Source organism: Lethenteron reissneri, chromosome 48 (assembly GCF_015708825.2).
Source record: "Lethenteron reissneri isolate LAM-NWPU_2019-01 chromosome 48, ASM1570882v1, whole genome shotgun sequence".
NCBI lineage: Eukaryota > Metazoa > Chordata > Hyperoartia > Petromyzontiformes > Petromyzontidae > Lethenteron > Lethenteron reissneri.
The window spans coordinates 6,099,171-6,301,304 of NC_083826.1; the positions used below are offsets into that span (position 1 = coordinate 6,099,171).

Consider the following 202,134-nt stretch of genomic DNA (forward strand, 5'->3'; position numbering starts at 1 on the left):
CAGACAACACAATCCGTAAAGCTATCACCCCAACCGTTGGGAAAGAACCATCTGAGGACCCAATCAAAACCATCACCTTGCCATACATAGCAGGGGTTACCAAACATTTCCAAAATCATGAGCAAACACAAGATCCAGGTTCTATTCAACACGGTATATAAAATTCGTGATCTGATCCCATCTGTGAAGGATGTGATCCCTGACATGCAATACCCCGGTGTCTACAAACTAAGCTGTGTCTGCGGCAGTAGTTACATTGAGGAAACTAAGCGACATGTCTCGGACCTTGTTCGTGAACACAAGGCAGATCTGAAACACGGTAGGACCAATACCTCGGCCGTGGCTGATCATTGTTTCAACGCTGTGGGCACACACGAAATTGATTTTTCCTAGACGAAGGTACTCTGCAAACCCACTGGCTATCAGCAAAGATTCGTTCATGAAGCCATCCAGATATATAGACACAGACACAATTTCAACCGAGAAGATGGGTACAAACTGAGAAATCATTGGAAGGACGTTATTAACCAGTTTAAGTCATAACTGGCTGTGATGTTTCCATCCTCCCTGCCGATGTTAGCAGTTATTTTCGACTCGCTGAGTTACATTACCAGGTTAAATGTCTTTACATTAACAGGCTAAATGTCTCACTAACACAGCCACCGTTGCACGTTTTCCTCGATGTGGCGGTAGTTTTCGTTTTTCCTACATTGTCATGCTAATCTTTCACAATACAATGGCCACCTCCACAGCTTAGTCGTCGTGGAGGTAGGTCAGCTCTCCGATCTTACATTTACATGCAAATTTAATTTCTAGCCCCACCCACGTTGCTTATGACCATTGGGCTACACTCATCTCTAACCTTTATAACATCCTGCCTCAGCAGCTCTTCCACTATATTTTTTCACCCGATGACGATTGCTTGTGTTGCGATCGAAACGTCGTGATATTTTTAAAATCATTTTTCTATCTACGTTACTTTACCGAAAGACCCAAAGAATATGAATTCCTGCAGTCACGAAAACTTCAAGATTTACACTAGCCTGGTTCTTAACTTCGGTGAGCGTACTGGCAGTCTATAATGTAGACTGTAGCCTGGTTCTTAACATCGGTGAGCGTACTGTCAGTCTATAATGTAGACTGCAGCCTGGTTCTTAACCTCGGTGAGCGTACTAGAGTGGCGTCTGTTTTCACAGGAGGCCGGGGAGGGGCGGGTTAACCAACACCACGCCAGACCGCCTTCGTTTCCCCAAAGTGCTGAGACAATATTGTTCACAAGCCGCGCACTTGGTAAAATAAATCGGAAAGAGAAGTTATTGGCCACGAGCGGGGCACTCGATCTAGGGCCACCGGGTGCGTAGCGCAGCGCGCGAACCACCACAGCCATCATCGGGCACACAAAGACAAAGGTCCCCCGTATAGCCCAAGCAGACTGTTGGGACAAGTGCTGTTAGCAAGCACCTATGAAGGCCGGAACGGCACACGAGGGAGTGGGTGGCCAGCACCGTGCCCGGCCGCGCCTTTGTCTCCTTCGTGGCGATGTTTACACACCGAACCAGGTACAGTACTCAATTTGAGGCCGAGTCAACCTAGGGGAGCTCCAGAACCGCTTCAGATAATCACCACTGGTGCTGGTCATGAGCTGCAATCGAACTCGGGTTTGCCGGGTTCGTAACGCAGTCCGTTAACCACTACACCACCGCACCCCAACACAATTGCGCACGCTCACACACACACAGAGATCACAAAGCACGCAGGAACTGCACCGGGGCGACGTGACCTCACCTTACCTGTGCACACACCTGTATGCAAATCAACGCGTTGCGCAACGACCTCGCCCACGGGAGGTGTGGGAGGTGGTTCCGGACACATTCCAGCCAGCGAAACTAAAATCTCGTTTCGCTGGTCCAGAAAATAATTTGGCCACTCCTCAAGCTCCTCATAAGATTATCCCGGAAGGTCTACAGTGGTTGTCCTATATGCAGTGATTGGGCCCTGCCATGACAAGGTGGAATTTCCACCACAGGCTCAGGCTCGCCACTGAAGACGTTTAAGCAAGGGGACAATTCGACTTTTAAATTTAACGCGTAGGAGGTGGGTTTACGACATCACATTAACGCGATCCAACCCAAAACACTTCATCAATTAGACTTTCGATGTGAATGTAACTTGTCTTTTTTTAACCACGTGAGTGTAGTAATATGTTTTACCCTTTTAACTGGCAACGAAACTGACACCTTTAAACAAGGGATCATGTTTGCATTAACCACAACACTTGCGGTCAAACACGTGAGTGTATTTTTACACATTGCAGTCATTGGGTGCAATAAGAGTGATTATCGCTAGCAATATCTTGCACTCCCCACTCTCCCGTCCCTCCCCTGCCCTTTCCTGACTCCCATGTTGCCCTGTGAAGTCACTCATTCTCGAACCCTCGCATGCCTTTGCCATTAATTCCTCAACGACTTGCCGTCTTCGTCCTGAACAGGACCCTGCGGGGTGGGCTGGTAGGAATAATACTTAGTACCGGTACAGAGATATCGACCGGGTATAGAGGAGTTAAAGAAAAAATTACTGTATTCTAGTGTAACGTTAATTAAAAGTGTTTGTTTTGACAAGAAACGCTGTGAGATTTAAAGACTCGTAGTCTTTCATTTCCAACACCACCCTCAACACCACCCCTCCCACGGACGGACGGACGGACGGACGGACACATTAATCTATTGGTGGTCTGGTCCACTTCGTTCCTACCAGTATAACTTTCATCCTCTCCCTTCCCAACCTCGCCCTCCCTTTCCCCATCATCACCCTCCCCCCTTGTCATCCCTTCCCGTTCCTAACCTGACCTCACGTCCCTCCCTATCATCACCCTCCCTTACCATCCCTTTCCCCCCCATCAGCCAAATAATAATTTACAATTTATAATTCTTGTAAAGCAATTTCACTAAATTGTTATACAAAATCCTAGACAAGTTGAATCGATATTTTTGTTGCCATCGCTTTTTAAACGGTGTAAATAAAGCGCCTTGATCCAAGGCGATCTAGAAAAACGCGCTGGGGAGATTCTTCAGGCAACTGCATCTTGCATGGCAAACTTTTTTCCCACCGTACGTAGCCAACCGTGCTAATCTCCTGCTTTCGTACGGCCGATGCCGATGCGGAGCAACTACAATTTCACATTCATGTGGCCGAGCCAGATAATCGCGTCAGGAGGAGCGGAGCGTATCGCTTCGATGTCTCCTTCGTATTTGTGGATCGGGCATCGCGTCACTGTGTTAAATCGGAGGTGCATCACATGGTCGGGTAGATTCTTCTGGAAACGGAACGCGCAGCGAAACGTCGGACAATGGTGCAGAGCAAGACGCGGTGCACAACCCTGATGACGCACGGGATAGAGTTTGTTCATCATCTGCCGACTCCCGGCCTTGGGATTTCAACTTGGCAATTCTCTTGCGATTGCGAGTCTCTTCTCTTGGATCACCACGTGGCCGATATAAACTGATGACTTCCCCAAAAAAGAGGATTTAAACAAAAATATTTTAAGATGAAAGGGTGCGAGCGAGGTCCTGGGATTTTGGAAACGCGACACGCAAAATGTAAACCACACGATAATAACCCACGCGCGACGCATTCTCACAAGCGCGCACACACACATATATATATAAACAATAAAACATTTATTTGTAAAAAAAATGACACCAATCTGCCCACTTAAATACAACATCGCAGAGCAGAGTACGTTACAGACCAGGGGCCGGGAGAACGTCCCTTCCCGACAGCGAAGTAAAAACGAGTCGAGGTGACGATCTCCCAATCCCAACCGGGGTTTCACGGCAGTGGCCCACACAGCCATCCCAAATGCCAAATTCTCTCCAGAGGACAACCACCGTTGCCCTCTTCTCCACAATGTGGTATGTATTTTACCGACCACCCCACCCCCCCTCTCGAGAGGATGATGGGGTTCAAACACTCCCCCACTCACAACCAGGATTTGAATTTTCAACCTTCCGATAAGAGGAGCCCGGTTGCTCTCCCCCCACCGAGCCGCAAGGCCGAATAGGACTTTCAGTTACCCGTCACACACAACTCGGCATTATCCAATACGGTCATCATAATAATGATGATGGCGAGGATGCAAAGAACAACCGCCGCGTTTACCAAAACGGACATGTGCACTAACTGCCCCTCTCGCCAACACGGTCACGTGGAGGGCAGGTGGGAGTGCAGGTGATGCACAAGTCGTCGAACTGAAGGAGTGCTCCGACCCACGACTTAAAGACATTCAACACAAATCTTTCAATGTAAAAAAAAAATCCAATTTCGCCCCCCCCCCTCTCCCAGTTGACATGCATCACACGTACACACACACACCGTCAATATTCACAACCACCAAGCAGAGACGAGCGAGACGAGTTCGTCGCTCGATTGCGTCTCACCAACTCGAAAAAAACTTTACGTTTCCCAAGCACGGAAGGTCACTTGGGGTGGGGGGGGGGGGTCATATGGAAACCACACGGGCGGAAAAGTGAGACTCAAAGTCCACCTTCGCCAAAACCCGCAAACGACCTTTCCCCGTTTGTTCGTTCGACTCATTGGCAGAGTATCCGCAAGCTTCCACGCCGCCTAGGATACCTCGCTACGTCCAAGACGGTTGGGCTTTGCAATGCAACACTGGCGCGTAACTGTTCTCCTTGCAGTTGAACGTGCTCGAGTTATCCGCCATTCACAACAAGTCTCCAGAGCCCGCTGCGACGCGCGCTCAAGTGCGCAAAAGTCCGCGCCGACGCCGCCGCCGCAGTTTACAAAGTTGGGACCTCGTCATTTTAATTTCCACGCAGTAAAAGGGGGGGGGGGGGGGGGAGAGAAGAAAAAAGCAAAGCAGTGAATCCGCATTCACACGGCTCTCTCGCGTTGCGCAAGTCTTCGGAGAAGACGAGCACTGAACGGCGGCGGTGACAACATCGGCGTCTACACGTCGACCCATCGATGTTTTTTCATCTTTCTCGCTTGACTGGCTACAACATCGAAGCAATTTCCTGCACGAACGACCATCAAGGCGGTGGTGCTTATCCACCCTCCCTACCCCCCGCCGTTTTGGAGCCTTGGTGCCAGTGTAGAAAATTCCTCATTCCTATGGCAGGGGGCAGGAGGGGGTGAGGCAAATCTATCCATATGAAACGAAGAGACTTCTCCGCAACGTGGTACTTACTTTATCGACCCCAGAGTGATGATGGGCCGTATATCGGTGTTTTTACGCAAAATACCGTATACACAGGAGTACCGCTCGTTTCACCAGACATTACTTGTTTTCTATCCCCCGACAGCTGCGAGTCCGTTCCTGGGTGGATTTTGTGTAGTTCCATTCTCCCCGTCTATCTCTCTGTTGCTCGTTCCCTTACACCAAGGGCACACGCGAGTTGCACGTGAAAAGAGTTGTGGCTGCCGCCGATGCCGTAGCTGCGCGGCAATCTCCGCAAAAAAATCTCGGCGACGTCGGGGGGGGGGGGGGCAACGCGCTCATTGGACCGATTCGAGGACGCCAGCACAACGTTCGTTCATTAAGCGGATACGGGTTTAGCACCACTGTAGGTTAATACATAACATATATATACCTTTTTTTAAATATATAATGTACACATACATTTACACGCACACGCGAACCGTAAAGGACTCGATCTCTTGCGCCTATTGCCGTAAATTACATCTTTTGTGGGGAAAGTCCCGTCGGCGAGCACCTATTTGTGGATTTGCAACGGCGTAGTGCGACCTGCCTTTGTCTTGCCAGCACCGATGTTCGTTTTGCGTTTTGCCCCGGTGGAGGGCGGCCATCGCGCGGTGGCTTTGCGCTCGGTGCTAACAAAAACAACAAATCCAGAAGGGGCTTTTTTTTTGGCTAGATCACGTAAATATAAATGCGTGCCGTCAAAACCCACCACCGCCTCAAACAGCCAATTAGTGAGGTTTGTCATGTAAACAAAATATGGCAATTCGTTATATTTTGTTGGTGATGGCGGGTTTAACGACATTCATATTTACGCGATCTAACACAAACACCTCTATTATGGATAGCATTGGTCACAAACGCCTGCTGCGTATTAAACAAAACAACAAAGTGAACATCGGTGGCAGGTTGCTTTTAGAACTTGTCCTGGGGCCTCCGCTTAGCCCCAGCTCAGCCTTCGATGAGTGCCTAGCACAGTGTGTCAATATGAGCAGTGTCAGCGCCGGGGAGATAAAGGCGACCATGCGTGGGGCGATGCTGATCGCAGCACTGTTCCCTTGTGCACCGTGCTGAACGTCATTAGGTGCTTGTAAACAGGACTTGGCCCAGGCGTTTATAAGGCTTTACAGAGGAATATATGTACACGCATACATACAGCCCGTAGAAGCCATTATATTACAGTCTCAGCAACACTGTACGCAGTTTTTTTACATTTTGTTGACTTTAAAAGGCAAAGCCTGGTTTGTACACACGGCTCCCTTGACAAACTATACCAGTCCCCTTGAGTGCACACATGAGTTCTGGTCGTGATTTATGGCGATCCTTACAAGTAGTACGGATATTCCTTTGTTAAATTATCTCGATTCCCGTTAAGAGTGTGCCTCCGGTCGCGACGGAATCAGAATCTTCATCTAGACTGGAGGAATCCGATGAGCTGCGTGGTTCTTTTTCACAGATGTCCAGCAAGTGAATCGACGCTCACTTCCGTACGACAAAGATGAAAATGCCGGCCTCAGACTCGCTCATCGCAACGACTTCCAGCAGCGACCGGCATGTCCACCTCGCGGACCTTCCTCTCGGGGTCGATGTTTGTTCGTCCCAGAAGCCTCTCTTTCTCGCACGGCGAGCCCTCGAACGTCATGTGGCAAGGCTCTTTCACAGCAATGTGTTTTTACATCGGCACTGCAGCCAGAAGCTTAACAAAAAAGGTATTAATTCTGTAAACTTAAAGTCAGTTTGATTCGTGGTAAACACATTCTTTTTTTACAAATGGAGAGGGTATGGCACTGGTACAACATCATCACCCCCGCCATCACCATCATCATGGACCATCGCTACATTTTCCTTTCCATATTTTTTCACGAGAGGGCAGGAGAAGCAGCAGCAGATGCGTGCGAGCATTTCCCACTCGGCAAACACCACATTGGGTGACAGGACGCACCGCCAGAGTCCCGAAAGGACACGGGCTCGTCCCGCGAGACAAAGGCAACGCTTCGCCCACTCCTCCCCCCGACCGTCCCCCTGTGCAGTCTGACAAATTAATTTTCGAGACTCGGATGTTACGAATGGATCCAGAATTGTCGCTTGGTGCGTCGGTTGTGTCTTCACACAAATCCTAGCACCTCCCCGCCACCGAGTGATTTGACAGGTTATCACGATTCACGAAATTCGAGCTTCCACTCGATCGTCAAGTTTTTCTTTTTTCGGCGGCGTCGTCATTCCTGCGTCCATCCGTGCGCCCCCATCGGTCCCGACCACCACCACCACGCGTGTAACGCGAACTCGGCGCACCGCTCGTACGCAACTGGCGGCGGCCGGCACGCCTCTCGAAGCGTGGGAGGGTCGGTGTGGCCCCGGGGCTCACGAGCGCGCCGGCTCGCGCACGCTGCTGCTGCGCCGCGGAGCGACTTTGCGGGGCTTGATCTTGACCGACAGCTCCCACAGGGCCTCCTCCGACAGGTGGTCACCAAAGTAGTTGAAGAACGCGATGATGGTCTCGCTGCGCTTCAGCTGGTACCGGCTGCAGGGCGCCAGCAGACGACACGGTTGGAGGGGACGGTGGGTGGAAGGGGGGTTGTGGGAGTGTGGGGAGCCAGCGGTGATCAGACACAGAGTCAGTGAAACACGGAAACTTCAAAACATATTTATCAGGGGCAACTGTTATAAGATTCATTCGTTTTATCTGAGAGTTGGTGAATCACAGATATGCCCACCCAGCCACCGACCTAGCCTCCACCCACCCACCTCGCTGCCCGCCCACTCACCCAGCCGCCCAGCCACCCAGCCGCCCACCCACCGGTGTATGTGCAAAACAATGCTTGGCTCACTCACCAGCGCTGGAATCGATGCACAGTGCTGAGAATGGAGAACTGGTGCCAGCACTTGGCCACGTTGATTTTCCCGTCGATGGTGTCGGGGTTTCCCAGGTGGGCAAACGTGAGGTCCTGGAGAACCAGCCCACTGTACAGAAAACAAAAAGGCAAAGGTCCCCCGTATAGCCTTCAGAAGACTGTTGGGGCAAGTGCCGTTAGCGAGTAGCACCTACGAATTTCCGGTTTCCGCACAAAAAGCTGTGGATGGCCAGCAGTACGCAAGGCCACTTTTGTATCGGGAGTGCCGATGTTTCATACACAACCACACCAGCTACTCATTTATGCTCGAGCGGACCTCTCGGAGGCCCACGACTGCTTCAGATATTGGACACTCATGACTAGCTGCGGACAGGAATCGAACTCGGGTTGTCGGATTTGTAGCACTCCTGGGAAGAACGGCCAATGTAAGAATAATTTAGTTTCATTTAGTATTACCGCCATTCTTCAAGCGCAATGCTATCACGAAGGTTTCGTGTTTGTGTGTACAAACACGGGCGACTACTTTTACCAGAACATCATGGGATCTCTACCGTCGTCCGCTGTGAAGCAAACGGCACCTCTGTTATGGTTAACACACCCACAGCATCAACCGGGGTAGGGTGAGGGGAAGGGCAGGGTGGCGCAGAGTGGGGTGGGGTTAGGTGGGGCAGGGCGGAGCCGGGTGGGGCGTGACAGAGCAGGGAGGAGCAGGGCGGGAGGCGGAGCAGAAGCAGGGCAGGGTGGGGTGGGGGGGAATCCCGTCCACTCACAGGTAGGGGATCCAGAGTGGGGTGGGGCTAGGTGGGGCTACGTAGGGTGGGGCTAGGAGGGGTGGGGCTAGGTAGGGTGGGGCTAGGTAGGGTGGGGCTAGGTGGGGCGGTGCAGGGCAACTCACAGGTAGGGGATGCATGGCGGCTGAGCGTCGGCGAGCTCCGCTCGGTAGGCGCGGAACGATGACGAGCTGTCCATGATGCTCGTGTGCTCCGCCAGCCGCTGCACGGAGATAACCCCACGGCCCCCGTCACTTTACACACAATATGTTTGTACGCTCATCCTTCCGCATTGCACATAGAAGGGCTGAAAAGTCAGCCGTTGTGTACATACAGTAGACTCTCAATTATCCGAGTAGACCACGGTTCGCATCGGTGGTCCTGGGCCTCCCCTAGGTCCACTCGGCTTTAAAATGAGCACCTGAAGCGGCGAGTATAAATATCAGCACTGGGGAGACGAGTGGTTGGCTGCGGTGCCGGTTACACCGATTGCACCACCTTCACGGGTGTTAGTCGGCGTTGACCGACAGCCTCGTGTCCCAAGAGTCTGCCTGGCGAAACAAGCGACCACCGTGTCAAACGCATTACCTCTCTCGTCTGCTTGTGCCAGTCCAGTCTGCGGATTGGCACCGAGTCAGCGGCCGACAGGATGGCGAGGTACGAGTTGAAGTTGTTCAGCTTCCGGAGGCACTGCGCCCCAGAAACATTGTCAACGTCAGCCATCGTCCACATCCTCCACATCGTCATCCTCCATCATCGTCATCCTCCACATCGTCATCCTCCAGCATCGTCATCGTGAATATATCAACCCCCCCATGAGCACCAACATAGGCCACCAAGCAATCATGATCTTGCCACCATCACCAATTCAACAACCAACCACCACCAATTCAACCACTACCAATAACGTCATAAATATCAGTGACGACCGTCATCATAGCTGCAATCTGTTATTCATGATGATAAAAACATTGTATTATCATCATCAGCCTCAATATCATAAATATATTATCAATTGCCACCATTATCATAATCACCAATTACTTTAAATCGCATTGACAACCATTCACCATCATTACCATATTTTTATGGAAAGGAGAAATAAAAAAAACCCCAAACCCAGCACAAACCTTGAGAATCTTGACGAATTTAATCAGCATTTTCTCCCGATCTTGTGCCCTTTCATGCTGAATTATGATCGAACGAACCCTGGAGACAAACAAAACAAGATCAGTTTCAATTTTCCCTTCATCTCCTCCTCTCTACATCAGCTCGAGCTTCCTGTAAATCACGTGGATTCTGTGTGACCAACCCCACACTGAACCCCTCCCATCTATGGATCACTATCTCGCTCTCTAAATCAGCCGAGCCTCCAGTAAACCACGTGGCGTTTGTGTATTTCCACCCTGACTCTGATCCCCCCCCCCCCTTCTCTCCACCACTGCCCGCTGTGAAAACAAGACGCTGCTCCTTCTCCATGCAGCTCCATTCTGCCTTGCTCCTTCCTTCTCTCTTCTCCCTCTCTTCCATACCCTCTCATGACCATCATCACCACCGCCCTCTCATCATCAGCACCGCCTTATCATCATCACCAACCTCTCATCATCACCATCATCAACGTCTCATTATCACTGTCATCTCATCATCATCATAATCATCACAGCCCACTCATCATCATCATCACCACATACCTCTCGTCATCATCAGCGTCCTCTCATCATCATCATCACCACCCTCTCGTCATCATCCCCAACATCTTGGCCTGGTCATTCTTCTCCCCCTCCTAACCTTCATTCCCATTGTTCCGCTCTTTTTCCACTTTCCCAATCTGCATCTTCACTCTCAACTTTGGCACTTTTCTTTTTCCATACGGTCTATCCTTGACGGCTCCACTTCCCGTGTTGTGCCAAGGTTGTATTTTCTTTACCACCATCGATCGCACCACGATCATCGTTAGGCTCATCAAGAGGTAACGCAGTTGACGACATCGATCTGATTGGTCAACATACAGTGCAAAAAGCCACGTCTTGATTTACACTTGTGTGTTCTGGAGCCGTAGGTATTAAGAGAAATCCGTGTTGGAGATTATTCTACTTGCATGCATCAGACGTGTACGCATTAACGCGGGATGCATCACAGGCGCGCGCATTAACATCGTGTGCATGAGGCGTGCGTGCGTGCGTGCGTGCCGTATCCCCCACCAGTAGGACACGGCGTTGAAGTGCTCTGTGAAGTGAGCCAGGTTCGGGCTCTGCTCCTCCGCCTGGTCACGCGCCCACATGAGCAGCTCCGGGATCTGTGAAGCCACGGAGATGCAGCAGCAACAACACGATCACTATCGTCATCGACCGGATTACAGGGGGCTAAATTGTACACGAGCATTGGGATAGAGGGGGCTAAATGGTACACGAGCGTTGAGAACTTGGACCAATCGGGCTGGCTTACCTCTACGATTCTTTCCAGGGGTTTAACCAGACTGGAGCTCGCAGAGCCGCAAAAGATATGGATACAGTCGCGTGCGCAAGCTCATATTGCAGACGGGGTTGTTGGTGGCTGGGCATGCGGGGGGGCTACAAGCTCTTATGGATGGTCAAGCAGCTTCTATTTAGCCCGATAGAGGGGGCTAAACGGGCACGGCAGGGGCTAGAAAAGAGATGGGCTGACACGATACAGGAGGATGCGGAGCCGATTGGACTTGCCGATGACCGGTAGCGGCAGTGTCAAGGTCGGCCTCTGTGGAGGCTCGAGAAGGACGCTACTAAGTTCGTTGGGAGGCAGCCGCCCTCCGGCAACAAGCGCCGCGGTAATGTCACCGTCCATCAGTGGTGAATGGCGGCACCTCGTGCCAGGCTAGGTGACGCGTGTCGACTGTCGCACCTGTATCTTGAGGAAGAGCTGCGAGTCGAGCAGCGTCAGCTGCTCCGCCAGCTCCTGGCTCGGGAAGTCGAGCAGCGTCCGTTTCCTGCACCGAGCGTCGCCACCATCACCACGAGCACCGCCACCACCACCGGTGCCGCACGCACATTGACAACACAGGACAGTGAGCGCGTGCGCGTGCGTGTGCGTGCTTGGACGAGACGCTGTGTGTGTGCGTGCGTGCCTGGGATGAGGCACTGTGTGTGTGTGTGTGCGTGCCTGGGATGAGGCACTGTGTGTGCGTGTGTGCGTGCCTGGGATGAGGCACTGTGTGTGTGTGTGTGCGTGCGTGCCTGGGATGAGGCACTGTGTGTGTGTGTGTGCGTGCGTGCCTGGGATGAGGCACTGTGTGTGTGTGTGCGTGCGTGCCCGGGATGAGGCACTGTGTGTGTGTGTGCGTGCCTGGGATGAGGCACTGTGTGTGTGTGTGCGTGCCTGGGATGAGGCACTGTGTGTGTGTGTGCGTGCGTGCCTGGGATGAGGCACTGTGTGTGTGTGTGTGTGCGTGCCTGGGATGAGGCACTGTGTGTGTGTGTGCCTGGGATGAGGCACTGTGTGTGTGTGCGTGCCTGGGATGAGGCACTGTGTGTGTGTGTGCGTGCTTGGGATGAGGCACTGTGTGTGTGTGTGCGTGCCTGGGATGAGGCACTGTGTATGTGTGTGCGTGCCTGGGATGAAGCACTGTGTGTGTGTGTGCGTGCCTGGGATGAGGCACTGTGTGTGTGTGTGCGTGCCTGGGATGAGGCACTGTGTGTGTGTGTGTGTGCGTGCCTGGGATGAGGCACTGTGTGTGTGTGTGTGCGTGCCTGGGATGAGGCACTGTGTGTGTGTGTGCGTGCCTGGGATGAGGCACTGTGTGTGTGTGTGTGCGTGCCTGGGATGAGGCAGTGTGTGTGTGTGCGTGCTTGGGATGAGGCACTGTGTGTGTGTGCGTGCCTGGGATGAGGCACTGTGTGTGTGTGTGTGCGTGCCTGGGATGAGGCACTGTGTGTGTGTGCGTGCGTGCCTGGGATGAGGCACTGTGTGTGTGTGTGCGTGCCTGGGATGAGGCACTGTGTGTGTGTGCGTGCGTGCGTGCCTGGGATGAGGCACTGTGTGTGTGTGCGTGCGTGCCTGGGATGAGGCAGTGTGTGTGTGTGTGTGCGTGCCTGGGATGAGGCACTGTGTGTGTGTGTGTGTGCGTGCCTGGGATGAGGCACTGTGTGTGTGCGTGTGCGTGCCTGGGATGAGGCACTGTGTGTGCGTGCGTGCCTGGGATGAGGCACTGTGTGTGTGTGCATGCGTGCCTGGGATGAGGCAGTGTGTGTGTGTGTGTGCGTGCCTGGGATGAGGCACTGTGTGTGTGTGTGTGCGTGCCTGGGATGAGGCACTGTGTGTGCGTGTGCGTGCCTGGGATGAAGCACTGTGTGTGTGTGCGTGCCTGGGATGAGGCACTGTGTGTGTGTGTGCATGCGTGCCTGGGATGAGGCAGTGTGTGTGTGTGTGTGCGTGCCTGGGATGAGGCACTGTGTGTGTGTGTGCGTGCCTGGGATGAGGCACTGTGTGTGTGTGTGTGCGTGCCTGGGATGAGGCACTGTGTGTGCGTGTGCGTGCCTGGGATGAAGCACTGTGTGTGTGTGTGTGTGCGTGCCTGGGATGAGGCACTGTGTGTGTGTGTGTGCGTGCCTGGGATGAGGCACTGTGTGTGCGTGCGTGCCTGGGATGAAGCACTGTGTGTGTGTGTGTGTGCGTGCCTGGGATGAGGCACTGTGTGTGTGTGTGCGTGCCTGGGATGAAGCACTGTGTGTGTGTGTGCGTGCCTGGGATGAGGCACTGTGTGTGTGTGCATGCCTGGGATGAAGCACTGTGTGTGTGTGTGCGTGCGTGCCTGGGATGAGGCACTGTGTGTGTGTGTGTGCGTGCCTGGGATGAAGCACTGTGTGTGTGTGTGTGTGCGTGCCTGGGATGAGGCACTGTGTGTGTGTGTGCGTGCCTGGGATGAGGCACTGTGTGTGTGTGTGCGTGCCTGGGATGAGGCACTGTGTGTGTGTGTGCGTGCCTGGGATGAGGCACTGTGTGTGTGTGCGTGCGTGCCTGGGATGAGGCACTGTGTGTGTGTGTGCGTGCCTGGGATGAGGCACTGTGTGTGTGTGCGTGCGTGCTTGGGATGAGGCACTGTGTGTGTGTGCGTGCGTGCTTGGACGAGACGCTGTGTGTGTGCGTGCGTGCCTGGGATGAGGCACTGTGTGTGTGTGTGCGTGCGTGCCTGGGATGAAGCACTGTGTGTGTGTGTGCGTGCCTGGGATGAGGCACTGTGTGTGTGTGCATGCGTGTTTGGGATGAAGCACTGTGTGTGTGTGCGTGCTTGGACGAGACGCTGTGTGTGTGCGTGCCTGGGATGAGGCACTGTGTGTGTGTGCGTGCGTGCCTGGACGAGACGCTGCGCGCCGACAGCGGTGATGCGGGCGGCACCGCTTGCTCGAGGCGCCGCTCCTCGGCCTTGGCGAGCACCGCATCACGCAGGCGCCGCGCGCCCCCCAGGTCCCCCCCGGAGAGCAGCGAGCAGCTCGCCTCCAGCAGCAGCGACAGCAGCTCACGCGACAGCTCCCGCGGGCTGTCGCAGCGGGTTGCAGGGGGTCACGTGGACGGGGGGGGGGTCACGGTTACGCTCGAGCAGTTGACCTTTGGGATTCAGCGTCGCTTTAAAAACGGAACTACGGCGGGCAACGGGGAACCGCGGAAGATCGAATGAGCAAGTTCGTGACGCTTCAAGTGTCAAACCGAGTCGGCCGTCGGCGCTCACCGTAGCTCCTGCACGACGCGCAGAGTCATGTGCAGCGTGTCTCGTCCAATCAGCTCCTCCGCTCCCGAAGCGCGGCAAAACTTGGCAAGCGTGGGCGGTGACGAGTCAAGGCCTTCATCATTCTCGCCATCATCATCATCCTCAATCCATCATCATCGTTATCCAACATCTTTTTAACTGGTAACGCGCACAGAATTATTTGAGGATACCACATTGGCAGTTGGTGCATGAGCACAAATAACGGGAAACTCGCTTTAGTTAATAACGCCGCGGCCTTAAAGGGGAATTAAATATTAAATGGGTGACGTTGCGGGCAATGGCTGTCATCTGTGCGCCACGGTGGCGAGATGTTAACTAACTCTCCTGGTTCAAGGGAGGTCATGAGTTCGATCCTGACCCAGATGCCTGTATATTTGGAGTTTTTCTCTCCACATTTAGAATCAACAACATTCGTTTATAGAGTATTCTGCTGCTATTCATGTCCACGCCACAATGAAGCCACTTTGTTGTGCTATTATTTGTGACGGTCGGTCACTTCTGAAAGGAGCTACGTAGCTCAGTGGGCCCTACCTCGTAAAATAAAAAGTTTAGTATAGATTTAGTGCAAGAAGGGTAATTGCCCAAAACAGCTCTTATTGCTATTTTAACAGCCAGTCTTATTGACGAACGTGTGAGGTGTGACACAGGGTTCTCAAACTTAGCAAGAGGACTCGGCAAACAAACACAAAAACAAACCCAATGACGTGAAATTAGTTTTTTCCACTTTATTTACTGAAATTCCAACTTTAAAAAGCCATATAAAAGTTTACTAAATACAATCTATCCACATATATGTTGTTTTTTTCTCTAGTCCATCCGCTTACACACCTTCTGAACTAATGATCAATAAGAGCATTCGCTTAGTGTATACACATTTTGGACTATGGCCCTCTTAAGGTGCAAAGGTTATTGATGAACGTGCCAAGTTTGCCATTCACTCATTCATCACCAACTGCCAATTGACCAACGGCTCGCCGCTGGAACCAGGCTCGATTGAGCGACGGAGCGAGCGGTGAGAGCTTGAGCGGTCGGTAAGGATATCGGAGCAGCAGCTTCTGCAACAGCTCCTTGGGCGAAAGGAAGGAGCGGTACGTCATGAGGAACACGTCCCGGAAGCCAGCTGCGTGAGATGGGACGTAGAGCGGCGTGTGGAAACATCCCATAGCCAGCAACAACAGAGTCACCACCACCACCGCCGTCACCACCGACACCACCACCAGTCACAATCACCGTCACCATCATCGTCACCACCAACACCACCATCGCCAACAGTCACCACCACCATGGCTAACCCCAACAACTACCACCACATCACCACCACCATCATCACCTACAGCCATTGCTACCACCAATACAAAGACAATCATCGTCACCATGGCTAAAGCCAACGCTACCACAGCAGCATCAACAACAACCGCCATTCGCCACTAAGTGGCGGTGACGTCACCACGGCGCTTGTGCCACCACCACAGCCGTCACTACCACCAACAATACAACGCTGCCTGCTGCACGTGTTTGATCTACCCCCCACCGCCACCCCCCCCAAAAAAAAAAAAATCACGGCCACGGTGAGCGCAGGAAGTGAGCGACGCGGGGGGCGGGGGGGGGGGAGTTGGGCCGTCGGGCCGCTTACCGCTGCCCTCCACGGTGGCGTAGACGAGGAGCGAGTTGACGTAGCCGCCCCTTAGGTTCGGCCCGTCCTCTCCCTGCAACGCGAGAGGATCGTTCGGCTCGGTCATTGTCATTTTTTTAGTTTTTGTTTGCGCCAGCGATTCGCTCGGTTCTGCCCGGTCGCTCGTTGCCGCGCGCACGCCAGCATTTGCTCGAGCAGGCGGTCGCGGGACTACGCACGCCTGTCACCCAAGCACTGCCCGAGGCGAGGGTTGGCGGATCGCACGGGTGTTGTTGAAGCTGCCTTCCCCGTGGACGTCGAGGACGAGCCCGTGCCCTGCTCGACTCCTGTACGGGGATGGAGCGTTGCTTCCCCCCCGCCCCTCACCTGCATGGGGTTTTCTCCGGGTGGTACGGGTTTCCTCCCAATTCATAACTCATCAGTAATTGGTCTCTGTGTCAGTGTGCAGGTCTCTATGCATGTCTGTGCATCATTGCGAGTATGTGGGTCTCTATGTGAGCCTATGGGTCTCTATGTGCGAGTATGCGGGTGTCTATGTGAGCCTATGGGTCTCTATGCAAGCCTATGGGTTTTCTACGCGAGGGTATCGGCGTCTATTGCGAGTCACAGTGGTGACATGACTGAAACCATAAACTCACTACACTTGAGAAACCGGATTAATCACGGACAGCCGAAACCTGGATTCGACCCCAGGATCTCAGCGCCCTGACCTCTGCGTGACCCGGTGACCTCCCTCACCTCCTTCTTGAAGACGAGCCCGGCGTGCAGCTCCGTGAAATCGGTGACTGAGAGCGCTCGAGACTCTCCCGTCACCTCCTCGCGCTCCAGCGTAAACACCTCGTCGTTGGCCGCCTGAGTCCTATTGCGGTACAATTCCACATCGTCATCATTGTCGTCATCTTCATTGTTATCAACGTCAAGACCGCCATCATCGTCGTCGTCGTTAACATGACCATAGTCATCATCACCATCATCGTCGTCGTCACGAGCAGAAACGTCATCCCCATTGTCACCGCTGTCGTAATCATCGTCACGAACAGAAACATCATCATCATCATCGTACTCTTCATCATCGTTGCACATGATTGACTGCGTGAGCGCAACAATTGAAATTAAACGATAAAGTGATGCATCGTTAAAGCCCTACATCGACCATCATCCTCGTCATCATGACAGTTGACTGCCGATCCATCTCTTCTTTCTCCCCATGAGTGGGGGGGGGGTGGGAGGACGGGGTGGGTGGGCGGGTAGAGCAGGTGAACTCACCCGGGGCTATCGGGGTCGCCAAAGGGTCGACCTCCGGACGCAACGAACCGCTCGCTTGGAACGACCGGTGGACAGACCTCCGTCACAATCACCATCTGCGTCACGCACAGACACACACACAATACAGATGGAGGATTCGTCCACACTTCGCTGCACCACTCCCTTCTCCTGCCCACCCCAGGGGTATACAGCCTCTTCCTCGACCCCCGCGTAGAAAGGGGAGTTTCGCAACATCTTGTGCGATTGATCCACCAACCCTCCCTCGCCGTGCCCTCCTCTCGTAGCGCCGGATTGGAGGCAGCCGCGTCGCGGCGGCGCGAACCGCCAACCCGCGGACGCTCTCGTGTCCGCCGCAACCGTGCGAACCGATCGTCCTCCGGTCGCCGGACCTCGTCGCCACTCACGGTTTGCCGGCGCTTTGGCGGCAGGGCTGGCGGCAAGGCCGAGCAGGCGAAGAGCGGCGACGCCGAGGGGGAGGAGAGTGGCGAGGGCAGCGGAGACGAGGGGCTGAACGGCGCGAACGGTGTCGGAGGTAGCTGAGCAGAGCTCGATACGGGCAGCGCGTAGTCGGACAGCAGCTGCATGTAGGTCTGGACTGCGAGCCCACGGCAGGATCACACAAAGACAACGAACCCCCGGTGTAGCCTTTAAGCGGACTGTTGGGGCAAGTGCCGTTAGAGTGAGTAGCGCCTACGATTAGCATGGTTGGCTAGGTAGGGTGCGAAAGACGTTCAACATACATACACCTATGAAGGCTGGCACAAGGCAATCGAGGTAGTGGGTGGCCAACACCTCGCCTGGCCGCCTTTGTCTCCCCGCCGCTGATGAGCACTTGCTCATAGGCGGCAGAGGCATGCTTTCTTTGACACTTTCCGACCAAGTCAACTATCCAGAAACCATCGTGGACAAAGACGAGACTGACGTTCCAGTTGTCACCCCCACGGACGGACACGAGGTAACCACCGCTCTACGGGATTCGATTCGACGTTAAGTTCACTTGTCGCATGTGGTAGGTTATTTCATTTGGTAGACTTTGTTTGTGTGGTGCACACTCCTCCCCCCACCCCCGACCCCGGCTCACTCTTGCTCTTCTTCTGCGGCAGCGGCGGCGGCTGCTGCGCCGGCTCCACCGAGAGCTCGTGCGGGAACAGCTCCTGCTGCTGCCGCTGCTGCAGCTCCCACGGCGGCTGCGGCGCCAGCTGCCCGAGCGGCGTGAAGATGCCCGGCGTGAGCGCGGCCTCCGACGTGGACGCCGGCGGCGAGGACGACGACGGATCCTCCGCCTCCTCCTCGCGACACGCGGCGAGGAGGACGGAGGAGGAGGAGAAGAAGGCCGGTGGCGGCGCCGCGGCCAGTCCCGACGGAGCGAGCAGCAGCGCCGACGGAAGCGACGCGCGCCCCGTGTCCGACGCTCGCCTCTTCTTCTGCGGCAGCTGCGGAGGCGGAGGGCCGCCGCCGCCGTCGTATTCGCCGCCGTCGTCGCCGCCGCCGCACTGCGTTCCTGCCGGCGGCGGACGGTCGCCCTCTTCGCTCCGCTTCGCGTGACGGGGCGGCGGTGGTGGCGACACGGACGGCCGACCCGAGCGGCTGCGGTTCATGGGAAGGGTGGCAGTGGCGCCGAGGTCGTCGCGGTGGTGGTGGTCGTCGTCGTTGTGGCGGTGGCGGCGGCGAGGGTAGGAGGGATACACCGGCTCGGAGAGAAGCAGCGGACCCTGCTGCAAGGGGACAACGTCACGGGCGGACGGGAAATTATCACCAGCAGCAGCATCATCATCATCAGCAGTCATTTGGTGAAATACCACATCTGCCCACCACTACCCAAACTGGCTCAACTCTTTGTTCAGAAGAAGAGACATGGCCTAAACAGAAAGAGGCCAAGCACAACGGGGAAGGAGTAGGGCCTAAAAGTGAACAGCCCTGTTGCTCTCACGTGACTAAAGAACACAAGAGGATAAACACACGTGCACAGCAGGCAGCATGGCTTTAGTGCCGCAAATGTGCACCCTCCTATTGGCACGGTTGGCTACGTACGGTGCAAAAGTTCAACATACAGTAGTCCTTCGGTGAACTGTAACATCAGTTGTAGATTTTTCGGTTAACGTTTCGCCTCCCCATAGGACCACCCCATGGTTTCGACGAACGTTAGCATTTTGAATCTAGATTTGAACTTTTCGTGACTGCAGGGATCCACTCTTTGGTAAAATCGGCAGTTGTCCTGCTGTATCGGTTCCGCCTGATGACGGTCGCTTGTGTTGCGATCGAAACGTCGTAATTTAATTTATTTTATACCCACGTGACTTTACTGAAAGAACCAATGAGTATGTTAACATTTTGATTGACGGTACGTTTACGTTATGCACGCGGTCGCCAATTTTAGCCAATCAGAGCGCTCGTAAGTGGGGCCGAGCCATGCCCTTAGCCAATCAGTGATGCCCATTTATAACCGTTTAGACCTCGACTGGCTTTGTTCGCATTACGTTTTCTGTTTTGGCAGTGGAAACAGCTCTCTTGTAGACTTATTTTTCAACTTATAAGCGAATTCGATTAACAGTTATTTCGGTAGTGCACGTGGAACGGATTTAAAAACGTGAAGCGAGGGACTACTGTACGTACATGTGACCACATGACCAGCGGTTGAGCTAAAGAGCTCTTTTGTCAAGGGTGAGCCCCACGGGCGAGACGGGAGGGGTAAGAGGAGGATGCAAAAAAAATGTTAAACGTCACAGCGATGCAATCTGAAAGGGAAAACCCATCACAACAGCAGCGGCACATAAAAAACAAACCTAGAAACACCCGTTCAAACGTAACTTAACAGGGAATTGAAATACATTCAAGGGGCAAATTAAAACCGCGAATTCGGAGTGAAACAAATGCACGACGAACCAACAGATGGCAATGAAAAATTTGCAGCGTCACTTTATAGGTCACATTCCCGGTGGAATTGTTTTGCTCATTGTTAACGTGGCCATCGAAATGAGCGACTACTGCTTGGTGTTATCTTGGTGTGCTCTGGGACTGTTAGTTGTTGTTGATACTGCCTTGCCCAATCTTGATAAATCACACCTATACAATTGCATTATATTTAGCGATTTGCTTACCTTTTCTCTATTTCGCACTCCTATCGTTGGGTTTTTTGTGCATTGTTGGCTGCTGTAACTTTTATGACCACTTGCGCCGACTGGACATCCGCGAAAAAGAGCTTCATTAGCTCATCGGATTCCTCTCCCAATCTAAACAAAGATTCTGATTCTGTGTAGCATTGGTGCGTTTGAAGGTGGTGGTCAGAGATAAATTGATGTGTGGGGAATATCTTTTGGCCATGGAGTTATTCCCTCTAGATTTGAAGTTTTCGTGACTGCAAGGATCCATACTCTTTGGTTCTTTCGGTAAAGTCACGTTAGGTAAAATAAAAAGAAAATAAATTAAATCACGACGTTTTGGGCGCAACACAAGTGCTCGTCATCAGGTGGGACCACCACAGCCAGAAGCAACTGCTGGAATGGGTAAGAGAGCTGCAGTGAAACAAGACGCTATATAAATAAGAGAGGGGGGGGGGCAGAAGCCACGGAGGAGATACATGACTTTACCAAAAGAACCAAAGAGCATGGATTTTTTGTTCATTTTTTTTACCCAGATCATAATTACGAGTCGCACACCGCTCATCGTCACTCGCGGTAAGCCTCCGGTTCATTCCGGTGAAGGTTGTTCACACGATCGTTGTCGTCGGTCTACCTGCGCTGTACGTACGTTGAACTTCTTTCGCACAGCACGTAGCCAACCGTGCCAAATCGGAGTGTGCGGGTTCGTCTCACATTTTTTCCAATTTCATTCTTCTCACCGTCAACTCCGAGGGCGACGATTTGAAACGGTTGTTAAAAACGGACGAGGGCGGACCGAGGAGGAAAAACAACATTCCTACAATTACCTCCTCCTCTTGCTGCTGATGATGTCTGTGCCAGGCAGGCAGGGTGCAGCACCCGTCGCACGGAGGCAGGAACTCCGGCATGGAGCACCCATCGCTCTCCAGGTCTGTCACACGAGCACACAAAAGATAAAGACCCACCGTGTAGCCTTAACAGACTGTTGGGGCAAGCGCTGTTGGCGAGTGGCAGCACCTTACGAAGGAAGGCATCACCACACCGTACAGCCATTGTTTCCCCTGTGCTGATGTTTAACACACACCGCACTAAGTACTCATTCGAGGCCGGGTCGACCTAGGGGGAGGCCCAGGACCGGTTTAGATATTCGCCACCAATGTTGAGGGCAGGAATCGAACCGGGGTCACCAGGTTCATAGCGCCGTACGCGCTAGCCGCGACGCTACGTGAGAACACACACTTGTCAGACAAACCCAGATATCCACTGCTGGATGAATATTTCCCCACCCCGTGTTGGATTGCTCGGGGATTTGGAGCAATGGTTTGCTCACCGTGCTACAAACACCCGCAACCTGAGTTTAATTCTCAGCCACGGCTCGGTGGCAAGGGATAATCTAACCTGGTTCTGGACCGCCAACTTCACCAATTCACCCTGATCAGTTCGATAGATGATATTCAATTGAATCCACGTAAGAGCCAATTGAGATAAGCAAATTTGTTTAGGTGAATTAAGTGCAGTTTACGTGGTGCTGGCTAAGTTAACCTCCTGAGAGAGACACCAAGAACCCAGGGCCTAAAGCCAATATCTTGCCAGTGTGCTGCTTTTGTGTGTTCGGCACGGCCATCATGAACCTCATGAGATAAAATCATCAAGCCTCAGGGTTTGAAACCCAGATTATTGTGAAGCTTGCTCAGGAAACTCAAACACAGCCATTACGAACTCGTTCAGAGACAGACATCCACACACACACACACCCGAGATCATAGGTTCTGGCTCAGAAGTCTCCGATATGGCCATCATGAGCCCCTTGAGAGAAAGACAGACACCCAGCCCCTCGAGCTTTAACCCAGGATGGCAGCAGTGCAGGCCCGATGCCTCTCAACACCTACTTGACTTTCCTACCACCAAACTCCTGAGCCCCCCCCCCGACCCGACCACACCACAGTGCGCGCGAGCGTGGGAACGCACCGAGCAGCTCGATGCTGGTGTGCAAGGCCAGCACGCCGGCGCCGCTCCTTGGCTCGTCGGCGCCCGACACCAGCAGCTCCTCCGAGCGACTCCACGTGCCGCGCATCTCCAGGGGTGCCGCCGCCAATGCCGGCGACATCGCCGCCGCCGCGGCTGCCACCGCCGGCGTCGCCGACGTCGGCGCCGGAGGAGGAGAGACGAGGGGCGACTTGCTGAGCAGCGCCGGCAGGGTGCAGCACCGCGTGGAACACGGCGCCTCCTGCTGCGCCGTCGTCGCGCGAGCGGCGCACGCACGCACAAACACACGGTGCTAAACGGGCACAAGGGGTAAGGAGCAACCGCGTGCGTACGCCACGCATCGTGCGTCGTGTACCCATTTTTGTTCATCCTGTTCGCGGCAATTGTCTGCCGTGGGCTTTCGTGTAAATCCATAACATTTACTCAAATTGTAAATGTTGTGGGTTTACTCTCCAACAAACCGGTGAGTGCTGAACTAGTAACTAATGGGCACGTTGTGTTTACGTGACAAACCTTGCTAATTGGCTGTGTCGGGTGGTGGCGGATTGAACAACACGTTTGTATTCACACAATATAACCCCAAAAAAAAACGTTATTACAAATGATCTGTTGTTGTGTTTTGCTCTCGTGCCTCTGCGCCTTCCCTCCACCCATGTCGCTGCCACCACTGCCGTGCGTGCCAGCGCCAACGCCCAGACACCGCACAAGGTACTCACTCGAGGCCGAGTCGGTTTGGATAACCTCCACTGGATGTTGGCCTCGAGCGGAAAATCCAAATCAAGTGGGTGGGGGGTGCGTAACGCGGAGCGATAACCACCACACGACTGCTCCCCCAAGTATGCAAAAACAGCAACAACGACATACACATATAACATCACACACACATACACACATATAGATCCCCCCTATAGCCTCAGGAGATCACAGGGGCAGGGGCCGCCCAGACGGGCAACTGGATCCGAGCCCAGATATCTCAGCGGTCGCTGGCTCAACCCTCTTTGACCATCCCCCGGCCACCTCGGTGCAGCGTTATTAATTCGGCGACGGATTTTTAGTTGTTGTTCCTGCCAGACTCACCGAACAGCTGACGACGCCACCGTCGCGGGGAAGGCTGCCCCCCACGGGGCGGCACATGGGCAGCACGGTGGCCACGGGCACCAGGGCGGTGTGGCCCGCGACGCGCCTCGCGAACAGGCTCACGCTGCACGCGCGCACACACACAGGGCAAACCTCCCATCAGCTCTCCCGCGCACCTTTGATTAGCTCCCCCGCACCTCCAATTAGCTCCCCGCGCACCTCCAATTATCTCCCCGCGCACCGCCAATTAGCATGGTTGGCTATGCACTTCCTCTCCGCTCCCTTCGCCCTTCCACTCCTTTCCGTACCCTCCCCTAAAGCAATTTTTGTGACCCCGGCGTGCCCTCTGTTGCAGACACTCATTCCTCGGCTGTTGCACCTCTCCCAACCCGCCCCCCCCCGGCCGTGTAAAAAAATAAATTGATGTTTCCGTTACCGCTTTTTAAAATCTTCGGTTAGGCACAAATGTGGGCAAAAAGAGACCAGCGCAACGATTAAATGAAGAAACGGATGGGGCACGGTTGGGGGTGGGGGGGGGCTCACCTGGGCACCGTGAGGGCGGTTGCGGAGAGGAAATCGGGGGGCCGCGGCCTGGGAGGTTTGGGTGGGGGGCCCGGTCCGACGTCCGTCTCCAGCAGCACCCCCAGGGAGAGGCTGTGCTGCGTGGGGAGCGTGGCGGAGCGGTCCAACGTCGGCTCGGCGGCGTCCGGCCTGCGCGCCGAGGGGTCGCCGCGGACATGAGCGATGGGGGGAGGGGGGGCGGGGGACGTGAGAACGGACGAGGGGCGTACTCATCGTGGCGCGAGGTGCGTGGTTACACGACGACAAGAGCTCGAGTCTTGAATTCAATCGCGGGCCGGAATCGTGACGATTCATCGAATCGCGCGGAGAGTTAGGGGAGAGAGCCCAAGGGAGGGAATGCGCCGCCCGAAAGGATGCTCCACCATGGAGATGGACAGAGGGGGTGGACAGGCGACAGGTCAGACAGGGAGACAGAAGCAGACAGCCATACGGGCATACAGGCTGGCAGACGGAGATACAGGCAGAGAGAGACAGGCAGAAAGAAAGACAAGCAGACACATAGGCTTGAGAGACAGACAGATAAATACACAAGCAGGTAGGGAGGTGGGATGGCCGAGCAGAGGACTAAGAGAAGGACAGACTGGAAGACTGAGAGACAAACAGAGATGCAGACAAACGCAGTCAGACACAAAGACAGACGGGCAGAGCGAAGGATGGTCGTGCCGAGAGACAGGCCGGTTGAAAGAAGAACAGTCGGACACACGAGAGACAGAGACTCGCGCAAACCGAGCGAGCGCCAATACCCGTGCGCTGTCAGCGAGCGTCCGTCCACATCGTCCGCAGGGGGGGCGTTCTCCTCCTGCTTCTGCATCACTCGGAGCAGCTCCTGCAGTCGGGCACGACAACGGAACAACGCGCGCTCAGCAGGCCGCATTAGGAAGTATTAAGAAATTGTTGGTGCCGGCTCATCGCATGGCTGCCTTCCCAGCTCGTCTGCGGTTCCCCTCCACGTGCCACTTTGAGTCGTCCTCTCTCTCTCTCTCTCCTTTTGAGAGTGAGCGAATAATCCATGCAGCGGCGCCGTGTTACAAACTTGAAATTATTCAACATTTAATCGAGGACTAAAGTTGCATGTACGAATGTTCAACTTCTTTCGCACCGTACATAGCCAACCGTGCTAATCGGCGGTGCGGGTGGGAAGGACAACAAGCTTAACACAAAAATCTGTTCTGAAGAAATCAGTTTTCAATGTAGACGACTTTAAAGTGAATAGCACCAGTGGCTTCCTAATATCCGATGGAAAAGCATTCCAGACGGCCGCAGAAGCGCGTGCGCGGATTTTCTCCGGGTGCTCCAGGGTCACTGGGGGCATGGGGTGGGGGGCAGGGGGGGTGGGGGCCGGCGTACCCGCAGGCTGTCGGACACGCGCTGCGTGACGGCGAGAGCGGCCGAGTGTTCGGGGGGGCGGCCCCCCACCAGCAAGCGGTCCGAGCAGCGCGCCAGGTCCGTGAGCGAGCGGTACACTCGCCGCTCGCGCCACGCTACCTCCGGGCTGCTCACACACACACACAAAGACAAAGATCCCCCCCCCCCCGTGTAGCCTGTAAAGGACTGTCGGGGCAAGTGCCGTCAGCGAGTAGCGCCTATGAAGGCTCGGCACGGCACACGAGGGGGTGGGTGGCAAGCACCACATGCCCGGCAATGTTTATACACCGCACTAGGTCGTGATTTTGAAGCCGAGTCGACCCAGGGGAGGACACGGACCGGTTCAGATAATCGTCACTGGTGTTGGCCGTGAGCGGGAATTGAACCCGTGTCACCGGGCTTGTAGCGGAGTGCAATAACCACGACACTACCGCTCGCCACTGCACAATAAACAAACATCTCCATGTAGTCTATGGGGACCTCATTTGCCAGTAAAAATATGATAATTGGTTCTTTACCCTTCTATCTGGCAACAAAACTGACACCTTTTTGCAAGGAGTCATGTTTGCATAGACCGCAATACCTGCAGTCATAATACAAACAAAAGAACATAACTCTGATAATGTGCACTGTCCTTGAAGTTGATTGGTCCACACCCGAGACAGCTTTCCTTCGAGCCTAGTCTCATATGGGTTGGACCAGAAGACGCCAAAAGGCGCACAACTCAAGGACAATGCACCATCAGAGTATGAGAGCTCGGGGTAAGCATCTACACTATGGGAACCTCATTTGCCAGCAAAAATATGATAATTGGTTCTTTACCCTTCTACCTGGCAACAAAACTGACACCTTTTTACAAGGAGTCATATTTTTGCTGGCAAATGAGGTCCCCATAGTGTAGATGCTTGCCCCGAGCTCTCATACTCTGATGGTGCATTGTCCTTGAGTTGTGCGCCTTTTGGCGTCTTCTGGTCCAACCCATATGAGACTAGGCTCGAAGGAAAGCTGTCTCGGGTGTGGACCAATCAACTTCAAGGACAGTGCACATTATCAGAGTTATGTTCTTTTGTTTGTATTATGACTGCAGGTATTGCGGTCTATGCAAACATGACTCCTTGCAAAAAGGTGTCAGTTTTGTTGCCAGATAGAAGGGTAAAGAACCAATTATCATCTCCATGTAGTCTTAACAGACTGCTGGGGCAAGTGTTGTTAGCGTGCACCCGTGCAGGCCGGCACGGTTGCCCACAAGCCAAAGCAGAGGAAACGCACGCGAAAACAGTGGGAGAACGCACACACACACACACACAGACTCCAGACAGAGAGAGACATGCCCGAGGTCGGGAATCGAAGGCAGGAAATTTCACTCCCCAGTGCCCAACGACCGACAGAAGCTATGAGCCTACGGCTGTCATCACCGCTTCAGGGGTTTGTATGCCAGGGACCAGTGAAGTGGAAAGGGGGTACGGGGGGGGGGGGAGCACTCCCCAACCTGAGGGGCTGGGGCGGCAGGCCGGAGAGAAGGCTCCAGACGGCCTCCAGCACCCGGCTTGCCGTGCCCGGCAGCAGCTCCAGGACGCCCTTGTCGAGGATGGCGCGGTAGTAGGTGAGGGCCCGCTCCACGGACGCCAGGCCCTCCGACGGGCCGGCCTCCCCCTGCTCGAGGAGAACGGACAAAACGGGGGACCAAAGATTACCCCCCCGCTCCTCCCCAACCCCGACTCCGTGTGGCCCTCGCGGGCCGCTGGGGGCAGGTTTCCGCGAAGGGTCGGCGTTGGTGCATGAGGTGGCAGCGTCGGGGCCCCTCGCACGGCTTAGCTGCATGTGTCTCCCCCTCTTCCACCCCCCGACTGCTGATGTACGCATGTTGAACTTATTTCGCACCGTACGCAGCCAACTGCGCTAGCCAGAGGTGCGGGATACGCCGGGTACGCATTTGAGGCTGAGTGGACCTAGAATAAGCCCCAAAACTGGCAAAGATATTTCGTCGCTCTTTGTTTCGAAGTCGTACGAGGGATAAGCACGCGCCGTATGGGCGGGATGGATGCATGCCACTGGATCTCACCGGGCGGGAGGGGGGGGGGGCGGCAGCTTCCTGCGAGTTATTAAAACAAGTTATGTGGTGACACTGCGTTGGCTGTGGGCGCACGAGCGCAGGTGACAAACGAAGCCGAACGCATTCGTCAAGAACAGCGCCGTGCGTGACACCAATGAGGAAAAATGTATAAGGGAGGGGGCAACGATGTAGACTTCGTTTACGTGCTATGAAGGAGGGCCATTGCCCGAAACGTCATCCATCATACATTTTTATTTTAAAGCCGTACGGTGTGTTGAGTTTTTTCACGAGTTATTTTTTCGTAATTTTTACATTTAAACGCACCGCATTCGCTCACTCTCAAAAGAGAGGGAGACGGAACGACTCCGGGGTGGTGCCAAAAAGTACCCAAGCTCTGCCGTCCTCTGCATATTCAGGTGTTATTAACCAATTTATCGAGTGTCTGCATGTGGGAGATTACCCATGCGCGAGAGGGGACAACGCTATATCCCATACAGACGGAACAGCTGGACTTCCACTTTGTTGCTGCACGGCCTTCTCGTAGCGAGCAAGGCCTTGGCAACCTCATCGACTCCCACGGGAAGGGAGATTCACGGCATTTGCGTGCGGCAATAAACTAAAAAACATCTAAACTATTTTTATTTTACCAGGTAAGGCCCACTGAGATACGTAGCTCTATTTCAGAAGCGACCTGGCCACAAATGATAGCTCAACGAAGTGGCACATAACGTGGAAATAATTGACATTTTCCAAACACTCTAAACGCGTGCTCATAAATGTGGAAGGAAAAACCGGTGGACCAGGAGAATAATCGACGCGACCACGGGGAGAGAGAGAGAGACACAACATGCAAACTCCAAATATACAGCAGCAGGCGTCAGGGTCGTGATCGAACCAACAACCTCCTGCATACCAGGCGAGGGAGTTAACATCTTGCCACTGTGTACACCCTTATCCACCAACATTCGCCGCTGCCCTCCACACAGCGCTGGGATACAGGCAAGCTACGTGTGTATTGCATTCCACCACCGCAGTTCGATTAGCTTTTCAGGATAGCGGTGGTCGGTGGGGGGGAAGACGTACCTTGTGCGTGGGAGAGACGGGCAGCGCATCGCCGGAGAAAGCTCGCGACCAGCGGAAGGACAGTGCCTCTCTTCACCCGCTGCGTCTGCAGCTTCTCCCGCCAGCGCATCTTGACGGCGGGCAGCCGCAGGGAGTCTGCGGGCGGCGTCAGCGGCACGGTCAGACGAACGATCGCGGCGCCCGTTTCGATCCGTGGCGCCGCCACAGTGGGTGCAATGGCGAGTCAGACAAACACACACACAAAGATCCCCCCCCCCCGCCCCCGTACAGCTGTAAGTAAGACCGTCGCGGAAAATGTGCGGTTTGGGGGAGCATCTATTGAATCTGGCACGGTCCTCCGAGGCTGCGGGTGTGGCTAACGCCGTGCCCACCCGCAGTCTTCGTTTCCCCTCGAGTGCCGATGTTTACGCTCGGCGGCAGGGCAGACAATTATGGCCGAGCTGACCCGGTGCGGGGGGGGGGGGGGCAACCAAAAAAAACAACAAGAGGAGACCTTTTTAATTTCGTTTTCGAACTCGGCCCAATTCGAGACAGTGGTCCCAAATAATTAAACGTCACGAAGTGGCAGTTCCCTTCAAGAGCCGTACGCGGCTCCAAAGCCGCGAGTTGCCGCGGGTTGCCGTCCTCCCCTGATCGTCCCCCCGGCCTCGGGGAAGGATTGTGACACGCTGGGGCACCGCCCGCCACGGACGTTGTACGAGCAGCAGGGATTTCACCTGGGACGTGTGGACTGTAGTCACGCACGAGAGTGTGAGAACGATTTCACCACCGTTACAAAAGACATTTTGCCTCGCGTAGCCTTCGGTAGACTGTTGGGGCAAGGCCGGCATGGCGCACGAAGGGGGTGGGTGGTCAGCACCACGTCCGGCTGCCTTTGTCTACCCAATGCTGATATTTACACACTGCACCAGGTATTCATTTAAGGCTGAGTCGACCTCGAGGAGGCCCAGGACTGCTTCAGATATTCGTCACCGATGCGAGCCGTGAGCGGGAATCGAACTGGGGATCGCCCGGTTCGTGGCGCAGCGCTAACCGCTGCACGACCGCTCCCAAGCGTAAGCAAGCACGCAAGCCACACACCCACACGACCATGCCTGCACACGCACGCACGTGTACCGATCAACAATCACTTTCACATGCTTCAAATTCCTCAGCCGCAGATCCCTCTCCCTCTGTACCAGTTCCCCGAGTCGTCCCCCCACCCCACCCACAGGAGCCTAACCAACAGTTCAGTAACGCCGAAAGTTGAAGGTCCCCCTCCCCCCCCCTGCATAGCCTCGACAGGTTGTTATGGGTCGTGCGCTGTTCGCGAGCACCTATTAAGGTCAGGCACGGCGCATGAGCGAGTCGGAGGCAAGTAAAAGACAACGCCTGTGCTGATGTTTATTACACACACACACACCGTGGCAGGTACTCAATTAAGGCCGAGTCAACCTAGAGGAGGGCCCAGGACCGGCCGGTTCAAACATTTGGCACTGTCGTTGGTTGCGAGCGGAGAATCGAACTCGGGTACCTCTGCCGGGTTCATAGCGCACCACGCCGCAATGGCAAGATGTTAACTCCCTCGCGCGGTACACAGGAGGTCTTGGTTAGATTCCGACCCTGACGCCTGTACATTTAGAAACACGCGTTCAAGAGTTTGGCTGCTGCACATTTCCACATCGTAAGCCACTTCGTCGAGCTATCGTTCGTGGCCAGCTCGCTTCTGAAAAAGAGCTATGTAGCTCAGTGGAGACCTAACCTGGCAGTATAAAAATAGAAGCTTTTTTATTTTATTTTAACCACTGCGCCACCGCTTCCTCGTCCAGGATGGAACTCAACCGTCGAATAAGGCGCAGGTCGCTCGCCTCCCCATGTGGAGGGAAGCCCCCCCCCCAAACACTCCCCAACACCCCCCCCCCCCGTCCCCTGTCCGTGCACATGGGCGATAAAAGAGGGGCCTTAGTTGGGGCCACAGGCAAAATACAAGAATCATCAGCAATGGTGAATCCACCGCTCGATTGAAGGCCTCAACCCCACGGCACGAGGCTCTTTTGGGGGCTGCTCGACCATACTTCACCACGTGGGTGGGGGAGGGGAAACGCATGTGTGTGAGAGCAGAGCAGCGCCGCGTAAGCCCCGCAAAGCAGAGGTCGCAAACGGGTTTTGATTCCTTACCCGTACCCGTACCCGGCCGCACCAGGGTCGCAAATGGGTACCCGTACCCGGCCGGGTACCCGTTCCCTACCCGTACCCGTACCCTACCCGAAATGAGTGACAAACGGTTACTCACCAATGACTGACGGCCTACCCGTACCCGTACCCGGCCGCACCAGGGTCGCAAATGGGTACCCTGTACCCGGCCGGGTACCCGTTCCCTACCCGTACCCTACCCGAAATGAGTGACAAACGGTTACTCACCAGTGACTGACAGCCTACCCGTACCTGGCCGGGTACGGGTAGCCGGGTATCGGGTAGGGTACGGGTATCGGGTACCCGGTTGCGACCTCTGCCGCAAAGGCTTTCAACAGACCCGCCTGCGCGCCGGGTGTTCGCCCATCCAGGGACTATTGAGGCTCAACCCTCGCCGCTTAGCTTCGTCCAGGGTCTGAATAAGATTGGGACGCATTTTTCGGGAGATCTTCTAACAAACAGATACGACACACCAGCCTGTTAGTGCAAAAACAAGGGGGGGCGGGGGGCGTTGTGGCGAAGGCGGCTAAAGACGAAGATATCCGCCGGGTAGCCTGCACAGGCTCTTGGGGCAAGCACCTTAAGCGGGCACAGGCCCGGCTGCCCTTTCATCTCACCAGCGCCGATGCCGATGTTTCACGTAGCGCACCAGTCACTCGATTTAAGGCCCGGCACGCACGAGGGGATCACGTTGGCCGGCACCACACCTGGGCCGTCTTTTTCTCCCTATAGTGGCGATGTTTACACACTGCACAAGGTAGTCCATTTGAGGCAGAGTCAACCCAGGGGAGGCACAGGACCGGTTCAGATAATCGTCACTGGTGTTGGTCGTGAGCGGGAATTGAACCTGGGTCACCGGGTTTGTGGCGGAGTGCAATAACGACGACACTACCGCTCCCCACTGCACAACAAACAAACAAAGATCCCCGTGTAGTCTTAGCAGACTGTTGGGGCAAGTGCTGTAGCGAGCACCTATGAAGGCCGGCAAGGTACACGAGGGGGTGGGTGTCCAGCACAATGCCCGACCGCCTATGTCTCCCCAGTGCCGATGTTTTTACACACCGCAATCAGGTACTCATTTGAGGCTGAGTCGACTTAGGGGAGGCCCACAGTACCAGTTCAAATAATCGTCACTGGTTTTGACCGTGAGCAGGAATTGAACCCGGTTCGTTGGGTTCGTAGCCCAGCGCGCTAACCGCTACACTACCGCTCCCCACTGAACAACACCCACACACACTCATGTCGTATATAAATAATAAAAACAACATTTCAAAAAATTAATTATCTTTCTTCAAAATATCTTGATGGACATGTTCCCCCTATGCATAAGCCCCTTCTAGATGCGGTCACAGTTTTAATGCTAAATCATTAAAAATATATATCTCGTTGAGTACTTGTATCCGGACTCGTATACGGAAATCGAAGGTCGCGTTTCACGACCGCGCACAGCTCGTTTGTCAAAATCCACTTACATCATGCAGGCGGTGAGGGTTATTTGACCATACTTCACCAGATTTGTCAGTGCCGCTTGGCGCTGGCGGAGAGGAAACGTACAGCGACGTTACCGGCGACGCACATCGGCACATTTGCCCATGACGTGACAACTTGATTCGTTTGGCCTTGGTCGGGTGGTGGTGGAGGGTGCTTAACTGGAATTATTTTTCTTTATCCCCCACCAGGGTAAAAGCACGCCGAGCTATGAGCCGTTGTTCAGCGGCGACCTGGCCAAACACACGTGTTCGATAGCCCATCGCAGTGGCTCATAACATCATCGTCATCATCATCATCACACGTGGCGATTTTTTACAGCAGCCAAATAATCTAAATGTCGACGTGGGGATAGGGGGTGGAGGGGTGGTGGCACCCGCAGAACAATCCACACGACCATCACAGAGAGAGAGCGATAACACGCGGAATCCAAATATACAACAACAGGCATCGCCAGGGTCCGGGAAAAACCTCTCACCAGAAGACACATATGACGAATTATAATGTAGGTCGTGAAAACCCATAGCGAGTATGATAGTTAACCTACTAGAATCTTACTCCTTGGTTCTTTCGGCAAAGTCACGTAGGTAGAAAAATAATAGATCGCGACGTTTCGATCGCAACACAAGCAATCGTCATCAGGTGGGACAACCACAACAAGAAAATAACTGCTCAAGTAGACGAGAGATCTGCCGTGGCACGAGGTTATATATGCCTCGGCATTAGGGGCGGAGAGAGAAGTGGTTACCCAGCCAATTCCTATCCAGGTTCAAGGCTGCTTAGTTTCTGAGGTTTGATGGGATCAGCTGCATTCTGGGTTATTTTCATACTGTGAGAAATGAAACCTCTGGCGCACACAAGGGTTTTGTTGTTTTCACCTGTGCACGCATGTTGAACTTCTTTCACAATGTACGCAGCCAGCCGTGCTAATCTGAGGTGCGGAAAGGGAAGTAACGATACGCGGCTGTCAAGTTAAAAGTAGATTCTTACACGCACGTTACTTGCAATTATTTGCGCTGCATGGTAATCAAATGCTAATGTATAGGTGGCTTTGCTGAGGCCTTCATCCAGCAGTGGGTTGATCATGGCTGATGATGAGGGGGTTAACAGCGAGTGGAAAGTGACGTTTTGGTTTTCCATAGCCACGACTGGTTTCGTCAAATCTCAGCTCTCCTTCTAAACAAGTGTTCTTCAGTTTAACACGTAGGCTTTTACGACCAATATCATTCACAATAACACGTAGGCTTTCACGACCAATATCACCCATAAGGTTTTTGGGTTAGATCATCCATAATAGAGTTTTTTTGGGTTAGATTGCGTAAATGTTCATAAATGTGTCGTTTAAACACGCCACCACCCGACACAGCCAACTAGTGAGGGTTGTCACGTAAACAGAACGTGGCCAATTCGTCACTAGTACAGCAACACCGGTTGTGTGTTGGAGAGCCAAGCCACAACATTTACAATCTGAGTACGACGTTTTGCCAGTAATTACAACCAGCTTCATGAATGGCGAAATGTCGTAAATGTTGTGGTTTGGCTCTCCAACACACACCGGTGCTGTACTCGTGACGAATTGGCCACGTTCTGTTTACGTGACAACCCTCACTAGTTGACCGTGTCGGGTGGTGGCGGGTTTAACGACACATTTATACATTTACGCGATCTCACCCAAAAAAACCTGAATCGCGAATGTTCTTCTGTGAAGGCCAGCGGTCCAGTAGCGGCCCCACGTGGCCTTTAAGTGTGGGCCCCCCCTTAAGTGTGGGCCCTCCTTTAAGTGTGCCCCCTCCCTGACAAACACAAACGTGAAGAAACACCCCCGACCCAACCAAGCGACGTTCGTCGCAGGTTCGCGAGCACACCGCACACGCGTGAGGCCATTGCAAAGTGTTTTGCCTGCGATTTGGTGGAAAAAGAAGCCAATGAACCCAGCGTGGAAGGTCACGGGGCCATTCCCCGTTGGCAGATGGGGGGCCATCCCCCCCCCCATCTCAATTGACGGCGTTTCCTAGAAACGCCTCACTCCGAACTCTGAGGTTTCGGCTGAGGGTCAAAAACATCTCAATTCGAAGCGAGGCTTATCCCATATATTGTGCACGTTATAAATAGCAATGTTATTATTATCGGGGTCTAATGACACTATGACACTTCTATGAACTACTGGACACCTGTGAAAAAGAGCTTCGTAGCTCATCGGATTCCTCCAGTATAAATAAATATTCAGATTCTGATGATGAGGGGGGGGGGGCAGCTAATGCCGGATTGTCACTCCAAGCCTCGGCAAACATTGGGCAGCTTGCGACAACGCGAGCCGGGCAACACAAGGGGGCCAGCCGCCTCCATCTCGGCCGTTTCACATCGAATCGCCAACGGCAACGGGGCAGGTGGTCGCTTATCGGCGACTCGCAGACTTCCCCCCCCACCACCACCACCACTCTCCCCACCACCACCACCACCACGACTCGATCCTGGAAAAATCATAGCGGGTGACGGTGGACGGCCACAAATGAAACCCCAAGCGGGGCTGCCACTGCCACCCCCCTCTGCCCACGCCCCCCGCCCCCCTGACCACGCCCCCCGCCCCCCTGACCACGCCCCCCCACCAATCCTCCAATCACCGCCTTCCTAACCGGTGCCACACCCCCCAGACCCGCATCCGACCACGCCCCCTCCACCAATCCTCCAATCACCGCCTTCCTAACCGGTGCCACACCCCCCCTGACCCCGCCTCCCATCCCACCCCCACCACCGCCCCCCCAACGGCTCCGTCACTTGGCAACCACGCGCGCTGATCTTCCGAGCCGCCACAGCCGCCGTTGCCAACGGCAACCGCGCGCGCTGACGAGGTCGCCGTGACGACCGCCCCCCCCCCCCACACTGCCCGGTGCGTGCGGTGGAGTGGATGACTCCCGTCTCGAATTCTATTCGCGTCGGGTCAACTCGAGTGTTTGTCCAATGGGGGTAAATAAATAATGAGACGGAATAATATCTAGAAAGATAACAAGGATTCGCGGCTCTATGTCGATCCCCTGGTGGAAGTCAGCCGTACGTTTATTTCGGCTGAGGTCAACTGAGTTTACACGAAATGCCCGTTTTGTTGTTGTTGTCGGACGCCCCAAAGACGAATGAGCGAGAGAGAGTAAAAAAACAACCGGCCACGTTGTTTTTAGCTTGGTGCCCTCAGGGTTGAGATAAAGCAATCGTCGCAAGCTTCCGGCGGCGGCTGTGGTGACCCTATCCACTGCTGGATGGAGATTAGCAATATAAGCGACCTTCGCAACGGCAGAATTTTCGAGGAACTCTCACCATTCACGTCCGCAGTTAGAGTCGTGAATCGATGGCTTTGCGTGTCCTTTGCATCATTTGGTATTATTACTCCGACAGCGAGCGGGCCCCTGCGCTGGTTTTTGTTCGTTGTTCCGTTAGCCCGGACGTCACACCGGTGAATCATTTCGGGCACTAATTTTGCCATAAATCGCGCTATTTTTTTCTCGCGATTAGTTCGATCGATTTCACGCTCGCGGCACGGGCAAATGCCTCCGACGCCGACGTACCTCGCTACAGGCCCTTCTCGGCTACTCCTCTTTTCAGTCTCATCGCCACTGCCGCGATCTAGATTTACACCTGCTAAAATTGTTTTATTTTCTTTCTTTTATTCCAAACCTACTCAACTGGGATCTACGAAGCACCTCCGATTGGCACGGTTGGCTACGTACGGTGCGAAAGAAGCTCAACGTACATTCATACAAAGCAGTCGTCCCACCGCCCCCCCTCCTTACTCCAAAAACCTTGCTCGAGTCTCCTGAAACAGAGCCACGAGAATCTGCGAGGATCTCCTGGATGAACAAGCATCGTAAAAAAAACCCATCAATAACGTCTGCCCACCTTGTCACGAAAGCTGGCGTCACCTCGCAAGGTCCACCACCATTTCCTGATAAGTCTTGCATGTTGAACCGTGTATGGATGTTGAACTATTTTTGCACCGTATGTCGCCAACCGTGCTAATCGGAGGTGCGGGGGGAGGAAACCAAACTAAACACAACAACAATCAGTTATAAAGAAATGAGTTTTCAATCTAGATAATTTAAAAGCGCATAGCTCCAGTGACTTCCCAATATCAGAAGAACGTTCCAGGCGGCTGCAGAAGCGCATCCGAAAGCGCGCGATGCGGTGACCCCGCCTTTGTTCGATGGTTGGCCAAAAAGCCGCTGCGAGGATGACCGGAGTTTGCTTGATGGCTTATGTTCCCGGAGGAGATCAGCAAGGTCATGAGCTGTGACGAAGGACCATTGCCCGAAACGTCACCTATTCACATACCGTCTCCCTTCTTAAGGCCACGGTGGTAACTGCTGAACGTGATGATTTTCATGCCGTTGTTATTTTTTCACGGTCTCGTTATCGTCTCGTCAGTGGAGGGGGGGGGCACTTCTCGTTAGGTCACGACCTCTGCGTGCCACTCCGACGACGTTACAGAAGCCTCGGCAGCCGATCCTCGCACCCGCTGGGGAAATTCTGCACGTCCGCGAGCGTCTCGTTTTATTTCAGCCGGGTACACACACAGCAGCTCTGGGGGAGGGGTGGTGGGTTGCTGCCGTCGTCGTAATGGGGAGCGCACTGGACTTATGAGCCAGAGGTCACCGGTTCGACCCCATCTCCCGCCACGGCAGTTGTAACAACCGTACGCAAATGGGTACGCCGCAATCAATCGGCAGGTTGCGTGTGGTGGGGTAAAGTGTGGGTACTCCCACTTCTTTCCACAATGTCTGGCCAGCGTGGAAGAGTAGGCCAAATACCCTGTAACAGAGGTCCTTCCGTCAACAGTGGCGTGAGCAAAGCAGTTGCATGAGCAACGCCGTTTCAATGCAGCACTCTTAGCTTGAGTGACCGAATTGGTGAGCGAGTGAGCGTCATGTACTCACCGCTCACCAGTGCAGCACTCAAGCGCCGCCAAACGCACAAACGCATAACCGAGAGCCGCGCCAACCCAACCTGCTGCGGACGCTGGAAGAAAGTTGTCGCGGAATTCCGGAAGAGAAAACTCCGACACATCGGATTTTTTTGCCGAAGAGACGGCGAGAGAGAGAGATGTGCTGGCGAGCCTTCGCCGTCGCCCCCGCTGTATCGCGCCGGGAGTTGGCGCTTGCTCTGTCACGAGCCGGAACCGACCGAGAACCCACAGGAGAACCGCCCCGTTGGTCCGATCGACCTGCCACCGTTTCCTCGAGTGAAGCGGAGAGCTTGTTTATTTTTTTATTTTTTGTTTTGCTTGTTTTTGTTTCCGGGCATAAAAATTACGTGGGAGGCTCACGAAGCCCCGGGGTTTTGCGACCCACAGTGGAGGTGCACCATGCCTGCCTGCCTGCCATACCTGCCTGCCATGCCTGCCATGACCACCTACCATGCCTGCCTGCCATGCCTGCCTGCGCTATGCCTGCAAGCCTGCCACGCCTGCCTGCCTGCAAGCCTGCCTGCCTACTTACCATGCCTGCCATGACCACCTACCATGCATGCCTGCCATGCCTGCCATGCCTGCCATGCCTGCCATGCCTGCCATGCCTGCCTGCCATGCCTGCCTGCCCACCATGTCTGCCTGCTTACCATGCCTGCCTGCCTGCCATGACCACCTACCATGCCTGCCATGACCACCTACCATGCCTGCCTGCCATGCCATGCCTGCCTGCCCACCATGTCTGCCTGCTTACCATGCCTGCCTGCCTGCCTGCCATGAACACCTACCATGCCTGACTGCCTGCCATGACTACCTACCATGCCCGCCTGCCACTCTTGGTGGTGGCAGTCACAAGTGTACAGATTATTTATTAACCGAGCAAGACGGAAAAAGAGTCGGAGGGCACCCAGGTGCAGTTCTCCGCTAACAGGTGAAGGTTAAGGCACAGCCCTGCAACTGCTGGCGGCGTAACGGCCACTGCTAGGAGAGCCCCTCGGGAGGGTAAGTGGCCTGCTCTTCCATTCTGACAGCTTGGCGACTCGTTCACTCACCACCCCCCGACTCATTCGCCCAGCTCACCCTTGCAACTGAGACTCAGGATCCCGTTGAGCACCCACCTGGTTAAACAAAATAACTTGAAGCTCTATGAGCCTGAGAACTGGGTGTGTCTCCCTCTTTCGGAAGGCCCACAAATGACTGCTGTCAGTGCACACCGAGAGAGTCCCCACCGATAATATATTCCAGCCCGAGGACTGGGTGTCTATCAGACTGTTCGTAATGGCTGCGTCTAAGACACCGAGCGAGGGAAAATTAAAATTCTCCGTTTCCGGCCCGAGGGCAGGGTGTCTCTCCCTTTCTCTCTCAGGAGGTTCATAATGGCAGCGTCTGAGACACTGAGCATCGAGGGTGGTTGGGTGATCCCTTGGGGGCAGGGAGTCTCTTTAAAGAAACCGAAAAATATAAATCCAGAGTTATTTCCCACACGCACTACAACCGTAGGGCGTGCAACGACACATCGATTCAACGACTAAAATCAATTTTCACAATCACGTGGGCGAAAATAGTTTTTTAGCGCTGGGACAATAAATCAACTTTGTCGATTTCATCGACTCCATATTTTTTTAACGTGCTATGTACAAAAGTCATTACCTGAAATGCCGGCTGTTATATAATCTTTTATACCTTTTAAGGACGAGCGCGGACTACTCGAGCCCCTTTAAAAAATCCTGCCTCGTGAAGGTGGGAAACCCCCCCACCCACACAAAGCCACAGCCCGCTTGACGCCGTTAATGATGCCGATGACATCACCAAGCCCAGCTCGTCGTCACCGCCCGTCCAGCGGCACACGGACGCAAATGGGGGGAGAGGTTCCCCCCCCCCCTCCTATTTTCGCGCTACCCGATTGGATGGCCAATCAATCCGACAATCGGCAGTCGTCGATCACGTCAACAAATGGACATCCGATAATTTTACGTCAAAACAAGATAAAATTATGGGTTGTAAACGTGCGACACAATATTAGAGCAGGAAGGCCAACGAACGCCCAAGCTCTGCAGCCTCCTTACATATTAATATGTTTTCAACCAATGAGTATTCCAATGGCACAGTGGGTTACGGACTGCGCTGTGAACCTGGCGACCCGAGTTCAATCCCTGGCCAGGGCTAACAGCGGCGATGGTCCTGGGCCTCCATATGCACCAAACCAGGCTGACCAGCATATCGAAGTATGGTCCAAACACCACCGATGACGGACAGGGAAATGAGAGGCCTTCAACCTGATAGAGGCCTCTAAATGAGCATTGTTAATTTTACTGCTTGTACAATTAAACAAAACTGAAATCCAACTAAGATTTGGCCTGTGAAGCCTTCGATTTCGAAGCCTCTTTCCGGCCAGCCATAACAGAGCAAACCTTCCACAGGACAAGGACGTGACGCAGACACATTCTCTGGCGAAATGAACATTGAAGCGAAACATCCGTGGCCCATGCGCTACTAACTGCTGGATGGACAGGTGCGTAACAACGGCTCTGCTGCTGTGCGGTGGGCAGAGGTCGCAAACGGGTTTTGATTCCTTACCCGTACCCGTACCCGGCCGCAACAGGGTCGCAAACGGGTACCCGTACCCGGCCGGGTACGGGTAGCCGGGTATCGGGTAGGGTACGGGGTATCGGGTACCCGGTTGCGACCTCTGGCGGTGGGCGACTTTCATTGAAGCAGGCGAGAGCCGTGCATTCTCCTATTTGCAGAAGGCACGAACACGCGAGGCGGCAGAAACAAAAACACGGCGAGCCAAACGGCCGCGGCACAAATAACAACAAGGTCGACGCGTTCGCCGCCAAAAGGAGGAACACATTCTTAGGTTTTTTCGGTAAAGTCACGTAGGTAAAAACATAAAAATTAATGAAAATAAAATAAAATAAAACAAAAAATCACGACGTTGTTGTGTTACCTCCGAAACGTCGTGATTTTTTGTTTTATTTTATTTTATTTTCATTAATTTTTATGTTTTTACCTACGTGACTTTACCGAAAAACCTAAGAATATGAATCCTTGCAGTCACGAAAGCTTCAAATCTAGGAGGAACACAACCTGCTGTACATCCTTACTCTTTGGTTCTTTCGGTAAAGTCACGTAAGTATAAAACATAAAATTAAATCACGACGTTTCGATCGCAACACAAGTCACCGCCGTCATCAGGTGGAACCGATACAGCAGGACAACTGCTGATTTAGGAGAAAGATCTGCTAACAACAAGAGCTTATACAGATCTTCTTGGTTCTTTCAGTAAAGTTGCGTAGAATGGAAATAATAAAATAATAAAAATAAAACATAATAAAATAATTCTCACGACGTTTCGGCCACAATGCAAGCAGCCGTCCTCAGGTGAAGAACAGGTCTGTCGAGGAGACAGAGTCTGAAATTTATTATTTCCATTCTACGTGACTTTACCGAAAGAACCAAGAAGATGAATCCCTGCAGTCATGAAAGCTTTAAATCTAAATTTAGCTTATACAGGGTTTTGATGGTGTACATCGTAGGTGACATCGTAGGTGACGTTTCGGGCAAACGGCCCTTCCTCACAGCGGAGATTTGGTCAGGTGCCCGCTGCTGTGATGATGAAGAGCCACTTGCCTGCAACGTCACGTAATCGTCTGCTATGAAGAAGGGCCGTTCCCTAAAGCATCGGCCCCATTGCTCAAAGAATATTGTTCCACTCTAGGGCGGTGTTATTGACGAGCGTGTTGAGTTTTTGTTATTAGAAGTATTTTTGTTTGTTATTGGCTATCCACGGTGTAGACTTGTGGCAGGTAATAACAACTCCATGGTGCTGGTATAACTCAAGCGTAATGGATGTTTTGCATTAAACCACACACTCTGGTGTGCTCTTATGGATGACGACCATCACGATGACAAGCGAATGTGTGTATGGGCACCGCAAGTAGCAAGCCGTGGGCTAAATCGGAGGTACCGGTGGTGGGGGGGGGGGGGGTCAAACCAAACACAAATGATGAGTCTCCACCGTTCGCTCTGGTAAAGCGAACTCCGCGCAACAATCAGTGGCGAATGTTCGGTTGTGTTGGGGGGGGGGCTTGAAGCTCTATGTCACACGAGAGGGGGGGGGGGGGGGTGCGACACAGCGGCTCGCCGCATCTGCAATTCAAACCTGGGCGGCAACGAATATTCAAAAATTAAAATAACAATGACATGGGCGGGCGACGACATCTGAACTGGCCAATGGGGGTGGGGTGGGGGGCTTTCGCCCCACTGACCAGAGTGGTGAAATATGGTCAAACGACTCCCACGGCCCAAGGCAAAGTCGGCGGAGGGAGGACCTTCGTTCAACAGCGGATCGACACATGGGCCCCGATTAAGTGAGTGCAGTTCCCAGGTAAACAAGGGACGTCAGGGCGTGTTTTCATTGGTGATCACACAGCAGAATATTGAAAACAATGCGGTAGCGGTTTCAACAAGCATCAACACGCGTACAGCAGAAATTGTTTGTAAGTCCACTGCCGGACGAAGGGACTTGCCCCACCACCCGGAGGCTGTGATTTGACCATACTTCACTACGCCGGTCAGTGTGGGTTGGGGAGCACGGCACGCTGACTACAACAAAGGAATTCGCTGCATCATCAGACAATGCCGTGATTATTACAGAACGCTTACCTACAGTGCAGCACTAATTATATTAAAATGGCAAAAAAATACTGAACGTAGGAACCTGTCGAAAAGCAGTCGTGGGACTCATTGGCAGAAGGTATTCTTAATAGTTTTGAAATAAATTACATGGATGGGTGTTGTTGGTGGGGAAGTAGTGGCACAGCGATTTGGCGCACTACGCAATGAACCTCGCGACCCCAATTGCACCCAAATTCGATTGCGGTCAGGGCCATGGCTGAGACATCAGTGGTCAAGCGATGACCCCCCCCCCCACCCCCTCGACTGACCAGAGTGGTGAAGTATGGTCAAACCCCTAATGAATTAGGTATGGGGTGGGGGGGGGCCTTCATCCAGCAGTGGATTGACACATTTGTCGATGTATTCTATCAAGAGCCCTCCCTCCCTCCACAAAGCTCAATGCGCCGCGCCGGTCGATGTGAATATTTGACGTTAACGAAAATTAAAACGTAATCGTTACACACTTTTTAATACTTTCACTTTCTCGCCAATTTACGTATCCGCGCGAACTGATTCAAACGAGAGGAACACAACAATATGTTAAATAAACTCTTGCTACAACTTGCATCGGCCCCAAAAAAACGAAGAATAGCAAGAAAGCTTCTAAATCACGGATAGCGGCTTGAGTGAAGTAGTGGGGAGAGGGGGGGGAGGAGATACAAAGACGGACAGGGTCGTAATCAATCAACACATCAACACATCAACCCACTCCACTCTCCTGTAGCATCTCGATCCGGTAGAATGGAGATCAAGAACAAACCCCACTGGAAGGGCCTCTGAACACACAAGAATACGCGGACGAGAAAACACCCAAAAAAACACCCCCACAAGGGCTTTTTCAGAGACTACAGCGGTAGTGGTTGGTGGTGAGTGTGGTGGTGGTGAGTGTGGTGGTGGTGAGTGTGGTGGTGGTGAGTGTGGTGGTGGTGAGTGTGGTGGTGGTGAGTGTGGTGGTGGTGAGTGTGGTGGTGGTGAGTGTGGTGGTGGTTAGTGTGGTGGTGGGGAGTGTGATGGTGGTGAGTGTGGTGGTGGTTAGTGTGGTGGTGGGGAGTGTGATGGTGGTGAGTGTGGTGGTGGTGAGTGTGGTGGTGGTGATGGTGAGTGTGGTGGTGGTGAGTGTGGTGGTGGTGAGTGTGGTGGTGGTTAGTGTGGTGGTGGTTAGTGTGGTGGTGGGGAGTGTGATGGTGGTGAGTGTGGTGAGTGTGGTGGTGGTGAGTGTGGTGGTGAGTGTGGTGGTGAGTGTGGTGGTGAGTGTGGTGGTGAGTGTGGTGATGGTGTGGTGGTGGTGAGTGTGGTGGTGGTGAGTGTGGTGGTGAGTGTGGTGGTGGTGAGTGTGGTGGTGAGTGTGATGGTGATGAGTGTGGTGGTGGTGATGGTGGTGAGTGTGGTGGTGGTGAGTGTGGTGGTGGTGGGTGGGGTGGTGGTGAGTGTGGTGGTGGTGCGTGTGGTGGTGGTGAGTGTGGTGGTGGTGAGTGTGATGGTGGTGAGTGTGGTGGTGGTGAGTGTGGTGGTGGTGAGTGTGGTGGTGGTGAGTGGGGTGGTGGTAAGTGTGGTGGTGAGTGTGGTGGTGGTGAGTGTGGTGGTGAGTGTGGTGGTGTTGAATGTGGTGGTGGTGAGTGTGGTGGTGGTGTGTGTGGTGGTGGTGAGTGTGGTGGTGGTGGTGAGTGTGGTGATGGTGAGTGTGGTGGTGGTGAGTGTGGTGGTGGTGGTGGTGAGTGTGGTGGTGGTGGTGAGTGTGGTGATGGTGAGTGTGGTGGTGGTGATGGTGGTGAGTGTGGTGTTGGTGAGTGTGGTGGTGGTGAGTGTGGTGGTGGTGAGTGTGGTGGTGGTGGTGAGTGTGGTGGTGGTGGTGAGTGTGGTGGTGGTGGTGAGTGTGGTGGTGGTGAGTGTGGTGGTGGTGAGTGTGATGGTGGTGAGTGTGGTGATGGTGAGTGTGGTGATGGTGAGTGTGGTGGTGGTGAGTGTGGTGGTGGTGGTGAGTGTGGTGGTGGTGAGTGTGGTGATGGTGAGTGTGGTGGTGGTGAGTGTGGTGGTGGTGAGTGTGGTGGTGGTGAGTGTGGTGGTGGTCAATGTGGTGGCGACTGTGATGTTGGTGGTGAGTGTGATGGTGGTGATGGTGAGTGTGGTCGTGAGTGTGGTGGTGAGTGTGGTGGTGGTGAATGTGGTGGTGGTGAATGTGGTGGTGGCGAGCGTGGTGGTGGCGAGCGTGGTGGTGGTGAATGTGGTGGTGGCGGGTGGGGTGGTGAGTGTGGTTGTGGTGGATGGGGTGGTGGTGGTCAGTGTGATGGTGGCGAGTGTGGTTGTGATGGTGAGCGTGGTGATGGCGAGTGTGGTGGTGGTGAATGTTATGGTGGTGATAGTGAGTGTGGTGGTGATGGGTGTGGTAGTGGCGAGTGTGGTGGTGGCGAGTGTGGTGGTGGCGAATGTGATAAAGCCATTGGGGTTGTTGCATCAGAGGAGATGGAAGAGAGAGTGAGTGGTGGTGCTGCTGCTGCTGGTGGAGAGAGCGGAGCGGAAAGTGCAGGAGGAGGTAGGGGGTTGTGTAGAGAGAAGGGGGGGAGGAGAGATTTAGACAATGAGACGAGCAGAGCGCCGGGCATTACCGTGTCTCTCCAGACGACCCGACATGGCCACGCAAAGCTGTGCACCACACGACGATGATTTGAACTCGACTCGGGGAAGAACGTCAAAGGGAAGGCAGCAGCAGTAGCAGCAGGTCGGAGGTTGGGATGGAAAATGCGGAGCCACGGGGCGGCGTCACGGACTGACGATGTCCGGCTCGCTACATTTGTAACTTATTTTACTTCCTGCCACCCCCACCGGATTTCCGATCTCCGCTACCAACCAGCCGGGCTCCTCCTCCTTCTCCGGGACCAGCCACTCCTCCGACTCCGCCTCCCAATCGCCAAGGCTCCTCCCCAGAGCCGGCCCAGCCACTAAGCGACCCTTGCAATTGCAAAGGGCCCCGTGGCCAGCAGAGGGCCCCCCTAGAGTCACTGCTGGCGAGTGGGTGAAAAAAATCATGCATCAAAGGGGCCTCCAAACCAAATTTTGCTTAGGGCCCCCAAAGGTCTAGGGCCGGTTCTGCTCCTCCTCCTCCTCCTCGTCCGTGATGATAATTATAATGATGAATAATTATTAATTGCTCAGAGCTACAGCTCCTCTCCCTCCCTACTCTTCCACCCCCCACAGTCTCATCCCTCTTGTGCCCGTGGCTCCTCCTCCTCCTTCTCCCTTGTACACCTCCAACTCTACATCATTTCTCCCACGGCTCCTGCTCATCATCCTCCCACGAACTCCTCCAACTCAGCATCATTTCTCCCACGACTCCTGCTCATCATCCTCCCACGAACTCCTCCAACTCTACATCATTTCTCCCACGACTCCTGCTCATCATCCTCCCACGAACTCCTCCAACTCAGCATCATTTCTCCCACGACTCCTGCTCATCATCCTCCCACGAACTCCTCCAACTCTGCATCATTTCTCCCACGACGACTCCTCATCATCCTCTCACGAACTCCTCCAACTCTACATCATTTCTCCCACGACTCCTGCTCATCATCCTCCCACGAACTCCTCCGACTCTACATCATTTCTCCCACGACTCCTGCTCATCATCCTCCCACGAACTCCTCCAACTCTGCATCATTTCTCCCACGACTCCTGCTCCTCATCCTCCCACGAACTCCTCCAACTCTACATCATTTCTCCCACGACTCCTGCTCATCATCCTCCCACGAACTCTTCCAACTCTGCATCATTTCTCCCATGACTCCTGCTCATCATCCTCCCACGAACTCTTCCAACTCTGCATCATTTCTCCCACGACTCCTGCTCATCATCCTCCCACGAACTCCTCCAACTCTACATCATTTCTCCCACGACTCCTGCTCATCATCCTCCCACGAACTCCTCCAACTCTACATCATTTCTCCCACGACTCCTGCTCATCATCCTCCCACGAACTCCTCCAACTCTACATCATTTCTCCCACGACTCCTGCTCATCATCCTCCCACGAACTCCTCCAACTCTACATCATTTCTCCCACGACTCCTGCTCATCATCCTCCCACGAACTCCTCCAACTCTACATCATTTCTCCCACGACTCCTGCTCATCATCCTCCCACGAACTCCTCCAACTCTGCATCATTTCTCCCACGACTCCTGCTCATCATCCTCCCACGAACTCCTCCAACTCTGCATCATTTCTCACACGACTCCTGCTCATCATCCTCCCACGAACTCCTCCAACCTGCATCATTTCTCCCACGACTCCTGCTCATCATCCTCCCACGAACTCCTCCAACTCTACATCATTTCTCCCACGACTCCTGCTCATCATCCTCCCACGAACTCCTCCAACTCTACATCATTTCTCCCACGACTCCTGCTCATCATCCTCCCACGAACTCCTCCAACTCTACATCATTTCTCCCACGACTCCTGCTCATCATCCTCCCACGAACTCCTCCAACTCTACATCATTTCTCCCACGACTCCTGCTCATCATCCTCCCACGAACTCCTCCAACTCTGCATCATTTCTCCCACGACTCCTGCTCATCATCCTCCCACGAACTCCTCCAACTCTGCATCATTTCTCCCACGACTCCTGCTCATCATCCTCCCACGAACTCCTCCAACTCTGCATCATTTCTCCCACGACTCCTGCTCTGAAGACTTCCATGACCTTCGCTCCTCCTGTTCCTCCTCCTCCTCCTCGGATGCATAATCGTCCTGGCTCCTCCTCCTCCTCCTCGTCCGGGATAATGACACTACATTACACGATGTAACACGATGTTTTGTTCCTGGGCAGTAAGGGGTCGTCCATGAATGACGTCACGCGATTTTGGACGATTTTTGACCCCACCCCCCCTCGTCACACGGCGTCACAAAAAGTCAGACCCCCCCCCCCTTAAATATGACGTCACAATGCTCTGCCCCCCCCCTGCAAAAAATAAAACATGCTTCAAATCGCTTTAAACTATTGCCATTGTAGTGCGTATTTAATGTGGCATTGCACTCTGATGTTGTAGAAGAAAACATTTATTAAAAGTCTATTTAATTAAGTAGAACGTGTTGTCTATATTTATTTAAAGTTGCGCATTTTGATGTGACGTCACATTTCTCAACCCCCCCCTCCCCTCGTCACACATCGTCACACATCGTCACAAATGTCTGACCCCCCCCCCGCTAGGTGCGTGACGTCATTTATGGACGGCCCTTAAGTGTTATTTTCTAATTGATTATGCCTCAAAAGTAGAGAAAATGGATATTGTTCCCCACAAACTTTGCTTTTGTGACTCCTCCCGTCCGCTGCCGTCTTCGTCTGGGCTCCCATCTTCGCCACCTCAATATCACCGCGTGCTCCTCTACCTCCGTAACAACAACAACCGCCACTAAGTAGCGGTGACGCCACCACGACGCTTGTGCCAGGCTAGGTGCACGTTGAGGCCACGTGAAGTGTCGAACGCCCGCTGGCAGGAGGTCACGGAGCAGACCCAGGTGGCACGGGCGGACTGACCTCTTGCACACACCCCCATCCTCTGCTCCTCCAAGAATCCGTTATTCTCATCCTTGTTGATTCTTCCCTTTCCCCCATGGTTCCCATTGGGATTGTTAAATTATTAGCGGTAATCTGGTAACCATTTTCGGTTTCTGACCGGTCACGAACCGGTAACCGTTTCCATTGGAAGTTTCGTGATGAATGAAATAATTTCAAATGATGGAGCCCATTGTTTCAGCTGACTGGGGCCGGGAGATTGACATTTATGAAATTTGACAAATTTTAAACAATGGCCAAATTAGAAAAATGCACGTTTAAGAAATGTGCAAAATTTAAAACAATTACTAAATCAGAAAATGTGCCAAATTTGTAACAAAAAATACACGGCAGAATACTCAATTGGATTATTAATCGGAATAAGAATATGGATTATATTTGTACTGGAGGAATCCGATGAGCTCTAAAACTATTTTTTCATCGCACGCTCCCGAGAAATCTTGACAGGACCTCCTCCTCTTGGACGAGTCACGAGACTTATCTCCCGTGGTAAACAAGCATGATGACAACAACAATAACGGTCCTCCAAATACCATCGACAGCCAGCAGAGGGCATCTCTGCCATTGCTTTTGATGATGCACCACCCCACGCGCTGTTGGTCATGGGCAAGGGGTCAGCAAACAAAAATAACAAGAGGTAAAAAATTTTTCGAATTCCAGTAAACAAAAAAAAAACCCTTAATATTTCAAGAGACGCAATGAATGTGAACACGAGACTGGTGGGTCCTTAATGAGCCGCATGCGGCTTCCGAGCCGCCGGTTGACGATCCCTGGCGATGGGGGGAGGAGGTTTGACCGACGATGGTCCGTGCTCGTTGAAGGGTGAGAAGGTGGATCAGGAACGGTTCGAATGTCAAAACGCCGGCTCGGTAGTTGCCTTACTCGTTCAGACTTTCTGTAAGAGTGTGGGAGTAACACATTCATTATCCCACCCCACACGCAGAGCCAAGGCCGTAGCCATGCAGTCAACATTGGGGGGGACCAAATCTTCCAGGGGGTCTGGAGGTCCCTCCCCAGGGGAAAAAAAAAAATCTCAATTTGAAAACGAATTTCCTGCCATTTTTGGGGGGGATGTGTTCACCTCAATATATTTATAATTACGGCCTTGCGCAGAGCCGTCCCTAGGGTACGGTGAATCAGGGCGATCGCCCCGGGCCCCGCACTTTGGGCGAGGGGGGGGGGCGTCGACGTCACGGTGTCAGATGTAATACGTTTGGTTCCGTTTGGAGGCGTCGGGGGATTTCCACACGGTGGCATTTACCCCGGGGCCTAGCCACCCCATCCCATTGGACGGTCCTGCACACATGACCTTCCAATTGATTCTGGTGTAGCCACTTACACTGCTGGGTGCGTTGGACGGAGTTGGGGTGGAAGGAGCGGGGGTATGGGGGGGGGGGTGTTAGGACATGTGCCCGCTGTTTCAACTGCCGCTCCACGAGATGGAGTCGAACCAGTGACCTCTGGATCGCAGGTCGAGCGCGCGCACCCTTTGCAATTCGGCAGCGTCTCCAAACCATCCACCAACTCGAATTCGTTTTTTGGGAGGAGCGGTGGTGCGCCCCGGTCGCAGTGGGATTTCGAACTTCGAAAACCCGTCGACCCGAGTTCGATTTTTCTTAACGCGCCAACATCAGCGGCGTGAGACATCTGACTGGTTCCCTCCGCCACCCGTCTCATCTTCCAAATCATGAACCGAATGTTCGTTTGTGCCTCTCGCCCTGTTGCAATGGCAATACGACGATACATCTGTTCGACGTGTCGTAGGTCACCCCCATCGTGGCTGCACGTTTCCAACAATGAATCACATCCTCGATGCCCATCCGTAATAATTGGGCTGCCGTAAACGCCACCAAACGGCCAAACAGTCTGGTCCTAAATATTAAAATCGCTCTCACGACTTCAATTTAGCCATACGCCGGACGAAGCAAAACGTAGATTGCAACAACAGAAAATGCGATTGTGTTTGGAGGGATTGATGCATTATTTCAGCAATGCCACCGTGGAATTCGCTGGCGTCAGCTGACCCAGGCCTTGTGGCCGCTGTTGGCAGTCGGGGTAGGACCGTGGAATGTTCACTGCGGTCGCTGGCCTCATCCCTGTCGGTCCACACTCGCAGCGAGCCGGGACCTAACACGCCAGACAGTCCACGTCACGGCTCTTACCCCCCCCCCCCCATCCATGTGTTTTCGGGGGGTTGCACAGCGTGTTGTTCGGAGTAACGCACTCAAAGCGCCGCACGGATAGATTTGGGATTTCTATTTCTGCTTTGACATTACCAGAAAAGGGCCCACTGAGCTATGTAGCTATTTTTCAGAAGCGACCTGGCCGTCACAAATGATAGCTCAACGAAAGTGGCTTATGGTGGTGTGGAAACTTACATCGGTAATAACATGCTATAAACGCGTGTTGTTGATTCTAAATGTGGCTCGGGAAAAAAACGGGAAGACCCGGAGAAAAACCCACGTGACCACGGAGAGAGAGACACCGCAATCTTCAAATAAACAGCAGTAGCGAGAGGCCTTTCCACCAGCAGCGATGTTGGCAAGAAACTGCAGGGCTGCACCTTTACCGTTGTTTACGTAAACAAAAAGAACAAAAATCCCAACAAAGATCCCCCGTATAGCCTTAACAGACCGTAGGGGCAAGTGCTGTTAGCGAGCACCTATGAAGGCCGCTACGGTACACGAGGGGGTGGGTGGCCAGCACCACGCCCGACCGCCTTTGTCTCTCCAGTGGCGATGTTTACACACCGTACCAGGTACTCATTTAATGCTGAGTCGACCTAGGGGAGGCCCAGAACCGGTTCAGATAATCTTCACTGATATTGGCCGTGAACGGGAATCGAACCTGGGTCGTTGGTTTCATAGCGCAGCGCGCTAACCGCTACACTACCGCTCCCCACTAAACAAAAAAAACATACACACGTGCAGTTGTATCGTGGTGTCTTTAATGAGACACTAATGCACCGGATCTCAGGCCGAGTTGACTCGCGCTTAAAGAGGAATCTATGTACACGCGCGCACGCACGCACACATTGCGAAATTCAATAACGTTTATAAATAAGTGGCCTGTGTGTCAGTCCCCACAGTTCATCCTCAGGCATCAACAGAAGCCGGAGGTGGCTTCTCAATTTGTACCAACTTTTTCAAATTGCCAAGGTAGGCAAGAATACACATTTTTTTTGCAGGTCCGTGGAAAACCCAGGTTGAGGAGGCTACAAGGTCCGCCTCGGGTATTTCCAGTCTCAGGTGTAGGTGGATGCATTTGTGAATGGTAAGCAGGAGCCAGCTTGTGCTGCTGCTGCTTGATGGATGATGCTGTTGCTACTGGACCGGTGCTGGACGTCAACCAGGCAAGTCCTCCTGGGGGAAGCTGCGCGTGCCCCTCCGGTAGAGAAAGCGCCGATCGCGAAGCCACCGTTGTTCACATTCCAGTTTAGTCATAACAATTACATTGCAATTGTCCAATCGGCGTCATGGCAGGGCGATGAAGACACTTCCGTTGAGCACTCTGGAGCTAGCGGTGCATCACCCTGTGTTGGGAAATACCCATCCCCCCTCCCCGAATGATATCACAGAACTACTTCTGAAGTCACTTCCAATCAAACTTATTGCCCACACGAGTGGCAGACCGTATACATGCCCTGCTCAGAGTGAATTTGGCAAGTGACTCACGCAAAAATGTTCTTGTTTTAAATCTCAGAGCTTGATTTTTTTTTGCCACAGAAAATTTTCGAAATCAATTAAATGTTTGCGTGTGCAGGCATTGCTATCCAAGCCAAAACCATCAATCCTTTCCACTTAAGGCCCCAGTTCAGTCCCCGGCAGCTGCTGAAACCCAGATTCAAACCCCGAATTTCAGCGTTTCGGCGACCTGACCATTAAGTCCACCCACTAATCTCCCATTCCAGATCTTTCAATTAATCCTCTCGCACAAGCCACCTGGGACCGGCAAACCCAAGCTGGAGTTTGTTGCCTCCCGAAACTGGACCTGCGAACCTTCCTCCACTGCGAAACCGCCTGCCACCCACAAACACAGGGCTAAGCCACCTTGCCCCGATGACATTCGCCCAAACGCTATTCACCGGGCACGTAAAAGGTTGCGGCTCCCCGGGTGTAATAACGAGGTATGATATATAGATATAAAAGAGCGACTTGGGAAGTAGTTCCGTCACGACATCTTCTGGGGACCGTTCTCTCCGACACGGGAGTGGGTGGCACTGCCAGCCAGGGGCTGGCACAAGCTGCGACGGCAAAACCCCGGGGAGATGAGCAGAGCCGATCGTCGAGGGCTCTTCCGCCGGTCTCTCTCACGAACGCCGATCGAATCTTCTGCTCGGCGCGAGCCGGGGGATGTCTCAGCCGGGGCACCCTCCGCATCCATCGTCTGCCCCCATGGTAAAACCCATGGTAAGAGCCAGGGCTTGGGTCCACACCCCCCCAGCAGTTTTACGCACGTGCGCACGCACGTACGCACGCAGGCACGCACTCGTTTCAAGTTTACCGGACGTCAATACGGTACACATCCAGGTTGTGGGCGCATTACCGTTTTTTTTTTTTGGGGGGGGGGGGGGGTCCGTCAATGCAATTCTGCACGCGGCCGCCAATGTCTTTGCAAGTTTTTTTTGTTTACAACACACACAGGACCACACAGAGCCGGGTGAGGGCGGGGGATAGCTGGGGGGGGGGGGGGGATTTGCTTCCAGCCTCATACAAAAGAGCTCCCCCCTCCCCTCCCCTTACACAACGGGCCTGTAGACCCCCCCCCCACCCACGTGGCATTCTGCTGCAGGGCCTCCAGGAACCTCTGGGAGGCCCTGGACACACACACAAAGACAAAGATCCCCCGCATAGCCTTTACCAGACTGTTGGCGCAAGTGCTGTTAGCGAGCACATACGAAGGCCGGCACGGCGCACGAGGGGGTGGGTGGCCAGCACCACGCACGGCCGCCTTTGTCTCCCAAGTGACGATGCTTTACACACCGCACCAGGTACTCATTTGAGGCTGAGTCGACCGATGGGAGGCCCATGACCGGTCCAGATAATCGCGTCGGAAGGCCCTGGACACACACACGCGCGCGCGCACACATGGAATGCTCCACAAAAATCAACGTGTGCATGTCGCTGTTCAAGCCATCGATTTGTGCATGCATTCGTCCGTCGTAAAACAAGCGCAACGAGCGCGCTGTAAACAACAACAACAAAACTATGCGCGCGCATTTCAAAACGGGCCGTGCGGTACGTACAACGCGCGAGCGCGTGTGTTGCGGGTCGAGGGAGGCAGCGTCGCCTATGACATGCGCACACGTCGACGATGACGACGACAATTTACAATTGTCACGATGCGGCTCATGACATAACGAACGTCTCGGGAGCGCAGGATTAGCGGGAGAGTCACCGAGCAAGGGAGGGAGAGCGGAAGGGAGCGAGCTCACTCACCAACCCACACGCTCACCCACCCACACGCTCACCCACCCACTCAAATGCTCACCCACAGACTCATCCATCCACTCACCGACACTCTCATTCACGCACTCGTCCGACCCACCCACTCTCTCACCCACCAAACTCACCCACTCACTCACTCAAGCAAAGGAGATAAATGAAGCAATGTAGGGGATCACCGAAAGTGTGGCATTGACAAGGAACATTTTCGGGACAGCCTTGAAGGCAGTGAGAGAGGGAGAGAGGGGACTGGACTGAGTTGACTTGAGCTGAGAGTTCCAGAGGGTGGGGGGGGGGAGCAGTGGCTAGAACGACGTCCGCCAGTGGTGGAGCAGCGGATCCGGGGAGCGAGGAGTCCGGAGTCAGGATGGTTTTGTCTAGAACTATGGTCGGTGGCGACATGGCGTTGCTACGAAATATCGTACGGAATTAGATCCAAAGATATCGGATGGTTCGTTTTGCAAATTTTTTTTTATTATTACAGCTGGCCGTTTTTGTGTTTGTTCCCGAAGTGTTTGATGGCTTGACAATATAGTTACTGCAATTGTAAATCAATAGATAGATATTATCCATGAATATGCATTCTTTATGAGGTGGGGACCCAGCTTTACAGCCTCCTGCCAAAACGAATCGGGATGGGAAAGTCTGTGGCGGACAATTTCTGCTTCTGCAGCAACCAGAATCATCATGCCTCATCTCACGCTCGCACCTCACCCCACCCCTCCTCACACCTCATCCTCCCCTCACAAATCATCCCAACCCTCACACCTCATCTCATTTCAACTCCGTCCATCGGCCAAAACCCTGCTAAAGTAGCACCGAATTGTGTGGCTCCGGAGAGACGTGTCATGAACCTCGACCAATCCGGATTCTCTTCTGCGATGTAAAGGCCGTAACGCTCCATCTCAATTGCTCTTCCGCTCCCAAACCGGATTCTCGGTTTGGACATTCTTTTTGGGGATTTTAGTGCAAATGCTGCCCGATGATCGTTTCCACCTCTCGCGGTCGGTCATCCGCAGTCCGCCTTCCGTTGATGTTTCTTTGCCGATGTTAAAAGATTTCGCCTGCAACCAACTCAACCGCAATGCCCCCCTCCCCCTCCTGGTCCAGTCGGGAGCTCGGTAGCTCAGGAAGGTTGAGAGCCTGCATAAGCGCTTGCTTGGATGGGTGACCGCCATTGCATAGGAGGATCTCGGGCCTCGATTTTAGGAGGGTCCTGTATCGGGATGTTTGACCCAATTTGATTCACGAGTTTTTTTTGGTCACGTGGGAGCTAACTGGAGTAACTGGAGAAACCCCACCACGCTTTAAGAGTGGGGGGGGGGGGGGGGGCTGTCACTCGAAGCTCTGCACAGATGGATTCAATCCTCCGATAGACTCAACTACCCGACTCTCTATGTATATACAGACTGAGCCCCTTGCTGTACTACCATCTCCTGACCATCTAGCAGCACCACGCCGCCTGGCTCGCGCTCGTTGTCACACCATCAAAGCGGGGAGCAGGCTCGCCCCACCCGCTTTGCTTTCCGAGATCCGACGAGGCGGGACGCAAGTTAGCGCGATGGTGTCTACTGTGATCCCATAGCACAACAAAAAAAACCACCACCCGGTTCCCCGCCGTGGGACCCCCCCGGCGTTCGCAAACTTTGAGCAGCGCCGGCAAAAAAGGTTCACATCGCGGTTTTTCTGTCTTCCCGTCCGACGGTCGTGGCGGCCCTGGCGCAGCATCTGCTGTCGGCGCACGAGCGCGCAAAACCTGCAACCTCCGGTCCGTTCCGACGGAACAGGAGAGCAGCTTCGGTGTGGGAAGGGGAGGGCGGGGGGAAATGATGGTATTCATTATGGTAACGGTGATGTAAACGGGAGATGTAGGCGTGGAGAGAGATGCTCGCGCTGTGGACGTTCGTGTGCGCAAAAAAGTGTTCCAAGTTGGTTCCACAGCGTTTCCGGATCATCCGGCGCCAATATTCTGGATTAGTTCCAGCGAGGTTCGTACGTTGGCTGTCGACACAATTTACAGGCCTGCCACAGCACGCATGACGGCCTCCCCTCCACCCAATGGCCAGTTCGTTTCACTGCACGCTGCATCGTTGGCACGGGTCGGTGAACAGTTTAGAACGTCGCTCTAGCCACCGATGACGGCCCGACACCGCCGCACCACTATGGCTCCACCACCTACGGCCGCACCGACAGCCGCACCCCTCTGCATCGACACATCGCCGCGTCGAATGACGACGGCTCCGTTCGCCCGGCGGTCGCCGCGCACGACCCCCCTCCCCAGCAGCCGCATCCGCTAACGCTGCACTATGCTGCTGATGTCGCGCACGCACGCCAAGAGGCCCAACGGCGCCGGGCACCCCGAGTTGCCGGTGGGCGCCCCCTGGAGTTCTCGGAGGCCCGCGTCCAGCCTGGCAACGGCTTCCCGGAAGGCGAAGCGCTCGCGCGACTGCGGGATGTGGTCGGCGTAGCGGCCGCAGCACTGCAGGAGGTGCGCGACGCACTCGAGCAGAGCACCCGCGCCACTCCCGGCGGCGGCCGGCGGCTGCTCCTGGCGGCCGGCGCCGAGAGCCTCGCGCAGCGAGCGCAGGCGCTCGAGCACCACGTCCTTGGAGACCTCGTCGCCCGCGGCGCCGGTGCTGCCGCCGGTCCCGCCGCCCTCCCTCGAGTCGTCGTCGCCGCCGCTGCAGCCGGCCGCGTGCCGCGCCCGCCGCAGGGGCGTCCGCGGCGCCGGCTCCGTGCCGTGCGGGGAGCAGCCGGCGAACGCCGAGGTGGAGGGGGAGGAGGAGAAGCGGCGCGGCGTCGGCGCGGCCTCCGCCGCGTCGGGAGATTCCGTCGCGTCGCCAGATCCCGCCGCAGGCCCGTCCTGGCCGCCGCCGTCGCTCGAAGAGTCGCCGCCGCAGCTGTGCCGAGACGGAGACGGGGAGCACCCGGCCGCCTCTCCGCGCTCGCGAGACGCCGCATCCCCGCAGCCGGGACTCAGCCGCTTGCCGGGAGCGGAGGACGTCTGGGCGAGTTTGAAGGCGAGTTTCACGCCGGCCGGCGACGCCGATGCCGGCGGCGTCGTCGCTTTCCCCGGCTTGGTAGGCGGCGGTAGCGCGACGCCACCGCCGCCGCCGCCCTTCCGCTTGTCCACCGCCCCTTCCGAGGCTCGCACGCCCATCACGGGGATGCTGCGCGGCTTCGGCGTCTGCGCGTCGGCCGGGAAGATCCGCGCACTCCCCGCCGGCACGCAGTCCACCTGGCGGACCAGCGGCCAGCACTGGCGCTGCTGAAACACGGGTGAGTCCGACGACGAGTCGACGCTCCGCTCCGCCGGCGCGCGGCTGCCCGCGCCGCCGTTCTGACCGACCCGCCCAGGCCTCGACGCCGCCGGCCTCAGCCTCTCAGACAGCATCGTCCGCTCAAACTCGTCGTCCGAGTCGTCCGAGTCGTGCTCCTCGTCGCACGACGATGACGGAGCGGAGAGGAAGCTGCGCAGCACGACGGGCGCCCCGGTGGCGGCGGTGGCGGTGTTCGACAGGCTCCGCTTGTCGTCCCGCAGCAGCAGCAGCCGCCTGGAGAACACCGAGATCTCCGGCACCTCCGCGATGGAGGAGGCGGCCGGGTCGCCGGCTGCCGGGCGGCCACGGGGTTTGAAGGGGCAGCGGTTGTCGCGCATGAGGCTCACGGTCCTCCCGACGGGGAACTCGGCGCCCGACTGCGCCGAGGACGCGGAGTACGAGCGCGTGATGACGCCCTGCTGCTGCTGCTGCAGCAGCAGCAGGGCATCTTCACGCGTCATCACGCGCTCCTCCCGCTTCAGCGCCAGGTCGCTCGCCGCGACGCCCATCGGCTTCTTCATGAGCCGCGGCGTGAACAGTCCGGCGAGGACGGCCAGCCTGCTCCCGCCGGCTCCTCCTCCTCCTCCGCCGCCGCCAACGCCCGCGTGCCCGTTGCTCACGCCGTTGCCGGAGTTGCACCGCGCCCTGCCCTTGCCGCAGCCGGCGCCGCCGATTCCGCCGAACGACGACGGCTGCGGCTGCTGCGGCTGCGGCGGCGGCGGCGGCACCACACTCACGTGCACGAAGCCCTCGCCCGCATCCGTGCCGCCACCGCCGCCAACCCCCGTCGAACCATCCCACGGGCCCCGGAAGGAGCTGCTGCGCTTGGGCGGCGCCGGCGTCGGGGTGCAGCGGAGGCGGCGGATGAACGAGCCGAAGATCCAGCTGCTCTTGCGCTGGGGCTGCAGGCGCCTGCCCTCGGGGCTGCCCTGCCCGTTCATCACCGAGCTGCTGCTGCTGCCCTTGTTGTTGTTGTGGGCGGTGGGCTTGCCAGCATCTCCCTTGGGCGATGAGTGGTCCGCCTTCCCTGCGAGCGGTCGGGAGGGGAGTTTAAAAAGTTACGTTTTTATTTTTATTTTGACGATTGATTAGCTGAAGAAGGCCTCGTTGAGTCTCGACTGTTTTTTCAGAAGGGTTCAGCCACGTTTTAGCAGTAGGGGGCGATCTTGCTTTGCATGTGATCCGCACTGAGTAACATTGCAGGGAATTTTTCAGCATTGGGATATTTGGCCCAATACTAGTTAGGTTATACGGGTTTTTTTTTCTTTTGGGAGGAAACCGGAGAACCCAAAGGAAACGAATGCAGAACAGGGAGGAGAACATACAAACTCCATACAGGAAGGCGAACCGGGTCGGGAATCGAACCCAGGATCTGTCAGGCACATCTTTGCCGCCCAAATGAATTAACGGCTCATTGTCAATCCTGGCGACATGAGATTGATTCCCATCCCGGGCTAATAATATGACTGGCGAGGCAGATCTGAACTGGTCCTGTGTGTCCCGCCTACACCCTCCAGCACCGATTAGCAAAGCGAGCTGATCGGTGTTTGTTAGTCATATACACGTATGTTGGTACCGTACACATCCAACCGCGATAATTGGAGGTTCGGGGGAAGGACAACAAACTAAACACAAAAAAGAAGCTCCAATGAAATTACTTTTCAATCGAAATTAAAAAGTGCACAGCTCCAGTGGCTTCCTAATATCGCAAGGAAGAGCGTTCCAGATGGCCGCAGAAGCGCATCTTAAAGCGCGCGGTGCGGTGACCAGCGTCTATGTTCAATGGCCAGCCAAAATCCGCTGCGAGCATGACCAGAGTTTGCGTGAAGGTCGTAACTTTCGTAGCTCATCGGATTTCTCCAGGGTAAATAAAGATTCTGATTCTGCGCAGAGTGCGGTCAAACACTCATCTAATGTCGCATGCAGCGTAGCAATTAAAATTATAGAGAAGGGGGGGTGGGCAAGTTTATTAACCACCCCCCCCCCGCCCCCCACCACCACCACCTCTGTCTACCCAGTTTGTTGTCCTTTCCCCGCACCTCCGATTAGCACGGTTGGTTACGTACGGTGCGAAAGAAATTCAACATACATTCGTGCGTACAACCCCACACCGATCACATCTGGAACGAGTATAAATGGCCACGATTGGCAGGCTGCGCGTGGTGGGGTAAAGTGTGGGTACTCCAATGTGTGAGTAGGTCAAACTCTCTCTCGAGAGAGAGGGGGGGCTGAGGTGGGGAGAGGGATGCTTACTCTTAGTTTTTTCGGTAAAGTCACGTAGGTAAAAAATGAAATAAAAAATAAAATAAAAAATATTTGTATTAATATTAATTTCATTTTTTTACCTACGTGACTTTACCGAAAAAACTAAGAGTATGAATCCTTGCAGTCACGAAAGCTTCAAATCTAGAGAGGGATGCTTTCTAAACCCCCCCGGCCACCCCACAACAATGTAGTTGCCCTCACTCACGGAGCTCGGAGTCGACCCTGGCCTCCAGAGAGCACTTGTCTCCCTTCTGCTCGGGCGTCCGCCGCGACTTGGTGGGCAGCACGGGCGCCTGCAAGTCGCTCGGCTTTTTCTTGCCGAGCTCCTTTTCAACTTCTGTCAAGTGAGACGGCGGCGGCGTCGGCGTCGGCGGCAGCGAGGCAGGTGCCCCGGTGCGGTAGGGGAGATAAACAAAAAAGCTGGTGTCTTAGCATTCACAATTTTTTTACCGTTCCAAAACTATGCGCGGTTTTGTGTGATTAAGAAAAGCTTCTTCTTCGACCGACGCGTTCACATTTAAGTAACTTTGGCCCGCGTGAAGGCAGAGCAGAAAAAGGCCACCCCGCCCACTCCCCACGCACGCCACGCACAACAGACACACACATACACAGGCAAAGATCCCACCCCCGCCTAGGCTTTATAAGACTGTCGCGGCAAGTGCTGTTAGCGAGCGCCGTTGAAGGCCGGAATGGCGCACAAAGGGGAGGGTGGTCAGAGTCGTGGCCGGGGCCGCGTTGGTCTCCCTCGGGTGTCGATGTCGTTTACACGCCGCACGCGGTACTCGTGTGAGGCTGAGTCAACCTAGGGGGAGGCCCCGGCACCGGTTCAGATAATCGTCAATGATGCCGGTCGTGACGCTGGGAATCGAACGCGGGTCGATTCCCGCGCAGTGACGTGGTCAGTTCGCCGTGCCGTGAACCCGGGGACCAAAGTTCGATTCCCGCTCACCGCCAATAATTAAGTGGTGGATATTATATTTGAACCGATGCTGGGCCTCCCCTAGGTCGACTCAGCCGTATAAATATAGCTGCTGTTGCTGAGTGTAATAAACATCAGCGCTGGGGGAGACAAATGTGGCTGGGCATGGTGTAGGCTGCCCCCCCTCGTGTGCCGTGCCGGCCTTGTTAATAGGTGCTCGAAAACAGCACTTGCCCCAAAATTCTGTAACGGCTTTAATGGATCGGTGGTGCGGGCGGTGATGATTGGTGGTGCCAAACGAACCGTCTGAAATGCTCGAGTCGTAGAACATGGTCTCGAAGGCCTGGTGGGTCTCGCTGAAGGAGAGGCGATCCTGCGGGTTCCACTGCCAGCCTGGGACACAGCGAGCCAATAAACACAATCGCCTACCGCACAAGCGCTGTCGGGCGAGTTATGCTTTCATTTTAATAATAATACATTCAACTTGCTACGCGCCGCCGCACCGTGATTATTCGCCCTCGTAGAGAGGCCGACGATTAGAATCGGAATCTTTATTTAGACCGGGAAAGGATTCCGATGAGCTATGAAGCCTCTTTTTTTTAACAGATGTCCAGTACGGGCCACGGGGTCAGCGAGTTACAAAAATACAACAACAAAAAACAACGACCGAGGTGAAAGGGTGAAACCGCAGACAGGCGGGAAAGGAAGCCAGGTGGTAAAGTTGGCGCCAACTCTTGCCCAAGCTCTGCCGATACTGTACATATCAAGTTGTTTTCAGCAAATCAGTGAGTGTCTCTGCGTGCGGGGTGAATGGGAAGCACCCAGAGATAGCGAGGGGGCAACACTATCCCTCCGTGTACGGATTGGAAACAGATGGTCGATGAGTCATCTTGGTGTACTGCCGTCTCCTGGCGAGCTATGGTGGCGTGGTGTGGCGCCTCGCCACCCACGCAACATTTGTGCGATCCGCCAACCCTCGCCGCCTCCGCAGCGATGGATTGTAGGCGCGTGAGTGGCCGCCACCGCCCTGCGAGTTCTCAAAGGGCAGGCGTGGTGCGCAAGGCCTTGGCGTGGACTAGTCTAACGTCCAGCCGCCCCCTGTCTCCCAAGTGCTGCTGTGTGCACGCAGCACCCGGCACGTGTCTAATGTCGAGTCAGCCTAGAGGCCTAGTTTTTCACGGCGGGTCAGATGTCTCGGAAGGGATTGGAGTACCGCACACTTTACCTCGCCGCGCACGCACGCACGACTTGCCGATTCACGAAAGTTTACGCGTCGGGCAAAAAAATAAAAGCAGCAGCGGTCAACCACCCTCGCAGGCATGACCCCTCTCTCGCGAGAGCCTCGAGACTCATCGAAGCTTCGACAACTCACATGAGCGCATGAGCTGGTAGACCTTTGGGGGGCAGCCCTCGGGCTGCTCCATGCGGTAGCCCTTCTCCAGGAGGTCGTACACCTGTGTGAGGTCGATGCCCGGGTACGGCGACATCCCGTACGTCGCAATCTCCCACAGAAGCACGCCGAACGCTGCGCACGCGCACGCACACGTACGCACGAAAAGACAAAGAGCACCTATGAAGGCCGGCACGGCACACGTATGCTGAACTTATTTCGCACTGCACATAGCCAACCGTGCTAAATTGGAGGTGTGGGGGAAGGACAACAAACCAAACACAAGAGGAAGTTGTAAAGAGATAGGTTTTCAATCGAGAATTCAAAATGCATAGCCTCAGTGGCTTCCTAATAGAACGCACTGATGCCAGGTTGTCATTTAAAACTAAGGTAAGGCCCACTGAGCGAAATAGTTCTTTTTCAGAAGCGACCTGGACACAAATGATAGCTCAACGAAGTGGCTTATCATGTAGAAATTTAAACGCACGTTTCTAAATGTGGAGGGAAAACCCAGAGGACCCGGAGAAAAATCCACGCCACCACGGGGAGAGACACACGCAAACTCCAAATATACAGCAGCAGGCATCAGGGTCGGGATCGAACCCACGACCTCCTGTATACCAGGCGAGGTAGTTAACATCTCCTAGCCACCGTGATGATGATGATGAGAGAGACGCAAACTCCAAATATAAAGCAGGCGTCAGGGTTGGGATCGAACCCACGACCTCCTGTATACCAGGCGAGGTCGTTAACATCTCCTAGCCACCGTGACGATGATGAGAGAGAGAGAGACACACAAACTCCAAATATACAGCAGGTGTCAGGGTCGGCGTCAAACCTGCTACCTCCTACACACCCTGGGGTGGGTGGGGAGGGGGCAGTGGGAGGCCCAGCACAGGTTCGGAGATTTTGAGAGAGACGCAGCGTGACGCACGGACTCACCCCACACGTCGGACTTGATGGAGAATTTGTTGTAGGCCAGGCTCTCGGGCGCCGTCCACTTGATGGGGAACTTGGCGCCGGCGCGAGCCGTGTAGATGTCGCTCGTCATGAGCCGGCTCAGCCCGAAGTCGGCAACCTTCACCAGGTGGTTCTCCCCGACCAGACAGTTGCGTGCCGCCAGGTCCCTTGGAGCCACACGGAGGGAGGCGGGGGGGGACAGAATTGGACGGAATCTTGATTTGGACCAGAGGAGCGGGTAGGGGAGGGAGGGAGGGAGGAGAGGGAGGGAGGGAGGGAGGAGAGGGAGGGAGGGAGGGAGGGAGGGAGGGAGGGAGGGAGGGGGGATGAAGAGAGGATTGGAGAGTGAGGATGGGATGAAGGGAGGATAGGAGAGGGAGGGATGGAGGGAGAGAGGATAGGAAGGGAGGGAGGAGAGGAGAGGGAGAGAGAGGGGGAGAGGGGGGGAGGAAGGGATGAAGGGAGGATAGGAAAGGGAGGGAGGGAGGGCGGGGAGGGGAGGGAGGGAGGGATCCGATGAGCTGCAAAGCTCTTCGTCACAGGTGTCCTAGCAGGGGTGGCTGGGTCAGCGAGTTACAATGTACGCAAAACAAGTCACTAAAAGTTAATAATTATAAAATATATATATATATATAAAAGTATGCAAGAGATGACAGGGAGCACGGCGCGTGACAGAGAGGCTACCCGGTGAAAACCTCTCCGAGCCGTACTCCGCTCAGCCAGGATTTTAAGGTCAACCGGAAGGACTTCTTTTATTTTTCCCCAAAAAATAAATGAGAAATAGATGAGCACGGTCGGCTACGTACGGTGGCGAAAGAAGGTCAACATACATAGAAACAATTGAGAATTTATAAAAAAAATGTTTACAAATCATAATACTTTTTTACAAATCATAATATTTTTTTACAAATCATAATAATTTTTTATCGGTGATACTCACCGGTGGATGAGGTTGCGCCTCTCCAGGTACTCCATGGCGGAGGAGATCTGCGTGGCCATGTACAGGAGCACCACGGCCGTCACCTCGTCGCGGTCGCACTCACGCAGGTAGTCCAGCAGGTTGCCGCGCGGCATGAACTCCGTGACGATGTAGAAGGGCGGCTCGCGCGTGCACACGCCTGCGGGAGATGGAGCCAGCCTCACCAACTGTCCCTCCGGTCTGGCCGCTAACCCCCCCAACCATCCCACTCCCACCGATCCCAGCGATTCGATGATTCGGTCGCGTTTTGGGGGTTTTGCGATTAGATTCGAGGGTGGAACCGATCGCTAAGCATAGGTTTTGTTTGTCCGTTGTTATTAATCTCCACCACGCTCACCGTTGCAATGAATGCCCACTCACTGATTCACTACGGCCACTCGCTCACCGGCAGGCAGTCACCTTCTCATAGCTCTTCTATCTCTACTACCGTGGTCAACGATCCCACGAACTTCACCCATCGATTCCTCCACCCCTACCATACTGACCGTTTCGCCTCACCTTGCACCGAGTTCAACCACCACCACCACCACACCGCACGTCACAACAACACACTCACTCAGTCAACCACTCACTCACTCAATCATTCAGTCAACCACTCACCCATTCACTCACTCACTCACTCGCTCATCCACTCGTGTGGTTCCCGACGCTCAAATGGCTCCGCTTCGGAATTCCCCTCCCTATCCGCACACTGCAGTGGCGCAGCAGCGGTTGGCAAAGGCCCCGGGTGCAACGGATGAACTGGGGAGGCCCCCTCCCGTCCATATTGGGCACCACGGTGGCGGGATGTTAACTACCTCGCCCGGTATACAGGAGGTTGTGGGTTCGATCCTGAGCCTGCATATTTGGAGTTTGCGTGTCTCTCTCCCCGTGGTTGCGTGGATTTTTCTCTGGGCCCTCCGGTTTTACCCTCCATATTTAGAATCAACGTATTTGCCCACTATACGTTTTCCACGTGATAAGCCACTTCGTTGGGCTATCATATGTGATCGCCAGTTCACTTCTGAAAAAGGGCCTTACCTGGCAAAATAAATAATAGTTCATAGTTGTTGTTTAATTTCCCCACCTCTTTGCAGCCCGGCGCCCGGACACACGCGGCGGCCACTCCACTGCCGCACCGCACGCACCTGATAGTGGATAGCGTTCGCCTGCCCGGCATGTCGAGGTGTGGCACTAACCCAAGAGCTGCACGAGGTTCGGATGTTTAATCTCCTTCATGACGGCCGCCTCAGTCAAGAATTCGTCCACCTCCATCATGTCCTCCTGTGGAAGGCCACACCACGCCAGGGGCATAACGATTACGAGGTGCCACCCCGTGCCGGGCAGGGACAGCCGCCACTGGAGTAGAGGGGGTCCCCCCTTGGTTCGACTGCAGCAGTGCAAGGGGACGGTTGAGCTAGAGGCATATAAGCACACACGCGGATCCCTCTCCCTCCGAACGCGTTATTATGGAGCTTACAAAACAAAAATTTTAATTCATTAAAAATATCAGCAATGCGGAATATAATGAACATACGAGCTATGTTGTCACGAAGTATATCATGTATGTTAAATGCATTCGAATGTCACATGGTGTATATATATGAAATTGATGTTACATTGCACTAGAAGAGGAGCCGTCGTGTCCGTGCACACTGGCATACCGGCCAAAAACCTCGCCAATTTTCTAACAAGAAACAGTTTTCCCTTTAGGCCAGTTTATATGTTGACTGTTTACACTTATTTACCCAGTTACAGCCTCATCGACGTCTACCGGACGTTTGTGAAGAGAGCGCATCGTGGCAAATCGGATTTCTCCAGGATCAATGAAGATTCTGATTCTCAGGACTTGTGTCCTTGAGGCTGTTGCCAGACTTATGGCGGCAGGGGGGCGGGCGATCGCTACGCGCAGTGCGGTATATTCCTTCGTTAGTCACCGCACTCGCTGTACGCGATTCTGCCGATCCCCGAGTCACATCTAGAACTCTACGCGACTGCATCGAGAGAGAGAGTGACGAGATAAAGCGACGAGAGAGAATGCGACGCGAGAAAGTGATGGAATGAAGTGATGACACATAAAGTGATGGTAAAGTGATGGGACGCTTATACTGGTAGGAACCTCCTGGTTACACCAGCCCACAGGGGATTATTGTGTCCGTCCGTCCATCCGTCGTGCATCCAAAAATGGGAGGGGTGGGGCTGGGTGGAGAGGGGAGGGTGGGGAGAGGCTGGGTGGGGAGGGTGGGGCTGGGTGGGGGGGGGTGGGAGGGGTGGGGCTGGGTGGGGAGGGGCTGGTCACCCCGTGGTGCCCTTATAAAACTCAACGTTTAACCTACTCACGCCAGCTTGTGCCCGCCCTCACAGTCAGCCATATTTGCGGAATACACCACGCCGCCACTTTTGAACTTTCTCGATTGAAAACGCATTTCTTTAGGACTGCTTTTTGTGCTTAGTTTGTTGTCCTTCCCCCGCACATCCGTTCAGCGTGGTGGTTAGCCATGTACAGTGCGAAATAAGTTCAACATACATACATAAGAGGTTTTTGGGTGAGATCGCGTAAATATATAAATGTGTGTCGTTAAACTCGCCACTACCCGACACAGCTAATTAGTAAAAGTTTGTCATGTAAACAAAACGTGCCAATTCGTTATGAATACAGCGCTAACCTGTGTGGTGGAGAGTAAACCCACAACGTTTACAATTCGAGTACGACGTGTTGCCGGTAATTACAACTAGCACCATCGGGCAGACAGCCAGAGTTGTGGAGAAATTCTCCCGTTTCGGTCTTAAATCGAGGGCTAAATGTGATGTCGTCACTTGTGAGCAAATCAGGTGCGAAGACCGGGATGGGGGGTAATATTTACATTTACAAGCAAATTTCTCTCTCCCACTCGCACTCTCCTGCTCGCTCCTACATTAGCATGAGCTACCCTGCCCATCTCTAAACCTTCATCAACAGCCTGCCTCAGCAGATTCCCCCTCTTTGCTTGGGTGTGGCGATCGAAACGTCGTGATCTATTCTTTTTTCTATCTACGTGACTTTACCGAAAGAACCAAAGAGTATGGGGGGTGGGGGGGTAATGTATAGATATAAATTACAACGGTTACCCATTACCAGTTGTGTCGTTCACATGGTAATCAACATACATGATGTATGCACATTTTGCATGCACACCGTGCCTGTACATCCCGCCGTTTTTGGGTGCAAAGAAAAAAAATCGCAAGACCCGTTGTCGTCTGCTCACAGTTCACCATATACATACGAACATACGAACATACAACGTACACGCAACGTACACGCAACGTACACACAACGTACACACGCGCCCACCTTGAGCGTCTTGACGGCCACCGTGAGGTTGTACCTCCTCCAGTGGCCCTCGTAGACGTCCCCGTACTGGCCACCGCCCAGCCGGTGACGCATGGTGATGTCCGTGCGCTCCATCTCCCAGCGGTCGTGCGTGGGCGACACGCCGTACACCGTGGGCTTGGTGAGGCGCGGCGCCGGGTAGTGCAGCGTGGTGACGAGGCCGTCCGGCACGGCCGAGTGGTGGTGCACCAGCTCGGCGAGCGTGCCAAAGCGGCTCTCCGACGTCACGTACACCTGCGCCGCGCGACGGACGGGTTACGCACGGCAAGGTGTTGCGGTGATCTCGTCAGGCAGCAGAAACCATCACGCGCGAACTCCGGTCGTCGCTCGCCGCGGCGGCTTTTTGGCCGGCCGTCGCACGAAGACGGCAGTCACCGCACCGCGCGGCGCTTTCGGATGCGCTTCCGCGGCCGTCTGGAACGCGCTTCCGTCCGATATTAGGAAGCCGCTGGAGCTGTGCACTTTTAAATCTAATGGAAAAATCATTTATATAAAAATGCTTTATGTTCTTAGTTCGTTTTCCTTCCCCCGCACCTCCAATTAGCACGGTTGGCTACGTACGGTGCAAAAGAAGTTCAACATACATACATACAGACATGAACGGGCCGACCGACTGACTTATCAATCGACCGATAGGTTCCCTTAGACCAATGTTGTTCACTGGGGGGCAACTTTCGCCGATGAGACTTTATCAGTGTGAGGGCCACCACACATTTGAAACCATTGGGTTTGGCAGCAGCACGATGATGATGGGGCGTTTTAAACATTTGTTGGGTATTGCCGGGGGGCGGCACGTGAAGGGCCGCACTAAAGGCCACCAGAGGCCGCCAGTGGCCCCTCGCCGGCCTTGCGATGAAGAACGCTGCGCGCCTTGGAAGCTCCCGGCACGTGGGATGGAACGTCGGACGTCGCGAACCAACAACGCGCGGCGCAAAAAACCGACGACGCGTCAGGAATGCCGTTCGTAAAAATAATCAAATCCGTCGTCGTCAAATCGTTCATTTGGTGTCTGTGCCGTTCGTACAGCACGAGGCCGGCACAGCGGCGCCGCAGTTCCACGTCGCCTGCAGTAGTTTCACAACGGGAGGCGATGGATTGCCGCGCGCGAGCCCAACTGAGTAACCTGTGTGGAATCGTTTTTCACGTTTGGAAATTTGGAACATTACACCGGTATGCATGGCCCCCAGCTTTTTTTCTTCCGATAACGTCACGGGATCTTTAGCATCCGCCGCACAGTAGACGCCGCGTATTTAAGGTTAATTTACTGCTATTTTTATTTCTTCAGGTAAGGCCCACTGAGCTTCTTCCTCTGTTTCAGAAGCAACCTGACCACAAATGATAGCTCAATGAAGTTGGCTTATCACAATTCATAGCAGCCAAACACGCTAAATGCATGTTCTGAAATGTGGAGGGAAAAACGGGAGGAACCAGAGAAAAATCCACGTGATCACGGGGAGAACATGCAAACTCCAATGAACAGGCATCAGGGTTGGGATCGAACCCACGACCTCCTGTATACCAGGCGAGGTAGTTAACATCTTACCACCGCAGGGCCCCAATACAGTATTAACGAGGGCGGCCGCCGTGCAGTTCGGCAACACGCGGCAAAATGCCCGACCGCCACGATACCGCCCCCAACTCATGCCTCTTGCCATGAGATGTAGAGGGGAGGTGTTAAAAAAAAAAAGTGTCGCACGCTGGCACACGGGCCAAGCTGCTTCTAGGAAACGCTGCTGGCCGACGGTTATTTTTGGGCGAGAAATAAACCTCCGTCGGTAAACACGAGTGACCTCGCGGTCACATTGGTCCCATAGCAAACAAAGAAAAGACAAAGATCCCCTGTATAGCCTTAATGGACTATTGGGGCGAGTGCTGTGATCGAGCAGCACCTATCAATAACGCTGGCACGGCACACGAGGGCGGCGGGCGGCCAGCAAAAACGCCATGCTTTGTCAGTTGATTAAATTTGTTTCATGTTTTTCAGAAAGCTGGCAGAATGGGCACCTTCTTTAACCGTGGTGGCGATTGCAACACAATCGTCGCAAACACAAACAAAAGTAAATTAATTCCAGACTATAAAAAAAAATCATACAAATCGCGCTATTCCCCCCCGCCCCATCTACCTTTTAGGCCCCAATTACTCGAGAAAAAGAGGGCATTTGAAGAGAGGTGACATCAGAGAGCGAGAGAGAGAAACGGCCGATGATTAATGCCAGGGTCTTGGGCAATTACCCAAGGGCTTGATCCCATCACCCGATATCCGCTCTAGTTTTGCTGGCAGCGAGTTGTGGCCGGGTTGGGTGGGTGGAGAGGGAGTTGGGAGGATGTGGATGTGCGGGGGAACGGGTGGCTGCAAAGCCTGCGTCTAATTTATATCTAAAGATAAAACACCCGGGGGGGGGGGGGGGGCTATGCTCTCTATTCGTGCCGCTAGCGAAGGTCGGGGGGTGGGAAGTCAAACTATAAACTATTTTTTATTTGACCAGTTTCCACTGCGCTACGTAGCTCTTTTTCAGAAGCGCCCTGGCCACAAACGATAGCTCAACGAAGTGCCTCATCACGTGGAAATGTATATCAGTTAAATACTCTAAACGCGTGACGTTGACTCTAAATGTGGAGGGAAAAACCGGAGGACGCCATAAAAAAATCCACGCGACCACGGTGATAATATACAAACTCCAAATATACAAGTGTTAAGTTCGGGATCGAACCCACGGCCTCCTGAATGACAGGCGAGGCAGTTAACATCTCCCCCCCCCCCAGCGCTTGCACAACAGGAATCTCTCGTGCGAGACGATCCGAGGCATCTCGACAAGCCGTGACGTAGAGCGGTCACGTTGACCGGTGATCCAGCGGTCGATCAGTCGCCTCCTTATCCACCTTCTATTGCTACTACCGTGGTTCCTGTTCCCATGTGTGTATCTATGTACGTTGCGCTTCTTTCGCACCGTACGTAGCCAACCGTGCTAATCGGAGGTGCGGGGGATGGACAACAAAACTACAAAACTTGAACTTCGCTCGCTGATTCCTCAGCCCACGCTGGGGGTTCGCTCTCCTAGACTGACTGTTTTGTTGAATCCACCGCACTGCAGCTCATGCCACTGCTCTTTCCGCTTGTTCTCTTGCACCGCTCGACTTTGAAATTCCCCGCCATGGCAGCAAACCCCTAGGCCGGAGTCGTCGCCCCCAAAACGCTGCGCGGAGGCGACGGGTCGCGGAATTCGCTGAGACAGCGGTGGCGGCGTCAGGTGACAGGCACCTTTGCGTGTGAAGGAGAAGTTGAGAAAAAAAAACACGCGCACACACACACACACGTAAACCCACCAAACCACGTACGCGATCTCTATCTCTCAGGCACCGCGGATCAATGGATCGGCTTCGCATGCAGCAGCCAGCATCTTGATGCAGTGCTCGATAGCGCTGCGGTAGGGGGGGCTTTGAGGGAGGGACGTTGAGTCTGTGTTCGCTGAGGCTTGCCATGCAGCGTGTAGCTGGCAAAGCTTTATGTGTCCGGCCTAGCTCAGGAGGCTCTTAACGGCCAGACGGATGGATGGATGCATTCACAGAAAGACGTAGGGACAGATGAACAAATGGACGGATGCAGGGGCAGACACACGGAGGGATGAACGACGGACAGATGCGTGGACACAGACGGAAGGATCGTTGGACAGAGGGGATGGACAGATGGACAGACGGACGTGAAGACAGACACACAGGCGTGCGGACAGACTAATGGATGGAGGGACATGCTCTTGGACGGACGGACGGACTGATGGACGCAAACATGTACCGGGCCAATAAATGGAGGAAAGGATGTACAGACAGCGGGACGGAGAGATGGACGGATGAAATGCCGGACGGACGAGCGATGTTCACGTCACTTGTTGTTGGATAGAAGCTCTTGTACGAGAGGCAAACAAGGTCAAATGATCGGCAATGGACGGAAAGGGAAATCAAGTAATGAAATGCAACAAATGAAGATGAATATTATCATCATCAGCCATGATCTATCTACGTCTGGAATAAAGCATCGGCGTGCTGGAGCCATATCTCATGGTCCTGCGATGCAGCTGAACTCAATGTTCTCTCGGGAATTCATCCCTCCTTTGCCTGCCGATCCATTGTTAGTCTCGACCATCGTCACTTCAGTTGCCGTGCCGTACACTTACATTTCTCAGCTTACTGAATGTACTTCTTCTGTTTACAAACTAAGGCCTATCAGGGCCCCCATGATGTAAACAAGAGCAGTCTACAACGCTCTCCGTCTGTCTACTGCACCTCCCTATTTATGTGCCATTGAAGAAGGGCCGTTGCCCGAAACGTCTCCAATTACACATTTGTTTTTCTTTTAAGGCCACACACGCCGTGTTGTTACTGACGAATGTTTAGAGTTACCCTCCTTAACAGTCAATATGACGTCCTTAAAATTGAACGCCTAGGCTTTCCCTACCAATATCCTGATTCACGATTGATTGTTCGCTCTGTAGATTTCTGACACGGACGATGGACCCCGTTTAGCCAGCTGTCGCCTGGGCTCTTTTACACGGGAGATCCTTGGTGCGTGAGCACAGCAACGACAAAAAATGTCAACATTGCAGATAATGAGCGCAGGGTTCTTTAAGGAATGTTTCACAACGGCACCCAACTCTGGCTATTAATAAAGTTAAAACGATAAACATTTTATTATTTTACCAGTCAAGGCCCACTGAGCTAGACAGCTCTTTTTCAGAAGTGGCCTGGCCACAAATGATAGCTCAACGAAGTGCCTTAACATCATTTGGAAATGTATAACAGCCAAATACTCTAAACGCACGTTTCTAAATGTGCAGGGAAAACCTGAGGACCCAGAGAATAATCCATGCGACCACAGGGAGAGGGAGAGAAAGACATGCAAACTTCAAATATACAGCAGGCATCAAGGTCGGGATTGGTCCCACGACCTCCTGTATACCAGGCGAGGTAGTTAACATTTCTTAGCCACCGCAGCGCCCAAGTTAAATGTTGCGCATTGCTCTCCCACATTACCGGTGCCACTGCAGCTGCTGAAGCAGTAATAAACTGGCACGTTTGTTCATCACGTGGCAACTTTATCAATCGATCACGTCGGGTGGAGGAGGGTGTATGACACACATTCTGCTAATGCGGCGATCTGACCCAAAAAAAACCAGACATGAATTAAAATGTCTCGAACGTTCGTATGTTCTCTAATCTGTGTGTTCCTCTTCCCCCATTTCTCAGCGTAATTCGCTCTGGTGAACATAACAACATTATTATTGTAATTGTGACCTCGAACATTAATGCCCTTGTTGCATGCGTATGCATTCCTTTCCGCTGGGGGCTGGGATGCAGTGTAAACTAAATTCCCGATGAGTTTTCTCTCGCTTCTTGGCTGCCTGGGTGGGTTAGGCTATTCCCTAAAATCACTAACCGCTGTAGGTTTACGCCACTTTCCGATAAAGCAGCAGTGTTTACTGATGCTGATTGGACGGCTAAAAATTAACTGACATGAAGGGGGGGGGGGAGGGAGACTGCTGCAGATATTCATCAATGCCTCATGACAAGACAAAGATCCCCCGTATAGCCTAAACATACTGTTGAGGCAAGTGCTGTTAGCAAGCACCTATGGCACACGAGGGGGTGGGTGGGCAGCGCCGCCTTTGTCTCCCCAGTGCCGATGTTTCCTCCACACCGCACCAGATACTCATTTGAGGCTGAGTCGAATTAGGAGAGGCCCAGGACTTGTTCAAATAATTGTCAGTTATTGTTATCAGGGGGAATCGAACTCGGGTCGCCGGGATTGTAGCACAGCGAGCTAACCGCTACACTACCGCTCCCCATAGAACACGCATGACAAGAACAAACACGCACACGCACATGCACGGTTTGGAATGCATGTTGAACTTATTTTGTAACGTACGTAGCCAACCGTGCGAATCGGAGATGCAGGGGAAGGACAACGAACTAAACACAAAAAGCAGTTCTGAAGAAATGAGCTTTCAATCTGGATTCAAGAATTACTGTCTGCATTTCCGTTTGCGTTGAACAGAGCCAAACATTTTAGACTTCACTGCTCTAGCCAATGACCATCTGGTAATCTGACAGCATTTGTTTAACATTTCATGACTGTGCTAATGAGATCAAGAAGGTTGAAACAGGTCCAGATGTTTGATTTGCTTAAACCAAAAAACTGCCGCTTGATAATATTCATCTGTAAAGGCAATAGGGTGATGGACTAAACATACCTTTTTTATATTTCACTTGGGGTAACAAAAGCTAATCCAAACATACATAATATATATATAAAACAATTCAATTATGATCGCTTCCCTCTGGCAATGGAGGGAAGGGAGGGAGAGAAGAATGGGGAATGGAGGGTAAGGACTTAGCCCACACAGCATTGGAACAAAAACAGAGAAGTTCCAAGCAGTCTGGGAAGGCTCAGAACTTTGGGCGTTATCGTCGTCATCATCGTCATCATCACCGCTGCTCGCTTTTGCTTTGTAATTACCGACGCAATTTAGGGAGCAGCCCATTAAGTGCTGCATAAACAAAAACAAACAGGAAAATCAATGGTGAAATGCCCCAATTTAAGCAGCCTCCATTAGCATGCCGGCGGGAGTCTCAACACAGTTTCTCAGTGGAATTGCGTTGCGTTAACGATGCACGCTGTCCATCACGCGTTACTCCGAAACGGTGGGTGAGTGGGTGGGTGTGTGCACGAATGGATGGACGGGTGGAATGGTGGCGTCTATGCAATTGAGCGAGTGAGTGAGTGAGCGAGTGAGCGAGTGAGTGAGCAAGCGAGTCAATACATGGGCGAGTTGGAGAATTTTTGTAATGGTCGGATGGACGACTAAGTAAATAAGTGGGTGGATGAGTAGCTGGGTGGGTGAGTGGATTTCTGGATGAATGGATGGGTGTGATGGTGTTGAGCGCAAGTGATTGGATGTAACTCATTTCTATGGAACTGCTTTTTGTGTTAGTTTTTTTGTCCGGTTGGCTACGTACAGTGCGAAAGAAGAAGAAGCTCAACATTTGTAATGGTCAGTAACGTTGGTGGATGACTGACTGGCTGAAAGAGTGAGCGAGTGAGTAAATTAGTGGCAAGATGAGTGGGTGGATAAATTGCTGCCCTCCATACCAGCTTCTCCCACGCAGCTTCCATCTCTGTGGGATACACCAATCTGCCGGCAACATCTCCTAACGTGGCCCTCAAAGTCGAAACCGCTTACGGTACGTCAGCTTAAAGAAACGCCGTTATTTAACGCGAGTCCAAAAGGCCCACACCGTAGGCTGACTGGACCTGAACAAAACAATAATATTGTTGTGCAGCAAGAAAGACTCTTATGCGTTTGAGTTTGACCGTATGCAAGTACAGGTGTTACAGCACTTTTGTTAATCCACTGCTGGATTAGGGCATCCCCATGCTGTACAAGTGTTGGGAGGTCATTTGGCCGTTCTCTCGCGAGCGATTCGACAAGACACGCGATAGCGGCTGTGCGCATCGCCCATGCCACCGGAGCCGCCGAAGGAGGGCGGATTTTTAACGATTGCAAGCGATAGGCCCTTGAACGGCGACGGTCGAAAGGCGGTGGTGACATCACCCGCCGCCGGGGGTCGTTGCCCCACGCTGGCGAGATGTTAATTTCATCGCCTGGTATGCAGGAGGTCGCGGGTTCGATCCCGACCCTGACGTTTGCTGTATATGTGGAGTTTGCGTGTCTCTCTCCCCGTGGTTGTGTGGATTTTTCTCCGGGTGCTCCGGTTTTTCCCCTCCATGTGCAGAACATGCAAACGCCAAATATACAGGATCGAACCCACGACCTCCTGTATACCAGGCGAGGTAGGTAACATCTCCTAGCTACCGTGATGATGAGAGAGAGAGAGACACCGCAAACTCCAAATATACATCAGGCATCAGGGTCGGGATGGAACCCACGACCTCCTGTATACCAGGCGAAGTAGTTAACATCTCCTCGCCACTGTGATGATGAGAGAGAGAGAGAGACACGCAAACTCCAAATATACAGCGGGCATCAGGGTCAGGATCGAACCCACGACCTCCTGTATACCAGGCGAGGTAGTTAACATCTCCTAGCCACTGTGATGATGAGAGTGAGAGAGAGACACCGCAAACTCCAAATATACAGTGGGCATCAGGGTCAGGATGGAACCCACGACCTCCTGTATTCCAGGCGAGGTAGTTAACATCTCCCAGCCACCGTGATGATGAGAGAGAGAGAGACACCGCAAATTCCAAATATACAGCAGGCGTCAGTGTCGGGATCGAACCCACGACTTCCTGTATATCAGGCGAGGTAGTTAACATATCCTAGCCACTTTGGCACCCAGAAAATCAAACGCTCCCAAGCTCAGGCCTCAGGGCTGGGCCTGGGTGAGACATTCCCCTCATTGTCAAAATCGCTTAGAAGAAAATAATAATAATAATAACAATCATCATAATTACATGAAAAAGAAAACAACAACGCTGAGACTTGAAATCAAGGTTGAGAGTCGCCCCCCCCCCTCTCTCTGGGTTCCCTAACGCTCACGACGACAGATGTCAAAGGTCGCGCTGGGAACCAGGCCCCCTGGACCCCAATGGGTGGTGGTTGGGGGGGGTGGTTCCCTCATCCTCCCCCCACCTTCCCCCTCCCGCTGTCAATTCACGGTAATCCTCGTGAGATGAGAGAATGTGAGCAGAGATACCGGCGTGAGATGAAAACGTATTGAGATTTAGAGAGAGAATTCAGGAGAATCGTGGACAAACGATGAACCGAGATGGCGTGAGGCGTGAGGCAAGGGATACAGACGAGAGACGGATATTCCCAGTGAGGTCATGGACAGAGGGGATGTAGACAAGAAACAACTGGGCAGATAAGATGTGCAGTGAGATGAGAGAACAGAGATGCACAAGGGACAGAGATGAGAGAGATTCATGCAAACTATTTTGTCACGTTCAATCGGGATTCGAATCCGAGCTGATATTCGATGCACCCCTAGATCCTTCACGATTCCTGGCCACTAACATTTTGCTTTGCCCAAGCGCCTAAGCCACAGCCTGAACCGTTAGCCATCGCCCCGGCACCAAAAAAAACAAAGATCCCCCATATAGCCTGAGCAGGTTGTTGGCGCAAGTGCCGTTAGCGAGCACCTATGAAGGCCGGCACGGCACACGAAGGAGGTGGGTGGCCAGCACCACGCCCGGCCGCCTTTGTCTCCCCAGTGGCGATGTTTAGACACCGCACCAGGTACTCATTTGAGGCTGAGTCGACCTAGAGGAGGCCCAGGACCGGTTCCCAATATCGTCACCGGTGTTGGCTGTGAGCGGGAATCGAACTCAGGTGCCGGGTTCGGAGCGCAGCGCAACGCTGACCGCTGCGCCACCGCTCGCGATCGCCCCGCCACCATCGTCTCCACACCGCCTCCCCGTGCCGCGATGCAGAGACGCCACTCCCCCTTCATCCCTGCGGCAAAAATCCCTCGAGTGACGTCACCGGCACCACCACCACCGCCAAAGACAAAGAACCCCCGTGTAGCCTTAACAGACTGTTGGGGCAAAGTGCTGTTAGCGAGCAGCGCCTATGAAGACCGGCACGGCGCACGAGGGGGTGGGTGGCCAGCACCACGCCCGGCCGCCTTTGTCTCCCCAGTGGCGATGTTTACTACACACCGTAGCAGCTACTCATTTGAGGCCGAGTCGACCTAGCGGAGGAGGCCGACGACAAGCTCAGATAATCGTCACCGGTGTTGGCCACGAGCGGGAATCGGACTCGGGTTCGCCGGGTTCGTAGCGCGGCGTAGCGCTAACTGCTGCACCACCGCCCCCCCGCCCCCGCCGCAGTAAAAGGGCAGTGCAGTGGTCATCTCACGGGGCCACTCCACGCGGCTTCTTTCGGGAGGCGCAACCAGCGGTGGCGCTTCGGCACCGGCAAATTAACGCAAATGCTTAGGGCCCCCTAGCAGCTCAGAGTGGTTCCCGGATTCGTGAGGAATCAATAAATGAATAGGGGCGATGCGAACGTCGTCTTCAATCCAAAACGTCGTGGACATAAAAAGCCACTCATCATGAATGGGCATATTGTTCTCACTCAACTCCATCATCTGGTGTTCAGCAGCTCTCTTCACTCATCTCACTCCATCTGTCTATTGTCCACATCTCTCTCATCTCACTACATCTTTATCTGCTCTCTGCATCTATCTCATCTCACCAGAATCCTTGCAGTCACGAAAGCTTCAAATCTAGAATCATCTCACCAGATCTCTGCATCTTGTCCACATCTCTCTCACGTCATTACATCTTTGTCTAGACGCAACATCTGGCGGCGGTGTCGCCGGTCGGCACCAGCGGTGTAAACGTGCCATCGCTCTGAGCGCTCGGATCAGCCCCCGCGAAACGCCAGGGTCCGGCCGAAGTGAGGCCCTTGACAGCGACACACACAGCGCATTCTCTCGACAGATCCGTTACATCCGGCGCGGAAGCAGGTGACGGGGGGGGGGGGAGATTTCTACATCCCCCTCCGGGGAGGAGGAGAGCGCAGATTTACAACGCCCCCCTCCCCCCCCCGCCGTGCCTCCTGCGCATTGCAGTCCGCCGCAGCGCTGCCACGAGTCCCATTGATAATTTTAAACGATGACATAATGGGCGACGCACGGGGGGGCGATTTAAGGAAGTCAGGTTTAAGATTCTTTCTTCGCCCCCCCATACCGCCCCCCCCGGTTCCCCCCCTTCTCACCTCCTCCCCGTGCCACGTGGGTGGGCCAGTGAGCCCCCCCAGGTCCCTGTCGCGTCGAACTCGGGGGGGCTGCTGCACGCGGAATTTCTGACGTGCCGGTGGGTAATGTCTCTCACCTTGCCCGTCGCTCATCGTGTTGATGCGGCAGTGGTGGCGGTGGCCTCACCTTGCCACGGCTCACTGTGTTGATGTGGCAGTGGTAGCGGTGCTAGTGGCAGCTGTGGTAGTGGCAACGGTGGTGGCGGTAGTAGTGGCGATAGCGGTAGTCGCGGCCTCACCTTGCCACGGCTCACCGTGTTGATGTGGCAGTGGTAGCGGTGCTAGTGGCGTCCGTGGTAGTGGCAACGGTGTTGGCGGTAGCAGTCGCGATAGCGGTAGTGGCGGCCTTGCCTTGCCACGGCTCACCGTGTTGATGTGGCAGTGGTAGCGGTGGTAGTGGCGGTCATGGTAGTGCTGGCGGTGTTGGCGGCAGCAGTCGCGATAGCGGCAGCGGCACCCTCACCTTGCCGTCGCTCGCCGTGTTGATGCGGTAGTGGTAGACGCGCCCCTCGCAGCGCAGCGAGATGGACAGCTGCCCGGGGCTGCTCTCGGACTCGCGCAGTAGGAAGGAGCCGTTGATGCCGCTGCTCAGCAGGTACTCGGCGGCGCTGCGCGAGATCGGGCCGTGGTACCACGCGTGCTTCTCCAGGCTGTGCACCGGCGTCACGTAGTTGCTGGGCACCCATCCCTGGCCGTTGCGCGTGCGCGCCTCGCACCACTCGTGGTTGTGGTTGTAGCCGAGGACGCGCAGCTTCTCGCCTGGAAAAAGTAAAATAACGCGGCAATTTATAGCGTCATCTGGTCCAACATCATGTGAGACTAGGCTCTAAGGAAAGCTGTCTCTGGTGTGGACCAATCAACTTCAAGGACAGTGCATATCATTATCAGAGTTGTGTGTTTTGTTTGCATTATGGCTGCAGGTATTGTGGTCTATGCAAACATGACTCCTTGTAAAAAAGGTGTCAGTTTTGTTGCCAGATAGAAAAGTAAAAAAACAATTATCAATTTATAGCTTGTAAAATCTTTGCATTCACGATGTGAATACATGAATATTGTGCGTTTAAAAAGAGTTTGCTGACACATGAGAATATGAATTGCACGCTCCATAAATGTTTAATGAGCTTATCTTGTTTCTCCGATGTATCATGTAGGATGCATCCTATCTGCACATTTATTTTCATTTCATTGCACACGGTTATCATTTATGGGATTTCATTTTTTTAAAGTGCCCTGCGCTTTGGATTTAAAGGAAAGTGCTCTGAGAAAACTGGCATCTACGTAGTATGTTGAACTTCTTTCGCACCGTACGTAGCCAACCGGGCAAACTAGACGTTTAGGGGAAGGACAGCAAACTAAACACAAAAATCAGTTCAAAAGAAATTAGTTTGCAATCTAGTTGATTTAAAAGTGCATCGCTCCAGTGGCTTCCTAATATTGAAAGGAAGAGCGTTCCAGACGGCCGCAGTAGCGCATCTATAAGCGCTATCTTCTCCAGACCACCGTCTTTCCCGGATCTCCGCATGCCACGCGGGACATCGCTCGCCGGCGCCGCCTCGCCGAACCTTTGGTGATGCTCAGGGTGTTGTCCCCGCTGGCGACGAAGTCGTAGAGCGCCACGAAGAGGTTGGGGTCGTTCTCGGGTAGCCCCAGCGAGGAGGGCCCCTCCTCCAGCGCCAGCCCCTCCGATTCCGGCACCAGCGGAAGCGGCCGGTGCAGCGCCTCTGTGACATCATCGCAGCACCGGCAGGGGAGGAGCGGGGGGGGGGGCGGCAGTAATGGCCGCTTAGCGATCGGGTTTGAAATGGACGGTTGGCTAGGGGGTAAAGTGTTTAGTGAGCGTGCTGATGTATTCATTTGTCGATTGATGGAGTGAGGAATAAACAAGTAACGTTGGGGAAAAACGAGACAAAGTAGAATTGGATTCTTGAATTATAACACAGGCGGTATACGTGAATGTGTTTGGATGTTTGTATGTATATATGAGAACAAGTGCGTGAATGTGTAACTACGTATAAGTATGTTTAAATTGACGAGATGGGAAAAGAAGTCCGGTCCGTGTGCAGAAATTTGATAAATTCTCTCAGTTATCGTGGCCCTCCTGTTGCGGACAGACACACAGATGGACCGGATCAAGCCACGGCATTCACGTGTTTGAACATTATTTGGAAAGCATTAAGAATAGAGTCACAAATCAGAGGCACATTTCGGAGCTTTTGTTCGAAAGAAACTGCTGCCCCCGCCAAGTTCCGTTCCCACCAGGAGTGACGCCATGGATGAGTGGGTCCCAAGGTGAGAAGAGAAAAATTATAAGCGCCTGCCTGCCTACGTTTTTGGGGTTACGGTTTCTGGGGTCACGGTTTGACCGAAGAAGCCATCAGATTTTTTTGTCAAATTTTGTTTCCGTCAATCTTGATTTGAAGCTTTCGTGACTGCAGGAATCCATACTCTTCGGTTCTTTTGGTAAAGTCACGTGGGTAGAAAATAAAATAAATCACGACGTTTCGGGCGCAACACAAGTGTCCGTTATCAGATGGGAAAGCATGATCCGCTGCTGAGGCAGACTATTTTAAAAGGTTTGAAATTCCCGTCCCTCCGACGCATCCCAGAAATTGCACGCCACGTGTTGCTCAGCGCAACGTCCCGACGTTTCGCTCCGCGTACCCGCAGCCTCGCATTGGCAGCCGGGTTTTTTTCTCTCGGAAACTTCCCGAGGTGAGCTTCTTCAGTTCCTTGAAGAAGCCCCCCCCCCCCGCCCGCGACACACACACACGGAGCGAAACGTCGGACGCAACGTCGAACAGACGCGCGTCACAACCTGGAAGCGCGCGTGCGCTGAGCAAGCCGTGCGACGGCGCAAAACCGCGAAAACCTCCGCAGTCGTAAGGCACCAAAAAACTAAATCTTCGGGAGGACGCAACCGCGTCAAACGTCCGCTGCCGAGGCCGCACCGATTGGCGGTAATGGGAATCACATGGCCGGAAGGGAGCAACTAATTTGCCGCTAAAACACATCCAGACTGCGTGCGGAGGAGGCCGCTTGCAAGTGGGAGGAGGCGCGAGCGATCCCGGTGCGGTTACGGTCGGAGATGAAATGACTCCTAAGCCAGCCAATTACTGGGTTGCAGAAGTTTTGCTCAGTGTAGCTGCCATATGCATATGTTTATCTGTATGAACGTAACTGCATATAGAAACGTGTGTGTGTGTGTACTGTAGTGGGCCCATGACCAAATCAGCCAGATTTCGCTCGATCTCGCCAGATCTCGGAAGCTAAGCAGGTCTGAGCCTGGATAGCGCCTGGATGTCATCGAGCCTGTTCAGGGTTTACGTGGTAGGTTGGGAGAGGGCAATGCAGCAACATATATAATTGTACCGTACTTCTATGTCCCTACGACTCAAAAAATCTCCTCGCCTTCACAGCCAGCACTCCCCCAGCAATGAAATGCACATCGGGGGAGGTGATAATTGTGCAAATAAATTTACGAAACGGCTGTGATCGCACGGGCACGAGACCACGGTGATGTCTGGCCAAGTGTGTGCACGGTTCGTTTAGAGTGCAACGGGCTCGCAATTTCGAGGCTTGCGAGTTTAAATCCCAGCTGCGTTTGACTCCTCCTCCAACGTGGACACCACGACTACCATGTGGTGGTTTATTCCGCGGGTGGACTTCCCGCACACACCCCCGTCGCGGTTATGTGGAGTTGACCCCCACTGGCTTGCCGGGAGATGATCAGGAAGCCGATGGCATTTTTTTGGCTTTCGCCACCACCGCACTCTTGAACGAGGCCCATTAACACCTCATTAGGAATGGGGCGGCGAGACCCAAAACAAAGCCTCAAACGCCGCGCGCCGCGACCCAGCAAAAGGAAAAAAAGCCGACCCCAGTTGGCACAACTCTGCGGCGTCTTTTACCCAAAACATTCTGACCTCAAATACGCGCGCGAAGATACGCGGGGATCTATTATAAAACATACAGACGCCTCTGGCCACCGCCGCCACCACCACCGCCGCCGACTATTGCCACCGCCGCCACCACCACCACCAAGGCCGTGCTTATAAATAGTCTGGCACTGTGTGCGCACGGTGGTCTGGCCGACCCAACGAGCCGGCTTAACAGCTGAGCGGAGGCTGAATCTTGCCCCGGCAAGGGATAGTGTTTGCCCTGCGGGGAACGGGACACGCATCTAGGGCGGATGAGGTGGCTGGTGGGGGGTGATGGGGGTGAGGGGGGGCGAGAGATGGATGAGAGGAGAGCGAGAGGGTTGTGTTATCAGGGGCACGTTACACGCTAGCGTTCAATACTGCGCAGTTAAGGGGAGTGGTGTGTACTTATGTGTGTGTGTGGCCGTGCGTGTGCGCACATTATCGCCAGATTCATAGCGCAGTGCGATAACTACTGCACCGCCACTCCACCCACGGGCAAAGACAAAGATCCCCCATGTAATCTTAACACACTGTTGGGGCAAGTGCTGTTAGCGAGCACCTATGAAGGCCGGCACGGTGCACCTATGAGGGGGTGGGTGGCCACCCCCTCTGTTCACACACCACAACAGGCACTCATTTAAGACTGAGTCGACCTACGGGAGGGCCAGGACTGGTTCAGATAACCTTCATCGGTTGTTGGTGGCCGTGAGCGGGAATCGAACTCGCGTAACGCTCTGAAAAATCTTGTGGGTTTAGTCTCCAACACACCGGTGTGCTGAAGTGGTAACTAATTAGCGCATTTTGTTTAAATGACAAACCTTACTAATTGGCTGCGTCGGGTGGTGGCGGGTTTAATGACACATTTATATATTTCGGCGATCTAACCCCAAAAAAACCCCTCTATTATCCACTGCACTAACTCTGTCCACTCATACGCACACACGTGCTCATGCCCACACATGTACAAGAATAGGTGAAGGTGCAGCCCTGCAATTGCCTTCTCGTGGCACTGCTGGTGAAAGGGCCTCCCGACTATAGATAGCACTCGAAAGCCTCACGAGAACAATTTGGCCTCCTCCTTTTCCACCCCGGTCAGATGTCTAGAGAGAGAAGTCAGAGTACCCACACTTTACACTGCTGCATTCGAGCTGCCAATCATATACTGTAGATGCAATGCACCTCATAATGTAGTTGAAGATTATACATTGAAATATATTTATTCACATTTTTTTTTCAAACTGCGCTATCACATCACGTGATTGCCAAGTGTCCTTTTGGAGCTCTCATTGGGCAATGTTTAAATTTGAAGTTTCATTTATTAGGTATAGGCCTGTGAGCCATTCGGATCTTGAATCGGGTGCAACCGCAACAAACAAAAAAACTAAAACATGAACAAGAAAACATCTTAAAGTGACTATGTGCAAACAGAAAATCCAAGAAAAGAGCAAAATATTGCAGAAAAAGCACCGTACACCAACGCTGTGTGCAAAAATCCCAGTGGGATGCAAGTCAAACAACAACAACAACAACCACAAGACAACTTAGATTAAGGCCATCAGTCTAACTCTGTACTACAACAAACAAACATGGCCAAACCGAAAAACTTTTCAAAAATCACAAAAATAAAGCCGTAAAAGCAATGAAACAGTGATCATAGGAACTGTGACCGAATTTTCACAATAAACGACGTAAACAACATGTACCACCAAACTCTACAGCCATCGTAAGCAGCCCCGTGGAAGGAGATAACACAGAACTACTTCTGAGATCCCTTGAAGTGGCCTCTAATCCACAACAGGGGTGCGGCAATTTCTCATGTGCCACGCTGTAGCGATGTCATCGCGTGGCGGTTAAATGGGAAGAATCTTTTTCCCCTTTCGTTTCAAAGCTGGAAGTTTATCCCAATCGAGCGGGGAATAAATAATTTTGAAAAAATATTGTACAAATTAATTGGTGACTGTTCTGAGACCATTAACTCGCTATACTTTAGACACCGATTTAATCACGGTCCAGTGGCTGAATAAGTAATATAAAAAAAAAAACTTTTTTTAAAAACACGCTTTAATGAAATGTACCCTACTAGTAATGGAAGAACTCCACGACTTCAGGAAGTGGCCCCGAAGCTTCCCATAACGTAAGGCACCGTGGTGATTTACAGCCAACAATATTTTTTTATGATAGAATATAGTACTGTATTGTCATCAGTATGACATAAGTACTGTATACCAGTTTGCAGTCGATACCACATTGGGAAGTGGGTTAAAATTGAGTTACAATGTTTGAGGATACAACAACAACAGTGAGTTAATAGAAAGCGTGTAAAAATAAAATATTTAAAAATACTTTAAAAAACATGCTTTAATGAAATGTACTGTCCGAGCTGCCCCTCCCCCTGCCCCCTTCCCCCATCGCCCCTCCCCTCCTTCCACATCCCCCGCCCCCTGGGCGTGGCTCCCCGAGGCTTGCTGTGACGTAAGGGACCACGTGGTGATTTATAGCCAACGTGAGTTGAGCGTGGACAATTAGAGCCGTAAAAAAGATTGTTTGAAATATTTATTTTTAATTTTTAATGATAGAATATAGTATTGTCATCAGTATGACATACCTATACCAAGTTTGCAGTCGATACGACATTGGGAAGACGGATGAAATTGAGTTACAAGATTTGAGGATACAACAACAGACAGAGTTAAATAAAAAAGCGTGTAAAATGTTTAAAAATATACATTTTAAAATTTTAATGATACAATAAGTATACCCAGTTTGCAGTCGATAGCACATTGGGAAGTGGGTAAAAATTTATTTAGAAGATTTTTTGAGGATACGACAACAGACGGAGTGAGTTAAATAAAAGCGTGTAATAATAAGAAGGGACTTGAACATCTCTCGCCAGCCGGCCACCCACTGAAATCAATCAGCACTCACCTGAGCGCTATCGGTGAGCGGTTATTGACGATGATTCAGGTGATCGACAAGAGAGTGCCACGTCACCCCATGCAATGGGACCGGCTGCCCCGTCTAGTTGATCACCGTCTGTCTGGCTGATGGGACGTGTAAAAATAATACTTATTTTTTGTGTTGTCTGCGGAGGGACTAATACGAGGAGCTGTATCGTCTGCTTATTTATTGTGTTACTTATGTTCTGCACAATTAGGCTAAATATTACTTTGCGTTTGTGTATTGCATAGTTTTGCATCTAACTAGGACCTGTTTGCCAGTATCGAAAATGATGAAAAATAAAGTATTGGCTTTTACCCTTTTGGGCAAAAAAACAGGATGTGTTAAGATGTTCAAACAGCAAATAGACACCTACTGCAGAGCACAAAGTCTGCATTAGCCACACATAGCTGTGACACAACATGCAAACAAACAGGCTCTGCAAAGACCGCATTGCCTTTGAAACGGGTCAGTGTCACTAAAAGATGTGGCAGCATTGGTGCGAGCACGCTGACGAGACGGTGAGAGTCGAAAACCGGTCCAGACATTTCTGCCGCAAAGAATTCAAAAAATTAACCCGTAAAAACAAAGTTTTTCACTATAAATCCTTTATATGCGTGGCGGCTAGAGTCCTCTCGTCCTCTGGCTTGAGATGGCTGCCACCTATGGGTCAGATGATTGTCTGCCACCATTAAGCAATTGGTAATTAAATATAATTTATTTTTTCCTAAAAAGTGTAAAATTTTGGAAAAAAATTTTCACGAAAATAAATTGTCACGCACAACGGAGTCTGTGTGCAAAATGTCAGCTCGATTGGATCACGGGAAGTGGGTTAAAAAACGACCGAAAGATTTGCACGGTCGTAAGCGCGCAAGCAAGCAAGCAAGTGAACTTAATATAAAGGATTAAAAAAAAAAAAACTTTCGATGTGCAGCAATTTTTTTATTTTTTTTGTCCGAAGGGGCGTTCTGCGCGTCGAAGTACCCCATATGCGGCACACACCACCACGATTTAGCCGGGCAGCAAGCGAGTGCACGAGGGGGACCCACATTTACGCGCCCCATAAAATTAATCTGCCCGATCTAAGCCGATCGTTATCAGATGTGCAGGGGAGGGTGGGCAGCTAGATGAGCAATGCAAACAAAAAAAATTGTAAATAAAACAATCGGCAGCTAGCAACTGTCCTTATCTCTGCCCAGATGTAATCCTCCACGAGAGCAAGAGATGTCACTCTGCAATGCAAACAAAACCACTCCACCCAGGATGCCCCCCCCCACAGTGCAATAAAACCCACGTCTGTCTCTGCGTGGCGCCGGCCGCGGTGGCTCCTTAAGAGCAAAGTGTCTCAAGAGGAGACGTGGGGGGGGGGGGATTGGTCAGAGATGCTGAGCCACCAACACCGTTGAGACGCTAGGTTCGAATCCTGCAGAAGGGTCGGCTGAGATCGCCTCCCTGTGTCATCGTGCCTCTCTCTACCTTTGGTTGTCCACCGCATTCTAGATTTGAAGCTTTCGTGACTGCAAGGATTCATACTCTTAGTTCTTTCGGTAAAGTCACGTAGGTAAAAAAATGAAATAAAAAATAATAAAATAAAACAATGAAAATCACGACGTTTCGGAGGCAACACAAGTCTCCGTCATCAGGTGGGACCGTCACAGCCAGATTAGCTGCATCAAGTGATGCAGACTTGTGTTGCCTCCGAAACGTCGTGATTTTCATTGTTTTATTTTATTATTTTTATTTCATTTTTTACCTACGTGACTTTACCGAAAGAACTAAGAGTATGTCCACCGCATCTCTCCTCGCTCTCTCTCTCTCGCTTTAAAAAATAAAATACCAGGTAAGCCCCACTGAGCTAAGTACCGCAGCTGATTTTCAGAAGCGACCTGGCCACAAATAACAAGCTTAACAAAGTGGCTTATCACGTGGAGTTTCATAGCAGCCAAATACTCTCAACGTATGTTGATTGTAAATGTGGCGGGGGGGGGGGGGACCAGAGGACACGGACAAATTAAAGCACACAACCACGGGGAGAGACACGCAAACTCTAAATAAACAGCCATCAGGGTCGGGATCGAACCCACAACCTCCTGTATACCAGGCGAGGGAGTTAACATCTCCTAGCCACCGTGGAACCATTCTTTCCTGCCGCCTTGCACTACAGCTCACGGTGGAACTCTCCACAGCAGCAGTCAACCTCCTCCTCTCTACGACAAGGACCTAGACCAGGGGTGGGGAACGTCCGGCCCGCGGGCCGTGTAAGGCCCGTGATATCATTCCGTGATATGATTTGGTCTGGCCCTACCAAGGCAACCGCAGGCGGGACTCGAAATTCAATCAATCTCGGAGCAAACCTGGAAAAGCAGTTGCGAGTAGCAACATCATCAATACCAGCTAACATCACACGCCTCACCAAAGAGAAGCAGTTCCAGCCATCGCATTAGGGGCGAGTTAATTAAATGTTTGACCAAATATAACAGGCAAATTTTTAAGTTGATAATTTTGTATGGCCCGCAAATGATGTTATAAATATCCAAATGGCCCTTGCCAGAAAAAAGGTTCCCCACCCCTGAGTCCTAGACCGTCACTACCGGGGGCGTCGTTTCTCCGTGGCAGCCCCCCCACATCTCTCCTCGCTCTCCTGTCGCCCTGCACTGCATCTCACGGTCGAACTCTTCGCAGAGCCACTGGCAAGCCAGCGGCTAACGACCTCGATGCCCACGGGGGAAGGGGGTGAGTGGTTTCGCCACATTCGTGTGATCCGCCAACCCTCGCTGCCTTCATAATGCTGGATTACACGCGTGCGTAGCAGAGGTCGCAAACGGGTACCCATACCGTACCCGGCCGGGTACGGGTAGGGTACGGGTATCGGGTACCCGATTGCGACCTCTGGGATAAAGCCATGTTGCAGGCGCGGGTGGGTTGATTCTAGGAACTTGAATTGTGAGAAGAGACAAGACGTTGGGAAATGAGTGACAAACAGTTACTCACCAGTGACTCACGGTCTACCTGTACCCGTACCCGGCCGCACCAGGGTCGCAAACGGGTACCCGTACCCGGCCGGGTACGGGTAGCCGGGTATCGGGTAGGGTACGGGTATCAGGTACCCGGTTGCGACCTCTGGTGCGTAGCCACCAGCTCTGCCCAATAGCGAGCTGCCTGCCGGAGACAGGAGGTCGACTGAAGGGCCTCAGCAGTGGTTCTGTGACGTTACTTTCCCAGAGTCGTTCTACGGGCGCATGGCGATGGATGTTACTCCGCTGAACGCTCGGGGTCCGAGTGGAAATCTCTTCATCTCGTGACACGAATCCGATAGCACAATTGTAATGTAATTAAGATGGGGGAGGGGGGGTAGTGGAGTGGAAACTAACAGCCAGCATTTGAATTTATTTTTGAGATTGGCAACTGCCCTTGTCCACCTCAGGTCATTTGCCAGATTGCCGCTCGCAGCCAACACCAGCGGCGATTATCTGAACCGGTCCTGGGCCTACCATAGATCAAATCAGCCTCAAATGAGTCCCTGGTCCGGTATGTAAAAACATCGCCACTGGGGAGACAAAGGCGGTTGGGCGTGGTGCCGGTAATGCACCCCCTCTTGTACCGTGCAGGCCTTCATTGGTGCTGCACGCGAACGGCACTTTCCCCAACAGTCTGTTAAAGGTTATACGGAGGATCTTTGTCTTAGTAACATGAAACACAGACACACACACATGCAAGATCTCTACCTTCGTTTTAATTAGTGCTCACGGTGTAATGTGGGACACAATAACAACAACGGTGACATCACCGCACCGCACGTGCCAGACTAGGTGTACTTTGAGGCCATATAAAGTGAGAAGGCTCGTTGGCAGGAGGCCACGGGACTGGATCTGAACAACAAAAAAGGACACAGATCCCCCCATGTAGCTTTGACAGGCTGCTGGGGCAAGTGCTGTTAGCGCGCACCAATGAAGGCCGGCACAGCACACGAGGGGGTGGGTGGCCAACACCACGCCCGGCCGCCTTTGTCGTCCAAGTGGGGATGTTTACGCACCGCGTCAGGTACTCATTTGAGGCTGAGTCGACCTAGGGGAGGCCCAGGACCGGTTCGGATATTCCGTCACCGATGTTGGCCGTGAGCGGGAATCGAACTCGGGCTGCCGCTCCCCACGCTGCTATATAAAAACACGCCACTCACGCAAACTACATAAACTATACACAAAGCGTGGTTCAATCCCCTTGGGCCCCCCAAAAAAATGGTGTTAGGGTGGTGCAGTGGTAACACTTGTGCCTCGTAGCCACAAATCCCTGGGTTCGACTCTCCACTGAGCCGCCAATCGGCTTGGAGTTTATTGCTCTCCACGCGTGCTGCGTGGGGTTTCCTGTGGATTCTCCAGTTTCCTCCCAGAGCTAAAACAAAAAAAAACAAAAAAAACCGTGCAATGCAACGGTGCATTGGCCAGAACATCCCTAACGCTGAAACATTACCTGCAAATCCCTCGGTTGGGATCACACATAGATGTAACATCGCCAGCCCCCCTCCTGCTAAAAACTTACAAGGACTCTCCCTAAAAATAAAAGGTCTTGGGACTCTACTGGGTGAACACGCGTCAGAATAACACAGAACACAATTATAAAACTCGCAGCGACACCCGTCACCCGATGCTCACGAGGGGGGGTGGCGGGGGGTCTGTTGGGAAGGCGAGTTGAGTTTACTTTGTTTAAACCAGGTGAGCACTCCGGAACTGGACCGGCGTGTAAGCGTGACCTCGGTCAGCCGAAATGACAAAGGCGAAACAAACACAATAAAGCAGAGCGGCTGGAAATCGGAGCAAAAAAACAAATGCGTCAAAGAGGAATCGAACATTTTTGCGCGATCGCAATTCGATGTGAAATTATTCATTTCCCCGGTGCGAAAGTCGGCTCGGGCAGATTTTATTTTTCGACTGACCGTGGCGCAAATTGCTAAATTAAGTTCCAGACACATTGAACAGAAGTGCGGGGTGACTATTGTACCAATGTGTGAACAGACGGGGGATGTACGAGTCAAATGCAATTGCAAAGGAGGAAGACACGGAGGTCACGTTCGGGTCGGTATGATCCTGCGCAAACAGGAAGACAACTTCTACGGCGAGCAAACTACAGGGGGTGGAGTGGGGGAGGTGACACAGAGCGCCCCCGTTTAGCAGGGCTCTGATAACAGAACGGGGCTCTGATAATAGAACAAAACCAAAACGTCTGACCCTCCCGCCCGCGCAGCCACCCGCAGCTACGGGACGGGTGACTCGGTTTCGCGTCGTGGGGAGCGATTCGATTCACTTTAACCAAGGCCGTAGCCATGGAGTCAACGTTGGGGGGGACCAAATCTTCTAGGGGGTCTGGGCCCCCCCCCCCTCCAAAAAAAATATATTTAAATTTGAAAACGAATTTCCTGCCTAAATATTAAAAAAATCACTAACACATGGGATTGAATTTTTTTTACAATAATGTCTAATAGTGTATTGTATTACATTGCTCTGTTTTTTCTTTTTTTCTTTTCTTGTTTCATTGTATGTAATGGCCGAGATTAGGGATGAATAAAGTACAACCATAACCACAATCATATAAACCAGGGGTCGGGAACCTTTTTGACTGGGAGAGCCATAAAAGCCAAATATTTCTAAATATATTTCATTGAGAGCCATATAGTATTTTTAATGTATAATAAATTAAATATGTCTTACTTTTAATGCGACTTCTGGTCACGGGATCCGTGACCCGAGAAATTTTATCTTCAAAACTAATTTCTGTTTACTTTAAAATGACACAGTATTATTAAGCAATATCACAAGTATTTTAAAATCAGTTCCAAACTGATTGTTTTATTATTATTTTTTTCAACTCAAAATTGTCTGGGAGCCATATGCCGTCACCGGAAGAGCCATATATGGCTCGCGAGCCATAGGTTCCCGACCGCTGATATAAACAGAAGTCGAGTTTATAGCAATATATTGGGGGGGGGGGGGGACATTTTGAGCATATTTTAATATTTGGAGGGGGTGTACCCCCCCAATATATATTGTAATTACGGCCTTGGCTTTAACGACGTCCCGCAAGTGAATGCTATCGCTGGCAGTGGCCAAAACAGGGGTGATAAAGAACCGATTACAACTTTCTGTCTAAATCAGCCGAAGCCTCGGCGTAAATCTCCCAGCTTCTGTGTGGCCACCCTCACTCTGAATTCCACCTCTCTTATCGATATATCTCCCTGTCTCTATCTAAACCAGTTCAAGCCTCCTGTAAACCACGTGACTTCCGTGTGTGTCCACCACCGCTCTGAACCCCTTCCCCCTCTCCCGGCCACCACCCACTGTGAAAACAGACGCCACTCTTCCTCAGTGCAGCAGCTCCCTTCTGCCTCACTCTCATTCCTCCTCTCTTCTCCCTCTCTTCCCTCCCTTCTCAGCATCGTCATCATCACCACCCTCTCATCATCATGATCACTACCCTCCTCATCATCACCACCACCCTCTCATCATCATCATCATCACTACCCTCTCATCATCATGACCCTCTCATCGTCATCATCATCACTACCCTCTCATCATCATGACCCTCTCATCGTCATCATCACCACCCTATCATCTTCATCACCATCCTCTTATCATCATAACCACCCTCTCATCATCGTCATCATCACCACCCTCTCATCATCGCCATCATCATCATCACCACCACCATCTCATCATCATCCCCTACATCTTGGCCTGGTCATCCCTCCTCCTCCTCCTCACTCCTCCCTGCTGCCGCTCATCTGGAGCCTTGCCCACCTCTTTGTCCGTCTCGGGGACTTCCGTGCCAGCTTCCCCTCTTCCCCTCCTTCCCTCCCTTCCCTTTCTCTTTGTCCATCCATTACATCCTTGACTACTCCCCTCCGCGCGGTGCGTGCCACGTCTACACAGTTTTACGTAACATATACGAGCTATATCGTGAGATTGACCATTGATTTATGGATTGTGGCTTCACAAGACGGCAGCAGTGAGATGGATTTGTCGGCTTCACGAGAGAAGGCGACGATGCATGGAAGGCCTTCATCCAGCAGTGGACAGACCATGGTTTAAGATTATGAGGATGATCATAGCAAGCGGTCTGGTGATGCTGCACTTGGGCCATTGGCGTGAACAAAACGAGGCGCTGTAAATAATACAAATGATACAATTAAAAACGAGACAAAAAAGATTGTTGATCATCGAATCGCGTCGCAAACCTCGATCCTCACAATCAAATCGCTAGGAGGGGCTGGGTGTGGATCAATCTATGCCTCCCACACCCGCCCCCCCTGCCCCCCAAAAAAATATCAAAATATTAAAGCAGTAGTGGGTAAACCAATCTGCCACCGCTCTCCACTTACACACAGACAAAGACCCCCACCGCGTAGCCTTATCGACTCTTCGCGCAAGTGCAGTCAGTGAGCACCTATTGCAATTCGCGTGCCACGCAAAGGAACTCAAGGTCGAGCTGGCCTTGTGGAGACGGCGCAGAACAGATTCTGAGATAAAAAGTTGAATAACGCGAAACAAATTTTTGACACAGCGGTGGCGAAGTTCGAAGGGCCGCGACATTTGAAGCGCGACTCCCGACCGCCGTCAGCTGACCGTGCGGGCCCGTGGCTCGCCGGTCAGCCGACGGCCGGCAAAGCACTGGCTCTCGATGGAAAAAGAACCCGATGCATCGGTGAAATAAATATAAATCAATTTTTTTTTATTTATGGTGACACGAATGATGCCGCAGTCGGAAAGAGCCGTGTGCTCGCGACGTGGGCTTCGAACAACGCATGGCAATCTAAAGATAAAAAATAGAAATTTGTGAATATGTGTGTCTGTTCAAAATGTTTAGCATACTTCCCGACATGCAACAAACTTGAAATTTGGCATGTGGGTAGCTTCAAGACTGTACACAATGCAAAAAGTATAAAAAAAAAATTGTATTTTTGGGGGGGGGGGGGCGCAATAATGGATATATTTTGCACGGCAAGTGAGCGGTGACGTCACATCTGTGATGTCACCCGCATGCGGCTGCGTCACGCAGTGTGCCTGCTGACGTCACGCATCCCCCCCCCCCAACCCTCCGCGTAGGCCGTCTATTAATCAAGAATCCAAGTCTCGGGCGAAGCCGGGTAGTAAAGCTCGTGTGGTATAAATAAAAGCACACGGCCCCTCCCCTCCGCGCGTTGTTTTCTAAAAGAATCAATCGGCATTCGCAGAAGAAGTGCACTGCGGTCAACTCTCGTCTTTGGCCACCGTCCCAAAATAATTGCGCGCAAACGTGTATGTACGTTGAACTTCTTTCGCACCGTACGTAGGCAAACGTGTTGATCGGAGGGTGCGGGGGACGCGGCAACCGTGGACCGGTTTCGTCTTCATCGGCACGGCACAGTCACCGGGGTCTCACTGATGCAAAGTAAGACAAGCGAGGCGGCGCTGTGTGCCTGCGCGTGACCTTGGGAGAGAATTAGCCCGGAGGGCGAGCGAGCGAGATGAAATAAAACTTAATATCGATTACTCCTCCTGCCTTAGCGTTCGGCATCCATAATATGACCTGTTGTGATGACAACGATGCTGATAGCACATGTTTATTTCGTTTAATCTGGTGACAGCTCAAAAGTCCAGTATCGGTCGCATTTGCGAGCGTGACCTGCAGCATCAATCTGCCAGCCGGGGCACAATTGTTACTCTGCGTGATTCCAATTGTGTAATTTGCGGTTTGATTTTAGAATTTGGCAAATTTGGATCCCGACTCCAGCACACCATGGGCATACTCTTGCGAATATCATGGGATCTTTAACGTATTCTGTTAAGCAGACGGTACATATATTAAAATGATAATTATGGTTGTTACACACCGCAGTATTAACCAGGGCGGCCGCTCGACCCGAACCGTGAACCTCTGCAACAAACGGCGGGATGCTATGGTCCTGCGAGACGGCGTCACCAAGTCCTGATGATCAAGGCCTCATGATTTTCCGGGTCGTCAACTTTGCTGGCAGGAAGCCGACGGCCACAGCGAGATGCGACAATCATCGTCCACTTAGATAACGACAACGAAAATAAGAGGCAGCGCATAAAATGGTGCTCGCTCACACTGCTGACGGACAGGGCCTCTGTGCAAGCACGAGCTCTGGAAAGACCCTCGATGGAAGAATTTGGCCCAAATGTCCACGCCGGCCGGCGTCTTGGAAGAGGCGGGAATACCCACACTTTACCCCACCACACACGACTTGCCTATTGGCCAGTACCCATTTATTCCGCTGGGTGGTCAGGGGCGGAGTGATTTAAGAAACTTGCGGCATCGTTTCGACCTTTCTCTCACAGGGAGATGAAATCGAACCGCCGGCCTCTGCATTTAGAAGTAGCACGCGCTAACTGTTTAATCATGGCAGTTTCCAACGTTTAGTGTTATTTAAAATGTCCTAATGCCGTACTTAAAACGTTGCATTTTATTGGCAGTGTTAAGAGTGTTTGTGCCTTGGAAGGGCATGTGTGACACGTCTTCCTGCATTCGGATTTTTAGCTCCGTAACGCGACCGCGTGAGCAGCGTTGACGGTTCAAGGATTTTATAATTCATATAAACAGGTCGCTTGCACACGATGCCCAAAAATCACTGCTCAGCTCAATTGAGCGCAGACACACACGTGCGCACGCGTACACACACGTGCGCACGCGTACGCACACGTAAGCCGAGCAGAGCCACAAATCCGTTAGCATCTGCCCATACTTGCTGGCCACTCAATCATTGTCTGATGTGATGGATTATCCAATGACATTGAAAAGAATAAAAACAAATAGCGGAGTGACCTAGCAATCTGTTCACGTATTCGCAGCAGCACTTACTCTCATTAGCGCTCACGGCTTCGTGTTTAGGGCGGCAAGTGTTTCCCAGAACCAAGCACCTCATTTTTTTTTAAACACTGATGATACTCTAATTTATTCATCCGAGAAAGACTCCCCACCCCCTCGAGTCTAAAGGCCAGTGCTTAATTTTATCTGGAGCTGTCTGCGGCTGAGTTCCACCCGGGACACCACATCCAGTATTCCTCGCACTATGGCTGTGGCACCGCCACCACCACGACCACAACCACCACTGCCAACGAGCAGCACTGCCATTCCCACCACCACCGTCGCTGCCATTATCGCTACCACCACCACCACCACCCAGGTCCCCGCGACCGCCCAGAGGGGTCAGCTATTTCAGACACCAAAGCGTGGGCCTTGTTGCTCGCTTCCTCCTGGTCATAAATCTCGGAAGCGCTTTTCATCGCAGGCCAGGAAGCTACGAGACGAGAGGAATTAGTTGGAGACGAGGGCCGTTCGGAAGGTCCCACGACACGGCATCGGGATTGGACCTTCTTTGACGGCCAACTGGTCCACTTGATATTTGCCTACAATCAAATCGCATAGGATTCCGTGTAAAATCCTAGTGCCAAGCCACAAAAACACGGAACCACTTTGCGCCAGCCTACATCAGACACACGCCGCTGCACCCCCCTCCCATGAGTCCTCTCCAGGTCCTTAAGATCCGGGGGGACACAGATCTTCTCCCGAGTTCCCCAGGTCACAGAGGCTTCGGTCGATGGGCGAGCGAGCTGGTCACCCACCGCCCCCGTGTAGCAAGGCCCCTGACTCTGGAGCGCTCTGTGTGTGTCTCTCTCTTTCTCTCCCACGGGATCTCAGGACGTCGGAGTCTGTGGACGTTTACAAAAAAGCTCATCGTAAAAATTTACCGATGCACTTCTGTTCATTCACATTTTCGCGAATTCATAAAATTGCTTATAGCATTTTAATTTTTGTATTTCGCCATTTCTTAGCGCTTAGATGTACGAGTTACCGTAGCGCTATCGGGTGTCTGCTGCTGCTGCTGCGTCTTGTACAGTGCTTTGAGATCCTTGATGAAAGGAGCTTTATAAATAGAATTCTTATTAAATAACTTCAAAGGAAAAAACATTGTCGGGCAATGTGTGCAAACTCCCACCTCTAACCAAGACGCTTTGAGATCATTTAGATTATTTTGCTGCTATAAATGTCCAAATGACGGGCCACTTTGTTGACCTATCATTTGTGGCCGGGTCGCTTCTGAAAAATAAGTTGATACCTTAGTGGGCTTTGCCTGGTGGGATGGGGATGGTTTAGTTGTACTTGGCGTTTGTGCGATTTGTTTACCTTTCTTGTTCTTTGCACTACCATCGTGTCATTGTACTGTTCGTTGTTGAAACATTCCTACCCGCCCTGACTGGACATCTGTGAAAAAGAGCTTTACCGCCCATCGGATTCCTCCAGCGTAAATACATATTCTTATTTTGATCTGGTAAGTGTGGAAGATCGGCCAAAAAATACCCCCCTAAGAGGGGGGCCTCTGTTGAGAGCTCCCTCTAAGTGCGAGCCCCTTCCGCCGGTGTGTAACATGAGCGAGCAGTTGCAGGGCTTCACCTTCGCCCCGCTGATTAGTCCACAATCAGACGGCCGCCCCGGTAATAGGCGGCGTTTGTCGCTGGCGTTCCCCGTGCGCTCGCTCGCGGCTATATTTAGAAACCGAGCTAAAAATTTGCGAAGGTGAAACAGATTAAGACCCCCCCCCCGCCGCCCCCCCCCCCCGCCGGTGTTTTATTTAAAGCCGAGAGCAAATGGCACAACGGACTCCGCAGTCCGCCCGCGCGCCGTCGTTTACCTCGGAACAGGGGGGGGGGCACAACAAAATATGTTCCTAGGTTTACGGCATGTTCCATTAGGATTAAAAGCCTCTTAGATGCGCTGGACCATCACAGCGTGTGAGTGTCTGCGCGCGTGTGTGTGTGTGCGCGACCGCGAAGCTTGCGTTTGGTTTATATATAGCGCGCGCGTAGTACATGCGTATGCGTGAATACACAGGCACCACTCTGTGGCCCGTGTCACGAGAATAACTGACGACAGACGGGGAGAATTGACTCCCCCGGCGCGTGGAGACCGAGAGAGGGGTTCGAGAGAAGCGAGAGGGGCGACCGCGGAACGGACGGCGGCAGCGGTGAGGCGACATCGCGGAGTTCGGAGGCCCCGCGACTGGGCAAGGGGCCGCTGGGGAAAAATGGGAAGGAACGGGAGAAAGTGGAGGGAGGCATTCGCTCACCAAGTGGAATTTACCCGGCTCACAACAAGCAACTGTGTGGGAAGTCGACGGCAGTTGTCCTCTGGATAAACTCGTCACAGGAATGCCGAATTTCCACCAGCGGCACATGACCCTCAATAAATACGAACATCGGATACAGAAACAAAAATCGATTCAAATCTCATTGAGCAGATCTCACGTTGTATGAAGGTCCCAGACACACATAGCCTTTTTTTAAAACAAACTGTTGGGGGACAGGTGCTGTCAGTGAGCACCTATCAATGCCGGACATGGCACACTGGGGCAGCTCTTCGTAATCGGTGTGCCGGGGGTGAAGTCCCAGGTGTAGCGCGCCACGGTGTTTGTGGAATCACGGGCAAAGAAACAACCTTCCACCCATGCCGTTCAGTGGCCGATCCAACCGATCCAACCCCCACATCCTCCCACCTCCCCCTCTCCCCCGTCTCCTCTTCATTGGTCGCAGCCGTAGTTTGCAGACAGTCGTTAGCCTCCACCTCCGGCCCTCTTATCTCCCACCCTGGCGTACGTGAATTTTTGGGTTTGGTATCCTATGGAATGAAAGAGGTTGGGAAGCATTGCCCGAGGGGGGGGGGGGGGGGTGGGTGGGGCGGTGAGGCCAGCACCATATGAGGTTATGTTCTTATTTTATGCCGAGTAAACCTAGGGGAGGACCGGTTAAGGTATCACTCGCCACTGATATTGACCTTGGGTGAGAATCGAACTCAAGATGGCTGGGATAACAGAGCAATGGGAGGATCATTGCGCCACCACTCCCCACACACAAATACAAAGATCCCCCGTATAGCCTGAACAGACTGTTGGTGCAAGTGCTGTTCGCGAGCACCTATGAAGGCCGATACGGCACACGAAGGGGTGAGTGGCCAGCACCATGCCCGGCCGCCTTTGTTTCCCGAGTGGCGATACTGCTCCAGGTACTCATTTGAGGCTGACTCGACCTAGGGGAGGCCCAGGACCGGTTCATACAATCACCACCGGTGTTGGTGGCCATGTGAGGGAATCGAACTCGGGTCGGCAGGTTCGTAGCGCAGAGCGCAAACCGCGACACTACCGCTCCCCACACACACAAACACACACACACGCACTCGAAACCATGTGGTCTATTTTCTGTTTGCTACGACAACCAGAATCGCACAAACAACGCGCCGCATTCGCAATACGCAGCTTAAACATCAAACGCCTAAAAGCTTGAAGAGATTATCCGAGACTAAGACCAAGCCCCCAGTGGATCTCGAAATAAATTGCTGGGCACATTACGAATGCCGAGCGTGTGCGAGCCTCGTCACATTAAGGTTGATTTGGCGTAACCAGGTGAGAAGCTACAGAGTCCAGGATGAGTCTCATTCGCATGAGTGACCTGGGGCATCGGTGTGCCGGCCGGGGGCGATGATGGCTAATTGTCATCCCAAATGAGCAATTTTGCCGTGTAGTTTTCGAAATTGGAAAACTTGGACCCTGACACCGGCCGGCCTGCTCTTGTGAATGACATCAGGGGGATCCTAAACGTTCACTGTGAAGCAGACGCCACACAGAGTTGAATTATCGTGGTTGTTGCACACCGCAGCATTAACCTGGGCGGCCGCTGGGTTTGAAAAGCGAGGCCTCTGCAACAAGCGGCGAATGCGGCGCTACCGCTAGGCCGCGTCACCGCCCGAACAGACGACATTGTGAACGCAACGGGTGGAGGATCGCTGGGTCAGCTCCTTTCCCAGCGTTAACACAACCTGAGAGTCACAGCTCCCGATTCCTGTTCACGCGGCGGCTTTTGTTCATAAAATATTGTGTTTGTAGGCATCATCGTTGTCATCATCACCAATCCTCATTGTCGTTAGACATGATCTCACCACTGATAGAGGCCTCCCCAAGCCATCATCATCTCTCATGGTCCAGCGATGTGACAATCCAATGTTGAACTTTTTTCGCACACCGTAACATAGCCAACCGTGCCCATCAGAGGTGCTGTGGAAGGACAACAAACTAAACTCAACGTTCCATCACTACATCTCCTGCGGCGCCAGTCCTCCGTTCACCCATTTGCCTGCCAGTCCGTCGTTAGTCTCGACCACTAGCCATTATCACAGAATTATATTTTCACGACGGTTTAGCACATCCGCATTGTTGTTTTCTTCCGGTTAACAAACAACATGAACCACAGTCGTCTGCGTCGAGCGACTCTCGCGCTCTCGAGCTTCTCACCTCCGCGGCTCCTCCTGCCGTGTCGCGCCGCCGAGCCCCGTCGCGGCACGGCGGCACGGTCGGCCGGCGACGCGTTCCCGTTCGGCATCGTCTGCCGCCGCCGCCGCTACTGCTCACTCTCCCGCAGAAGTAAAGGGGGCTCCGAGCCACCCCGGATTCTTCGCGCAGGTTTTACATTTCGCACACCGTCCCCTCTTGCCTCTCCAACGGGTTTACGGCAAAATTGTGACGCTGAAATTATTATCCAGCTCGGAACTTATTGACTGGCGGCGGGCGGCGGTGGGTGAGTGGAGGGGTGGGGGGGTGTGCATGCTTATTCGGCTCGACAGTAATAAACAGCCATCATCGACTGCGTGTCGTCAATCGACACACCGATCCCAAGAGTTGCGATGCCGTGGGTTTGTGCGCGCCCTATTTTCTAGTGCGTGCGGTTCCATCGCAGCGGGACGGCTGCTCGGCAAGCCTCACCTACGGCGGGGCGCATGAAAAAGCTCGCAGGGTAAGAATACTCGCGACTGCGGAGTCGCGAGGGATCCCCACGTGGGATGTGTGTGCGAGCGTGCGTGTGTGTCAAACACCAAAAGCAATTCAATATCTCTTGTTCGGGCCAGGTGAGAGCCCATTCAAAGCGCAATCTCATTCCATTGCCCAACAGCTACGAGAGCTACGAATTGCCATGGACGTGCTAGAGCACACATCATCACCATCCTCATTAGACATGACCAATCCACTGCTGGATGAAGGTGTTTCCAAGCCGTCGCCATCTGTCACGATCCTGCGATTTAACAATGCAGCTCGCGGCCGCACACACGAGTGGACTCCATCTTTCGAGGACATGAAACGTAAGCAATGGATATGTTCGGAGCACAACTGCCCCCCAATCAGGACATGAAGAATGACGTGCGGCCACGATCAAATGAAGACAACTGCAGTTCTGTGGGCAGATTGAAACATCGAGCAATCAGTGGTGTGGCATGATTGACATGGGCCCTGCCGCAACAAATCAACTGGGCCTCCACCGGCCTGTCCAATCCGATTCGTAGCCCCAGCACCTGGGCCACTCCGGTTAGTGGTGCCGCCCGGTGCAGTTGCACCGCCTGCACACTCGATAGCTACACGCCACTGCCGGCGATTTATCCACGCTCGACGGACAAGGCACAGGGGAGGAGACGAGAAAAAATTCAAACGAAAATAGGGCGCCACAAGAAGGAAATGTGCGTATGTGTGTTGAACCTCTTTCGCACCGCACGTAGCCAACCGTGCTAATCGGAGGTGCGGGGAAGACTCCGATTGAGAACGTTGGAAACTAAACGGGCACGGACGATAATGAGCTGTTTAACACGTAGGCTTGTAAATGTTGTGGTTTCACGCTTCAACACACCGGTGGGCTAAAGCAGTGAACTATTTGTCTTTTGTCAACGTGACACTTTTTTACTGATTGGCCGTGTCGGGTGGTGGAGGGTTACGACCCAAAAACGTTGATTATGAATAATGAGCTGATCCGCGAGGCTGAGGACTGGGGCACGGTGGATGACCAGCTGGTTGATCGTTGCCAACGACCTCGTTGTTAGCCCGGTCATGGTGGGCGAGCGGATGGGGGGATTGTACGGTTGGAAATGGATGGTTATTGTGATAGGTTTTTACCCTTTCAACTGGTACAAAAACTGACACCTTTATACAAGGCATCATGTTTGCAATAACCACAACACAAGCAGTCAAAATGCAAACAAAAAGAAACAACTCTGATAATGATATGCACTGTCCTTGAAGTTGATTGGTCCACACCCGAGACAGCTTTTCTTAGAGCCTAGTCTCCATTAGTGTTGGACCAGATGACGCCAAAAGGCATAGCTTGGTAGACATGCCAAAAGGCGTCATCTGGTCCAACACCAATGGAGACTAGGCTCTAAGAAAAGCTGTCTCGGGTGTGGACCAATCAACTTCAAGGACAGTGCATATCATTATCATTATCAGAGTTGTTTATTTTTGTTTGCATTTTGACTGCCTGTGTTGTGGTTATTGCAAATATGATGCCTTGTATAAAGGTGTCAGTTTTTGTACCAGTTGAAAGGGTAAAAACCTATCACTATATTTTGCCACTGGTAAAGGAGGTCTTATAGTGGATGGTTATTATTAACAAAAGCGGTAAAAACACGTCAATTTACAGCACAGTTGCGGACGCCTTCCAAATTTTTGGCATCTGGGCTGCGACGCCGCCACACAATGGCCCACTCTTGTTGGTGACGTCACGGGGTCGTTAACGTCCACTTGAGAGCAAGCGGGGGCATTTCACTAATTCACCGGTTGGAATTGCTGGGCAGCTGCGAGAACCACGCTGCCAACCCCGTAAGATTCTGGCTCAGAGGGTGGGCGCTAAACGCCAGGCCGCTCCAGCTGCCCTTTCTGCGAAAGGGGATTGCTGATCCCTTCTTACAAAGGGTGTCTTTGTACACGTCCCCCCCCCTCCTCGTCCCACAATGGGATTAGACGCCCTGAGTGAAAAGAGGGAAGGATAACAAAAAACACTGCAGAAACAAAAAGACCAATAGGAAGATGGCAAACACCCGGAGCGAGTGAGCGAGCCGCCGCTGCGCACACGCCACCCAGGTGTTTGCAGAGGACACGGGGGTCAAAATCCCCCCCGTGTGACTACGAGCAGATGATCAAACATCAAGCGCCGTTGAATCTTTTTCGAATGGATGTTTTTTTCTGTTTCTCTTTCGCTGATAAATATTTCGCTGAGAGCATGTCGACATAAGTAGAACGGGGGGTTTCTACGTGGTGTCTGCACACAAATAAACTATCTATTTTAAGTCCAGCAACCTTCTGGCCTTTGGGACCAATATTATCAAGAGGTCTATAATAATAATGATATCAAAGCGCTATACACGATAGAGTGGCAGACACGCAACACGACAATCGCTCACGAAACTAGAAACAAATATAATGAAATAAATACTGAAGGCCATTAGCTGAACGAGCCAAAAGTTTATCAAACCGAATAAGATTTCAGACGAGCTTCAACAATATCCTGATACCTCGGGCAGAAGAGAGTTCCAAGAGCAACCTCCAGACTGGTTTCCACCTTCTGGGTCTCATCGGCAGAGACACGCTTTGCTAAACACATGCTGCTGGGTTACCAGATTGTTACCGGTAGCAGTACACAGTTGAAACTGTGACTCGCCTTTTTTGCTCAGTCCTACCCGTCCTGGTTGGTGACGCAACCCTCAAAATATCTGGGATAACGGACCCCAGGCCTTGCTGGAAGGGCCCAGGGTCCTTCTCCGGCCACCGCGGCCGGCTTGTCATGGAAACACAGCGAGGCAGTCACCGGAACCGCGAGAGAATCGGACTCTGATGAACAACAATTTCAACCTGTTACGCGCCGCACGGCATTCGGTTACTCTCGAAGGGAGAGAACTACGCGAGGGACCGCAGATAAGTGGGAAAGGCAGCCAGGCGGTGAGCCGGTGCCTAATCCCTCCCCCCCCACGCAAACTCTGCAGTCCTCTATGTATGAAGATGCTATCGGACAACTAAAGAGTGTTTACACGTGAGAGGAAACCGGAGCGCCTGGGGAAAGCACATGCGTGCGAGGGGGCAACACTCTATCCCATCACGTCAGTCACAGGTGGAGTCCACGTGTTTCTGCATCACTTCTCCCGGCAAAGCCGAGGTATGGTTCCTCCTTGACACTCACGGGAAGGGAGTTTCGGTACATTTTCCTCGATGCGCCAACCCACGCTGCCTTCAAGCGCAGGATTACAGTCCCCGTGCGCAGCCACCACCACCGCCGGTCCGGCAAATTTCCTGCCGTGGGTGTTGACACTGGACGGGCATCGTGCGGGACACGGCAAGAGACACCGTCTGTGTCTCTCCATCATCAGACAACGTGGAGACACAGCCAAGGTGGGAGGGGAAGGGGAACCCATAGCAGCCAGGAACCATTTCGATATTTCCCACTGATTGTGCTGCGCGCCACTTTGGTTATTGGGACATTTTTATTTAATTAACTGCTCAGGCGAGGAGGATTTGCACCGTGACCTGAAACACGACCTCTCGGAGACAATGGGGGCAAGGGTGCAATTGTGTTTTTGAAAAAAGCTGCAAGGGAGGAAAATACTTTCGGAGGAAGGAAGGCTTCTCAACAATGCTGGGTTATTTTGCAACCAGTATTTGCAATATTGCCACGATAATGGGACTCGCTGTTCGTACGTGGATCAGAGCCGTTGACGTCCAAACATGAGTGTGGAACAAAAGCAGGCAAAGAAACGTAGAGAGTAATAAAGGTGTTTTGGGTTAGATCGCGTTATTTATAAATGTGTCGTAACCCTCCACCACCCGGCACGGCTAAACAGTAAAAAAGTGTCACGTTGACAAAAGACAAATAGTTCACTGCTTTAGCCCACCGGTGTGTTGAAGAGTGAATCAACATCATTTACAATTTTGAGTACGACGTTTCGCTGGTGATTACATCCAACATCATCGGGCAAATTGCCTGATGATGTTGGATGTAATTACCGAAGGCAAATTGCCCGATGATGCTGGATGTAATTACCAGCGAAACGTCGTACTACTCAAAATTGTAAATAATGTTGATTCACTCTTCAACACACCGGTGGGCTAAAGTAGTGAACTATTTGTCTTTAGTAAACGTGACACATTTTTTACTGTTTGGCCGCGTCGGGTGGTGGAGGGTTACGACACATTTATAAATAACGCGATCTAACCCAAAACACCTTTATTATGAATAATGTTGGTCGCGAAAGCCCAACGTGTTAAACAGACGTAGAGAGGTACACGTTTGGAATTACACAGAGACAGAGAAGAGAACAACAACATGGAGGAGAATAATACGAATAATTGAGTGCATTTGGTATTCACTCCTTTCTTAAGAGCACAAGGCTATCGCGAAGGAACTATGTTTCACAGACACAGCCTGCAGTAGTTCGGGAGCAACATACGCACGTTGGTGAACACGTGTACTCTTCAGAAAAGTAAACAAGCTTGGGGCAGGACACGTCACTGAAAGGGATAGTCGATTGTCAAGTACAATAACAGAGTAGCAGCCATGCAATGGAACGCAGCTGACAGTGCGTCTACCGAGACGGAGAAATTAAATCAGTTTGTGTGCAGACGCCGGGTGGATCATTGTGAGAGGTGGCGGCGGTGGCGGCAGATTGGGCAGACCTTCATCCAGCAGTGGATTGACCATGGCTGATAATAATGATGAAGATCGCTTGTGTTGCAATCGAAACGTTGTGATTTGTTTTATTTTATTTCTACCTACGTGACTTCACCGAAAGAACCAAAGAGTATGGATTCCTGCAGTCACGAAAGCTCCAAGTTATGATAATAATGATAAAGACTAATTTTCGTAATCGTCCCAGGTTCTTACTGGGTGTATTTGAAGAGGTCCATTGTAAATAATCGCCTGGCACCTTAAGTGGCCTGGCTGACAGCATCTACATACGGGTTTACGAGGCCATGGTGGCGCAATGTTAACTACCTCGCCTGGTATGCAGGAGGTCGTGGGTTCGATCCCGACCCTGACGCCTGCTGCTGTATATTTGGAGTTTGTGTGTCTCTCTCTCATCATCATCACGGTGGCTAGGAGATGTTAACTACCTCGCCTGGTATGCAGGAGGCCGTGGGTTCGATCCCGACCCTGACGCCTGCTGCTGTATATTTGGAGTTGGAGTTTGAGTGTCTCTCTCTCCCCGTGGTCGCGTGGATTTTTCTCAGGGTCCTCCGGTTTTTCCCTTCACATTTTAGAATCGACGTCACGCGTTTAGAGTATTTGGCTGCTATACATTTCCACTTGATGCCACGCCTTTGAGCTATAATTTGTGGCCAGGTCGATTATGAAAAAGAGCTATACTCTATAGCGCAAGTGGGCCTTACCTAGTAATTTTTTTTTATATAGGTTTTTGGGTTAGATCACGTAAATATAAATGTGTCGTTAAACCCGCCACCACCCGACACAGCCAATTAGTAATATTTGTTACGTAAACAGAACATGCAAATTCGTTACTAGCACAGCACACCGGTGTGCTGGAGAGCAAATCCACAACATTTACGATCTGAGTACGACGTTTCGCCTGTAATTACAACTAGCATCATCAGGCGGACAGCCAGATTTGTGAGATATCCATCTGTTTCATTCCTTAAATTTTTTTTGTTTAATAGATCGCTGCACACGCAGCTACCGTCCTTCCGTCGCTACGGGACGGCGACGCGCTTCTTACGCACGGGGCTCAGGGTGGTCGTTGTCGCATTGCTCCCCGTGGCAGGCGGGCCCAGGGCGGCAACGGTGGCCGGAGAACAGCGACGCGCAGGGTGCCGTAAGTCACGTTGGATTTTTTTTATCGTTCTCCAAACGCCAGGGTCTCGAGTCACGGATAATCACATCAGTCCGTGGCGCTGCGCCAAACCAATGCTCCTCCTCCCACCCACCAGCCCGGATTTTCTCCTGAGGCTGACAAGGGGGAGAGGCATGGGTGGGTGAGTGGAGCGTAGCGGCGCTTTACGGAGGAAGTCACACTAGGACAGCTTTTTTGTTGTCTTCAAATTGGGGGGGCGAAACGTAGCATTGCATCCACCGCAGTGTGATACTTAATCTTGGAACAAATTGCGACGCTGGAATTTGTGACAAACCATCCATCGAATGGCCCGGGGGTGGCGGGTGCTCGGACCATTTTAACCAAAGCCGATTGATTAATTAATTAATCTAATCAATGACATGGCCGTGGAACGGTGGCGCGGCGCTTAGCGCGTCGCGAAACGAACCAGGCGACCTGGGGAATTGGATTTCTGGCAACGGCCTACGTCAGTGGGCGAGCGACATCTGCACCAGTCCTGGCCGTCTCCTGCGTTAACTCGGCCTTAAGTGAATACCTTGCTGCGGTGTGGAAACATCAGCGGGCCGCGCCGGCCCTCCACGTGCGCCGCGTCGGCCTTAATAGGTGCTCGCGAACAGCACTTGCCTCCAACAGGGGGATCATCGCCCTCAGTGGTTGGGCGATGAAGGTCCTCAACTCTCCCGCGTGAGATTGATGCGGTGCGCTCACGTGTGCCCTGCCTGCCTGCCCCAGCTCACCCACCCAGTATCGGGGTTCTTCCCCACGTAATTGAATTTCCCCGACATGGCACGCTGTCACGAGCGGGGGGCAACGAGCCATCACGAACCGCCGGGCTCCGAGCACATTTGAATAATACATGGACGCTTGTACCTACACGTGTACGACTTCTCACTTGCGCGCACGCACAGAGACAACGATCCGATGTAAGGGGCGCGTCCATTTTGCAGGGGTCAAGGAAGTGTTGTCAGCGGGCGCTGTGTAACAGGACGGAATGACATTCCACGGCAGAATGAATGATACATTATGTTAAGGTGCAGGGCAGAGCCATGCACAAGCCCTCCATATATGGGACTGAAAATTTGACGTAATTTATCATTCGCTCCGTCCAGCGCCTCCGGCGAAGTCGGCGCTCTACGTATGTACGTTGAACTTCTTTCGCACCGTACGTAAGCCAACCGCGCTAATTGGTGGTGCGGCGGAGGAACAACAGACTAAACACGAAAAAGTGTTGGAATGAAATTAGTTTTCAATCTAGGCGCTGGTGGTAGCCGGAACCATGCCCAACCAGCCTGCCTGTATTTGTCTCCCCAGTCCTGATGTTCGCAGGTTCATTAAATCATTTAAGGTTTTGTCGACCTAGGAGAGCACCAGAATTAGGTTCAGACACGACTGGCTACAGGCATTAGCAGTGACCGGGAATCTATCTCAGGTTCCAAGGTTCGTAGTACAGAGCCGACGAAGCCAAAACACTTATTAAATGCTACTGGCCAAACGATCTAATGCAGAATCTTCACGCAAAAGGAATCTGCAGACTGCGGTGATACCAGTGCCGGATGAAGCTAGTGTGGGCCTGTAGCATATGTTGTTATAAAGAGGCCCTAAATAAAATAAATAAAAAACCTTAAATATTAAAACACACATTTTTTACATGCATTTTTAAGTAATTGTATTTTTTCATTTCATATACGGCCAGACAATACGACAAATCGCTAACCTTAAACACCCAGTCGTTCATAAAAGTTGAAGGCGGTATAGTACTATAGTAATAGAGCAAGTGCAGAACCACCGGAATGGATAGAGGGGCCCTTTTGCTACGAGGATAAGCCGGCACTGGGTGATGCTTTGTTGACTAAACCAAGGACACTACAAAACACATTGCTGCGGAGGGAGCTGGTAGGAACGTTGGGTTGCTCGGTCAATCGCCAGGGTCAACGGTGGCGTGGTGTATTCCGCAAATATTCCCGACTGTGAGGGCGGGCACAAGCCGGCGTGAGTAGGTTAAACGTTGAGTTTTATAAGGGCACCACGGGGTGACCAGCCCCTCACCACCCAGCCCCGCCCCTCCCACCCCCCACCCTCCCCACCCAGCCCCTCCCCACCCTCCCCACCCAGCCCCTCCCCACCCTCCCCTCTCCACCCAGCCCCACCCCTCCCATTTTTTGATGCACGATGGACGGACACAACAATCCCCTGTGGGCTGGTGTAACCAGGAGGTTCCTACCAGTACCAGGATGTTCCTACCAGTACTATACTCCTTCCGTTACGGTCTCGTCTCATAGTCAGTCAGTCAGAGGCTACGTAGCAAGATGAGAAAAAAAAATCCGAAATTGATTCACGTGAAAAAAAAAACCCAGCACACAGCGAGCTAGTGACTCACTCGCTCACTGGCTCGCTCACAACACAGCGCGCATATTGATGCAGGTTTGGGGTGGAAGACATGCTAATGTGTATCTCGGACGGTTTGGCGATCAATCAGGTCCATTTTGAAGCCGGTGGGGGTGGCGTCTCGTGGCTTTGGGCCAGAGGGCGGCTGAGCCCCCCTCCCCACCGACACCCCCACCACCACTGCTTCTTTAAACATTGCAAAGGGAAAGTGAGAGAGAGAGAGAGGAGAAATAGCTGTAAGGGACGGACAACGACGATGATGATGAAGAACGCGTCCTCCCTCCGCCTCGAGATGATATCAACCCGAGCCCCTCAGGAGGGACGAGGGGTCTCTTTGTAAGAGGTCGGACTAAAGGGCCGTCCATAAATGACGTCACGCGATTTTGGATGAATTTTACCCACCCCCCTTCGTCACACGGCGTCATGAAAAGTCAGACCCCCCCCATATATGACGTCACAAAGCTCTACCCCCCCCCCACCCAAAATAAAACATGCTTCAAATCGCTTTAAACTATTGTCATTGTAGTGTGTATTTAATGTGGCGCTGCACTCTGATGTTGTAGGAGAACATATTTATTAAAACGTCCATTTAATTAAGTAGAACGTGTTGTCTATATTTAATTAAAGTTGCGCATTTTGATGTGACGTCACATTTCTCAAACCCCCGCCCCTCCTCGTCACACATCGTCACAAATGTCTGACCCCCCCCCAAGTGCGTGACGTCATTTATGGACGGCCCCTAACGTAGAAGAGGAACTCGGACTGACATTTCGCTTTCAACACCCGACGGTTAGGGAACAACTCAAAAGAAGTACAATTGCAAACAATGTACTCCCCTCTCCCGGAAAAATGACTTTCTTATTCATGATACAGGTTTCTAACCCCCTCCCTCCCAAAAAAATGTACATGTATTATGGATGATATTGGTCGTGAAAGCCACAACTACTTTGTTATTATGTCTGTTACTTTCAACTTATGCCTATATCGGGCTGGAAAGTTGCGGATCTTATCAGGCGTAGGTGTCACGCTCGACACCCACGCACAGAAAACCCTTTTCGCAAAACGAGAAGTTCCACCTGTGGCACATTAGGAATGGACCATTCTTTTGAATAAGTCCTCATGTGCTGCGCAGAACATCAATGCACGTGTGTACACCAGCATGTGATGGCTGAGTTGGTCCTGTGGGTGGCTGGAAGGGTTATTGATTCACCGGAAGTGTACACCAGTCACGTGGTTAATGGCGACTCGGCGAGGATTGCTGTGTGTGACACACGTGCTGTTGCATCTTACAGATTAACCACAATAAATGTAAATTTGAAGCTTTCGTGACTGCAAGGATTCATATTTTTGGTTCTTTCGGTAAAGTCACGTAGAAGGGAAATAATAAAATAATATAAATATAAAACAATATTGTTTTATATATATTTCACAATGTGTTTGCCCTCGATTTGGAGCACCTGCCCACGTCCTTCATTTAGAGTTTGCAACACACCCCAAGGGAGTATTTTCTCTCTCCAGGTGCTCTATATGTGTTAGCGGAATAAATTAGAACATTTAAAACAATGCATCTTAGGTGTTACGGGCAGATGAGGTGCCAACTTAGTGAGCAGCACAGACAAAAACACAATGCACTGTACGCCCACCGTACTGTACTCTCTTACTGTATGCTCACTGTACTCCCGCCGTACTGTACTGTACTCCCACCGTACCACCCGCCTTCACCCCCCCCCCCCCGCACTGATAAGCGTGGTGATGGTGAAATATGTTCAAGTAACCAACGCGGTTGTGGAAACATCTTCATCCAGCGGTGGATTGACAGAGGGCTGTTAAATGCATTGAACGTTCAGAGGCGGGCATCAGTGTCATCGTTGGTGCCTGTTGGGCTCAATGCTGCTCGGTGCACTGGCGAGGCTGGATGAGTTTGTCCCTTAGCTCGTTGGGGGAGTCATCCCTCTCCCTCCTCCCCCCACCCCTCTCCCTCCTCCCCCCATCACTCTCCCTCCTCCCCCCCATCCCTTTACATCCCCCCCATCACTCTCCCTCCTCCCCCCACCCCTCTCCCTCCTCCCCATCCCTCTCCCTCCCCCCCATCCCTCTCCCCCCCCCATCCCTCTGCCTCCTCCCCCCCATCCCTCTGCCTCCTCCCCCCATCCCTCTCCTCCCCCCATCCCTCTCCCTCCTCCCCATCCCTCTGCCTCCTCCCCCCCATCCCTCTCCTCCCCCCATCCCTCTGCCTCCTCCCCCCCATCCCTCTCCCTCCTCCCCCCATCCCTCTCCTCCCCCCATCCCTCTCCCTCCTCCCCATCCCTCTCCCTCCTCCCCCCCATCCCTCTGCCTCCTCCCCCCATCCCTCTGCCTCCTCCCCCCTCCCTCTCCTCCCCCCATCCCTCTCCCTCCCCCCCATCCCTCTCCCTCCTCCCCCCATCCCTCTCCCTCCCCCCCCATCCCTCTGCCTCCTCCCCCCCATCCCTCTGCCTCCTCCCCCCATCCCTCTCCCTCCCCCCATCCCTCCCCTCCCCCCCCCCCCCTCCCTCTGCTCTCCCCCCCCTCATCCCTCCCCCCCCATCCCCCCCCCCCCCCATCCCTCTCCCCTCCCATCCCTCCCCCCCCCCCTCCCTCCCCCCCCCATCCCTCTCCCTCCCCCCCATCCCTCCCCTCCCCCCCTCTCCCTCCTCCCCCCCCTCTCCCTCCCCCCCCCCTCCCTCTCCCCTCCCCCTCCCCTCCCTCCTCCCCCCCTCTCCTCCTCCCTCCCCTCCTCCCCTCCCCCCTCTCCCCCCCTCCCCTCCCTCTCCCTCCCCCCCCCTCTCCCCCCCCTCCCCTCCCCCCCCCCATCCCTCTGCCTCCCCCCATCCCTCTCCCTCCCCCATCACTCTCACTCCCCCCATCCCTCGCCTCCCCCCCCATCCCTCTCCCTCCCCCCATCCCTCTCCCTCCCCCCCCCCATCCCTCTGCCTCCTCCCCCCCATCCCTCTCCCTCCTCCCCCCATCCCTCTGCCTCCTCCCCCCATCCCTCTCCCTCCCCCCCATCCCTCTCCCTCCCCCCATCCCCCCCCCATCCCTCTCCCTCCTCCCCCCACCCCTCTCCCCCCCCCATTTCTCTCCCCCCTCCCCCCACCCCTCTCCCTCCCCCCAAGGCCACCCAGGTTGTCTGACGCCCCCTTCCCTTCTCCCGTCAATCGCGCCGCACACACCACGCCTCTCTCTTATTTAAGCTCTCCTCTCAGCACACTGGAATTCTTCTTCTACTTTCGTTCTCTTTGGGGCATAATCAAGGCACTTTTTGTCGTGTTTTTTTTTCTTACCGCGCCAACTCTCAGCGCCCGTTATTGCAACGTAAACCCCTTCCAACAAGGCGCGTTACGCAACGCTAACGCAGCCGGCTTTGATTGATGAGCCAACACTCGCCTATTCACTCCGCTCGCTCGCTGGCAACGGTCAGCCGCCTCCTCGGCACTCTTCTATCGCTGCTGCTGCTATTATGTATGCTCACCGCATCCAATGACTTTCGCTCGTCGATTCCTCCCACTCATGCCGAGACTTCTACCCACTCTTTTGACTATTCAACCACACACTCACCCACTCATTGACCCATTCACTCATCCGTCCGGACACCCATTCAAATATTCAGTCACCCACTGACTGACCCACTCAGCCGACCACTCACCACACTGCAGGTCACAACACTTCTGCGTCTGTCCACACGCCGCTCGACTTGTTTTGGAACTCTTTCCCACCACCACCATCTCTCTTCTCTCGCAAAGCTCTTGACAACTCTTGCTAGATTCAACTAAAAAAACTAATTAAATTCGTATCTGTAACAACTGTGAATTAAAATGGAAAAACATTCAAGACACTCGGAGATTTGGCGTAATTAGCGCGGATTTTGACTGTTAACATATCGTCACGGTGGCGAGACGTTAACTACCTCGCCTGGTATACAGGAGGTCATGGGTTCGATTCTGCCCCTGACGCCTGCTGCTGTATATTTGGAGTTTGCGTGTTCTCCCTGTGGTCGTGTGGCTTTTTCTACAGGTCCTCCGGTTTTTCCCTGCATATTTAGAAACGTGTGCTATGCATTTCCACGTTATAAGCCACTTAATTGAGCTATTATTTGTGGCCAGGTCACTTCTGATTAAGAGCTATATAGCTAAGTAAGCTTTACCTGGCAAAATAAAAATAGTTTGGTGTAGTATAGGAACATAAAAATTGTTTAGTTTGTGTGCTTCGGTGATGAGTGGGTTTTACGACAGGGTTTAAAACTCGCCGCGTGATGTTATTTTCAACTTCCTCGGCACAGATTTTATATTTTCATTGCGATGGGGCAAAGTCCCAACAGCAGCCTACCCTCCTCACTCTCAATAGTTTTTTTGGGAGGTGGGTGGTGAAAATGAATTCACAGCAAGTTGCTACAACACCGATTCCCAAACGCATTGTGTGCGAGAAACTAAGCAAAAACTTTGTTTACATTTTTGCTGTTATGAAATGAATGAATAAACAGAGCTACTTTCGACTAAAAAAAAATATAAAAACATTTTTTTGTCCATCTCCCTGCGGGATTTCCACAGCTATATTATCAACTTAAAAGTTCGTTTGAACAGAAAAACTCTGCACCGGTTTCAACCTCATTGGCAGAGCTGGGCTTCTAATAATATAAAAACAAATACACACGCTGCAATCTCCAGGAAGTTATTGGCAAGAGCACTGCGTCTATGAGACGGAGGGCCCTTATTCAACGCAAACAAAAAACACAATAATGATGCTTTCAATGAAGCTGCTTTCATTTTTGGATCAGGCATCAGCTGGAATGCATGCGGTCTCGTCAGAATGGAAGCCAAGCAGCGTTGAGCCTGGACAGTGCCTGGATAGTGCCTGGATGGGCAACCCCCATGCCTAAACAAATGTTGTAGCCCATGGGGCTGCATGGTGGGCAGCAGAGGGCAGTGCAGAAACATCAGCTCTTATACTCTACTTCTAAGCTCCCCACGCTTATTCTCCCTGTTTTTAGTGACAAGTCACCAGAGGTCGCAACCGGGTACCCGATACCCGTACCCTACCCGATACCCGGCTACCCGTACCCGGCCGGGTATGGGTACCCGTTTGCGGCCCTGGTGCGGCCGGGTACGGGTAAAGCATGAGTCACTGGTGAGTAACTGTTTGTCACTCATTTCCCAACGTTTTGTCTCTTCTCACAATTCAAGTTCCTAGAATCAACCCACCCGCGCCTGCAACATGGCTTCATCCCAGAGGTCGCAATCAGGTACCCAATATCCGTTTGCGACCCTGGTGCAGCTGGGTACGGGTAAGGAATCAAAACCCGTTTGCGACCTCTGCGTGTCACTGGTTGAAATAATGGGAGGAGCAATGGCGACCCAAGTTCGATCCCCTACCACAGGTAACATCAGTGGTGAGTGATATCTGAACTGGCCCTCATTCCTGGACCCCCCGCCCCACCCCTTCACCAATCGGTACCGATTAGTGTGGTGAAATATGGTCAAATGACCTCCCCCCCCTATTACCCAGGAAAATCTATTTCTTCCTGTCAGCACTTGGGTCTATTATCAAGACTGCCACGCATACTGTAAAACAGTTCAATCTTGATTAAAACAGTTCAACTCAATACAACCGGTACCGGATCTCGGCACAATCGATCCCTGCCGCCTGAACGTGGATTGCAAATTCCCAGACAAACCGGGTCAAACCCGGACATCGGGAGGTTTCGGCCGTCCCTCGGAGGCTCTCATCCAAGCAGTATGATTGACTTAAGAGGGGAGTAACATGCCACACATATACACATACAAGACCATCCATCAATGGCGCCGTGTGCATATGTCAGCTGGATGACAGGCAAAGCTAAATGCCCCGTGCAATTTGGGGAGTTCAGACGAACAATGCCCCGTCAGAATTAAGTGGCATTGTCCCACACTGACAAGTATGTCAGGACGCCATCCCACACACACACACACACCGTGTGAAGATGTCCCAACCGCATGTCGTTCCCCATTCTTGAGGTTTGCATACCACTGTGGCAGGTGCTACGCTTTTTTTCTCTCTCTCTCGAGCCTACCCCTGAAGAGCACACGCTAGGTTCAGATACCACCGCTCTCTATCGTCGGGAATCGAACTCAGGGCCACCAGGTTCACAGCGCTCTGCTCTCACCGCTCCCCTGCCGCTTCCACCTTCAAATGGTTCTACAGTGATCCCTCGTTTATCGCGGTTAATGGGGACCGGAACCCCTCACAATAGGTGAAAATCCGCGAAGTAGGATTGGCCCCCTAGGAATTTCCGTATATGTGTGTGTGGGTACCAGAATGTTTAAAATATGTATATTTATACTTTATATATATATATTTTACTTAAATCTATTTAATTATAAAACCTTAATATTATACATTTACTCTCTCTCTCTCTCATACGATACGTATTATGGTGTTCTACACTCACCAATGACAGTAGTATATTGAGACTTGACTCCAGTAATGACGACGACGACGATGACAATGACGACGATGACAGACCTGTGCAGTTCGATGAATGTGATGATGAATGATGATGATGATGGTGTTACTGCACAGGTATAATGAGGCCTTTAAATCAGTTCGAAAAATCCGCGATGCACTGAGGCCGCGAAACTTGAACCGCGAAGTGGCAAGGGATTACTGTATACTGCTCCTCCAACAACAACAAACAACAACAGCCGACATTCTCCACTGAGTGGCGGTGACGTCACCGCAGCCCTTGTGCCAGGCTAGGTGCACTTTGATGCGATCACGTGAGGCGTGAATGGCTCACTTGCACGAAATCACCCCAAAAAGCAAACACACACACACAGAGCCCAAATAGACGCCTGAAACGAGATTTTGTTAGTGAGCACCTAATTAAAGTTGACAGTACACAGCGCTTAAAAACACCAAACCAGGTGCTCACTTAGGGCCGAGTCAACCCAGGGGAAGGCCAAGCTATGGTCAGACACCACTTGCCACTGATGTCAACTGTGGCCAGCAATCTAAGTCGGGCTGCCAGATTGGTAACGCAGTGCACTAACCACTGCGTCGCCCGCCACTTGCCACCCACCCACCCACGCGCACGCAGACGAACGCAACCGCGCCCGCCATCTGAATAAAACATGCGGTAAGTGCACCGCTTTATGCAGATTTATACTTTGCGTTTACGCAACATTCAATAACAATTCGCTTCATCTTAATTATTCATTCGCGGTGATCATTTGAATGCGAGGAACGCCGGGGGCGGTGGGGCGTGCGAGCGCTCGGGGGCGGGTGGGGGGGGGTCACATCGGAGCACTCCTGGTGGTGGTGGTTGTGGTGGTGGCGGTGACGGTAGCGGTGGTGGTTGTGGTGGTTGTGATGGTGGTGTCGCGTTTTTTCATTGTCAATCGGGCTCATGGCATCACTGCCAATGCGGCAGCGGCAGCAGCAGCAGCGGTGCGCCAGATAATTCGCGCATTTCAAATGAGATCGATCGGCACGCGCCGGCATCCGATGGAAACCAACGACGCAAAATGCGCCACAACAACAAAACAACCACAACAACAACAAACAACAACAACCACTGCCACCGCCGAGATGCAGGAGCACGCATGACGTCAACCCTTCGCTCGCTCGCTCTGACAAACGACCTTCCCCGGGCCCCTCCCGACTCCTGAGCAATACATTTTTAATCGCATTTCGGCTCGCGAGCCGCTACACGGGACCACTCGTGAATTCGTAATCGTCGCACGAGAGAGAGGAGAGTTCGAAACGCGGGGGCGCGCCGTGCGTGCTGCGATCTGCATTATGAATGCCCTTGCCGATTCCCCCCGTAGCAAAACCTTCCTCGCTCCCTCTCTCGCTCTCCGTCTTCTGTGCAGCGTTCAGAAGCGCCACAGTGGAGCAGCAAGGTGGTTTAGGGCGCGTTTGGCCACCTTACTGCCCCAGTGCTGAAGCCCGGTTGAGCACTATTAAAATTATAAAAAATTAACCCGTAAAAACAAAGTTTTTCACTATAAATCCTTTATATGCGTGGCATCGGTTTTATTTTATTATTCATTTCTGTTTTTCTTGAGTAAGAGTTTCATTTTTATCACATTGGTATTTTAAATTAAATATGACAAAAAAAATTTCCCTAAAAAGTGGAAAATTTTGGAAATAAATTTTCACGAAAATAAATTGTCACGCACAACGAGTCTGTGTGCAAAATGTCAGCTCGATTGGATCACGGGAAGTGGGTTAAAAAACGACCGAAAGATTTGCACGGTCGTAAGCGCGCAAGCAAGCAAGCAAGTGAACTTAATATAAAGGATTTAAAAACGACCGAAAGATTTGCATGGTCGTAAGCCGGCAAGCAAGCAAGTGAACTTAATATAAAGGATTTAAAAAAAACTATTTCAAATTAACCAGGTAAGGCCCACTGAGCTATGCAGCTATTTTTCAGAAGCGACCTCGCCACAATTGAAAGCTCAACGAAGTTGCTTATTGTCGTGTGGAAATGTATAACAGCCAACCACTCTAAACGCGCGATGTTGATTCTAAAATGTGGAGGGAAAAACTGGAGGACCCGGATAGAAATCCACCCATCCACGGGGAGCGAGAACATGCAAACTCCAAATATACAGCAGGTGTCGCAGACGGAATCGAACGCACGACCTCCTGTATACCAGGCGAGGTAGTTAACATCTCACCACTCAAGCCGGAGCCCCCTTTATCCCGTCGTGCGCTCTCGCGAAAACTCTCAACCCACGGCAACGGCCGTACCAAGAAGAAAAAAAAGCGTTGCGCAGTAGTCCACTACACTCCATCATCCCCTCGAATCCCCCGCCCAAAGGCATCTCCCCTGTTCGATTTCCCTCCACGACGCCATCGATGTCATCCCTGGCTGGGAATCGAACTTGGGTCCCAGAGTTCAACAGCGCAGTGCGCTGACTGCATTGTGACTGCTCCTCCTCCAAGCACAAAGATTTTCTTGGTTCTTTCGGTAAAGTCACGTAGAATGGAAATAATAAAATAATAAAAATTAAACATAATAAAATAATATATGCTCCAAGCCTGGGGTGTGTCATTCAGACTCTGTCGTCACGACAGACCTGTTTCTTCACCTGAGGACGGCTGCTTGCGTTGTGGCCGAAACGTCGTGAGAATTGTTTTATTATGTTTTATTTTTATTATTTTATTACTTCCCTTCTACGTGACTTTACCGAAAGAACCAAGAAGATGAATCCCTGCAGTCACGAAAGCTTTAAATCGAAGCACAAAGATCTTGAGCTCTCTTCCTCGTTGCTTCGTTGTTTAATTTCACCCTGTGATGTTATCTCTCACCTGCCGGCCTGTCTCAAGTTCCCCGCCTAAGGGCAGGACCATGGCTCCGACTGCCTCACTCACACCAAATGTGGCGTTTGACAGCTCCTTTAAAGATTGCTTTTGCTGTGTCATCATCACCACGTCATGGCGTTTGGTGCCTTTGGTTGCTTCGAGGTCACGTTAACCTGATCCTCCCCCTTCTTGCACACATCCCACCATCGTAACCTCCTCTTCCTATTTGCACATATACAGGTAGTCCTCTACTTACGATGGAGATGTGTTACGACGACCCCATCGTAAGTCAAAAATATCGTAAGTCGAAGATGGCCTAGCCTACCCAAAAGTCTTAAAGAATGGTGATAATTTAGCAAAACAGAGCAATTTACAGTACCGTACTGTATAAACTATATACTGTATGTATTTATTAATTACAATACTGTATTGCACAGTAAAATGTAAAGTAAAAAAACAAGGTAAATTCTTAGCCTACCGATATGAACTGCAAATTAATAGAAAGTTTTTTCAGGAAACAATCCTATCTGCTATAAAAACTTTTAACATGCATTTTGTCGTATCGCCATCGTAAGATCGAAATATCGTAAGTCGGACCACCGTAACTCGGCGACTATCTGTATACATATTTCTTAACAACAATAATTATTATCTGAAATCTATTTATAGACCGATGCCAATGCACTGTGTCAGTCAGTGTGGGTTGCCACATATGGGCGGGGGGGGGATTGGTGTATTATTATTCCGTTTGTTTACCGAGAGAGAAACCTCACCGAGTTTCGTGACCCTTTTTCGGAAAGATTCCTGCCTAACGTTGGCAGGAGAGGGCAATGCATGCTCTGTATAATTCCAATTGAGTAATGGGCGGTGTTCTTCATCGAACTTTTGACCCTTGTCGCCGGCACACAATGGCTTACTCTTGCAAACGACGTCACGGGATCTTTAACGTCCTCTGTGAAGCGAAAGGCGCGTATGTATTTTACGGTTAAAGCACAGCGATAAACCAGGACCGGTCCAGACGACAATTCAGCTACGTAGGCCCGTGGCTGGGAATTGAATCCGAGGTTGCTGGCTTCAAACGAACCACAGCGCCACCGCTCTACCTGCAGAACACACCTCGCATTAACACGGTTGGTTACGTTAACAGTGCGAAAGGAGTTCAAGGTACGTACACACGTACAACACTTTGCGGCGACGCCGCACGGGAACGTACGTAAAAACAAAGCGAGGCACCCCTCGCACGCTACGCATTGCAACGAAGCAAAGGAGCACGCAGATGTGCGTTGTCTGGAACACACTGGACATTTAGATTTAAACGACAGACCTGTTCTTCGCCTGAGGACGGCTGCTCGCGTTGTGGCCGAAACGTCGTGAGAATTATTTTATTATGTTTTATTTTTATTTTTTTATTATTTCACTTCTACGTGACTTTACCGAAAGAACCAAGAAGATGAAACACTGGACATTAACTTGAGGCCGTAAGCTCGAGAGAAGGTTCTTATCCTCCTCCCGCTGCTTTGGTAGCCGGCGCCAAGAATCTGAAAAGGCACAGAAATATTTTTTCTCCAAAAGCCGCGCGCCAGCAGACAGCCTGAGTAATGGGGGGGGGGGGGGTGACTAATGCAATTAGCAATCAAAGAGAGAAGTCTGAAAGTTTGAATTGGCGGTCCGTCGCGAAATACATTAGCCAGACACGTGTTAATATCGCATTACCAAATACCATTTCCCACGAACGCGGCTGCAATTAAAACGGAGCCAGCGACCGCAAGCAACGGCTCAGTATGTGCACCCTGCCACTAATGATGCCACTTGCCGTGCAACGTTATCCCGGAAGACTCGGGCACCGTCGGCGGTCGTACGTTACGGCCGGCGGCGCTGAAGAGTGCCGAATGCAATTCGCACGACGATGACATTGGGGCCAAATCCACGTTAACTTACGGATTCAATGCTACGATCACGTGTGTTATGGTGGCAGTGAGGAGGAGGACGGGGGGGGGGGGAGTGCGTGGTCATTGGAGAGGTAGTCCAGGTTTGAGTCCTGGTGATACACACCTCTGGGAGCTGGTATCTGAACTTGTCCTGGGACTCTCCTGTGTCAACTCAGCCACAAGAAGAGGACTATGCGTGACAAGAGAGATGAAGGCAGGCCAGGCGTGGCGCCAGCCATATCAACTCCATTGCATGCCGAGCTGCCCTCAATAGGTGCTCGCTAACAGCATCCTACACTGACCATGGATAATTGTGTAATATAAACACGTGCAAGGATCCATATCGCTCCTGCGCATGAGCCGATTTCATCGCTCCATCTCTGCGGTGGATGTCCTTTTCGATACGTTCCTTTCTTTGACCGCCGCTCTTGAGTTGCTCTCGACCACTCAGTACCATCCCTTCCAATGACGTGGCCTGCCGAAGATCACGTGGTTCGACAGTCAATATGATACCTCTGGATTGGAAGCTTTCGTGACTGAAAGGGTCCATGCTCTTTGTTTTTTTTCGGTAAAGTCACATAGGTGAAAAAACAAATAAATTAAATCACGACGTTTCAGTAATTTTGCTGGAGCAGTCAACACCTGATGATGGTTGATTGTGTTGCTTCTGAAACGTCGTGATTTAATTTGATTTGTTTTTTAACCTACGTGACGATACCTCTGATTTGCATGCATTCTCTCAACTATGAGTTCCGCTCCACTCTCGCCTGTTGGTACACTTTCCAACATGGATCTCGCCAAACATACTTGTGTAACTTTCAGCTCAATTACTGAACGTCCCTTGTCAACGTCGATGTCTGCGATCCTGATCAACTTACGCATAGACAGCTTCTCCATTAGCAGACACGAGGTTGTAACCAAATGTATATATTTAAATGCCCTTACAATATCTTGCTTTAAATCATTCACCTATCCACTTCTGAAGTAAAACAAACAACACGTGGGCTATCTGTCACCACCACCGCCCCCCCCCCCCATGATGCTTTTCAGATCGCAACCTCTACCTTACACGAAACAAAAAAGAGGTCACATTCCACGCGGTAATAGCACCTGATAGTGGCTTCTGTGTCCCAAAATAGCTCTGCCACAGCACGGAGCCCCGCTGTCTGGACCCTTCACACACTCGTGGGCCGGTGACAAACGGGGGGACGGTGGTGACGGAGGGACACGAAGGCAAAGACCCCCTGCGAAAGCCTGAACAGACTGTTGGGGCAAGTGCTGTTATCGAGTAGCATTCGTGAAGGCCGGCACGGCACACGAGGGGGTGGGTGGCCAGCACTCACGCCCGGCCGCCTTTGTCTTCCTCGTGGCAATGTTTTTGCACATTGCACCAGGTACTCAATTGAGGCTGAGTCGACCTAGGGGAGGCCGGGACCGGTTCAGATAATCGTCACTGGCGTTGGCCGTGAGCGGGAATCGGCGTGGCACGATATACGGAGAGCGAGGCTTGCACCACGCTGCGTCGCTCGCTGGATTATTACTCTCGTTTGTTACCAGCCTGCACGCACTTCCCTGTCAGATGACTTTCACATCATTTAGGGAAAGCGTTCAAATGGGGTTATTGTTGCCCTCAGGGGACGGTAAAAAGGAGGGAGCTTTGATCCATAATTTATATTTTGTGTTGGCCCACGTAATGATCTGACCATATTTGTGTCATTAAGAAGCCTCCAAATAAATTAAGAGCCACGCGTGCAAGCGTTTAACAACGCACCAATTAGCATCGTTTCTGCTCACTCACCGGTGAGTTGGAGAACGATTCTCAGAACAAACATTTTTGGGAAATGGGCTTCGCAAATTAAAATCAATTACAATATCGGCAGCGAAAAGCATCCGTGCCGAGTTACAAACTTTCCCCGGTTCAGTTCCTGGCGGAGGCGCCTGGCACGTGGATAGGAACGCCGGCTCCAAACGCGGTACAAACCCGGCAGCAGAAATCAGAGAGAGCTACACGGCACATTCGCGCGTGAATCACGGCTCTTATTACCGCCGACGACGCCGCGATGGTGCTGGTGGTGATGGCGGCGGCGGCGGCCGCCGTTGACTGCAGTGCCGACCCGAGGTCTTGAAGCCCCAATCTCGGTTGCAAGCGCGCCGGCACGTTCGGAGGCGACAAATCGTGGAGTCCCGACAGATGGGACGGGACGGCGCGTCTCGGTGACTTTTATTTCAGACCTCTCGGCACACTCTGCAGCTCTCTCCGGTTGCGCCCCGATGCCCGTGCACCTCCGACTAGCACGGTTGGCTACGCACGTTGCAAAAGAAGCCCAACAAATATATCACGTGTACAGCCTTTATTGTCAATCGACTGCTGGATGAGGACCTCTTACACGACACAACTAACATGTTTTTACACCATTGGAACCTCATTTGCCAGTAACAAATATGATAATTGTTTTTTTACCCTTCTATCTGGCAACAAAACTGACACTTTTTTTTTTACAAGGAGTCATGTTTGCATAGACCACAATACCTGCAGTCATAATGCCAACAGTTTTGTTGCCAGATAGAAGGGTAAAAAACCAATTATCATATTTTGCTACTGGCAAACGAGGTTCCAATGGTGTAAATGCTTACCCCGAGCTCTCATACTCTGATGGTGCATTGTCTTTGAGTTGTGCGCCTTTTGGCGTCATCTGGTCCAACACCATGTGAGACTAGGCTCTAAGGAAAGCTGTCTCGGGTGTGGACCAATCAACTTCAAGGACAGTGCATACATTATCAGAGTTGTGTTTTTTGTTTGCATTATGACTGCAGGTATTGTGGTCTAGGCAAACATGACTCCTTGTAAAAAAAGGTGTCAGTTTTGTTGCCAGATAGAATGGTAAAAAAACAATTATCATAACATGTTCTTAGTTTAGTTTTTTGTGCCGATTGCTATTTACTTAATTGCTGGACTTTGCGTCGTCAAGCCGGCCCGCCCTCGCCCCCTCTCCCCCCGTCGTGAATCCTCGTGGGGGGAGGAGGGGGGGGACAGGTCGGCTAAATGGACAGCGATAAAACGACCATACTTCACCAGTGCGGGGAACGTTAAGCCATTCGAACAGAGCGCGGTACAACAATGGGTGTTGCCGCACTGCCTGAATGTGCTGATGAGACCCAAAAGGTCGAAACCCATCCAGAGTTCGCTCGTTGGCACGAATAATCCTTGCTTAACAACAATTGTGCATGCTATCACTGACCTCCGTTACATCACAAGGTTGTGCATATGGTTTATTTATATGAACATCTGTGACGGGATTTTTTTTGACACCCCTCTTTGATTTGTATTTAGGCACTATTCACCGTCTATCCTGTTTGCGGTAGGTTCTGACGTGGGTTTCGCGGAAGTCATTTGACGTGGTTGTTTTTTCTCTTGTTAGTTTGCACATTCCCACACTGTTAATGTCCTGTCACTGCCTCCACCACTGCTGACAGCCCTGGGCTGTGGTCATTCTTGTGACAGAGCTGCTTAGCTTAATGGGGTCTCACCGGCTGAAATAATAAAGTCTGAGTCTGGACTGGAAATCCGATTGATGGATGGAAAAAAAGATATAAAAAAAATGTGTGCGGTAGGACAAAACAGAGACCTGTTTATTTAATCTATAGAGGTGTTCGCTTTGTGCTCTGGGAATTCCTTTCGCTGTGACCAAAGTAAAGACACACCCAGGTAATAAGTGACAGAAACACAGATTATGTCCGTATCGGCACGTCCTAGATTAGCAGCTCGAGTGTTGCGCGTAGCTGCGGCGAGGATGTGTCACCATCCAGCGGCATTGCGATGTGACTGGGGGTGGTTTCTCCTCCATCCTCCCCGTCCGCCGTAATTTTGCTCGGATACGCGGCTGCGAGCAGCGAGGATTGATGACTCGAACAACCCGCGTAGGAATGGCATGAACACGACGTACAGAGAAGTCTGTCCGTTTCCCACCGCGCGGCCGTGCACAGGTAGAAATTAGCGGGCGTGTAAAAAAACAAATTAGTATACCCCATCGCGATTCAAAGGAATGTGACGATACGGATGTCGCAATTCCAGTAAAGAAACTTCATATTTTTCCCGGCACTTTGGTGAGCGTAGCTGGCTCCTGAGTAGTCACGTGACCAATGACGACACACGTGAATTGAAAAATAATCGATTACACAACGGGCAACTCGATGCAAGTGCCGGGAGGTGGGGAGGGGAGTGCAATAATCGGTCAACCGAAGAATCAACGTTGAGTTGTAAGTCTAGAAAATTCTTCATCGCGTTCAGTCCCGTCGATACTGCGAACCCCTAAAGGACGAAAATCAGCAAAACGAACTTTACAAAGTTTTATCTTATAAAACGCTTTTACCCAAAGCGCTTTACAAGGATTATGGATGGGGTATGGGGAGGGAGGTTTAGTGGGTACCGGAATTACGGGGTGTGCCTAGGGATGGAGGGAAGGATGGGCCAGGGAGGAGATGTGGGGTCTTGAGCGAGGAGCGGAAACTCGACAGGGAGAGAGGGGTGCTTCTCGCTTAATGCAGAGTGGAAGTTTGTTCCAGGAGCGGAGACGGTGATTGTGTGCAAGGAGAGGTGGGGTGGGGGGAGACGGTGAGGAGTAGGAGAGATTGAGAGCGGGCGGGATGGTAACATGAAACGAGACGAGGGAAGCGAGGTCACGGTGGGGCGAGGTGCCATGAAGAAATTTAAATACCAGCGTAAGGAGCTTGAATGCCGGTAGTAGATGGGGAGCCGATGCATATCTATAAGAAGGGCGGAGGTGCGGGAGCAGTGGGGTAGGTTGTACATGAAACGTGCGGACGCATTTTGCATCTGTCGTAGTGGAATGAAAGGAGAGAGTCAATAGATGTCTCGAAGCCAACCTTATTTATGATTGTTATGGTTGTTTACTCACTGAGTTTCAGGATTATTTTTCAGGATGGTCCTGCCAAGGTGTTGCGATTGGGGGAGGGGCGGTGGCTATGATTGCCAGATACTCCTCTGTGTGATCCCCCACTGAGTAATTTTTCAAATCTGGCAAAAATTTGGACCAAGATGTTTGGCATTCTTTTTTGCGAATGACATCACGGGACATTGAACGACAGCTGTGTGGCAGACAGCACCGTCGTGGTATTGTAACGCTCAACACACACCCGCAGTATTAACCAGGGCGGCCGCTGAATATCGAACCATGAACTTTCGCAACAAAAGCGGCGATCGCGCTCCCACTAGGCCGTGCCACCGTTTCTAAAGTCGTCAAAAAATATCACGAGACGATTTGCTAAGTATCATTGATGGCGGTGGCTTGCGCAGGTCTTCATCCAGCAGTGAATTGACCATGGCTGCTATTGATGATGATGATGATACCCACACGGGAATCCTGAATAAACACGTGTTGAATCGCTGCTAAACCCACGTGAAAAAAGTCCTCGTGCCTGGAAATCACTCCGCTTGTCACTCGTCGCTAAAACCCCAAAAGTCACGAGGAATTCAGCGACAATTTAACACGAGGGCTTTCGCGACCAATACAGAATAACGATTCGTAATCCATACTATTCGTAAACCATCTTGCCCCAGCCCACATCATTGACGCGCTGCACCCATATGTCCCCTCAAGGTCTCTAAGATCTGGGCATGATGCAGATCTTCTCTCGAGATTCCCAGCTCGAGGTTTCGGTCTATGGGTGACCGAGATTTTATTATTGCCGTGTAGCCCCCAGGCTATGGAATGCTTTTCCACGAGATGTCAAGGATCTCCGAGTCTGTGAACATTTTAAAAATGCGCCTTAAAATCTATTTGTATGTTTCCGCTTATTAAACTTTTATTTCATGTTGTAAATTATTCAAAAAATGTATTCATAGTATCATTTTTATGCTGAGTGTCTGCTGCTGCCGCGTCCTGTACAGCGCTTTGAGATCCTTGACGGAAAGCACTATACACATGTAATTATTATTATTATACGTTTCTGGAAACTGCCTGATGATCATGATGATGATTGTAACTATCAGCGAGATGTCAACAGCCGATTGCTAATCGTGCGTGGATCGCTCTCACACAACAGCACGAGTGGTGCTGCTGAAGCTGTAACAAGTCAGCCACGTCCGTGCAAGTGACGGCTCGATTCATTGGCCGTGTCGGGTGGAGGAGGGCGCACGAAACACATCGTACTCACGCGGCGAGCCGACCCAAAGATCCATCTCGCGACGAAATCGCCGAGTCGGCCACACTCCTGCAGACGATTGGTTAAGTCGCGGGCGCACGTCTCTTTATATAGATAACTACAAATTTATATATTCTTATAAATACGTACACACGGCGCTATATTTATAAAACACACGCGTATAAATACACACACACACACAAAGGACGGCCTGGCTCGTTTACACACACACAGACGTAACATGCCCGTGCGTGCATGCGTACGCGAGCGTGCGTGTGTGTGTATATGTGTGCAAGAGTGAGTGAGTGTGTGAGTGCGCACGCACGCGCGCTCGCCTGTCACGTTTGAGCCGCAGCTGCCATGCCCCTGGCACCACCACCGCAGCAGCTCAGACCCCGGGTCTGGCGAGAAGCCAGACCCGACACGAAGCAGCCCCCCTTCGCAGACATACCGAGGGGAGCCAGCTGTCGCGCACTGTATTCGTGTCCAGCCCTCACCAAAAAGCGAGCTTGGCCCTGGAGCGTGCCCGCGCGCGTCCGTGTTTTTGTTCGAGGGGGGGGGAGGTGGGGGAACGGTAGCGTGGCGGGGGTCAGCTGCCACTGCACTGTTGAACCCTCGCGACCCGAGGTTCGATTCCGGCTCGCAGCCCACATCGAATATCTGAAACCGGTCCGGGGGGGGGGGGGCTTATCCGACGTCGACTCGGCCTTAGATGAATACCCGGTGCGGTGTGACGTCAGCACTGGGGAGACAAAGGTGACCGGGCGTGGTGCTGGCCGCACCACCGGCTTGTGCGAGCCGGTCCGGACATCACTGGCGCTCGCTAACCGCTCTTGCCTCAACAGTCTGTTTAGGCTATACGGGAGATCTTTATCCTTGCATGAACATGAGAGTCTCTGGCTGTCAAGGTACATGTCTAACCACAAATGAGTACCTAATGTGGTGTTTATGCATCAGCACTGGGAGACAAAGGTGGCGAGGTAGTGGCCACGCCATCCTCCTGTGCGCCGTGCTGGCCTTCATAGGTGCTCGTTAACAGCACTTGCCCCAACGACCTATGCAGGCTGTACGGGGATATTAGCCCTGTGCTGCGTGTGTGGATCCATGGCGATGAATGGGTTTGTGTGTGTGTGTCTATATATGTCTGACCTGTCGGTGACCCCTCGGCACTTCACGTGACCTCGAAGTGCACCTCGCCTGGCACGAGCCCGTTGGTGACGTCACCGCCGCTTAGTGGCGAACCGTGGCCCCTATCCCTGTACGTGTGCACGTTGGACTTCTTTCGCACCGTACGCAGCCGGCCGTGCTTATCAAGCGCAATGTCTCCAACGGCGGAGCAGCAATCCCAGCAGAGGCGTGGCCGTCGGCCGTGCGACTACACCAAGACCCACCAGGGCCCATGCCGACCACGCTACGCCGCCGAATCCCAGCCTGCTTTGCATGTCAAGATGACGTCCACCCGTCCCTGAGCATGTTCCGAACCACACGTTTGTGTGTTTGCACTTCGCGCGTTACGCAGCGAGCGAGCGAGTGAGCGAGCCAGGCAGCGGCGAGACACGTGGCAACAGGACATCGCGTGCGGCTCGTGTCATTTTCAACCGGCGGCCCCGTTGCTCTCGCGGGAATCCTACGGCCGTCGGTTCCTTAAGCTGGCGGCCACCGGGCAAGGGCCAAGCGGCTGCCGAACAGGGCCGAGAAATCCGTTGTTGCCGAACGCCGCCACCGCCGCCGCCGCCGCCGCTCTCACGCGCCCGTCGCACGATCCTGAACCGTGTCCTAGCGTCCCATGCGCTTTTTAGCGCGCTCTCGCAACAACAACAACAACTCCAGATTGCCTCTCACTGTGGCTGTCGCTGTGGCGTGAAGTGGCGCCACAGGTAGTCAGTAGCCCCAACCCTTTCAGCAATGATTTTTTTTATATAGTTGTATTAAAGCGAACCCTCTCCCATTCCATTACATTTGGAAAGTAATGATGCACAGAGTCAATTTCGATATAATAATTTTGCAATATATGTTGTTAACACCCCCCTCCTATCCTAATTATATTTAATAATTTTTTTCTCTCTTTGCTTTAAACTGTTATGAAGATAAAGTGGGGTTGGCAAGATGCTAACTACCTCGCCGGATATACAGGAGGTGGTGGGTTCTATCCTGACCCTGGCACCTGTATATTTGGAGTTTGCGGTGTCTCTCTCCCCGCGGTCACGTGTATTTTTCTCCGGGTCCTCTGGTTTTTCTCTCCACATTTAGAAACATGCGGACGGAAGCTTGTGTTGCCTCCGAAACATCGTGATTTAATTTATTTGTTTTCTTTTTTAACCTACGTGACTTTACCGAAAAAATCAAAGAGTATGCGTTTAAGAGTATTTTGGCTGCTGTACGTTTGCACCTGATAAGTCAACTTCGTTGAGCTATCATTTGTGACCAGGTCGCTTCTGAAAAAGAGCTACACAGCTCAGTGGGTTTCACCTGGTAAAATAAAAATAGAAAACATCGCTAGAAGGGTTGATGGGCCAGTGGTCAAGACAAACGATGAAACAGCGGATGTCCACCACCAGATATGGAGTGGCGATGCGATGAGCTGATGTGCAGGCACGAGACGGATGACCTGTGGCATCGTGACACCGCGAGAGATCGTGATGGCGTGGAGAAGCCTTCATCCGGCAGTGAATAGATGTCTCGTGATGTTGATCATATTAACATCGTGATATCAACAAAGTGTCGTGGACAAATTCCCATTGGCGGTGCATCACAATGCGTCAGAGAATGGCCCGGAAAGATGACATCGCAGAACCACGACCCAAGTCAATTCAATATTACTCTTTACACGTATGCTGTGCACGCATTCCCATTTGCATGCACGGGACAAGTCGATAAAACCAAAACGATTAAGTCTCAGAGCTGGATTTATCCACATTTAAGTGAAATGTCACATTTAATGTGACTTGCTCTGTGTGTGTGTGTGCAATTTGACCCAAAAAAATACGACAAAATGTAATAAAAACATTTCTAGTTTACGTTTTTTCACGATACGGGCATGGGATTGTGCATGGTGAGAAATCCATCATTCTTAACTTGGTGCACATTAAAACGCGCAGTTCTGTTTTGGCAACGTTACGTTACGGCAAATAGAGGCAACAAAATCATAATAATCCGACAGACGGAACGAACGAGGAGCAATGCAAACGAGACGGTGAAAACGAAGCGAATCACAACCTCGAGCAGTGGCAATTCATAGAACCGCTTTGGTTGGCGGCAACATCGTTGCGTGCCCTATATATGTCCTCTACACATATTACGCGGCTACGTGTCGCGTCTGTTGAGATGAAATCTCACAAACTGCACTCGCGCTTTTCCCGCTGTGGTGTTTTTCACAGCAGCAGCAGCAGCATCATCGCGGCGTTTGTTCACTGCACCTCCGGCGGATCTGCCAATGAACGAGAGATGCCCCCCCCTCCCCCCCCCGGGCCAACGAGCCCGGCATCTACGTCGCGTCACGCCAGCGGCGTTGACAAGAGAGACTCGTGGGCTGAGCAGGAGACAGTTGCAGAGGAGACGTCTTCATCCGAGGAGGAGGAGGAGAGTCTAACGAAGCTCTCGCATGGACGTGGCGTGGCGATACATTTTTAGGAAGCTTTTCATCGCCAGTGGCCCTTTAGTTTATCAAGTGGATAGACCGACTTGAGTTGTGACTGATTCGAAGCCCATTAGGACCAACGTACCTTCTTCTGAAGGCAGATTTGAGCTATCGGAATAATAACATTTAGTTTTATACGGCGTCGTCGTTCACGCAAATTGCATTTCACGATCGCTCAGGAGCCACAGATGAGCTGGGAGGTAAACGGCCGGTGAGCCAGCATCAACAATTGCCCAAGCTCTGCAGTTCTCGATATATGAATGTGTTTTCAGACAATTATCAAGTGTTTATACACGTATGATGTGTATGAATCCATCCGTTCAATCATTCGTAAATTATAACGCACACAAAATGAATTTACAAAGGACATTGAAGAGGCATGGAAGAATTGTTTTAAGAAAGAGAGAATTCTTCAGAATCTGGCAGAGGGACTACACCAACACCGATGAAAGACGGATTGGACAAACATACACACTCCAAAATCTCATTCATTAGGCGTCCGAGGAATGGGAACCTAAGAGCCAGTTTAGGCTGTATAGATGGGGGGGGGGGGGGGGGTCAGCGGAACACCGACCGGACGACCGGCGATAACAATTGCCCACTTAAATTCGAGAGTGCGGCATCAGCGCTGGACGGAGCGTCCGGCCGGTGGGTTTCAGGGCTCTTAAAAAAACAAAAAATAACGGGGCGGCCACGAAGACACGAAGCCTTCCGAGCGCGCTCCCTCTCCCGTCTCTCTCTCTCTCTCTCCGGGCTGATTCTAATCAACATTAAAACGGGAGGTCTGAACAAAAAACAGGCAGTGGGTGCTGTTGCCGCTCCTCCTGCTACTGCCGCCGCCGCCGCAGCTCAGAGGAGAAAGCGCTATTTGTGAAGCACTAAGGCGAGGTCAAATGCGAGAGAAAGAATTTCTCAAGTTCCCTGCGCTCCCATTCATCACGGGAGCCCCATTTACACAGCCGCCTCGTGTCTCTTATCTGCACAGCGTGGCTCTTATCTCGTAGACCGTAATGCCGTAATTGACAGCAAGGTTGTTTTATACTGAACTAGTGGGGTAAAAGATGCACGCGCACACGTGTGTGTGTGTGTGTACGTCTGAATGGGTGTGCTACTTGCAGTTGTCCGTGCGTGCACTGCGCTATGAATCCAGTAACCTGAGTTCAATTTATGTTCGTTGCATACATTTACATTTGACTTGTTCCTGCTTATGTCTCATCTCGCTCTACTCCCCTCCACACACTCTCCTACCTCTCCCCTCTCATCTCACTCTACTCCCCTCCACGCGCTCCCCTACCTCTCCCCTCTCATCTCGCTCTACTCCCCTCCACGCGCTCCCCTACCTCTCCCCTCTCATCTCACTCTACTTCCCTCCATGCAATCTCCACCCCAGCAATCAATGCTCTGCGTCAAAGTCCCCAGTACAACTTTCGCTCAGTGGGAGGTCGCCCATTCTACTCTGCTGGCCCCATGGTTTGGATTCAACGCTTCCCAGCATACACCGTGCTGTCAATTACCCACACGTTGTTGGCAAGAGCACTCCGTATAAACTACTGGAACTCCGTCAAACGAGTCGGCGTGAGGTTGGGTCAGACTGGTACCGAAAGGGTGCTAAGCACCAATCACTCACCACGTACACACACACAGTACTTGTTTAACTTAACTGACACGAAGTCCAAGCTGACCAGTGTCCGATTTCCTGACCCCTACTTGCCAGTTGAAAAACAGCTGTCTTGGGGGAGCCGGGGGTAAAATGCCACCTCCCCATTGGCCATGTCTACGCCACTGGCAACGCAAAATCTAAACTTAGAGCGGCAGTGCATTATGCCCGGCAGTTCATCAGCATGGTCAATCCACTGTTGGATGAAAGGCGCTATTACCGCGGCGGTCTGGAATGCTCTTCCTTCCGATATTCGGAAGCCACTGCAGCTATGCACTTTTAAATAATCTAGATGGAAAATACATTTCTTAGGAACTGCTTTTTGTGTTTAGTTTGTTGTCCTTCCCCCGCACCTCCAATTAGCATGGCTGGCTTGGTTGGCTATTCTAGATTTGAAGCTTTCGGGACTGCAAGGATTCATACTCTTAGTTCTTTTGGTAAAGTCACGTAGGTTAAAAATGAAATTAAAATTAATAAAAAATAAAAACTTTTAAAATCACGACGTTTCGGAGGCAACACAAGTTTCCGTCTTCAGGTGAAACTGTCACAGCACTTGATACAGATTTTTTGCTGTGACAGTTTCACCTGAAGACGGAAGCTTGTGTTGCCTCCGAAACGTCGTGATTTTTTTATTTTTATTTTTTATTAATTTTTATTTCATTTTTTACCTACGTGACTTTACCAAAAGAACTAAGAGTAGGTTGGCTATGTACCGTGCGGACATACACACTGCCACTGCTGCATCAAGGCCTTCCCACAATCCTGAGGTGCAGCAATCCGCCTAACCACCTGCACCTGACCAGATGTTATCGCTCCATCTCCTTCCCTCGGTTTTGACGTCCTCTCGGATGCTCTCCATTCCTTTGGCAGTCACATTTTAACGTTACCCCGTGGAAATATGTCAACAATATCCTTGATTTTGTTAGACAAAAAAACAAACCCAGAATGGTCTAATCTCCACGGAATATTTCGGGTGTTGTTTGAAGTTGACACAAAATTTGACAGAAAACTGCTTTTTTGTGTTCAGTTTCTTGTCCTTCCCTCACACCTGCGATGAGCACGGTTGGCTAGGTACAGTGCGAAAGAAGTTCAACGTATACACGTACACAAAGGGCAGCGGAGGACCTTGAGAAAGAAAACTAAACGCAAACGCTTCGTGCCCCGTGCAGCTCGGGGGAGAGTAAGTCATGGGCAGCATCTGGCTTATGGGCCATAGGTCCTTCACCCCCCGGCTTTCCGCTCGACGCTTAGGGCAAACGCTCCAATGCCGCCGCCACGCAAGTTGTGACAGGAGGGCGCGTCGTCAGGACTCCGCTAAAAACGCTCGCCGCGCCCGCATTTAGCGGAGTCGATGCAGGGTTGCTTTCGCAAAGGGAGACGGATGTTCTGCTCGCGCCGCCGCGTCTCCTCCCGATGAATAATGGACGGCGCAGCCCGGGCGCAAAGAGCTCCGAGTGAACGCGCTGAAATCAGCGTAAGTGCATCCTAACGATGCCACCGTAGTAAAAAAAAAAGCAGCGCGGCCGCAGAATGCGTCACGTGAGCGGGGGGAGCGCTTTGCCTGCGTTCCGGACGCGTGCGCTTCACTCGCTCGCTCTTACACGCGTAGAGAATGCGCGCGCATATGCACACAAAGACAAAGATCCCCCCGTGTAGCCTTAATGGACTGTTGGGGCAAGTGCTCTTAGCGAGAACCTATGAAGACCGGCACGGCACACGAGCGGGTGGGTGGCCAGCTCCACGCCCGGCCGCCTTTGTCGCTGTAGTGCCGATGTTGACACACCGCAACCAGGAACTAATTTCAGGCTGAGTCGACCTAGGGGAGGAGGGCCAGGACCGGTTCTGATAATCACCACTGTTCCCGATCTCAACGTGTACATTTAAGTGACCATTGTTATATGCCACGTGAATGTTGTCTAATTTTAGGAAAAATGTCCATGTGCCATGAGGACGCGCCACTGCCTGAAACGATTATAGTACGTCCACTCAAACGGCAACACCATTCCTGTCTGTTCGTGTTAGTCAATTGCGCGCGCATCGGTGCGCTGAGATATTGCGCAAATACAGGGAAGAGAGAGACTCGTATCCGACGCCCTGTTACCCATGACTGCTGTTCAGCGCGGCGACCCCAACTGAATCGATCGTCACAAAAAAACTAAAAATCACATTTTCCGTGAACGGATTTTTTTGCATTTTATTATCATGCCGCGCATTTATTTCCGCCAGAAAAAGAGGAGCGGCCCAGAAGTGGCGCCTTCATCGCATTGTTCCACGTATAGTGACGGAGAAGTGTCCCTCTTCCTGCATGCGCTCGATAAAATCCGAATCGCCAACACACGTCTTTCCTGTGGATAAGGAAAATCCACCCAGAAGCGGTGGCAAAAAAATTCTACGTTGTTGTTGTTGTCGTCATCGTCGTTGTCCGCGGGCATGAATGAATGACAGCGTGCATCTCGGCAGCTATATGCACGTTAAGGACGACTGCTGAAGGGAGGACCCGCCAACAGCATTGCCACCGAATTGACGTGGACAGGGGGGGGGGGCGCATTGTAATTGCAAAACATAGGCCACATCACATACTTGAGGTGTGTGGCTGGAACAGTGAAAGTATTACGACGCATACTATCTATATATACATGCTGTTTGGGTATTATTCATGTTGATAATAATAGTAAAAATGTTTGTCGTTCAAATTCTGCTGTCGACCAACGGCATCTGCTTACGCGAGCACGTGCCCGAAACGGTGGGCTTCCGACGTTTCGGGCTCTCGTCTTGCACGGTGCAGAAAATAAAATAAAAAAACACGTAACCGGCTGTGGTGAAAAAAACAACAACCTTGCATCAACCCCTGCGTCATGTGAAACACCGACGCACGGTCAACAACAGCCGGAGCGACGGTGCCAAAACGTTCTCGCCCGGGCGCGCGACACACGCGGCGCGGAAGATTTCCCAAAACTCCTCTCCCGATGCCAGGCAGCGCGCTGGTCCCCCCCTCCTCTACCCCCCCCCCCCTCGGGTTTCCCCGATGTGGACGCGGCGTTGTGCGTCACGAGGGCCGTCAAAGCGTTGCAATCGCTTTCGTTTTGGTAACATTCCGATCCATTTTACTGACGGAACCGCTCACCCCAACAGCTACCCGCCCCCCCACGACCCTTGCCGGGCCTGTAAACGCAAAGTGCTCGCCGCTATCATTTTTTTGCCGGGATAAATATAAACGCTACCGATGTGACGCTTGAACGTGCATGCACGTGCGTGCGTGTGGGGGGGAGCAGTGGTGCAGCGGTTAGCGCCACGCTGCGCTACGAACCCGGCGACCCGAGTTCGATTCTCGCTCACGGCAAACATCAGTGACGATTATCTGAACCGGTCCCGGGCCTCCCGTAGGTCGACTCCGCCGCAAATGAGCACCTGGTGCGGTGCGTAAAAACATCGCCACTAGAAAAACAAAGGCGGCCGGGCGAGGTGCTGGCCACGCACCTTCTCGTGTGCCGTGCCGGCCTTTAAAGGTGCTCGCTAACAGCACGTGCCCCCAACAGTCTGTTAATGGCTATACTGGGGATCTTTGTCTTTGTCGTAATGAAACACTACCTTTCACCATCGTCATCAGCAGCCATGGTCATTCCACTGCTGGATGCAGGCGTCCCCAAGCCGCTGTCACCTCTCACGATCCCCCCGCGGTGTAAAAATCCACCCGGAACCTGCTGCACGAGAGCTCATTTCTAGATTTGAAGCTTTCGTGACTGCAAGGATTCATATTCTTAGGTTTTTTCGGTAAAGTCACGTAGGTAAAAAATTAAAATTAAAATTAATAAAAGTAAAATTAAAATAAAATAAAAATCACGACGTTTCGGAGGCAACACAAGCTTCCGTCTTCAGGTGGAACCGTCACAGCACGATAGCTGTATCTTACTTACGATAGCTGTATCTTACTTGATACAGCTATCGTGCTGTGACGGTTCCAACCTGAAGACGGAGGCTTGTGTTGCCTCCGAATCGTCGTGATTTTTATTTTATTTTTATTTTACTTTTATTAATTTTATTTTTTACCTACGTGACTTTACCAAAAAAAACTTAAGAATATGAGAGCTCGTTTCACCGCTGCAGCTCTCTCCCGGCAGACGGTTATTCTGCATGCGTTCAAAGTGTCTGTTAATAAATCTTCGTATTCACAATGAAGTGTTAGGAAGCCGCGCGATCCGAGTTAGATTCCTGGCCACGGCGAATGTCAGTGGCGAGTGACGTCCGAACCGGCCGGGGTCAACCCCCACCTGCCCCAACTCGGCACAGGGTCGCAAAACTTCCGGAATCGAAGAAGCTCCCGGCTCACCGAGACTATTTTTTGCGTGCGCTGGTTCGTTGTCCTTCCCCCGCATCCCCGCTTAGCACGCTTGGCTACGTACGGTTGCATGTGGGAGCGACGCGTCGGACGCCAAAGAACACGTGGGTACAGCCCGGAAAAACACAGCTCGCTCTTAGCGGTTCTTCCGCAGTAGAGAGCTTGCTTGTAACCTGTACCTAACTTTTTCACACTACGCTTGCACCGTTTGTGACTCCCGTGCATTTCGTTTCCGGCTGTCGAACGCCTCGTTTGTAAGCCGCGCGACGTTCCTCAAGGACCCTGCACTCGCTCGTTCTCTGCGATATCGACGTTCCTGTTTGTTCCCGTTACTGCAGTGCTCACGCAGCGCCACGCATCTCCCTCGTGAAAATATCAGCCGGGCAACTGGCTACACAGGGCCATCCGTGAAACAAATAAACTTAAACTTCGACAATTTCCCCACCCTTCTCTAAACTCAGGCACACTGCGTTTGGGACATATGCCCGCGGAGTTTCTGTACCCCATCCCTACGTCGCGGTTTGTGCTCTGTTACCAGGGCTCCTATTGAAATATAATAATAATGCAAACTTCTACAGTTTCCCAATTTCTGAGTCCCGAGTGGAGCCACATCGAGTGCCGTGCCCAAGTCCACGACCCCCACCACCTGTCCTTCACGGGCACCCGTTACCCAGGGTGCAGTGCCGGTCGCACGTTGACGAGTCGCCCTTGTCAAAGGTAAATGCCGATTTGTCGATGCGGGGTTGGGGGGGGGGGGACCCTCTTCACGTTGTCCGGCCCCGCGAGATGGAAAAGATTACGCGGCCAGATCACAGCTGCGGGCCGGGTGTCGCTCCGGTGGTGGGGGGGGGGCAGCGGCGAGGACGCGAGTGACGCCCCTCCATCGCGATGTGCCACACGGTGCCACGCGCGTCGAATTCCACGCTCTCCCCCACCCAGGCCCCCCCCCCCCACCCGTGCCACATGGAATGTCAGCCTCACGCACACGTGTGCGTATGTGCGTGCGAGCCGGGATGAACGACTGGAACTGATGAATTATTTTTTAGGCGGACGGGATGGTGGGGGGGGGGGGGGGTCGATGTTGATGTCGCTAGCGAGTGTGTAGGTGGTGCAACTGCATTTGGGGGGGGGGCACATGGGCCACAGGGACCGCGGTGCAGTGGAGAGAAATAGTTGGACACAGAAAGGGCCCCCATTTCATCCCTTGAACCGGAGTCTTAGTCAATGAACGCCATGCCGCTGAGACACACACATTCACATATATATGCATTGGATTAATATGTATGTTGAACTTCTTTCGCAGCGTACGTAGCCAACCGCACTAATCGGAGGTGCGGCGGAAGGACAACAAACTAAACACAAAAATAAGTTCTAAATAAATTAGTTTGCAATCTAATAGAGACCCACAGGCTCACGTAGAACCCCATAGACTTACATGGGGCCCATAGAACGACAGAACGTCCCACAGCCTCACATAGAAACCCATGGCCACCTCACAGTCCAGTAGTTTTGGAAGTTCCACATTTTTTTTTTACGTAATCCACCAACCCTTGTTTCCAACACGCTGGTTCGCAGGCTTGTAGCACTATGGCCATCTCATACCAACTACTATTATTGCGCAGTGGGTCGCGCACGGCGCTGAGAACACGGTGACTCGAGTTCAATTCCCGGTTACGGCGAAGTGATATACGAACCGATCCTGAGTGTCCCGTTCAGCAACTCGGACGGACCGGCATGGTGAAGTATGGTCAACAAACAAGCCTCATGGCCAATACGGCGTGGGGAGGCCTTTGTCCAGCCGTGGATGTGCATGGTGTTCACGCCTCGGTTAAAAAGGCATCAAAACAGGAGGGATGTGACAGCGTGTTGGGATCTACGGATGAAATTGCACCTTATAAATGTTAAATATTATTATTAGCTAAAAGCTTGTCGTGCAGTTTATGTCAGCATGAGATGCGGTCGAATGTGAAAAGTTTATACATCCAAGCTGCATTTATAGACATGTTGCACTCTATTGTTTATAAGAAGCCGTGTGAAAACATTCGCAGCAATGCCCAAGAGGCTACAAATGGGGAAGTTCAAGTTTCAAGGGTAATTTGTTTAGCCAGGTGAGAACGTGAAGAGACCAGGGTATCCGTCTCATATGCAAGAGTGAGTGAATGAGTGGGTGGATGGATGAGTGACTGAGTGAGCGATGATTCTGACCATGGTTGTGGTTTCTTTTGTCGAACGGATGCATGAGTCACATGTGTAAAGAGTGAGTGAAGAAGTGAATGAATGAGTGAGTGTTATGCTTGCGTGCTTAATTTTTGTCGAACCAGGTGCATGAGTCACGTTTGCAAGAGTTAGTGAATGAGTGGGTGGATGGATGAGTGACTGAGTGAGCGATGATTCTGACCATGCTTGTGGTTTCTTTTGTCGAACGGATGCATGAGTCACATGTGTAAAGAGTGAGTGAAGAAGTGAATGAATGAGTGAGTGATTATGCTTGCGTGCTTAATTTTTGTCGAACCAGGTGCATGAGTCACGTTTGCAAGAGTTAGTGAATGAGTGGGTGGATGGATGAGTGACTGAGTGAGCGATGATTCTGACCATGCTTGTGGTTTATTTTGTCGAACGGATGCATGAGTCACATGTGTAAAGAGTGAGTGAAGAAGTGAATGAATGAGTGAGTGTTATGCTTGCGTGCTTAATTTTTGTCGAACCAGGTGCATGAGTCACGTTTGCAAGAGTTAGTGAATGAGTGGGTGGATGGATGAGTGACTGAGTGAGCGATGATTCTGACCATGCTTGTGGTTTCTTTTGTCGAACGGATGCATGAGTCACATGTGTAAAGAGTGAGTGAAGAAGTGAATGAATGAGTGAGTGTTATGCTTGCGTGCTTAATTTTTGTCGAACCAGGTGCATGAGTCACGTTTGCAAGAGTGAGTGAATGAGTGGGTGGATGGATGAGTGACTGAGTGAGCGATGATTCTGACCATGCTTGTGGTTTATTTTGTCGAACGGATGCATGAGTCACATGTGTAAAGAGTGAGTGAAGAAGTGAAGGAATGAGTGAGTGATTATGCTTGCGTGCTTAATTTTTGTCGAACCAGGTGCATGAGTCACGTTTGCAAGAGTTAGTGAATGAGTGGGTGGATGGATGAGTGACTGAGTGAGCGATGATTCTGACCATGCTTGTGGTTTCTTTTGTCGAACGGATGCATGAGTCACATGTGTAAAGAGTGAGTGAAGAAGTGAATGAATGAGTGAGTGTTATGCTTGCGTGCTTAATTTTTGTCGAACCAGGTGCATGAGTCACGTTTGCAAGAGTTAGTGAATGAGTGGGTGGATGGATGAGTGACTGAGTGAGCGATGATTCTGACCATGCTTGTGGTTTCTTTTGTCGAACGGATGCATGAGTCACATGTGTAAAGAGTGAGTGAAGAAGTGAATGAATGAGTGAGTGTTATGCTTGCGTGCTTAATTTTTGTCGAACCAGGTGCATGAGTCACGTTTGCAAGAGTGAGTGAATGAGTGGGTGGATGGATGAGTGACTGAGTGAGCGATGATTCTGACCATGCTTGTGGTTTATTTTGTCGAACGGATGCATGAGTCACATGTGTAAAGAGTGAGTGAAGAAGTGAATGAATGAGTGAGTGATTATGCTTGCGTGCTTAATTTTTGCCGAACCAGGTGCATGAGTCACGTTTGCAAGAGTTAGTGAATGAGTGGGTGGATGGATGAGTGACTGAGTGAGCGATGATTCTGACCATGCTTGTGGTTTATTTTGTTGAACGGATGCATGAGTCACATGTGTAAAGAGTGAGTGAAGAAGTGAATGAATGAGTGAGTGATTATGCTTGCGTGCTTAATTTTTGTCGAACCAGGTGCATGAGTCACGTTTGCAAGAGTGAGTGAATGAGCGAATTAATTGATGAGTCAGTGAATTAATGAGTGATGATGCTGCCTGTGTCACTTAAGGTTATTTTCAGGTAATATAAATGTATCGTGTTGTTCTTCTGTTGAACCAGGTGGACGAGTCTCATTTGCAAGAGTGAGTGAATGAGTGAGTGGGTGAGTGAGCGACTGAGTGATGATGATGATGCTGATAATGCTGTGTGTGGTTAGTTAAGTTTACTTTGTTTAACCAGGTGGACGGGTCTCATTGGCGAGAGTGACCCTCCACGGAGGTCACCACAAAGACAAAGGCAAACACGAATAGGAGATCAAATCAACACGAAGAAAACAGCAGCGTTCAGCGATGAGGAATTCAAAGTATTGCACGAAAGTAATTTCCCCGCAGTGCAAATCAGCTCGGGGGCAGATCACCTCCAAGTTGATTCACGGCACAAACTTCAAAAGGAAACTACAGAAGCGTTAAACATCAAAACAGATCCATAATAGAGTTTTTTTTTTGGGTCAGATCGCGTAAATATATAAATGTGTCCTTAAACCCGCCACCACCCGACACCAGGTGGACACATTTATATATTTACGCGATCAAACTAAAAAAAAACCTGTTTTATGGATGATATTGGTCGCGAAAGCCTACGTGTTACATCAAAACAGATATGGGGGTGACCTTAGCGCTAGCACGTAAACAGACGAGAGAAACACGAGTCTATTGCAATTGCAAGCGAGGTTATCACAAAGAATCGACGGTTGAGCGTCAATTTAAATGTGAAGGGAGTGAGGGTGGTAAGGGAACTGTGTGCCTGTGGTTTTTTTTTTCTTCTGTCGGATTAAAGCATCTCTGTTATTTTATGCCGCGACCGTTTCCAGCGCACGCGATGAAAGAGAAACCCCACTTTCTCTCCTGCGCCGACACTTGCGGATGATTCCTCTGTTGTTGCAAGAAATCAGAGGCTCTCTATGCCCGGCTTTTCTTTTCAACCTCCTCCCCGCCCCCCACCCTACGTGCGTGCAAGCTCGCGCTCGGCAAATGTGTGAGTGTGTGTGGGTGTTTTTGGTGTAATAACAATGCGCTTCGCAACGAACACACAGGAGCTCCACTTTAAGTCCGACTCAAGTCTGCCTACGCAGTGCCGCCCGACTCACCCCGACCCCACCGCCACCACCAATTTTTTTTATTTTATTTTACAAAGGTAAGGGCTCATGGAGGTATTTAGCTCTTTTTTAGAAGCGACCCGGTCCATCAAAGAATGATAGCCCAGTGAAGTGGCCGTTTTTCATCACGTGGAAATTTGCCGCAGCACAAGCACTCGAAACGCACGTTGATGTTGATTCTAAATGCGGAGGTGAAAAAATCGGAGGACCCGGAGAAAAAATCCACGCGACCACGGGGAGAATGTGCAAACTCCAGAAATACAGGCGTCAGGGTCGGGATCGAACCTGCGACCTCTTTCCGAAGGCTTTGCACCCATCCCTCGAAATTCTCACTTTTTCTGCCAAGCCAGAAGTCTCATTACTGCGTTGAACGAGGTCCCCGTGTTTTACACGGAGCCCTCTTACCAATTAACATCTCGTGAACCAGCAGCGTTTGTTCGACGAGTTTCAACGCTGCTGATGTGACACAGAAGGTCGAAACCGGTCCAGAGTTTGCTTTGCAAAAAAAACCCAATGCAGCCTGATGATGTTAACCTCAAAATCCAGACAACTTGAACTCATCGTACACATCATTCGGCGATTATGCTACTGCCGCGTTATCAGTGCTAACGATTAGCACGGTTGGCTACGTACAGTGCGAAAGAAGTTCAACATTCATAATCAACGTTTTTGGGTTTAGATCGCGTTATTTATAAATGTGTCGTAACCCTCCACCACCCGACACGGCCAATCAGTGAACTATTTGTCTTTTGTCAACGTGACACTTTTTTACTGATTGGCCGTGTCGGGTGGTGGAGGGTTACGACACATTTATAAACAACGCGATCTAAACCCAAAAACGTTGATTATGAATAATATTGGTCGCGAAAGCCTGCTACGTGTTAAACTGAAGTTCAACATACATACATGCTACACAAGCACCAATAACACCAAAACATTCAACTACACTGCAGCCTTACATGGAAAATGTACATAATAGGTGGCGTTTCATTCAATGGCCCTACTTTGTCGTTCTAGGAAGAGGGACCATCACCTATTTTTTACCCCCCCCCCCCCCCCCCCCCACTTGTAAGGGCCACACACGGTGTCACTGATGAACATGTTGAGTTTTATACAACTATATTATATTTGCTTTTACCCGTTACTGCATGCATGGGGTCGGCTGCTCAACATTTCTTTCCCCAAGGCACTCGCCTATACATTTTAGAAAATTCTATAGCAGCTGAGTAAAAAAATAAAAAAATAAAAATGTTGGGTACAAATTTGAGTCCGACTAAGCGATGGGTTAAGCGACGGTCTTCGCAGGGCCCGCTTTACTCGTGGACACGGAGAGCCGGCGTATTACGCACAACGGACTGGACTGCGTATTACGCACAACGGACTGGACTGTTACTCAGGCTGCTGGGTCATTGCTCATTCCTAAATGCGGAGGGGAATAAGTATAACCCGTAAAAACAAAGTTTTTCACTATAAATCCTTTATATGCGTGGCGGCTAGAGTCCTCTCGTCCTCTGGCTTGGGATGGTTGCCACCTATGGGTCAGATGATTGTCTGCCAGTATTAAGCAATTGGTAATTAAATATTTAATTTGTTTTCCCTAAACAGTGTAACATTTTGGAAAAAATTTTTCACGAAGATTAATTGTCACGCACAACGAGTCTGTGTGCAAAATGTCAGCTCGATTGGATCACGGGAAGTGGGTTAAAAAACGACCGAAAGATTTGCACGGTCGTAAGCACGCAAGCAAGCAAGCACGCAAGCACGCAAGCAAGCAAGCAAGCGAACTTAATATAAAGGATTTAAAAAAACGGAGGACCCGGAGAAAAAATCCACGCGACCACGGGGAGAACGTGCAAACTCCAGAAATACAGGCGTCAGGGTCGGGATCGAACCCGCGACCTCTTGCCGAAGGCTTTGCACCCACCCCTCGAAATTCTCACTTTTTCTGCCAAGCCAGAAGTCTCATTACATTCCGTCCCACGATTCACATTTGTTTAAAGCCTGTTCAACAGCGCCCGACTGTGTTGTGCACCCCCCCACCACCACCCACCACCGCCTCTCTTAAGTTTTCGTACAAACACCTCCTCGCCCCCCCCATCCGCCCCCTAACCTCCCACCATTAAAAGAAGGTCACGCGACGGCGACATGGGCCAAACGCCAATCGTTTTGGGTAAGGCGCTACTCTCGGAGGAATCCCAACCAAAGATCTCCCTCCGGTGAGATTCTCGGATTCAGTTTTCCTCTGCCGCGTTACTGATCACCTTTACGACGGCCGCTGTGCATCGCTGCCTCACGGGGGGGGGGGGGGGGCGAGGGGGGTAATTGAGACCTGACCACAGGAAGCTTCGCGCGCATTACTCCTTGCTGCCTGTTTAACGACGCGCGACGTCTAAGCATCTGTCGCGACTCTCCCGATTCCGGGAAACACGGAAAATATTTCACGCATTTTACCCGCAGAATGTTTCCAGTTGGAACGGCGTGGTCGTACACAGATCGATAGATCTGTGAATAAATACCTGAAACGGCTACTCTGAGCATCTCATAACGGAGGGACCTCTATGTGCTACCCATGGATGTGGACAAAGGAAATGTGGTAGGAGCCGTGCGGTGAGACTCCGACGCTCCGATATTGGGGACATTGCAGAAGACGTTCTGCGCAAGTTTCATCCGCGATTGTTATGTGCAGCCGCCCGATGCGTTTTCAGGATTGCACCGGCGTGCTCGGTTCAGCACGACGATGCCCGACGATTCGATCAATGTGCTCGGAGCTTCCTCTGCGACTACAATTTGTGGGAAACGAAACTTTGGACAATCGTGCCAAACGGCAAGCGGGGGGGGGGGGGGGCTGCAAAACCCCAGAGTCACCGTCGGAGAGAGATGCACGGCACGAGCGTGGGGGGTTGGAGTCTGGGAGCCATCGCACTGGAGGCTTGACTCGGGGTTCTCTGTCTCTCTCTCGCAAAAGACATTGTGCGTGCGAAATGTTTTGTCTTGGCAAGAAAAAAAATGTCGCAACTTTCTTTTAAGCACATACTACACCCCAGTCCCGAAAATTGTCCTGGGGGCTTTAAAAGCAAAATGGGACTCAGGCCAATTTGTATCTCAACCGCTGTTTATCGGTGTGTGCGTGTGTTTTTTAATGAAGCCATTCAATCACAACAGCCCATTCACTGGTTCATTAGACGATATTGAATAAAAGACAACGAACTGAATGGGAAAATTGTTAACATCCTTCGGGCGGCTGAAACACATTTGCAGAATTTTTGCATTTGATCACTGCCAGCGTTTCTGCTCTCGACCCTGAGCCTGATTAAAAGCATACTTTGTTCCGCAACGCTTTGCTGATACGCCGAAGAATAATACGCTTCCATCAGCTGTGGGAAAACACCTCCACAACAGACGCTACATGTACGGGGGCATACATAGATTATAATCTCGCGGCAAACCTTCAACAAGTAATCACTTCGGCTTTTATCGGCGCTGGATGCGATTTGCCTCTTAGCTATTGTCAAAGGCAACGTATTTTGGCTTCCGCCAAACAGTTTCACTCAACTGCAGCGTGCGTTTCATCTGGAGTCTAGACCATGTGGATGTTTCCAGTGGGCCCGCTCTCCCACACCCCCCTTCACCATCCCTGCCAACGATCCGGGGGCATTAAAAGCCGACCTCTTCCTCCGACGCAATGCCGCACAAGCGTCGGTAGCTCTAGCGAGCACGACCAGCTCGAAAAAGATTTAGGGGGGAAAAAAAAATACGTAGAAAAAAATTCCCGCTCTCACCGCATTCGAGGTTATAAACGCCGCCTTCGTCGATTAGTGAGTTCAGTATTTTCATCTCCCCCCCCCCCCCCTTTCTCAATTAATTCCCTGCTGTGTGGAGGCCTTGCTGGAAAGAACGCATCACGGATGTATTCATTTCCCTCCCGCTGCTATTCCCTAGTTGGTCTCGGCCACCAGACATCATCCCCCTCAAGCGACATGCCCCCCCCCCCTTCTCTCCCCCCACTTACTTTTCATCACATTCAATGCGATGAGTCTAACTTGGGTATGTTCTCGCATCCAGGCGCTGCTCTTCCTGCCTCTGCATGTTAAACTCATTTCTTTAGAACTGTTTGTTGTGTTTAGTTTGCTGTCCTTCCCATCGCCCCTCTGATTAGCACGGTTGGCTACGTACGGCGCGAAAGAAGTTCGACATAACTTGCATAACTACGAGCATGCCAACACTGCACGCTTATTCGCACACCTTTCAAGTTGAATCTTCTCGATCGATGTCGACGTTTCTAAGTCCGAGCAGGGGAATATTAACACCGATTGAAGCTCCCTCCATCGGCACACTGGAACGTTGCGTTTCATTGTTAATTTAAATAAAATAAAAAAACATTTACAATCCAGCTCTTGGCCACCTCTTCACGTCATCGCTTTGATTCCGGTTCACCGTCAGGCGGAGTAACCGTCGGGTACACGGCGAATTGGGGCGACCGCCCTGGGCCCCGCGTTTTGATATCACGATGTCAGATGTCACGCTTCTGGTTTAGTCTGAAGGCATGGTGAGGTGGGGGGCACACTATGGGATTTGGCCCAGACCCCACACCCCCCCTATGGACGGCCCTGATCTCACAATTTTTGTCGTTGTACAACGCAGCATGTGGAGATTCAGGGGGAAGACAAGTCTGCACCATAGCACCTTCATACCACCAACTGCGCATGCCTACGGTGTCATCAACCTACCTACAACTGCTGTGATATAAGTACATAATATTTATTTAAATAACGAACGATACTTTTCAACAGGCACCCCATATTTTCAAACTCGTCGTTAATCACGTGCCACGCCACCAAACCCCGTCACAGCCCAGGCCATCGCGGACCACGAAGACCAACTACGCTGGCCACGCGATAAGCAACAGATGTAATACGTCTTGCCGAAAGCACACATCTTTGTCTCGGGCAGCGGCGTTTTTGTGTTTTTTTTTTTTAACGGGCAGCTGCACACACTGTCGACGGCCCCAGCGGACAATGATGTAGACAGGAACACCTGCCCCGAACCCTCTTGCCCAGCTACGGCATGGCATTGCATATTGCCGGGTCAGTCCGTCCCTCCGTGTGCGTGCCGTGCCAGGCGAGCGGAGGGGTTCAACTGGATGGTGTATGGCGACTACTGTATGCCGTGATGAAACCATCACGAAGCCCTCTCCTCCTCTTGACGCGCAGACGCGCGCCGGACTGACGACGTCCATGGAACGTGAGGTTACCGCGCCTGGCCACCGTGAAAATGACAAACTAACCGCTCCGAGTCAACGTTGCCACCGGTCGGGCGGGCGGAATTCAGAAACTCTCCACTCTCTCTTTCTGCCGATCCACACTCAAGATATAGCTTAGCCTACGCGCCTGGCCACCGTGGAAATGACAAACGGACCGCTCCGAGTGAACATTGCCACCCAATTGACTGAGGGCTGTCGGGCGGGTGGAATTCAGAAACTCTCCACTCTCTCTCTCTCTGCCGATCCACACTCAAAATATAGCTTAGCCTACGCGCCTGGCCACCGTGGAAATGACAAACGGACCGCTCCGAGTGAATGTTGCCACCCAATTGACTGCGGGCTGTCGGGCGGGCGGAATTCAGAAACTCTCCACTCTCTCTCTCTCTGCCGATCCACACTCAAAATATAGCTTAGCCTACGCGCCTGGCCACCGTGGAAATGACGACGAGCGTTGCCACCCAATTGGCTGAGGGCATGCGGGTGGGCATGCGGGTGGGCAGAATTTAGAGACACTTCCTTCAACTGTCTCTCTCTGCCGATCCACACTCGAGATATAGTGAAGCCTTGGTGCTGGGCGCACGGCTTGAGCAGTCCATCAGTTACGCAACCTGGCATCTGGGAATTCCAAACGAGACGTAGTCACACGTGCAAACCTCCGGCCGGTTTCTCAGCTCCACTGATGGGGACATTGCCCCAGGCCCACCCGCATTATTTTTCTGTTGCAATTTAGTGTGTTATATATTTTCTTCGAGTAAGGCAATGCATAGATATGCCTAGTGTTTCCGAATTGCATTTCGAGATGCAGTCACATTTAGAAGGTATGTGAATTCAAACTGTTTTGTAAAAGCGATTGAAATAATGACAACGTGGTCGGGTCATTGCCCTAGATGTCAACATAATATGTAACACATTGTCCTGCGGAGGGATCTGGTAGGAACGTTGGGTTGCTCGGTCAATGGCCAGGGTCAACGGCGGCGTGGTGTATTCCGCAAATATGCCCGACTGTGAGGGCAGGCACAAGCCGCTGTGAGTAGGTTAAACGTTGAGTTTTATAAGGGCACCACGGGGTGACTAGCCCCTCCCCACCCAGCCCCACCCCTCCCACCTCCCACCCAGCCCCACCTTCCCCACCCAACCCCTCCCCACCCGCCCCACCCAGCGTCTCCTCACCCTCCCCACCCATGCCCCTCCCCACCCTCCCCACCCAGACCCTCCCCACCCTCCCCACCCAGCCCCTCTCCACCCTCCCCACCCTCCCCTCTCCACCCAGCCCCACCCCTCCCATTTTTGGATGCACGACGGACGGACGGACACAATAATCCCCTGTGGGCTGGTAGAACCAGGAGGTTCCTACCAGTATTATTTTGTTATGAAGACAGTGCGAATGATGATGGTGGTGGTGGTAGCTCAGGTCTTTAGCTTCGGTGAGCTCTTAATTCTTAATTGCTATGAAATTTCACTAATTATTAATATACGAGAGATATCCATGGTTAAATCATCTGGAATGCCCCCCCCCCCCGCTCTCGTCAGACATAACAGGCTAAGCATGTTTGAGCCTGGATAGTGCTTGGATGGGTGACCACCACCCTGCATAAAACAGGTTGTAATAGGCTGCGGGGATGCACGGCTGATGTACAGTATTTCTAGGCTGCCACGAACTAATACATTTATTAATCAAGGCTGGAATTTAATTAAGTTAAGTGCAAAACCGAATTCATTATGATGGGTTTTTTTTTTCTGTGCAACCCAATGTCAGCTCACCACTGCGCTTGAGAACTAGGTTCATCGCAGGTGGTTTAAACCTGGATTCAAACTCAAACCCCAAGAGCTCAGTGGTGCTGGCTCATCAATATTAAATAGTGGGGGGAGTGGGAGGGGGATGTGGAGGGGGGTTGGAGTGAGGGAGTGTGGGTTAATCATTACGTGCTACTGGACATATTATAACAACATTTGATGAAGCAGTGCGCATAAAAACAAGCGGCACGCAGAGATGTATGCGAGCATGAAATTTAATTACCGACAATTCAATTAAGACGGTGGGAAAGGCCTCCTATTTTTTACACTGAGCTCGGCAAGCCAGACAGATTAAAGAGGAGTGATTTTAAATACATGGAAATTTTCCCGGCACCGCGAATTACAAATTGACGCCCAACAACGCAACTCGATTTAATTAAGGCAAGTAGCAAATGAGCTGTAAAATCAGCTGATGTGGTCAGAGAACGCAAGAGCACGACTCACAGCGCTGGCCAGCCTTGTCAACAGCGCAACTCATATTTTACGACTGAAATTTATGACTGAGAGCCGGTGTAACGCAGTTAAAACGAACATGCGTTTCGTATCACTCCGCCGTATCGCTGCACGCAAACGCAGTAAATTGTATCTTACTCTCTTGTGATCTTTGCTTTGCCACGAGTCTCAAAATAGACAGCCTAAAGTTGTTTTCGCGAAATCCATTGTGTACATTCGACGCAGCCTCTGGCTTGCGTTTCTAATTATGGCCTATTTATTCGCTCTTCCTATTAACCGCATTTCAAATTATCCGCTACCCTGCCACAATACGACCTGCCTATAATACGCACAAATGTTAGCGCCTATTTGCGGATAAGAAAAGTGATGGAAAATTCTTCCTAAAATCCGTGATTTGCAACACTTATGCGGATATGAGGAACAAAATGGGCAGGTTGGTGATTATAATGATAGCATGGGTCGACAGTGCCACCATATCAGGCCATTCAAACAGTCTCTCTGTGTATATACTTTACTTCATGGAGAATAAGAGCCTCTTGAATGGACTTTTATTTTATTTAAAAGGGCTAACTTCATCAGCAGCCATGATATATCTACTACCAGATGAAGAACTTACCCACCGAGACTGTATTAAAAATAAAGTTTCAAAATACTTCGTAGAATGGAAGTCAGACAATGGAGACACCGCGACCGCCAACCTTATTCGAAACAACAAACTTGTCGCGGAAAAAGAAAAAAAAGTCGAAAGTCTCTGTCAATCCACTATTGAATGAAGGCATGGCCACGTTGGTCGTGTGGGCGGTGGGGGGGTGGTCGTTTGATCATACTTCACCATGGCTGGCTCGCGGCGCATTTGCGAAGGCGGTCACTGGGGTTTCAAAACGCGGCGAGCTAACCGCTGTCCCACCGCTCCGCTCAGAACTCATTTCTGCCGAGTTATAAAAAATAAATAAACATTAGTCGAACAATAATTTTCCAGTAGCCCCCACCCCCCCCCAGGCCCAGTTCAGCAGCTCAATTGTACGCTGCAGCCCAAGGACTGAATACGTGCTCATCTCTGTAACCCTGGATACGAGCCCATCTGCACATGTTAAATGTTTGCACATTGCGAGGCTAAACATCCCCCCCATCTCCTCCACCCTCCCCTATTATTACAACAAAGAAGCCCAAGAATCAGTCGCCTATTCTTGTGAACAATGAAAAAAGGAGCCTTTCTTAGAAGGGGTTTCCGCTTTACCCACTACTCAAATGCTTACACAAAAAAAATCACTCACCAGCGAATGCCGTTTTTGTTATAAATACATCCGACAAACGCACCACATAAAATTTTTAAACCTAACCAAATATTTGTTTCTCAGCTTCACTTCGGATGCCACCTTGAAAAAACAAATATATATTCTGGGATGTGTACTTATGAAATGTTATGTGACCGGAGTTGAAATACATCGGGTCGACGTTATCCACTCCCCGAGTGCCATCGATTGATCGACACTCTGCAAATTCACGGAGGCACTCAGTTGGTTTCCTGGGAGATAGAAAAAAAGAGTCCTTACGTCCAAATTGTAAAGCACATTAAAGTGATTGCCAGAAGGTGGTTGAGCAAATATGGACCCCCCCCCCCCCACCTGTTCTCCGTGTGTATTGGAATAGAGTGTTTCCCCCTCGCACGTGTGGGTTTTCTCTCCGCTGCTCCGGTTTACTCCCATATGGAAACACCCATTCATTGGCCTAAAACACCTTCATACATAAAGGACCACAGAGCTTGGGGGAGGGGGCGGGGGGGAGTTGGCACCGGTTCACCGCCTGACTGCTGCCTCTCCTCACGGCCTCTCTCTCCGCGAGCCAGAAAATAGCGGGCACGTTACACAAGCTGAAGTTGTTGTTAGAATCGCATGGGACTCATCTGACCAGAGAGTAAACCCAAAGCGTCCCTCACCGTCCACTGCTCGCCATTAACGGAGTGAGCTGTAGGTCAGAGTGTAACTTGTGTTGACAGTAAGATACATTAGGATTGCCTTTAGAGTTAGGGGGAGTCTTTGTGGTGCAGTGGGGAGCAAATTACACGGGTCATCTAAATGCCACCAAAACCTTATGGTGATATTTACCTTTGAGGAATGATCAACTATTTCCTCTGCTTCTTTCAACAAAAGGTTATGTTTAATTGCTTTGATCCGGCAATCACCTTTTAGTAACTCCTAAATATAAATAGAGTATGAATATTTTACCCAGGTGGTTATATGGCACAGGCATCATCATATGGCAGAGTGCAGCACGGACAAGACATCGTTTTTCACCCCTTTTCCACCAGCACATCCATGCCACGCCAGCTCAGGGCTGGCGTGGCTCGGATGTGCCGAGCCAGACCCAAACCGTGCTACACTGGTCTCAAAGGATGTCTCAATCTTAATTAAATCTCGAAACTATTTTTTTTTATTTCAGCACTGAGCTATTTAGCTCTTTTTGAAGCGACCTGGCCACAAATGATAGCTCAACGAAGTGGCTTATCACGTGGAAATTCATTGCAGCCAAATACCCCAAACGCATGTTTCTAAATGCGAAGGGAAAAGCCACAGAATTCGGAGAAAAATCTAGTGTGACCACGTGGAGAACGTGCAAACTCCAAATATACAGCAGGCGTCAGAGTTGGGATCGAACCCCACGACTTCCTGCACACAAGGCGAGGTAGTTAACATTTCGCAGCCGCGGCACCCGAATCTGGTACTGGACGAACCAGGGTCAGCAGCGGACGGTTCTTACGACCAGTCCGTTGCGTGCAGCATCCCGCGTCACCTAACCACGTGCGCATCGACTTGTTCATTATCCGCGCGCAACGTCAGCGGCACGGCTCAGCTCCTGCAGTGGAAAAGCAACCAGAGCCGCACTGGCCTGGTTTGACGCGGGCCCCCGAACTAACCGCACCTCCGATTAGCACGGTTGGCTACGTACGGTGCGAAAGAAGTTCAACGTACATACACACAAATAAAACCACACGTACAGTGGTGGGCTGGTGGTGGTACGACAGGTATGAATACAGCACTGGTGCAGTATGAGGAGAGAGGGAGGCATCATAATCCCTACGATGGCACGAGTTGCCCACACTGGGTGGCACGTGTGGGGGTGCAGTTGGTAGTGCGGCATGGGCAGGGCAGAGGTACCGTGCTCGGTGAAGACATTGCAGTGCAGCCCGTGTCGAGAGAGCTCCCTCTTGACGCCGCCTTTGCTCTCGGGGAGGATGGACCACCTGTGCTCCCCGAATTTCGTTTGCTGTTGCCCCATAAAATCGCTCCACCCGGACCACCACCCACCCCCCTCCACCTGCAGGCCTGTTGCGTTTTCCACACGTGTGTTTGTGTGGTGTGTGTGTGTGGTGTGTGTGTGGTGTGTGTGTGGGGTGTAGTGTGTGGTGTGTGTGTGTGGTGTGTGTGTGGTGTGTGGGTGGTGTGTGTGTGTGTGGTGTGTGTGTGTGGTGTGTGTGTGTGGTGTGTGTGTGTGGTGTGTGTGGTGTGTGTGTGTGGTGTGTGTGTGGTGTGTGTGTGGTGTTTGTGTGTGGGTGGTGTGTGTGTTGTGTGGTGTGTGTAGTGTGTGTGGTGTGTGTGGTGAGTGTGTGGTGTGGGTGGTGTGTGTGTGGTGTGTGTGTGGCGTGTGTGTGTGTGTGTGGGTGGTGCGTGTGTGGTGGGTGTGTGTGGTGTGTGTGTGTGGTGTGTGTGGTGTGTGTGTGGTGTGTGTGTGGTGTGTGTGTGGGTGGTGTGTGTGTGGTGTGTGTGTGGTGTGGGTGGTGTGTGTGTGGTGTGTGTGGTGTGTGTGTGGTGTGTGTGTGTGGTGTGTGTGTGGTGTGTGTGTGTGTGGAGTGTGTGTGTGTGGAGTGTGTGTGTGGTGTGTGTGTGTGGTGTGTGTGGTGTGTGTGTGTGTGGTGTGTGGTGTGTGTGTGTGGAGTGTGTGTGTGTGTGGTGTGTGTGTGTGGTGTGTGTGTGGTGTGTGGTGTGTGTGGTGTGTGTGTGGGGGGGGGGGCGGTTAGTGGAGTTGTTGGCACGCAGCGCCACGAACCTGGCGACCCGGGTTCGATTCCCGCTCACGGCCAACACCGGTGAAGATTATCTGAACCGGTCCCGGGCCTCCCCTAGGGCGACTCAGCCTCAAATGAGTACCTGCTGCGGTGTGTAATCATCCCCCGTGTAGCCTTCACAGACGTTTTGGGATGTCTGTACATCACAGCACGTGATAATTTTAGGCTGAGTCGACCTATGGGAGGCCCAGGACCGGTTCAGTTACTTGTCATTGGCGTTAGCCGTGAGTGGCAATCGATCTCGTGTCGCCGAGTTCGTAGACTCTACACACAAAGACAAAGATCCCCCGTATAGCCTTAACAGACTGTCGGGGCAAGTGCTGTGAGTCAGTGGCACCTATGAAAGCCGGCACGGTGCATGCCACTCACATTCAGATGTTCACACAGAGGCTGCATTGAACATTAAACACACGCTACAACATACACACAAGATACAGGTCAAACACACACACGCAATGCATTCCAACACACATGACCACGTGCATTCTCACACGTTACAGAATGCGGTGGCTACACACGCGTGCATTCACAGTAATGTGTCCACGTGTGTGAACATGCGTTGTATGTGTATGGCTGTATGTGTTAGACCGTGGATACGTTATCAGCACACGACATTTATGTAATAATAATGAATCTACATGAGTGTTATACTTCCCAGGAATGTATGTATGTTAAACGTGTGTGCAATAGTAAATACAGTGGTTTAACGCGTGTGAATGTAGCCTTACGTGCTTAAACTTCATGTCAGACGAACGTACGTGTGTTAACATGTGTGTCTTGCATGTGCTGCATGTAAAGTGTTGAACTCAGTTGCGTGCGTGTAACATATGAATGCGTGTAACGGCGTGTTTTAATGTAGTGTGTTAAAATGTAGTGACGTGTGATTTAAGTATGTGTAACAGTTTACATGTGTCAGTGTTTATGTAGTGTGTCATATGTATGAAGTGTGTCACATGTATGAAGTGTGTAATGTGTAAACAGTTTAGATGTGTCAACGTGTGTGAATGTAGTGATTTACATGTATGAGTGAAGTGTGTGTAACGTGTAAACATAAGATTATCATGTCTTGAAACAGTTACATACATTCACACAATATTCACACACACACTAAATGAAGGCATGTTACACAAGCTACATTTAAACACATTTCACACGCATTCATATACAATAAACACGCACTACACACACAGCACACACTACGCTACGTATGTTCAAATACACGGGGCATACTTCTGTCATGTTAAACGTATGTTACACACACATTGACATGTTACACCACAATGAAACACATTGACACGCGTATACCGTTCACGCATTACACGCGCTAGATTCATACATGTGTCATACGTGTCGTAGCGCTTGAATGTAGTATGCTACATGTAATGTACATAGCGTATATATGTATGTGAACATAGCGTGTATATGTACATAGCACATGCCCATGCGGTATGTCAATGTCGCGTGTGTTACATGAATGTAGTGCATGTGCACACAGCACATGTACAAGTAGTATATGAATGTCATGTAGGTGTATGTACTGCACATGTGCGTACATAGCGCATGTGTAGTGTGTGTGTTTGTTTCACGTATGAATGCAGTGCACACGTGTGTACACAGCGCGTGTACAAGTCGTGTGTGTTACGTAGCATGTAAAGTGGATGTGATTGAGAGACCACCACGTGTGTCTGGATAAGCGAATGCGTACGTGCCAGTCAGCGTGCCCAGGTCGCTTGCGAATCCAACAGCGATTCCGTCTCCCCACAGCCACTGGCGACCCCCTTCAATCTCGAACCCACACCACCGCCTCCGCCAGCCAGCCAGCCAACCTCTCACTTCCCTTCGCTATCCTTCGTCGCCTTATTCCTCTTGAATCAAACGCAGCCCGGACGCTTAGCCCGGCTCCTGGTCGCTGCTACATCATCCCATGAGCGGGTGCGGAGGCACATCTCCCCGAACGAGAAGTGTGATGATGATGATGGTGATGATGATGATGGTAGTCGGAGCGGTAAAGCTACCATCGTTCCACTCGTCTCTTGAACTCGGAGCAGCGCTAATCTCTTCTCTCTCTCTCTCCTCCCCTCCCCTCCCCTCCCTCGCCCTCTCGCCTCCCAGAGTCCATCCTCCAACCCTCCCCTAGAGAGAAAAAAAACCTCGCCAGAGCTTACAAACTCCCCCCCCGCCCTCTCACCCCAAACGCAAAGCTCTGGCCACAACACAAATGTGAATGCGCGCCTTAGATGTGTTTTTTTTGTGTTTTCTCTTGGTTCAAAATGAGACAACAACACCAGCAAGAGTGGGCCAAAGCCATTCAGGCCGGCGACGTGTGTTTACTTCATTTAGATTCTGTTCTTGTTGTTGCTGCTGCTGCTATATTTCAATAGCACTCGATTTAGCGCGTGCATCATGACTGTCTTGATCTAAGTTAGACTGATGTTCAAAGAGGGATAGCAAGCTGAAAATATTTACGTAACTATACAGTTGATTCTTGTGGTTATAAATAGAAACATATGGTTGGTTTTATTTTTACGCATTTGACCTTCCCGAATAGTTTAGGACCAACAACAAAATAACCAACTTTTTTATGGATAGTTTAATTAAAAAGAAAATCTGGAGGTTTTCAACGTTGCAAAATTCACGTGCAGTACGCAATAAGATTAGAAAATAATAACATCAAATGTACAAAAGAATTGTAGCTCCCAAAAAAAATCGAGACAAAGCCATAACACGTGCTGTGCGTTTGAATGTAGAGCGATGCAAGTTAGTATCTGGAGGTTTTTGAAGGGTTGCTGATTCTGAACACAAGATGTTAAAATTATAAAATAATATAGGCTGTCCCCCATCCAATAGTGAACGCTTTTGTGCTTGAGCTTAGGGGGGTGCCCATAGTTTGTATCTGGACATTTAGCGGGTGCCGAATTCAAAATGCGCTGGTAATCAATGAATGAAACGCATTTAAACACCTCCAGAAGAGGAGACGGAGCGATGCGTTCAGCTCGTGTGCAAGTGTTAGGTTAAGTATTAAATCGTAGGATTGTAAAATAGATTGCAAAGGCATGGGGAGGCCTTCATCCGGCGGTGGATTAATAATGGCTGATCATGAAGATGAATTCAAATATAAAATTATAAGATGTTTTACATCTTAATTATTGAGAGAAAAAAGTGTGACCTTAAAGCCAAACAGCGCGGCAAACCTTCTACTGATTACTATAACAGGAGATTTGTATTCTGTGCACCCAGGCATACTTTCAATAACGCGCAGACTGTAATCAATGTCACATTTATGCAATAAATTTCAGTGATGTTGTGCAGTGGTCTCCCCTGGTATGAATGGGTGTTCACTGGACATTCCGTTATCGTCCCACGCAAAACCAAACGGAACAAAGGAAATGTCAATCAAAAGGGTGAAAGAATTACGCTCAAATGAATTTGGGTAAACGATGTCCTAACTTAATTGGAGAAAAATAGTGGTGGGGCTCAGAGGTCAGAGATGACCGGGTGGGCTCAAAGGTCAGAGCATTGAGCTGGCACCGCTTTGTAACCAGGTTCGAATCCAGGTTTCGGCCAGCCGGTGATTTAATTACGTTCTCAAATGTAGTGTGAGAACGGTTAACAATTACCGCAAAAATGAAATGTAACTTGATTCTGCACTTATTTTTGGAACAAAAAAAATCAGCTCTCAGAATTCACAATAACGGATTAAGTGTCAGTAGCAGGGACGGGTGGGAGAGTTTTGCCCTCGGCTTGTGTGGTACAGAGGTCACATGAAGGAATGTCACGGTAGTTCTGTGGTATTCACTTCCGCGGGCCGTTCGCTAAGACGAAAGGATGTAATTGGTTTTGGGTGAGATCCGAATAGTTGCTTTGTCTCCGGAAATAACACCGCTATAGCACAATCGCAATAAAGTTGTGGAGGGAAAAAAATTAATGACACTGCAGGGGAAAAATATATTCGGCCAGCATTTCAACAACAAAGAAAGTTACGTAAAATAGTTTGACGTAGTAAAACTAGTGTCAGCCTAGTTTATATCACTGTTAATAAGTTTGTTTAAAACGGAGGTTTTAGGTTGGATCGTGTAAATATAAATGTGTCGTTAAACCCGCCAACACCAGACAGCCATTTCTTAAGGTTTGTCACGCTAACAAAACGTGCCAATTCGTTACGATTTCAGCACACCGCTTGTGTGTTGGAGAGTAAAACCAAAAACCTCTTATGGTTAATATTGGTCGGGAAAGCCTAAGTGTTAAACCGAAGTTTGTGTTTATATCATCATCATCAAACTCCATGGGCAAAAAGCCCGTAGGTGTCCATTGCAATGTTTGTCACTTGTTTACACTGCCGTATATCATGTGCCAACATGCTGAAACTATATAGACACTATGAATTTGCTTACGCATTAAATTGTATAGTGGAAAACAATACAGAATATAAACTGATCCCCACCATGCAGGCTCTGGACGACGGACGCCACCTTGTGGTAATATTGATCTATTGTGAATACAATTTTAATTTTCATCATTTGCAAATCCGCTGCTTGCACTCCCTGCCATGCTGTCTGTATGTTTAACTTCTTTCGCACCGTACGTAGCCAACCGACGTTTATGTTTATACCATCATCAAACTCCATGGGCAAAAAGCCCGTAGGTGTCCACTGCAATTTTTGCCCATATATCCTGTGCCAACATGCTGAAACTATATAGACACTATGAATTTGCTTACGCATTAAATTTCATAGTGGAAAAAAATACAGAATATAAACTGATCCTCCCATGCAGATTCTGGACGACGGACGCCACCTTGTGGTTATATTGAACAATTCTTATTACAATTATATTTTTCAGCGTTTTTAAATCCACTGCTGTACGCCCTGCCATGCTCTCTGTATGTTTAACTTCTTTCGCACCGTACGTAGCCAACCGTGCTAATCGGATGCCCTGGATGTTGCTTCACCATACTTCACCACGCTTGTTTCGTGCGAGTTGGTGAACAAGGGGGGGGGGGGGGTATAATTCGCCAAGGGTGAGAGTCACAATCAGGTATCGAAGGCAGGTCTTCCGGACACGACTCTTTCATTATTTAAATTAATTTAAAACGTCCCACTGGAATGCCTAGACTATTGCTCTAGAGGGATGGCGTGTGCGAAATATATAATAGAAGTCCCTGGCTTGAAAACGTGTTATGACTGCTGCAGGTAAAGATGTAGGGACTTTCCCACCCTGTACATTACTCGCAATGTGAGTGTATACTAATACAGCACGATTGTTTGCAGAATCGGGTAGCATACGCAGTAAAGTTAAAGACAAGGCAGTGTGATTGTGGCCATGCAACCCAAACTGTGAACCAAGGATGTAGCCATGGAGTCAACATTGGGGGGGGACCAAATCTTCCAGGGTGTCTGGGGGTCCCAACCCAGAAAAATATCTACATTTGAAAACTAATTTCCTGCCTAAATTTTTTTGTTACTAACACATGGGATGGGCTTTTTATTTATTCTATTACATTGCTCTGTTCTTACTTTATTACCATTGCTTGTTTCATTTTATGTAATGGCAGAGATTAGGGGTTAATAAAGTACAACAATAACCGCAATCATATAAACATAAATCTATGCATTGATTTATATGAAGACAAGTCCAGATATTGTGGCCAAGGTTTAGCAAATTGGTGTTTTTATTTACACTGCATAACAATTATATATTTTTTATAGCAATATATTGGGGGGACATTTTGAGCATACATATTTGAATATTGGGGATGTATTTCGATGTAAAGCTTTCGTGACTGCAGGGATTCATCTTCTTGGTTCTTTCGGTAAAGTCACGTAGAAGGGAAATAATAAAATAATAAAAATAAAACATAATAAAATAATTTCGATGTAAAGCTTTCGTGACTGCAGGGATTCATCTTCTTGGTTCTTTCGGTAAAGTCACGTAGAAGGGAAACAATAAAAAAAAAAATATTATTATTTTTCGATTTAAAGCTTTCGTGACTGCAGGGATTCATCTTCTTGGTTCTTTCGGTAAAGTCACGTAGAAGGGAAATAATAAAATAAAAAAAATAAAACATAATAAAATAATTTCGATTTAAAGCTTTCGTGACTGCAGGGATTCATCTTCTTGGTTCTTTCGGTAAAGTCACGTAGAAGGGAAATAATAAAGTAATAAAAATAAAACATAATAACATATTTTATTATTATATTATTTTCAAATGCTTTATTTTTATTCTTTTATTATTTCCCTTCTACGTAATAAAATAATATAATAATAAAATATTTTATTATGTTTTATTTTTATTATTTTATTATTTCCCTTCTACGTGATTTCACCGAAAGAACCAAGAAGATATTGGGGATGTGTGTCCCCCAATTTAATTACGGCCTTGCTGTGAACCATGCAGTAAACCACCGCAGTCAGCGCTCCTTCAACGGAGCAGGAACACGACACGAGCGCTCTTCCGAAGCCCTCTAGTGGTGGCCAAGCAGACCTCGACATTGGCATTTACCTCCTGAACTTATTGGCATCCCCACCGTCGGATCGTACACCATATCGTGGCATACCTGTCATCTCTTTATCAGTGTCCCTACCTTCTTACAGACCAATTGAGACCCTTTTTGATCACCCCGCGTCCCTTATAAATCTCAGCGTTCATCCAAAAGTCAGACCCCCCCTCACAAGGGAGAAACCCAAACAAATAGAAATGTCTTCTTCTTGGTTCTTTCGGTAAAGTCACGTAGAAGAGAAATAATAAAATAATAAAAATAAAACATAATAAAATAATTCTCACGACGTGTCGGCTACAACGCAAGCAGCCGTCCTCAGGTGAAGAATGAAACACAAGCAGCTTAAATATACGCTCCAAGCTTGGTGGTGTTTCATTCTTCACCTGAGGACGGCTGCTTGCGTTGTAGCCGACACGTCGTGAGAATTATTTTATGTTTAATTTTTATTATTTTATTATTTCCCTTCTACGTGACTTTACCGAAAGAACCAAGAAGATGAATCCCTGCAGTCACGATTACTTTAAGTTGAAATAGAAATGTGTTTTGTTGTTGATCGTATTGAAACGGCTGTACGTCGTATGGGCCTGAAAACTCAATTTCCCTGTACACGAATACGGTGTGAACCGGTGTGGGTTGACAGCGATGTCGTGGTGGTGGAGTTTGTGTGTTTAAATGAACCTCAGAGCTACGTCGCCTGGAGTCTTGCACTCCTGGTCGGGTCTCCATTGGCGAACAGGTCTGGAGGGGAGGTTCCAGACAATTAACGGTCCCAAACAAGAGCCACATCATGAATGGTCTCAAAGCACTAAAATCAGAGAATCTCGCCCGGAAAAAGGGACACCGTGACACCAGGGCCGGATTAAGATTGTGTAGGCCCCTGTGCTACACGTACTGTGAGGCTCCCGGTATTATTTTGAAAAGGAAAACAAAGTTGAAGAAAAATCTAATTTATTTTTACAAGGCTAACAACAAATAAAATTGCAGCATTCACTGAATCTCTGGAGGTCCTCCAGCTGACGGAGGCCCCTGGGCTTGCAGCCCCTAAGGGGCCGTCCATAAATGACGTCACGCGATTTTGGACGATATTTGACCCCCCCCCCTCGTCACACGGCGTCACAAAAAGTCAGACCCCCTCCTCAAATATGACGTCACAAAGCTCTGCTCCCCCCCCCTCAAAATATAAAACATGCTTCAAATCGCTTTAAACTATTGTCATTGTAGTGCGTATTTAATGTGGCGCTGCACTCTGATGTTGTAGGAGAATATATTTATAAAAAAAAAGCATATTGAATTAAGTAGAACGTGTTAATTAAATATGCTTTTTTTATAAATGTTTTCTCATTTATAGTAGAACGTGTTGTCTATATTTATATTTATTTTAAGCTGCGCATTTTGATGTGACGTCACATTTCTCACCCCCCCCCCCCACCTCGTCACACATCGTCACAAATGTCTGACCCCACCCCACCCTAGGTGCGTGACGTCTTTAATGGACGGCCCCTAAAGCCCCGCGTCTTAACCCGACCCCTGCGTGACACACCCGCCCGGAGCCCGGCCCGGCGGTGATGTTCGCCGGCAAAGCGCCCGGTGGCCGGCTGACCCCACGTGGCCAGGTCAGGCCCGGCCCGAACTCGCTACGTTGGCACCCGTCCTGTGAGCCCACCATCCGCAGGACGCAGCATGTCGGCGAGAGGGATGGTCTCTGTCATGAACACACGGCTGCTGCAGCTCCTTACTATTAAAAATTCCCTCCCTTTATTACTGCTAATCCTACTTCCTCCCTTTATGACTGCTAATTCTACATAATACACGAGCATAATATGACTTTGAGACCTCCCCACCACCTACACATTCCACAAGTAGTGACTTATCCCATATCTGCATTTTTCATAAATATGCTAAATTCATCTTCTTGGTTCTTTCGGTAAAGTCACGTAGAAGGGGAATAATTATTTTATTTCCTTTCTACGTGACGAAAGCTTTAAATCAAAATTTATGATACATTCCTCTGTTGATATGTAAATTCCTTTGTCAAGGCGCCCTCCTCCTCTAACCCAGCTTAAATATACGCTGCCAAGCTTGGTGGTGTTCATTCAGACGCTGTCTTTCCGACAGACCTGTTCTTCACCTGAGGACGGCTGCTTGCGTTGTGGCCGAAACGTCGTGATAATTATTTTATTGGTTTATTTTTATTATTTTATTATTTCCCTTTTACATGACTTTACCGAAAGAACCAAGAAGATTAATAGTAGCCATTGTGTAACAAACCCTTCTGTAATCAAAACGGTATTACTAAAACTCACTTCTATTCAAAGTGCTGGTGATGTATTGAGAAATTGTCATTCTGCTTTCGAACTCATTAACACAAACGTGTTCCCCAGGGTGAGTCCTGGGTACTCGGTAGCCTTGCAGAGCGTCGTGGTGGTACTAAAGGCCTCTGTAAACAAAAACACGTTCACATCCACAGTCATAAAACAATAACAATGATGTAACAAACACAACATTGTTGAGGATCATTCCCATTTATTGCAATACACTGTTGTACAGGGAATATGAAGCCGATGTTGATTTAATAAAGCATTTCATTCAAACAGGAGCATTTATGATGAGAGGCATCTTAAGATTATTCAAAAAAACATAACAGGTCTGATGGCATAAACACTGACATTCTACTGGATAAAATGCAGATTTCCAGCAAGTAAAATGCTGGTACTTAACTTTAAGCTTGACAACATCGCCAGTGTCTCGAATTTAAGGGTGGGATGATACATCGATTCATGGGATACATTTTGAAGCACACGTAAAAATCAATGTCACTCCTGCAGCCGCTGGAGGTGGCAGTTCACGAGAAGTCATTGAATTGCCAGCGGCGGGTAAATCATTCCACCCCTTCTTGAAACACATCCACAGCATATAGAGCAATTAAACTGAAAATGTTCCAATTTGGATATAGTTTTAACTCCAAGGGACTTAACCAATTTATTCATATACATTTACTTAAATACAAGACAAAAAAAAGCTTTGGCACCACAGTAACCTCTTGACAATGCCCTCCAAAATTCGAGCTGCAGTAATGCCGATCTTAAACTTCTTAATCTTAAACATGTTAAGTCGAATTTTTTTTCTTCCAAGAGAGAGATATATATAATTAAGATTTGTTTTTCAAAATTAAAATATATTGCAATACAAAGCTATGAGTTTCACAAGTTTTGTTTACTGACCGTTTATATAAGCATCTCTTTTATGTACAGTGCATTGGTAAAAATATTCTCAAAACAGCAAATATCTTAGCCAGAGTAAGCGAAGGTGAGTTCAGGCAGTGTGAAATTTGTAATCACTTTTTTTTCTAGCACCATTCACAACTTTTAACCCGTCAGAGGCGTCTATGCAGGGGTTAAGTATCAATGTCTTGCAAAAAGCAAACGTGTTTATTCTAGGACACAGATGACAAAAAATGTCGATTCTTTTGGATACTGAATATAATGTAATACACTCTATTGAATAAACTCTCTCAATACTACATGAAATAACATCGTATAACAACAGAAGCAATTGGATGGTGGGCAGTCACCAAGCTAGAGGTTTGATCGTGTATCTAAACTCTCCGTTCCTTGCTTCTGATTGGTAAAATAACATAGACGGAGTTGACCCAAATGAAACAACATAAATGAAACATTTCGTCGTAATAAAGTAATGTCTCTATGCTTGTTAATAATATATAAACTGATCTTTCAAATCTCTTTGTCAACTGTTAGAGCGCAGTGCTGGCAGCAAGCTAGTCTGATGATACGACTCACGGACGCTGCGCGTGACGTTTAAAAAACAAAACCAAAAATACCCGAATGCATGATGTGTAATTGTTGACCCGTTGACTTTCAACGTGGAACCCAACGTGTCGGTCAACCGTCAGCACTGTCCGTAAGACAACTCTACAGAAAGCAAATCAGCTGTTATTCGACTGCGTAGGTCATCGCGGTCGAGTTGGACAGATCACCGCGATTTGTTTTCGGGTCGTTGCCGCGTTGTACTTTGGGATAATGTCCGACGTTTCGCTCCACGTGCTGGGAGCTTCTCCGGGAACCGAATTGAGCACAGATCGCCGTTCTCCCTTGATTATAGAGCGTCGCTGGAGTGCCGCTCATGTGGCTGGTTCTTGACGATGATCGTCAGCAGCCGGTGACGTTTACGTAATCAAGGTAGAACGGGAGATGCTCAATTTTGTCCCTGGATAAGGTCTCAGAACGTGGCGTAAAACGACGGACATGATACCAAATGACAAATGGTACAGCCTGAAAACACATCTGAGAGCCGGACAGCTCTCATTTCGCAGATATTACTCACCTACGTAGCTAGGAGCTGTGTTCACCTGGGCTGCCCGGCACGAGATTGAAGCTTCGTTAATGAAAAACTAAAATTTGACCTCATGATCGCGCTGCGACATAAGTGAACAGCTCTCCGATGTGTTCTCAGGTTGTGCGGAGCGTGTTGTTCGAATTGATTTACACTTTACTACGATGTCACTGCAATGCCACTACGACGGCATGCCAAAAGAGTAATTCGAAAGTATTTCACTCGCTGACAAACTTCAATCTCACGTCGGACCTACAGGCTCCGTGTCTGTGTGTCTACAAAAGGCAAAAAGCTGTTTCGTAATTTTTTTTTTGGGGAGGGGGGCGGTGGGTGCAGGGGCAGGGGCATCTCTTCCTTCAATGAATGCAAGTACGTTGAACTTCTTTTTCATCGTACGTAGCCAACCCACATGCTCAATCGACGCCCACGTCTAATTCCGCAGGTGCTGTCTGCTGCCCCTCTTGGCGGCGGCGAACGGGCGAATCTTCATCTCCACAAACGGAACCGAGTATTCGTGGCCTTTCCAGTGGTACCAGTTGACGCCCTGTTATCGGAGAAAACGAAACAAACAAAAAAACGACAAGCGAATGTAGCTACACGGTGGGGTGAGAAATGAAAATGCGCGAAAAGTTGACAACGTTCGCGTCGTAGACACCTTTTCAATGATATTTAAAGCCAAAGTATTTGTTCGTAAAGTTTTTATTTAGGATAAATCGTCATTGTCCTTACTTCAACATTGGACATAGCCTACGAACATCTTAGCAATGTCACAAATTCTAGGAATCGGAGTGTATTATGTTAAGTTAACGCAGATCAAAACCCTAAGTGATGGCTGGGTGTTTTAGAGGTCAGCGCGATTAGCTGCCACTGCTGAGATCCTCGTTTCAAATTCACGAATTAGGGACAAATGATTCGTGATACTTATGTATGTACGTTGAACTTTTATCGCACCGTACGTAGGCAACCGTGCAAATCGGAGGTGCGGGAAATCACGCATCATGACATTTTTGCAGGCAAGGACATGATCATGTTTTGGTTCTTTCGGTAAAGTCACGTAGAAGGGAAATTAATAAAAAAGAAAATAATATTTTTTATTAAAATAATTTTTTTCTTTTATTATTTCCCTTCTACGTGACTTTACCGAAAGAACCAAGAATATGAATCCCTGCAGTCACGAAAGCTTTAAATCGAAATTTAAGGACATGATTCTTTGCGATGCCATCACATTGGCTAAGAAGGCTTCCCATTATCGTTTTTTTAAATTGTTAATTGTTATGCAACCCTTTGATTAATGTACCACGTGTTCTTCGAGGGTGAGTCCTGAAGAGCAACACAACTGTTTACTAACATTTCATGAACGTTGGATCACCTTCATGAGGGTTACCACGACCCCATGTTACAGGCAAACACACAGATGAACGTTATTGATGCGTCAACTCTTTCAATCTTATTTGAAAAGCGTCACAAAGAAGGTTACTTCTTGGGTATCCCACCACGTGATTACGACACGGAGCGCCACTCTCGTCACCCATATTGATTTCCAAAACAAATATCAATCCGAAACAAAATACGCACACTTACAGATACAGCTCGTTTGTCAATAAATTGGTCGATAACGGCTTCCTCCACAGAGGTTTATGACCACACTTCACCACCCAGGTCAGCGTGGGTTTGACGAAAATTTTTATTTCTTTTTGCACGTATTTTTTCGTGATTTGTTAACCTTTTCCTATACTTTGCACTCCTATCATGTTTTTTGTATTGTTTGTTGTAACGCTCATTTCACGCCCCTACTGCACATCTGCGGAAAAGCGCTTCATAGTTCATCGAATTCCTCCGGCATAAATAACTATTCTGATTCCCCGCTTCTGACGAAGGCATTGAATTGTACCGCAGTGAAAACAAAAAACCCAACAGGTTTGATGGCAACGGCCGTTGTTTTGGCGGCGTGATCGGTGGCCGTGCCGCGAAGCCGAGCGACGTGCCCGCACCTGGCTGTGGCTTTTGTCTCCGTATTTGCCGTTGAGGTTGGCCCGGTGGCAGTTCTTGTACCACCAGGCGCCGTGGTAGGAGATGGCGCAGTTGGTGATGGCCACGTCGTTGTCCCGGTCCACCGTCGAGAACGGACGGCCCTCGTGGTAGGTCATCGAGTCTCCTGCGTAGGGACCACGGGGGGTGGATGGCGGGGGGACGGAGGGGGGAGCACAGGAAAGTGACAAGCACCTCCGATTAGCATGGCTGGCTACGTGCGGGGCCGAAAGAAGTTCAACGTCACGCACGTAAGAAATCCTGAGACAGCCCCGTAACGCGACCTTGTTTACAAAAAACTGGGGCGGGGGGTGCACAACACGAGCACTGCAGTCAATGCTTAACAAACTTAATAGGGATGTTAAACTCTAAGCAGAGTGAGTAAGTAACGACAGCATCTGCGCTCGTCTGTTGTGCATTTTTCTCTCGACCTCACCCCACTCTCCCTGTGCGTACGAGGCAAGGCGGCAATGCCCGTCGCTTAATTCTACTCTGCCTCCGTGTGGCATGGCTGGCTACGTACGGTGTGAAAGAAGTTCAACAAATACTACGAGGCTTTTTGTACAGCCCCCCCCCCAACTTCCGTGGAGTTTTTTTTAATATCAAACGAAGATTCGCACATTAATGTAAAAAAGGGTGACTTGAACCATTCAGCAGAGGGGACTCGTGCCTCTTTCACCGCCCACTCCCCCCCCACCCCCACCCAGCACTAAGAGGCTGCTCTGAAACGTCGCTGGACGAACAAGTGTTATTTATTTTTTGGGGGGGTGGCGGGAGACGGCGGGGTGGATAATTCTGTCGATCTCTTTCCGAGCGGGCGGGGGGCGGGGCGCTGTTCTCACCGGCCGTCCCGCTGTATTCGCCGACTTTGAGCCGGTAGAGGCCACTGGCGTTGGCCACGGAGAAGTGGTCGTACACGGCATGGGCGCCCCACTCGCCGTCCCGCAGGTCCACGCGCAGCTCGTAGCGCCCTTGCGACGTCAGCGCAAAGATGTTCTGGAGGCCTGCGGGGATGTCGCAGCGACGAGGGCGAGGATGTGAAGCCCCCCTCCTCCCCACCCCGACCTAGCCACTAACGTGTGGCTTCGGGGCTTGCTGTACCCTCCCCCCCCGCACCGCACGCGCGAGCACGACCCCGAAAACGCATCGGGAGAACTATGACCGTATAACCCGTGAAAACTCACACAGTCTTCTTGGTTCTTTCGGTAAAGTCACGTAGAAGGGAGATTATAAAATAATAAAAAATTTACATAATAAAATACAATTCTCACGATGTTTCGGCCACAATGCAAGCAGCCGTCCTCAGGTGAAGAACAGGGCTGTCATTCGGACGCTGTCTTTCCAACAGACCTGTTCTTCACCTGAGGACGGCTGCTTGCGTTGTGGCCGAAACGTCGTGAGAATTATTTTATTATGTTTGATTTTTATTATTTTATTATTTCCCTTCTACGTGACTTTACCGGAAGAACCAAGAAGATGAATCCCTGCAGTCACGAAAGCTTTAAATCAAAAATTAACTCACACAGTGATGAGTAAACTATATCTATGGGACCTTTTTTGCCAGCATCAAAGTTTGAAAAATGTATAATGAGAAGAATTGTGATTTGAAGCTTTCGTGACTGCAGGCATTCTCGTCACAATGGCACGCTTCTCTCTCTCACCTGAAGACGGTCGCTTGTTGTTGCAATCGAAACGTTGTGATATATTACTTACTTTCCTATCTACGTGACTTTACCGAAAGAACCAAAGAGTAAGAAGAATTGGTTCTACCCTTTCTGGCAATAAAACAGGAGGTGTTATGATGTTCGAACACCAAATAGATCCCCCTTTCAGCAAGGAATCGAGCCCGCATTAACCACACAGAGTCCTTGTGGAAAAACATGGCAACAAACACGCTCTGACTTAGATATGCATTGTCTTTCAAACTGATTGACCTAATTATATATTTGGTGTTTGAACATTTAACACCTGTTTTACTGCCAGACAATGTAAAACCAATAACGAGTAAACTAAACTAAACTAATAAACTATATATTTTATTTTACCAGGTAAGGCCCACTAAGCTATGCAGATCTATTTTGAGAAGCGATCTGGCCACAAGCGACAGCCCAACGAGACGTGGCTTATCGCGTGGAAAATTACAGCAGCCAAATAATCTAAAACGCACGTTTATAGAGATGCACGTTGCTACTGTAAACGCAAAGTACATTAGTCAACGGATGATGCTTAACAGTGCTCCGCACCACATATCAAATTGAGTCCGACACCATAAAACTAAGCCCTTTTGTAAATCCACCACTTGATGAGGATTCCCCGCCCCACCACATGCCGTGCAGGTCGTAAGGATAATTTGAACATACTTCACCACGTTGGTCAATGCAGGTTGGGGGGGGGGGGGATAGAATCACAGTACAACAGTGGATTTTGCTGCAGCCTTCTCTTCCGACGTAGCACCGGCAGCAGTGTTTAACTCTCTGCGCGGCTTCCAAAAAATTATCAGATGGGGTGCATTTCGGGTGACGGAGGCTAATGACCGAGATGATATTTACCGAGCCAGAATTCATCGTTGATGTCTCCAAAGCCTTTCTCGTACGCCTTCCAGTTACGGAAGAAGTCCGTGAGCCCGTTTTGACGCCTCTGTACGACCTGTGTGAGTGCACATGAAACGCTGCGCTTAGCGAACCGTTCTGAATGAATGTCAAGGCAATGCCGCGTACGTCAGTCGGAAACACTTGGGAGTCGGTTGGTCGACTCCAAAGATTCCGAGATGTAACATTTGACATTTACAGCCTTTTTGTCTCTACACTGCCGGATGAGGGCCCTCACAAGTTCGTATGGTGTCGTGGGATTTGTTTGACCATATTTCACCACAACGGTCAATAGGGGGGGTCGGTGGAGTCGGGGAGCATATAACTGCAGTACATCAATGGACTGACCGCAGCAACCCTGCGGCCCTCTGATAACTGTGTCTACACCTTGTGCTGCACGGGGACAGCTGCCACTAGGGAGGGAGGGTCCCCTTGTGAGACGAAATGTCACGCAAAAGGCTCTTTTTGAGTTGCCGATGAATTAAACGTGCCCCGTCGCAATGCCAAATCATTTTCTGTACAACTTCCGTCAGGGAAATTTAAATTATTGTGAGGAAGAGGAAGAAAAAAATAACAACAAAAAACAACCCCAGTTGAGAAAAATGGCCACTCACGATCCATCCTCCGCCATCGGTGGTCATGTCGCAGTAGACCGACAGTGGCTGGCTGGCGTTGCCATTCAGGAAGATGGTGAACACGCCGCTGGCCTGGTCGCCCTGCAAGGCCTCGCTGCAGTCCATGGGGAAGCTCGTCTTCTTTCGGGCTGCTCGCAACGGTTCAATAATCATCGTTCAACAACGTTGCCACAAATGAACCACAATAGCTTGCTGAGCACCTCGTCAAGGAGCATTCACCACCGCGGCGAACTCTGCTCACCCTTGCAGCAGGGGCGGATTTTGGCTGGCAATCGAACAAGGACGGTCACCGCATCACGCGGCGCTTTCGGATGCGCCTCTGCGGTCGTCTGGAACGCTCTTCCTTCCGATATTAGGAAGCCCACTGGAGCTGGTACACTTTCAAATCTAGATTGAAAACTCATTTATTTAAAACAGATTTTTGTGTTTAGTTTTGTTGTCCTTTCCCGGCACCTCCAATTAGCACTGCTGGCTACGTACGGTGCGAAAGAAGTTCAACATATATACTTACGGATTTTGCTCTGTATAATGTCGTCGTCATCGTCATCCTCACCAGGTTTTGGTCAGCGATCCTCGAATTTGTTATGCAGTTTGCACCAACACTATTCGACAAGCCGCTGATCGCAACAGATCATTTACTATGCTTTCTCAAGCCATTGCTGGATGAAGGCCTCTCCGTGCCGTGCCAGGCAGGGAGGTTTGTTTAACCATACTTCACCACACTGGTCAGCGTCGGTTGCCGAAAGTGAAGTATCATTAAACAACCCCCATGACTGACCACGGCATCGGGGGCGGCCTTCGTTCAGCAGTGAATTGACAAACGACTAAATTATTGAAATTATATATATTCATCACCACATATTCTCTGTGCACCACCATGGCAAAAAAAAATTACACGCTCATAAATTGAATCCTGATGCTGAATCGTGACCATACGATGAATAGTGGAGGGGATGATTGATACATCCCGAGTGGATAACATCCGTAACACATGGTGCGTTCCTTTCACGTGGCCAGATGTCAGCGATTAAATGCGAGAAATGTACTGCCGCTTTTTCATTACGACCAGATGTCACAGAGGAAAGATTATTCAAATGTGTAACATGATAGAAATGTTACCGATAAAAAAATAAAACACATGACTGCGTAGTTGAGGCAAAAGCTGTTCAGATCTTATATTCAAATGCTGGCAGTCACCTGTGATTACAATGGGTTCTCAAGGGATAGTGCACAATTGATGATATCAGCCCAGTGAAGAATAACTGCACAAAAAAAACGCGCAATATAACAATTGGTTCTGCACTGAAATTGGCTAAATCCCAAGATAACACATTCCTGCGGAGGGAGCTGGTAGGAACGTTGGGTTGCTCGGTCAATGGCTAGGGTCAACGGCGGCGTGGTGTATTCCGCAAATATGCCCGACTGTGAGGGCGAGCACAAGCCGGCGTGAGTAGGTTAAACGTTGAGTTTTATAAGGGCACCACGGGGTGACCAGCCCCTCCCCACCCAGCCCCACCCCTCCCACCCCCCACCCAACCCCACCCTCCCCACCCAGCCCCTCCCCACCCTCCGCACCCAGCCTCTCCCCACCCTCCCCACCCAGCCCCACCCTCCCCACCCAGCCCCTCCCCACCCTCCCCACCCACCCAGCCCCTCCTTCCCCACCCAGCCCCTCCCTGCACGACGGACGCAATAATCCCCTGTGGGCTGGTGTAACCAGGACGTTCCTACCAGTATAAATGTGTCGTTAAACCCGCCACCACCGAACACAGCCATTTAGTAAAGTTTGTCACGTAAACAAAACATCCCAATTAGTTACTAGTTCAGCACACCGGTGTGTTCGAGAGTAAACCCACAACATTTACAATTCTATCTAACCCAACAAAATCTCTATCACGGATAATATTGGTCGTGAAAAGTTCAAAGTTCATTTATTAGGTATAGCCCTGTGAGCCATTCGGCTCTTGAATCGGGTGCAACCGCAACAAACAAAAACATGAACAAGAAAACATCTTAGCCTACGTGTTGAAGATTCCATGACATTATTCGAAAGAGCATAGCCCATGATGTGCGCCGGTGTCATCGTCCACATTTTTTTACTTAGAAAATATCCAATTTGGGAGACCACACCGCCCCCTGGATAAATATGAAAGCCATTATCATCATCATTATCTACCTCCGCAAGAGGGCGATCCTGAGAAAACCGGGCCAGGTGGCAACCTCTAAGTGGCATTCGGCGCACGGGCCGCGTCCGTCGCTCACCGGTGACGAAGGCGACCGCCGTGTCCGCGCTCTGCTGGGCTCCCTTGACCGCGCGAACCTTGGCGATGTACGGCGTGTCGGGATTCAGGTCGGTCAGCTGGTATTCAACCGTGCCGCCCGAAACGGTGACGGTCACGGGCTCTCCTAATTTGGGGGCGAGGGTAGAGAGCCACAATGGAACGGTGAATTATGACCGCAGGTGGTGGTGGTGGTGGTGGGGGGAGTGGTGGAGCAGTGACATAATAATGTGTTGTGATTGACATATGTATGTAGAACTTCTAGATTTGAAGCTTTCGTGACTGCAAGAATTCATACTCTTAGGTTTTTTCGGTAAAGTGACGTAGGTAAAAAATAAGTAATAAAAATAAATTATAAAAATAGAATAGAAATAAAATAAGAAATCACAACGAGGTGGAACCATCACAGCACGATTGCTGTAGCAAGTAAAGAGGATACAGCAATCGTGCTGTGACGGTTCCACCTGAAGACGGAAGCTTGTGTTGCCTTCCGAAACGTGATTTATTATTTTATTTCTATTATTTCTTCTATTATTTTTATTATCTCTTTTTATTATTTATTTTTTACCTACGTGACTTTACCGAAAAACCTAAGAGTATGTAGAACTTATTTCGCAACGTACGGGGAAGGACAACAAATGGACATTGCCACGAGAAGAGGATGCAATGAAAAGGATGGGCAAAGTTTACGACGATTGAGGTCGAAAGCATTAATGCAGTAGCTGTGTCCGGCTGTCCGTCCGTAACGGGGAGGCACGATAACTCTGGTAAAGATGATCCAATGTGAACGAAACCTTACTGTAAAGTTGTATTAATAACTGGCCAAATTGATCATCGGGTTTCCTACAACTTTGAGGCAGAAAAAAGCGCAAAAATGTCGAGAGTATTTGCAAGAATGCATAGGTTTTTTGGCCCAAAAGATATCCTTCGTCTTCCATGCTGCTGATTAAATACTTCCAAGAACAAAACACACGTTGGAAAGCATTGCATGTTCCATGTGTACGCACTATTTTTCTTGTTTCTATCCCAAACGAATGGGATATTATCACTCTCTGGGCGAGTGGTGATGCTTTAAAAATATTGGATGCATTTGCTCACCATCTTCGAAGCTGTAGGTGAGCGAGTAGGTGTCCACGGGGCCTATCGTGGGCTTCCACTTGAGCAGGGCCGAGCTGTCGGTGACATCCTCCGCGCTCAGAACGGACGGGCTACCCAGCACTGCAACACACAGCACCCCGCGGCGCTCGCATGACGTTCACCTGCTCGCAACCGTACCCACGCGCTTGCTTGCCCATCAAACATCCTCGTCGCCGCCGCTGCCGAGATTGCATTATTCCGACGGATGCGAGCTGGATGGAATTTTGTTGTTGTTGTTGCGAGCGGACGATCGGTCAGTGTCATTCTCGAGTTATGCGACGATGCGTCGATTCATTGGCGAGTCAAATCGTACCTGCGCGATGTTTATGATACGTGCGTCAATTTGTACGTGTGATAATTGATTGTTTGCTATGTATATTGGGTGTCATAGGTTCAGTGAGGGAGGTCTTCATCCAGCAAAGGATTGACCATGGTTGATGATAATACAGGGTGCTTCAAAAAAATGTTAATACTTCTGAGAATTTGCAACAATACCACAATAAATGTGCCTCCGGGCTATGGAGACCACCTGGAGAAGATTCCAGGCACGTGTTGATAATGTGGTGAACAAGTGCAGATTTTTTACTTTTTGAAGCTATTAACATACATTTGTTATCATGTTATTTTTCCATTAAAAACGATTGTCCCAGAAAGTGTTAACACTTTTTCGAAGCACCCTGTAATTGTGAGCTGTAATTATTTCAGCCAGTTAAACTTTTTTTTGTAATCTCAAACAAAAGAGGGAGGGGAAGGGAGTGGATGTGTGAAGGGCTCTGCGGACGTACGGGTGGTGAAGGTCCCCATAAGGGGATCGCTCTCCTGGAAGCTCTTGACGCTGATAAGGTTCACTTCGTACTCCGTGCCGGGGGTCAGGCGGGTCAGCATGACCTCCGTCAGCGACGAAGCCACCCGCCGGCTCTCGGGCTCGCCTGCCACATCACGACAAAGATCCCTCCCCGTTAGCGTCAGAGGCTCTGGGGGCATGTGACCCGCAGTAGTCTCCTGTTCCTGGAGGAACAGCTGGTGCATCTGCCAGTCATATCAGTCGCTGAACCCATTCCACCTGGGTCTGTTCCGTGACCTCCTGCCAGCGAGCCTTCGACACTTCACGTGGCCTCGAAGTGCACCTCGCCTGGCACAAACGGAGTGGTGGCATCACCGTCACTTAGTGGCGATTGGCGGGTATTGGTATGTGACCCGTTTTCAGCGAGCATACTGTATTTAGCAAAAGTCAAAGGGTAATGTTCCAATGCTACAAACCACACCAGTTACTCACTTAAGGCTGAGCTGATCGAGCAGAGACCCAGGATCGTTTAAGAAACGCAGTTCACTGGGTCCACAGCCATTATCCCATTACAATAAAACAAATCAACTGGCTCCTACAGCCCCTGTTCACATGGGAAGAGTGTTTAGTTGAGGGAGTCCACTCTTCGTCAATATCGCCCTCAGGGTTCTTCTATACATCCAAGTTTGAAAGCCATGCGACGGCTGAACGAGTCCCTTGCTGCCATCTCTCTTGAATTTGGGCCACTTGGCGGTGGTTCACAGCTTCTGCAGCAGTCCCATCAGCGGGATTTCTTTTTTATTTGCCACTTAACGAAGGTGGTAACCGGATCTTCAGTCTATTATACCCATACTCTTTGCTTTCCCACCTGATGATGGACGCTTGTGTTGCGCCCGAAACGTCGTGATTTATTTTATACCTACGTGACTTTACGGAAAGAACCAAAGAGTATGGATTCCTGCAGTCACGAAAGCTTCAAATCTATTATTCCCCTTATCCCCCCCCACTCTACCCCCCCGGACCACCCCTCTCCCCCTAGACCTCCCCCCCCTACTCACCGACCCCCCCAGCACCGCCTATGCTAGCACACCTCCAGCCGTTGGGACGTAAGCGATCTTGAAGCTGTCTGCGTCGGCGGACGGAGCGATCCAGGCCACGACGACGGATGTCTCCCTGATGTCCTTAAAGTCAATGTTCCGGGGAGTCTCTATCGCTGCTCGCAGCCACGCACAGCGTTCGACGTTCGCAAGAGATACATACACATCTTGGCCGCGCGAGGCAGCGGTCGAGAGGCAAGCGACTCGAATCGCACGATCGACTTTGCAGACGACAAGTCGGGGCAAAAAAATAAAAACGAACGCAAATACATCAAGCGCGGGTCGCGATTAGTCGTGTAAAAAGTTAATGGGTTAGATAGATGTGATACTGCATACAGCGTGGAACCATGCGGTGTTATCTCCTTGCAAAGCGAACATGACATTTGTGCAGGAGACGGTGATCGGAATGGCAATGCAGTGAAGCGAAATGAATGTTAATCCAAGGTACACGTTGTGGAGATTTGCCATGAAAATCAGTGAATGGATTGGCATTTTGTTGTGGCATTTGGTTATCATGAAGGCGTTTGCCTTTCGTGAAAGGATGGAAGCATGCATGTGTTCCCTTATTCAGGTTTAAGCTGCTGGGCACAACCAGCTTAGTGGGGGGAGGGTAAGTTAGTGAATGGGGGGACAATGAAATAGCATAGAAAACTCTAACCAGCTGCCCTGCACCTCATATGGAACCGGGGTCACTATATTCGTGGCTGCGTCGTGAAAACGAAGCAAAAAAAATACGTCTACATGTAACAGCCGTCTTGTCAATCCACTGCTGGATGAGGGCCTCCCCAAGCCTCGTGGATTATTTGACTGTACTTTACCGCGCTGGTCAGCGCAGGTTGGTGAACGCGGGCAGCGAAGACATGGGAGCATATTGCAGTACAACAATTCATTTTGCCGCCTGTCTCTCTGCTGACGATGCCCTGCAAGCAGTCTACAACAGCCTGTGTTTGTATCGACGGCGGTTGCCCGTCGGAGCAATGTCAAGGCTCAAACCTGCTTAGCATCCGAGATCCCGATGAGATTAGAAGCATCATGGGTGATTTAGTCCTAAGGTTACTCTCGCGGTTATTCCGATCAAAGGATTGGGGATTTGCAAACTCCCTCCCTCTCTCACCAAGCATCGACGTGCAGGAGGGGGATGGTCCCCCCCCCCCACCAGACTTGGTGCTTTTGCAAGAACTTGATGAAGCTCACGGGAGTTTACTCTGCATTGCGAGGCATGGCGTCAGCATGTTGTGGTTATCGCAATGAAGGGAGGTGTTAAACTGAGAGAGGAACCCCGTTGACCCGGTGCCCTCCTGCCCACGCTCGGATTTGCCCCAAATTCTCACCGAAATCACCTGTCACGTGGACATTTTTTTTTTGCGCGGACCCTCGCAGGTCAGGTGATGCAAATCGAGGGGCAAGGTGGTTCCCACGTGGGGAGAGTCTGGCAACAGTGCCTCCCTCTTCGCAGTTTAACCTCTTGCGGTGGGATGGGATGGCTTTTAAATCGGTGGCGTCACGCGACCCGGGCAATTCGCCGGTTCCCCAAGGCACTCTCGGCAGGCTGAAATGAGAAGACTGTTAAAGAATGATCCGGAGAGGAAGAGCATTCGGATGCAAATGGGATGGATGGGTGGATCTGCGCATCGCACGCAAAAGAAGATTTCAAACGACATTTGAACAGATGGGGTTAATGTCCTTGCTTCACCGAGACCCACGCTGCAATTGTTACAAACAGAACACGTCCTTTGAAACGATGTCGCGACGAATTATCATTTCCTCTGGAACTGCATTGGAAACAAGTTTAGTTCACTTCATTAGCCCAGCTGTGACATTGGCATGGATATTTTTAGCAATTAACAAAAATACACCGATTCTTACATGCGGACATCGATGCGTTACACCGTGAGACTTACGAATAAATAATAAACGACAAACGGATGCAACGTTGCACCCCAAATAACAATACAGTTGTCAACACCCTCACCATGTTCTCATTAAGTAATTTAACTTAAAGCACGCGTTTTATTTCCATGTACCTTTTCCCTTAGCTGAGCTGCTGAAATCTGTAGTTAAACCACTGAGGAAGGAATATATCTCGGAGAAATAACCGTTCTCAGATTTAGCTTCGGGTGCCTTGCCGTCAATCACAGATGCAGACTTTACAAGTGTCACCTCCAGACCTGCTTCGTTGGGGGGCGGGGGCAAAACAACGGGGCGTCAACAACAAAAAAACATTGAGAAGTGAAATGTCAAAATTTGCAAGCAAAAGAAGAAGAGAAAACAACACGCACGCGCACACGCACGGGTGGTTAGAAGTGACCAAGCTTTGCTCAGCCCTGTAAAGAGAAGGAGAGATGCGTTACGAAGCGGCGACGAGGAGGCACGGGGTCGTGAAAGCCCGAGGCGTTTGAATGACAGGCAGAAAGTCGGCACTTGAAACGGAGTGCGTGAACGGCAGCACCGGTGGTTGAATAAAGTTGAATTTTTTTTGTTTTAATAATTTATATCGAGGCAATGTGCGCGCCCGTTACATCACGTGGTGACTCACGTACACACCGTCGACCCGAGCCAAACTGGTTATGAAAAGGAGGTGATAGAAAGATGCAGAACCGGGCTCGCTGTCCCAAACCATACAGGGGTCCCACAGAAAGGGTGGTGGGGCAAAAGAAGTTTAATATTGACTGCTCGGACATGGCTCGATTAGTGCTTGCTAAGAGAGAAGGCTGGCAAGCAGAGGTGAATGGCAACTTGTAATGTCAAGGCCCCTGAGTTTCCCCATTCATTTTGTTTCCCTCACATTATTGATGCCTTCAAAACAAACTCGTTTTTTTAATGCATGTTAAACTAAACACATCTTATTTTTGATAGAATGATTGTTACTGAAGCTTCAGTTTGATGAAGGATAGGGCAAAGCATGTGGTTTCAGAAAATGTGAGGTCAAAACATGTTCGTTTGAAATGATAAGTGCGTAAAAAAGACAACAACTTTAGGATAAAGAGTGAGACAGGCAAATGTAGGAGGAAATAAAAGTTGGTAAATGAAATACATTTTACATCACCTACATTTTTATTGTAGTAATAATAATGCTCTTTATTTACACGTGAAAACCTCTCAAGACTTTTGTAAGAGGATCCTGCTAAATTGGAGATGTTTGATCAATTAATGCAAATTAATGCCTCTACTGGATATCTGTTAAAAAGAGCTTCATAGCTCATCGGATTATTTTAGCCTAAATACAGATGCTGATTCTGAATGCCATTAACGAGTGTTTGGCACATGGGAGGAAACTGGATTAGCCAGAGAATACCCATGCATACGAAGGAGTAATGGTCAAAGCTTAGCGCCAGATAGATTCAAGAATCAATAGATTCAAGAATCAATAGATTCAAGAATCAATAGATTCAAGAATCTATTTTCTGTATCAGGTCGTCTGCCATCAATTCCCTCCAGGGACATGTGCTGCCCTTTTGTCAATCCATTGCTGGGTGACAGCCTTCCCACACCATGAACATCGTCAGGGCTATTTAACCATACTTCATCAATCTTGTCCATGGAAAGCTGCCCACAATACATCCTGGGGAGCTTAATTTCCATAAAAATGTATAATTTTGATATATAAGTATTGTGTTCCCATAATGCAAAGTGTTAGTGAAAAGGGCACGAAATAAAGCAATGCGGCTATTTGTCTCTCGTATTGAATGTACCTTTGTCCCCTGAAACGTGATTGTCAGACCCGCGTTTGCTGTGGGGTATCGAGGCTGACACGTCTGTCAATTGGCTCGAGATTTCACCTTCATCCTTAAGCGTAGCAGCCAACTGCTTCTTGTGGACGCTGTCTGGACGCCTCAAATTAAGGCTTCTTCTCACGCGGACGGAGGCTGTGGCTTTTCAAGTACAGTGTACACAAACGGAAGACGTTAATCAACAACGTAGTGGTGGAGATTGACACATTTTTGCTTTGAGTACGCTATTTGAATACAATTAAATCAGATGCCCCCCCCCTCCTCCCCCCCGATAAAAGATCGTCGCCCAATGGGAGCTGAAACTCTACGCCCTGTTGATACGAACAAAAAAATTATGCTGTGGCCTAACATTGACCAAACACGGTTGAGAAGCTTAAATTCCATTCAAATCTCTCCGAATGGTAAGAGGTGCAGCCCTGTGATTGCTTGCACATGCCACTGCTGCTGGGAGGGCTTCCACTACAGGGACCTCTGGAGGATATATTTTCTACCCTTTCCATGATGGCCAGATATCTTGGAAGAGGTGGGAATACACCGACACTTTGCCCTCCCGCCTGCAGGCAACCTTGCCCATCGTCGAACGGTGCTGATCCCATTCACACTGCCGGCGTTGGACAGGTGCCAGGGGGCGGAGGACGACGACGAAGAGGATTTAGGAAAATTTGCCAGGGTCGTTTCAACCGTCACGCTGGGGAGGTCGAATAGAACCAGCGACCTCTGCGTTGCAAAGTCGAGTTGTTGCTAACCGCTACACCGCCGCAGAAATGTCCTTTACAATGAACATCGGATCAAAACCGCATCCGTTTGCAATGCAATAAGAACAGTGTTCATACGTGATGAATACACCGACAGTTGAAGAGACAATGCTAAAATCGTTGCAATTAAAGTGTTTTGTTCGTGAGAAAAAAATAATGAAAAGGATAATCCAGTACCTGTCGTGACACGTATTGTCAGTGGCGGTGATAGGGTATCATCACGCACCCCTGCGAGTGAAACCACGTACTCGGTGTTGCCTTTTAGCCCTGAAATTTCGAGCGACCGGGAATCTCCGGCCACCACTACTTTACGCATCTTCCCGGCGGACACCGGCCCGTACTTTACGACAAAGGTCTGGAAAGCGAAGGGCTTCGACGCCCACGACAGCCTCATCGTTGAGGACTCTACGTCAATAGGGCTGAGGCCGTACAGCTCCTTGTCGACGGGGGGTGGCGTGGTCAACGCTGACTTGGCGTTCTCTGTGAATTTGCATTTTTGCGCGTCGTTGGAGGCAGACTGTATCTCGACGTAGTCTGGTTCCCCCGTTTCTCTGCTATTCAGATCCTCATCCTCGGCGTTCGCTTCGGGGCACGGTGGCTGGAGGCTTCCTGAAGCTGTAGAAGTGGTGGAGACATTTTTTTCGGGGGGGAGGGGGGGGGGAACGATTGAACAAATTAATTCACTTTTGCGATGTCACGGCTAAGAGGATAAACATGCAGGGTGCCGTAAATTAGGTTTTATCTGAAAGGCGTTTTTTTTCTTCTCAAGGCAGATATGCTTTCTCACCTGTTGATGGACGCCTGTGTTGCGTCCGAAACGTCGTGATTTATTTTTTATTTTATACCTACGTGACTTTACCAAAAGAACCAAAGAGTATGGATTCCTGCAGTCACGAAAGCTTCAAATCAAGATTGAAGGCAGATATCTTGGTGATATTTTTTTTTTAAGGTGCGGCCCTACAATCGCTTGCTCATGCCAATGCTGGCAGAAGGTGCTCAACTCGCATAAGCCCTAGAGTCCCTCGAGAGGGTATTTTGGCCTATTCTTCCACACTGGCTCGATTTCACAGAAGGAGGTGGGAAGTCCCCACATTAATGCTGCTCGGTAATGAGAGGTGGAGGTGGGGGGAGGATTTAATAAATGTTGCCATTCTAGATTTGAAGTTTTCGTGACTGCAAGGATCCATAATCTTTGGTTCTTTCGGTAAAGTCACGTAGGTGAAAAAAAATATAAGAATAAAAATAAAGAATAAAACATATTTTTATTCTTATGTTTTTTTATTGTATTTATTTTTTCACCTACGCGACTTTATCGAAAGAACCAAAGAAATGTTCCCATTGTTTCAACCGCCCCATCCGGGAGATTGAATCAAACCGGCGGGCCCCTGGATTTGAAAGTCCAGTGCGCTAACCATCACAGTACGGAAGCATCCTCATATATCTGTCATCATACAAAATGTGTGTTTTAAAAAATAATTTTGTATGATGACAGTATGGAGGGAAACGTCTTGGCGTCTTTATACGGAAGACAACTCTCGGTGACAAACAAAGGTTGGGGGTGGGACGAGGAAGCACTGCGCAGTCACTCCAAGCCACGCTGGCGACAACCTGAAAGACAAATCTTCCCAAAGTAAAGTGTGCATTGAATACTTAAAACGCAAGCTCTACATCTGGACGCAACCCTCTCCTCCGGTCTGGCAACTCTCTGCAGAAAAGAAACGTTTTTAAATGCACACCAGATGTGTGGGTAGCTCTCCGATTGGTTTACTGGGTTTGTAACGGGCGTCCGACGTTTCGAAACCTCTGGGAAGCTCCAAAGCACGTGGAAGGAAAGGTGGTCAGACGCAAGTCGAACGACGTGCAGATCCAACCCGGACAACACATCAGAGATGTTTTTTTTTTGCTTTCTCTCTTACATATATCAAAGATAAGGCGAGACATTTGAGGCAATCGAAGAGAGCGAGAGAGGCGAGCGGCAATGCGCTCTGGGTAATGTACCTGTGAAGACGTCACCAATCAGGGGTTTGGACGAAGACACTCCTTTGACGGAAATGACCCGCACTCTGTACTCTGTGTCAGGTTTTAAGTCAGACAACACCACATAGTTTTGTCCTCCACTCACTGCGACCGTGTGTGGCTCTCTGTTCCTCTGGCTGTACTTGACAATATAGTAGTCGGGTGTAGCGGGTGGCGATGCCCAAGATGCCACTAAGCTGGTCGGAGTGATATCCGAAAACCGCATTGCAGTGGCCGGCTTGCAGCCTGGAGTGGGCATCATAACACACACGCTGTGAACAAACTTATACACATAATAGCTGCGCACAAGACTTTGTGAATATGCCCGGAGGTAGATTGGCAATTAGGCATGTACCGATTCAACTTGTCCACCCGCCCCCTGCCTTGCTACCCCAAAAACTTGGCATTTGAAGAATTGTGTTAGGATTTGGGGGTTATAATCCAATTGAAGAATTCACTCTAGTTGTCGTCTATCTCACACGTTGTCTCACTTTGTTCCTTTAGCCGGAAAAAAAAAACTACATTTGCATACAATTACTTGACCATAAGAATCGATCTAAAGTAATGAATAATTTACATGCTCAATAATTCCCAGTGAAGGTGAGACTTATCCGATATATGAGTAAATGTTGTGTGCAAGAAGACCAAGTGAAAATGGTAAGCAACTTTTGTCGTATCAATATTGATGGCAAATTGGTATTTTGTTATTGTTGTTAAATTCACTGCATTGTTAGTCCAGGTCGTTAAAAACACATTAAGTAAATTACAGGTTAGCGTATAACAAATACGACCATACATTCAATTGCAGTATTTATAACATTAAAGTACAAACTATTTGACAATGAAATTCCGTAAAAGCCTGCGTTCTAAAAGAATTGGAAAGAACATTTTAGATTTCACATTTCAGTTGCAAATTTAGAAGATAATTCATATTTCAGAGTTAAACTATAACATTGTATAAATAGCTCAAGGGGTTTAGAGGATGGAGATATGATCAACGTACTCCTGTAAAATTGAATAATCAATTGGTTATCTTAAACATTACGTAAAATATTAAATTAATATTCACGTAATTTACGTGACAAGGTGGCGCTGTGTCAGAGCACTCAACTCTAAACCAGAAAGTTTGCCAGATTAAAACGAGATCATGGGTCGACACGGCTCATCATCAATGACGAATTTATAATTAAAAAATATTCTGATGCGGTTAATAAATTGAGTCAAGAGTTGGTCCACAAATGTCCTGCCATTTTTAAATCCTTTATATTAAGTTCTCTTGCTTGCTTGCTTGCGTGCTTGCTTGCTTGTTTACGACCGTGCAAATATTTCGGTCGTTTTTTAACCCACTTCCCGTGATCCAATCGAGCTGACATTTTCCACACAGACTCGTTGTGAGAGACAATTAATGTTCGTGAAAAAAAATTCCCAAAATGTTACACTGTTTAGGGAAAACAAATTAAATATTTAATTACCAATTGCTTTATACTGGCAGACAATCATCTGACCCATAGGTGGCAGCCATCTCAAGCCAGAGGACGAGAAGACTTTAGCCGCCACGCATATAAAGGATTTATAGTGAAAAACTTTGTTTTTACGGGTTTACTTGTTAGTGGCCCAAATTCAAAAGTTTTTGTTTTTCCCCAATAAAAATTTAAGATACAAACATCATTGTCACCCACGATCAAAACACACTGCTGGATGATGGCCTCTCCAAGTCCTTGCCATCTCTCATGCTTCTGCGATGCAACAATCCAACAAGCACTTGCGCACAAATTGATCTCATCTCCTCCGTCTCCATGGCGAACGTCTGCGATGAGTTGAATCCCTCTGCTGCCAATCCATCACTCATTCTTGACCATTGGCCCCACTCATTCTTGACCATGCCTTGCAGCTACGTGACCTACCTAAGCCAACTTACTTTTTCCGACGGAATAATGCGTTTAACCTGCGTATGTTCTCTCATCCGTGTCTTCCTCTTTCTGTCCCTCAATGTAATTCCAAGCATTTTTTATTTATTTACGTGCTTAGATGTGCACGGACATTTAACTATTTTCCATGCCAAATTTCAACTTTCCATCCCTTTTAGAACATCATGAGAATTTACAACAGACATTGAATAATGACCATATATAACATATAAGAAGCCTTAATAAACAATGTCCTATCTCCCCAGTCTCTCCGTTGGTCAGGGCCTGGCACGCTGTGCAAAATTGTCATCCTTAGATTCAATATATTTCAAATCCTCCAGATACAATCGATTGTAATCCGAAGTTAAAAAACTAACGAGAGTTCAGGAGAACTGTCCTGGCATTTTTGGGGGCCACAATGAAAGCTTTCACGTTTCAATTTTGTTCTACTGATAATCTTAAGCATGACTTATATTCTTATCAAACATTTGCTCTAAAGCCCTTGCAGAACATCATTACAATGCACTGTATAACATCAGTGCAGTTGCAGGACTCCCATGGGCCTTTCCTGCTGAAATAAATAAGATATTAGTCACTCACTTACTGGTGACTATCTGTCGTCATTATCATCAACACAATCCATGGGCAGATACCTCTTAGGTGTCCACTACACATTTCGTCACTTATTTCCACTTTCCTCTGTCTTGTGCCAAATATGCCCAAGTAGTGCACATCTTATCTTATATATAAAAAAAAAATCCGGACACGCGGTGCTCTTAACATATCGACGTTCCGACCCACCAGTCTTTCCGCTGGTGAAGGCCCAGGCGCTGTGTACAGACCCCTTCTCGGCCCGCAGGCGGATGGCGTACTTTGTGCCTGGCTCCAGGTCAGAGAGGGTGGCCGTGGTAGCGTCGGCCGGGACGGTCACCTCCCGCCCGTCGTCGCTGGTCTCCGAGGCAAACGTAATGGTGTAGCGGTCGAAGCTGGTGCTGGGAGCCGTCCAGCTGAGCGAGATGGTGGTGTCACTAGAATTGGTGACCTGCAGGTCCTTTGGACCGTCAATGACTGCAAAATAAGGCCAAGCGGGGGGGGGGGGGGGGGGGGGGGGGGTTAAAGGGGCTCTCGAACGTTTAAACACCAGACTCCTCATTCTTTGTGGCTGTAAAATAATTGAAGCAGAGAAATTATCATGATTTGTATTTATAAAGCAAGTGCATGTCCCAGCAACTCAGAAGGGGGACCCCCTCAGGGGCAGCTGTTCCTGTGTGTGACATGTAGCCGGTTGTAGGCTTACCTGTCATTAATCGCACGTATAATGATGCACTCTGTAGCATACGAGGACCTAAGAAACACAGCTCAACGGAGAGCTGGGTGCGTTTTTTGTCATTATTATTCAAGATGAGGAAATAGCATACCTGTCAACCCATACAGTTTACCCGTATTCTTGTACAGGGAAAATTAGTTTTCAGGTTCATATGGCGTTACAGCCGTTTCATTACGGTAAATTTTTTTAACGTCTATTTCTTTGTGTTTCTCCCTTGTGATGGGACTGTAGAATGAACATTGAGGTTGATAAGGGCACGGGGTAACCAATGAGGTCTGAATTGGTCTGTAATTAGGCCGGGCACTGATAAGGGGCTGACAGGTTTGTGAGCGGTACAGGTGTTCTTGCAGAGGTTACGTTCCCGATTCGTGTCTAAGAAAGAATACTTGTTACATATGTTTATTGTCAGTAAAATATTATTTTTCTAATTTACATAATGTTCATATAATTTGATATTTAAAAAATAATGTGTTTATTACGAATGATAAAAGTTTTGTCTCGTTTATGCAGTAATATTCAGGGGCTGTAGGAGGCGCTAAAGATTTTTTTTGGCCGATATGAGACGTTAAAATGTTGCCTGTGAAATGTGTGTTAAATATAATATGCATGCTAAATTTTGTTCGATATGATAAGCGGCTGTCATCGTAACTGAGATTTGGGCTAACTTCTGGACCGAGGAATTCAGCTTCGTAAAAATTATTGCAATTAAAGCGTTTAACGGACGATGTAAAATCGACCCTACCAGTTCGTCCGGTCGTACTTGCTGGAGCACTTCCTTTGCTTCCCTTCACAGCCACCACAGATATCTTGTATTCAGTTCCAGGCTGCAGGCCTAGAAAAGAAATCAAGAAAATAAATCAATGAACGTCCCCCTTCTACAACAAACTCATCTAACGCCTTCGAGTGCAAATTATCATCATCGCCTTCGGGGCGCATCGAGGCTGTAACAGATCAAAGTCTAATTCAACATTAACAAAGTGATATTATTAAACAAAAGCACACCAAAACTTGGATCGCAACATTTTCAAGTACACTAATATTGTGTGGCCCGTGTCCCCCAGGGCCACTCATCCAGAAGTGATTTGACAAAAGTGTTTGCCAACGTGTAATTGTCAGTTTAACACACACATTCTTGATTTAAAGCTTTCGTGACTGCAGGAACCCACACTCTTTGGTTCTTTCGGTAAAGTCACGTAGAAGGGAAATAATAAAAATTATTAAAATAAAACAATAAAATAAAAGACAGCGTCTTTCCGACAGCCCTGTTCTTCACCTGAGGACGGCTGCTTGCGTTGTGGCCGAAACGTCGTGAAAATTTTATTGTTTTATTTTTCTTATTTTATTATTTCCCTTCTACGTGACTTTACCGAAATAACTATTTTTATACCTACGTGACTTTACCGAAAGAACCAAAGAGTAACACACATTAATTTTTTTTTTGCTGTGGTTGTCCCACCTGATGACGGAAGCTTGTGTTGCTTCCGAAACGTCGTGATTAAATTTAGTTACTTCTATTTTCTATTCTTATTTTTATTTTCACCTACGTAACTTTACCGAAAGAACCAAAGAGTAGCACACGCATTGCTTAAATGCAAGCCTATACAGGTCACCATTTATCAATGGGGGTTACCGTTGAACAGACAATAATATATTCTTATTCATATTCTTAGTTTGTTTCCGTAAAGTCACGTAGGTTAAAAAAAAAAGATAAAAGTAAAATAAAAATAAAATCACGACGTTTCGGAGGCAACACAAGCTTCAGACAATAACAGTTACTGCTATTTCAGTGGACAACTCACCAGTGATGGTTGTCTTAGTGGTAGGCTGTGGGCTCTTGTACACCTTGATGTCGCCTGGTGGGTCACCCGACGAGGTGGTGTAATGCACCGTGTAGTGGTCGATGGGAGACTGGGTGTTCTCCCACTCGATGTCCATCGTCGAGTCGGTCACTGACACCACCTGCAGATTCTTTGCCCCGTCAATAGCTGGGGGCAAAATGAACCGCACGTGTGAACTTTGTAAGGGTGTATCTTGCTTGACAGGCAGGCAATTGACTTCGAGATTTATCCAAGAATGTCTGTGTGCAACGCACGTGGCGTCAGCCATTAATTATGATGAACGGGTGACGTCACTCCGCGTTAAGAAGGTGGAGCGGGAAACGAACATTTGTTTATGCAAATTAGCTTTCATTTTGACCTTTCTTTATGGAAAGTAAAGCTAATAAAAAAATCAACGCAGCGACTAACATAACGAGCCAAAAGGCTGTGTGTGTGTCCCGCGCGTGACGTCACTCCACATGGGGCAACCCCCTCATTAATAATCATGAGCTGAATCATTTTTCTATTGAATATTTCCCATTTCCTTCAATATACACCCGTCCTTGGACGGGCAAACAAGCTAGTAATTAATTTTACTCTACTGCTTTCAGACAATAGATTTAAATGTTCTCCCACTTTCCATTTGCTAAAAGAAATACGCATTAAAAACTTTTTGTAATGCACAGACATTCTTGATGTGTACCTGACATCACCCTTGCAGTCAATGGTTTGGAATATTTCCTTCTTTTCTTTGCAACTATTGTAACTTCATACTCTGTGCTCCCCTTCAGATGTTTAAGCACAATGGTTTTAACGTTGCCGGGTACAATCTGTTCCAAAGGTCTATCAGCACTATCCGTGGGCTTGTATTTCACGACAAATTTGTCAAACACATATTCGTCCACCACCCACGAAACTCTGATGCTGTGTGGCTTTATCTCAGAAATATACAGTTGGTTTGCAGAGTCGAGTGGAACTCCGGATATTGCAAACACAGATACAACTTCCGTGTCAGGGAATGATGTGGTATGCACAGGGACATCGGTTTCAGTGGGTATCGCTGTTGTGGCAAGCTTCATGCCTTTATCCTTTGACATTGCTGTTAGAAAAGAAGAAAAAATGTTACTCTTGCTAGGACATAAACAAGCATTCAACAGTAACACATCATCTTCTTAAACACTGTGAAAGAAAACAGACATGCTTATTAAATGCATAATCCATTTCCTGCAATTTCACATTAGTGATAAAAACATATCGATATAAGTCAGATAATCGTCGTGGACAAGTTTATCAATATTATAACATGAAAGAATACCTGTGATAATCTTTGCTGAAACAGGTTTGGAGAATCTCCCTCGTTTTATGCCAAGGATGGATATTTCGTAAACCGTGCTTTCAAGAAGTCCTTTAATTTTAACCATGGAGTCATGGCTGGACACAATGCGGTCCAAAGGTTTTTTTGAGCTGCAGGTAGGTCTGTATCGGATGATGAATTTATCGAACAAGGTTGGATCTGATTTCCATGAAACGACAATGCTATCGTCGCTTATCTCAGATATTGTGAGTTCATTGGCGGATTGAATTGGAACACCAGGAGAGGCAGTCACTGTTATCTGCTGGACATGCCGTGGAACTTCAGTCGTGGGTACTGCATGGTACGTTGAAGTATCTGCAGTGGACTTCACTTTGGTCTCTGTAAAAGCAATAGATGTAGTTAGTATGTAAACTGTTATACAATTAGACCTTGTTTTCACGGACAACCAACTCGAATCGACTCAAGTACACTTGATTTGGTCGGAATTTGAGTCAAAAGAGAATGTAAATTATATATTTTTAAGGACAACTCAGAATGCTTAAAAGAAAAGCGGTCTTTTCCTGATTTACTGAGTTACTCAATTCATCATGTGAGTTGGGCAGATCTCTCCCAAAAATAGGTAAAGATTGCACCGTTGAAGAAATTAAATGCTCAATGAAATGTTTTTACCGCCGACAATGTTGTTTTAAATTCTGATGCAGGGAATTCAGGCCAGCTTGAGAAGCAAAAAATCGGCCTGGAGAATTTGGACTTCAGCTCAACATGACGACCAACTCGAGGTGACTAAAATATGGAAATGTATTCGCGCTCATCGTAATAATTGTATCAAATTAAATACCTGTTGTTACTTTCGCCACCAGAGGCTTGGAAAACAATCCACGCCTTGCACCAAGAAGAATAATAGTATACTCAGTGTTTTCTGTTAACTCGAATATATCTAAGACGGAAACGTGCCCAGCCAAATTTCTTTCAAATGGCTTTTCAATACTGCCTGTTGGCTTGCAGCGCACAATGAAGCGGTCAAACACTTTCGTGTCTACTACCCACGAAATCCTAATGCTATTGGCTGTGATGTGAGATATAATAAGTTCATTGGCAGAATCGATTGGCACCCCAGAAACAGATGTCACTGAAATAGTTTTGTCGGGGAACTTCGTGGTAATTTCAAGGTCTTCAAAAGTAGTTATTGGTTGTGAACCTTCAACTACACCTGCGGGTTCTGGAGGTGTTAAAAGTTTAATTTCTGGAAAAGAAAAAAACAGTTTTTTGATGATGAGGCATTCTCTAAAATACATAACTAAACAGCAGCTGTTAAATATATATCAAAAATACATGTGCAACTCCTGTAAGTAGATTATATATTTTTTTGCAGTATATTACCATGTCAATCTAAACGTGTTACTCTTTTGAATTCACAATGGTAAGATAGTTGATACATTTATCAAGTGAAAACCACATTTCATTACCAATATTAATTTTGATAGGGATTTTTTGACAAAATACTAGGAGATGGGGTGAGTGGGATATTTATGTTGAGTTACACCATTGTAGACACAAAAAGTAAAGTTTGGTTGAAGATATTAGATTAATTGTTGAAAGTGTTTTTTGAGGACTGTCAGTGGGCTTGTATTGCACAATACATTCTTTGATTACCCACCCATGATACTGTCATGCTATCAGACGTGATATCACATATGTCAAGTTTGTTGACAGTATCAGTTGGAATCTCAGACACTGAGATTATTGAACAATCATGTGGAGGTGATACATGTGTAGTACTTCTTGAAGATTAGCATATCTGTCCTATCAACTAACATGGCTTTGGAGTCTGTAAAATTGAGGGGTGGTGGTGAAACTTTTACCATTACCGTAAAAATAAATATTGGTTCATATTTATAAAGAATTTCAAGCAGCTTTCATAAGTTTTGTTAAAATATACTATAATTTCAGGACGACAACCTATAAAATAACCAACTTCAACTTCTGCCACCAGTGGCTTTGAGGGATTTCTTTTCCTGTAGGTATTCAACATTCATCTATATTTAGTACTTTCTGTCAGGTACAGGATATCATATGTTGACACGTGACCAGGTAAGGCAATTTTAAATGGTTTCTCAGGACTGTTCGTGGGTTTGAATTGCACAATAAATCTGTCAAAGACCTTTGGATCTACCGCTGTAGGATTGTCATGCTAGCGCATGTGATGTCAAATATGACAAGTTCATCAGCAGACTCACCAGGAGTCTCTGTCAATGTTTTAGCAGTCCCTAAATTGCTAAAGGAATGCAAATCTATAAAAAAAATTTGACCCTTTAAAAGGATCCGCATTTATGTAACAATATGTATGATGTATTTTTCAAGGTATTTTTCATTCCAGTAATGTCTTAAGAAATTTTTGATATTTCAAACTGAGAAGAGCTACTAAAGCCCATGAGGAATTGCTGTTGTTCATTCTCGAATTCGATAGCGCATTGATACTTAAATAAACGAATATTACACGGTGCAAACATTCCACAACATTGCAAAGGAAATGCCACGTGTGATAAACGGTAACCGGGTATCGGGTACCCGATTTACGACCTCTAGTCTGGCGCACCGTTTATCACACGAGTGGCATTTCCTTTGCAATGTTGTTGAATGTTTGTGCCGTGTAATATTCGTTTATTTAAGTATCAATGCGCTATCGAATTCGAGAATGAACAAGAGCAATTCCTCATGGGCTTTAGTAGCTCTTCTCGGTTTGAAATATCTAAAATTTCTTAAGACATTACTGGAATGAAAAATACCTTGAAAAATACATCACACATATTGTTACATAAATGCGGGTACCCGTTTGCGACCCTAGTGCGGCGGGGTACGGGTACGGGTAGGCCGTGAGTCACTGGTGAGTCACCGTTTGTCACTCATTTCGGGTAGGTACGGGTAGAACGAGTACCCTTTGCGACCCTGGTGCGGCCGGGTACGGGTAGGCTGTGAGTCACTGGTGAGTCACCGTTTGTCACTCATTTCGGGTAGGGTACGGGTAGGGAATGGGTAGCCGTTTGCGACCCTGGTGGGTACAGGTAGGCCGTGAGTCACTGGTGAGTCACCGTTTGTCACTCATTTAGGGTAGGGTACGGGTAGGGAACGGGTACCCGTTTGCGACCCTGGTGCGGCCGGGTACGGGTACGGGTAGGCCATGAGTCACTGGTGAGTAACCGTTTGTCACTCATTTCGGGTAGGGTACGGGTACGGAACGAGTACCAGCACCCGGCCGTGTACGGGTACCCGTTTGTGACCCTGGTGCGGCCGGGTACGGGTAGGCCGTGAGTCACTGGTGAGTAACCGTTTGTCACTCATTTCGGGTAGGGAACGGGTACCCGTACCCGGCCTACGGGTACCCATTTGCGACCCTGGTACGGCCGCGTACGGGTAAGGAATCAAAACCCGTTTGCGACCTCAGCGCCAGACTAAGGGCCGACTGCGAGGGAGAGCGTCCAGTCGCGACGGAGACTACTCGGCGCCGCTCCAACGCCTCACTGATTCTTGTCCGGTGGTGAAGGACAAGGGACGGGAATCTTTAAAATATAACCTTCCACTGATGCCTTGAAACATCAGTGGAAGATCCCTTACAAGTAAGTGTACATCATTATTTTTTTATCGTGTCTGTAGGGATTCATATTCTTGGTTCTGCTCGGTGGAGTCACGTAGAAGGTAAATAATAAAATGATTAGTGTTCATATATTTTTATTTTCTTATTTCCCTTCTACGTGACTTTACCGAAAGAACCAATAATATACATAATTATTATTATTACATTCAAGCCGTCGGAAAAATAACGCAAACCCCCCTCCCCACCCCTCGCAATCGTTAAGGGATTACTGTACAGTATAGGCAATGGACACTTTAAAAGTTGTAGCTAATGTTTAAAGACAATCTGAAAGGGTGAAGTGCAACACTACAACAAAAACTATTCAAGCACCAGACATCTACAATGTGTTTTGACACAAATATGACACGTTTTACGATTAATGTATCGGTGGTATTGACAAGAATTAAAAGACAGAATGGTGACTCAGGCCGAGAAGAATGTTGTAAAGGAAGATAATTTTTAAGAAATAAAAAAAGTGAATTTTTACAAAAAAATTCAAGTGAAAAAAGCAACACATGAAAGATTAATTAAGTTAAATGAGGGAAATGTGTGTTACATTCAGTGTTAAAGACTATAAAAATGTAAAATTACGTATTCTTCACAGGCAGACCTAGGCGACTCAACAATGGATGGCTCTGCAAGGAAACTTAAAAACATTGAAAATTTTGAATGTTCTATTGAAAAATGTGGAATGTTCACGTAATGATAACAAGGTTTAAATATACGAAGATGTACCTGTCTTAACTTGAGCCAACAGGGGATTGGAGGGCTTTCCTCGTCTGAAACCAATGAGCTTAATGATATATTCAGTATCATCGCTCAAGTCTGTAAGATCAACTGTAGAAACTTTGCCAGGTAATGTTTTTTCGAGTGGTTTCTCAGAACTGTCAGCAGGCTTGTATTGCACAACAAAGCGTTCAAAGACATTTGGATCAACCACCCACGACACCTTCATGCTCTCAGACGTGATGTCAGATATCACAAGTTCATTGGCAGAATCAGTTGGAACCCCAGACTCAGAAGTTATTGACACCTCCTTTGAAGGTTCGTGTGTGGTACTTATAGGCAACTCAACAACGGTTGGTGTAATGGCCTCATCGACGACTGCCGTGGGTAAAGGAGTTGATTTTGGTTCGGGCTCTGCAAAGTAAATGAAAGTAATTGTAAGCATACCACATACTCTTTCAAAACGTGAGACATGTTTAGTTCATTAAGAAAATATTAAAGCATATGGAGATGTACCTGTCTTAACTTGAGCAACCAGTGGCTTGGAAGGCTTTCCTCGCCTGTAACCAATGAGCTTAATAATATATTCAGTGTCGTCGATCAGGCCTGTAAAATCAACTGTAGAAATGTGTCCAGGCAATGTTTTTTCTAATGGTTTCTCAGGGCTGTCAACAGGCTTGCATTGCACAATGAATCGCTCAAAGACTTTTGGATCTACCACCCACGACACCTTCATGCTCTCAGATGTGATGTCAGATATGACAAGTTCATTGGCGGAATCAGTAGGAACCCCAGACACAGATGTTACCGAAACTTCCTTTGAAGGTTCGTGTGTGGTAGTTGCAGGCAACTCAACAACGGTTGGTGTAATGGCCTCATCGATGACTGCCGTGGGTAAAGGTGTTGATTTTGGTTCAGGCTCTGCAAAGTAAATGAAAGTAATTGTAAGAAAAAGACATACTCTTTAAAAATGTGTAGACTGTTTAGGTAATAAAGAAAATATATTAAAATATATGAATATGTACCTGTTTTAACTTGAGACACCAGTGGCTTGGAAGGCTTTCCATGCCTGAAACCAATGAGCTTAATTATATATTCAGTGTCATGGCTCAAGTCTGTAAGATCAACAGTAGAAACTTTGCCAGGTAATGTTTTTTCGAGTGGTTTCTCAGAACTGTCAGCAGGCTTGTATTGCACAACAAAGCGTTCAAAGACATTTGGATCTACCACCCACGACACCTTCATGCTCTCAGACGTGATGTCAGATATGACAAGTTCATCTGCAGAATCAGTTGGAACTCCAGACACTGACGTCACTGAAACCTCCTTTGGAGGTAAGCTTGTGGTAGATAATGGTGTTTCAACAATTATTGGTGTCCCTGCTCCTTCAACAAATAGTGTGGGAACAATAGTTGGTACAATTTTGGACTCTGGAAAAGAAACATTGGAAATGAATGGTTAGAAAACAAACGCGAGCATCTCCTAATGGAACCTGATTATGTTTGAAAACAAAATGTGTATTCAATACAATGTTTGCTTAATTCAGTGTAAAAGATTGTGTAAAAGTACCTGTCGTAACCTGAGCAACCAGTGGCTTAGATGGCTTTTTCTTTCTGTAGCCAATCAATTTGACGGTGTAGTCTGTATTTTCAGTCAATTCTGTAAGATCAACTGTTGATAGATGACCAGGTAAAGTTTTCTCCAATGCTTTTTCAGGACTGTCAGTGGGCTTGTATTGCACAATGAAGCGGTCAAAGACTTTTGGATCTACCACCCATGATAGTTTCATGCTATCAGTAGTGATGTCAGATATCACAAGTTCATCAGCGGAATCAGTTGGAACCCCAGACACAGATGTCACAGAAACTTCCTTTGAAGGTTCGTGTGTGGTAGTTCCAGGCAACTCAACAACGGTTGGTGTAATGGCCTCATCGATGACTGCCGTGGGTAACGGAGTTGGTTTTGGTTTGGGCTCTGCAAAGTAAATGAAAGTAATTGTAAGCATACCACATACTCTTTCAAAATGTGAGGAATATTTAGTTCATTGAGAAAAGATTAAAACATATGAAGATGTACCTGTCTTAACTTGAGCAACCAGTGGCTTAGAAGGTTTTCCTCGCCTGTAACCAATGAGCTTAATAATATAATCAGTGTCATCGATCAGGCCTGTAAAATCAACTGTAGAAATGTGTCCGGGCAATGTTTTTTCTAATGGTTTCTCAGGGCTGTCAATGTGCTTGCATTGCACAATGAATCGCTCAAAGACGTTTGGATCTACAATCCAGGACACCTTCATGCTCTCAGACGTGATGTCAGATATGACAAGTTCATCTGCAGAATCAGTTGGAACTCCAGACACTGACGTCACTGAAACCTCCTTTGGAGGTAAGCTTGTGGTAGATAATGGTGTTTCAACAATTATTGGTGTCCCTGTTCCTTCAACAAATAGTGTGGGAACAATAGTTGGTACAATTTTGGACTCTGGAAAAGAAACATTGGAAATGAATGGTTAGAAAACAAACGCGAGCATCTCCTAATGGAACCTGATTATGTTTGAAAACAAAATGTGTATTCAATACAATGTTTGCTTAATTCAGTGTAAAAGATTGTGTAATAGTACCTGTCGTAACCTGAGCAACCAGTGGCTTAGATGGCTTTTTCTTTCTGTAGCCAATCAATTTGATGGTATATTCTGTGTTTTCAGTCAATTCTGTAAGATCAACTGTTGATAGATGACCAGGTAAAGTTTTCTCCAATGCTTTTTCAGGGCTGTCAGTGGGCTTGTATTGCACAATGAAGCGGTCAAAGACTTTTGGATCTACCACCCATGATAGTTTCATGCTATCAGTAGTGATGTCAGATATCACAAGTTCATCAGCGGAATCAGTTGGAACCCCAGACACAGATGTCACGGAAACCTCCTTTGGAGGTTCGTGTGTGGTAGTTCCAGGCAACTCAACAACGGTTGGTGTAATGGCCTCATCGATGACTGCCGTGGGTAACGGAGTTGGTTTTGGTTTGGGCTCTGCAAAGTAAATGAAAGTAATTGTAAGCATACCACATACTCTTTCAAAACGTGAGAAATGTTTAGTTCATTAAGAAAATATTAAAGCATATGAAGATGTACCTGTCTTAACTTGAGCAACCAGTGGCTTGGAAGGCTTTCCTCGCCTGTAACCAATGAGCTTAATAATATATTCAGTGTCGTCGATCAGGCCTGTAAAATCAACTGTAGAAATGTATCCGGGCAATGTTTTTTCTAATGGTTTCTCAGGGCTGTCAATGTGCTTGCATTGCACAATGAATCGCTCAAAGACTTTTGGATCTACAACCCAGGACACCTTCATGCTCTCAGATGTGATGTCAGATATGACAAGTTCATTGGCAGAATCAGTTGGAACCCCAGACACAGATGTCACAGAAACCTCCTTTGGAGGTTCGTGTGTGGTAGTTCCAGGCAACTCAACAACGGTTGGTGTAATGGCCTCATCGATGACTGTCTTGGGTAAAGGAGTTGATTTTGGTTCAGGCTCTGCAAAGTAAATGATATAAATTGTAAGGAAAAGACATACTCTTTAAAAATGTGTAGACTGTTTAGGTAATAAAGAAAATATATTAAAATATATGAATATGTACCTGTTTTAACTTGAGACACCAGTGGCTTGGAAGGCTTTCCAAGCATGAAACCAATGAGCTTAATTATATATTCAGTGTCATGGCTCAAGTCTGTAAGATCAACCGTAGAAACTTTGCCAGGCAATGTTTTTTCGAGTGGTTTCTCAGAACTGTCAGCAGGCTTGTATTGCACAACAAAGCGCTCAAAGACTGTTGGATCTACCACCCACGACACCTTCATGCTCCGAGACGTGATGTCAGATATGACAAGTTCATCTGCAGAATCAGTTGGAACTCCAGACACTGACGTCACTGAAACCTCCTTTGGAGGTAAGCTTGTGGTAGATAATGGTGTTTCAACAATTATTGGTGTCCCTGTTCCTTCAACAAATATTGTGGGAACAATAGTTGGTACAATTTTGGACTCTGGAAAAGAAACATTGGAAATGAATGGTTAGAAAACAAACGCGAGCATCTCCTAATGGAACCTGATTATGTTTGAAAACAAAATGTGTATTCAATACAATGTTTGCTTAATTCAGTGTAAAAGATTGTGTAAAAGTACCTGTCGTAACCTGAGCAACCAGTGGCTTAGATGGCTTTTTCTTTCTGTAGCCAATCAATTTGACGGTGTAGTCTGTATTTTCAGTCAATTCTGTAAGATCAACTGTTGATAGATGACCAGGTAAAGTTTTCTCCAATGCTTTTTCAGGGCTGTCAGTGGGCTTGTATTGCACAATGAAGCGGTCAAAGACTTTTGGATCTACCACCCATGATAGTTTCATGCTATCAGTAGTGATGTCAGATATCACAAGTTCATCAGCGGAATCAGTTGGAACCCCAGACACAGATGTCACAGAAACTTCCTTTGAAGGTTCGTGTGTGGTAGTTCCAGGCAACTCAACAACGGTTGGTGTAATGGCCTCATCGATGACTGCCGTGGGTAACGGAGTTGGTTTTGGTTTGGGCTCTGCAAAGTAAATGAAAGTAATTGTAAGCATACCACATACTCTTTCAAAATGTGAGGAATATTTAGTTAATTGAGAAAAGATTAAAACATATGAAGATGTACCTGTCTTAACTTGAGCAACCAGTGGCTTAGAAGGTTTTCCTCGCCTGTAACCAATGAGCTTAATAATATAATCAGTGTCATCGATCAGGCCTGTAAAATCAACTGTAGAAATGTGTCCGGGCAATGTTTTTTCTAATGGTTTCTCAGGGCTGTTAATGTGCTTGCATTGCACAATGAATCGCTCAAAGACGTTTGGATCTACAATCCAGGACACCTTCATGCTCTCAGACGTGATGTCAGATATGACAAGTTCATCTGCAGAATCAGTTGGAACCCCAGACACAGATGTCACAGAAACCTCCTTTGGAGGTTCGTGTGTGGTAGTTCCAGGCAACTCAACAACGGTTGGTGTAATGGCCTCATCGATGACTGTCGTGGGTAAAGGAGTTGATTTTGGTTCAGGCTCTGCAAAGTAAATGATATAAATTGTAAGGAAAAGACATACTCTTTAAAAATGTGTAGACTGTTTAGGTAATAAAGAAAATATATTAAAATATATGAATATGTACCTGTTTTAACTTGAGACACCAGTGGCTTGGAAGGCTTTCCAAGCATGAAACCAATGAGCTTAATTATATATTCAGTGTCATGGCTCAAGTCTGTAAGATCAACCGTAGAAACTTTGCCAGGCATTGTTTTTTCGAGTGGTTTCTCAGAACTGTCAGCAGGCTTGTATTGCACAACAAAGCGCTCAAAGACTGTTGGATCTACCACCCACGACACCTTCATGCTCCGAGACGTGATGTCAGATATGACAAGTTCATCTGCAGAATCAGTTGGAACTCCAGACACTGACGTCACTGAAACCTCCTTTGGAGGTAAGCTTGTGGTAGATAATGGTGTTTCAACAATTATTGGTGTCCCTGCTCCTTCAACAAATAGTGTGGGAACAATAGTTGGTACAATTTTGGACTCTGGAAAAGAAACATTGGAAATTAATGGTTAGAAAACAAACGCGAGTATCTCCTAATGGAACCTGATTATGTTTGAAAACAAAATGTGTATTCTATATGATGTTTTCTTAATTCAGTGTGAAAGATTATGTAAATGTACCTGTCGTAACCTGAACAACCAGTGGCTTAGATGGCTTTTTCTTTCTGTAGCCAATCAATTTGACGGTGTATTCTGTATTTTCAGTCAATTCTGTAAGATCAACTGTTGATAGATGACCAGGTAAAGTTTTCTCCAATGGTCTTTCAGGGCTGTCAGTGGGCTTGTATTGCACAATGAAGCGGTCAAAGACTGTTGGATCTACCACCCACGACACCTTCATGCTCTCAGACGTGATGTCAGATATGACAAGTTCATCTGCAGAATCAGTTGGAACCCCAGACACAGATGTCACAGAAGCCTCCTTTGGAGGTTCGTGTGTGGTAGTTCCAGGCAACTCAACAACGGTTGGTGTAATGGCCTCATCGATGACTGCCGTGGGTAACGGAGTTGGTATTGGTTTGGGCTCTGCAAAGTAAATGAAAGTAATTGTAAGCATACCACATACTCTTTCAAAACGTGTGGAATGTTTAAGTAATGAAGAAAAGTTATTGAAAATACGAAGATGTACCTGTCTTAATTTGAGCAACCAGTGGCTTGGAAGGCTTTCCATGCCTGAAACCAATGAGCTTAATTATATATTCAGTGTCATGGCTCAAGTCTGTAAGATCAACCGTAGAAACTTTGCCAGGCAATGTTTTTTCGAGTGGTTTCTCAGAACTGTCAGCAGGCTTGTATTGCACAACAAAGCGCTCAAAGACTGTTGGATCTACCACCCACGACACCTTCATGCTCCGAGACGTGATGTCAGATATGACAAGTTCATCTGCAGAATCAGTTGGAACTCCAGACACTGACGTCACTGAAACCTCCTTTGGAGGTAAGCTTGTGGTAGATAATGGTGTTTCAACAATTATTGGTGTCCCTGCTCCTTCAACAAATAGTGTGGGAACAATAGTTGGTACAATTTTGGACTCTGGAAAAGAAACAATGGAAATTAATGGTTAGAAAACAAACGCGAGTATCTCCTAATGGAACCTGATTATGTTTGAAAACAAAATGTGTATTCTATATGATGTTTGCTTAATTCAGTGTAAAAGATTGTGTAATAGTACCTGTCGTAACCTGAGCAACCAGTGGCTTAGATGGCTTTTTCTTTCTGTAGCCAATCAATTTGACGGTGTATTCTGTATTTTCAGTCAATTCTGTAAGATCAACTGTTGATAGATGACCAGGTAAAGTTTTCTCCAATGGTCTTTCAGGGCTGTCAGTGGGCTTGTATTGCACAATGAAGCGGTCAAAGACTGTTGGATCTACCACCCACGACACCTTCATGCTCTCAGACGTGATGTCAGATATGACAAGTTCATCTGCAGAATCAGTTGGAACCCCAGACACAGATGTCACAGAAACCTCCTTTGGAGGTTCGTGTGTGGTAGTTCCAGGCAACTCAACAACGGTTGGTGTAATGGCCTCATCGATGACTGCCGTGGGTAACGGAGTTGGTTTTGGTTTGGGCTCTGCAAAGTAAATGAAAGTAATTGTAAGCATACCACATACTCTTTCAAAATGTGAGGAATATTTAGTTCATTGAGAAAAGATTAAAACATATGAAGATGTACCTGTCTTAACTTGAGCAACCAGTGGCTTAGAAGGCTTTCCTCGCCTGTAACCAATGAGCTTAATAATATAATCAGTGTCGTCGATCAGGCCTGTAAAATCAACTGTAGAAATGTGTCCGGGCAATGTTTTTTCTAATGGTTTCTCAGGGCTGTCAATGTGCTTGCATTGCACAATGAATCGCTCAAAGACTTTTGGATCTACAACCCAGGACACCTTCATGCTCTCAGACGTGATGTCAGATATGACAAGTTCATCTGCAGAATCAGTTGGAACCCCAGACACAGATGTCACAGAAACCTCCTTTGGAGGTTCGTGTGTGGTAGTTCCAGGCAACTCAACAACGGTTGGTGTAATGGCCTCATCGATGACTGCCGTGGGTAAAGGTGTTGATTTTGGTTCAGGCTCTGCAAAGTAAATGAAAGTAATTGTAAGGAAAAGACATACTCTTTAAAAATGTATAGACTGTTTAGGTAATAAAGAAAATATATTAAAATATATGAATATGTACCTGTTTTAACTTGAGACACCAGTGGCTTGGAAGGCTTTCCATGCCTGAAACCAATGAGCTTAATTATATATTCAGTGTCATGGCTCAAGTCTGTAAGATCAACCGTAGAAACTTTGCCAGGTAATGTTTTTTCGAGTGGTTTCTCAGAACTGTCAGCAGGCTTGTATTGCACAACAAAGCGCTCAAAGACTGTTGGATCTACCACCCACGACACCTTCATGCTCCGAGACGTGATGTCAGATATGACAAGTTCATCTGCAGAATCAGTTGGAACTCCAGACACTGACGTCACTGAAACCTCCTTTGGAGGTAAGCGTGTGGTAGATAATGGTGTTTCAACAATTATTGGTGTCCCTGTTCCTTCAACAAATAGTGTGGGAACAATAGTTGGTACAATTTTGGACACTGGAAAAGAAACATTGGAAATGAATGGTTAGAAAACAAACGCGAGCATTTTCTAATGGAACCTGATTATGTTTGAAAACAAAATGTGTATTCAATACAATGTTTGCTTAATTCAGTGTAAAAGATCGTGTAAAAGTACCTGTCGTAACCTGAGCAACCAGTGGCTTAGATGGCTTTTTCTTCCTGTAGCCAATCAATTTGACGGTGTATTCTGTATTTTCAGTCAATTCTGTAAGTTCAACTGTTGATAGATGACCAGGTAAAGTTTTCTCCAATGCTTTTTCAGGGCTGTCAGTGGGCTTGTATTGCACAATGAAGCGGTCAAAGACTTTTGGATCTACCACCCATGATAGTTTCATGCTATCAGTAGTGATGTCAGATATCACAAGTTCATCAGCGGAATCAGTTGGAACCCCAGACACAGATGTCACAGAAACCTCCTTTGGAGGTTCGTGTGTGGTAGTTCCAGGCAACTCAACAACGGTTGGTGTAATGGCCTCATCGATGACTGCCGTGGGTAACGGAATTGGTTTTGGTTTGGGCTCTGCAAAGTAAATGAAAGTAATTGTAAGCATACCACATACTCTTTCAAAATGTGAGGAATATTTAGTTCATTGAGAAAAGATTAAAACATATGAAGATGTACCTGTCTTAACTTGAGCAACCAGTGGCTTAGAAGGCTTTCCTCGCCTGTAACCAATGAGCTTAATAATATAATCAGTGTCGTCGATCAGGCCTGTAAAATCAACTGTAGAAATGTGTCCGGGCAATGTTTTTTCTAATGGTTTCTCAGGGCTGTCAATGTGCTTGCATTGCACAATGAATCGCTCAAAGACTTTTGGATCTACAACCCAGGACACCTTCATGCTCTCAGACGTGATGTCAGATATGACAAGTTCATCTGCAGAATCAGTTGGAACCCCAGACACAGATGTCACAAAAACCTCCTTTGGAGGTTCTTGTGTGGTAGTTCCAGGCAACTCAACAACGGTTGGTGTAATGGCCTCATCGATGACTGCCGTGGGTAACGGAGTTGGTATTGGTTTGGGCTCTGCAAAGTAAATGAAAGTAATTGTAAGCATACCACATACTCTTTCAAAACGTGTGGAATGTTTAAGTAATGAAGAAAAGTTATTGAAAATACGAAGATGTACCTGTCTTAATTTGAGCAACCAGTGGCTTGGAAGGCTTTCCTCGCCTGTAACCAATGAGCTTAATAATATATTCAGTGTCATCGATCAGGCCTGTAAAATCAACTGTAGAGATGTGTCCGGGCAATGTTTTTTCTAATGGTTTCTCAGGGCTGTCAATTTGCTTGCATTGCACAATGAAGCGGTCAAAGACTTTTGGATCTACCACCCATGACACTTTCATGCTATCGGTAGTGATGTCAGAAATGACAAGTTCTTCTGCAGAATCAGTTGGAACTCCAGACACTGATGTCACCAAGACCTCCTTTGTAGGCACTTGAGTGGTTGTGCCGCCTTCTTCATATGGCAAGCTCGTTGTTTCATCATACAATTTTGTAGGCGTTACAGTTGAAATGATTTTGGAATCTGTAAATGAGGTGAAATTAATTAGTAAAAAAAGTGGAGCTTGAGTTTCAAATGTGCTGTTGTACAGAACCCGTCGTGAGCACTAAACATTCAGCCAATCAAGCCACTGAGAGATAACAGTACAGTACCTGTGGTAACTTTAGCTGTCAGGGGCCTGGACAACTTTCCTTTTCTGGAGCCAATAAGCCTTACAACATATTCCGTATTTTCTTTCAAATCTGTGAGGTCAACGGATGTAATATCTCCAGGAACAGTTTCCTTTAGAGGAATAATTGTAGAGTCTGGAGATTCAACTTCCAAAATAAACTTATCAAAGACTTCAGGGTCTACTACCCATGAAACTTTAAAGCTATCGGGCGTGATGTCAGATATGACCAGTTCATCTGCAGAATCAGTTGGAACTCCAGACACTGATGTCACTAAAACCTCCTTTGGAGGAAAGCGTGTGGTCGGTAATGGTGTTTCAACAATTGTTGGTGTTCCTGTTCCTTCAACAAATAGTGTGGGAACAATAGTTGATGCAATTTTGGACTCTGGAAAAGAAACATTGTAAATTAATGGTTAGAAAACAAACGCGAGCATCTCCTAATAGAACCTGATTATGTATGAAAAGAAAATGTGTAATCAATACAATGTTTGCATAATTCAGTGTAAAAGATTGTGTAAATGTACCTGTCGTAACCTGAGCAACCAGTGGCTTAGAGGGCTTTTTCTTTCTGTAGCCAATCAATTTGACTGTGTATTCTGTATTTTCAGTCAATTCTGTAAGATCTACTGTTGATAGATGACCAGGTAAAGTTTTCTCCAATGCTTTTTCAGGGCTGTCAGTGGGCTTGTATTGCACAATGAAGCGGTCAAAGACTTTTGGATCGACCACCCATGACACTTTCATGCTATCGGTAGTGATGTCAGAAATTACAAGTTCATCGGCAGAATCAGTTGGAACTCCAGACACTGATGTCACCAAGACCTCCTTTGTAGGCACTTGAGTGGTTGTGCCAGCTACTTCATGTGGAAAGCTCGATGTTTCGTCATATAATCTCGTAGGCGTTACAGTTGAAATGATTTTGGAATCTGTAAATGAGGTGAAATTAATTAGTAAAAAATGGAGCTTGAGTTTCAAATGTGCTATTGAACAGAACCCGTCGTGAGCACAACACATTCAGCCAATCAAGCCACTGAGAGATAACAGTACAGTACCTGTGGTAACTTTAGCTGTCAGGGGCCTGGACAACTTTCCTTTTCTGGAGCCAATAAGCCTTACAACATATTCCGTATTTTCTTTCAAATCTGTGAGGTCAACGGATGTAATATCTCCAGGAACAGTTTCCTTTAGAGGAATAATTGTAGCGTCTGGAGATTCAACTTCCAAAATAAACTCATCAAAGACTTCAGGGTCTACTACCCATGAAACTTTAAAGCTATCGGGCGTGATGTCAGATATGACCAGTTCATCTGCAGAATCAGTTGGAACTCCAGAAACTGATGTCACTGAAACCTCCTTTGGAGGAAAGCGTGTGGTCGGTAATGGTGTTTCAACAATTGTTGGTGTTCCTGTTCCTTCAACAAATAGTGTGGGAACAATAGTTGATGCAATTTTGGACTCTGGAAAAGAAACATTGGAAATTAATGGTTAGAAAACAAACGCGAGTATCTCCTAATAGAACCTGATTATGTATGAAAAGAAAATGTGTAATCAATACAATGTTTGCATAATTCAGTGTAAAAGATTGTGTAAATGTACCTGTCGTAACCTGAGCAACCAGTGGCTTAGAGGGCTTTTTCTTTCTGTAGCCAATCAATTTGACTGTGTATTCCGTATTTTCAGTCAATTCTGTAAGATCAACTGTTGATAGATGACCAGGTAAAGTTTTCTCCAATGCTTTTTCAGGGCTGTCAGTGGGCTTGTATTGCACAATGAAGCGGTCAAAGACTTTTGGATCTACCACCCATGATAGTTTCATGCTATCAGTAGTGATGTCAGATATCACAAGTTCATCAGCGGAATCAGTTGGAACCCCAGACACAGATGTCACAGAAACCTCCTTTGGAGGTTCGTGTGTGGTAGTTCCAGGCAACTCAACAACAGTTGGTGTAATGGCCTCATCGATGACTGCCGTGGGTAACGGAGTTGGTTTAGGCTTGGGCTCTGCAAAGTAAATGAGAGTAATTGTAAGCATACCACATACTCTTTAAAATTGTGAGGAATGTTTAGTTCATTGAGAAAAGATTAAAACATATGAAGATGTACCTGTCTTAACTTGAGCAACCAGTGGCTTAGAAGGCTTTCCTCGCCTGTAACCAATGAGCTTAATAATATATTCAGTGTCGTCGATCAGGCCTGTAAAATCAACTGTAGAAATGTGTCCGGGCAATGTTTTTTCTAATGGTTTCTCAGGGCTGTCAACAGGCTTGCATTGCACAATGAATCGCTCAAAGACTTTTGGATCTACAACCCAGGACACCTTCATGCTCTCAGACGTGATGTCAGATATGACAAGTTCATCTGCAGAATCAGTTGGAACCCCAGACTCAGATGTCACAGAAACCTCCTTTGGAGGTTCGTGTGTGGTAGTTCCAGGCAACTCAACAACGGTTGGTGTAATGGCCTCATCGATGACTGTCGTGGGTAAAGGAGTTGATTTTGGTTCAGGCTCTGCAAAGTAAATGATATAAATTGTAAGGAAAAGACATACTCTTTAAAAATGTGTAGACTGTTTAGGTAATAAAGAAAATATATTAAAATATATGAATATGTACCTGTTTTAACTTGAGACACCAGTGGCTTGGAAGGCTTTCCATGCATGAAACCAATGAGCTTAATTATATATTCAGTGTCATGGCTCAAGTCTGTAAGATCAACCGTAGAAACTTTGCCAGGCAATGTTTTTTCGAGTGGTTTCTCAGAACTGTCAGCAGGTTTGTATTGCACAACAAAGCGCTCAAAGACTGTTGGATCTACCACCCACGACACCTTCATGCTCCGAGACGTGATGTCAGATATGACAAGTTCATCTGCAGAATCAGTTGGAACTCCAGACACTGACGTCACTGAAACCTCCTTTGGAGGTAAGCGTGTGGTAGATAATGGTGTTTCAACAATTATTGGTGTCCCTGTTCCTTCAACAAATAGTGTGGGAACAATAGTTGGTACAATTTTGGACTCTGGAAAAGAAACATTGGAAAT

General features: G+C 49.8%; 3 protein-coding genes across 5 annotated transcripts in view; all 3 read right to left on the reverse strand.

The window, feature by feature from the left end:
• Window positions 1–3,493: 3,493 nt before the first annotated feature.
• Window positions 3,494–37,970, reverse strand: LOC133354714 (rap guanine nucleotide exchange factor 1-like). The gene is given in 25 exon segments (XM_061571767.1): window positions 3,494–7,742; window positions 8,054–8,182; window positions 8,969–9,066; window positions 9,432–9,533; window positions 9,974–10,052; window positions 11,045–11,139; window positions 11,721–11,805; window positions 14,167–14,352; window positions 14,542–14,631; window positions 15,622–15,700; window positions 16,214–16,286; window positions 16,952–17,072; window positions 17,480–17,574; window positions 17,884–18,074; window positions 18,561–19,194; window positions 21,405–21,508; window positions 22,546–22,807; window positions 23,641–23,764; window positions 24,184–24,351; window positions 24,966–25,048; window positions 25,570–25,714; window positions 27,077–27,240; window positions 28,724–28,789; window positions 28,791–28,858; window positions 37,889–37,970. Coding segments are annotated over 25 exon segments (3,483 nt in total). The 3' UTR covers window positions 3,494–7,582.
• Window positions 37,971–52,323: 14,353 nt separating this feature from the next.
• ABL1 (ABL proto-oncogene 1, non-receptor tyrosine kinase) lies at window positions 52,324–152,591 on the reverse strand. 2 transcript variants are annotated; one of them, XM_061571590.1, is made up of 12 exons: window positions 152,264–152,591; window positions 149,651–149,818; window positions 78,546–78,704; window positions 77,447–77,742; window positions 66,170–66,442; window positions 64,038–64,122; window positions 62,821–62,998; window positions 61,863–62,047; window positions 60,903–61,055; window positions 59,834–59,923; window positions 58,817–58,948; window positions 52,324–57,373 (listed from the first exon to the last, which is right to left on the reverse strand). In XM_061571590.1, exons 2-12 carry the CDS (start codon window positions 149,769–149,771, stop codon window positions 55,320–55,322), a joined length of 3,726 nt encoding a protein of 1,241 aa, XP_061427574.1. In that variant the 5' UTR covers window positions 149,772–149,818; window positions 152,264–152,591; the 3' UTR covers window positions 52,324–55,319. The 2 variants fall into 2 exon arrangements, with proteins under 2 accessions (XP_061427574.1, XP_061427573.1); XM_061571589.1 differs by having other exon boundaries at window positions 61,863–62,095.
• A 6,967-nt stretch (window positions 152,592–159,558) lies between these two features.
• LOC133354733 (tenascin-like) overlaps window positions 159,559–202,134 on the reverse strand; it is a 165,270-nt gene continuing 122,694 nt past the window's right edge. For both annotated transcript variants that reach the window (XM_061571798.1, XM_061571795.1), the window contains 16 exons: window positions 183,489–183,674; window positions 182,432–182,521; window positions 181,164–181,430; window positions 178,438–178,701; window positions 176,617–177,054; window positions 175,646–175,825; window positions 173,978–174,124; window positions 171,947–172,069; window positions 170,858–171,001; window positions 170,034–170,153; window positions 168,919–169,062; window positions 166,636–166,784; window positions 165,983–166,079; window positions 164,276–164,437; window positions 163,397–163,560; window positions 159,559–161,949 (listed from right to left, as the gene is read on the reverse strand). In XM_061571798.1, the coding sequence (XP_061427782.1) occupies window positions 161,836–161,949; window positions 163,397–163,560; window positions 164,276–164,437; window positions 165,983–166,079; window positions 166,636–166,784; window positions 168,919–169,062; window positions 170,034–170,153; window positions 170,858–171,001; window positions 171,947–172,069; window positions 173,978–174,124; window positions 175,646–175,825; window positions 176,617–177,054; window positions 178,438–178,701; window positions 181,164–181,430; window positions 182,432–182,521; window positions 183,489–183,674 (2,789 nt within the window). In that variant the 3' untranslated portion in view covers window positions 159,559–161,835. The remainder of the gene's footprint in view (window positions 161,950–163,396; window positions 163,561–164,275; window positions 164,438–165,982; window positions 166,080–166,635; window positions 166,785–168,918; window positions 169,063–170,033; window positions 170,154–170,857; window positions 171,002–171,946; window positions 172,070–173,977; window positions 174,125–175,645; window positions 175,826–176,616; window positions 177,055–178,437; window positions 178,702–181,163; window positions 181,431–182,431; window positions 182,522–183,488; window positions 183,675–202,134) is intronic.

Excerpts from the sequence above, each read along its gene's own strand:
- ABL1 (XM_061571589.1), bottom strand. The coding sequence starts at position 149,771 with ATGGGGCAACAGCAAACGAAATTCGGGGAGCACAGGTGGTCCATCCTC. Across the intron at positions 61,056-61,862 it reads CATCAAGTCCGACGTGTGGG|CGTTCGGCGTGCTTCTGTGG; the intron begins GTGAGTCCGTGC and ends GCGCGTGCGCAG. Across the intron at positions 57,374-58,816 it reads CAGGGTCGACTCCGAGCTCC|GGAAGGCGGACCACTCATCG; the intron begins GTGAGTGAGGGC and ends GACCGCTCGCAG.